We start from the raw sequence: 263005 nt of genomic DNA on the forward strand, positions 1-263005 counted from the left end.
AGACAGCGTGCGATACACACTCCCGATTATCGCGAACAAGAAAGAAAACACAGTGGCTCATTGGGAATGGCTGAATAAAGCAAATTTAACTACATCAACAGATGCAGTAAATAAAATACGCTATTTCATTAGGAGCCAAGTAGGCTGTCTAGTTAGCTATTATGCAGCATTTTATTTTCAGGTTTGATATACGATATTCGTTTCTATACGCCATACAGAGGTGCACTTATTCGCCCTACTCTGCCGCTCCCTGTGCAATTACTTTATAAGACCGTTTGCTGACCTTACTCATTCCGTATGCGCATCTTCGAACCATTGCGAAACGTGGTGCGAGAACATTCATTATTAGGAAATCAAATCTTTATCTCGGCTCGGTGCCGTCTTTAAAGGCAATCAGCACCATCAACATCATCAGCATATCTTTATGTCCGCTGCGGGACGTGGGCCTCTCTCAGTGATCTTCGATTACCCCTGTCTTGCGATAACTGATCACAAGTTCCGCCTGCGTATTTCCTAATTCCATCACCCCACCTAATTTGCTGCCTTCCTTGACTCTAACTCCCTTCTCTTGGCGGGTTGAACATCAAAAGGGCAATAGGAACGTTAAAAGAAACAGATGATGTCAACTAAACAAATCAGCGTGGGATTTTGACGAAACATTGGCTGATTTTATTAGTCATTTCTTGTTGTTCTGACCGAGAACATATCGCAAGGCCAAATTCGGATTGAACTTGGGAGTATGGACTGACGTGGGCGCTGTTGTGTGTTTGCGCATTCGCAATCGCCTGCTCTCGTAGTCAATAGCCTAAAATGTGCATTCGTAGTAAACCTAACATATCATCTATCACGCAACGGCACTTTTTGTGTCACTGTATAAACAGATTTTTTAGCTACCATACCGGTTCAATATCACTCTTCACTTGGGCCTTGAATTGGTGCCGATAGGACACGTTTTAAAGTTACGTTTCCTTTCTTGCGCAGCCTTCCATCCCAGAGGAGATCTGCGCACGTGCTGCTCTCAGTGGACGCTTGGGCGTAGCAGCGAGAATGATGCTGTACCAATCGAGAGGCAAGTAGCTCGGTTTTCACGATTAGGTAGCAAAAAATTAGCCTAGTAAAACCTCGTTATAACGAATGTGTAGGAGGACCCAAATTATTTCGTATACGCTACTTCTTTATGTCCTACATTTGAACTACTGCACTCCGAACTATATGCCCATTTCAAGGGAAATTTCACTTACTTCGTTATATCCACTATTTCTTCATATCCCGTTTCGTTATGACGAGGCTTGAGTGTATTGTTTTTTCATCCGCATGATAAACAGTACCACATACCAAGTGAATATGAAACAAACGTTTTAGGAAGTACTTTTTATACTTGTCTAGCGAAGAAAAAAGGAAGAGGGACCTACATCTGCTTCACAGGCGTTCACATTGTTTCGTACTATTGGTAGCAATAAAGATTAAGTTCTTTCTCGCACGAACAAAGAGGGGGTAACATTTACAAGCTATTTACACAGTCGTTTTATAATGACTAAGCAAAGGTAGAAAACACGACCTCCATACTACGCCATCTTTGTCACACATAAGAGATTTGTGTCAGTATTGACACGTGTGCCTAATCTTTCTTTCGCGGACTGCAGTTCATCCACTGACAACCTAAAGTTATCACCCAGCTCAATAATATTAAATTATTATATGAATTCTGAGATTTTACGTGTCAAAACACCGGTTTCATTATGAGGCCCACCTTAGTGGGGGACTCCGAATTAGTTTTGGCCACCTGGGAATTATTAACGCACACTCAATGTGTGGGACCTGGGTCTATTTGCATTTCGCCCTCATGAAAAAGCGACCGCTATGGCTGGGATTCGATCCCGTAACCTCGTGCTTAACAGCGCTAACACGAAAGCCGCTAAGCGTTCGAAGCCGCAACGTCGGGTTGGGTTATTGTCGATTCTATCCGATGTGTCTGTTATCGCCGAACCTTCAGTTATCTGATTGTATGCTGGACGCGAACTGCCTAGCACTTTCCGAAAGGCATGCAGGCACCAGCGATTACGCTACAGCCTTTGACGAGTCATGTATGAAAGCCCATGCGCTAGACCGGCACATCTATGTCGACGATCGCCGACTGCTGTGCTAATAATATAATATTATATGGGGTTTTACGTGCCAAAACCACTTTCTGATTATGAGACACGGCGTAGTGGGGGACTCCGGAAATTTTGACCACCTGGGGTTCTTTAACGTGCACCTAAATCTAAGTACACGGGTGTTTTCGCATTTCGCCCCCATCGAAATGCGGCCGCCGTGGCCGGGATTCGATCCTGCGACCTCGTGCTCAGCACCCTAACACCATAGCCACTGAGCAACCACGGCGGGTGACTGCTGTGCTCGCCGCTTTCAATGAGCATCGAGCGTCACTAGCTTAGTGGGAACACGTTCGCCCCAATACACGTTAGTTTCGCAATTTAAATTTTTATTACACTACATTCTTCGCCGTCACTGCAACGTGACATCTGGTTGAGGTACTTGTGCATTCATGTACTGAACGCCCTCGCAAAGCCGTGATCCAAACCCAAACTGCGAAGACAACAGCAACTGCAACAAGAACCAGCAAGCTTGCTGCAGGCTACAAAGATTTCTACAGCAGTACGGACCTCTTGCCGAGAACACCAGAGAAATCAAGGCCAAGTCATCAACCACAGTGGCACCCCAGGGTGCCCCATCGTTCTGCAACTGTCCAAAGAGCCACCAATCTTCCGCGGATCATCATTCCAAGAGCCAGAAGGCTGGATGAACGCGTATGGTATGGTCGCTTCGTTCAAGGACTGGAACTACGATTACAAGCTGCGCCATGTCTACTTTACCTTCGAGGATGCCGGTTGAAAGTTATTTGGGAACCGAGAGTGAACCCTAATGACATGGGACGTAATTCCCAGCAGCTTCTTGAACACCTCCGCGAGCGTCGCGCGAAAGGAAAGGGCGGTGTCTTTGCTTGAAGCCCGCGGGCAACTACTCAACGAGCACATACTTGAGATATCCCGCACGCTCACTAAAACAGGGAGATGAATGAGCGCCGAAGAAATACAGATAACTTTTATTCTTCAAAAATATAAAAAATTTCAAGAAAGTTCAATAAAAAAGTAGCCCAAAAAAGACTTCCCTCGCTCACAGTTTTATGCACACTAGATCTTCCGACTTGGCTTTAACCTCCTGTTATACTACGACTTTCTCAGATTACCTCGAGCATCCATGACGGCCACCATCCGTCGGACGAGGCTGTTCAGCAGGCAGACGGCGAGGCCGGCATGCGCCGCGCTATTCCCCTCGGCCTCCTCGGCCATTCCCCGCAGGGGCGTCTGCGTCAGCAGACGACACCACGTAACCACGTCTGCGACACCCCGTAACCGAGCGCACGAGGGTTGGACCCTCCCGCGTCTAACCATGTGCGGCTTAGCCGTATCCGGGAAAAGGGGGATCCTGGCGGTTGAGCCAATGCTGTGTGTTCGGACCTTTAAGGGCCCCCGGCGGAGGCCACACACCTCTTTGGCCTCTGCTTCACGTAGACGGCACCCCGGGACTGACCCACCCGGGGATATCGGCAGTCGCCTCTTCCTGTCTCTCACGCCACAAACCTTCGTCTTTATACCTCACTTTTTGTTCTTTCCTGTCTTCTTCTCTTTTCCATTTACTCCCTTTCTCCACGGCGGCACGGGTTAACCTTGTGTATGTGCCCTCCCTTGGGTATAATATATTTGGTTGTAGTGGCAATGTACGGTTGGCGCCTTCAGCCTTACGCGTTAAGGCCTGCAGAGTCCCCATGGTGGGCTCAGTGGTGGGTGGCCGCCATTGCTGCCGAAAACGAACTGATATACTGTGGGAACACCCGCCTTTCCCCGCCTACTTGATCGTCACCCTCAGAAGAGGGGACGCCGCACCGATCACAGCCACACTTATTGATGTATTTATCTCTAACCTAAATACTAGTAGCTTACTTTCAGGTGTATTACACAGTTCTATCAGCGACCATTATCCCATTTATGTGCTCCTGAAGTGCGCCGGAAATAAACAACACAGCCTATCAGCGCAGAATACTGTGCAAAGTATTACTGCGGACACCCTCGCGTCCTTTTTTTTCTATTCTTTCAAATCAAAACTGGGATGACGTCTTTTCTTCTGAAACTGTAGATGCGGTGTATGAGGCAATAATCACCTGTTTTAAACGCTTATACCATGATAATTTCCCTGAGAAAACTGTAAAAAAGTCCACTAGACATCGTAAGCCATGGATAAATCGAGATTGCCTTAGAATGATTAAAAAGAAATACCGGTTATACAAGAAATTTATGAGGACCAAGTCCCTTGCTGATGTAGGCAAGTTTAAACAATACCGCAATAAAGTAACGTCTTTTCTCAAAAACGAAAAAAGAAACTTTCTGTACAATAAGTTTGACGGAGTTCTGTGATGGTAGCGCACAATTTGGAAAAAAGTTAATAAAATATTAAACTGAGCACAGTCTACTTCAGGAGTTACAGAGCTTTGGTTTGAAGCTGAACGTATTGAGGGTGTGGCACTTGCAGAGAAATTTAATACGTTTTTGAAAGATAATATAAATACCGGTCTGAGTTCAGATTTCGCTTGCAACACTATACGACGCAATAGCAATAGTATATTTTTGGAACCTCCGGATGACACTGAAGTGTGCAGTATTTTTACTTCCTTTAAGAACAAAAGGTATTGTCATATAGATGGCACTCGAATCTCACCTGTAAAATTTGTCCTCACTCCAATAGCACAAGTATTAACTTATATTTATAACCTTGCCTCAACAAGCGGGTCCTTTCCAATGCAGATGCAGAAATCTAAGTTAATAGTATTGCATAAAAGCGGTGATAAAAATAGAATGTCAAGTTTCCGACCGATACCATTTTACCGCTTTTTTCGAATGGGTTGGAGAAAATTATTGGAAAACGGTTAATGAAATTTTTCAATAGGTTTAAATTGTCATCAACAGCACAACATGGCTTTTTGCGAGGTAAATCTACCGAATCAGCTTTATTGTATCAGAAAGAATAAAAAATTGTGCATCGGCATCTTCATCGATTTCTCAAAGGCTTTCGATCGCCTTAATCATAATACCTTACTTAAAAAATTAGACCTTTATGGCAAACGTGGCACTCCACTTGAACTGCTGAAATCCTACCTACGTCATCGTGTACAATGCGTTAAAATAGGGCCACATATATCTCCATTTCAAACTATTACTGCTGGTGTCCCACAGGGTAGTGTTTTAGGGCCCCTACTTTTCATTTTACATATAAATTACCTTGTTTTGACTGTTAGCCAGCCAAAATTTGTAATTGATGTGGACGATGCAAGTTTATTTTTCACGAGTAGTTCCATAACAATGCTCTTGATAAACTTAAGGAATGGTGTGAAGCAAACTCTTTACTCATCAGCAGTTCTATTCAGTACAAGACAGTTTCCCACTCAACCCGATATACATATATACATAGGCAATTCACGTCTCCAGTTTCTAGACACTGTCAACATTTTAGCAGTAACTTTTAGCAAGACCATGAGCTGGGACACTGAAGTGCAGTTCATTATGAGCGAACTGGCAAAGTGCACCGGAATTCTCGCAATATTTCTGCATTTTCTGCCCGAACACATAAAATTAATTATTTACAAAGCGCTTTTTGTATCCCACCTAAATTATTGTTTCTTGGTTTGGGGTAGTACCACTAAAACAAATATTAATATAATATGCATGCTTCAAAAGAAAGCTGTACGCTACATTGCAAACCTAGACTACCTTGCTCACACTCCGGAACTGTTGGCTCGTTGCCAAATTTTGCCGATTAATACTGTGTATGGATATTACTTAGCATTAAAATATAAGCGTTGTATCCAAAATAACAAGCTTAATTTTCTTGAATTACCCTGCTTCAGTCAAAATCTTTCAGAATAGTCCTTTCGCAAGAAAGAAATTTGGCACATTCCCTTCTCCCGTACAATGTACGGGCAACAGATGCTCCGACATAGCCTGCCCTCTGTTTTGAATAAATTATACTCAAGGGGTGCAATTGCTGAAACATGTTCACTAGTTGACATGAGAAGTGCATTAATTCCCTAGTATCTTCTTTTTGAAAGCCGCGCTCATGTATTTTTTTTTCGTATCTTGCTGCGATGTATCGTGTGTAATTTTATCTTGCTGCGTTGCATTTCTGTATTTTTTTACTATTATGCAGTGTTTTTTTCTGTTCTTATGCTTTGTTCACAAACTCATGCATATACGAGATATTTTTGCCCTTGTTAAATAGCCAGAGCGTTCCTATGACTTTTACACTTTGCGTTTTCGCTGTATGCCTTGTACAGGGGGGGGCTCGGGCGTCCCTCAAGTGATTGTGTTCACTTTTTGCCCGGGCCTACCCGCATCGTTGATTTTTTTGGTGATGTAAATAAACTTCAACTTCAAGTAAGTATTTGACCCGCACAAAAGAGAACTACCCGAAATCCCATGTTGTACATAGTGAGAATGCTGCACAACAAGCCACTCATTTCACCATTCATAGCTTCCAAATATTTGATCTAAGCCTTAACGTCACGTTATAAGGTGACGAAAATGGCAAACGGAGACCTTCTTCATGAGATCCCTAAAGAAAAATACGAGAAGCTAGGTAGTCTGGCGACATTTGGTAACATACACGTTTCTGCTACACCACACCAATCAATGAATAGCTCACGCGGAGTCGTGTCAGAGGCAGACCTTCAAGATTTGACAGAGGCTGAACACCCCGAAGGGTGGAAAGATCAAAATGTTACCAATGTAAAGCGTATTACCCTTAGACGGGGCAAGAAAGAAATTCCCACCGAACACCTTGTCTTAACATTTGCATCTAGCGTTCTGCCGGAAACCAATGAAACAGGATACATTAGGCTACCTGTCCGACCATATATTCCAAACTCCAGGCATTGTTTCCAATGCCAAACATTGGGCCATGGTTCGCAGAGCGGCCGTGGTCAAATAACTTGTGTAAAGTGTGGAGTGCAGGGCCACCCCTCCGACAACTGCAGTGGCACACCTTACTGTGTAAACTGCAGTGGTCAACATCCAGCCTACTCACGCTGCTGCTGTCAGAACTGGAAGAAAGAAAAAGAGATAATCACCCTTAAAGTCAAGGAAAATATTTCGTTTAAGGAAGCCCGTAAACGGTGCTCACCTTTCCACAACACACCTTATTCTTATGCGGCGCGTCGGGGGGCAGCGTCGCAGCGGCCATTGCGAAGCGCCCAGCCCGCGAGCAGCGAGGAGGTATCTTTGGCTCCTGCCCCCAGGGTGGAAGTAGGTAAGCCTACTCCATGCAACCAGCAAACAGGCCAGGCTGCCCTTGGGTTGCCGGCCACACAAGAGTTATCTGCGGCAACCTGCGTTACACGCAGTGAACCCGCAGGAGCGATAGCGGCCTAGAAGGTAGACGCAGCCGAGGCTGCCACAACCTACCCGGCCCCTCCCAGCGCTGGAAACAGCCAGCGTAGCTCAATCCCATAGGCAGCCCCATCGACATCCGGGCTGGTGGGCGCAGGGGCCTTGCCTTCAGAGGCGGGGCTCTCTAAGGAAACTTCTCGCTCACAAGAGCGTGCGTCCGGCGCCTCGCAAGAGGCAATGGACACTACACCTCTCCTCACGACGCACCAAGTGCCTATAGGGTGGCGAGGCTCCCTCGAACGCTTCAAAAAGGGTAAAATCCCCGTTACAGGGCTGGAAAGAGCTCTGTAATCTAACGCATCACTTCTGTTTCTGTATACACAGCACCAATTTACTTTAAATATGGATACACAAATCATTCAATGGAATGTCAGAGGTCTTCTTAGGAACCATGATGATGTGCAAGAGCCTATCCACAAACACAATCCAAAAGTGCTGTGCTTACAGGAAACGCACCTAAAACCACAACACACAAACTTTCTCCGACCGTATGTCACGTTTCGCAAAGATCGCGATGATGCTGTTGTATCATCAGGCGGTGTTGCCATTTTTATCCATAGAGGCATTTCGTGTCAGCGCTTACAGCTACAAACACCCCTTGAAGCAGTGGCGGCTCGAGTTGTTCTCCTAAGCAATCTCATTTCCATTTGCTCCATTTACATACCCACTATTACACAGTACACAAACATGAATTTCAGTCCTTCATTGATGAATTGCCAGAACCTTACGTTGTCCTTGGGGATTTCAATGCGCACAACTGCCTGTGGGACGACTCTTGTATAGATGCGCGAGGTCGTCTTGTTGAACAGTTCCTTTTCTCTTCTGGTGCGTGCCTTCTGAATAAGAAGGAAGCCACATATTACTGTCTTGCAAACAAAACCTTTTCTTCAATTGATCTCATCATAGTTTCTCCTTTTATTCCGGCTGAACTGGAATGGGAAGTTACAAACAATCCTTACGGAAGCGACCACTTCCCCATACTGCTACGAGCACTTAAAGAAAACGAATATCCACCACAGACTCCTAGGTGGAAGATTGACACAGCTGACTGGGAGAAATTCCGAACGCTAACTAGTATATCATGGGATGACATGTCCTCGTTAGGAATCGATGCTGCTGTGGAGTATTTTACAGCCTTCATTATAAATGCCGCATCTAAATTCATATCACAAGCAAATGGCTTCGCATTCAAACGGCGTGTTCCGTGGTGGAACGACGACTGTAGGGTCGCCCATAAGAAACAGAACAAAGTGTGCGGGTTCCTACACGCCTCTCCCACTGCGGAGAATCTGAGTAACTTTAAACAAGTAAAATCCCAAGGTAGGAGAACGTGCCGACAGGCTAGAAGAGAGAGTTGGCAGAAGTTCTTATCGGGTATCAACTCCTATACAGATAATGCTAAAGTCTGTAACAGGGTTAATAGGATAAGAGGGCGACAAACATATTCACTTCCTTTGGTAAACACACAATGTAATACCCTGCTTGATTAGGCGGACTAACTTGGGGAGCACTTTGGGAGAGTGTCAAGTTCCACCAAATATTCAAAACGCTTTCTCAAATATAAGCAAATAGAAGAATGTAAACCACTCATAAGAAAGTGTCGGCAGTATGAACCATTCAACCGTCCTATTAGTATTGCAGAGTTGAGAGCTGCCTTCAGCGCATGCAAGATCTCTGCACTGGGATCTGATAGAATCATGTATGAAATGCTAAAAAATTTACATAATGATACGCACGTTACACTGCTTAGAATTTTCAACACTATCTGGGATGCAGGGTACCTTCCAACCACATGGAAAGAAGCCATTGTGGGCTTCCGAGTAGGGCGCTACACTACTGATCATCTGGTACGTGTTGAAGGAAATATCCGTGACGCATTTGTACACAAACAGTTTTTCTTATCCATATTCCTCTACATGGAGAAGGCGTATGACACAACGTGGCACTACGGCATCTTGAGATATTTGTCAGAAATTGGTATTCATGGTAATATGCTAAACTTAATAAAATGCTACTTGTCCAATCGTACCTTCCGGGTAAAAGTCGGCAATGTACTGTCACGTCCTTCTACACAAGAAACTGGCGTACCCCAGAGAAGCGTGCTCAGTTGCACACTCGTTATTGTTAAGATGACAACACTCCGTGCTTTTTTACCACCGGCCATTTTGTATGCTGTCTACGTGGACGACATTCAAATGGGTTTCAAATCCTGTAACCTCACAGTGTGCGAGAGACAGGTACAGCATGGTTTGAACAAGGTCCCACAGTTGGCAGAGAAAAATGGATTTAAAATCAATCCTCACAAGTATTCTTGTGTTCTGTTCACAAGAAAGAGAGGCCTGGTTCCAGATCCTTGCTTAGAACTATGCGGACAAAAGATACCTGCATACCAAGAACACAAATTTCTAGGTGTTATACTTGACAATAGACTCACTTTCGTCCAACACATTAAACATCCCAAAGAAAAATGTCTGAAAACAATGAACCTAATAAAACTTCTATTGCAGACTACGTGGGGTAGTGACAGGACGTGCTTAATGAATCTCTATAAGAGCCTGATTCGGTCACGATTAGATTATGGTGCCATGATCTATAGTTCTGCCGCCCCGAGCGCGCTAAAAATGCTAGAACCTGTTCACCGTCTAGGTATGCGCTTAGCCACGGGCGCTTTTAGAAGAAGTCCCATTGAAAGTTTATACGTAGAATCAAAAGAGTGGTCACTTCATCTGCAGAGAACATACATCAGCCAAACATATTTTCTGAAAGTGCACTCTAATCCTCAACATCCGTGTTTTAATACCGTTAACGATATGACATATGCTACACTCTTTCGCAATCGTCCCTCCGCAAGACAGCCTTTGTCGCTGCGTGTGAGGGAGCTTATTGAAGAAATGCATGTCCCATTCTTCGAGCTTCGCCTAATGCATCAAGCCAAGCTGCTACCTCCTTGGGAGTGGCAGCTGATACAATGCGATAAATTTTTAATCAAGTTACAAAGCACGCTCCAGAGATTGAAATCCAAATGCATTTCCTTGAACTCCAGTACAAGTTCGCCTGCGCCGAGTTCTGCACAGACGCATCGAAATCACGCGAGGTGGTGTCCTACGCAGCCGTCTGTCCATTCTTCTCGGAATCCGGTGTACTGCATCCGAAAACTAGTATCTTTACGGCTGAGGCCTACGCACTATTGTCGGCTGCGAAGCATATAAGGAAATCAAAACTCCAGGAATCAGTTATATATACGGACTCCCTTAGCGTTGTGAAGGCACTGATGTCATTCTGTAGCCACAAGAATCCGGTAATTAATGAACTCTGTTACTTTCTGTGTAAAGCGTACATGTGTAACCAGCATGTCATGATATGCTGGGTGCCAGGTCATAGGGGCATCGAGGGTAATGTTCTGGCGGACCAGATGGCCACGTCAGCTGCATCGCATTCTGTTAATCCCACCGCTGCAATCCCTGTCACAGATCTGAAGCCCTTCTTACGGAGGAAATTACGGAACCACTGGCAACGCCTGTGGGACGCGGAAAGTAATAATAGGCTCCACGTGATAAAGCCTTAGTTAGGATTCTGGCCCTCTGTAACAAAATCAGGTCGAACAGATGTCCTGTTCTGTCGTATCAGAATAGGACACACATTTGGCACCCATAATTTTCTACTCACCGGAAATGACCCTCCAACCTGTGGTAGATGCGAGGAAAGGCTTACCGTCTTACACGTCCTCCTAGAGTGCCCAAAAGCCGAATCTGAAAGAAAGAAACATTTTACCTTAGCATACCGCCAGCACATCCCCCTTCATCCAGTAATGTTACTCGGCCCAGAACCACTATTTGACACCAATGCAGTCCTAAGTTATCTGAAAGACGCTGTGTTGCATGTTGTTAGCCCCACATGTTCGTAGCGTCTCCTCTCTTCAGAGGATGCCGCTGTGATAGTTATTTCGTATAGCACATGCCTCTAGGCCCTTGTGTTTCAAGGGCTCTGGCGAGGCAGCAGTGCTCCAGGTAATTTTACCACCTCATATATTTCCATTTTGCATCAATATTTTACGATGGATTTGAATGCTCATAGAACACGTCATTTATCATCGACATAATCTTATTACAGAAAGATTTTACGCACTCTAGAGCGAATAATTTTAAGGCCCCTTTACATCCACGCCACACCAACTTCATAGATCTCATACCTACATTGGAAACTCATCACCGTGGACCTGGCGCTCTTTGGCCATATCTGGCCCTTGCGCCAATAAAAGCCATACATTCATTCATTCATTCCTCGGCCGTCCACAGTTCATCGATGAGGCTCTGTGAAGCGGTTGATGAGGCATGTAATTTTATGACACCCAAGCCATTGTCCAGTATATTCATGGCTAGCCCTTTCGGTTTCAAGTACGTATATATATATATATCGCTAAGAGATTTATTAGCAACGGGCGCGAACGGGTAGCTGTCACAAGCATTCGGCGAAAGACAGCAACCACGAGCTCATGCCGGTAGCGATGGTGCTGTGGCGCAGGCGGCTACTTTTCTTCGTTACAATCGCCCTCCGTAGAAAAAGGCGCCATCCTGGCGGCTTAAGGCGAAGAGACTACTATTGGGTCATAGTACGGCTTAATGCGAGAAACGTGGACAAGTTCGCGGCCGCGATGGCGTAGGTCCGTCGATGGCGTGAGGGACTCTACGATGTAATTCACGGAGGACGTTTGCTCGAGAACGCGGTATGGTCCTAGGTACTTTGCGACAAGTTTTGAGGAGAGGCTCGGAGTAGTAGCGGGCACCCGAAGCCATACGAGAGAGCCAGGCAAAAAAGTTGGTGCAGAACGGCCGGCAGGTTGACGGGATTGCTGCTGCCACTGGTCCTCGGTGGAAAAAAAGCGGGCAAGCTGGCGGCATTCCTTGGCATGACGAGCAGCTTCAGATAGCGGAGTACTTTCGGACGCGTCAGGTGTATATGAAAGAATGCTATCGAGAGTAGTAGAAGGTTCTCGTCCGTATAGGAGAAAGTAAGGGGAAAAACCAGTAGTTGCTTGGGTCGCAGTATTGTACGCATACGTCACGAAAGGGATAACTTGGTCCCAGTTTGAATGATCAGAGGCGACGTACATGGAGAGCATATCGTCAAGAGTACGGTTGAAGCGCTCGGTCATGCCGTTAGTCTGCGGATGGTATGCTGTACTGGTGCGGTGAACGATTCGGCATTCGTCGAGTAGTGCCTTCAAAGCATCGGAAAGAAAGGCGCGGCCTCTATCGCTCAGAAGTTCGCGAGGGGGCACCGTGGCGAAGAACGAAATGTCGTAACAGAAACGAGGCAACGTCGCGGGCGGCGGCAGTCGGCAGAGCAGCTGTTTCAGCATAGCGGGTCAAGTGATCCACTGCAGCAATAATCCAGCGGTTACCTGCTGGAGTGGTGGGTAGCGGTCCATAGATGTCTATACCAACACGATCAAAAGGCCGACGAGGGCAGGGAAGGGGTTGTGACGGGTAGACTTGTCCGGGAGGTAATTTTCGGAGTTGGCGTTGAGCGCAGGAGCGAATGAACTTTCTGACGTAGTTATACATGCCGCGCCAATAAAATCGGATGCGTAGTCGAGCATATGTCTTGTAGAGGCCGGCATGTGCGCACTGAGGGTCTGCGTGGAAAGCGTCGCAGATAAGGTCACGGAGATGGCGGGGTATCACGAGAAGCCACTTGCGACCGTCAGAGAGGTAATTACGACGATAAAGAAGGCCGTCGCGAATGCAGAAGTGGGTAGCCTGGCGGCGAAGAGCGCGAGATGGGGAAGAGGTGGATGGATCAGAAAGGATGCTGATGAGAGCACTGATCCAGGGATCCTTGCGCTGCTCCGACGACATGTTGCGCAGTGAATGAGATGGAACTGTGGGCTCAAGGGCGGATAGGCAAGCGCAGTCAGTGGAGACCGGTAAGCGAGAAAGGGCGTCAGCGTCCGTGTGTTTGCGGCCGGAACGGTAGAGGACACGGATGTCGTACTCCTGTAGCTTAAGGGCCCAGCGAGCAAGTCGGCCAGATGGGTCCTTAAGGGTAGACAGCCAACAAAGGGCGTGATGGTAAGTGACGACATCGAAAGGGTGACCATACAAATAAGGACGGAATTTTCCAAGGGCCCAAATAATGGCTAAACACTCTTTCTCTGTAACAGAGTAATTAGCCTCGGCCTTCGTCAGAGTTCGGCTCACGTAGGCAACGACATATTCATCAAAGCCCGCTTTTCGTTGTGCGAGTACGGCGCCAAGTCCGACGCCGCTGGCATCGGTGTGGACCTCTGTGGGCGCTGCAGGATCGAATTGGCGGAGGATAGGTGGCGAGGTTAGCAGGCGGCGTAATTTCGTGAAGGCGTCATCACAGGCGGGCGACCAAGCGGAACGTTCTTTGTCGCCACTCAGAAGGGCTGTCAGGGGTGCACTTATGGAAGCGAAATTTTGAATGAAACGTCGGAAGTATGAGCATAAAGCAAGGAAACGTTGAAGCTCCTTTAACTTCTTTGGTTGCTAAAAGTCGGTGACAGCGCGGAGCTTGGCTGGATCCGGAAGGACTCCGTCTCGTGATACAACATGGCCAAGAATAGTGAGCTTTCGGGCGCCGAAACGACATTTTTTAAGTTAAGTTGAAGTCCCGCGTCAGTAAGGCATTTGAGAACTTGCTCGCGACGGCTGAGATGGGTTCAGAAATCAGAGGTAAAGACAACTACGTAATCCAGGTAGCATAAACATGTATTCCATTTGAGGCCGCGTAAAATATCCATCATTCTCTCAAAAGTGGCTGGAGCGTTGCACAGGCCGAAAGGCATTACGATGAATTCGTACAATCCGTCAGGTTTTACAAATGCTGTTTTAGGTCGATCAGATGGTGCCAAGGGGACTTGCCAGTATCCGTAACGTAAATCCAGCGAAGAAAAGAACTCAGCTCCCTGCAAACAGTCGAGGACGTCGTCAATGCGCGGTAACGGGTAAAAGTCCTTGCGCGTTATCTTGTTCAGACGTCAGTAGTCGACGCAGAATCGAATAGAGCCATCCTTTCTCTTAACGAGGACGACCGGTGATGCCCAGGGACTGTTGGAAGGGTGCACAACACCACGCTTGAGCATGTCAGCAACCTGGTGGTCAATGACACGGCGCTCAGAGGCGGAAACTCGGTAAGGGCGCTGCCGTAAAGGTGCGGGACTGCCGGTATCTATTTGGTGAAAAATGGTCGATGTGCGGCCCAAACCGGAAGCATGGCTGTCGAAAGAAGCGCTGAACCTCTGCAGGAGAGCAATAAGCTGGCTTCGTTCTGAAGATGACGTGCCATCGTCAATGGAGCATTGGAAAGCGTCGAGGAGTGACTGATCAACCGCAGAGTCACAAGTAAGTGCGCCAAGACCCGCAGAAGTAGAAACGGCAGGAGTGTCAAAGATGCAAAAGGTGTCGACCGGTTGAACAAGGCCGAGGCATTCACCATGAGATAAAGCTAAAGGGCAGGCTGTGGGATTGTCGACGACCCTTTTCGTGACGCCATTGCGAAGAGTAAGGAGAGCAAAGGGCAGCGGAGAACATCGGCGGTGAATGAATAGCTCAGAGAGTGTAAAGAGCACAGTGGCATCAGAAATAGCGGCGCACGACACAGGCACAAGCAGGGAAGAGCGTGGAGGGACGGAATTGTCTTCGAAAACAAACAGTTTAACACTGGAAGGGTCGTTTTTGATAGGCTCGATGACGGGAAGTGCAGAAAGTTCGTGTTCGGCGTGACAACAGTCAATAACGGCGTTGTTGTTTGCAAGGAAGTTCCAGCCTAATATGATGTCATGGGAACAAGTGGGCAGCACGGCGAATTCGACGGTATACAGTAGACCTTGAATGAAGACGCGAGCAGTACAGGCAGCGAGAGGCGTTATATTTTGAGCGTTCGCGGTTCGAAGGGAGACGTCGGAGAGAGGCGTCAAAACCTTTCGTAGTGTGCGGCAGAGTTCGGCGGAAATTACGGATACGGCGGCTCCTGTATCTACAAGTACCAGGACGGCGATTCCTTCGACAGAGACTTCGATGACGTTGGCTGGAGAGGGACGAGGACTTCGGCATTGCGACGTGGGCGCAGTTCGTGCCTCGGGAACTGCGGCCATCAGTTTTCCTGCTCGGTGGACACGGGACGACGCCGCATCGGAGAAAGCGAGCGACGACGGGGAAATGGTGAGCGGCGAGCAGATGCGGTTGGGCGGTCAGGGGAAAAGGAAGAGGAAGGAAGGCTGGAAGGCGACGAGGAAAACGGATTGGGGAAAGGTGGCGCTCGCCGGATGTTCTGAAGAGGAAGCATGCCACGACGACAATGGCGCGCCACGTGACCAGCACCACCACAAGCAAAATATATTGGGCGGTTATCGAAGGTGCGCCACTGGTGGGGGTAAGATCCGAGTCGCGGTTGAGGATTCGGAAAATGCTGTCGATTGGGCAGCGGCATAGGAGGAAAATGCCGGCGGTCGTGAATCGGCATAGATGGCGGCAAAAATGTCGGTGGTCGATGCATGGGGGGCGGCAGGGGCGCTTGTGGACGAGATCGGGAAACTGCTTCAGCGTAAGTGAGAGGAGCCGTGAGTGATGGCTGCTCAACGGCTGGAGGAACGGCTTGAGAGATTTGTTCTTGAATGAAGTCGCAAATCGTAGGATTCAAAGCAGGGGGTGGTTCCTGGACAGAAGATATCAACGATAGCTGTCGGGCCACCTCTGCGCGAACGAATTCCTGGATTTTTACGAAGAGAGCAGCATGGTTGTCGTCGACTCCAAGGCTTGATAGAGAGTCGGCGGGCGGGGTGGGACGTCGGGTGTGAAGCCGTTGCCTGCGCAACTCGTCGTAACTCTGGCACAATTCTATCACTTCAGCGACAGTGTGAGGACTCTTCGATAATAACATTTGAAATGCGTCTTCCTGAATACCCTTCATTATATTTTTGATCTTCTCCTCCTCTGACAGCGACGCATTCATCCGTTTGCAAAGGTCGACAATGTCCTCAATGTAGCTCGTGAAGTTTTCTCCGATCTCTTGGGATCGTGTGCGCAAACGTTGTTCTGCACGAAGGTTTCGTACTGCAGGCCGACCGAAAACTTGGGTAAAGTTGGTCTTGAAGACCAACCACGGAGTGAGGTCGGCTTCATGGTTTAGAAACCATAGTTTCGCAACGTCCGTAAGAGGAAATGCGACGTTTCTCAACTTGGTAACGTCGTCCCACTGGTTATGTGCACTCACTCGCTCATAAGACGAGATCCAATCTTCAAAGTCTTTGTCATCTGTGCCGGAGAAGATGGGGGGATCTCGCTGACGCAAGGCACCGGCACAAACCAAGGTGGCCGGCGCCATTGGAGGAGCTGGAGGAGTGCGTGCGTCGTCGGGCATGGTGGGGGCTAGAGTGCGACTCCGAAGTTCCAGGGTGGTCGAAACCCAGCACGTCCACCACTTGCTAAGAGATTTATTAGCAACGGGTGCGAACGGGTAGCTGTCACGAGCGTTCGGCGAAAGACAGCAACCACGAGCTCATGCCGGTAGCGATGGTGCTGTGGCGCAGGAGGCTACTCTTCTTCGTTACAATATATATATATATATATATATATATATATATATATATATATATATATATATATATATATATATATATATATATATATAATAAACAGTAGGAATGGGGTATGGTATCCGCCATCTTTTTTATTCTCACCCCTCCCCCCTTCATCGTTAAGACACCCTGTAACTTCTTCACAACGTCCGCGTACACTCCCCCTCTTTGAAGACTCATCCCTCCTGGGATGATACATAAATACGTTCCCAATGGTTGCAAACTCGAGCACGCCGTCATCGTTGACGTAACCAACTCTCTTCAGAAAACCTTTTTTGCACTGCAGTTAGCTCTACGCGATACAGTCCCATGTACACCTGCTTCGCACCCGAAAAACGTTTTCTGACGAGTACTAAATGGTTGAGCTGTATAGGGGGTATAAGCGTGTTGTGGCGGCGGTCGAACTGCCTCTTCATATCTTCGCGGTATCGCTGGTAGGCTTCCGCAGTTTTCCGCTTCTCGCACAATTGCAGGCGGTCAGCAATACCAAGCTGTTGATTAGCAGGGAGCACCGGTGTCTTGCCAAATGCTGCGAAATAGGGACTACAGCCAATACGCGCAGTGTGAAACCGATTGCGATGAGCTACAGTGGCCTCCAAGCAGCACTTCCATCGGTGTTTGAAACTAGGATACTTGGAAATAAACTTTTTCAAGTCTCGTGTGATTCTTTCAGCCATGCCATTTCCTGCAGGATGGTAGGGCGCGCAGAGTCGCAAAACAACTCCTCGTTCCTTCGCCCACTCTTGCACACGCTTGCTTACGAATGCTCGTCGATTGTCTGATATTACTACTTTGATGTTCTTAAACATCTCTCGGCTCAAAAAGGGCAATCACACTATTTGGGCCTACCCTACCCAGTCGTGCGGCCACTATTCTAGTGCACTGGTCTATTGCCACTAGGAAAGACTGTGGTTTTATTAGTCCTGAAGCCTATTCCTTAAGCTCAGCAAAATCCACCTGGATGACGCCAAATGGTTTGTCAGAATGTCGAGGTAGGACCATCTCGCCTGTTCTCTAAAGGTACATTACTTTATGGACTTGACATTGATGGCAAGACTGGACGTACCGCTGGACGTCGTCTTTGAACTGTTTCCACTAGAAACGCTGAAGAATCTTGCGATAAGTTCGCCAGAACCCGTCGTGCCCGCCAGAGTCCGGGGAGTCATGATAAAGTTCCAAGATTCGAGGCATCATTGTTTCCGGGACTATGCACTTTCCATCGTGGAACTCCAGTTCTTCACTTCCCTCCCACATCAGAGTTGAGCTAACAGTCTCCTGGTATGGGGTCACCGCAAGTCTGAAGAGTGCGTCTGCATCCTTCAGGTGTTCTCCAAACCTGTGATGGACCACGAACACAAACTGTTAAAGTTCACTCACCCACCACGCAATTTTTCCTCTAGGCTCTGCGAGGTTAAGGATATACGTTAAGCCTTCGTGATCGGTAAAGAGCGTGGAGCTCCTGCCAACCCGGTAAGGTCTAAAATAGCATACGACCATAAGGACTACCAAAGCTTCTTTCTCCGTAGTCGTGTAATTCAGTTGCGCTTTCAAGAGTGCATACGAATAATATCCCACGACCTTTTGTTGCCGGCTCCGTGGAGCTTCTGAATCCCTCTGGTAAAGGACTGCGCCTGCCCCGTAATGAGAAGCGTCAGTGTTTAGCTCGGAGGGCAACTTGTAGTCTGGAAGTGTCAGAATTGGGTCAGACGAAATGATGCTTACAATGCTTTGATAAACGGCATCTCACTCTGCTGTCCACTGAAATGACATATGCTTCTTGGTAATTTGTGTGAGGCACTTTGTTTTCGTGGCATAATCTTAATGAAAGCCCGAAAATGCCCCGCAAAGCCGATGAATACCCGTAATGAGTGTAGGTCATACGGTTTCTGCATTTTTGAGATTCGTTCGACTGATTCCTGCTTTGTTGTCTTGGTTTGGTCATCAAATACTCAACCTACAAACACAACTTTTCTGTGGAAAAACTAACTTTTCTTGTCATTAATCTTAAGCTCCGCATCACTCAGTGCTCGAAGTACACTAGCAAGATGCTCTGAGTGCTCCTCCGCATTTCGAGAGTAAATGATTATATCGTCGGTGTACACTTTACAAAACTTCCCAAGGAACGGTCGCAAGACGTCATTCATCATCTTCTGGAACCAAGCGAGTGAGTTTTTCCATCCATACGGAAGTCGATTATAATACTCATAGATGTCAGAAGGCGCTATGAAGGCAGAGTATTTCTTGTATTCATCAGAAAGTGGAACTTGCCAAAATCCTTTACATAAATCAATACGCGAAAACACTCTGCAGCCACCCGTCTCCTCTATGATAGAATCTATTAGTGGCATAGGAAAAGGAAGAAAGCTTTGTCTGCTTCTTAATTTCCCTGTAACCCGTGCAGAGTAGGAGGCTTCCATCTTCCTTACGTGCAATAGTGATGGGCGACGCGAATGTAGATGTGGATGAACGAATTCTCAGTGCATCCAACATATTTTAAAGCTCGTTCTACAGCCACATTCTCTTCTCCCGCGACAAATTAAATGCCTTTTTTCTCGCCACTGAAGTAGCGCCTAACTTAAACGTTACCTCAAACATTGTAGTTGCCTTGGGATATCCCTTCAAGGATAACGATTCCGGGTAAAGCCTCTGAACATCTTCACACAACGATAGCTGCCACAGGCTCCTCGAAGAAGTTGAAGAAACGATGAGATTGTGCCGTTTTTCATCCGTAGTTACTTCTGCAGTCCAGTAGATATTAAGGCGAAGTGAACTGATGGCTGGACGTGATAGGAGTAATTCATAGGGTACTCCGTCGACTACTAGCGCCTGCGTAGCCATACTGTTGCCGAGACAGGATATGGTTAAACTTGTCTATTTAAAATGAATATCTCGCCTTCTGTCGTATCCATGAACTTCCTCAGCCCGTCTCTGTTGTACTTTCTCAGTCTCAACAATACGGGCATTTATAACTGTGATGCTTGCTCCGGTGGCAACTAACGCGCTCGTTTCCTTTCCATCAACAAAAACAGATATCTACAAGAGGTTTGCATGCGTCAAATGAACAGTTTCTCTTGATGTCTTCAGGCGGAAGCTGAAGCACTCTTTATCCCAGCATCTGACTCTTCGTGTTGGCTTTAGCCTCCTTGGTGAGTCAAAAAGGACACAGGAGAAGCGGTAGATTTTCCAGCTTGCAAGCAGGCGTCTTTCATAAGCTCGTGTGGCAGTTGGGCGCCTTGCACCAGGCATCATGGGCTGCCGCTGGGGTCCCGAGTCTTGCAGGTAGGAGAAACCTGCAGAAATTCTTCAACCGTTTTGGGCCCTCTCACTTTATTTTGCTTGTGAAGGTCCGGACTCAAACCATGAATGATAAGCGGAACCACAGACGTCTCGGGCAAGGCTGAGTCAGCCAGCTGGAGTAGCTTCCTTTTCTCATAAAAATAGCTGATTGCAGACCCAGACCTGTACTTGAACGCAATAGCTTTATGCCATAATAATACCATGTCCTCTCCAAAAGAGCTGAGAAATTGCTGCTTCCACTCCGTCCATGGCTCGTTGCTGTGAGCGTTGACAAGCAATTCGTACCAACTCGTGGCTATTCCTGATAGGAATAGAAGCATGTTTTTCACTTTATCTTCAGCACTGTGCCTTTAGTTTTCATTGCATGCATATTAATAAAATATTAGCCAGTACTCGAGACTACTGAAATTTGGATTATACATGGCTGTCTTCACGTATTCAAGACACGGCCTGTTCATTCCTCATTCAGTCACGTTTACAAGCAAATGCATTAATTCATTTTACTGTCTGTTCTGTTCCACTTCAAGAAGTTTAGTGAGCAGGTTGACGCCACTGTCAGACGAAGGAACGGTAGCAGGCTTCCTGCAGTTTCAAATTGGACTCAGAACAAACGTCTCAAAATCTGGAAGTTTCATATTCAGCTTCACTTTTTCTTTCGCAACTAAGTCATCCTAAGTGAGCTACGTTCAAGCGCTTATATAGTAGGCAAATGCGTCAGTGCTCACTGCTTCCGGAAGAGCTTCTTCCTCTTCATCTTGAGCCGTTGCAGCGATGATGCGGATGCCACGGCGTTGATTTGTTTCAATGATGAAGTCCACCCACATCTCGACTTGAATGTCCACAAAGAAAAAATGCGCCTGCACCAATTCGTAATAATACATAGTAGGGCTAGGCCATGGTGTCAGCGATCATAATTCTCACCCCTCCTCCCTTCGTCGTCTTCGTTGACACCCTGTAACTTCTTCACAACTTCCATGTACAATATATACATATATATATATATATATATATATATATATATATATATATATATATATATATATATATATATATATATATATATATATATATATATATATATATATATATATATATATATATATATATATATATATATATATATTGCACCATAGTGCCTCTTTGCTCTAGAAACGGAGTGACCGACACTGCCATATGGACAGGGTCCTGTCTTGCTGGTAGTCAATGAAGCCCTCTGGAAATGGCCAGTCCAAGACCGGGGGGGGGGGGGGGAGGCGAGGCAGGGTAGACGCTGTATAGGAAATATCTGTATGCAGCAGCGTTGAACCGTCCTTCGAGATGTGCCAAGTACCCGACTCCGCCCTTTGATATTGTAGCGAGGCTGAATAAGTGCAACATCACGCTTATATGTCGACACTGCGCATGACCCACTGCGGCACTACTTTGTATATATATCCCGTTGATTCTTGCAATAAAGTTATTCACTGCCTGACCCCGACTCGCCTACATGGTGGCAGCGGTTCACTATCGCTATGTCGGCCTCGTCACTGCTGCTTCCCCCGCCGAAACTACTGGACCCGTCAGCAGACGCATGGCTTGGATGGAAAACTTGGAAATGTGAGTTCACATTGTTCTCCACGGCTACCCAGTTAAGTAAGCAGCCCAAAGAAGTCCAAGCAGCAACGTTACTTGTAACAGTTGGAGAGGAGGATAGAAAAGCTTACAACGCCTTCAAATTCGAAAATGAAGCGGATAGGAACAACGTCGACATTTTGCTTCAGAAATTTGAAGAATTCTACAAGCTAGTGACAAATTTGACGTTTAATGAATTTCGTTTTGGATCAAGAGACCAAAAGCAAGAGGAGGGTTTCAATGACTGGATACCCGACCTCAGGGCTTTTAGCAAAGAACTGCGAGTTCGGGGACATAGAAGACCGTTTGCTCCGTAGCCAAATCATTCTGGGACTGGGATAGAAAAGCTTGCAGGAAAGGCTTATTTCCAAGAACCCGTCATACAGTAAGACCATTGAAATTTACCGGGCCCAGGAACTGGGAAAAGAGCAATATAAAGAAAATAGTGAAGGCGCAGACGCTGCACGTGCCACAGTAATTCAAGCAGTCACCAAAGAAAGGAAACCGTGTGGTCATTGTGTCTATACCACTCACCGTGGCGAAATATGCCCGGCTGAAGGGCAAACATGCAAGAAGTATGGTGGGCGTAATCACTTTGCTCAAGCATGTAGATCCTCGGTGCGACGACAAACCAGAGGCGTTAAAAAACGTGCTGCGCGAGGTACAAGCTGAAGAAGACTATTTTCTTTTTACAAGCCCTGACTGTCAGTGCATTCGAAGCGGCAGATCATTGGAGTGCAGCAGTTGACATTGAAGGCCGTAAGTTAACGTGCAAGCTGGACACAGGTGCTAACTGCTGCGTCTTTTCAAAGAAGGATGCTAAACTGCTGCCAAACAAGCCACAGCAAACCTGCCACGCCACACTGACCGCTTTTTTCGTTCATAAGACTACTGCGAGATGAAAAATTCGGCTGCGACTGTCAGCTAACAGCAGAGTGCACGAAGAGTCGTTTTTCGTAGTCGAACAAAATGTACCCGTGACTTTGAGCGGATCAGTGGCGGAACGCCTCGGGTTTCTTTGTCGCGTGCAAAACGTTCACGTCGAAGAGTTATACCCGGCAGCACAACCTTTCGCAGACGTTTTCAGTGGACTGGGACAGCTGAAAGGCGTGGAGCATACAATGCAGCTAAAGCCAGGAGCCGTAGGAGTCGTCCTGCCAGCCAGGAGAGTTCCAGTGGCCCTTCAAGACAAAGTCAAGGAAGAGCTTCTGCGCATGGAAGAACAAGGCGTGATAGCAAAGGTAAAGGGCCTGACGGAGTGGTCGAGTTACATGGTCACAGTCATTAAGAAACATAAAGTGTGGATCTGCTTAGACCCCATAGCGCTGAACAAGGCGTTGTTGTGAGAAAACTATCCTATGCCTACTCTCGAAGACGTTGTGCCGAAGCTTGCGGGCGCCAACGTTTTTTCAACCTTAGAAGCAGTATCGGGTCATTGGCAGATAAAGCTAGACGACTCAAGTTCCAAACTTTGTACAAGGAGTACACCGTACGGGCGGCACAGGTTCTTGCGCATGCCTTTTGGCGTTGCCTCTGTTCCGGAGATATTTGAGGAAGCGATGCACCGCGTCCTAGAAGGACTGCCAAATGTCGCAGCAGTAATGGATGACATTCTTCTCTGGGGCAAGACTAAGTAAGAGCACGACCACAATCTACAGCTTCTTCTAACATGCTGCCGAAAACAGTATCTTCGACTAAACTTGAAGAAATGCTTCTTTTTGCAGCGACAGGTGCGCTACCTGGGACACGTGCTCAGCGCCGAAGGCCTGCGTGTGGACGCCCAACGTTTTCAATACACTCTGGAAATGCCGACACCAAGAAACTTTAAGGAACTACAAGTGTTTTTGGGCACTATGAATTTTGTGCAGCGCTTTATCCCAAACATGTCTGTAGTAACAGCACCACTACGAACTTCGTTGCGAAAAGACATTGCATGGATTTGGACGGAAAAACAGCAAGATTGCGTGAGGCTCTGATTCAAGCACCTGTGCTCAGCTATTTTGATGCAATCAAACCCGTGACGCTATCAGTTGATGCAAACCAGCTGGGGGTAGGCGCTGTGCTTAAACAGAATGCGCAGCCTGTTGCTTTTTCCTCACGGACACTCACAGAGGCACATGCCAGATACGCTCAAATCGAAAAAGAAACTTTAGCTATTGTTCATGGATGCACCAAATTTCATGACTACATATTTGAACAGCATGCAGTAACAGTTGAAACTGACCACAGCCCCTTAGTGGCAATATTCAGTAAGCCGCTATACTAGTGCCCGCTACGTCTACAACGCATGCGCCTAACTCTTCAGCGTTATCGTATCATTGTGATGTACGAGCCTGGCAAAGAGCTGTTCCTCGCTGACGCCTTATCGAGGTTTCCTAGTAAATGATTCTTGGAAGAAAACGAGTAGTTTCAATTGAATGTTCTTGTATGTGTTTCAGCCTCTCAATGCTCCCTGCAAGATTTACTAGCAGCAACCAATGATCACGGCACCCTCGTAAAGCTACGGGAGTACGCGAATACAACGTGGCCGCTTCACAAGAAAGAAGTCCCGGAGCCACTTAGGTCGTATTGGGCGTACCGGGATGAAATACATGCACAGGACGGCCTCGTATTTCGAAGCAACAGGGTAATTGTACCACAATCAAAGATATGGGAAATGATGAGTCTTCTTCACGCAGCGCACGTAGGAGTGGATAAGATGAAGGCGAGAGTAAGAAACGTGATGTTCTGGCGCAATATTTCCAGCAACATTGAGCAGTTCTGTAAAGCCTGTAAAGTGTGCCAAAAGCAACAGCCTCGACACCCTAAAATGCCACTCCTGAGTCATGATGTGCCCTCACTACCATGGGAAGTCGTCGGCATCGACTTGTTCTCCTTTGAAGGCCACGAGTTCGCCCTTATTGTCGACTTCTACTACTTCTTTGAAATTCGAGAGTTTCGTACAACAACTGCAAGCTCTCTTAACACGTGGTGTTCTCAAATTTTCTCGGTCCACGGCTTGCCCAGGAAGTTGTGCACTGCCAATAGTCCGCCTTTTAACAGCAGTGAGTTTAAGGACTTTCTCAACACCTTGGCTGTTGATCACACCACCTCAAGCCCCTATCATCCGCGTTCCAATGGCATGACGGAGAGAGTGGTTCAGGAAGCAAAAAAGCTGTTAAATAAGTGTTCCGTTAAAATGCCTGTGTTCCAAATGGCATTGACTGAATGGCACAATACGCCACGTGATGATGTGCTCCAGTCCCCCGTGCAGAGGCTGATGGGACGCCAGACTAGGACTGTTCTGCCAGTACCTACCAGCCACTTGGAATCACGGACCATTCCCCCTGACGTGGTCCAGGGCCGCCTTCAAGAAATACGCGAAAGAGAGAGGACCTACTACAACCGTGGCAGCAGGAACTTGCCGCCTGTGAAGCCAGGTCAGCAGGTCACAGTGTACGATGCAAACCAGCGGACCTGGTCTCCCGCCATCTTTCTCCGACCAGCCGATGAACACCGCTCAACGATCGTCAGGACTGAAGACGGCCGGGAAATTCGGCGCACACGAGAGCACCTCCGCCTGGTGGACCCACAGCCTGAAGCGAGCCTCGTTCCCGACGACGTATCTTCCACAAAGCCCCCTCAAGAACTACGGAGAAGCACAAGACTTCGACGCGAGCCCTGTCGGTACCCTCAACAAGAGACACGGTAACCTCGTTTTAATTTCCCCTGTACAAGGGAAGATCTAGCAAGGCTGAATAAGTGCAATCTCACTCTTATATGTATGCACTGTGCATGACCCACCGCGGCACTACCTTGCATATATATCCCGTTCATTCTTGCAATAAAGTTGTTCATTGCCTGACCCCGACTCGCCTACAAATATGGTTTTCCAGAGGCTAATGGAGCAGCGTGCGCTGCGGGCCACTTGCTGAAGATTGCCTCCTTCAAGTCTTTGAAAATGAAGAAATGTTTTTCACTGACACATTTTTATTTGGGCGAGATATGCAAACACGAATTCCGAATACACTGGCGCCAAAGGGAAGCGTTGGCTGGATATGATTGAGCATTCCAATGACGTAGCACGCAAATGAGCATCAGCGTGTTTCGGCCGTCGACAGCCCTGCATCGATAAGGTTCTAGAACAGTCACTCAGTGAAGCCCCGCTGAATGATGTATTTTACAATGGAGAACCAGAAAATGCTATGTGACACGCAGTTTACTGCGTCTGCTCGAATCTCTCCCTCTGCATATGGCAAGGTAACTTCTCCAACGAAAGCAATGCACACCTAGAGTGACTATACGCAGGAATACATAGGTAGTGCTTTATCGTAGCTTAGAGGCTACTGACTACTTCGGTGTCTCGTTCACAAATATAAGGGTTAAAAGAAATGTCGGGCCAGTGAGCATACCTTGGTGCTGGTCCCATCGGGTCGTGAATGTAGACTCGCCCTAGACCACGACACCGCAGCACTCCTGTGCTGTCCATATGTCTGGTGCTCCTGAGCAAATACCAGCCGTTTGGCACTGTTCATGCCAGAGAGCAGTGGCTGCCTAGCCGGCAGGCGGCTTCGAAGGCCACTTTCAGAAGCCGCCGTCTCACCGAGTTTGAGTTAGCGATGAGGCCGCAATAATTTCGGATCTCCTTAGCGGTCAAAAGTGGGTCGTACTCGGCAGCATTCGGGATGCGTTCCTTTTGGTCGGACGCTGCTCTCGATCGGCATCCTCAAGGCTTGTTCTTTAGGCGGCCTTCATTGTGGCACGCATTCAGAATTCTGCCAATCAAGGAATGCGCGTGCTCAGTAACTGTCGCAGTTTAATGTTACATGCCCCAGTCATACGCGGGAATATTTCTATACGCTTTGCCCCAAATATACCCAGCATGGCTGATCCCATACGACATTCTGCATGGATAGTTCTCTCCTTTTATAAAAACTTGGTCACATAATTGATAAGGGTGGGCGCCTTGTCCCTTCTTTCGTTCCTTCTTAGTGTGCCGTTACCGCTGGCGCTTAATTTTTCGAAAGCTATGCACCAACTAGCCCTACAACGTGTTTTACTCTCTTTAGTACCCAGTCTATTAAATAGGACGGGCAACATCGGTCGCTGTCAGTATTTTTCGCCATTGAGGCTCGAAGCATAAGGTTATCTATTGGCAGCAGCAACTCCTCATGAGCAGTGAGCGCATCGGGTGAGGGGCGTATTAAAGAACGTTTGTACTGCTTGGTATTCCTCTAGCCGATTTTAAGCCGGCGAAAACGGTGATCTCGTGGACAACGACTTCCACCTCTATTTTTTTCACTGGCCTTTCGCTGACTTCATCCTAACAGAGGCCAACGCTCCTTCATATGACGGCGTCAATTAGACGACTTCGGCTGCGTGGAGACATTTGGTGAATGGGTGAATGTATTGCTAGGTTTTACGTGCAATATAACGATCTACTTATGACGCCGTAGGGCATGTTGTTAGGCCCACATATACATTAACGCCAGTGCAAGAAATGAACAGAAATCTTGTGCACCAAGCACTGTTTATTAAGTTGGTCACGCCTTTCAGGCATATTTCACATTTCACAGAGAGAACAATTTTGCAGGAATAAAATTCAAAATGTTATGGAACAGTAGAAGCACGTAAGTACAACAAACCGTGTGCCTCGAGAAAATGGCGCGAATTAGTACAATGTGTAGTATTTCTCTAACAATAATATTGCAACGCCCACACTCAAGAATATACAAGGTAAACTGAAATAACGCATGCGTATCTGTGCATCTGAAATACTCACTCAAGAGAAAGGTGCACCTTGTCGCTCTATTTTTTTCAATAAACATTAAGCACAGCGTGATTTGGGGAAAGGTGAGTGGAGCCTCGAGCTCAGCAGCGCAACGACGTAGCCTCCGACTACTTCAGCAGCCTGCCTGTTTAAAGACCTGTCTCTACGGATGTTGGCGGTCGTGGCGGCTCGAGTTGATATAATGAAGAATTCTTTGGACTGCTAAGCACGAGGCCGTGGGATCGAATCCCAGCCACGGCGGCCGCATTTCAATGGGGGCAACATCCTAAAACACCCGTGAACTTAGGTTCAGGTACACGTTAGGAAACCCCAGGTGGTCAAAATTTCCGGCCCCCACTAAGGCGTGCCTCATAACTACATTGTGGTTTTGGTATGTAAAGCATTATAGTTTTTTTAATAATAACGTAGTTCGCTACATATAGAGTCCCAAGCTGCAAAAGCGTATGCAGATGAGTCAATACGGAAAGTGCTTGCAATCTCTCGTTCTTTTTCCTCTTGCGTTTCTCCTGCGTTTTGATTACTTCCCTTTTTTGTAGGAAGTCCCTTACACGGGTGTCTGCGCCCGTTCTTCTCGTTTACCTGATCACGCAATACGCTGCGAACAAATTAACTCTACTCGAAAACATTAGGCCGCGCTATCACGTTGCAAAAGCGAGAAATAAAATTCCTTTGCCAGCCTCCCGTCAAAGTACGCCCGCGGCACGTCCGCTTCGAATGGCGCGGCAGCCGAAAGTGGTGTAGAAGCCATGGTGGCTTTAAGAAACCTTGGCTTGCAGCGCTCCAGCGGCGCCACCGCGAAACACAGACCGAATGACTGTCGGCCGAATGCAGCCTTCATGTGTCGCCAACCCTCTTGCCCCCAGCGTATACCACAATGCGACAGCTTGCCTTCACGAGCGTTCCCCGACGTCGTAACGAACTTCGGCGGCCACGCGTCTCCGAATGTCGCGTTAGATTTGCTGAGCACTGTACCTTGCTGGCGCGAACGTGTGCGGAAGTACAACATATACCTTCATTCGTCTAGGCTTCCCGCCAAGTGCCTTATGATCTAATTGATTTTTCAAAAAATACGTTGCGTCAGAAAATTCGCAAAATATGACTTACGAAGAAGCTGCAAACACGACAGCCTTCGAACTGTAATTCGAATACCTGAGACAACATAAGATAAACTCAGATACAAAGCCCTTTTCTAGCTGCCGTTTAAGATCTGCCTGAGTGGTCGCGGCCGTTAGGTGGCGGCACTGTCTTTGGATTAGCACGAGTGACGTTACATCGTGCTGTTTTAGTTCTGATGACATATATACATAAGAAGTATAGGTTTACGTACAAAAGGCAAGAAGTGCCGGCCCACTGGGATAACTTAATGGCTGCGTGGTTGCGCTGCAAAGCTCGACGTCTCCGGTTTTACCGCGGCCGCCCAAGCCGCATTTCAAAAAACGCGAAGTACAAGAACGCTCATGCACTTTGATTCAGGCTCGTATATACCGCCCACTACGGCCTGCCACATATTCACAGCGCGGTTTGGCACGAGAAAATCCGTGATATCATAATTTTTAAGATGTATAATCATTATCATCATCATCATTATCGTCATCGTCAGCAGCAGCAGTGGCAGCAGCTGCCTATTCAGGTCCGTTGCAGGACGAACGCCTCTCCCTGCGATCTCCAATTACCCCTGTCCTGCGCCAACCGATTCCAACCAGCACCTGCAAATTTCCTAATTTCACCGCACCATCTAGACTTCTGCCATCCTCTACTGCGCTTCCCTTCTCTTGGTACCCATTCTGTCACCCTAACGGTCCAATGGTTATCTAGTCTGCGCATTACATGAGCTTCCCAGCGCCATATTTTTCTCTTATGTCTATTAGAATATCGTCTATACCCGTTTGCTCTGTTATTATATACGCCTTAAACGTGCCGGTATTCCCTGGTGGAAGGATTTCCTCTTGTGGTGTATTGTATATTGCTGTCTACAAATGTTGAGATCTGGAGCATTAGGGAATGTACCTCCTGCCTGAATAAATTAACTGAAAGAATAGCGGAGCACCACTGCCTTGATTATTAGCCTGCATTGCCCTATTCTTTCTTCGTAGCAGATAACGCTATCATGATGCTTTGTGCCATAGAAATGCGTTCCGCATCGGCGCGCGTCATAGCGCAACCACTTATGAGGGTTCTTAGCCCGAGCAAGATTGGCTTCACCAAAATTGAAGCCAAGAAAAGGTGGCCAAGCACGTGAATACGAGGCAGTGCGCTTTATTTTCTTCTACCAGTGATGGACTCCTATGCAATGTTTCCTCATGCACCACACAGTTCACAACGTTAAGGGAAACGCCAGGATAACATCTCCAGCACATCCTTAAAGCTTGTTTCTTGCTGTCTCTACCTCTTGAAATCAGACGCTTAATTCACGGGGAAAAATCACGCGCAAAAGCCGACACGAAGAGACGGCAACCAAACGGTCGCGCGCGCAGAGCGACATTAAGAGGTCGGTGCCCTCGATACAGCATGTCGCCGTAGTTGGATATTCTTTGAATTGATCAGTACGAGCGAATGAATCATAATACAGACTGTCGTAAAAGCATACCGCGCTACAAATCTCGCGTGTTCGCTTATAACGACCAGCACGTATGCAACGAGCCAGAAAGCTGAGACGCCACCCGAAGGCCCCGTCTTTTCGTAAGGGACACCTCGTAGTAACCACAACTTGCAGTGCAGGTGAATATTAGAAATGCGCGTAGGTACCTACAGTTACCTCACAAACCCTACATGAAAGAAAATGTCGCTTGATTAGAAATGTCGCATGTCAAAAACGCATAGAAATCAGAGGGCCGAATCTGAACCACGAATTTTTGTCTGCCTTTATGGTGTGTCGGTGCTGAATAATAAAAATAATAATAATATACCTTTATTCATAAAAAAAAGTGGTACAAAGTGCCAAGGCATTAGGAAAGAAGTTGCTACAAAAGCAACTTTTCTGGTCCTAATGACCAGAAGGTCCAAAAGGCAGCAGACAGCTAGGAGCGAGAAAAAAAAGAAGAAAATGAAAGGAAAAGAGGAACAATGAAAATGGAGACGTACCGAAAGAGGTACTTACGGTGGTACGTACCGCTTTCGCAGTCCACAGCTTCATTCGCTTAGCTGCAGTTTGATGGATTTGTTGAACGACAGAAATTTCTCAAAACCTCCATCAGAAAAATGTGTTAAAAATTGACAACAAACGCGAAATAGCTCTCGTTTCAAGTTCGACGGACTTTTACCCTGCTTGTTTCTTTATTTTAGCATGTTGGCGCCCAAACATTGCACCGATTGGTGCGACGCGTCGTAGAGAGAGAGGGTGGTGGGCAAATCTTTTTTCCGGAGGGACGAAAATCACGCGATGTGAAACAGGCTTTACTCGGAGGCCGCAAAGTGCACGGGCACATGCTGGCCCGGTCGGAATTTTAACGCGCCACGTCGTTTGACATGCCGCACCTAAAATCTATCCCACATATGTACGTGAGGCAATCATCAACAGCTCGCAACCTGGCAATACCTTGCCGTTTTGTGCCGACCTACTCGTAAGAACAGTGGGCAAAGAAAGGTTACAATAATGTGCTTCATTACACAAATTGCGCTTTGCTGACGGATATTTGTTGCAATGACACTATTTAGGTCACGTTTGTTCCACAAGTGCGTGTTTCAGTATTAAAAAATGTTGGGCCCCTTTACGTCTGTGGGGGTAGTAAACGTCGTAGTGGTTAGAAGTTTCTCGAATTAGCAACTTGCCGCTTTCAGAATGCCTTATATGTAGAAAAGTAAGCTTCGGAATGGTTTGCTTTGCTTTTATAGTAGCGCTCTTGATGGCGTATATTTGTTGCGATGGGATAAGCCGGTATGATGCCTTTCATCACTGAGTATTTCTGTAGATAGCTTGGCCGACAGCCGAGACACTTATAAAAGCATACACAGTAAAGTTGGTAACGCTTGTAATTGTCTTCCAGTCTGCCAAGGTCAGCATGTATGGGCGACGGCATTCGTGGTGCTTTTTCCGAGATGATCCCCGAATACCGCCACCGCGCGGTGGCGCTGCCATGGCTCACATTGTTTTCAGACGTCCGCGCACGTTTCGACATATCTACGAGCGCACGCCTCCGGTGTGATGTGTGCGCTGTGCGGCAGCGCATACCTCACATTCTTGCAATCACCGTCATTGGTTCTACTTTCAAATGAAACTGGTTTTCAGAAAGTAAAGGGCTGCGTGCATTCATAGAATCGTGTTTATGATTTCACAACAACGCTGGCACAGCTTTTTAGCATACACGCTTCACGTTGCTGTTATGACCATTTCCTCTAAAAAGCTGCATCCACCAATTTCTAGAGAGACAAGGCGAAGGGGATGGCTTCACGTAGATTTGGCTTCGAAAGCTGGCTGCGTAACGTAATGCTTCCGCCTAGTTCATTTCCTTCCTCCAAGAGCTTTGCCCTCTATACACATGATACAGTCGCAGAACGACGATGCATATGTACATGTGGGCGTATGCATGCCAAGCATTTAAAGCAGGCAGTGAATAGGGTAGACTGTATTTATGTCTTGCGGCATGACACCGTAGCCAGCGACAATGACACAGCAAGCAGTTGCCAAAATATGCACTGTCCAGCAGGTCTGCCGATACAGTAGTCTTTTCTGAACAGTAGACTTCGAAATATCAATCCTTCGTTCGTTTAGAGGTTTCTTTTTTTTTGTCCTTATAGTTTAGCCCAATCATACAAACATTGCGAAATGGCAATGGAAACACTGCGAAATTGCTCACCTATGCGGGCATCAGCATGATCCATATTTTTGCAATCACTGATATATTCCTGAAATTCTTCTTGCGCAGTGTCATCAGAATCCTTGGCTGCAGCGGATCAGATACGACAGAGTGTTTTCTCCACGCTCGCGTCTCACCTCGCCAGTGGTTCCTCGATTGTCAAGAGTGATGAGGAAGCTGTTAGCGCTATCATCGTGACCATGGGCTTTCCGGATGAAACGGTCAAGTACATTAACGAACATTTGCGCCAATTCAAGTTCAACTTCGATGCCAATGGATACCTGGCGTCTTTGGCAGCCGCGCGGACTGTGAAGTGGTGGCCATTACTGTGGGTCGATTATGATGCGGCAGCCCGGATGACCGAATCGGGAGCGACAAACGCCCTGTGCGACGGCCCTCGACGTCACATCTACCTCCCTCCCGGCCTGCTCTCTTCGCCATTGCTTTACGCCAAAGGATCGCCAGCCTACAATTACGGAATCTTTGGAAATGTGAGTTGCACCAAGAGGTTCACAAGTTTGCACTTTCACCACAGAGAGCGAATACTAAGAGCTTTTGTGAAAACGTAATGCGGACATTCGATACATGGGTGTGTCGAAGTTACACTTTGTTTTTTCAAGGCCTTGTATAGTTCGCAGGAACGGACCCTTAGCTTTTTTTCAGTCTTCATAACCACAAGTAACAGACCATATGCACGGCATGAAAGCTCTGTGTCTTTGACATCTTGCTCGGCATAGCAAAGATGACGGACTCCGCAACCGAATTATAATCGAGATGTCAGCATGCGGGCTCTTGAAGTCATTCATGCCATCCTACATTCCCCACACCGTCCATGCTTTGAAAACGCATCCTTCATATTCAACAGTGCTACTAGTAGAAGGGCGCCTATCTTAGTGAGGGCAAGTTAGATGTGTGGATAAGCCTTCTTCACAGAACTTCATATATCGCCTAATAAAACACAATTTATTCTGAACTCTGAAATGCAGCGTTCTTTTTTCTTTTTGGGACAAACGTAATAAAACAAACTCAAGAACATATGTGCAGCTTTAGTAATGCCTGAAAGCGATAGGAGAAAGAGGGAATTTTCTTTTCGGGATTTTTCAGGGAACGTGGTACGCGGGAGATCACGTGAAGCTTACATGGCAGTGCGTTTGCCAACATGGTCCCGTGCAGTGATGCTTTGCACTCTGAGTTTGCATGCAGTTTAGTTTACTCGTCGGTCAATGTCCATTTACTGCGATAGCAAATTATTAGACAGACATACGAATTAAGGCTACCGTGTTGATCAGCTGTATAAACTAATGTAAACATTCGCTTACAAACTAAAGTAACAGGAACGTTGTCACGCGCGCACAACCAAACACGAAAACATCTCACTAAATGACTGCGGCCATTCGCTGTCGGAACGCTGGTGCGGTGAAGAGCGACAGCATCAGTGAGCGAATTCTCCTTCCTGCTGCCTGTCGCTTTAACACAAACTAAGAGCTCAACAACACGGCGCACACTGTGCCATCAGCTATCTCCGGTCGGCTAGCCTTCGAACCAAGCGCCGATTGCTCAGCACATGGCCGCGCTCAGCAGCCGCACCTGGAGTAAAAGAGGAGATGCGCACTAGCCAGCCCCCGTCCTAGCGTACACACATCTTCCCGCTCCTTCCTTGCGCACGTGAGAAGACGGCGTGCACCGTCCACGCCTTCCTTCATTGCAAACTCGAGAAAGCGCCGCATACTTCTCAGCTCGCCCTCGCATACTTTCGCTCGCACCTACGGCATACGGCGCACGGCCGAGACGTTATACCACTTAATCCACTTAGACTTTGTACGGAGCATCACAGTGACGGCGGACATTTGTCGGGATGGTCCGTACTTTTGCTATCGCAATAAGTGCTACGGGTTCGAGCGCGTACGCCATCACTAGCTGAGAGGGTTTAACAAAGCTGCTGTTACGTGTGATACTTCGCCGAGGTTATCGTGGAAGGTTGCCTTCTGAATTTCACCCGCCTAAAGGTTTTCACCATTTTGTAAAGTTCGTGCAGCTAAGTAGCACAGACACTATACTCTTAGAAATACTTACACCCTTTGGGCCTTATCTTGTCCCACAACAATAATCGTCATCTGTCTTGCCCGAGTTTCCTTTCTTGAAAACTCGGCGCTCTCTACTTTCCTGTCGAGAATGCTGCGTCACACTGATAACGCGCATGCCGTTCGTGACTGGGAAGTACCGGGCTCGCAGCGTTAAAGAAAGGAAACGCGGTCAAGACAGATGACGATTATTGTTGTGTGACAAGATACGCCCCAAAGGGTGTATATTTGTAAGAGTGTACACCACAGTAAGGGTGCTAAGTACTTATTTTACTGTGTTGCTCCAAAATGTTAAGGAGCTCACGACTGTTCATACGATATACGGTATTGATTCATTGATCAGCTGCACTACTAAATCGAAATTAACACAAATATCAGAAAGGAAGCGTAGAATAGGTTGGAAGCGGCGGCAAACAACCTTTAGCCCCGCACGAATTTTAAGCATCCTCATGGGAGTAACATTTATTAAGCAATCAATCCACGACAACGCTGTCGTGGCTTCACATATCTCTAAGTACAAAAATTCGAACAAACACCTCATATTGGCAGGAATGCCAGTCTTGAAACGATAATCTGTCTCGCTCACCTTACACTGAGCCTTAGTGCTATGAGTCAACTACCGTCGGAAGGCCTATTACAAACCTTTACCTATGTTCCTTCACCGCATCTCAAACCTGGCTGTATCCCCGCCAGAGTCGGAAAGACAAGGCAGAAGTCGCTTCATTGTAGTACGTAACATAATTTATCTACTAGGAACAAAAAGCGCAGGACACATGGTACATTAGCAAGCACTACATAAAGACTGATCAATATTACCAGTAAACAGTCGTAACACCTAAAGAAATATAGACTTTGACACCCAAGGAAGATGTGGAGAGCATTACTTCTCGCCGAGGATGTCGCTCATTTACGTCGCTGAGTTTAGTGTTGCGGTGGAACGTGACTGAATTGCGAGCTACTGGGGTTTGCACGTTGCCTCGCTGCAGCCGCTGCCGCTAGCCGCGTGCTCGCTCTGCCTTTCGCGTTGTCGGCGACTTGGGTGGTGAACGTTGTTTATCTGCAGCAGCTCGCTTCGCACGTTTCGCTGCGTTAAGGTAGTCTCGTACTTCGCGGACAGTGAAATGGCACCTCCTGCCCAGATTTGGTGTCTCGCTCGATGACCTAAGAGCGAGGGGTTCAACTTGGGGCAACGCAGACTCCATAGCGTCGACAGTGGCGCCATTCCTATGACGCGCCATCAAGCGAATCGCCCGCTAGGCAGAGCCCAACCACGCGCACAGTATCGAAGATATTCATCGTTGTCGCGTGATTTAACGGTAGTGCAGTGGTTAGCGCACTCGGCTACGGAACGTAAGTAGCGGCCATGGGGAGTGGCGGTGGGGCAGTGCCCACTGTGGCTACTGTGTGTTTTGTAGTTAAATGAAAATGACGTAACTTGTGCGTCGGTTTTCCCACGGCTTTCTGTCACGCCTTTCTGGTGACGGTGGGTCGTATAATGGACCAAGTAATGCCATCACACACACACAAACACACACACACACACACACACACACACACACACACACACATTGCCCTCGAAATACACATTTTATCTACGAGCTTCCCATATGTTCTCACCAGCCCTGCGGGAAAGAGCGAGATCGTCTTCTATGCACGCCATGTAGGCGCCTTGGCTTGAGTGCGCATCACACCCAAAAAGCGACCGCTGCACAGCTCCTACTCCGACACAGAAGTTCCCGCTCCTTAACAGTCAGATGAATATAATTTCAGGCAAATTACAGCACTTGAGTCACATGCAAAATTGCGCGTGAAGTCAGCTTAAATCAGTATGGGCCGTCGCCTTCAGTGCACTCTTCAGTTTACTCTTCGGCACCCCTTTCACGAAATATTTAGCAGGCTATGCTGCCCATGCAACATTAATGTTCGCATTAACGGGGAAGAATCCCGCCGCGTGCTTCAGGCAGTAGATAGTGTGTCGCGAAGGCAGTCAAGCGACAATCTTTTGTTGTCGCGGAGCGAATGCATCTCGGAACTACTTTTCGCGGGCGGCCTCTTACCGCCGGTCGGGAAAATTAATCAGGAAGGACCGTTTCATTCGCGAGTTCAAATGGCGCCAATAGATATGTCATCTTCTCTGCTCATCGCTGATCACAGTTACACATTGAATCCAATTGGTAGCAAATGACTAGCTTGCCGCGGGGGAAAAAACGTGCGCAAGTGTGGCCGTGTAATAGCTGGAACGTTCTGCCGACTGCGGCGAGCCGAGTCCGTTTTTATCGCTTTTGTGAACGTACATTAACGTACATTTACATTTCTTCTTAATTGCGTAAAATTATTCTACTATATCAACTAGTCAAAAGCACCAGCCACCGCAACTCCAACTGCTAAATATCCCAACGTTTCAGACAATCCATTCATCGTTTAAAAACATTTGCAATACCAGCTGAGGACCCACGCAATATTTTATTGCAATATACTTTCTCGTAAAGGTTTAAGCCTGGGCCAGTCAATTATATACGATCTCGATGTTTACACAAGCTTTGTGGTCATTTTAGATACTAGCTACGGAGCTACTGGGTCTCCTGTATATCTACAACAACGGGACTATGAAGAGCGCCACGGATCCATACAGCAAGATGTGGAACCAACAAGCCAGGCATCACTTCGAGTCAATAACTCGCTGCCTTCTTCATCAGGAAAAAGAGGTATATGGCGTTTTTCGCTTAGTTCACGCTAAATATCCGTAGGGAGAGGGTAATGGAGGGGCCATACATTTGCACTGCAGAAGCATTGAAAAACGGGCGAGTGAGAATTTATCCAATTTTAAGAAGTGTTCCAATTAGAAACGAAACACGAGAGAGAATACAGGACAAGCGCTTGTCTAGCAATTACAGATTTTTGTTGGAAGAAAAAGACTATTAGACAGTGATTATGAACTCATTTGGGCGACGTGTAAAAAAATCTTGGTATCATCACGAGTGATCAGTTAATGCTGTCTCATCGTTTGGTAGGAAAGCTAACAACTGACCTATACATTTGTCCTTGTTCTTGACTATGTTATATTGCTCAGCAATTTCACGTCTGCGCTGATACCTCAATCGTAATGAAACAACGCGATAAACACACTCAGCGCTTATCGTGCGAGGTCAGCTCTTGTACTTGTTGCGCAGCCAAGCGTCAGATACCATTGCGATTCAGGGAAAAAAACTGAATCCGATGATGAGACAACGGCTGTTGTAGCTCATGATTAATGTTATTTGCGCGCCGCTTGGAACTAACACTGGAAGACCACGGAAACAAGCGCAAAGAATTGTAACCAATTAGCCCAAAGCAGTACCCTGCTGAAGCGCCACTCGCAGTATGAAGTATGAGCAGCCACGCGACTGACGTCTAGTACGCTATTTGTGAGCAAAACACGGCAACGCAACCTATTGGGAGTGTGCATTGATAGGAAAGAGTGCCTTAAATTTTGGTGTCAATAACGAAAGTCAAGTTTGGAGAAGAGTACATATTTGGGCTCCTTGGTTCCTGATTACGAGCCCTAAACAACTGCGCTAAACAGGACGAGTGAAGGGACACAGACAACAGCGCTGCTGTCTGTGTCTCTTAACACGTCGTGTTTTTTAGCGCTGTTTTTATTGCTCGCAAGTTTGGAGGTTTCTTAGCGTGTATGCGCCAAGTAGGGCACGTGACTGGCAATACTACTTTTTCTCATTGACCCAGCACTTCCGCACTGATCGTGTATTGGTTTTCTTAGGCCACTTCAATTGTTTGTGTAGTGCACAGGAACGGTCGTCTATAAGACAACAGCATGATACCAACGTTCACACCTTTGAATGCCGTGACATGTGACTATCGCCTTGCTGATTTAGGGCCACAGGAAAACGTCCCATGCGGCTACACACACTTTCGAAGTACATCTCTTGCAAGGCATGATCGGATTTATATACCCTTACCTGTCCTTCCTAGAATGTACGGCGACAATTAATGGGCACGCTGTGTTTTTCAGTGATCATTGTTCAGTGCATCTTTGTTTTGGCAACCGGCAATTTCAATGTTCACTGATGAGCAGCAATTTATGGAACAATAACACACTGTTACTCTCTGATATGCCTTTTCTCAAGCGCGTCCCAGAAATCTTTATTGAAGTATCAAGTCGCAGTTATTTATCTATCTTTGCGCAGTGGGAGATATTCAATCAACAAGTTGAAATGACAGCCAATAAAGAAGCTTCCATAGTCTCCTCTGAGAAAAAAGGAAAACTTAAGAGTTGTGTAAGCCGCTAGATGAGCTACACGTACTTGAATGCCTACATCCTGGCAAATGGATTCAAGGCATTCACAATATTATGGCTCAGATATATAGAAGGAACAATGAGAGATACAGAGGTGCACTAGCCCGTGCGCGTACACGTCAGTATATGTAGCTACACCCTTGTAGTTATTCATTTGGTGATGAGCGTTGGCATGCTCTGTCGAAGCAAGTGTTCGAGATAGAATATGCCGCAGCAATTGTTAATGACCACGCTAGAATAAATAAAGCGTTCACTGACCAATATGAGGATATTTTTCCATGTAATAAAGTAACTTAATGTGAAGCGGTAACGGAAAATTTGTTTTATTACTGCCACAGCTCAGTGACGAAGGACATGCTGAGAAGTTGAAGCAACAATTGATTCGCTAGCTGAAAGCAAAACTTCAGGGCATGATGGCTTGAGTGCAGAGTAAGATCAGTGATTTTGCTCTATATTCACTCGTTTTCTCCTTAATGTGTACGAAGATGCTTACAGAATTGGATACTTACCCACCAGGCTGTGCCAAGGGCGCACAGCACTTATTCCAAAAAGGAGCGATGCAACCATGTTGTACAAAGTAGATGGATATCAACTTGCAACGTGGATAATAAAATATTTGCGAATATATTAGCTAATTGCCTTCAAGATGTAATTCGGTCAGACGTGGGAGACTATCAAACATGTTGCATTGCAGGAAGATCAATCCAGTCAAATATCCACGCTGTGCGGTGTGCTAGAGTGTGTAACAGAAAGTGTCGGTTCGATCAGAATAGTTAAGGTGGACTTAATCACTGCTTCTTGTGCCGTGTGTAAGAGCACATAAACAGTGGGTATGTTCTTTTTAAAGGCACCACTATCTGTTACGGTAATAGCACAAGAATGTTAAGGGTTAATGATTCTCGATTCCAATCGATCTACCTCAGAGCATCTATAAGGCAAGGTTGTTCCTTGTCAAATCAAAATTATCAAATCAAAAGGGTAATTTCATTACACAATAATATGAAAAGTGCGTACAAAGATATTTGGTCCCATAGCCTAAAGTGGCTAGTGATGGGTCCAATAGAAAAAATGTATTCCAATAATTATCAGTCTTATACAAACAAAATAGCGAAAGTATCACACATAAGCGGTAAATACTATATATAACCCCAGAGCTACGCTAAAAACGAACAAAACAAAACAAACAAAACTCAAGAACGTGCTAGGTAAGATAAGAAGTGGCATTTACATGTAATGACAAAATTTCTTCTGACTTTTATTTCAAGAGGAAATTATTCCACGGCTTAAGATCAGAGAATAGAACTAATCTTTCGCCGTACACATTCGAACATAAAGGGAGATTAAGATTACCGATGCGTGCATGCCGTGTGTTTGACGACGGAAACGTGAAGATGGTACTCGGCAGAGGCGTGTTTGTGTTTATTATTTTATTTACTAAGCAGGAAATCTCGTAGCACATATGTCAGTAAACGGCAGTACACGCAGCCTCTGAAAAAGAGGATGAGAGGGATGACGCACCGAAGAGAAAGTAATCGCACGAACAGCTCGTTTTTTTTTAATCGGAATAATGGAGTAAGGTATGTTATCTACGTTTAGCCCCACCACTCGCAAGAATAGCTAAGGTGGCAGTGAAATTGGCAGATATATAATATCCGTAGCAATGTCAAATCAAAGTATTGACGTGCTCGTATACGAGAGTGTAACAGATGAATCACTTTTTGCAAACGGTATTGATTTGGTCTCTCCAGTTAAGGTTACTGTCAAATATAATGCCTAGATATTTAATAGTCGGAACACACCCAATGGTTCAATTGTTTAATGACATGCTAATAGAATCGTAGTTCACAGTTTACATTCGTCAATGGAAAATAAAGTGTTTTGTCGGCATTTAGTAATAGTTCATTTTCAAGAAACCACATTGAAACAGCTAGTAGTTCATTGTATACAGTATCTTGCAAGGTTCGAAGTGAATTACCTGTGAATAAAATTACAGTCTCGTCCACATACATTAATGCTTTATATGATTGTAAAATTCGCGGAAAATAATTCACGTATAGAGCGAATAAAATGGGACCCAATACGGATCCTTGCGGTCACCACATGTGACATCGCGGTCACCACATGTGACATCCCTAGATTCGGATAAAAAACCATCAATTAGTACTTTCTGCTTTCGCGATGTGAGATAACTGAAAAACAAGTCGTGAGCGCCATCGATAACACCATAGCACTCCAGTTTTTTCAGTAGTGCCGAGTGACGAATGGTATGAAACGCCTTTTTATGTCGATAAAAATTCCAATAACAATCTTTTGATGGTTGAGGGCAGAGTTGAGTATCTGAGGTAAAGCAAGCACAACTGTTGATGTGGACTTCCCTGGGACGAAATTATGCATTATTTCCCTGGGATTTCCCAGGGATGAATTATGACCTCCGCTTTCCCAGGGGCAAATTATGTTATTCTTACTAAGGAAGTCCTTCTGCTGGTGAGCGATTAATTTTTCAAAGATATTATTCACTATACTGAGTACGGATATTCATCTATAGCTGCTGGGAATATTATGGTTGCCCGTTTTGTATATTGGTACAACTTTGGCCAGCTTTAATACATCTGGATTGGAATTCGCATTTAATGAATGGTTAAATAAATGACAAAGTGGAGCAGTCCAATATATGGCTTGTCTTTCAGTACCCTAGCTGGTGGACCATCAATTCCTATGGCTTTGTTCAACTGTACATTTTTATAGCAGACGTCACTAGCTCTTCTGTTATGGCCTGAAAGCTAAATCTGGTTTCACTTCTTTCAACATAAGTGGTGGGCCATGCTCTACTAAATTGTTTCGTAATGTTTTCACCAACCATGACAAATCGATCATTAAAATCATTTCTAAGGCTATTTGTGATGTTGTCAGGGATAATTTTCTTTTTGTTACTGAGCCCTGTCACTTCTCTGACTATTTGCCATGTTTGTTTTGTTTTGATTTTGTTTTGACTATTTGCCATGTTTGTTTTCCTTTGCAAGACGCAAGTTGTTGTTTATTTCCCTATTGTCGTCCTTAACTTTGGTTACTTCGCTCTTTAGTGTTTGCATTTCTGCTCGAAATGCCTCAAAACTTTCATTGATGAAGTTTCTTGCTTCTTTTACAGGGTCCAGCTCATTTCTTATCAAGCTCATTAGGTCGTGCTTTATTTCAGCACATTTGTCATCAAGTTTACTAGTCAATCTAAAGCCCCTCCATCCACGCCCCACCGCCGACCAGGTTAAGTACCGCCAACCTCCTTTTCCCCTCACACCAAATCCGCTTCCGGCATTTCCGCTTCCGGCATTTCCGGTTCCGGCATGTCCGGTTTTAAGATTTCCGGTTCCGGCCTTTACGCTTCTTAGAGTTACGCTGCGAGAACTTCCACTGTGATTGCAGACGATGGTGAGACGCCCGTGCTTAGCAGCCGGTGCTAATTTGAGTAGCTCGCTCTAGGCATTCCACCAAGCGTCATTCGTGTGCATCTACGTGCTTGTTTGCGTACGCTGCGCCCGCACGCTTTGCCTGTCGTCCCCTTTCTCTGACAAAGTGCGGAGAGCCATGGGCTGGGGCACAACACACGAACATAATTCGCCGTACACATCTGCTCGCGTCACAACACTAACACAATTCGCCGTACACCTTTGCACGCGTAACAACACGCGCGCACGCACCAATTCACTGCACACCTCCGCTCATATCGCACAAGAAAAGCACACTTGTTTTCACCATGTCACTGAATGCCCTCCACGCAAATTTGAACTTGTTATATTTCATAGCCTCACGTCATTGCAGTTCTTCACGCAGTGCACGCACTTGGGACGTTCGTTACCTTCGATCTGCCGTACGAGACAAGTTCCACCTCAGAATCAACAGCATAAACTCTATGCGTCTGCCGTACAAATTGGCGTCGCGAACACCTTCACTAAAGTCCCTCCATACGTGCTGACTGGAAGGAATGTATGCTTCAAAACAAGAAGAATTCAAAGGGGACAAGCTGTTGTATTCCGCTGAAGTAGTAGTTTGCGGTCGCTGTTTTCCAAATGCACGAAAAACGGGAGCGCTCTCCAAGCACCCAGGCACTACGTTCCACTGTACGTTGTCTCTCGTGGCACAACCCGTCGCAGGTTGACGCGAAGCAGCGAACACGACCAGATCGCCGATTACAATAGGCGGTGGTTCTTGGATGGAATCGCATTAACAGTTTCAACCGCAGCTGGTGCAATTAATCCCTCTCCGTAGACGCGAAAGTAAACAACGCTAAAAAAGATAGGGTCACTTCCACTCGGAACAGGAAGCTGAAGCTACGTAAGTTCCGCTTGACGCCGGAAGCTGAGGGGGTGAGTGGGAGAGGAGCGGTTGGCGGTACTTAACCTGGTCGGCGGTGGCGCGTGGATGGAGGGGCTTTAAGTCAATCTACCAAAGCCTTGGAAAGTTCTTTCACGGTAGTAGGAGCCTTTTCACTCATATTGCGCGCACATTAGGGAGCAGTCCGCCAGCCTAAGTAATTATTATTTAAGTAACGATATGAATAGAATGCACAAGCACAAAATAAGTACTTCGTTAACGGCTGTTCGTTTGTTATGGCTGCCTGGACTGCTCCTGTGTGATGCTGCTCTCAGTCAGGGAACAATTTAAGTACCCGGCTGATGACGTCAGGGCTCATGAGGATGCCCAGAAGCATTTGTGGGTCCGGCGGGTTCTTTCCAACGGACAGTTGGATGGTCCCCTGTGGCTGCGTGATCTGGAAGGGTGACTGAGCGTAGGCGCTCTACGTAAAACGGTGACGGGTGATCTGCGCAAAATAGGTACTTCGTTAAAGGCCGTTCGACTGTTGTGGCTGCCTGGACTGGTCCTGTGTGATGCCGCTCTCAGTGAAGGAACCATTTAAGTACCCGGCTGGTTACGTCAGGGCTCATGAGGATGCGCAGAAGCATTTGTGGGTCCGGCGGGTCCTTTCTAATGGTCAGTTGGATGGTTCCCGTGTCGCTGAGTGACCAGACAGAGTGACTAGGCGCAGGCGGTCGACGTAAAATGGCGACGGGCGATCTGCACAAAATAAGTACTTCGTTAAAGGCCGTTCGTTTGTTCTGGCTACCTGGACTGCTCCTGTGCCTTCTGTTATTCGCTTTGTGCTTGGAAACGCTTCGTGCCCGAATTCTGAAGTGCCATGCCTTTCATGGATTCAGTGTGTTGTCTAATCAGATTCGTGTACTTGGCTATGCAAATAACATATCCTTCTTCTGTGCTGGCAAGAATAGTGTGAATATTGTCTTGCCAAAACGCAACAGTTTTGTTCAGCTTCCAGTGCAGCAGGGAACTTAGAGAAGAGTTCTGGGTTTTGGTTCGGTCTATGGTGTACTGTATCCGTAATTGTGTAATGGTGTACGGTGGTCTGTGGTCGTATGGGAAAAATAAGGATGGGCTGAGGTGTGTTTGGCAGGCATTCTCAGATCATGAACAGGTTGCCATTATCCCTCAAAAGAAAAGTGCATGACGGCTGTGTCTTACCAGTACTCACCTACGGGGTAGAAACTTAGAGGCTTATGAAAAGGGTTCTACTTAAATTGAGGACGATGCAATGAGCTATGGAAAGAAGAATGGTGGGTGTAACGTTTGCGGGATAAGAAGAGGGCAGATTGGGGTGAGGGAACAAGCGCGAGTTAATGACATCTTGGTTGAAATCAAGAAAAAATTACCGACGATTACGTTACTTCCTAATGCGAAATTTGAGCGCAGCAAATAAGCTGTTTCACCTTTTCGATAGATTGAGGCAAAGAAATCGAGCAACACATGTATGCGCTATCACAGAATTTTTTTTTATTTTTCACACGTATTCCTTTAACAAAGACTCCATTAACAGTTCTTGACAGTCATGAAGGAAGCTTTGTGGTCGGAGAAATAGACTGAGATATGTTCGACTTGGTACACCAATGCTTGATTCTCAAAGACGAGATCTATACAAGTGCCTCGCGAGGTTGTCACAGCCGTGGGACGCGTTACGAGCGAGAGGAACGGGATGTTCTCCCGCATAAGTGTTAGGAAATTGCTGTTTGTCTTTATGTCAACATTAAAGTCCCCCACTACTAACATCGGTGTGGATCGATGGACGGTTAATGCGAGTTGCAGGAAGTGCACGACGTCTTTCGTGAGTGCGGTAGCGGACTCACGAAAGCGGTATCAGTCGGTCGCTGCTAGCGCTGGGGGGATGAAAGGGGGGCGGAGCTGGTTATGAGGCCGACGACAACGCGAAACCCAGGAACGGACGCCAAAGAGCCATTTGTGTAGCCAGCCCTCCTCCACAGTCTCTCCTCCTCCCTTCCATCATCCTCCCTCGCCCGGAGAGCCGACAGCGCGCATGCGCGGCGGCGGAGCAGCGGCGCATGCGCGGCGGCGGAGCGCGGCGGCGGAAGCGAGCTGGTTACGAGGCCGACGCCGTCGACGACGACGCCGACGACGACGACGACGACGCGAAACCCAGGAACGGACGCCAAAGAGCTGCGCTCTAAAACGGGTTTGGGCAGGGCAGGTAATGAGGAAGGAAGATAATCGATGGTCATTAAGGCTTTCGGACTGGATTCCAAGAGAAGGAATGCGTAGCAAGGGGTGGCAGAAAGTTAGGTGGACGGTTGAAACTAAGAAGTTTGCAGGGACATGGCCACAATTAGCACATGACAGTGGTAGTTGGAGAAGTATGGGAGAGGTCTTTGCCCTGCAGTAGGCGTGGCCAGGCTCATGATGATGGTGTACGATGCCAACTCACTTCGCAGGTATTCAGGGAGGGGCAGGACTTCAAGTACTTAGGTCTACCCCTCTCTCACTATCGCAATACTAATCCTCACTGGCTAGCGGCAGTTGCAGAAGTACAACGTAAGATTAAAAACTGGCAGGTGAGGCAGCTGTCCATATTCAGCCGAGCTGAAGCTTGCAATTTGTTTCCACCAGCTGGACTTATTTCCCGCAGGTATTGGACTGCTCGTGGCTTAGGTTCCCAGATTGCCATCGTGTATCTGCTACCTACGTATTGAGCTCGCGTGTTGAGGCCCTGCAGCGTGATAAGCTTTTCTTTTTCTCTTGACCGTGGGGGTCATGGCCTAATTCACCTTTTTGTTAGGCAACTCATTTCCCGGTTATTCTTCTTTCGTGATGCAAACCGTTCATTTCTGAGAGGGTGTAGCAATTTAAATTGTACAATTACGGTCCAGAAATACTTCCGTATTCATATGTCAGAGATGCACCAGAGGCATCTTGAAGGGGATCGTCCAAAGCATTCACTTCCTTAAAGGTCACTTTAGCATTGTTGATATTTTCACTCCCTCCCCCAAAGAAAATTCCGCAGCACTCATAGACACTTTGTTTCCTGTTACGAATTCTGGTGCGCCTTATTTGAAATGTACCTAAGCGTGTCCATTGAAGGATCATTCCTCCAGGGATCAAAACTTTTTTTTAAGCTACAGTTGGCAACGCTTCCTATCAAATCCTCGTTGCAAAGAAGGCACTGTTTCGTGAAAATTGTCGTTTCTGTCCACACGCCGAAACGATTGATGACTGCTTTGTAGATTCTAGGGAATGCTCTGTTCTTCAGGGACATTCTCCAAAGAACACTGAAAATATATTTAGATATCACACCATACATATTTTCCTACCTTTTAAAGATCCCTTTGACCCACCACATGAAGTGTTCATGTTACTTGGCCTACATAGCCTTCGGCGCAGTAGAATGTGTGACAGGCACGCTGAAGCACCGTGAAGCACTTGGTTGTTTTTTTCTGGAACATCTTGCTTACGTTCATAGGGCGTACTCTGCACTGGAAACAACGCCGGACATCATACCTTTACTGGACACTTGCAAGTGTTTAACTTTTAAATGCAGTTTCAATAACTTTAAATTTGTGTAGTGCCTTGTTTATCTTGTTTCTCTGAAAATTCTGCTCCCATGCATTAAAGAATAAGAAAGAGTGAGGTGACGACTACGATACTTGCTAATGCGAAATTGGAGAGCAGCTCTATACATGCGTTCATTTCGCGATATATTGGCTGTCGGGGACAGTGCGTCTCGTGCGACACGTTTCAAACGGAGCGAAGTGTGGCGCGACTCCATCGCTAATCGGATGATCCCGAGACGCATTGCGTAGATGATGCGTGGGCGACATTCACGGTAACCACCACAGAGTGACCTCGGCTCATGCAGTACTTTGGTGAACAGACGACGCGTAGGGTGCCTCGATGGCCGCCCGCCTGCGAACGGAGTGGAGGCGACCGAGGGCATCTAAACAAGCGCGCTACCCTCACGCCATCTCGTAACAATGGTCGCCGCAGAGCCCGTCTTGCGCGGCGCTACGCTACGCGTCTCTTCTCACGCTTTCGCTTACACTCTTCCTTCGTTTTCCGCCTCATGGTTCCGCTGCACCCTCCTCCGTTTTCATTCTCGCCCTCACTGTCTTTCACCACCCGCTCCACTCTCATTTTTCGCTGTGCTCGCTCGCTTGGTTGCGAAGCGCGGCGCCGACACTCGCAGCAGGAACGGACGCCAAGGAGCGACGCTGTAAAAGTTTGTACTTAGCCCAATGGGGAAGACACACGGCTTCGGTGCGTACAATCATAGGTTCCACAGACCAGCGTGGTTCTTGGATTTCTTTTCTTTGTGGATGCATCGTGTTTCACATTACGGACAAGCCGATTGATCTACGGACCAATTTCCTGGGTGAGTCGCCAAAGAATGCTTACGCATTAAAAAAAAAAAAAGACCCGGCTTGCGCAAGTTCACCATCGATTGCCTTCTTTGGCAAGAAGCAGAGTTTTCTCCCCCTTTAATTTTGCTGGTTTACCCCACTGAAATAACATTCAATGCGAAAGCATTTTATACCGCATGAAGCGAAAAATCCATCGTCCGTAACGCGTTAAGAGGAAGCTTTAGCTCGGGCCCAACACCGATGCGGCCTATCCAAATGCATGTAAAAACGCAAAAACGTTTTTCTGGGCTAACCCCTGGACCGATTTTAATGAAATTGGTTGCATTTGAGAGAGAAAGGTAAATTCTCGTGACTGTTGGAAGCGTAAGTTTAATTTAGGGATTGAATTTTGTTCAAAAAAGATTTTCAAAAATTCAGAAGTATGAAAAAAATATAAGACAAAGTTCACAAACTAATAGCTATGGATCAAGAACAAATATCACCGTTTTCTGTAAACGGCATCCATTAGATAATTGAAAGCGGACAAATTCGTTATATCACTTTACATCTTACGTGAATTTGTTACGTTGTTTACGAGGGTTCTGCAAAAGTTGTAATCACATATTAATAATTTTTTGAGATTCATGTGTAAGATTTCAAATTTGTCCGCTTTACATGTGCTATCAGATACAGTTCACAGAATTGCGATACCACTTTTTCTTGTTGAGTTACAGAGTTGTTAACTTGATAGTTTCGCTTTCTGAAAGTTTGCGATAATTGCAAATTCTTAATAAAAAATTGACGACCTAAATCGAAAATTCGAAACCAAGAGTCACTAGATTTTAAGTTTTTTCTTTTAAATGCAACAACCCTTGTCAAATTTGGCGCAGTGGTTGCCGAGAAAAATGAATTCTCCTTTTACATATATTTAGATAGGCGCATAAGAGCTAAAGCTTCCTCTTAACATCCGATGGTAGCAAAACCGAGGTAACCGAGTATGAAGAGAGAGAGAATCAACCTTTGTACTCAGCCCTTAGTAAAGGTTGGTGCGCGCTGGCACCCGATGGGGTGGAACCTTCTTCTCAGGTCCCATATGCATCCAGCAGTTCCTGGCCCCTAGCCGCCAGCGCGAGCTGGGTCGGTAGGTCGGGGCTGGACAACAAGTTCTCCCATGGCTCGGGGGGTTGAGGTTGGGGAGGGTGTGGAGTAGGGATGGTGGGGGGTTCTTGAGCTTAGTGCACTCTGCAAGGATGTGTGCTAGAGTGCCTTTTGATCGTTTGCAAAACGGGCATGAAGTGTGATGCGCTGTTGGGAACATCTTGTGCAAGAGCACGGGATGCGCTAGCGACCCCGCTTGCGTGCATCGCACGATCGTTTGGTGCATTTGGCTGAGTTGCGGATGCGGACGGGGAAGCCTACATCTGCCGCTTCTGTACATTTGGGTGATTTCTTTGTAACTTGTCATGGAGTGCGTTAGCTCTGGCTCGTCCTCGGCCCGGATTCACAGTTCTAGGGCATAGTGATCGGCGAGTGCGTTGCCTTCCACTTGCGAGTGAGCCGGGACCCACACGAGCTCAACGGCCCGTCCCGGTGATTTGCATTTGGTGAGGATCGCTAGTGGCGCAGGAGAGAAGTTGCCCTTGCGGTAGCTTGCGTAGGTGGTCTGGGAGTCTGTGATGATGGTCCTCACTCCTGGTTGTGCGAGTGCGAGGGCCACGACCACTTCTTCTGCATCTGCTGTATTCGTCGTCCGTACCGACGCGCCTATGAAAAGTTTATCGATGGTGGTGACGACCGCCGTTGCTCTGGTTCCGTGCTTGGGAAGCGAGGCGTCCGCGTAGAGGTCATCGGGGTCCTCTTCCAGCTGTCGAGCCAGTGCCTTGGCCCGCGCAGAGCGTCTCTCGTTGCTCCTCCCCGGCTGCATGTTCCGGGGGAGGGGTTTGGTCTTAACACGTCTCTCCATGTTGTGGGGAGCGGCTCCGTTGTCGGTTGCTGTTCAATTTGCCATCCTATCTTGCGTAGGACGGCCCTACCGTGCTCTGTCCGGCTCAGCCTTACTCTCTGGTGGGATAGGTGTGCTTCCACCAGCTCTTCCACCGTGTTGTGGGCACCGATTTCCAGCAGCTCATGCGTTGACGAGTAGACTGGGATGCCCATGGCGAGTTTGACTACTTTCCGTATCGTCGTGTTCAGCGTCTCGTGGTTCACCTTCGCAAGCTAGAGGTACGGGTCGCAGTACGTTATGCGTGACACGACGAATACCTGCACCAGGCGCAGTGTGTCTTCTTCCTTGATTCCTCTGTTCCGGTTAGTGACTCTCAGGACCATGCTCAGGACCTGCTCTGATGTGGTCTTAATTTTGTCGACGGCTGCATGCGCCATGCCATCGCTCCGCAACAGCAAGCCCACTATCCGTACCTGCTGCGTTGGCTTGAGTATGCAGTCATGTTCCCAGCGCTGGACCTGCTGCGGCCCGCACTGGATTGGGCTGTGCCCAATTCGAAAACTGGGTTTACCAGTGTTCGAAAGCTACCTGGCCCACTCCCAAAATTGCCGTGAACCATCCCAGAAAACTTGAATGACCAACCCCCAAAATTGGCTTTGCCAATTCGAGCACATACCTAATTAAAGGTATCGCCCAGAAGAGGCGGTTAAAAAAGGAACTTGAGAAGTTCAAGACCGCTCAAAGAGCTATGGAACGGAAAACGTTAGGGGCAACGTGAGGAGATAGGAAGAGGGCGGTGTGGGCCGCAGAAGAGATGGGAATAGCCGATTTTCTAGTTGACATTCAGAGAAAACAAGGAGCCGCGCACTAGGGTAGATACCACAACTAGGGTAGATAACCGGTTTACCATTATAGTTACCGAATTGATGCCAAGATAAGGCAAGCGCAGTCGAGGAGGGCAGAAAACTAGGTGCGGCCATTAAATTTGGAAACATGTAGGCGCAAGTTGGAATCAGCTACCGAAAGACAGGGGTAATTGGAGATCGCAGGGAGAGGCATTTGTCCTGCAGTGTTTTTAGGATGGGCTGCTGGATACTGATGGTGCTATATCTCCAGCCTTCTGTGAAATATGTATGGGCTACTCCGCACCTATATATGAGATATGCTGTTCGGTTGTGTAGTTAGGTTCCAGTGTCTCTCCTGATAGTCCAGGTATCTGGATGGCTCGCACAATAACTATTTTCATTCCAGATGGTGTTTCGGCTTACGGCATACCATAGGGGCTCCCTAAAACAACCTGTTGTCAGCCAGCTAGTGACAGGCAACAAAACACGCATACATTTTGGCAAAAAATTGGAGGCCGCTTAAGCTTTGCCTTCAACAGTGGAACGCCACAGCCTTCCCATCGACCCGCCAAAGGGTGTAAGACAATGCGCTATAGCACAGCGACCAGTTACGAGGTGTCCGCATCGTACTTTGCACCCACCAATCGCGCGGTGAGGGCACAGCAACGCAGCGTTCGGCGCGGCAACGAAACGTGCACCTGAGCAAGTGGAACGAGCCAAAGAACTCGGTGTCTCGGAGGGACAAATGATCTACGCGAGCCAAACGTCATGATCGGCACGAACAGCCGGGCCGTGACGCGCCGGACTCGCAGCGCCGTACATTGCGAGGAGGGGGTCTTCTGTGTTTGCCGCAAAATGGCTCTGCGTGTGCGACAAGCGCAGAAGAAATGCAGCGGAAACGTACCTCGCTACGCGTTTAACTGCGACTTCTGTAATTTACATGCTCATATTTACCGATATACACCGCAGTATAACTTTCTACGGCACGTTACTAAGGTAACACCGCATTCACTAGAGGCGTTTTTGTCCCACTTTGAACTATCGAACTCATGGCTGAGTGGTAGCGTCTCCTTCTCACACTCCGGAGACCCTGGTTCGATTCTATCCTAGCCCGTCTTGCAAGTTCTTTTTATTTATGGATTGCCTTCAGGGACTTTTCACTCACGACCAACGCCGCCGACGCCGACGACACCCGCTTTTCAGCGACACGAGCTCCTTAACGCTGTCTCGTAACACGGTACCTGCACTTCCGCACAATTAGGGAGTGGACATGAGCCGCGATCCTGCGCGTCCACCCACCGCCATTTCATCCACGTCCTTCTAACGCCTGTAAATTTCTGCCTGGCAACATGGCACCTCGAGACCACGCCTTTGATTGCCCCGATTTGTCTGTCGTCTGCCGGTCGCTCTGCCGTGATCTCTGCTACAGACAGACGGCGCCAATAGGATTTTTCTACCGAGCGCATTGTTTTTTGACGAGCAGCCACCTACTTGTCAGAGCACTCTTGCAAAATGAGGTCTCAGGATCTTTGACTGGATTCACACCTCAACAATTCCAAGCTTCACCGAAATTTTTTTATATGTGCATTTATTCGGGTTGCGGCTTTCCAGTGTTAGCAGTCATAGTTCTAAACTTTCCCGCATTTCGTTAAAGCGCGTTGCTTTACTACGAATCGGAAGGGAACCATAAACAGAACAAAGAGGATGTTTACGTGAACCCGAACAGGACCTTTATTACTCTTGTTTACACTGGAATAAAATCAGTAAGGAAATATAACGATTTCGAAATTAGTTTAGCCAACTGCTGTCCATGCATTACTATTTACATTTAACACTGGCTACATGGCCACTGCTTTGTAGAGGGTCAGTGTTCTTTCTCTGAAGTCGACTTACCAGAAGACAGTGATAAGCGCGTAGTAATATTTAATGTAGGAAAAGTATACTACTTACGTCCATCCTTCGACTGGCAAAACCGTTTATGTACATAAAGCTCCTGCAAAAATGTATGCTGGCAATTTGTGGAGATTCTGAGCAGCTTATTAAACTTAGTTTAAGAAAACAGCTATCATTAAATGTGCTAGCACTAACCTTCGGCGCACTGCAATCTATTTAAAAAGACTCGTAGTTTGTGGGCATTTTGTCCTAAAGGTGACGTATTGAGAACTGCAAAATAAAATAAAAGTTAACAGTAGAAAGAGCGGCTATGATGGCGGCCTCAAGGCATTGGTAGTATAATAATTTCTATAAGACAATAAGAAATAGACGCATTCTTTACTAATAATAATATTTCAGAAGTTTCATGTATAATTGCAGACTCTATTGTACAAATACTTTACTGATATGCCTGTGGCTGTTCCGTATTTCCATTCTGTTTTATTCAAGTGCTATTACACTAAGCCACGTGACGCTGCTAACGTAACATTTCTTTACCTTCATATACATTTACCATGCCTAATGTTCTACACTGGCGTTAAATTTTACGAGGGCGAGAAATGAAAGGCTATCCAGAATTGATAACTGGATGGATAACTGAAATTTTTGATCTCGGTTTATTGAGCGCTGCTGTATATTCGACAAAGTGGAGGTAGTTTACTAGTATGCCTACCAAATAAGAGAAATAAATTAGGGAATATGAAGAATTCTAAACACGTTTTACTGTTGGAAAAACTAGTGCGACTCTTAAGAGGTAAATTACGTTAGTGGGAGTCACTGTTTAGCTAGAAAATAATATTTCAGCGTGGTAGCAATATCGTTATATAAATATTGAAAGCCTGACTATGTTGCTTTAAGAGCGTTATATAGGTTAGATAACCGTAGGACCGTTAGGGTTACAGAATGGTTACCAACAGAAAAGAAGCGCAGGTCGAGGACGGCCGAAAACTGGGTGCATGGGCAATGAAATTAGGAAATTCGCGGGCGCTAGTTGGAATCGGTTGGCGCAGGACAGGGGTAATTGGAGATTGCAGGGGAGGCTTTCGTCCTGCAGTAAACATAAAATAGGCTGATGATGGTGATGATGATGATGATGATGATGATGAACAGCGTTATATGTGTTTAGCTTCATTATAGTGCGGCAGTGCTACTCAATCCGCTTTTTTTTAATTAAAAGCTTTGGATTTCATTCATTACCTTTAATTGCCAAGTTTCGAAGCGATAGGAGCCCAACTTGCATATGTCTCTGCCCATATGAGTTAAATATTTGCGGGCCCGCTGTCCGGACAAATTACGCACCTTTGCTAAAAGAAAACGTTCGCTTTGAACACGTTGCACATCCAAAACTTATTGCAACATAATTGAGAACGAAACCAAATAAAACAAATGAACAAACGCTCAGGTATATCACCATTGTCAATGAAAAAATAGCCGCTTTCAATGTGCCGGCACCCATTTTCATAAAACATAAAAACTACGAATTACTGAAACTCTGAAACCCAGTGTATCTCTTGAGAGGCGTGTACTGTATATTATTCCTGGTATTGTTTTAGTGCAGCAATAGCTTTCGATGGAAAATTTCGGCATCAAACTGTTTCCTTTGCAAGCCTGCAGCTCTTTGTTGTAGCTGAAAAAATATACTTACTGTGGGTTACATTTTTGTTTGTCACAAATGTTGTTGTAAATATCGTTCTTTTTGGCGTTGCTACCAAACAACTTGCATGGCGTGCTATTGATTCATCTACTAACTGGTACAATACAGCCCAGTCTACATTTTGGAAATTTTTTGGAGCTTGAAAAAACATGGGCAGAAACGTTGTTTAATCCAAGAACCCTTTCCTAAATTGCCGTCACACATTACTAGCCAAGAGCAACAAATTAGTCTTTCTATATGAAGCCCTGCTTTTCGTGACAGTGAGAACATGTGAGTGGAGCATGCAGTCGTGGTTTTAATATTCATAGAAACTAATTGCTGTTAATCGGGACGAATTAAATAATTGTTTTACATTGGCGCATTTGCGGGTTACGACAACCTGATACTTCTGTGGTTATTTATTTGGCCATACTACCGCATAGAGGTTTGTAACACGTTCGAGCACATGCTTTAGTTACGGCAAAGCAGCGACGCATCACAGTCATAAATATATTATTGATTCAATGCAGCATGCACCTTTCAGTCGGCATTTGTGGACACGAGAGGCCCCGAAGGTCTCCCTGATAAACCACATCGCCACGTGGCTGTCGTACAAGGCCTATCAAAGCAGCGCTGCATCGGCGAAGCACAGGTGGACACCCATGGGTCTGCAATTGACTTCGGAGCAACTTTTCTTTGTGTCTCACTGTGTGCCTTGGTGTTCGGACAAAAAGGAAGACCTCGCGGCGCGCCAGCGGTGCGTACAGCCTCTGCTGAACATGCCAGAGTTTGCCGAGGCCTTCAGATGCGGTTCCAACGACAGGATGTTCAGCAGCTCTAAGTGTCCGTTTCTCTAGCGGCTCTCTTGACAAGCTGCGCCAATGGCGATCACTGGCGAATCGCACTTCCAATTTATACTAGAGGCACCATCACCATTGGCCTTATAGAGGCACTGCGGCAGAGACTTCGGGTCGTTTCGAAGAGGTAAATATATTTCAGAGCTGGTATGATCTAGAATTTTTGCACTACGTTATCATATTACCTTACAAAATTATGTTGCCTTTGCGCCAGCTATACAACAGCTATGCTAATGCTACGCAGTTGTTCTAGCGTGTCGTGGAACATTTGTTTACTCTTACAAACAATCATTCCTGCTCATTTCACCAATAGTAAATACATCATATTTATTTCCCCAATGAACATATTTAGAACTATGGCACCCAATAAAACTTGTTTCCCAACAAGATAAGCATTAGCCTTTTCTTATCCTTATGCTACAAAATGTATTTGTTCTCGCACCAATGATTACAATACGAATGATTACTGCACGAAGCCAACAATATACCTCTAGCTGACCACGAGTGCCCTGTCAATATTCATAATTTTTTTTCATCAGTATTTACGACGGAGGATCAGTCCACTGTACCCGATCCCGACTACCCTTACATGGAACCTATTAACATCACCGTCGAAGGTATTTCTCGTCTAATTACGAACCTTAAATTATCTACATCTGCCGGTATTGATAACATTAGCTCCAAAATACTAAAAAACACTGTCTCCGTTTCCAGCCAAATGTTATTTCACATATTCGGACAATCATTATCATCCGGACGCCTCCCTTCTGATTGGAAAATTCCTAAGGTAGTGTCTGAATTTAAGGCGGGAGATAGAAATTCGCCTGCTAAATACCGTCCTATCTCCTTAACTTGCATTTATTGTACATTACTTGAACATATCATCGCTTCTCATGTCTACAGCCACCTTGAGTCCATTAATTGTTTTTCACTAACCAACATGGCTACAAGAAAGGGTTTTCATGCGATTCACAGCTATTTGAACTTACAGCCGACCTACATTTTAGCATGAATAACAACAAACAATCCGATTGCATTTTTCTTGATCACCCAAAAGCCTTTGACCATAACGCTCATTGCGGTCTGATCTCAGTACAAAATGTATTTGTTCTCGCACCAATGATTACAATACGAATGATTACTGCACGGAGCCAACAATATACCTCTAGCTGACCACGAGTGCCCTGTCAATATTCACAATTTTTTTTCATCAGTATTTACGACGGAGGATCAGTCCACTGTACCCGATCCCGACTACCCTTACATGGAACCTATTAACATCACCGTCGAAGGTATTTCTCGTCTAATTACGAACCTTAAATTATCTACATCTGCCGGTATTGATAACATTAGCTCCAAAATACTAAAAAACACTGTCTCCGTTTCCAGCCAAATGTTATTTCACATATTCGGACAATCATTATCATCCGGACGCCTCCCTTCTGATTGGAAAATTCCTAAGGTAGTGTCTGAATTTAAGGCGGGAGATAGAAATTCGCCTGCTAAATACCGTCCTATCTCCTTAACTTGCATTTATTGTACATTACTTGAACATATCATCGCTTCTCATGTCTACAGCCACCTTGAGTCCATTAATTGTTTTTCACTAACCAACATGGCTACAAGAAAGGGTTTTCATGCGATTCACAGCTATTTGAACTTACAGCCGACCTACATTTTAGCATGAATAACAACAAACAATCCGATTGCATTTTTCTTGATCACCCAAAAGCCTTTGACCATAACGCTCATTGCGGTCTGATCTCGAAATTATTTTCCCTCCGCCTAGATTCGGTAACTTTTTCTTGGCTGCGGAATTTTTTGTCACTTCTCCAGCAGTTCACAATTGTGAACAGTTCGTATTCACTTCCTTGCTATGTCAGTTCCGGTGTTCCACAAGGCAGCGTTTTAGGAGCCTTACTATTTCTAATATACATCAACGACCTGCCTACTAACATATCTTCTTCCATCCGTCTTTTTGCTGACGATTGCAGAATTTACCGTACCATTAAAAAAATCGACGACAACATCGCACTTCAATATGACCTCAAAGATGTTTCTGATTGGTGTAGTACTTGGCAAATGCATCTTAACGAATCTAAATATAGCGTTATCACTTTTCGCCTTAAGCATGTCAATTCTAATTTCACCTACTTCCTTAACTACTCTCAGGTCTCGGAATCATCTTGATATAAATATCTCTGAGTTCACCTTGCTTCTAAGCTCACGAACTTTGGGGTATTTACGAAGAAACTTAAAACACGCCCCAACCAGCATCCGGAAGCTTGCATATGCAAAATTTGTCCGGCCTCAACTAGAATTTGCAAGCCCAGTGCGGTCGTCTCATCAAATATATCTAATCAGTATGCTAGAAGCCCTACAGGACAGAGCAGCACGGTTTTATTTTTTGCGATTATAACTATTCTCATAGCGTAACTGAGATTAAATAAAACAATTATATTTTCATATGAAACTCGCCATTGCATCGCACTTCTCTGTTTGTTCCCCAAATACGTTCATGGAAATAGGCTGTCTCCGCTACCTCTCGAAAGGCCTTTGCGCATGTCAAAACGCCTCCATAACAATTTAAGTCACGCGCACATCTGCGGTCACATTAACGTTCAGCAGCTCTGCGCTTCCCCATGCCATTTCTCTGTGGAACGATTTGTCCGATACTATCGCTTCCTCAACACACCATGATTCCTTCCGTAACCAAGTCAGCCGTCACATTCCCAGAATACCCTTTTAATCTCTTCACCAACTCATTGTTTTCATTGTTAGTTCTCAGTTGCATTCTGGTTTGTAATGCGCATCAGTTACATTTTCAAAGTATGCTGTATCTGTTGTGTTTGAATGCTTTGTATAAGAAATGTATAAGTGCCACTTGCAGCATAATATGTTTGCTAGCTCTTATAGTACTGTTTCCGTTTATACCCCCCCCCCCCTTACATCATGCTTCTACGGGGGGGTAAGGTCTTTTCTAAATAAAAAAATGGATGCATTTCTTTAGCACTCCAATCTATGTTTTGTTACTGATTCTACGGAATTTTGCATATTGCTTACTATGTCTTGCTTGTTTTTCTCATCCGCATGCCTTCACCATCTCTAAAATATAACTGCATTCTTAAATGAGCTTCTTCCTCAGTGTGCCCTCAAGCCGATCCACTGCATTCTCAAAACGGCTGAATAGAGAACGAGAAGCATTGTTTATCGACCTCTTATCGCAAGTTGAAAAAATATAATCTGGCTAATTGTAATCCACGGCGTGCTACTACAGTCTTTCTCCTAGCCACCGTTTCTCTCTTTTGATTCGTGGGAAATACTGTTCGTTTTTCTTGTCAGCATCGTATTTGTAAGGTACATCACGCGCTGTATAATTTTTCATACTGTTACATGAATATAAATGTGCGTCACTGCCGGTATTCCAAAAGACATATTTGGGCAATAATTTACAGCTACAGGTTATTTCGGTGAAGGAAGGCATTGGGAAAACTAAAATTATTTACTGTGCTTCGCTTTGTGGTGGAGCTACAAAATTCCACTTGGAAACCACCTGATTGGCTAAAAAAATCGTAAACTACACACGTAAGCAGCAAATAAAACATTCCTTCTGACAGGCGACAGGGCAAAATATCCAGCTTTGACCATGTTCCTGCAGGGACACTATATTTTTCAAGGATATCCATCAAAGAACCTTTTACATATGTATTCATGTATCGCTCTTCCCAGCTCCATTTCTACCTTTCAAGAAACCCGCAGAAGCTCTTTATGATAAGTACATTAATTCTTCTACATACCATCTAAACAACTGCTCTGGCAATGGTACGGAGAAACCCTCAGAGCCACAAGATAGCTTTTTCTGGACAATGTGGCATATGTACACAGTACGTACGTGGCTCAAAGGCCGTGGTACCAAGGACGGTCTCGGTTAGATGCATTTTTGTTGCCTGATATTGAGCTGTATAGCGCGTATTAGGAGCGGGCCACGCTTGGCAGCCGCGGCCTACTCCTTTCGGTCGTATTCGCCCGCCGTCGCGGCACATGTTTTCACTGCTGCTGCCCCCGACGCTCCAGACTTCTTCGTTGGTGTACCACAGCGACCACAGAGTTATTGTCACTGTGGCAACGAATTTAACTAAAAAAACGATACAAACCCCGAATTTACGTGTACGTGCCTTTATTCAATCAGTACAGTGTCACGTGCCAGTTACGGTAAAGAACACTGTAGTAATACTGGGAATGACGAAACTAACTTTTATTGGGCGATCCTGTGCTCACAAAAACAGCCCACACTTAAAGTAGAACCGTAGCAGCGAACACAGTCGGCGATCGTCTAAATCTGATCTGCCGGTCAAGCGCGTCGGCTTCTATACACGAGCCATCGAACATTCCAGAGTAATTGCTGGCGCCCGCGTGTCTTCCAGAAATTTCTACACCACTCACCTCGCGCACAAATGCAATCAGATTACACAGGGTTCGCTGACAAGAGACAGTGCCTATAGAATCATCGACAACACTCCAGAAATTTCCGATACATTCAGGTGCGTCCCGCGCTGAGCGATCACATATTTTAGACAGCGTAAAGCGATCGACCGAAATATCTAAACAAGTACACGTGTCGATGCTCCCCTTTCAAAACGCATCGTCCCGATGCTATAAACAACAGGGGAACGAAACACAAAAGGACGCCTATCAAAGCAACCAAGTGCAAATTTACACAGTCCAAAAAAATAAAGTAGTCCGGAGGTCAACTACGCAAAGTCGTAAAGTTCATTAGCGCTGGTAGAACGGTCTCATTCGCACTGGGCTATTTCAGGTCATGAGCAGCACCACTGTGATAGTGAAATGCCATCGGCTAGGACATCACATTCGAGTGCGCCAATGCGTCGGATGATCTTGTACGGGTCCGAAATAGCAGCGTAAAAGCTTCTCACTATGTCCTCGTTGGCATATTGGGGTCCAAACCCAAACATGGTCACGGGGCTGGTGGTCGACGTAGCGTCGTCGAAGATTGCAGTGTGGGCTGTCAGTCCTCTGCTGGTTCTTGATACCTAAGCGGGCGAGCTGTTGGACTTCCTCAGCGTACTGGAGATAGGTGGTGACGTCAAGATTCTCTTCGCCGGAGCCGTGCGGCAGCGTGGCGTCGAGAGTCGTCGTCGTGTGCCTGCCGCAAACCAGCTTGAACGGTGTGATGTGTGTTGTTTCTTACACAGCCGTGTTGTAAGTGAACGTTACGTATGGCAGGACGGCATCCCAGGTCTTGTGTTCGACGTCGACGTACATTGCTAGCATATCAGCGAGCGTCTTATTCAGGCGCTCCGTAAAACCATTCGTCTGCTGGTGGTGGGCAGTTGTCTTCCTGTAGCTTGTCTGACTATATTACAGAATGCCTTGGGTGAGCTCCGCTGCAAAGGCCGTTCATTTGTCGGTGACGAGCACTGCTGGGGCGCCATGTTGCAGCAGAATGTTCTCGACGAATTATTTCGCCGCTTCAGCTGGGCGACCTTTCGGCACACTTTCGTTTCAGCGAAGTGGGTGAGGTAGTCCATCGCCACGATGATCCACTTATTTCCGGATGTTCTACGTCGGGAAGGGTCCCAACAAATCCATCCTGGTCTGCTGAAAAGGTAGGCAAGAAGGCTTGATCGGCTGTAGTAATCCCGCTGGCCTTGTCGCTAGTGCCTCGCGTCGCTGACAATCTCGGCATGGCTCGACGTAACAGGCGACGTCGGTGGTCAGGCGTGGCCAGTAATACGTTTCCTGTATCCTTATTAGTGTCCGCGAGAATCTGAGATGTTCAGCGGTCGGATAGTCATGTAAGGCGTGCAGTCATGTAAGGCGGGCTTCTGTACGCAGCGCTGGGGGAACAACAAGAAGGTAGTTGGCGCGAACTGGTGAGAAGTTTTTACGAGTAGTTTGTTTTGAAGCGAGAACGAAGGCAATCCTCGCTTATATGCCCTAGGGACAACGTCGGTGTACCCTTCGAAATACACGACGAAGTTTTTTAGTTCCGATTCTGCCCGTTGCTGCTCAGCGAAGTGTTCTGCGCTTATTATTCCAACGAATTCCTCGTCATCGTGCGGCGGTGGGTCAAAGGAGGCGCGTGATAGGCAATTGACATCAAATTGTTTTTGTCCGCCCTTGTAGGTAACAGTGCTGTCATATTCTTGCAGTCTGACACTCCACCGCGCCAGCATCCTGAAGGGCTCCTTAAATTCACTAGCCAACATAACTCGTGATTGTCGTTGACGACTTCGAATGACCTGCCACATAAGTAGGGGCCAAATTTCGCTGACGTCCAAATGGTGGCGAGGCATTCCTTTTTTTTTGCATTCCACCTGTGAACGCGACGGCTAGCGTAAGCTATCACCCGTTAAAGTCCGTCTTTCCTCTGGACTAGAAGGGCACCGAGGCCTAGGCTACTGCGTGGATTTCTGTATCGGCATCCTCGTCGAAGTGCGCAAGCACCGTTTGCGACTGCATGCGTCATTTGAGTTCTTGAAATGCGTCGGCATGCGGCGTTTCTCACTTCAATTGCAAACTTGAACGTCGCAGAGTAATCGCTGGTGCCCGCTTGTCTTCCAGAAAGTTCTACTTCATTCGCGTCGCCCATACATGTAGTCAGATTAAGCAAGTTTCGGTGACAACCGACAGCGGATGAACCGTCGATAATATTCTAAAAACTTCAGGTGCATGCAGGTGTGTCCCGCGTTGAGCGATAACATTTGTTTGACGTTGAAATGCGCTCACCGAAAAAAGACAAACAAGCCCACGCGTCAATAGCAATAACTATATAAATCAATATAGTTATCACAATAGTCATCTCAAAACAGCTTCGTTGGTTATCCTACTTCGCACAGTAGAGGGGCGCTAAGTTTGGTTTTAAACAAACAAGTGCAATGATAATACACGTACTCACGATTATGTCTGCGAAGTAGTGAAGCACTGAGCACCTTTCCTCTCGAAGAGGCCCACTCACAGTCAGAAAGTCCGTCACTCGCAACCTTCCTCGTCTCAGTTCGCGTTTCGTTACTCACCCAAGACAAATCATTCAACACGGATAGCGTAAGGCCACAAAAGAAATAATAATAATAAACAGGACAGGAAGAGATAAGACAAAAATGCAGCAAATCCAACCTCTTTTTAGCGTCTGTATGTAGCGCAGCTTCCCTTAAGGCATGAAGAATGTTGAAACACGTGTTTGTGTTTGATATATGTGACAGACAGCAGAGCTAAACGTACGTTTCATTCATGTTGGCGAAGTATGCAATGCACCTTTGACAGCAACGAGCGAATTTGTACATGTACAATAACATGTACCGACACCTATAGCATTCTTTGTATGAAAATTTAAGGTGTTGACTACGGCCTTATTTAGTCTCTCATAACATGCTGCAAGAACGTAGCTATACCGAGAGTGTGGCTTTTCCTTGGAGCACGAAGGCTGCCACAAAGAGAAGACCGGAGGCGAGGCAGGCTGCGCTGAGCACAAGGAAGGGTGACCCCGTCTGTTCGGGGCCAAAGCGACCGGTTTCTCTTCGAGGCGTGTTGGCCACAGATGAACTGCCACTGCTGCTTCTGCAGCACGGATAGCCAGCGTTGAACAATACATGATGGTCACGTTGAACAAATGGCTAACAATTCGTAAGGACCGCGAACACAGAATCGCGCCCTTTACAGCCCTTTGCAGGAGGAACCAGTGTGCACAAAGGAAGGAAAACCCGTGGTACCAACGATGGCAGCAAGCGCAGTCATCAAATTTGAATGTACGGGTCAAGTCCGTCTGCTATTTATGCATGTCCTGCACGACCACGTATTCCAAAAAAGTCGCTGGTGCTTGTTTAAAATGGAGAATGCGCAACAGCCACAATTCGTGTTACGTGCGCAATCTAATAAGGCGATACTCGTGACGACCATAACGCGGCATACTCACTCTTCAACACAGTCATTCATGCTCATTCCGAATACGTGAGTGCGAGTGAAAGACGAGTTGTGCGAGTGGACGCAAGTATGAAGGTGAGTAAGCTTGTACCTACAAAAGCCACTGTCCGTGAATGTGGCGACGAATGAGTGCCTACTGGTGCGTATAGACGTGGTTACGAACACGAAGGAGTGTTGTTTAGTGTGTGTTTATGAGAGAATAGAAACGTCAGGGAGTGCCGGTGAGATTGCGCAGACGTGAGTGAGTGCGGAGCTTCAAAAAAAATTGCGAGGGAGTGGTCAATTTTACTACAAACCTATGCAGCGATGACAAAGATAGTGACAATATCGCCGAAGTTTAGATACAGTTAGTGATGTTCTGCACCGAGCCATGACTTGATAAAAGCGAGAATCGGGTATAACCGGACACTCGCAAAAAGCAAGAACAATGTCCCCATGATAGTGTAGGCTTGTGCTTACAACCATACCATAAATTGCAAAGACCTCAAGGATGAGGAAATTAGCTCAGTCTGGCTTGGCAGGCGACCACGATAGGCTTGGGTAAATGTACCTTTTTAAGACCATGTGCAAGTTGAAGAAATGTGCGATATACATAAGAGGGTCGCGTGATGAAATCCCTGCAGCTGGAACACATGCGATGTCATTCGCTAGAGTTTTTCTTTTCTAAATTTGCAGAACATGACATTGATAGATTTATTCAAAATTTGGCATAGTTGAAATTGCAATTATGGTAGTGTTTGTGCCGCCAGCATCCTTTGATAACAAAAATTTTCTGTATGGGGGAACATCGACACCACAATATGAATGGATCGCAAACATTCAGTTATTGCCAATAGTTTACTGAGAGATTGGTTGACATATCTTTTGTGGGTCTGTTACGGTTACGAAAAGTCATGCAGCACAGAGTGGCACAAAGCTTTGCTCAATTAGGATGCATTATTTGCTTTTTCACTCGCTTACTGGTAAACATTCTTTGGAGAGAAGTTCCTCATCAGTGAGAAATATACACCTGTTCCGTTCTAGCTCCAGTATTTCTAGATGACGAAAATTACCTGCACAAGCTATTGAGCTCAGGTATCGTAAAGTGTTCACTGTTCAGATTTTAAACCGAAATTAGGAAAAATGTAGCACATGAATAATTAAATACAACCAGTAGTACAGTTATGCCTACTTAAAAGCAATTTAAGCTCGTCATTACTTTCGGGGCCACCGTCACTGACATCTATTAACAAGAGCATACGTGTTTCAATTGTGATTGCCCCCCAACTGCTAGAACAATGCGTTTAACAATTTCTTTAGTGAAATGGTAATCTGTCCATAGCAATTTTAAATGACGGATGCCTTGGAAGTGGTGCTGCTCCTAGGATCATTGTTAAGCAGGCGTGACTTGACTGCTGCGCAGGTTTGGTAAAGTGTGCTTCTTAAAGGAATTCCCATGAGAACATGGAACAGCTGTGTCACGCATAATCAAGCGAAAAATTTTTTCGCTTTAAAAAAGCTTGCATGCATTTGTGTCCGCTCAAAAGCACACATATGCTATATATAGGACTCCTTAGGAAAAAACAATTCGAAATCTTGAAAATCTCTATTGACGTTCTTATATTATTACTCAAGCGCAACGTCTTGAACCTAATCCGCTTCAAACGCACAAGCAGCTTCAGTATGACTGCTGTGTGTCCCGTACCTTTTGAGAAAACATTCTTGTGGTTAGGAACCACCTATGACAACCACTTTTCTAAAGGTAGCTCTACTTGATGTTCGTGCCGCAATTTAGTGGGAATAAAACTGATTGATGAGGCTGCTGAAATGGACAGGTTTCTTAACACACAAAGGAGGACTCGAAGACTCGGAAGAGGATATTTCATTTTTATCAGTTCCTAAATGTCACAAAATCGTGGCGGCATTGTTGAAATCATTTGTTGAATTGCGTTAGCAAGAATATTGCTACATACATTTATTCAGGTAATTAGAAACACCACATGTAAAAACTATTGGCTACATCTCGATACACTCTCTCACCTGCTTGTCCTTTGCACCTTGGTGACGCCAGTTTCCGAAGCCATAAAGGGATTGTTGTGGTGTACTCAATAACTTTCGTTCAGTGGGCCGCTTGGCGGCTCGTTAGTTTTACTGTAAAGAGCTACTTTGTCATTCTTTGGATAAATCATTGTCAAGGTAGAAAATGTCAGCTACCTGCCGCTTTTGCTTTCTTCTTCTTCAAAGCACGTTAACCGCGCACATTCGATTCTGGTATTCAATAGAAAAGAATCGGTTCACATGTTTGTCATTGCACACTACCTACTTTATGCACTTCAGAAAATGTCACCAGAGCCGATTATTTATTTATTTCGGGAGGCCAGCCGCAATATATATGTGGTGTTTTTTAGACCTTAGAGCATTTTTCAAAACAGACTCATGCCGATAGCACAATTCTAGTCTGTGAGACAAAATGCTAGAACAAGCGCACATGCATTAAGCGAGAAAATAAAAAACCCGCAATCATATCACTTAAAAATGAAGATTTCGTGCACTGAGGGAATCAGTTCTATGTGAAGAATTCGGCAAGTATTTAGTTATCGTGCACTGGTTGCGGTTCCGCGAACCATTACCGGGTGTACCAACGTGTTTTTGTAAAGAGTGGTAGTGTGTGAGGCTCATCAGCATACATGTGTGTGAAAGCGTGGACAGCAGTACGATGGTGACCACCTCGAAGACACCTCGAAGACGATCGTATGGCATTAAAGGCATGATAACTGTGCTGCTTGTAAGACACGAGCTTACATGACCACTTTTGGTCTCTACATGGAAATTATATGAGCGTTAGTCGGGAAAATATGGATTGCAACGTCACCAACAACAACGTTTTATACAGTCTTACATTCTAATGGCTATTTCAAATGGTGCCTATTAAAACGACACTGGTATTTGTACCCAAGGGAAGATATATTAAACAAACATGTATGATTTGATCGATCAATAACGATCATTAACGGTCATTAACAGACCGAGGTAAAATTCATGCTGTCTCTCAGTTCCCTGCTCCGTAGTGTGTCAAGGATGTACGCAGCTCCATCGGCCTTTTTTCGTACTTTCACCGCTTCGTGAAAAATTTCGCGGCCATAGCACAACCAATCGAGCTTTTGAAGAAGGACGCTCCTTTCAAGTGGGGCGATCCCGAGGCCTCTGCGTCCTCGCATGTAATTGGCCTTCTCACAACGCAGCCCGTTCTGGTCCATTTTGATCCTTCTGCGCCTACCGAAGTCCATACTGATGCCAGTGGCCACGGAATCGACCCAGTAGTAGAACAACGCCGGCGCGGCAACCAGCGTGTTATCGCTTACGCTAACAGGCTCCCTCCCTCCTCTGTGCGCGACTATTCAATCTTTGAGGATGAGTATCTGAACCTTGTTCGGGTGGTTGCGAAGTTCCGTCTGGACTTATAGGGCCGGCCATTTTCGGTCGCTACGGACCATCACGCGCTTTGCTGGTTGTGCTCACTGAAGGATCGAACAGGAACACTTGATCGTTGGGCGTTCCGCCTCCAAGAATATTCGTATCCTGTCATCTAAATATCTGGCTCTCTCCACAAGGACGCTGGTCACCTGTCTTGCTACCCGGTCGATGAGCCTAAAGACGCTAACAGTAGTACCGCCACCGGCATTATCTCTTTGTCTGCCTTCGCGAACATCGCCGATGAGTACTAAGACCTATCGCTGCGAGCACTCATCGAGCGTCTACACTCTGCACCTACCGACGCATACGTTCACCGGTATGTCCTCCATGGCAGCATTCTGTACCGAAGGAACTTCCTGCCTTGTAGATCTGATCTTCTTCTTGTCGTGCCTATGCATCTACGGCGGACTGTGCTGTTTGAGCTCCATGACACACCCGCTGCAGCGCATCTTGTCGTAACTCGGATGTACGACAGCGTACGCCGCCGCTTCTCTTGGCCCTGTCTCGCTCGCTCCTTCAGACGCTATGCTTCTGCCTGCGATTCCTGCCAGCGTAGGAAAACCCCCACGTGCTACCAGCCGACCATCTCCGGCTGATCACCGCCCTTGTGGAACCGTTCCTTTGCGTTGAATTAGACCTCCTCGCCCTTTTCCCCCGTCGTCCTCCGAGAACAAATGGGTAGCTGCTGCAAGTGATTACGCCCACCCATACGTGATTACTCGGGCTTCCCCCCTGTTGCGCCACTGAAGTCGCAGACTTTCTCTTGCATGACATTGTATTGTTTCATTGTGCCCCGATACAACTGCTTACTCACCATGTTCGTAGCTTCTTGTCAAAAGTCATCGCCAACAATGTGCGCTCCGGCTCCACTCAACACAATCTGACCACCTCATACCATCCTCAAACCAATGAATTCACGGAGCGCTTCAACCGCGCCCTCACAGATATGCTGTCCATGCACGTTTCGAAGAACCACCATAAACTACAATGGGACATTGTCACCGGGTCCAGAGACTGCAAGGAGCGCCTGAAGCAGTTCAAGGAGCTTCGCGGGCCGGCCTATGGCGGGCGGCAAAGCCGCCAAAAGAGCCGGAGCGGGCAGCAGCAGCAGCAGCATCGGAAGAGATGGCTCAGCTCAGAGGGCGACCATAGCCAATCCCGGAACCAGAGCCAGGAGCGGAGGGGGAGTTCGCGGAGCCGTTCACGGAACCGTTCACGAAGCCGATCACGGACCAACGCTCCCCAGTCGTCCCAAGGCATCAAGGGAGGCAAGCAACAGCCGCAGCAGCAGCGGCACCAGAAGAAGCAGAAGCCCAACAACAACATGAACAACGGCAAGGTGAGCTGGGATGCAGGCCCTCCCAAATCGCTTGTTCCGCACTCGGGTAACAATAGTCCAAATAACATCAATACACACGAGACTCAGTTAGAAAAAGAAAATAGGGTCCTCAGGCAGAAGGTAGAGGAGCAGGATAAGAAGATTGAAGAGCTAATGAGAGCAGTTAGGGACCTCCAATCGGGAGCCCCTCACAGGCCATCGCATCCACAAGAACAGGCATCAGAAGCACCAGAATACTTTGTCAAGTTCATGGCAGAGATGAGACAGAAATTCAACATAATTGAGCAACGAATAGAGATGCAAAACACAGACATACGCAACATGCGTAAACAAGAAAGAACACAAGGGGTCAAAGACAAATTTGACCAGCGACGTCCAACATTAGGCCTGTATTCAGACAACTAATCATGGCCAGAACCAATAAAGGAAAAGGCAAAAACGAAAAACTTGAAATCTGGCAGTGGAATTGCAGAGGCTACCGAAGAAAACAAGGACAATTACAGCAGTTCATCAACAAGCAATTAATTCCGCCCGACGTCATTGCTCTGCAAGAGACCTGGGGCTTCACGCCAAAATTACAGGGGAATACATGCCAAGTAAATGAGGTCACTGGTCGAACAGCCATTCTGATCAGCAACACCCTTGCCGCCATAGCATACGACAAGATTGCTGACACAGACATAGATCATGAGATTACCGAAATTATACCGAAAAAGAAGAACGGGGGAAGTACTTTTATTGTAAGCGTATACAGTCCTCCAAAGCAGAAGAAGGGCAAATTCACGCACCTTTTCCACGGTGTGAGCAGGTTGGCTAAAAACAACACGCTCGTAATCGTTGGAGACTTCAACGCCAAGGATCCTAGCTGGGGATACAAGACCACCGATAAAAAGGCTACGACAGTCAAGGAGGCGGCTGACAACATAAACTGCCAACTCTTAACGGACCCAGAGGTCTCCACCAGGATGGGAAACAGCGTCCAGGAGGACACCAGCCCTGACCTCACCTTCGTAAGAAGAGCGAGACAGGCGGTCTGGGAAAATATGCTGGAAAGCCTGGGTAGCGATCATTACATCATCAAGACGCAAATTGGAATGGCTCACGTAAAGCGTCGGATAGGTACAGCAAACATAACGGATTGGGATGCCTTTATAGAAGCCTGTGATGGACATCCGCTGGGCGCGATACTGTCAATCGAGGAATGGGGGAATATGCTGAAGGAAAGGCAAAGCGAGTACACCAAGGAGATCGACCGCACAGAGCAAATACCGGAGGTTGACTCTAGACTGCTTCGGCTATGGGAGGCAAGACAGAGCCTGACCAAAAGGTGGAAGAGACAGAAGTTTAATAGGAAGCTAAAGCTGAAGATTGCGGAAATTTTGCAAAACACAGAAGAGTATGCGGAACAATTGGCGAGAGCAAATTGGCAGCAATTTAGCAATTCCTTAGGCGGAACCCTGAGTACCGCTCGAACATGGAGCATACTCAAAGCACTCCTGGACCCGACTAAAACCAAGTCGGAGAACAACAAGGCCATACAGAGGCTGGTTCACCAGTTTCAGGGCTCAGAGTATGAGCTCATGGAAAGAGTAAGACACAAGTGATTCGGGGACGGTGACCCAGCAGCCTACACGGAGTGCTACAAGGGGAAAGAAAATTCTGATCTGCACCGGCCTATAACCAAAGAGGAAGTATACGCACCAATAAGAAATACCACTAGGAATACGGCTACAGGCGCAGACAAGATAAAAAACGCGCTGATTCGCAACCTGAGTGATGAGCTGGTAGTCGAACTTACTATCTCAACAAGCACTGGGCGGAGGAGACAGTACCCGAGGAGTGGAAGCATTCGAATGTAGTGATGATTCCAAAACCTGGCAAAAAACTGCAAGTAGAAAATCTTAGACCAATCTCTCTCACGTCATGCTTAGGCAAGCTGTACGAGCGGGTGGTTACAATGAGGCTACAAAATTATATGGAGGACAACGAGCTGTACCCCCCCAGCATGTTTGGATTCCGCGCTAAATTATCGACGCAAGACGTGCTCCTCCAGCTCAAGGAGGAGGTGCTCAGCAACGTCCCACGAAACAGCGAACACGTCATCATGGCACTGGACATTAAAGGAGCCTTCGACAATGTCAGCCACGAAGCCATACTCACAGGAATGGATAGCCTTAACTGTGGCAGAAGGATTCATGGCTATGTCAAGGCCTTCCTCTCTAACCGGACAGCAACAATCGGCCTGGGAGCAGTCAGATCAGAGAAGTTTCGCGCCCTAAACAAGGGAACTCCTCAAGGGTCGGTCATCTCCCCCATCCTCTTCAACGTCGCAATGATCGGGCTAGCAAGACAACTCGAACAACTTGAAGTCATACGGCACGCCATTTACGCTGACGACATCACGGTATGGGTGAATCGGGGATCGCTCAGCGAAAAAGAAGAGTGCCTGCAAAAAGCGGCCACCTGCGTAGAAACCTACGTTAGGGCCAGGGGCCTCAACTGCTCGACGGAGAAGTCCGAGCTCCTAAGGGTATGGCGAGGCAAACAAAATCGAACGGTCCCTACAAGCGATGACCTCAGCCTCAACGTATACCTCGCGGGACAACGCATTCCGGAGAAGACCACCATTCGGATCCTGGGGATGTGGCTTTAATCCAATCAACGGTGCAATCATACTCTGACACTGCTGAAGACTGCCACCATGCAGGTAGCCCGTATGATCAACAGAGTATCTAGCAAGAGACACGGTATGAAGGAGAGCGACACACTTAGGCTAGTCACGAGCCTCGTGGTTAGCAGAGTGGTGTATAGCCTTCCCTACCACAAATGCATCAAGCAAGAAAAAGAACAAGCGGACGCCATACTGGGAAAGGCGTACAAAACTGCACTTCACCTGCCGCAGCGCACATCAACCGACAAACTGCTGGCCCTGGGACTGCACAATACCTTCAGTGAACTAAGAGAAGCACTACTATGCTCTCAGGCACCTAGGTTGATGCAGACCCCCACGGGAAGGGTGCTCCTGCGAAGATATGGCGGCGGCAACATGATCCAAGAGATCGAGCGTACCGAGGCCATTCCGGACAAGTATCGCAGTACACTGCGAGTCGCACCGATACCCAAGAATATGGACCGGAACCTGCACAAGGCGCGTAGAGAAGCAAGAGCGGAGTACGTGCAGAGAACCTTGGCGAACAAGGACAACACAAGGTATACGGACGCGGCAACGTTCGTCAAAGACGGAAGACACAACAGCAGAGCAGTGGCGTCGGTGGTTAATTCGGACCTCAAGGAGATCACCAGCGCATCACTACAGGACTGCAGGGTAGTCGAGGCCGAAGAGGCAGCTGTGGCTCTGGCAGCACTGGAGGGCTATCGATCTGGCAGGTCCCTAACAATAATAACAGACTCTCAAGCCTGTGATTGCAGACAGAAGAATCCATCAGAAGATGGAAGACGCCGTCTGAAGCCGCGAAGATCTCTTTTCTAGAGCCCAATAAATGTTTTCCGATCCAATCCTTACGTCACATTTGCGTGCAATTATTTTCGGCCCGTAAACCACCAGATTTTCTCTATTTTATGTATTGTACGGTCGCGAAACGACCTTGCTTTTGATGCTGCACTTCCTCCTGCTGCGACCTCAATGAGCGAATATCTGTGCGACGCCGTCGCCCTCGCTGACCATGCACGCGAGCTCGCCTGTACTCGACTGACAACCTCGCAAACCACCCAGCAGCGTCTGTACAACGCCCGCCATCGTGACGCACAATTTTCGGCTGGTGTGTCCGTGCTCCTTTCATAGAGCTTCGTAAGGTACTTTCATAGAAGCTCCTTACGCAATACACGGGGCCCTACCTCGTGCTGCGCCAGGAGACGCCAGGGGCGTGCGAAATTGCTCCTGTGAATTCGACCTCACCCTCTACTCAGGCATCCATTGATGTTGTGCGCGTCAGTAGGCTCAATGTGTCAGTAGACTACACTGCTTCCGAGCCCGTTCTTTACACTCTAATAACAGTTTACACCCTTTGGCGTGCCCCTTCTGCCACACAACAATAATCGTCATCCGCCTTGATGCGCTTCCTTTCTTTAACGCTGCGAGCCCGGAACTTTCCAGTAACGAACGGCACGCGCGTTATCAGCATAGAACAGTTTACACCCTTTGGAGTGCCCCGTCGGATAACGTGCTATTACGCAGCGCCACGGTGTGCGACCGAGTCATGTCCGAGCCATGGACGAAGGGCCAAAAACAAAACGGGAAATTTGACATGGATCATTAGTAAAGGTAAGAGCCAAGTCACCGTTCTGCTGCACTCGCTACATAGAAAGTGCTCGCAGTGCATACCCGGTCCATGCATAGTGCAAGCTCCTAGTAGCAAACGACCATGGGGGTGCGCTCTGCACACTCATTTGCGCGTACGACACCTCTCGGCTCAGAATGAAAATGAATGAAATTAATAAGTTACTTGAAGCTTTGCGTAAACGTCTGGCACCACACGTTCATACTTTAAAGCTCGTACCGTAATATTTAATTTATATTTATTGAGCAAGCAGAAACATTGTGCAATTGTTGGACTAGCTTTCAATAGAATAAGCGCCAAAAGTGACGGCGCACAAGAAGAAATACAGACAGGACAAGGCGCTTCCTGTCTGACGGCACACAGTTCGGCACACAGTGACGGCACACAGTTCTTGTGTGCCGTCACTTTTGGCGCTTATTCTATTGAAAGCTATGCACCAACTAGCTCCCCAACGTGTTTTACTGTTGGACTAGCGCACAGTAGCACCTTCTCCTCCATTGGCCCCAGAGTCCTACTCTTCTTCGACCTCAGTCACTGGAGTGGCTCTTTTAGTGACTGAAGTGGCGAAGTCAACCGTTCGGTTTCCGAACAATTGCAAGATTACACTCCAGGCTTACAAAGGCCTAGTTTCAAGCATCCGCCTGTCTGTATTTCCTGCAGTGAAGACGAAACAACTGAACAAATGTTTATGCCATGCTGCCTCTTCAATATAATGGGCAAACAAATATCTCACAAATTCGTGTTCTGCGAAATTGCTCTTATTTGGCCAATTTCCGTTATCCTTTTATATGGAACGTCGACTGTCGGTTTCAGTCATAAGGATATTTGCGCTACCGTTGAGAAACTTATTATCGACTCAAAGAAATTGCCAAGTTAGACATGCTTCCGTTGTTGTTATTATTAGTATTTTATTATGTGTTACTTTTGGCTACGTCAATTATTTTGCTCGTCTTTTTCATTGAATTCACGAGTTTACGTATATAGGAAAGTTAGATTTCGTTTATACTATCATTATTCCTTGTTTACATGGGTATCAGCCAATGCTCCATAGTGGGTATCAGCCACACGTTCAGAAGAAGAGAAAAAGGAAGAGAACCGGTTGGTCTTCTGGTTGTCCGCTGTGTTGCTCGGCCCAAGTCCACGTACTTCAGCACTGGACTGCCCTTCTTCGGAACGCCTGTCAACTCGGCAAAGTAAGACAATTTGCTATATGTGCGATGTGGCGAGTGAATGAAATTTCGGTGCCCATTTCCCTAACTGAGCGTTAGCATCTGAGATTACAAGAAATTAGTGCTACGTAAGCGCCAGGTGGGAGCAGAATAAGGTTTTTCCGATTTTTTCTGAGATTCATCCGCATGGAACCGACGGACAGTGAAGCTAAGAAAAGTATACACGCCATTGATGCACCGCCCCGTTCGACCGATATAAAAACGCTTGCATGAAAGACCAGTCTTATAAACCGCACAGTCACAACAGTCACCAAAAAACCTCTCTCAGTGCCGCCTTTTACAACTTTTTTTTGTTGTTCTAGGTAACCCGATTGACTTGATGGCACAGGCTACCTAACTTATTTCTGGCAGTGAACAGCAACCTAACGTCTGCCCTGCTGACAACGTTATTAGAGAGTTTTAGAATAGGGGCCCCAAACGTTTTGGGGCCCCAAGGAAATAGCGTCGAAGCCACTACACATGCGCGAGACGCAAACTGCGTTTGGGTTTTGCGTTGGGAACGCTATTTCACCGATTTAGTGGGAGCTCAAATAGCGTTCCCAAAAGCTTTGCGTCAACAAACATGGCGGCACCCATCGAAGCGACTGCTCTAACCTAACACCAAACTGGGTTCGGTTCGCGGTAACGCGTGAAGTTCGCCAGGTAGGAGAAATGACTGCAGTTATCGCTTTCTCTCAACTAGCGCGCGTTATGAAGATTGATTCATTAGACGCCGCTGATTCCGAATTCGAGTGTGGATTTTATGGCTCGTAGGCCTAACACGGCTAAGCTTGTCTGGTGAAGGCACGTAAAGTTGGTTTTATTGCTCAAAACCAAGCACAACTAATTGTTTGCTGCTTGAAGAATAACCTCTAAATTGTAATTAACGCAAATACACGCTCGTCAAAATTACTAATCATGTCATAAAATGGTATATCTTATTTAATTATTTTAACCGTTTTTTTAGACGCCGTAGTGGCGCTGTCAGCGCAAGATGCTATCCGTAAACACAAAGCCCTATTCTAAATCTCTTCACTCCTGCGTGCTCCAAAGCTAACACCCGCAAAGCTCTTTGGGGCTCCAACATATTGGGGCCCTTATACTAAAACTCTCCATTGATATTATGTGCCACCAAGGGCAAGGCACCAGTGACCGCATGCGCGAACACTCAAACAACGTTCAAAAACGGGGTAGAGCTAGTGAGTTATCACTGCATTGCCATGAATGCGGCTGCAAGCCGTCTTTTAAAGATGTGACCTATCTGTCAAAATACCGCGATGATCGCGCACGTCTTATTTCCGAAGCTTTCCACATTCATATTAGCGGCGTAGCATGTGTAAGCTTTCCCTCTATTTCTCTACTTCCGAAGGAGATTGCCTTCCTATCGCATTAATTGCGTTTCTCGCCCCTGCGCTTGCTGAATTCTGTTGATTCTGTGCTTTGAGATAGCGGTGGAGTATATATATGCTGACTAAAGGAATAAAGACACTTGGTTGTTAGTCAGCGCTGTTGTCTATGTCCCTCTCATTGTCTGGTTGTTTAGCGCTGTTTACTACTCGTAATCATGAACCAACCAGCCCCAATGCGTACTCTTCTGTAATTTTCTCTCAGGGATATATATTAATTGCGTAAGCACTTCTATCTTTAACCAACGACGAAACCTGTCCGTAACGTAAGACTAATCACTATAAAAAAGTTATGTATAAAAGATTGTTGCTATGAAGACTCTGTTGAAATAGTTGGTGATGGTGGTAAAAGCCATCTCTAGAACCACATGCAGAGCCGACTTGGTGCATTGTAGAAATCAGAAAAGTTCTGCTTTCGGGTAAATGTAATGCTAAACACGCCACATCCCCTTTGCGTACCGGTGTGTGCGAGAGGAGCGTTCCGTTCGGGCATTCCTTCACCGACCAAAAGGCCACCGAACCATGCAGTAAGATATGACAGGAGCGCTGACTCTGCTCGTCTGGAAGGGACAGATTATGAAAAATTGACTCCTTCTTCACAGCGCCTTAGCCAGACGGTGCTACGGATGAGGAAAGAACAGTAGATCGGAGAGGCATGTCTTCCAGCAAGCCAAAGAAGTAGAAGCGCTTGCGGACCAAGCTCGGGTCTCTCTGTTGTTGTACGTCCCACGGTCGTGTTTAGAGGTGTTTTCGCGCCTGCTGCTTGCCTATCTGTTTTGTCGTCTGCTCCGCACATTCCCTGACGCCTGTAGCGCGCATAGCGCTTGCGGTTCACGGAGTGACGCTATCAGAAGGAGCAAGTGTTCGTATAATGTTCTTTTATTAAATTTATACAGGCGAAATGCAGGATATTTGTAAGGTGGGCTGCATCTAGTTATACAAGACACATGAAGGGAATATATAAGCCAATTACGGAAACCAAGACCGAAGGAAAAACTAGGAAAATGGGAGGGGAATATAACGGCAGTTCGTGTAGTCTCAAGCGCTGAGAGACGACAGCGAAAAAGAGTGTATAACACGAAGGTGACGTTTATCCCTGTTTTTATGCGATCATCCACCAACTGCAAAGATGCTTCGCTTGCTTCTTTTCTCGCCAAGCTTCCCGTGTCACCCGGTTCTCTCGCAAACCACAGTGCCACATTCTCATTCAAATGTGATAATGTAGAAATCCTGCTAGTGCTTCCTGCTTATGAACTTCACAAGAGAAGCTAAGATCCTGTCTCCAGCATATGGTGAATTGTTCCTTCGTGTACATTCGTCGAAAAGTTGTCCTCGGCATCGCGTGGCAACGCAATGTGCCCGCAAGTCTTTCAGAGTGCGAACACTGGTCAGTGTTGTAAATTGTGCCCCTTCTGTGCGTCCTCACACCAAGGAGTCCACGTAAGCACCCTGAGCGTTCGCAGCGGGGTGCTCCTGCTTTGCAGGACCACCCCTGCACATCTTTATCTTGTCAGTAGTCACTACCATGCGCTAGAAGTCTTCGGTGGTAGTCGGTTGTGCTTCAAGGTCGATTGCGTTATTCAAATTAGAGTTTACTATAAATGCCTCGAATGATTTTTCATGAAAGCCTTCCGTGACATAGCTGCACTTCGTTACACAAGGAACTGTGTCTTCACTTACAAAAACCGTCGTTCTGCTTGGGGAGCAGCACCCAACTATCTGATTTAGCAATTTTTCGTACCTTGTAGTGGTCCCATGAAGGTGGAAGCTTGACTTCTTCCGGATGCAGAAAAATCGCCTGCAAAAGTAACTTTTGATCTCTATTCAGGTAGTGTGTCTTGCCGTTTCAAGCAGTGGAGCTGCTTGTGCCGCTTTTTCCGCATTCTTGCTTTGAAGGCACACTCAAACTATTCCCCTTGCTTAACAGATTCCTACCGGGCTGTCAACAGAACGACTCTTCTATTGGACTCCTCTCGAAGGCAAGGCAGAGAATTTTCCTTACGGCACGTGTCTAGAGAAAGGAAGGCGCCCACACCTTGTGTAGTTGTATACAAATTGGTCTCCTCCTGTCCTTCCTCATCGGCGTCTTCTGTTTTCTCCTGACATTATGTACCATTGAGTTGTGCCAGGCTTCCCTCCAAAATTGAAGGAACGGCTGCCTTTCGAAGTTGAGGCAATTTCTATACATCGCTGAAGTACCTGTCAAAACTAAGGTGCATCTCGAAGTGTCGCGCACATATTTTGTCTTTTGCTGCAAATGGTCGCTGATATTCAGCAATTTTTGGTCTCCACTGATGCAGCAGCTGCGGATTAGATGGCGCCATGCAGAGCGAATATTCCCCCTATCCTTTGTTTTACCCATATTTGCAGCAGGTAACATCGTTCATCGTTTCCTTTCCTGTTTCTTCTTCTCGCCGCGCATAAGTATTAAAATACCTTATTTCGTGAGGCATGTATAAACATGCTGCAGACATGCATGGTAAACAAAGCGAGGAATATGAAAATTTCTACTCTTTCGCGCTCTTTCAGGCATTAAAAACAAGTACGTCTGTTGTGCGTTCTTGCGCAGCATTATTTTTCGTCTGCTTCCTCCAAAAACGGGCAAACATGTTTCGCATACGTGCAGAAGTGCGGTACGATGCGTTTATTTCCGCTTTTATTTTTTGCGCGTATATATTTCTTGTGTTTGATCGCTGTCAAATTAACGCAGGTGAGGGTCGGATTTTCTAGCAGACGACACGCTCTACACACGCCGCACCGCCCGTTCTGCACCGCCGTTGTCGCCGGCCTCCGCCACTCAGCGTGTGCGCATCTGGAAGCAAGCTTTTCAATTATTTACACGCGCCTCGCAGATGGCGCTACGCGCTGAGAGTAGATAGGACATGAGGCAGTATGCACTCTTAGGAACATTTACACCCTTTGTGGCTTATCTTGTCCCACGACAGTGATCGTCATCTGTCTTGCCCGCGTTTCCTTTTTCTAACGCTGCGAGCCCGGTACTTCCCAGTCACGAACAGCATACGCGTTATTAGTGTGACGCAGCATTCTCGACAGGAAAGTAGCGAGTGCCAAGCTTTCAGGAGGGGAGACGCGGGCGGAGCAGATGGCGGTTGTTGTTGTGGGACAAATATAGACTCCAAAGGGTGCAATCGTTTTAAGAGTGTAATCACAAGAGCTTGGTGGCGCAACCCACCGCCCCGTTCCAAAGGAGACGCTCATAACATCCATCCATCCATCCAGCCGGCGGAAAGTGGAAGGTAAGGAGAAAGCATGTGCGAGACCGTGACGAGAAGCAGAGTGAGCGAGAAAAGGAATGAGCGTGACCCCCGGCGTTCCACGGTTTGTCCCGAGCGAATGCGTTTCGCGGCGTCGGAGTCGGCGCTCCTGTTTATCTTACTCCGTGCACCAAGTTATGAGGGCTAATGCGCCTCACGTCGCACATCACAGACAGACAAGCACTCAATGACTTGATAAGGATGATAAGGAGTGATGAGGGGTTATATGGGTATTATCGCAATTGATATGGCTCTACACGGAAGGATAAGGTGCTAGAGAGGGAGAAGGGCTTATAATGGTCGGGTCAATTCTGATGTTATTAAGCGCTAATAACGATTGATAATGGTCGTATCATGTCCTATAAGGTTCATAAGGATAGCTAAGAGTGCATAAGGTTCGGATCAATTCCATTAAGTTTGATACCGACCGATAAGGGTTCATAAGGGTCGCATCAAGTCCGATAAGGCGGATAACCAATAAAGATTGATGAGGGCTGGATCTAGTCCGATAAGGTTAATGGGGACTGATAAGCGTTGAGAAGCTTGATACTGGTCGGATCAAGCTTCATAACACTGACAACGACAGTGGGCTGCATGGAGATGAGCAAGTGGCACAATGTTTGCCCATGCTTGGACAACTACCAGAGGAGTTTCTGCGTGAATTTTTTTGTCGGCATTCGCCAGCTCTTACTGTGGCTCCTACGTGACTCTTTGTGCTCTCCTGGCGGAGCAGATGGCGGAGTGTTACACGGGGAGTGTAAACATACTGCTGCCTGCATTGCTGTTCAACACTGATAATGAACAGCAATGCAGGCAGCAGTATGTTTACACTCCCCGTTGATGTTGGCCTTGCACGTGCACGTGCTGCGGCCGCTGGTTCTGGTTAGGCTAAGCTTCGTGAAACAGACCAAAACGGACGATTGGTTTATTTGCTGAGACAGTAAAGTCGGCAAAGCATCGCAAAAAGAAAGCAGGGAAGCGGAGAGAGTACGAGAAGGTGCAGACTTGGGTCGTGGTCAGAACAGCGTCTTCACAAAGAGACAAAGAACACATAGAAGGGATGAAGATGTCTACCTTTTTTCCTGACTTTGTTCTTAATCTCCAAATTACATAGATTTATTACACGGCAATGTTAACGTACATACCAAAATAATGTGGCTAGGAATAGAGAAGCTTTTACATACATTTTACTGGAGGTCACAACTTGCCACGGTTACCTTTGTTTTCGAGATGTGATCGCACCGCTATTGCCTCTCGTTTGATCCTTTGTACTGCTGAACGCCTCGAGCTTTAGCTATTCCATGCCACAGACAACATTTCTCGAGAGATAAAGCTCAAAGATGTGTTCTCCCCTTTGTACATGTCTCGCAAAGCGAAGTCAGTAAGCACTACAAGCACCTGGTTTTAGTTTCACCCCTGCACCACCTCGTCTGGATAACATGTCATTGCACCTAGTGCTGCCGTTGTTGCGGCTGTTCGCCAGGTTGCTGCTGGGGCCTAACGATGGCCACCCGGTGCATGTAATTGAGCTCACGTGCGCGCATTACCATTTACAAAAGGCAGAGGTTATAATGAAGAACCCTGGTGCAAGTATCTTTGAATGTCAACTGTCTTACCGGTAGTTTGCCCTCCCCAGGCTATATGTACATAATCATTCTATAGTGTATTTCCTTTAGTAGAAATACGTTCACATGCGCCTCACTTTCGCGCAAATATGGAGTTGCGTTTATGTTCTCGGGCGCAACACTTAAATTAAGAATTTGCAAGTACCAAGATTGGTTTCCTGTTCTGGTGAATTCTGTAGACTGCGTACAATCACGTTGGTTATTGACTATGTGAACACTTCCCAAATATTGTTACTGTTCTGAGCAATGTCTCATTCTCTACTTGCCATGGTTCAAACTACTCTTAAGGCTTGCATTTTTAACGTGTACAGTACTGACGTTAACGTGATCGGTGTATATTATTATTCGTTCGAACAGTATTCTTAGCATTGTAGTACCAGCTTTCTTTTCGGCTATCCGAATATCTAGCTATTACACCAAATACGATGGCGGATCCCGGATATAGTGCAGTCTAAAAATTTAGACTTATCCCGAAGGGGCTGCACTATAAGATATGATGCGTGCCCATGGTTTTTTGCCACGGGTTACCTACCACTGCGTAAGCACTGCTCTCTTCAGTTAACCTCTTTGACGCCAACGTGGGTCATTGTGTAGGTGTCACTGGCTATACGCTGACTTCACGGCACCGCCGCCAAGAGGCACGCCATGTCCAGAGGGAAGCGGCAGAGAGGGAGGAGCCCGGCTGCAATACACGAGTTTCGGCTATTTGTGAACTTGAGAAGTCATTCTAGATGAGCACGGTCCGATCTTTATTTGGCCCAGTTCAATAATTAGCGCCTTCGGTATTGCATCCCTTTCTGCATGTTGCCGTACTACTTGAATATTTCTTCTTCCATATTGTACCGATCGAAGATATTCAGGACGAGTTCCTTTGCTGCATCAGCGTCTCTACACTCCCGCTCCTGACTGGCACTTTAACTCGCCTTCAATGACTCCCACGTTTCCAGCAATCTATCTATCTATCTATCTATCTATCTATCTATCTATCTATCTATCTATCTATCTATCTATCTATCTATCTATCTATCTATCTATCTATCTATCTATCTGTCTATCTGTCTGTCTATCTGTCTGTCTGTCTGTCTGTCTGTCTGTCTGTCTGTCTGTCTGTCTGTCTGTCCGTCCGTCCGTCCGTCCGTCCGTCCGTCCGTCCGTCCGTCCGTCCGTCCGTCTTTCCGTCTGTCCGTCCGTCTGTCTGTCTGTCCGTCTGTCCGTCTGTCCGTCTGTCCGTCTGTCTGTCTGTCTGTCTGTCTGTCTGTCTGTCTGTCTGTCTGTCTGTCCGTCCGTCCGTCCGTCCGTCCGTCTGTCTGTCTGTCTGTCTGTCTGTCTGTCTGTCTGTCCGTCCGTCCGTCCGTCCGTCCGTCCGTCCGTCCGTCCGTCCGTCCGTCCGTCCGTCCGTCCGTCGATCTGTCTGTCTGTCTGTCCGTCCGTCCGTCGATCTGTCCGTCCGTCCGTCGATCTGTCCGTCTGTCCGTCTGTCCGTCTGTCTGTCTGTCTGTCTGTCTGTCTGTCTGTCTGTCTGTCTGTCTGTCTGTCTGTCTGTCCGTCCGTCCGTCCGTCCGTCTGTCTGTCTGTCTGTCTGTCTGTCTGTCTGTCTGTCTGTCTGTCCGTCCGTCCGTCCGTCCGTCGATCTGTCTGTCTGTCTGTCCGTCCGTCCGTCGATCTGTCCGTCTGTCCGTCTGTCCGTCCGTCTGTCTGTCTGTCTGTCTGTCTGTCTGTCTGTCTGTCTGTCTGTCTGTCTGTCTGTCTGTCTGTCTGTCTGTCTGTCTGTCTGTCTGTCTGTCTGTCTGTCTGTCTGTCTGTCTGTCTGTCTGTCGGTCGGTCGGTCGGTCGGTCGGTCGGTCGGTCGGTCTAAACTGTTTTTCCGCCAACATCGGTCACTTCGTAGTGCTTCGAAGAGGAGTAGGGCATCCGGCTGCTATGCTAAATGAATCAGGTTCGAAGCCAGCCGTCGGTTTAATTTGTGTCAAGGGTATATAACACTGACTATGTGCCGCTCTTCAATGACAGAAAATTCTTTAAAACCCCTCAGGCGCTGCGCGGAATGGAGCCCACGTCATTTATATATTCGTGCAATCCTGTCAGCACCTGTATTCACACACACGCCAAGCGCACACGTTGTGGCGCCGCCGCTATACGTATATGGCTCAGCGTGACCATAGGGGGAAGCGTGAGTGAGTAGCTTGGCTGCATACACGCCTCGTACATGATTCACATCGGCGGTTGCAATTTGGTGTCACTACAACATTTGCATAGTATTCGCACTATGATCGACATTCATCGTGCGATGGGTTACGAGAATTTTTCATTGCTTCTTTGCCCTTCAACTTCTTTGCCTCATGATTGTGTATATAAAGCTGTATAATTATTCTTTTGTGCTATATATTGCACAAATTGAGTCCCCGATCGTGATGGCTGAGGCCAAGAAAGGCGTACGGAATTATAACGTTCATTGGCAACTCGAGCATCGAGCGACACTGTGTTTCTTTCGCAGTACTTCCGGTCCACCGCCTGGGATGACCTGGGAGTAAATTCAAAATAAATCTGACAAATATATAAAAAAGGATTGCGCAGTGCAAAACTCATGGGTGTCATTACAGATATATTAGAGCGTTAGTTAAAAGTTCAGTTGCTGAAGTGTCTGGAATTATTAGAATTTATCAGAAATCACTGATATCCGCACACCAACGCACAGGATCGTAGATTAGACTTTAGAAACCCGCCATGCGAGCCCAACTTTGGCGAAATTCCTCAAAACCCGGTAGTAGAAAGTGGCAGTAATGACGTCGATAGTGACGTCACACACAAGAAGGTGGCCTCATATTTAATTTGCTAATTAATGCAAAACCGTTCCCTGGCATAGAATCTGCCTAGCAGATTGGATGTGACGCCACTCCCTCCTCACTCGGTTCTCTCACGGCGCTCACCTGCTTGCTCGATTTCTCGCAACAGCAGCACGCGCGCTGGTTACATGCTCTGACGTCAGCAACGGAGAGGGCACCTAGGTGCGCTTCATGCGTCGCTCGCTAGGGGGGAACGCCCCACTACGTGGCGAGCACTTAGCTCCCTCCTCGCCCGCATACCGGGGGAGGGTGGGGGGGGAGACGTTCGCTCCCTTAAGCTGAAGAACACAAACGCTGAGGTGCGAGCGCACTAAGAGACACCTAAGTATTTGATTAGGGTGCCTACCATTTCTTTCCTCAAAATCCCACACAAATTAGGACTGCAAAAATGCAGACAGTAGCTACATCGCGCTCTAGAGCGCTACAGCGTTAGAACACTTTGCTTTCCATATCTCTCTAGGGCAGAAGGACATGAAGAAAAATTCAATTATTCCAGCCAGAGCGCAGCAGATGAAAGTTTTTCTTCCTTTTCCGTCCATCAGCTGATGTCACCGCAACGCCGTTAGCAGCGCCGCCATCTATTGCGCCGAGACCAATAGGTAGCTTAAGCCAGAGGACAACTTAAGGTACCATGCAATAAGATGGAAAATTGGGCGAGTTGGGGAGCTTCATAGTAGCTAAAGCGCAACAAAGTCGGACAAAACGAACAGAAGGGCACACATTATGGAACTGTTTACCATATTTCCCAACTGCCTATTCCTACTGAACAAAGGTTTTCGGGAAGTATTATACGGAGGTAATATGCTGTATCATAGTTTTGAGCGATCTGCATCACAGCCATCAGCACAGGTACACGGAGGTTTGTGCGTGGGTAACATAACTGAATACCAGACCACGAGGTAAAAATTTATGTTAAATTTGAGCAACTGACCTCAGCCTTCGCAATACGGCTGAAGTGAGGCCCAATTAAGGTCGATGGCAACCGGTGAATGTTGAGATGAGACGTTCGGAGGCACCTCCACGACACTGGATGAAGTTAAGTGTTGTTGTCTTCTGTGATTGGAGATTGAATTGACATGAAGCAATCTGAAGCCATTTGCCTGCCGTTGCACATCAGGTTTGGGATTTGCAAAGAGAAATGTAAATTGTATAGGGCTCGCCGGTGCCGACCGTGACTGCAAAGTGTTACCGTGATGTACTCCACATAAACAGCAACAAATTGAAACAAAAGCCCAGGTGCCCTGAGAGTAGTCTATCTCTGCAAGCAACAGTGACATCACACGTATAGCCTCAGCGTCATGGCCATCACACAAACAGCCAGAAACAATGCAAACACTGGGACTACCGCGAAATGCAAAGCGCAACACCGCCACTGGGAATACGCTACGCAGCTCCATGAGCCAAGTTGCGTTTGACAGAGAAAAAATAAAAATGTACGAGCCCTGATGGCAATTTCACATGCACCCTCAACTCCGGCATAAGAGACATCAGGAAATAAATGTGGGCACTGGTCAAGGAAATGAGATAGTCGCTGCTTCGGGGAGCGTGGCTCGCCTGCCCACATTATCACATCACAAGCTTTCCTTCGTATTTTGAATGCCCCCCTTTTTTTCTTTGCTAGTAGGATTTTCTATAGATGGCAGTTTGCATCTTTAGTACATAATGAAAACGTCAAACGGTACTAAGGCGCCTTTCTTAAGTAACTTTGCGTGTCACCATATGAGTGAGGTTCAGCCAAGCCCATAAGGTTGGCCAAAAAATTACCGATGGCTCATCGGCAGCGTCTGATGACGTCTGAGTTTTTGTTGTTTGTTTCAGGGTGCCCCCCGAGTCGGGACGAGCCCGCATGGATGCCCATATCCGTCAGCCTTCACTGTACGTAGCCATCGAACTTGCCGCGATGCGCGCACTTGAGGCCTTATTTTGTATTGGCGTCTACAGAGAATGACATTCTCGGAATAATAAAAGATCGCAGGCAGCAAATTTGGGTCTTCCTGTTGAAAGATGTATGTGAAATTAGCTTTCAAGACAGATGAGCACCATGATTTCATGATTATAGCAGCTGCACGTGGCTGCGAGTTGCAAGGCGACATCGCATTCTATGTCAACAGCCCTGGGGGTTGCTGTGATGTTCATTGTAAAACTGCAGCTCCCACGAGGAATGAGGGAAACCAAGAGTTTAGAAACAAGCGCTGACTCGCAACCCAGTAAACCGGTATGCTTGCTGAATTGTACAAGCTTTATAGAGAACCTTCAGTCACTGGAGAAAGATAACTGCTCACACCTGGACGACCACTTCAACCGCTGGCATTGTGCTACTTACTTTGTTTTTGAGCAAAACGAGAGTCTAAGCCCCGATGAAGTTGATCTCCTGAAATGTGGTCTGACGTTTTGTCCCACGAAGAAAGCAGTGAATGGATACAAACTCCACAAAGGTATAGCAGTTTTCAGGACGCGTGCGCACCAAGGAGTCCTTTTTCGATAGGCGAGACGTAGGGAAACAGGATAGGGACTGTGGACACCGAAGCACGTGGACACCGAATCCGAACAGTGCCAACACTTTGATTTATGCATAAAGCTAATCTCAAAGGAAATTCTACAGTCAACTCGGTATCGCCGGAAACGCAGAAATTTTCTCCCCTTGGCACTAAATTCATAAAGAACTCGCGGAAAGAAAAATGGCTGTGGCTTAGCTAAGGTTAAGCCCGGGATGCGAAGCATACTAGCCTTTATTTTTGTTGTTGAACCACTTTTAGCCTGGTGAACTACTGTTGCTTGGCTATATTTGGTTCGGCAAGACGAAGAAACAACTCATGCGTTACCCTGCTTCGCCTTCAAGAGTGGAACGCGACAGCGTTCCCATCGACCCGCCAAGGGGTGTAAGACAATGGGCTACGGCACAGCGACTACGCGCCCCGCATTGGACGCGGTGAGCGTCGAGAAACGCAGCGTTCGGCGCGGCAACGAAATGTGCGCCTGAGCAAGCGACGCACCCCTGAGCCTTAGAAACAGCTCGTTTCTAAGGCAACACCGCATTCACTAGAGACGCTTTTGTACCGCTTTGAAGCATCGTACTCGTGGCTCAGTGGTAGCGTCTCCGTCTCACACTCCGGAGACCCTGGTTCGATTCCCACCCAGCCCATCTTGCAAGAGTTGAGCCAAAGCCACCTAGAAAATCAGTCTCTGTAGCACGCCGCAACCTTCGCTTCTCATTCCAACGAGCAGCTCTGTCTCCAGGAGGCATCTCACCTCGTGAGTGTCTAGCAGAGGCAAGCGCAGCTGCTTATATACCGCCGCGACGCCGCGAGCGACGGCGCGAGTTGGAGCCCCGTTTCTCCTCTGTCGTGACGTCACGGTGTCACGTGGTATTGAAGGCGACACCGCCGCGCCTGAGGAGCTGGGTTGAGCTCTCGTAATATGCTTCGCATAAAAATGTTGTTCCAAAGCCAGCAGACAAAGCTGGCAGTATCCTAATCTGGCCTATAGAAAAGTATAGGAACAATGCCTCCAAACAAATGAGCAGCCACACCTTTAACACAAAACTCGACTCTAACCTAACTTCAGACTACAGCAATAGTGTGCAAAGCACAACAGTGGAGCTAATATCCAGGGAACTAATCACGCAATCTGAATGCCGCTTCGTGATGCCCAAGAACGAAGAAGCAGGCCGCTTTTATATTCTTCCTAGAACACATAAACTTCCCGTAGAAGAAATATTTACACCAGAGATCCCAGGTCGGCTTATAGTGTCTAACACACCTACCGAATCACTTTTGAGTAAAGCAATGAAGGGGGCTAGTTGCTGAACGTTCATGGTTACATTGCGCTCAGTTTTACACACACGATATTAAGGAAGGACAGGACGTGGAAGGACGTAGCACAACATCTGATTGCGCTACGTGCGTCCACGTCCTGTCCTTCCTTGATATCGTGTGTGTAAAACTGAGCGCAATATAACCATACCGAGTCACTATCTAAATTCTTAAATCCCCACCTGTCCAACATCCCCACCGCCCTCCCATCTTTTGTTCAAAACACGCCGAACTTTTTTCAGATTATCGACAGCATCAACGCCAACCAAATCCTTTATTACCGCGCTGTTCTAGTCACTTTCGATCTTTGTGCCCTTTACACTAATATACCCATGAGTGAAGGGATTAAAGCCACATCGAAGTCCCCCGCAGTCAATCCTCAAGCGCGCGCTCTTGAAGTTTACCGTGACACCTTAAATTACTTCTCCCGCTCAACTATGTTCATTTCGATTTAATTCACTACCTGCAAGCTTTCGGCACATGATAACATCATTTGCTCCCACCTCATTTTCATGGGACAGCTTGAAGGAGATCTGACGAAATCCTACCCTTTAAAACCCCACACCTATCTGCGTTACATTGACGACATATTTGTAATATCGAAATACGCCACAAGCGCGTTAGCCGACCTAATTAGGCATTTCCACCGCTTTCACTCGAGCATGAAATCTATAGCTCACCACTGTCCGTCAGATCAACTTCCTCGACTTGACGGTCTACATAGAAAACGGAAAACTGACGGCACTTTACCGGAAGTCTACGAATAGCCAGCAATATTTAGACTACAAAAGTCATCACCCATGTGACAACAAGCAAGGAATCATTGTCGGACAAGCGAAACCAATTACATGAATCGGCAGTGAAGACCACGATTATATTCACGACCTCATCATCATCATCAGACTGGTTACGCCCACTGCGGGGCAAAGGCCTCTCCCATACTTCTCCAACTACCCCTGTTATGTACTAATGGTGGCCATGTTGTCCCTGCAAACTTCTTAATCTCATCCGCCCACCTAACTTTCTGCCGCCCCCTGCTACGCTTCCGTTCCCTTGGAATCCAGTCCGCAATCCTTAATGACCATCGGTTATCTTCCCTCCTCATTACATGTCCTGTCCATGGCCATTTCTTTTTCTTGATTTCAACTGAGATGTCATTTCTTCGCGTTTGTTCCCTCACACAATCTGCTCTTTTCTTATCCCTTAACGTTACACCTACCATTCTTCATTCCATAGCTCGTTGCGTTGTCCTCAATTTGAGTAGGGCTCTTTTCGTAAGCCTTCAGGTTTCTACCCCGTAGGTGAGTACTGGTAAGACACAGCTTTTATATACTTTTCTCTTGAGGGATAATGGCAAGCTGCTGTTCATGATCTGAGAATGCCTGCCAAACGCACCCCAGCCCATTATTATTCTTCTCATTATTTCCGTCTCATGATCCGGATCGGCCGTCACTACCTGCCCCAAGTAGGTGTATTCCCTTACGACTTCCAGTGCCTCGCTGCCTATTGTAAATTGCTGTTCTCTTCCGAGACTGTTAAACATTACTTTAGTTTTCTGCAGATTAATTTTTAGACCCACTCTTCTGCTTTGCCTCTCCTTGTCAGTGAGCATGCATTGCAATTGGTCCCCTGAGTTGCTAAGCAAGGCAATATCATCAGCGAACCGCAAGTTACTAAGGTACTCTCCATTACCTTTTATTCCCAATTCTTCCCAATCCAGGTCTCTGAATACCTCCTGTAAACATGCTGTGAATAGCATTGGAGAGATCGTATCTCCCTGCCTAACGCCTTTCTTTATTGGGATTTTGTTGCTCGCTTTATGGAGGACTACGGTGGCTGTGGAGCCGCTATAGATATCTTTCAGTATTTTTACGTACGGCTCGTCTACACCCTGATTCCGTAATGCCTCCATGATTGCTGATGCTTCGGTTGAATCAAACGCTTTCTCGTAATCAACGAAAGCTATATATAAGGGTTGTTTATTTTCCGCAGATTTCTCTATCACCTGATTGATAGTATGAATATGGTCTATTGTTGAGTAGCCTTTACGGAATCCTGCCTGGTCCTTTGGTTGACAGAAGTCTCAGGTGTTCCTGATTCTATTTGCAATTACCTTAGTAAATAGTTTGTAGGCAATGTACAGTAAGCTGATCGGTCTATAATTTTTCAAGTCTTTGGCGTCTCCTTTCTTATGAATTAGGATTATGTTAGCCTTCTTCCAAGATTCCGGTACGCTCGAGGTCATGAGGCATTGCGTATACAGGGTGGCCAGTTTCTCTAGAATAATCTATCCACCATCCTTCAACAAATCTGCTGTTACCTGATCCTCCCCAGCTGCCTTCCCCCTTTGCATATCTCCCAAGGCTTTCTTTACTTCTTCCGGCGTTACCTTTGGGATTTCGAATTCATCTAGACTATTTTCCCTTCCATTATCGTCGTGGGTGCCAGTGGTACTGTATAAATCTCCATAGAACTCCTCAGCCACTTGAAATATCTCATCTATATTAGTAATGATATTGCCGGCTTTGTCTCTTAACGCATATATCTGATTCTTGCCGATTCCTAGTTTCTTCTTCACTGTTTTTAGGCTTCCCCCGTTCCTGAGAGCATGTTCAATTCTATCCATATTATACTTCCTTATGTCAGCTGTCTTACGCTTGTTGATGAACTTCGAAAGTTCTGCCAGTTCTATTCTAGCTGTAGGGTTAGAGGCTTTCATACATTGCCGTTTCTTGATCAGATCTTTCGTCTCCTGCGATAGTTTGCTGGTATCCTGCTTAATGGAGTTACCACCGACTTCCATTGCACACTCCTTAATGATGCCCACAAGATTGCCGTTCATTGTTTCAACACTAAGGTTTTCTTCCTGAGTTAAAGCTGAATACCTGTTCTGTAGCTTGATCTGGAATTCTTCTATTTTCCCTCTTACCGCTAACTCATTAATCGGCTTCTTATGTACTAGTTTCTTCCGTTCCCTCCTCAGGTATAGGGTAATGCGAGGTCTTACCATCCTGTGGTCACTGCAGCGCACTTTGCCGAGCACGTCCACATCTTGTATGATGCCAGGGTTCGCGCAGAGTACGAAGTCTATTTCATTTCTAGTCTCGCCGTTCGGGCTCCTCCACGTCCACTTTCGGCTATCCCGCTTGCGGAAGAAGGTATTCATTATCGTCATATTATTCTGTTCCGCAAACTCTACTAATAACTCTCCCCTGCTGTTCCTAATGTCTATGCCATATTCCCCCACGGCCTTGTTTCCAGCCTGCTTCTTGCCTAACTTGGCATTAAAATCTCCCATTAGTATAGTGTATTTAGTTTTCACTCTACCCATCGCCGATTCCACGTCTTCATAGAAGCTTTCGACTTCCTGGTCATCATGACTGGATGTAGGGGCGTAGACCTGTACAATCTTCATTTTGTACCTCTTATTAAGTTTCACAACAAGACCTGCCACCCTCTCGTTAATGCTATAGAATTCCTGTATGTTACCAGCTATATTCTTATTAATCAGGAATCCGAATCCTAGTTCTCTTCTCTCCGCTAAGCCCCGGTAGCACAGGACGTGCCCGCCCGTTGTTAGGTAACCTGGGCGAACGATGGTTAGAAGAAAGAAGGACAATCACGGTATATGTAGCACAGAGTCGAATCCCTACTCGGGAGGACCACTATAGATTCTAAATAAAGTCGCATTTCATTTAGAGTTTTGAGGGCATTCGGAACACATATATGAATGTTGTTTTTCTTGATTTATGTGCTACGCTGAACAAAGGTATGCTCACTTACATTACGCTATTAGTTTTGGAGCTTGGATCACATGATTATCTGGCGACAACCAGAAAGTCCTTGCCAAGAGCAGTCGAGATAGCGAGATAAACCTTCACAGTAGGTTTTTACAGAGCACTTTATACCTTATAATTTCGACAACATTGCCGTACCTTTCTTGAGAATGAAAACTCGTCCAAGTTCTGAAATACCAATTTGGCTTTTCATCCTCACAAGTTTCATCGTTGAGAATCTTTTAGAGTTCCCAAGATTGATAAATGAATTTGTCGTACTTTACTAGTCACGAAGATAGGCCAACACTTACAAATTTGTTTTCTGTGGCTCTTAACCCGAATAATATTGTCCCCTTAATGTCCACAATAAAGACTGAGAGGAGAGAGAGAAAATAGATTAGGCGGTATTAGCAAAATGACGCCCTTCAAATCAGAAATGCTACTCTTACCACTGCAGATAGCATTATGAGCCATAAAATACCCGGAAACGAAAGACTGGTGGTTATCCTGCGTTTCAGTGACCACGCAAGCTCGCCGCGATGTCAAGCTTTTGGCGGCATACGCTAGAGTAGAATTAATTTTCGCTTTCTTAAGGATTGACTACTTTGCATTCTAAAGTATCTATAGATTGAACTTGGAGAGTTTCAATGACATTTACGGCACCGAACTAAGCAAAATGCCAGATGCACCACACACGGACGACCCGGAGATTTGATTAAGCACAGAATTCCATAAACGGAAATTTGGGCTACATTTTCAGTACCAGTAACATACATTTTGCAACGGAAAATTGGATACTACAGACTGTCGAATCTTCACTTTACGTTCGCAAAGTGATTTAGAGCTCCGCATTAGTGCACCTCTAACGTTTGGGACACACAGCTTGGTCTCATATCCACCGTATGCTGCCTCAGCATATCAGCATTTCAATAGAACGTTCAAACAATGATATGGAAGTACATATATTCACAGATTTTCCAAGTGTCTTTTTCCGTTGTGTCGTACTACATGCACATTTTCGCTCAGCTTTTCAGAGCAGAATGCATGATTTTATACAGATAGAGATGCAGATACAGAATACAGATACCATTTTTATGTAGTGTGACGAATTGTTTTGGTTGTTCCAGAAGTGAACGCAAACCACAGTAACCATATAGCAAATAAATTATACATTCCAACGATGACTCTTTGGGTTTACTTTTGGGACACATAGCTGTGAGAGTGAAGCCGATTATTCGTGAAGACATTCCTGGTAACCGAAAAATTCACAAATGAGGCCACTTTTGAGATATCCGGCGTAAAAATAGGTCGCTGAATGCAAATATCATTCAGTTTAGTAAACTATGCTCTACAGATCGCTTTCTATGTGTCTACTGCAACATGTGACCTAATTTAAAATAATAAATAATTGTTGGGTGAAATTATTGAAAGGACCTCTAAAACGGTTGGAACAAATTTTATAGATGTGTAGGGTGCAGCTATAGATAAACATTCCCACCTTAATTTGTGTAAAGCATCTGTTAATAAGACAGCTACGGACAGTTACAAGTTACCCTCCTCCACAGCCATGCATTTTCTCCTCAAGTTGTTCGCCGAGTGATCGGGGCTAGGCTCCGCCTTCACTGGCTCTGCGTCATGGCTGCATGTCGTGGCGTCTACTTCCGGTTGTATAGGAGCAAGCGCGCGAAGCCTCTCAAACTTTTCCGCCAGCAGCTTGGCAGTGGACCACAAGCGGGAGCTATCGAAGCAGCGAGCAGCGAAGCGTTGCGAGCATTCAGTCGCAGCGCCAAACGTGTCCAGTATTTCGGTAACCACAGGCGATCTGGGCGTTTCGACGGATTGGTGGAGGCATAAACTCAAGCTGATGAAGGAATTTTAGTGTAGATGTACGTGAGCGGACTGATCGGTCAGCATGGTCCAGCCACCTGGTGGCGCCGAGCTTAACCAGCCAAACAACGAGCTAGTATTGCTCTAACCAGGTGTAAAACATGTTAACGAATTACAAAAAGGTGTTCACGATTAGGCTCCTGAGGAAAATTTACAACAGCACCAAAGTAGAAGACTTCGTTACAGCTACTGTGTTTGATAAGTAAGTAAGTAAGTAAGTAAAGTAAGTGGATGGATGGAGTAACTTTATAGAAAGGTCCTGCGAGCTACGGGGCGCAAGGTCCCATAGAGCGGGCTACTCCCACGTTGGGACCGGGAGTTGTAACTCCCTGGCCGCATCGTGGGCTCGCTGGACGGCCCAGAGCTGCACCGCCAGGTCCGTGCTGCGTAATGCGTCTTGTAGCCTGGCGGAGTCTTGATCCTTGTTTGCGTGGGTCCGACCACACGGCCAGAGCAAGTGATGTACGTCTAGTGTGCTATGGCAATTTTCGCAATGTGATGTTTTGTATAGGTCAGGCATGTAGTGATGTAGTCTGTTCTGCGTGGGGTACGTGTTTGTTTGAAGCATTCTGAACGTCAGGGCTTGAGGCCTGGTGAGCTTATTGTGAGGTGTGCTGTATATTCTGCGGTCTAGATAAAAGTGCTTTATGATCTCGTTATATGTGGAGGGAGGGTCCCGATTCTCGCTGGGATGGTCACGACCAGAATAGGTGGCGTCGCGGAAGGTTAGGTCTCGCGCGGTCCTGTGAGCCATCTCATTGAGATTGCGAGGGGCGTCCTCGATCTCTCCGAGGTGTGCCGGGAACCAGCAGATGGTGTGATGCTGCAGCGGTGCGGATCGATTGATTATTTGTAGTGCTTGTCTTGCAACTGTTCCTTTCTGAAAGGCTTTGACGGCTGAGCGTGAATCGCTGTAGACGTGGGTAGTGGTCGGGTCTGTGAGCACGAGTGCGATGGCAACCTGTTCTGCTATCTCGGACTTGTGGGTCTTGACTGTGAGAGCGTTTCTCACTTGACCTTGCTTGTTGATCGCGGTGGCAACGAAGGCCTTCCTGGTTGGGTACTGTGCCGCGTCAACGAAACAGGCTAGGATTTTCTTTTCACGTATTTCGCGCAGGATGAACGATCCGCGTGCCAGCCTTCTGGGTTGATGGTGCGTGGGGTTCATGTTCCGCGGCAGTGGGCGAACCGTGTAGGAGTTGCGTGTGTCCGTCGGAACGCTTTGATATAGAGTCTCGATTACTGTGGTGTCATAGCCTAGTTTGGCTAGGATTTCTCTACCCTGTTTGGTTCCAGAGAGTCTTGTCCATTGAGCCCGTTCTTGAGCTTCGGCGATTTCTTCAAGTGTGTTGTGTACCCCCAGTTGCAGCAGGAGGTCTGTCTCGGTGTTCTTGGGGATTCCCAGCGCTTGTTTGACTAGCTTCCTCAGTTGTACGTTGAGTTTGTCCTTCTCCGCTACCTTCCATCTGTGCATGGCCGCCTCGTAGGTGAAGTGGCATAGCGCAAAGGCGTGTGTTAGCTTGAGGAGATTTTCTTCCTGAAGGCCGTGTTGTCTGTTGGCTACGCGTCGTATGAGATTCAAGGCATTATTCGACTTTGTCGCGATCTTCTCCACTGTAGCTGCGTTAGAGCCGTTGTTCTCAATGAACATCCCAAGGACTCTGATTTTGCTGACGTGTGGAATGGTTCCTCCGTCTTTTGTTCTTAGAGTAACGACGTGTGTGTCTCTGATTTCGTTCTTTGGTTTGGGACCGCTCCTCGATGGTTTGTAGACGAGGAGCTCTGACTTCGCAGGCGAACATCGCAGGCCAGCGGGAGCGAGGTATTCCTCGATCACGTCGATCGCTTCCTGCAGAGCGCTTTCAATTGATCCCAGGCTACCTCCGGGGACCCAGAGCGTTACGTCATCGGCGTATATCGTGTATTTGACGTCCTCGATTTGATCCAATTTCTTGCCTAGGCCGGCTAGCGCAAGGTTAAAAAGCGTCGGAGAGATGACAGAACCTTGCGGGGTGCCCCTGCCTCCGAGTTTGTATTTCTGGGACTTGATTTCCCCTAGACGGAGGGTGGCCGTTCTGTCACTCAGGAATGATTTTGTATAAGCGTAGAGTCTCGTGCCGAGGTCGAGGTTGGAGATCGTGTCCAGTATGTAGTCATGTGATAAATTATCGAATGCCTTTTCGAGGTCTAGCCCTAGGATTACTCTCGCGTCTCTCGTGTCTGCGTCATTGATCTGATGCTTGAGGAGCTTCATGGCGTCTTGGGTGGATAGCGCGGGTCTAAAGCCGATCATTGCTGCGGGGTAGACATCTTTATCTTCGAGATGTTTCGAGAGCCTGTTTAGGACCGCGTGCTCGGCTACCTTGCCGACGCAAGACGTCAGCGAGATAGGTCTGAGGTTATTGATGTTGGGCGCCTTGCCAGGCTTTGGGATGAGCACGATAAGGGCCGTTTTCCAGTCTTCTGGTAGTGCTCCATTCCTCCAGATGTTGTTGATTTCCTCTGTGAGGGTTTCGATTGATGTTTCGTCGAGGTTTCTTAGTGCCTTGTTAGTTACGCCATCCGGCCCCGGCGCTGACTTGCTGTTTAGGTTCTGAAGGGCCGTGCGTATCTCTTCGGTTGAGAAGTCCCGATCAAGCTCTGGGTTGGCTTTGCCGCGATATGCATCGGCGGTCGTGCATCTAATATTTTTGGCCAGCGGGAGGTACTTGTCGGCGAGACGGTCAATGAGCTCATTTTCCGTAGTAATTTTGAGTTCCTCGTGCATGATCTTGTTCAGCGTACGACCCTGGTCCGCTTTGGTTTTGGTTCTATCTAAAAGATGTTTGAGCAGGTGCCACGTCGTCCCGCTGTTGATGCGGCCGTCCGCGGCGTCGCACACCTCGTTCTATTGCTGGTTAGATAGTTGCGTGCAATATTCTGCAATCAGCCGGTTGAGGGAAGAAATTCTTTTCCTGAGCCGTCGATTGTGTCTTTGTTCTTTCCATCTCCTGGTGAGCGATTGTTTGGCTTCGAGCATGTGGGCCAGTCGGCTGTCCATGCTATGAACGGGAAGATCTGTCTCTATTTCTTTCGTGGCCGCCTTAATGTCGGCCTTTAGTTGCGACGTCCATTGTTCCATTGATTCTTTGCCTGTTGGGCGTTCGTGTCTGAACTCGCGGAACTTGTCCCAGTCGACGTACGTCATTTTCCTGGGTTCTCTGGATGGGGTGTCAATTGTTGTCTCAACAATGTGATGATCGCTGCCGAGATCCTCGAACAGGTTGTTCCACTGATAGTTTGGAACGTTGCGGACGAAAGTGAGATCTGGCGTTGTGTCGCGGTTGACCGAGTTACCCGTTCTTGTGGGGTGCTCGGCGTTCGTGATGAGCGTTAGGTCAAGTTCATCGGCGTCGTTTAGCAAGTCCTTGCCTTTGGCTCTGCTGGCGACGTATCCCCAGGCCGTGTTAGGGGCGTTGAAGTCTCCGGCCACGATCACGGGGTTGTCGCCGGCACGGTTGCGGGCGAGCTGGAGTATTTGCTTAAATTTTTGTGCTCTGTGCTTGGGGCTGCTGTAAACGTTTAGGATGAATATGCTCTTGGCGTTCTTGGCTCTAGGGAAGACTTCCGTGAGAATGAATTCGCAATTGCTGCGGTCGTGATTAACGTTGTGTGTCGTGTGGGCCAGCTTGTTGCTGACCAACGTGGCGATACCTCTACATTTGTGTTGCGGTGTGGTTGCGGTCACGTCATAGCCGGGTAGCGAAGGTGTAGCGGTATTTGTCTCTTGTAGGAGAATGACTTGGGGTTTGTCTTTTTTGGCTCGAATGTATTGTTGCAGGGGGGCCTTTTTACGGACGTAGCCCCTACAATTCCATTGCCAAAGGCGAAACGTTTCAGTTTGCACAGCCATCTTTGTTGTTAGCGTTGGGTGGCCTTTGTGAGGCCACGTTGTTGCTATGTCTATCGAGCGACAACGCCCGAAGTAGCTTGGTGATAGCAGGCTGTGACGTCACAGGTGGGTGGTCTGCCATTTCTAGCACGTTGAGCCTTGCACCATGGATGTTGATCGTCTCCATCATGTGGTTGATCTGTAGCGTTATCTTGTCGTAACCTTCCTTGAGGGTCCCTACTCTCGTCGCAAGTTTGTCTTGCCCTTCCTTTAGTGACGCGACGGTAGTTGCAAGCCCGCTGAGCAGTTCCTTGATTTCCCTAATGTCGCTGTCCGTGCCCGATGAATGTGTATTTGTCACGGCTTTTCTCTTATGCGGATTGCGCATGGATTCCGCGACCGGTACTTCCACTACCATGGGTTCTGATGTGACTTCGGTTTGATTAGAGTCGGGGGGTGGTGGCGTTTTGAGTTGTCTGATTTCCTCGACAAGTTGTGTGATGGTTTGCCTTAACTCTTTGTTTTCGTGTTCTAGTCTTTTAATCGTATTTGCTATTTCTACTTGCTCTGGCCGTGCCATCGGACTCACCTGGCTGGCGGCCTGCTGTTGGTGCTGCTGTTCTTGTAGCTCCTGTTGTTGGTGCTGCTGAACTCGTTGGGCCCACGTCAACCGGTCATCACCGCCAACTCGTGGGCTGGGGACGAATCGTATCCTTGACGAGGATCTCTGGCTCGGGTTCCTGGAGCGTCCTCGCGATCGTGACGACAGGCGACCGCGGTTCCTCGATCTCGAGCGGCCCCGCTCGCCGGACAAGCGAGCATCTGCGTTGGCGGCCACGTTGTGGTTGATGGCGCTACACTCGGCGTCCTTGAGCGGCGGGAAGTCGTGCTGACTCAGGGCGATGGGCCCTGATCTCGTGGTGCTGTTGCTTGCGTTTGCTGCAATTTTTCTTTCAACTCGTCTTCTTCGGACGACGTAGGGGAGTTGGAAGCGGTTGTTGCATTCCTTGCTTGCCGTGACATGATTTCCCTCGCAGAGCGCACATTTGATCGAGGTGCACACATGACCTGCGATAGGGTTAGCTAGTCCACAGCCTTTGCAAATTGCGTCGTCAGGCGAGGGGCATACGTCGGCACGATGGCCGAGTCTGCCGCACACATGGCACATGACGATCTGCTTGCGGTAAAGGGAACACTTGATCAGGGCGTTGTCGTATCTGACATAGTTCGGGACTCGAAAGCCGTCGAAGGCGATGATGACCGTGCCAGTTTCCTTGATTCTCTTTGCCGCCAGAGCGAGCGGGTTGCGTGGGTTAACGATCTTGCGGTTTATGGAGTCCTGCGTCTCATCGAGCGGAACCCCTCTTATAACGCCTTTGCATGTTTCGTGCGGCGCCGTCCTATATGCAGTGGTTTCAAACGTTTGCTCTCCTATGGAAATGCTGCGGATCCTGAGGTATTTTGCTGCGTTCGCTTCGGACGGTGTGCTGACCACCATGATGTTCTGCTTCAAATTGGGGCATATCGTGTCCTCGCTTCGCTCGGTAGATTCGATGCAAGCAGCCATGCAAATTGCTTTGGTGACCGTAAGTTGGCCTACCTTGGCTATGTTGATACCGCCACGTATGCGAATCACGATCTTGATGTCATCTTGGGGCAGCGCGGGCATCCTGCTTGCTTTTATCAAGGCGTTTCTGGCTGTTGAGACAGTTCCGTTCGTATTTCCTCCCTTTCGTTGATGGTTAACGAGGTTGGGCTGGCTCAACGCAGTCTTGATTACTGACGGGCGCGGCGCCACGATAGTCCACCCTGCGTCTGCGGTGAAGTCTTCCGGGCTCGTGTCTTGCCCATTGACTTCGTATGCCATCGCTGTAGGGTCGTTGTTGGGTGGAAGGCTCGTTTGTTGTGATCGCTGGAGGCCACCACAGCCGGGGTGGGCGCGGGGACGTCTGGGGTCGGCGGCGGCTTGGTCGGAGTCGAGACGTGGGTTAATGGCGGCGGCCGTACTCGCCGTTAGGCTTAGAGCCCGAAGCGGGGCGGCGAGAGCTGAAATCACTCGTAAAAAAGTCCAGAGGTCACGCACTTGCCGAAATGTGGTCTCCCTAGGTAGAAGAGAACTTCAAGAATCCGATTCCGAGTAGAAAAGGCACAAAACTGGGCAACAGGCACATTTAAATTGGCGAGAAAGCGGGAGCCAGCGCGGACGCGTCCGCAGCAAGGACATGCTTCTTCTTCCTCCAGTAAAGTAAGTGGACCTGATCTGTTTTGACTCAGGGCAGGTGTTTGTCAACGCCACAGGAGCTGTTGAAAGCACAAAAGGAAAGAAGGTAGGGCGTAGAAAGTAAGACGTGAACACCTGACTTGAGCTCGTGGCAGCAGGTGGCTGCAGCGTGCAGGCAATTCACGTTTGTGGCTCTGCTCATCCCGTAAAAATACACAATCAAACGGCCAGGCTTAGCCCGCTTGGGCTTGCGTTTAATCGAGTACAGGACACGCGAAACACTATTGTGGTAGTAATCCACCGGCGTAAAATGACGGCCACAAACGCGCAAGGCCTGGCACCGATCTGAGAGCGACAGTCCGAGGCGCTGCAGCCACTCCGCTCGTCTGCGGCCTTCCAGAGCGACGCGATGTCGCAGCTTGACATATTGCCAGTCGTTACGTTTGCGACCCACAACGTAATTAGGGTGAACCATGCTTATTGCGAAAATAAACGTCGAGAGCAACGTTGACCCGGAACTCTCGTCGACATGCAGCACGTTGTAACACAAGCAGCCGACACTTGCCGTGTGTCGGAAGTGCTTGAGTGCAGTGAGAAATTGCTCTTTTGCATTCTATGTGTATTTCTATGAAAATAAACAAATTACCTGCCATTCTAACTCTTACGAACAAGATTTCTTGCCTCTATAAAGTTGGAAAAATTATTGATGACGAGCCCTAGGTAGCAAGTCGGATAGCTCGCCCTACTAGTATCATTAGGGCAATTTACGTCAAATGGTTAGGGGCGGCTGAAAATTGAGCCGAGCGGTTTGCTGCGACCGGCACCGACGTACATTTTTAAAACCTTATAATAAATTACACGCTTCATGCGGATCACTTAGATACGTCAAATAATGATCAGAAGGACCTACTCTAACGCCTTAGTGCGTTTGTACAAAACCATAAAATCGTTTCAGGGAACCTTTTTTACCTTGATAGTGCTATTTCCCTAAATCATTGGAGAAATTCACCAAAAGGACGGAGCAGTGCTAGGTGCAATACATATTCTTTTGTCAGAAAATACGTTCTAACAAGAGTAAATATTATATGCACTTGCCGCTGACGAGGCACTCTGCATGCAAGAATGAAACTCGGAGGAGGAAGAAAAGAAGGAGTTGCAGTTCTAAACGAGGGAAATTCTGTTCAGTTTTCCGTCACCATGGCCTGCAAGTCATCGTTACAGTAATGGATGCACAAAAATATATAAAGTAGCCGTTCTAATAACCATTGGCATGGACTCCATTTATGCGGTAAATTCATCTGATGGTCCCCACATTCAGCGCACTATTTAATATCACAAGCCGGGGGCACATTTGGCGTGTTTACTATTACATCTAAATCAACCTTGAATCAAGCGGTCAATTCTATGCTCCTCAAATTTAAAACGAAAACAATCCTTCGAGCGCACAGTGGCATGCCTTCTGGCTGCAACGCTTCCATAACGTGACGCGCAGTTTTGTGAGGCTGCAACAATTTTCTGCAGGGGAAGGCTGGCCAAATTTCCTCACCTTAATGTTCCTTTCTGTTCACCATTAGCCAGACCAAGCGCTTGCCTCTGTGTTTACACGCCCATTCGTTGAGATTTTTGCCGCCAACCGCTTTTCAATCGATTATCACTCCATCGTCACTCTTATCAAGCCGTCAATGTTGTCGCAAGTCTTGTCTAAGCAGTAGGCGCACGCGCCGCGAATGCTGTTGTCCGTTCGCAACTGTAAGCTAGCGCCACCGACTTCTCGGTTACACATGCACAAATACCTCATTCACCTGATCCATGAGTTTGTATTGTTGACCAACAGCCACTCTCGTCATTGTCGTTGTCATTTGAGTGTTATTTACTTTCTGGACGCAAGTTCGCTTGGTAAGGAGTTGTATTCTTTATTAAAGCTTTTCTTGTTTTGCTCGCGATTTTTCACAGCCGCTACAATGCCGCAGCGTTCAGCGCTTGTTATCGCTATTGCAGAACAACAGCGCAAATACAGGTGCTTCCAGAAACGCTCGAGGAAACATCGGTGGCTTAGAGCAAGAACCGGCGGTGCCACCCTTTGTTGCGTTCAGCGCCGCTTGCCTGGCCTCGGGTGTCCTCTTTGTGGTCGTCTTCGTGCTTCAAGGAAAGGCCACACTCGAGGTACGGCCACGTTCCTGCTGTCTATTCATCATCATCATCATCAGCCTGGTTACGCCCACTGCAGGGCAAAGGCCTCTCCCATACTTCTCCAACAACCCCGACTTCTGTCAAGACAAAGGATCTGTTAGATCTGTTAGACTTCAGTGAAGCAAAGGACCAGGCAGGATTCCGTAAAGGCTACTCAACAATAGATCATATTCACACTATCAATCAGGTGATAGAGAAATGTGCGGAATATAACCAACCCTTATACATAGCTTTAATTGATTACGAGAAAGCGTTTGATTCTGTCGAAACCTCAGCACTCATGGAGGCATTACGGAATCAGAGTGTAGACGAGCCGCATGTGAAGATACTGAAACATATCTATAGCGGCTCCACAGCCACCGCAGTCCTCCATAAAGCAAGCAACAAAATCCCAATAAAGAAAGGCGTCAGGCAGGGAGATACGATATCTCCAATGCTATTCACAGCGTGTTTACAGGAGGTATTGAGAGACCTGGATTGGGAAGAATTGGGAATAAAAGGTAATGGAGAGTACCTTAGTAACTTGCGGTTCGCTGATGATATTGCCTTGCTTAGCAACTCAGGGGACCAATTGCAATGCATGCTCACTGACAAGGAGAGGCAAAGCAGAAGAGTGGGTCTAAAAATTAATCTGCAGAAAACTAAAGTAATGTTTAACAGTCTCGGAAGAGAACAGCAATTTACAATAGGCAGCGAGGCACTGGAAGTCGTAAGGGAATACACCTACTTGGGGCAGGTAGTGACGGCCGATCCGGATCATGAGACGGAAATAATGAGAAGAATAAGAATGGGCTGGGGTGCGTTTGGCAGGCATTCTCAGATCATGAACAGCAGCTTGCCATTATCCCTCAAGAGAAAAGTATATAAAAGCTGTGTCTTACCAGTACTCACCTACGGGGCAGAAACCTGGAGGCTTACGAAAAGGGTTCTACTCAAATTGAGGACGACGCAACGAGCTATGGAAAGAAGAATGATAGGTGTAACATTAAGGGATCAGAAAAGAGCAGATTGGGTTAGGGAACAAACGCGAGTTAATGACATCTTAGTTGAAATCAAGAAAAAGAAATGGTCATGGGCAGGACATGTAATGAGGAGGGAAGATAACCGATGGTCAATAAGGGTTACGGACTGGATCCCAAGGGAAGGGAAGCGTAGCAGGGGGCGGCAGAAAATTAGGTGGGCGGGTGATATTAAGAAGTTTGCAGGCACGGCATGGCCACAATTAGTACTGTCTATTATGAGAAGCTAAACAGTGCCGAGCCATCGCCATAAAGTTTCACATGATAATTGCCATGGAGAAATCTTCTTCTAAGAGCTGCGTTATAATTCATCATGCGGCAGACCTTGTGCATGATAACCTCCTTTAAGGAAAATTTTATGACGAGTTCGCTGAATGACTATAATTACGACATATAGTTGTTTCAATAACTGTAATAAGCAGGGGTTGGTGTACGCTATATGGCAACGGCGACTCCTCTTTATTCCTCGATGTGCGCAAAATGTTTCACGCAAAGAATGTAAAAATAATTACACCAGTGCGCTGCCTACTTGTGCGATTAAGGCGTTTACATTAGAATTAGTACAGAACATTACAAATCATTACAGTTGTTTAGAACACGGGATCCCAAACTAAGTTCCGTTCGCCCCATGCCGCTTCCGGTGGAATTTCAAAAAAAAAAAAAAACTTTTCACAAAAACCGCAGCCCGCCCCATGGCACGCTTCGGTAGTTTTTGGAAAAACCACCGTCATGGCAGCGGCGTTCAAGACTGATCGTTCGCTATTCATAGGCCCACACCTGTCCGCGAAGCGCTCTCTCCATTCGTGCTCGCGGGGTGGTCTGAACGAGAATACATTTGCATGGCCGGCAAGCTGGAAGTCGCTTTCACGTTACCGGTGTCTCTAGTCATTGATGATGCATAACGACTGGCCGTCGGCGTCGGTCACATAAGGTTTGCTCACGAGTTATTACTGTTAAAGGTAATCCAATGCACCCACGGAGTCGTTTTATGTGTACAGGCTGGTTTAATTCCGCACTAAGTCTCATTACACTTTGACCGCAATAAAAAGTAGCACTGAAATCGCCCGACGCCCCCTACGGTGCTACGCGGTTTGTAGATGCCGAACTTTAATTTTAGAATACAATCGGTGTGTTTATAAACCACCATTGAACAGCGCAAACAACAAAGGAGATACGGTGGGAGAAGGGACCACACGGCACACTGGCGAGACAGGTGGTGAACCTCAAGGCAAGGAATGTTGAGAAACCTTCGTTTAACATACACACAAATGATATTTACTTGAAGGGAGAATGTTATCACTATTTTATGTCTATAGACTTAAAAACTGAAACATGTGAAATGTCGTCGTCTATTTATTCGCTGAAGACTGGGAAAAAATATGTTCTCTTGTGAACATCAGATTTTAACTCCTTTAACATACCTTGTCAAGCCGATACGCTACGCAGCCAAATGGCAAACAACAGCGAAAGAAATCGGTATTTATCGTGTGGATGAATTCAAGCCAAATGGCAAGACTATAACATGTACAGTCGGGATGGAAAGCTCAAAGTCCACACGAGCCCATGTGATGCTGATGATGATGCTGATGATGATTTAGCGGAAATGACGTTGAAACGGTATGGTGACAAATAGTGCTTGACTTAATAAGCTATGCTATACATGTTTTTCATTCTTGCAGTTTGCATGCATCTCCTTAATCTTTGTTCTCTTCCTTGAAACTTGTCTTTCTACCATGTACGCTATACTTATGCCCGCAACGGATCTGGTCCTGCCAATCTCTTTGCTGGATATTTTTTTTCACCAAAACAATAAGCATCTCCTGCTTATTACGACTGCTGATGGGTTGATGCTTCCGTGCACTTTAAATCCAAGTGCTTCTGAAAGGTTTACGTTACCTACGGGTATAGCTGAGTGAATGCTTTTGAATTCTATTAGGATGTGTTGAGTGGTCTGCGGATTTGCTCTGCAGCAGACACATATCTGGCCTAGTTGCGAATATTTGCTCCGATATGTCTCTATCCTTCTTAGACAACCATCTCGAACCTCAAATGGCAAGGCGGCTCTGCCCTTAGTGTTATCTTACAGATTTTCCGTTCTCATTTCTTTCTTGCCATTTTTGTAAATCTCGATGGCATTTTTCGTATCCATTTTCTGCATCCAATTTACTCTCTCTGTTTCTCTCACTTTCTTTTTGATGACTCCTGATCATCTATTTTCGCGTTTAATTACCCTGCATTAATTACCCTGATTGTGTCAGACTGCGCCTGCTCGCCAGCTAGCAGTGCGACACTTGTCTTCGAGAGCAGCGCTATTCATGAAATGAGTCTTCTGGCTTTTGGCAGGCGGGTGAAATTTCTGGTGCCGCATGAAGGTTTGGTGCCGCATTAGTCCCTACGTTCAGGAATAGTGAGGAAGCCAACTCTTGGTAACAGTCTCACAAGTCTATTTGGCACGCCGCGGACAGCACCGTTTATTGTGCCCGAGTAGCCGGCCCTCGGATTGTGTTGGTACTACAAGGTTTAAGCCAAACACACGATGTGGTGTGGCCCCAAGCATTAGTTTAGTGGGCAAGTCACTACAATTAGGGCTTCCGCCGTATCTGAGCTCACTGTATACTGCCACCATAGGTATTGCTGTCGACCACAAGACCAACATGTGCTTTACGATCCTCTCAAGGCCTGGCATAATATCTCCACTTCGAGCGATCCTGTCGTTTCGTTGGCTAACGCCATAACTGGCTATCGATGACATCCGAAGCCGCAAGGCTGAGGATACGTGCCAGAATCGCCTGGATGCAAGCCCCGCACGTAAATACTACCTACGTGTTCGGTTTGGTCCACATGTTTAATGCGCTCGTTCTTCTGCGTGGTGCTGAAATCGCTCTTGTTTGATGAATAGCTTGTGGCACAGCCCACATATTCCATGTCATGGTTTAAGCAAAGGACAAACACGGTCTTATACACTTGTGAACAAATTCACATGTTGCATGCCATCGAGAGTCACGAATGCTACGCGAACCCTGTAGACACTCCAACGAGGCTCGTGACTATCTGGTCTAGCCCGAACGAGGTCCTAGATTTGGATGTATGAACCCGCTTGCTCGACAGCGTCAGCTGTGTAGTCCCACCTGTTCGAACGAGCCATGGACTCTCAGTTTATAGCAGGGAGTAAGCGACCCTTATCGCGGTTTCATCCTAAACGTGAGAAAGACTACGTCAGTGTGTAAAAGGGACCACTCGCAGGAGTTCGGTGTAGTTTTCAACGAATTACGTGTGCTATACAAATCGGGCTGCTCGGGCATATTCACTGCACATCGCGAGTAAAGCTAGGATTTGATATCAATCAAAAGAGTTCGCAAGGCTATACGACTTTATGAATATCAATGACTGACAAAAGCGTAGCCTCTTATTGTGAGCGAATTTGTTTCTTTGGCCTTTTGAATCATCACACTTTTATTTTATTCTCTTTCTAACTTAGTGTACTCTTTCGTTTTGCACTGTAATTAAACATAGTGCACCTTCTCCAACATAATTGCAGAGTATGCATTTACGGCCACACATTCCACATTATTCGTGTTTTATTCATACCACGCAGACAGAATTTGGTCAGACTCTCAACTTTAACATTTACTTTTTATGTCGTGCTGCCTGTACAATTTCGCATTAGCTTCATTGTTTTCCTGTTGAGCGCACGAAATGCAGGCAGCAGGCTACATTGATAACATTTGCTCTTCAACGAGACACCGCAGGGTTAAGATAAACAAGTCTAGAGAAGAAGCTCCCCATAGCAGCAGGAACGGCGTGGCCATGTTGCTACTCTTTGCAGGTGCGCAGGCCCTGACGACGAGATGCGATTTACGTGAAAGGCGCAATGAACGCAATCCCAAGCCTACCTGACTATGGCGGTTCAATCTAGATCAAGCGCCTGTGAACGTATGCTTTGAGGCACCGTAAATTTTTCGAACTTTTATAAATAGCCATCGGACCTTTGTAAATATATATAAGAAATGAACATTACGCACTGTTAATAATACGTTCTACGTGTAAATGCTTGTTATTGAATGATATTTTGTTTATTTTTAGTGTTACAAGAATGCGAGGTCCCAACATGTCCCCGTCTTTGCGGTTGCCACTTTTCTTACCCAGCTTTTCCTCTAGAGTCAGTGTTATAACACTATGAGAGAGACGCCTTGCGTACCTCTGCCAGCCGTACACAACAAACACCTTGCAGCAAGAGGTAGCAGAACAGCCTGTCCCTATTATAACCTTGATTTACAAAGATCTCTTATTTGGCGTTGAGCTAGTGAGTTTCCTTCGACATAGCGAAGAGTACAGACGGCAGCACAAAAGGGCGTCTTGACTGTCGTCAACATTGTTCTCCGTGTAAAAAGAAATGTATTTTCGGAACCTCTCGGATATCCTTGATAAACCATTAGACTCCCTCATTACGCATATGCCTACGACTGGAAAGTAAAAGACCAATTTATTTTTACTCACTAGAGAAATTTATTTATGGACGAGTTTTCAGCTTTCCCACAATATGTACAAATCGCTCAATTTTCTTCTCTTCCCTGCAGACGACAACATTAAATATCACCGATTGGCCGACGCAACTTCAAGTAAGTGGTTGTGATGATGTGGTCACGTGCTCTCTACGTCTGCGCACGGTATCAATTAGCACCAGTCATGGCCTGCTCTTACAAATAAGAATCAGCTTTCCTCGTAGGGTATAACTCCATCTAATGCAAATATTGTTTGCACCGATAGCCTATACAATGGCTAATGAATTGTCAATTGTTAAATCATTTTTAAGGCACACCGAATAGATATTCCAAATATTTATAAGGTACATTTCATGTCTTGCCGTTGCAAAGCGCTCATCACTCGCTGACCAATTGTATATTCAATGTAAATAATTTAAAAATACGGAAGAGCCCTTGAACAGTTGAATACAATGAAAAAAAGACCTGCACGCATAGTACACGTAGAGAAAATATTTCAAAACACTTGAGTTGTTTAATAATAATGTTCAAGTCATCTGAAGATTTCGTAATCTTCATTTTTAATTGTTCGCAGTTCTACACTTTCGCCAAAGCAAACTAAATCAATAAATTGAATATCCATTAAAACTGGTGAACAGCTAAATGGTTCCATTAGAAACGTCTCTTATGTTTTGCACTGGAAGGGAGAACAAAGTCAAGTGGATGGGAATAAGTTTATTAACCTCGCCGGGTTTATGTTACCGCTGGGGCTGTGGCGTGGATGTTCTCTAGTCAAATAGGCCATCTAATCACAGTGGAGGACTCGCGCAACGTTCGAATGTTTTTGTCAACAAATCTAGAACGAGCACGCATAGTCCGACAAGGCCTTTCCACAGTGGAGGGGGAAAACGCTGGAGAAACGCTTACAATAATAAAAACCTACATTTTTGGCTTAGTGTACCGTGAAAAATTACTCCTCTAGCCTATAGAATGCCCAAAAAAGCCTCTCTTACAGTGTGATAGTAGGTATGGCATAGACAATGAAAATCTGCGCAAGCTGGTAATGAGCATTGTAAAGTGATAGCAGTGAACTGAAAGCAAACAGGCCGGCGTAGACGCGACCCAGACGTTTGCGTTTAACTGGAAATTTATTGAAAAAACGAGTTATTATAACACTACTTACAGCAGACACTACTACAAAAAATTAAAGAACATGCCGAGGGAAGTACCTGGTTGCGCATTGTTTCGCGATGCCTGCATAAAAACACGCCCATTCTCTTTAAATTACAGAATGTACCGCAGTCTACCGATGTCTGTACTACCGAATTCCAAGCATATCATTTATTTTCATATTGGTCATGGGTTTCAGAGTTCCATTTTTAAAAAGCTTCTGGCCAGGTTCGGCCCCTTTAAACAGATCAGCAAGGTGTATACAATGCACGCTGACCATCGTGTCTGCGATGTATTACGCCGCTGCACGTCCACGGAAGCAGCTAAAATTTTCAAATAGACGCCACGCGTCCTTGTTTTCCAGGGAGGCGTGTTGCCAGCCGTAGAGTGAATGTCAGACGCAGAAATCTGCCTGCGCAATTGGCATTATGCCACTCACAGTGACACGTAACTTGGAGAGTGGTTCAAGCCTACAGTAGTTATTTGTTCACGCCGTTGCTTGACAATTTAACATTTAAGCAAATAGTAAAACCTGCGGGTAGAGACCGAATGTCGTCTAGTCCTTATTGCAATCTGTGCCGTAGCAAGCGGAATGTAGCGCGACTTCGTCGTGCTGTAGGCCGGTCAGAAAAGGAAAGCATCTGCCATTTTGCACCGCATTAAAGCGCGTGATCTTTGACGCCCTGGCTCAGAGCTCGGTCTGCAGGGAGTTGTCCGGTGCGGTCGCGCACGCCGCAAAACGAGGCAAGCGCAACAGCTCGCGCGTGACGCCGTCACTAGAAGTGTGGCCGAAATTCCGGAGGAAAAACGTTAAAAAACAAATGCGGGACGTGTGACGTATACGCAGAGTATGCGTTTGACGCAGTACTCTTAGATTTTAGCGAAGCGTTTGACAGATATTAATAAAGAATTGCGCAAGGAACTAATAATAATAACCTTCCTGACGTTTGGGTCTCTAGTTTCGCATTACCTTCATAACCGAACGCAGTTTGTTTCAGTTGATGGTAGCAATACCTGCAGTCTTCCTGTAACATCATCCCGGAGGAAGTGTTCTGGGCCCCGTGCTGTTTCTTTCATATGAGACATTGTCGCTGTAATCACTCGTGGAACTCAAATTAGGTTATTGCGGATGATGCTTTATTTCGTGAAATCAGAGGTGTACATGATCAGGATGAGTTGAATTCTGATCTTGCTAATGTGTGCACAGATTTTGGCATGAATGCTATTACCAATAAAACTGTTTATTTTTGTGTAAGGCTTAGGAAAACGCTTCTTAAATATACTTATAACCTGGCATCTATTCCGTTGCAAAAAGATGCCAGCTACAAGTACCTAGGAATTCCAGTTACTTATCTCGGAATTTGCACATTGCTGAGATTTCCTCGTCAGCTTCGCGCAAGCTTTCCTACTTAAAATATAAAATTCCAAATTCTCCTCGCAAGGTCAAATTTTTTGCCTATTTGACATTCATGCCAATTAAACCTAAATATTGTTGTATTGTTTGGGATCCTTACACTAAGCATAAGATTAAAAAGTTAGAATGTATTCAGCGAAAAACTGTCAGGTTTATTTATTCGAAATTCAGGTACACTGATTCTCCTTCTGAACTCATGAAAGCTGACAAAATTAAGCTACTTAAATTGCGAAAAAAAAGAACGTCGCCTTAATTTTTTGTAAGCTTGCTTCTTAATGGCAAAATGGCTAGTGATCAGACGCAGTTTCTTTCCTAATTGGTTACAAGACCTACGTGACATTACCAAACACACATCTCTAACCCCATATATTGCAAGAACAAACATTTATGTTTTCCTTTTCTTTGAATTTTGTGTCCGACTAAAATAGCCGAACAGATCCTTATTACGCACTGCATGACTAGATGATCATGTCTTTATGTGTACTTTCCTCAGGTGCTATTATGTTTTTTTGTTTTCATTTCTGTTTTTTTGTAATACAGATATGTTGTAAATTGTATTGCCCGTCCTGCTTGGGCCAGATTGATCTGCAGTATGTAACAAATAAATTCATAAATAAAAGCCCACCCACTCTAAGCCCATAATGAGTCAAATTGCAATTTCGAACCTGAAGTCCTCTCTGATATTGTCGTGCGAGGACAAACTTGCTGACAGTCCAAAAGCTCACATAGAATTAAGGAAGCCGAATGCCTAAATAGTGTGCTGTCTTCAATCAAATACCTAGTGGCCAAGCTATCGACTTTCTTGCTTCCCTGGTGAGGTATTTGTTCGATGGCAACAAAAACAACTACACGTTTACACTGCCATGCCTGCGCCAATGCATGATTTTTGTATGTTTTGCCAAATTAGCGCATCGTTGCGCAGGGTAACACAAGTTACCAGCTTTTACGTGCAGTTGACGACACTGGATAAATTGAACTGTATGTGTCGTTACTAAATAATTGTGAATCGTTCTAGTTTTCTTAGTTATCATTGGACTGAGTAATACAGATAGGATTAGGTGGGCAACTGGCCAAAGAAATCACGTTTTTCTTGGTCGACCATAAATCAATCCTAGCCTTACGGATAACTCAAACGCTGGAGTGAAGTGTTTCTGGTGAGTTATATTTGCCGCTGCTTTTTTTTTTCACTTTCAAATTTGCCACTGTAATTACGGCATCTGTGGCGAATATTATTTGCTAAAGCTTTGCTTCTTCGCTATTTGTGTTTGCGCTTCCAGTCTTCCCACGCCGACGATGAAAACATTGCGGAGACAACGCCCTTGGAAATAAAGGTTCCGTTCGAAGATATCGAATGTGACAACGACGACTGCACCGCTCTGTCTACATGGCTGAGCCAATGGATTCGAAGAGACGCCGACCCGTGCAACGATTTCTACGAATACGTGTGCGGCAACATGCTGGGACGTCCGTTGCTCAGTGATGTACGCCTACCACATAAGCTTGCCACGTATACCTCGAGAAATAAGGGTACCGAAATGTATACTAGTTTCAAGAGCGAAATATGAAAAAGAAGGTAGTTTATTAGCTATACCATGCTTCCTCTCTTATTGTGACTAATATTATTCCGTAAGAAACAGTTGTCTCCACTTTCTCCGCCATGATGTAGTGCCTTAAAGCGTCATGGTGGATGTTGCAAGAAAATGCTGCAGATGTGCAAGCAGCAACGCTACGGAATAATCTGCAAAATTTAGGCACACGTGAAACGTTACTACGTCAACGTACTTAAATATCCGCAGAAATTAGCTTATGCAATTAGAAGATGAAGGGGAGAAATTGTGATCCACCCGAATGTAGCACGAAGGAAACCCAGACGGGCTTATCGGAAAGAACGCTCCGCAGTTGCGGGGAAAATTCGTGCTGGTCCGGGATTCGAAACCGGAGCCAACGTCTTTAGGGCGGTCGCTCTACCATCTGAGCTAACTAGGCGACTAGCAGACCGCAGTGCGAGCGTGAATTAATTGACAACAACAAGCGTTGTTTCCCAGAAACCCGTAAGGGTTTCCTTTGTAGGTACGTGCTACATTCAGGTGGGTGGCAGTTTTTACCCTGTCATGATACTTGTTCCACCTTGCGAGATTCCGCAGAATTGATCTGCGCGGTTAGAAGAGTAGTTCTCTGGAATAATGGAATTTTTTACCACTGTTGCTACAATGACACAAATGTCTGCACAAGCACTATAAAGCATCGCCCCTTTTCGCTCAGCGTTCTTAGGCAAAGTAACGCAGTGCCTCATAGGTTTTATATGTTGTTGGGGAAAATGCATAATAGAGCGACGCCTCCCTTGTACCGACACAGAGTTGTACATTACCATCGTGAAACTTCGTTCACGTTCCTGCGCCCTGCATGATGCTCCAGTCGCTTTGTTGGATTAATGCATGACGGCCGCTCTGGCATCATTTCCTGACCACGTTTGCTGCAAAGGCAGATGCTCTTGACAAACAGTGACATAACCATGTTTAGCGGAACTTATTTTATAGGTCTCCAACCTGCAATCAGTTTGCACTGCGTTATACATGACATAATCAGCTGATTGCATAAGTGGCGGAGAAATTGTACTCGTAGACGAAAACCTTATTCTCCATTAGATTCACACGTCTGCAGTCGAGAAGCCATTCGTGGTTTGTGTCGGAGGCAATGATCGGTGCGTCTGGCCAACCCGTTCGCAGTGTGCAAGGGTGTTCCTTCACCAAGAAAGATCGGCTTAACTGGAATACTTCTCGCAATATGGTCCTTTCGCGCTACGCTTATTTCACTCCATGTTTGGTTTCCTGTTGTATGTAATCAAAGCAATCAATTTCATAAATAATCCAAGGATTTCATGAAACGCGCTTTTGGTGGCAAAACTTGCCGCCCCATTTACGACATCTACACCAAAATACTGGCCAGAAAGCAGCCTCTCGTGTCTGTCAGCCTCTCGTGTCTGTCAATACTGTCTTTGTGTCGTACATACTGCATTTTTATCGTTTATTTAGAAAAAAAAGGCTTCAGAGAATAAAAGGGAGCAGGACGGTGAAGACACAGGTTTTCAGGATCCTGGATTTCTTGCTCTCCTTTATGAATATTTCTAAAATACTCTTCCAAAAGCACTGGAAATGCATTATTTATCAGAATTTTCAACAAGCCCAGCAATATTCAATAAGCTGGAATAGTGTATATCGCCCTGCGTTCTGGTCGTTTTTTTTTTCTATTCTGCACTGAAAAACTCACAATTGAGGAGTGTTTACGAGTTTGGAGTAACCGGACAAACTTGAGTGAATGTGCGAAATCGGTTTCCTCAAGAAAAATCAATGTTTAGAAAGGTTGCGAAGGAGTGCCAGCCGTCGCGAAGCTCCAGAAAGGTTCGAACTACAGCGGGGCGACATAATTTGGTAGGAAGAGGAAATTGAGTCAACTTAACCCTGCAGGCACTATTTGGGAAATGAAAACTTTTCAAGCACTTCCTATGAGAAAGTGCTAGAGGTTGACTAGTGCAACGCCAAAAACATACATTTTTCATCGGGCTTCTCATATGGTTAAGCTAAACAGATGCTCAGTTTTTATCTTCAACGCGGTGAAATATTTAATGGAACAAGTAAGTTAACATGATATAAGGGGCTTGTTCTTTTTCTTTAATTTAGTAGTCAGTACATATTGCTTTCTTGAGTGGATCGTGACAGCTTTACCGTAAATATGCAGTTATCCTATTTCGCCGCTGCTGGGCTTCAATGTTTTGATTACGATATTATTCGCAACATAAATAATCAAAAAGTTAGCGATGTTATGAATGTTCCGATTTTTAATGCAGGTAGTGTCTACTTATTAGGTGACGCACTTGAACAAGCTCAACGGTGCTTTCACATGCAATTTGCTAAAGATCTGCTCAAACAGAGGAAGGTCGGTGACACGTTTAAGAACGAAAAAAGGCAGTCGTGCTTTTGTGCTTATATTGAATGTAGGCAACGCTGTAGATTTTATAGAGGGCAACAGGTAAACAACCACTGGCAGACAGCAGCAGCATATCTTGTTATCGTAGTCAGAAATCGATAATCTTGGCGTACAAGATAATTCGCATGGATGTCTGAATAAATATGGAACAATACGATTTCGAAATGCTATCGCGCTTGTTACTCAGGTAAAAGGTGAGAAACGTTGTCACTTTAGCTTTGACGCAATCGCATTCAGTGACGTTGACGCTTTTGTAAAGCCGCTTGCGACATGATGTTCGGCAGCCTCAGGTGTTTGCCAAAAAATTGGATAATTTTCGGAAGCATGGTTGACCTTAGGACATATTGTACAGTGTGCATAAGATCTCGCAAATGTACGCAGAGGGCTATAATGATAGCCCAGCGCTCTTATTTAGAAGTGAAACACTTCTAAAGTGAAAGAGCTCAGAATATTAGCCTGTGAATGGTATTAGTACATGTGTCCGTAGTGGTTTCAGTTAGGACGAAATGCTCCTGCAGCACCCCAGCTCCCTTGATACCACTTTGCTTTTCAAACAGCTGTAAATTAAAGATTTTCCTCACTTAAATCGGTTGCACTGTTTCATATGCATTTTTTTTATTCATTCAGCAAACGGGATCTCTCGCTGACATTTCTCTGAAAGGCCATGTCTGTTAGAACGTGTCAACTGTTAGTGAAACAAAATGTCCTTTTAACACCTGTTGCTTGCCGTCGCAAGCGGACCGCGTCCTCGATATTAAAAAGAATACCCAAGCCAGGAGGCAGTTGATGCGGCTATCACAGACCCTCCCGAAATACCTGGTTACGGCTCTGCTCACACACTATGAAATTCCAACGATTGCAATAAGTGCCTGTGGCACCATGCGCCACCAAGTTGCTTCCTGTTCCACACTCTATGTAACAGATACTAATAACATGCTGAGCCCCCTTCGCTGTCTGCGCACACGACAATGAATATATATATATATATATATATATATATATATATATATATATATATATATATATATATATATATATATCATAAGAAGCCAACAAACACGCTCTCATCTCTCTCACCCCCTCTCATCTCGTTTATGTATATATATATGTATATATATATATATATATATATATGGCGCTATCATCATCAGCAGCAGCAGTCTATTTTCGATGTTCAATACAGGATGAAAGCCTCTCCTCCAGGCCATCCCCTATTACCCTTGTCATCCGCTAGCTAGTTCGTACATGAGCCTGCAAATTTCCAAAATTCACCACCCCACCCGATTTTCTGCAGTCGACTACTGTGTTTCCCTTCCATTGTCCCCAACTCTGTATACTGTAATGGTACACCATTTATCCGCTCTACGCACAGCATAGCATTGCAAGCCCCATTTTTTGCTTTAAACATCATCTGGAATAACGCCAATCCGCCTTTGCGTTACGCCTAATGTTTGACGTTTCTTCACTCTTCGCGCGGTCTTTAAGCTGTCCTCGAGCTTCTTTGTTAATCTCCAAATTTCTGCCCCATATGTTAGCCCCGGTGGACTGCAGTGGTTGCGCTCTGTGGTGAAGCGCCAGGAGACGCCTGGATGACGACGACGATATTCCGTCGAAAACACGGAAGCATGTGCACCGCGATGCCTGCATCGTCCACACTAGAAACGACACATCGCTGCGCGCGTACTCGAGGGGTAGAAAAAATTATAATAAATCCAGAAGAAAACTACGAATAGGCAAGCGCCACAAAACAGCACGCATCGAATCGACAGATAACGCGTGGCTCAAGCTACCCAGAGAAAGGGAAGCACCCACGTCGGTAAGCAGACGGCTCTGAGAAGAGGAGCAAGGAAGACGCGTTGGATTGGGTTTGACTTCAGCGTTCGGGAGGCGAACCACTGTTGGAGGGACTCGGTTGGGCGCCAACGCACGAGGGGGCTTCTAATCGACACGTCTTCCGCTCCCGTCAACCAGTCGACCAACCTGAGTCTTCGATAGCCCGCCTCCGTTCCCTTATAGTTCGCCGAACGACGCGGCACCAGCCAAACCACGAGTGTGTGGCGGCAGTTGCTCTGAACGCTGTGTAGGGGCGCTTGATCTTGCTTGTCCCCAGTGCCCTGTGCCTTTGTACTTGTATTTTGTATGTTTCAATATATATTTTTGTGCGGTGTTCATTGCCGTTCATTCCTTGCTGCTGTCGGAGGCGTCACTGACTCACAGAATTAAACCTGCTCCCCGAACCAAATCTTATTATACACGCCCTTCCTTCCATGACAGTTGTGGGCTCCCAGTCAGGTTTTTGTAATGTCTGTCGTGTGCACTAGAACCCAATTTCATTCATTCTGTAAATTTACTTCTCGTGAGCAGGGTGCCGTGTGAGTAATTGACCTGGTTAAACGTGCTCCTGCACAGGCTTTAGCGGCTCATCGGTGATCATGAATTCTCGTTTTCTTGCCAGGCTATTGAAGATTACCCTTGTCATCTTATTATCATTATTCAGCCGGCGAACACTACAGGATACCGCAAAGCGACCCGACAAGCATTTCAGTAGGCTATCCACTTCATGGCCATAACCGGAGCTCCTCTTTCTTCGACATGAAGCCCAACATATAGGCACACAAAGACTCTTATGGAGTGTGCCTGTTAGGCTGCAGCCTAATTAAGACAGTGCCAGGCTGTACAGCATGCTTATATGGTCACCTTCTGGAATATCCTTCTGGTTGCTTCCAAGAGCTCCGGTGATGTAATTCACATTAAGCCGGCCGAAATTTACGCATTGGGAAATCATTCGGCTGGATCTTTGAGAGTGCCGCGGTCGAGCTGACATCACTCGCAGGTGCACTTCCCGTGGTCCTGAGAGCGTGACCAAGATTTGGCCTAGTTTCAGATACGTGGCTTCTGCAACTTCTTTTGTGATCGTTCATATTTAAAATAGCGCCAAAAAAGACACCAACAAGGGAGGACACAGGACGAGCGCGATGACTGATCCGTACCAACTAGCTTGCACCCAAACCCTTCTTTTGTGAACGCGGCGTCCGCATCGGCGTATGCGTGCCTTGTCGGTCTACCATGTTCTTTAACAAGTGAGTGAGTGAGAACTTTATTTAGATCCTGAGGAGAAAGAACTAAATCAATCCAGCGGTACCACCCAGGTCGAGGCCGGTAGACAGAGTCTTTCGGCGACGGTTGGCTCTCTGGACAGTCTTGAGCTGATCGATGAGCTCTGTGCTTCCGAGCGCTGAGTCTTAGGAGGAGTGGTTAAGACGTCATGTGCTGGTGCTTCCGCGCTCCAATTGTTAGCGGAGTGGCTTTATTTTCGGTTCGGGAACGCGATCTCAAGCTCTGATCAAGAGCAGGCTGTGCATCGCTGTGATACGAGTCGCAGTGCTGTAAAAAAGCAATCAAATGTGTCATTAGTTTTGGCTTGTGGCGTTAAGTGGGGCATATAATATTTGCAATCTTCCATATATTTATCCACCACCGTGATTATCAATTAAATAAAAAAGCTCGTTTATATGAGTTATGTTCATGTTTATGTCCGCCGTAATGTATGCTACGAATAGAAATTGATTTTGTTCTCAAACCACGTCTACGAAAGGACCGAGGCTTTCTTATTGTACCTTTCATTTATCATTTCCATGATAAAGCGTGCCGTTAGTGGCTAACGACTTGTTGCGTTTACATTGACCATTCTACGTGCCGGAAATGTAATTACAAGCCAGAATCAGCGTTGTTTACAACTCCATTTGCATGTGGCAAACGCGATACTCTCGGAACTGGAAGTTCAGATGAAATTCCGCAGACGGAACCGGACACATGGGTCAGTGATTGAGGCAGCCGGCCTTGTGAGAGACATGTGCATACGATTCAATCATGGCGCCAACCGCGACGACGCTACTGCAGTAAAGGACTCCATTAAGTTCTTGGGCATCGATTTCAGTGTGCGCTATGCAGACATCTACGACTCCCTTCCCTATCTCATGGTCTTCCTCTCCACGATTTACGACATTCACTCCTTCGTCGCCCTCAACGACCGTAGACAGTACCACGTGCCTGCTGACAAGCCTAATGACTTTGTGGTGGAGGTAAAGAATGAATTTCTCAGCGAACAAGCCGATACCAATCACGACTAAACGTGGTTGAGCACAGGGAGCCACGAGGACAAAGGAAGACAGATTCGAAACAAGAAAGCAAAGGAAGACACTTTGGACGCACAGGCCCCTGTGCGTACAATGTACCTTCCTTTGTTCTCGTGTTTCCCCTGTGTTACACCCCGTTTAAGATTTTGTCAACCAGCCCACATCGTCACCGTTGTCGGCCAATTACGAGTTGCGTGAAAGACTGGAACAGTGCAAAGTTCATCCCACAGGTTGCTGGGGTGAACTCTGTTGCCACTGCCAGGGAAGCAGCCGTTATATAACGATTAAGATAACGTGCGATTGATGAACAGTAATCGGAATTGTCCTATCTTCGTGCTGCTGGCTTCAAACGGCTTTGTGACTACGTAAATGTAGCGTTTCAACGAAATCAATTACGCATAGCTGCAAGAAATTGCAATGATTGTAGAATTATCAGGCATGTGCGCAGAGCCTGAGTCCATGCGTGCGTTTTGCAAAATATGACGGCTTACAAATTCGGAAATAAACCACAATAAATAACGCCAACAGACCATCTGAATCGTCCTGCACGATGACTGTATATATCCCTATGCTATGCTCATCACTCCCATGGTACTTCACTCATTGTTATTTCTTCTTGTTTCTTTCAATAATCCTTATATGAACCTGTACGAGGAATCCTACAAGGTATTACGGCGAGATGTAAACTCAACACTGTAGATGACTAAAAAGCTGCGTTTGTTATAGCTGGGCATTGGAAGTCAAAAACTATAGCCTCAAAGCCTACTGCTAATGTCACAAAGTACAATTTGGAGCAGATAGTAATGGACCTGTGAAACTCCTAGTATGTTGCAAAAAAGTAGTTTGTTCGTATCAGTGTTGCAGGTAAAGCCCTACCGTACACTGCAAGAAGTCGGTATATTACTTGCATCCAGAAGCACGAAAGTAAACCAACTAATGTTGCTCTGCTAAAAGCAGTAACTTCTGGCTACTCATTACCAAAACAGAAAGCTTCCCCGTCAGTTGCTTAACCGGTGCACTAAAAAAAAAAATACTCCAACTTATACACATACACGCCCCTTTGAAACTGTATCTTCCGTTATATCGTTGTAATTGGTTGCATTAGAAAGAACGTAGCTTAGGATTTTTTGTGGATGTACTGGAGAGCATTCGCCTCTAGCTTTGTTTTAAAGACTGGATATTGTTTAACCTGCTTTGTTGTCGCACACAAAACGTTCTCAAAACTTTTGCAGATCAATTTTTCCCGTTCTTAAGGTATGAATACACTGTTCAGACAAAAGGTTTTGGCTTCGGCTATAAAATTCGGGTCTGATTTTCCTTGCTAGAAGAACCGTTCTAATTGTAACGATATGTAGAAAAATAGGAAAGGAATAATTATGTAATTTTGAGTCCAATGTCTTTCCTAATACAGCGCCAAGTTTTCCTCTCACGCCCGAATTTGAAGCTCAGAAAGCAGTTGCTGTATTCCATACTGCTATGGAATTTATGTAGGGCAACCTGTGAACTCTGCAATGAAATAACATTGACAAAAACATGTGATACGTATTTAAAAATCAAATAAACGAAAAACATAGAGAAACTATCTTTTAGCAAGTGGAATTCAATACTGCTAGTTCATTGCATGCATATATAGGTAAATAAAACAGTCTGCAAAATTTCAGGGAAGATCTTCATTGAATAATATATCATTCATGTTAGTGTACCACCAAATCAGAAAATAACAACAGAAATGATTATAAGTGTCGCGAAAAGAAAGTATTAGCGGACTAATGCGCTCCAGTCTTCTAGCAAAGCTGTCCGTGACCATTCTCCTTGTTCTGTTTTACCCGCTTATAAGCTGCCATTTTTTTTCTGGCTTACGTTAGTCCATGAGAGAAATGGCAAGATGCCTTCATTCGGAGAGAATGGGCCTTACCATGTCAAGCTTGAACACTGAGTAGAGCAGACTTCATTTCGATTGGCCTTACGACATCTAAAGTTGCATGGCTTCCGCTGTTGTAGGGGCAGGCAACATCAAAGAGGCCAAACATGAGGATTGTCAGGCGCTCGTACATGTTTTTGGAGCTTTTGCCAATGATGATGATGATGTATCTTTTATTTGCATTCTCTGTAAAATGGGCAGCAACATGTGCTCAGCCAGCCTGCCTGTTCTGATCAGGTTCTACCTCATGTGTCGCAGTCTACTATTTTGGCTCTGTTTCCATGGGTTATTTTTTCCTCAATAAATCTTGATCTCTAAATTATATAGTTACCTCTACATGTAAGGACGCCTGGTTCTATGAATCTTCATTGCAGCGAAGCTGCTATTCTCTAATTTGTCTGGATTTTTCGTGTCCCAAAAACCGGTGGCTGGAAAAGCGGGTGTGTGTTTAAGTTTCCGTGTAATAGGGTTACGTTTCCTCGTATATTCGAATCAGAATCCGGTGCTGTCATCTCTATGGGTTTTCAGTACGTCGTACTTTACGAATTCTATGCCGCACCTGCGCTTGGTAGACCGCCTAGAAAAGTGAGGATGTACGTATGCTGCACCTTCGCAGCACGTGCATGCACGCGTGACGTACGTCGCTTGGGGTGGTGGTGCTTGGGTGACTTCGTTTCACGTCATTCGCTGCGGTTCTAGCCGCCTAACGTCCGCACCAGCTTCGCTGTACATCCACTTTCACAGAGTGGAATGGGGGCGGGCTTTTTTTTTTACCAATGCCCTAATTCTCTCTTGCTTATCTCCACTGCTGACCAATAAAGGTTCCCGTCCGCTTTGAATTCCAGCGCTTCTGAAACACGGCTGCTTTCTGCCGGTGTCGCAATGAATGGATGGTTGGATTGATGCTGCGAGCGTCCCCTTTGAAACGGGCCCTGGGTTCCACCGCAAGTCACGTTGCGCCCCGTTGTGTGAACATTAACCAAAATACTCGCGAAATATTCTAAATATATTGCGTTTGTAGAACATATAATTCATTTGAGGAGCAAGTATGGTTAACTTACGTAACACTATTTTCAAGAGAAAAAAGTGGGAACGAAATTAGTCATTTTCGGTTTCGTAAAGTACGGTGCACGCTACAAAGGAGCCTGTAACATTTCAATGCCACAAGGTGCAGGCATGATTCGTTCTGCGATCGGTAGAGGACTGTGTGGTCCCATAAATAGATAAAAGTGAGAAATGCCATTTAAGAAGAACACTGGTACTTTAAAAGTGTCGCAGAGCGTTAAAATGCAAGCAGTATATCTCTATTTGTTAAAACCGAACTATATGCTCCCGAGCAGGCGCCATCGAAATTCGTGAAGGGCCTCAGGCTACTTGGGGAACTTCAAGGGGGGTTTCGTTGCTCATATGTCGTTTTTAATTTTTTCATTACTCATTAAGCCAGGTATCGCGTTAACAGTAACTTTTGGATGTATCTGGTTTCGAAATTGGTACAGACTTATTGGCATCCCCTTTGAAACATGGCGGTGACAAAGAGTCAACTAGCTTGCTTTATTTGTCCGGTATTATATGCATGCGTTTTATTATAGCATTCTTCTCTATGTCTCTTTATTATTTCCTTGTCTTCCTCAAAACTTCTTCATTTATCCTTGCAACGCTACCTATGCCTCTAACGGATCTGGTCCTATGAATCACCTTGCTGCTTTTCTCCCTCCAATACTTTAAACGTCTTTTACTTATCCGGCTGTTGACCGGTTGATGCTTCCATCCGCTTTAAATTTAAGCACTTCTGGAATGTGGAAGTTACCTGCGCGTTTCACTTGGTGAATCCCTTGGCATTATTTCAGGATGTGCTGAGTTGCGTCTGGAATTTTGCTCCAGCGTACGCATGCCTCATCTAGTTGCGAGTATTTGCTCCGGTATGTTTTGTCCTTAGGTGATCGACTCCAGCCTCAAACAACAAAGAGCTCTCTTCGTATCGTCGTGCACATTTTTCCTTCTAAATTCTTTTTCCCATTCTTGCAAGTCTCCACGCTCGTTTTGTTTCCATTCCTCGCATCCCCCTCGCTGTCTCTTTTTCTCTGTCTTTCTTTCTGATGACCCCTGGTTGTCTACACTTTCAAGTAGCCTGTACATGATTGCCAATTTTCTTGACTTTCTTCCTGCACTCTTTGTCCAGGCCTTTCAGGTACACTTGCTTGTGCTCTTTAGGTGCCCATTTATTTGGTTCCACGTTCCTGAGTCTTTCCTCAAAACTAACTTAACTCTGCGCTTCTCAGACGCCTGCAGTGCCTTTGTTGTGGTTTTACCTTTGGCACCCAAAGCCAACGGATCTACCGATCTTCGTTTAACTGCCAGCACTGACAAGTTATCCGTTTTTAAGAACAGAATGGCATTCGGGAACGCTAGCGCTGGCACCATTACTTCTTTCCAGATTCCGCGCACCACCTCAATTCTATTGTCGCCCCAAAGTGCGCTGTTCAACTATTGCTCCATTCCGCTTCCCTTTATATTTAGATTATCTTATTGGGTGGTTGAGTAATTCTTCCCTTTATTTATGTATACGCCGTAGTATTTACATTGCTTCGCAATATATGGCTTGCTGCTCAACTGACACCACGTAATTACTCGTTTCTGCAGTAAAGATCATAATTCCCGATTTTTCCCTGCTAAGCTTAAAGCTCAGATTTGTCGCCGCATTGGCATACATATTCGCAAGTGTGTGTGAATCTCATGGATTGCCCGCTAGTAGCACCATGTTGTCCGCATACGCCAGTCGGGGGACCTTCTGCTGCAGTTCATGCGCCAGCAGGGGAGCCCTCTTTTGTTAAAATGTGCATGCGGTCGAAGCGGTTGCGGCAGCAGGTAAAACGTCATAAGCGTCCACTTGGAACACCACTTGTGATAGAATGAAAACGTATTGAAACCGTTGATGGAATAGCGTACGCTTAATAATGACGTCCACCAGGAGATCCAGGTAGCAAGCATTCCTAGGGGTGCGAGTTAAACCAGTGATTCGCACTGTTTCCCATAAAACCAAGATAACTTATCCGCGAAGGCATAGCGCAAGTATCTATTCGCAAAGAGTGACACAATTCATTTGGCCTTCCATGGAACCAGAGGAAGCGCGGCAGCATCTGTCACTTACATCGTGTTGTAATTTCAGCATTGCTCTGAACGCCCAGCTCCATTTGCCAAATGGCGCTCTTCGCCAGCACGGTGACGTACGGGCCGTTCAAGATAATTATTTTTATCACGAAAGCAATTATGTGGGCGCTGGAGGCGCCATGCTTGCTGTCGCTGTTTCCGCTTTGCTGTCATGACATACAGTACCGATGCGTGGCTCCCTCGTGAGTACTATAAGGCATCCAAAGAAGGTCTCGTTTGGCTGCAGAAAGAATGTGTTCAAGCGCACACACTGTCGTTATCTGCTCACTCGAATTTGCAGCGGAGCTTCGGTGGCGTCCAGTTTGTGGTTGTACAGTTGGGTGCACAGTTGCCCGAGGGAAACACTCGGCAAACTTCAAGAAACTCCTGTGCTTTTCCTTCGCTCTCATCTCATTGACCACAGAGGTGCGACGCCTGCGCAGACACTAGTGGCACTCGTCATGAACGCAGCGCTACGAGACTCCTCATATAGGCTACACGAAATTGGCCAAAATGCGCATTGAGAGTGGTCTTGCATTCCCTGTTCGCGCGTTTTGTTAGAACACCGCCCGAGTTTCAGCGAAGCAACAAAACCTTACTATCGCAATCACGTGCGTCACCCTCCGGGCGAAACTGTTCCTTATTTTAACAGACGCAAGATTTGCCTAGTTGATCGCGCATCCAGTGGTAGGTTTGTGTAAAGTATGTGATTTTCCCCCTAAATGCAGCTCGATGTCCGGGCACGCACATCACTGTCGGCGTGTAAATTATATTCTTTAAGAGTGCGTATGACTCTAAAGAAGTGCTTATGTCACAAATACTAAAAAAAATTTGCGATTTGCTGTTTAATTATTGATTAAAAGCCATGGCTAAATTGTGAAGCTAATTGAGAAATATCCAAACGGTTTCGTTCCCTAAATATAGCACCTCATGTATAAATTTTTCTGTGCTGAGTAGAAAGCATTCTAGATCTGGAAACGTTCCAGGCGACTAGGGACGCTATAATATCGTGGCATTGAATTCCGAACCGATAATTATCATTTATTCAGTTCAAGTTTTGTTCCGGTTCCGGCACACTCTAAGAATATCGGTGCGGTACCTTCTCATCTATTCGGACAGTATTCCTAATCATTAATGGTGTTTGTGCGAGCTTTTGTTTTCTTTGGATGTCCCGAGAGTAGCCCCATCACAACAGTTTTCTACAAAAACGACGTCTTGTATGATATCTGTTATGAAAGTCGGATACGTGGTGAAGAAAACCTTTCTCAATAGCATAGGCTTAACACGCGAAAAACGATGTGTTTCACATGGCGAACAAAATCGCAGCCTAACTTATTTTTGCTAAATCTTAAATCATAACTATAAAAACCTTAGGTGGAATGAGGAAAAGAATTGAAAGGCGTATTGTTATGGAAGCTTTTACAATGTCTCGCATCGTTTCATAAACTATGGGAGTAAGGATAGTTTCATTCAAGCTGATAAGTTCTACTTCAGAATGCCCAGACGCCTTCTTTGAGCACGTCCTCTTTTAACGTGCAGTTTTTTTTTCTGCCAATAAACAACCTAAAATAGTCATTCAACTGAACCCTCACGCCGCTTCCATATTTCCGTTTTATGTTGTTTTAAGTTGCACTGAGAACACTTAAATGTTCATTGCTTATTAAGAGGTAATCTTTTTTACATAGAACCACCATTGTTTCCTATTGCGCATATTCGACGAACTGGTATGTCATTTAAAGAACATGTGGTTGTGTTATCGCTACTTAGTCAGTAAAACTGTAGACGCATAGGGCCACCACGTAAATGATTGTTCCCTTTCAGATAGCACTTGATAAAAAGACCACTGTATACTTGTTGGACTGGAACCCTTTCGAAGATCCTGAGTACGGCGCCACTTATTTTTCTGACATACTCAAGGAGTACACGCATCTTGAAAAACATAAGGTAGCCACTGTGGCCAGCGAGCTCCAGACAGCGATGGGCGAAGGTCAGTGCTTCTTTTTCAGCCAACATTACGACATTGAAGTGGATATTGCAAGTGTAAAGGCACTATGACTTATCGCTGGGAACATTTCAAATCTATTCGCGTGGGAATAGCAAGAGATGCCCTTGAAATTTTAAAACTGACCATGTCCCCATATGCCACATGCGAAAGTGACCATATGCATGAAAAGTACGAGACCATATTATTGAGTATCGAAGCTGTCGCTCTAAATATCGTGTTATCCTTCACTAGGTATGCCAATGATAGGAATGCCGATTGTAGTGTAAATGAAAAATAACGCAGAAATTAGCGTCTTATTCGCGGAACCTGCGTTGGGTCCAGGACTCCACGTAACACATAAGATAACTGATCTAAACTCGAGTAGCGTTATTGCATAAATGCGGCACCAACCTCTGGGAATTGGTTTTGGAAGCGGAAACGCGATTAATGTGCGGCTTCGCAGTGCACCCAAAGACGTTAGGATGTACGCGATACTCGTCAACACATTGACTAAAAAGCACTGCGCATGCCTAAAAATGTAGATGGCCTTCGCAGAAACAATGCACTCCAGCCATAGAAAGTGAGTCGGAGAACCAGTCTACAGAAAAAAGTCGCGCGCATGAGGCTGCAACTTTTGTTTACTGAAACACTGCGCCTACATAGTTCAGCTTGTTTTCTAAACGCCAAAGTAATATGACCCAGTATTGTGCTAACAAAAAAAATTCTTAGGACCATAAAATTGTCTGCCTACGGTAGCGAAAATTATCTCCATGCCATTCCGGTGCTTCGCTACTGGCTTAGTAGAGTGATATGTTGGGCATGTTGGTGCATACATATTTGAGAAGTCGGGTGTGTGACGGAAGCCTGTCTGAACGGCATGACGCACAATAATAACTAAAATGTGCCAGAACACGGAAACAACACAGTGTAAAAAAGTTTTTAACTTTGTGCCACTTTCACAAGACCCCAAACGGTAAAACCATTTTGAAGTTCTTTAGGTCGGTGCGAGTTACAGTACGAAAACAACAAATGATTGAGGACCTTAACAGAGAGTGATGATGAATAGCTGGGCAAAGGAACAAGAGTTCAGGATCGCCAGTCAGCCTCTAGAGTCTGTGAAAGAGTACGTTTACCTTTTAGTAAAGCAATCAACCGGGCTAGTTTGTGGACGTTCATTATTATATTGCGTACGATTATGTCCGTAAGCAATCCGCCCATCGCGCTTATGGAAGCAGAGGTCGATATTGCCAGGGCGAACAGGTGCAAGTGAACGATGTGTTGCCGGCCCAAAGTATCATCAACTATCGTCACCTTGTCATATCCGTCTATAGCTCCCCTTCCCCAACCCCCCCCCCCTCCCGCGCCACACTTAGTTCTATATAAGCGCGTTCTTTAACAGTATTAAACCGTTGCTAGTTTGCGCAACGTACGTCCGCGTGCTGTCCCTATCGTTCGTATGTGTAACACTAAGCCCAATATAATCATGTACGTTTAGCTATGTCAAATAATCACAGGGAACCCTGATCATGAGAAGGACATTCATAGCAGAATAAAAATGGGTTGTATCGCATACGGCAGACGTTGTCAGCTGCTCAGTGGAAGCTTAACATTATCATTGAAACTGACGCTGTACAATCAGTGCATTTTACCAGTGCTTACAAATGGGGCAGAGACTTGGAGACTGACAAAGAAGCTTGAGAACAAGTTAAGGACAGCGCGAAGAGCAATGGAAGGAAGATTGCTCGGCATAACGTTAAAAAACTAACAGAAAGAGAGTGGTTTGGATCAGAGCAAACGGGTATAGACGATATTCTAATTAACATCAAGAGAAACATGGAGCTGGGCAGGTCATGTGATGCACCGGTTAGATAACCGTTAGACAATTAGGGTTACGGAATGGGCACCAAGAGAAGGGAAACGCAGTCGAGGACAGCCGAAGGTCAGGTGGAACGATGAAATTCGGAACTTCGCGGGCACTATTTGGAATCGACTGGCGCAGGACTGAGATAATTGAAGATCGCAGGGAGAGGCCTTCGTCCTGCAGTGGAAATAAAGAGCCTGTTAATGATGATGATGATGATGATGTCGGTACATGTACTGGCCCCATCCCGTATTTATAGCTAGTACAAGTAAGTCAAAGCAAAGTCAAAACACAGGACAAAAAGAAGGGGACACAATCAAGCGCCAACTTGCATCTGAATGTATTTCAGGAGGCAACAAATGTATATTAAAACCAAAGCGCGGTACACGAAGACAAGCTGTCACAGGGCAGTCTGTAAAAACTGACATTACGAGGTTTAGTGCAAAAACGCCCGTGTGTTATCCATTAGGTGCGGCTTACCACAGGTCGTCGAAATAAATCCGGAACCCTTCAATGCGGTGTGCCTCATATTCATATTACAGTATTGGCGGAAAAACAATATGGCGGAAATAAAATAAATGAAAAAAATTTAGTTCGCCATTGGAAAGAAAGATGGAAGCAATGCCAACGAACTGCTTTGAACGCAAGAATCATCTTTGTTATTTATATGAAAGGTTTCACTAGTGTCAATTCTACCCATTGGTTGACGAACTCACCCATGAGCAGAATCGGTCACATTCACTCAGACTCTGACTCAGACTCACTCAGAGTCACTCGGTGAGCCTGAATACGAGTCAGTCCGGCTAAGTAGAATTTTCGTAAGTTTCAATCCGAGTGCGCCAAGCTCAGCAGACTTTATGAAACTGAGTGAACCTTAAGCACAAAATACATTTTGTCGGTGACCTTGAGTGAGTTTCACTTAGCTGACTTGTGACCAACCTATGGCGACGGTTCTGGCTTCAGAACCTATGGCGATGCTTGAGAACGCGCCGCATAGGTCTGCTAGCTGACATCGAGAATGCGCATTCATTCGAATCTCAATCGCATGGTTAGAGAAAAACGGCGTTCGATTACTGTGATTTCTAGAAAAATACTGCATATTGCTCGAAACAGGTTCAGGAATGGCGAATGGCGTGAATGCATTCAGAGCAGCATGAAGCCCCTTCCTCCTGATGGCAACTCCATACTCTACCTTCTAAATACCATACCTGGCATCAAGGCAAGTGCACTCAATCTTCTGCGAGAGTCATTGAACATGGATTATGTAGCAGACGAAACAAACTCAGACAAAGAAGCACTTCAAATAGGCTGAGAAGCGAACGAGATTCTGGAGGAAGCAGGAATGGCGCTACGCAAATATGCGGCCAACTCATATGACCTGGATTATACATCATAGCATGAGAAAAAGGCAGCAGGCAATGAACTTTCCAGCTTCCTATTCAAGCTACTTTGCCGCAGCTTTCTGTTCCTGTCCAAACATTTACCCACTTTCTGTGTAAAAGGAACAAGTGTGGAATAAAGATGTTGAAGTTAAAGAAGTGCAACTTGCTGTGGCCCACGAGAAAAGCGTGAAAATACTTGTAATCATATGATGTATTTTGCGTTTCTTGGATGAGCCTTCGGAAATTTATGATAGAAAAATCTGACATCAATCGGCACGCAGGGTGCTCCATAGAAATTCGACTCAAAAGTCTTTGTTGCGCCATTCACTTGTGATCAGCACCTAAAAGAAGTTATGAACAGGTGTGTTAGGCTCCAACCAGCAACTACCTCAAGACATTCAAGAAGCATTATATGAATAAGTGCGGCATCCACAAGCCTTATAGTATCTTTCCATATCAAGTTATCTTGGAAGAGGAACCGAATTGCCCAGAGTGCTAGAGGTTCGCGTATTTTGTGACGCAATTCCTTTGACGTGTGGTGGAGCCCTATATGTAGTACCGAGTTGCTCAGCGAAGCGTGAGTTGATCTCAAAAGCAGGTGTGAAACCTACCAAGGCAACGAAGCAGCCACTACTGCATCTTCTAGGAGTCTTAATGAAGCAATTCTGCCGAATTACGTCTCAGCTGTTCTCATTGTATTTGAAAGCCACTGCACAATATGGTCGAATTCCATAATCACGCTGTCATGTATAAAAGAAAACGCAGTGAAGTGGAAAAAAATTCCGTCAAACTAAGTGAAAGAGATCAGGGAAAGATTCTAAAGTTCCCTGCGGAGTTTGCGTCCCGTACCGGCGAGCCCCACAGGCCTATTAATCCGTGGAATTTCAGTAGAGCCGCTACTGTCAAGGCGTACGTGGTGGAATCGAACAGACTGGGAATGTGAGTGATATGCATATCCATTCCAAAGCCAGAAGCTATAAACACCAACGACACAATAATGAAAAATATGCCCGCCGTTCAAGTTGCCATCTTCTCTGAAATGGCATCGATATCCGTTTTGGATGTAGAAAGCTACAGTACATCTCAAAGGTGCCTTAGAGCCGCATTATTTATATTCTGAGTCATCAACCACTCTCAATAGAAAAACATGGCGCAAACTGGCCCTCTAGTAACTTAAGGGATATTTGTACTGTAGAAATATTGGATCAGGAAAGTACGGCAGCTGGCCCCCAGCGAAGATATTATTAAGGTAAATGTTGCCTCATGAGTGGAAAAAGTGTGAGCGGAAAATTCGAGAAAGAAGAAAGACGCTTTGTCCCGCCTTAGCCTCGCCTTGAATCGTTTTATGTAAGCTCTGTTTCTTTCATCGCCATTGAAGTAAAGTTCGTGGTCATTGGAGTATCGACAGACCCTCAACATTTATTCTTCGCCAGAGTCACCGCCTTGCCGGACTTCCATCTTTATCTGCTAACATGTCTAACTACGGAGACGCTCAAGGTCCGATGCCTGCCGCTCCAGGATCAATGCCTACTCGTACGTGGCGCTACTAACGAGAGCCTTGTGTTTTCGCCGGGAAAGGAAGAGAAGATGTGGAAGAGCGGCTCAGGCATTATCAACGTATGAGCAAGACCAACGACTGGGGCATTACCAACCGAGTCACCATTATTGTCTTCGCATCTACTGGCACTGCCCCGAGGTAGTTACAAGATAATGAAGAATTATTAAGGACCTGGGCTCGTTTCGTCGTACAGCGCAAGAAATGCTCCGCTGAGTCAGACGAAAAAAAACCCGCAAAACACACCCTGGCATAGAGACCACAGATATCAGCTGAAGCTTGCACTGCCTACATTGAGGAGATATTGAAATAGTGCAAGTAAGCCGACGCAATAATGCCCGAGGAAAACAAAGTAGGGCACCTGCTTAAGGGGATAGCAGAGAATTTGTAGAATTTTCTCTCCGGCAAGGACAGTTTCGCTTCAATTTCTGACGTCATTAAGCACTGCCGCACGTTCGAGTTACTGAAGAAGCGCGAAATAACACAAAAATTTGGCCAATTGGCCAGTGTTACCACTGTGGCCCGTATCGACATCAGCTTTTCATTTGACCTGGCATCCATCATAAGACACATCGTCCTCGAAGAGTTATGCAGGCACAACGATACGGCAAGTAGTCTGCTTGGTGTCTCTTACGCGTCCTTTTCACAAGCCCCGCCACTTCTCCACCTTCGACTGGGTGGCATCCATCTATCAAGATCGCGGATGTATCCGAGTACCAGCATGCACCGGCATCGAGAACCAAATACCGTTCAAGTACACTATTTGAACATCGCTCTCATTACGCCCATTCCTCGGACGTCCCACTAGTGGCAGTGCTCCACGTTACGACCCAGTCACTCGTGCGAGGCATGCGGTATTGCCTGACTATTCTGAGGACTACAGCAGTGACCTTCTCCTCCTTACGTGTTATGTCCGCAGCATTCTTGGCAACATATCACGTTTCGGTCCTGATCGCCAATAGCCTCGGTATGATCAACTTGCAGCCCCAGAGCCCAACACTCAATGGCTTTCAATGACGCAATCGCCTTCTACCAGCAACTTTTAGCAAGGAAACTTCCGGAACCCGCTCCCCCGCTTTCGACCATAGCGTGACTGCACCACCTGTTCTTTTACTGCACCGGTTTGCTTCACCATAGCGTCGTTTAAGTTCACCTCTGCCGCGAACCAGGAGAGCGCGGCTAATGAAGGTGAGCTCGTTCGAGATATGCATCTGAAATATATGCCTCCGCCTGTGTTTATATTGAAGAAAAAAGTGGAAACCCTTGTTGGAGATGTGTCTGCATTGGCGTTAGTTCACACTGGTTCTGTTGTTTCTGTGATGAAATTTGCTTTTAAAAGGGTATTAGAACGCAAAGTGGTATTTCAATGGAACCATGTTGAAAATCTTTTAGGCATAGCTGGGATTCCTTGCCGCCTTTTGTTCTTTGAACTGCGCAAGTCTTACAGTGTGTTCAAGTTTTATCGACTGAAATTACAATTCTTCTCCGATCTTCACATGATGTATTAGGTGTTGATTTCCTACAGATTTGCGTTACCACAGTTGATTGCCGAACGTGAGAGATGTTTGCAAGTGGCGACATTTCTTACGAGGTCAGAGAGGATGCTTCGAGCGAGGACGGCGCATTTCATGCTTGTGAAGACACTCTCGTGGTTCCTTTGTTAGCTGTGTGTGTTCTGGTGGACTGTGTTAGTAACAGTCATCAGGCTTTCTACGCTTGCGCATTTGACGGGCCCGAGGAATACTTTCTACTACATTATTTTTTGTCTGTGGCTCGGCGGCACTCTAAATTATGGATTGTGAGCCCCTGGAGCGAAAACGCAGTGGCGCCCAATGGCAAGAAGCTTGCTGTCTTGAAAGATCACAAGTCGACGCCAGCCACTATACTCGCAGGTGCTCCACATAAACGAGTTGGGACTTGTTCAGAAGATTGAAAGTTTCTTCATATAATCAGCAAGTCGATCAGCAGGAATGAGCGTCGTACATTAGTGAACGTCCTAACTAAGCATTTGGGTACATGAGATTTAACTCAGGAGGACAACGCGCCGTTGACTCCTGCGTCTCAAATCATGCACGCAATTAGGAGGGGATCGGCGCAACCTGTTCGACAAATACCGTATATAGTATCACCATCAGAGTGCAACATTATCCACGAGGATGTCCGCGAAATGCTACAAATACATTCGGAGCCGTACTTTCCTGCTGTTGATCTGCGATCGGGGTACTGGCCAATCCCAATGCACCCGGCGGACAAAAAAAAACCAAATTTGTAACCCCCGACGACCTTTTTCAGTTCAACATCATATCTTTTGGGATCTGTAACGCACCCGCGACTTTCGAAAAATTTATGAACAGAATCTCACGGCTTCAAATGAACTATTTGCATGTGTTACCTAGACTAGATTGTCATTATTGGAAGCACTTTTTAAGAGCACAAGTGGCGCCTGGAAGTTGTTTTACACTGCATCAAACACGCCAGCCTAGTATTCAACTCTAGGAAATGTCATTTTGGAGAGCGACAGATGTTGATACTTGGCCACCTTCTGGACAAGGATGCTATCAGGCCTGATCCACACAGGACAACAGTTGTTCAAGCGCTCAAGCCTTCTGGGTTTGTTAAATTGCTTCGTAGTTTCCTAGGCGTCTGCTCTTCTTTCCGCCGATTTAACCCCCTTTTTCTTATGTCCCCTATCCACTGACTTGTCTTCCGCATAAGGACACTGCTCATAAGTGCATGCTTCTTTTTTGTCGAGTGAAGTTTCTACTGACGACGTGCCCCATCCTTCGGCATTTCGACCCAACCGCACCGACGGAGGTCCACATCCATGCGAGAGGCATGGGCCTTGTTCGAGTCCTCGTTCAACGATGTGAAAGGAACGAGCACATGATTGCTTGTGCGAGTGTCACGTTAACTAAGCCTGAACGCAATATGACTGTTTGGGTGCAACAATACCTAGCGGTCATTTTTGATGTGCAACGTTTCCGCTCGTATGTGTACGGGCGCCCATTCCCAATCATCATGCATCATCATTCGTTCTGCTGGCTTGTCAACCTTCGTGATCCCTCTCGGTGTCTCACGCCCTGAGCTCTACGTCTTCAGCAGTGAAATTTCACAGTTTTATACCAGAGTGATCGCCGTCACGACGGTGCAGACTGCTATTCGCGAATGCCACTCAACACGATACATTGCGACGGGGATAACTTTGACCACCTTATTACTTCTACGGCACCAGAATTTCCTGATAAAGATAATTTTGTAAATGTGCAGCAAGAAGACCACTGCTTATAGCCACTTTTCAGCGCTACGCATGACTCCACAACAAACCGAGGTTTTTGTGTTCGTGATGGCCTCTTCTACAAAAGAAGTTTCCTAAGCACTGTTGTCCGCTTTCTTATTGTAGTTCTGGAGAAGCTACGCTCAACTTTTCAGCGGGCCACGCACGACGATCCTACCTCCGGACACCTAGGAACATTGTGTAGGTTTCATCTGTGCAATAACGGTTTTGCTGGCCCCGAATGCGTCACTCGAATAAAATGTATGTTACCGATTGCGCTTAGTGTCAAGCCCACAAGCATTTAACCACCACGCTAGCCGGACTCCTACGGGCACTTAAACTTCCTAGCTCTGTTTTCGTTTAATACGGAATTTATCTCATGGATCCCTTTCCGCGCACAACGCAAGGAAACCGTTGGAGCATCGTAACTGCCGACCATTTGATCTGGTACAGCCAGAATGCTGCTTTACCATCTGCCACCGCTAGCCAAGTTTCGCTTTTTCTGCTGCACTCGATCATTATTTATTTATTTTTTATTTATTTATACAATACTGCAGGCCTCATTGAGGCCCAGGCAGGAGGGGCATACAAAATACAGAATAATTGCATTTGCAGACGTAAGAACAAAAGGACCAAATTAGTGTGCACAATAGCAATGGAGTCCACCAGCTGCGAGAACCAAATGGGTAAAAAGAACACTCGGTCTTGTAACCAAACAATTCCCAAAACAAAAGTGAAGAGTAAATGTACAAATGAACCGTCAGTACAATTTTAAGCAATGAGAAGGAATGTAACACAAAGATCAATTTCAGTTATTACTATGAAATCAGTAGTTCAAACGGTCAACGGAATCAGTACTGTTTAGTAGCGACTGAGGTAAATTATTCCAATCGGTTATAGTGCGTGGGAAAAAAGAATATTTAAAAATGTTAGTTCTGGCATTACAGGGAGTTAGAGAGTCAGCATGACGATGACGTGTTCGGCGTGCTGTCATTGGCGTTACATAAGGCTCAGGAGTGAGGGCGGGGAGATTATTTTTAAGAAGAAAAAGAAATTTCAGCCGTTGTATTTTTCTTCGTATTTCCAATGTCTGAATACCATGTTGTCTCATTATTGCTGTCGGGGAATCAGTCATACGGTATTTCGAAAAAATAAATCTGATTGCTTTACGCTGTACTCTTTCTAGTGCACCAATGTTCGTTTTTGTGTAAGGGTCCCACACTATGCAGGCATACTCCAGTTTTGGCCTTATTATTGATGTGTAGGCTAAAAGTTTAGTTTCAGCGGGAGCTTGTTTTAGTTTATGACGTAGAAGACAGAGTTTACGAAAGGCTGAGTCACATACGTTAGAAATGTGAATGTTCCAGTGCAGGTTATGAGTTATTGTGACGCCAAGATATTTGTATTCCCTAACCTCGGTTAATGGTTCAGATCCGAGAGCGTAAGGAAAAGATAGGCTATTTATTTTTTTAGTTATCTTCATGTAAACTGTTTTGTTAGCATTTACCTCCATGTTCCAACGATTGCACCAAGAAAGAAGGTTTTCAAGATTATTGTTCAGGGTTATCTGATCATCGCAACCGGTTACCTCACTGAACAGAACACAATCGTCAGCAAACAGTTTTATTTGAACTGGTGCTGTGACAACGCTGGCAATGTCATTAATATAAATTAAGAATAATAAAGGCCCTAAAACACCACCCTGAGGGACGCCTGAGGTAACTGGAAGTTCATGGGAATGGTAAGTATCGATACTAACAAACCGCCGTCATGGCCTACCTCTATTTGTCATCATGGGCGGCAATTTGCTCCAGATGTTGTAGAAGGGCTGCTTCGATTATTCTCTCCCAGCTATCGTCACTCGACCAAGTGTCGCTCGCAGACAAAGGGGCTGCCCGTGTGTACCAACTGCACACTGATGAACATGTTGTCCGGGTACGTCGCATCGGAGCATAAAGATTCGGACGACATTTTACTCTTCATTAAATATGGCTTCACCATTGCAAAGCACGAAACAGCTGGCTACAGTCAGTCTTTCCTCCTGTACGCTTGTCCACCGCGTCACACACTCGACACCATACTTTCTCCAGCGTGGAGGACGTCTTCATCGCCGAGACTCTGTGCCTCACTGAAAAAGCTCGACGCTTGCCGCATGCGTACTCTCGCTTCGCAAGACCAGTCAAATGCACGGTACGACAGGCACCATCGGGATGTCACCTTTTCTCCAGGGGACCTTGTCTTGTTATGGTGTCCGGTGCGCAAACGTGGCCTATGTCAGAAACTTACCCTCCGTGGTTGCTCAGTGTCTATGGTGTTAGGCTGCTGAGCACGAGGTCGCGGGATCGAATCCCGGCCACGGCGGCTGCCCTTCGATGGGGGCAAAATGCGAAAACACCCATGTACTTAGATTTAGGTGCACGTTAAAGAACCCGAGGTGGTCAAAATTTCCGGAATCCCCCACTACGGCGTGCCTCATAATCAGAAAGTGGTTTTGGCACGTAAAACCCCACATATTATTAATATCATTATGTCAGAAACTTCTCGACAAATATACTGGCCCGTACCTTGTTGGCAATTACATGGCAGTAAACTATCGTCTGGCGCGCCTTACCGCAACTGGGCAACGCTATGCCAAAACAGAGGTCGCGCACAACGCTCTTCCGAAGCCCTTCACTCCGAGGACTTAACTGACTTTACCGGCAGGCTTCGTCTATGAGGGAGAAATATTGCGGCAAATGTTGCCTTATGATTGGAAGAAGTGTGGGCGGAGGACTCAAAAAAGAGAAGAAGGTCGTTCTGTCCCATCTGAGGCTCTCTTTGAGTCTTTTTGAGTAAATTCTGGGTTTTTTTTTTCATGACGTAATAAATTGAGCGCGACTCTGATAGGAACGTATACGAAAGCGACACCCCGCATCAAAGAACTCAAACCATTCTTTGGCGCCTTGAGTACCCGTTGGATCGGCGGGTGCCGGTTACACCTTGAAGCTCCTGAGGAGTTAAAACGCCCAATTTTGCCTCCCACACAATCGACACTTTTCGGCGTTACTGGATATGAGAGAGCACTGCGGAGTACCACACGGAGGCAAGAACGAGAGAAGAGGATCTGAGTGGCTCGAATTTTGCTAATTATGACCAGATTAAGCGAACTGACAATGAAGCCGAGGGCACGGTGGCGCCGGCGGAATGGCGGCCACTAATCCATTTGTTTTCATCGTAAAGCCGTCTCCACCGGCCCTCTCGACCGTCTCCACCGGTCTTTTCGTATCCCTGGATGGCATACGCATGCTACCGGCGGCATCGTCCAGGGAAGCAAGCGACACAAGCTTCGTACCGTTTCACGGGGCGAAGATAACGTGTTCAGCACCTTGGAACCGTTTGCCCCCATCCGCGACTACGCCCACGTGTGATGAACTACGTCACCAGCAGCCAGCGCCGCTTCACAGCGCACTATAAGTAGCCTGCCTCCTCGCATCGCGTCCACTGGGCACGGTGGCACCGGCGAAATGACGGTCACTAATCCGTTTGTTTTCATCGTGCAGGAAAGAAGACAACACGACTACTGTGTCCGTTCTAGTGATCCGTTCTTGCTGTTGCTGCCGTGCCCGCAGCTTTGTTGTATGCTCTTGAACGTAGTGACTTTGTTATAAGAGCTGTCTTTGCTAGCTGGAGACATTGAGAGCAATCCAGGCCCTGATCTAGCGCAAATCGTAAAGCAGTCGAAGGAAGTTGCAGCCGATGTCAAGGAAATTAAAGAAGGACGGCTTGCCAGTATAGATAAAAAACTAGATGCTCTGTCATGCCTGGAGTCGACGATAACCTCATGCGTAAGCCAAATACAAGACATTTATGAGAGTGCAAGGAAAATGGAAAAACGAATGGACGACTTGGAAAACCAGAGTAGATGGTCAAACCTAATAGTATACGGCCTGACGGAAACAGAAGGAGAAAACTGTGAAAAGCTAGAAGAAACTGTAAATAAGACCATTATCCAGGACACGCTTAGCTTGCAGCCTATTTCCATAGAGCGAATTCATCGTCTCGGTAAACCAGTGCATAACAAAACAAGACCAGTAATCTTTAGGCTTCTGGATTCTAGACAGAAATCTACAATATTAGGAAAAGGGCGCAAGCTAAAAAACGCAGGTTTCTCTATCGGGGAAGAGTTCTGTAAAAGAACTCGAGAAATCAGGAAACTGCTGTGGAATAGCGCCAAGGAAAACCGAGAAAAACATGACAGGGTTTCTTTGTCATTAGACAAGCTTTACATTATTGACCAAGTTTTCGCTTGGGACTAGGACAAGGGGAAGAGAGTTTTACTTAAAAGAAAGCGCAGGAGCAAAGCGTCCAATCACGCGAAGCCAAGCGCAGTCATAGAACTGACGTTATTGAATGTAAACGCGAGAAGCATCTTAAATAAGACAGACGCGCTTGAAAATCTCCATGAACATGATCCTGACATAGTAGCGATAACTGAAACGTGGCTTCCCTCGGCTGTCTTTAATCACGAATTTGTGCCTCCCGATTACTCCGCCATTCGAAAAGACAGACAGGCAGACACGTGGTGGTGGCGTGGCACTGCTAATAAAGAAATCCCTCCCATATGAACCGTTGCCAAATGTGAGGGATGCTGAAGCCGCGTTCTGCAGAATTACCTGCAACAACACTGCCATAATTGTAGGCTGCGTTTACCGAAGTTCCGACTCGGACGAAAGCTTCATAAAGAACATACATGAGTTTCTGCAGTGCCACCCTCACAGCGTAACAATTATCATCATGGGGGACTTTAACCTTCGAGAAATTAACTGGAAGAAAATGCAATACTCATCACGTACTTCAGAAGCGCTAATTGATTTAATGCTCAACTTCAACCTACAGCAAGTAGTTGATCAACCAACACGCTCACATGGTACTGCAAGTAATATACTCGATCTAATACTGCTCTCTGATCACTTCTTTGTAAACAAAATACACACTAGTATTGTTGAAGGTATATCCGACCACGATATAGGTCTTTAGAAAGCACCGTTATCGACTTTGCGAAGTCGGACGACGCCAATGTTTTGACGTACATGGCACATGAATTCACGGATTTTGCGGAAATGGCTTGCAATCCTTCGGCAGACGCAAATTCCCTCTGGATAGGGTTTAAGACAGTAATACATTACTGCACTGAACAATTTATACCGTTAAAAACAAGAAAATCGCGCAAATACAACCCATGGGTAACGCGTGAGGTCATTCATGCCAAACGAAAAGTGAAAAGATTACGTCGGTCTTTGAAGAAGACCAAAAATCAATCACTTCAGGCATCAGAATTGATTACCGGCAAGGCAGAACTTAAACTCCGACTAAGCCACTCCAGAAAAGAATATTTTAATACTACCCTGCCTAACTTCGTAAAACGTAATCCACACAGATTTTGGAATCACTTCCGTGCACGCAAAGTAATCGTGCCAGAATGACCCCACGATGAAACAGTTTCTCAAGCTAATGCATACAACAAGTACTTTCAATCGGTATTTACTGCAGATAACAGGTTTGTCCCCCCAATAATTCCTACAGGTTTCACTATCGACTCACCAAACATAACTGACTCGGGTATCTTTAACCTCCTACTCGGATTAGACACGAAAAAATCTAGCGGCCCTGACGACGTCCCGAACGAATTCTTAAAGCAATACGCAGAATGGTGCAGCAGGTATCTTGGCATTATCTATCGCATGTCACTTTCAACCGGACGTGTGCCAGATGACTGGAAAAAAGCAAAGATAATACCAATCCATAAATCAGGTGACACAAATTCTCCTTCCAACTACAGACCGATATCACTAACTAGTACATCGTGCAAGATACTAGAGCATATAATTTTAAAACACCTAACAACATATTTTGAAGAGAATGGTATACTATGAGGCAATCAGCATGGATTTCGGCACGGGATGTCAACAGTAACACAATTGACTGAAGGTATACATGGCCTAGCACAGACTATTGACAACCGCGGTCAAACAAATATAATATTTCTAGATTTTAGCAAAGCATTCGACTGTGTGTGTCACAACAAGCTAATCGCAAAATTAGAGTGAATTATTGGAAATGGAAGCATTACAGCCTGGACTAGGGATTTTTTATCACAACGCTCACGGTTCGTATTCCATGATGAAGCATCATCTGATGCAGTTCCTGTCACATCTGGTGTTCCCCAGGGCTTGGTCTTGGGGCCCTTACTATTTTTAATTTACATCAATGATATCTTCAATAACATAGCATGCAGCATAAACCTTTTTGCAGATGATTGCATTATATACAAAGAAATAAGAAGTTATGAAGCTCACTTTACTTTGAACAAATGCCTTAGCGAGATAAATGCCTGGTGTGAACAATGGAAAATGTCATTTAACATCAAGAAATGAGTGACAATGATAGTAACAACAAAGAAGATTAAGTCAGGATTCATCTACCTTCTCAATGGTACACCCCTAACTAATGTTCAGCGACACAAGTATCTAGGACTGACTCTAGTATCTGACTTGAAGTGGAACAAGCACATTGCCAACATCACTTCAGCAGCCACCCGTAAGCTTTTCTTCCTTAAAAGGTCCCTGAATTCTGCTCCCAGTCATATCAAACTGCTTTGCTATAAAACATTTGTGCGGCCAGTACTAGAATACGCCAACACGGTTTGGTTTCCTCACACAAAGACAAACATAGCCGAAGTGGAAAAAGTTCAAAGGAAAGCAATACGGTTTATTCACAAGTACAAAACCACTGACTCACCCACAGAACTCCTGGCTTAATCCGAAATGGACACACTGGTAAACAGAGCACAGCAAGCTCGGATAAAATTGATACACAACCTGTTGCACAACTGCTTTAACATAAATTCTTCAAAATACATTACTTTCTCTACGTCCCGTATTTCACGCCATAAGCATAATAAAATGTTAGTTGAGTACCCTTGTAAAACGGACACATTTAGATACTCTTTTATCCCTACTGCTGTTAGGGAGTGGAACCACCTCGACTCAGCAATAGCTGATATAGACTCGCCTTCAATTTTTAGTAACATGATAGAAAAGAATAAGGAATAACTGCCAGAAATATTTTAGTCTTATGCAAATTTGCTTTTTTTCATTGTTTAGATCTATCTCTTATGTTATGTTATGTTAGATTGTATTAAGTCATGAACTGTTAGGTTGTAAATGGTCGTGTTGCATTTATATTTCACGAGATTGTATTGAAAGACAATTTATTGTATTTATAACAGCTGTTTTATTGTTATAGCTGACTTCACTAATTATATGCATGAAACGATGTCTTTCTTTTTTTTGCATTTTGTATTTTTCCAGACTGTACTGTGTAGCTACATGTAGCGTATCTAATTTGTTGTACTTTGTACTGACGTGTTCTATGAATAATGTGGTATCAACGCCTACATTGTAACAATATGCCCACCTGCTATGGTCTCGATAAAGAGACTGGCAGTATTGAAAATAAAAAAAATAAAAAGCATCGCTGAAATTAGCTGTGGTTCACATTAGAATGTAGAAAATAATAAAGAAAAGGGAAACGAAAGTAGAGGTATCGATAACTTGTCTTAGCGCACGAGGCTTTGTTAGCCACGTGCCTGCTCTGCTAAGATCGCCTGTGGCGTCACGCCATCGGGCAAAAAAGGATTTACCGCATCCGCCCACCTTTGGTCTAAGTGGCGCTGGCTAACCCTCCTAGGGCTAGACCTACTAAACATACATACCAATTCATTGGATGAATTGATAGCCGTCGCCGTAGCACAATTGGTAGTGCAACGCATCCGTAATGTGAAGGTTGTGCGTTGGACTCCCAACGGCGGCAAGCTATCTTTTCGTGCACTTTCATTTATCCCATGGCTCTGCTATATCGAGAACATCAATGTCTTCTTGCCAACGTTCACACTCACCTTTAGCGTCTACCAACTATACTTCATATTTTTCCAAATGCGACCCTGCAACTCAACTCCTCAGAATTTCGTGACCAATGAGACAAATATATGTAACGGTAAACTAGACAGACGTGTAATTTGCTTCCTATTGAGCTGTTCATGCACAGTACCTGGTTATTTCTTGGTACGGTGAAAGCATTTATTCAAATATGTTTCTTCCCATACAGCTCATCGATTCATCTTGCCACTGAACTCTCGCTCCGCCGAACCAGGCAGGAGACGTTTGATGACGCTATCAGAAATTTTCCAACGAAAGAATGGATGCATGTCAAAAGGTTTGCAAATACCAGTGCTCCTGAAAAAATCTAGGCCCTCTGGCTGATGGCCTCCGTTCATTGTTACTGTTGCATAATTTTGAAAATATAAGGAAGAAGAAGTAGTTCCAGCTCAACGCAAGCCCGATTGCAACATATAAATACGAATAGAACGCAAAAAAATGCTTGTATGCGACAAAACGCTGGGCAGAATTCAGCAACTCAGCAAGTGTAGGAAGCAGAATTCCCATTTAAAATCCGGTACTTGTTAGACATGTTACCAAAATAAGTAATGTATATAAGAAAGCACGAATTCTTAAAATCCGTAACTCTGCAATAAAGGCAGATGTCACGGTTCTATGAAGTGCATATTTGTCAGCGCAGCTACAACGGAATATGTCATCTTTGAGTGAAATTGTTTCAATGCTTACTAGACTTTTGATAAAGTGATACTCACCATTTAGTGACACATTTCCAATAATGCATCACAGAACAATTTTGGCAGCTTCATATATATCAACGTCTGTATTTACAAGTTATGGTGTTGCTACTTACTGATTATTTAATCATGTTGTTGAATCGTTGAACTTCAATTGCCGTTTTAAAATTATGCAGTGTCCATGAACATTTAAAATAACACTGACCAGCTATATGCAGAAATAAATTAAAAATTGGAAGACGCTTAAGCTTCGCCTGCAAGAGTGGAATGCTACAGCGTTCCCGTCGACCCGCCAAGGGGTGTAAGACAATGGGCTACGGCGCAGCGACTGCGCGCCCCGCATCGGACGCGGTGAGCGTCGAGCAACACAGCGTTCGGCGCGACAACGAAATGTGCGCCTGAGCCTTAGAAACAGCTCGTTTCTAAGGCAACACCGCGTTCACTAGAGGCGCATCTGTACCGCTTGGAAGCATCGAACTCGTGGCTCAGTGGTAACGTCTCCGTCTCACACTCCGGAGACCCTGGTTCGATTCCCACCCAGCCCATCTGGCAAGTTGTTTTTTATTCATGAAGTGCCTGCTGGGATTTATCGCTCACGGCCAACGCCGCCGACGCCAACGACACCGGCTTTTCTGCGACACGAGCTCCTTAACGCTGTCGCGGTAAAATTACGCTACCATCCACAATTACTCGGGAGACGAGCCGCCGCGCGAAAAGCAATGAAGCGTCTGGGCTATTGGAGTCACCGAGTGCCTGCCTGGTAGTCTGGCTCCAGCGTAAGTACGGTGTAAATAGCCTCTGTTTCGTGGACGTTTGCCATTCCATCCTAACCACGGAGCTCCGCAGTGGTTAGTACATCGAGCTTGTCACCATGCCTCCCGTTGAAGAGAGCGTATCAGCAACGGCTCCGGCTCGTCATACGGCTCTAATCGTTAGGTTTGTCCACCATCAGAACCCTGGTTTATAGTCTGGTCTGTAGGAACAGCTGTTGCCCAATGGATGACGTAGAACGCGTCAATACTAACGACATGTGGGTCTCAGTGATTACGCTCATCAAAGTAATCTATCTCAGCGGCAACTAACGCATGTGGCTCCAAGTGCGTGAAGACGAGATAACGCACTGAGACATATTCAGAGAAAAGCTACGTGAACTGTTCGGCCACTCCTTTGGGCACTAGGTTGCCGCGACAGAGGTCCGGTCGACTCCTCTTCAGACTGGTACAGAGCCGCATGCTTCATAGATTAAAAAAATGGCTGTGGCTTAGCTAAGGTTAAGCCCAGGATGCGAAGCTTTACTAGCCTTTATTTTAACGCGACAGCGTTAAGGAGCTCGTGTCACAGAAAAGCCGGTGTCGTCGGCGTCGGCTCTGGCGTGCGGCGCTTGCTCAGGCGCACATTTCGTTGTCGCGCTGAACGCTGCGTTGCTCGACGCTCACCGCGTCCGATGCGGGGCGCGTAGTCGCTGCGCCGTAGCAAAGCCACCTAGAAACAGTCTCTGTAGCACGCCGCAACCTTCGCTTCTCATTTCAACGAGCAGCTCTGTCTCCAGGAGGCATCTCACCTCGTGAGTGTCTAGCAGAGGCAAGCGCAGGTGCTTATATAACGCCGCGACGCCGCGAGCGACGGCGCGAGTTGGTGCCCCGTTTCTCCTCTGTCGTGACGTCACGGTGTCACGTGGTCAGCCTTGAAGGCGACGCCGCGAGCGACGGCGCGAGTTGGAGCCCCGTTTCTTCTCTGTGGTGACGTCACGGTGTCACGTGGTATTTAGGGCGACACCGCCGCGCCTGAGGAGCTGGGTTGAGCTCTATTAATATGCTTCGCATAAAAGGTCTTGGCTCAATGCCGCAAAGCTGACGACACTACGGCTGAAGCTGATAAAGTGGCTAATATACTAAAAGGAATTGCAGACGACGCTTTCAATTTCCCCGTTTTCATCTACGCCTCAACTATCGGTGTCATCATAAAAGAATGCCGCCACGTTGAACGAGCTAAGAGCCGCCGTATCGCACACGACATCACGCGGCTACCTGATATTGACCGCTGCTAAGCCAACATGTGGGGGCCGACCGCGTCAGCCTACCACCTACGATGACGTAACCTGCATTGTTCCGCGCGAGCTCGAGGACGCCGGTTCTCCAACCTTCTCCGCAACACCGCCCGATCCACAAGCGACCACGATTGCGATGATTCAGGTCGCTGTCAGACAGAAATTAGAGAACATGGCTCTCAACTCGGTGTGTTCGCCGACTCAACGCAGCGTTCCTGAGTTCTTCCGCGGACCTCATTGTCTGCGCCAGTCTTTTTCCGCTACATATCGCAAGTCCTTTGAATGGCATACCCCTGATGACGAGCTTATCTGTTTCCACTGCTACCGCATCGACCGGGTTGCTCGTCATTGTCGCAACTGATGGCTACCACCGCCTCTGACACACACCGGCGCTTATACCCGCAACTTGAACCTACTTCTCTTTGTGCCACCCGACATGAAACCACTTTCGCTAATTGCCCCAGCTATGATCCTTTGACGCCTCAACGCCATTAGTCGCGTTCACCGTAACCCCGTCGCTTCTCTTCCCCGCCAATCGGCGCCTGCAACCAGCCGGAAAAGTAGGCACTGCAGCTTCTGGACGTGAAGCTGCGTTGTCGGCCCAACATTTAAGTCCTGTGCTCGCGTTACCTATCAAACAAATCCTTCTTGACGTCGACTACTATACTGTCACTGCACTGATTGATACAGGAGTCCATCTTTCTATTATTAGCGCTGCTTTCAATGACGACTCAGTAAGCTCCTTAGCATACTGTCGGCACGGGTCGTTCGCGTTGCGGATTGCAATACTTTTCATATTATCGGCATGTGCACGGCACGTGTCAGCATTGACGGCCGCCACACTCCTGTGCTCTTCACTGCGATTGCCCGTTGCCCCCACGACCTAATTATCGCACTCAATTTCCTCTCCACGCACTCGGCTCTTCCACTACCCTTCGCCTTCAGCTGCTATATCTCGCATGATCTTCTGACGCTCCTCCGTGCCGCTTACACCCCACCCGCTTTAGTCGCCTGCCACCAAAGTCAATATCTTGCATTAAAATGTCGTTTTACCCACCTGTTCGTGATGGCGAGTATCTCGTCACTCTTTTGCCCAATTTACCACTGCAGTATGGCGTCACCGTGCCTCACAATGTTCTTACCAATACTACTATCCTGACTTACAGGCCTATTTTTAACTTTGAATGTGCAAAGAAAATTCTACCGCAAGGTATTTTGCTTTGCCTACGTTGATTTTTGCTTTGCCTACGTTGATTCTCTAAGTGACCATCAAGTAGCAGCTTTATCAACCGATGATTCTTCAGTGGCTAGCAGGCCCGTAACGCCAGCCCCGGCCGCAGATTTCAACATCAAGAAAATCGTTGTGGCGGACCTGTTCTCTGCGCAAGCTGAAGACCTTTGCAATGTTTGATAGTCCTACAGAGACATTTTTTTATTTATTTATTTATTTAAAATACCTTACAGGCCCATTTAAGGGCATTGGGTAAGGGGGGACACAAAGTAAGTGTTTCAACAGGAGTAAATAATATAAACATCAATACAGGCTTTCACAAGATAAGTAAAGCAGTACAGGAGTAGAGAATATAAATATCTATACATGCATTCACAAGATAAGTAAAGCGAAGTTCAATAAATGTTTGTCTAGGCTAAGCTTTAGAGAGCGTAAACACAGTAATATACTCATGCTCAAGAAAATATAAAAATACAAGTGTGAAAAACAGCGAAGGAAAGCAGGTCAATAACATCCTTATACAATGTTTCTACAGGAAATTCAGCAATTCTTCGCGAAAAGCGTCACGATCTCTTATGCTCGCAATGTTATCAGGAAGGCTGTTCCATGGGGTTATGACACGTGGCACTGCTGATGCGTTAAATGACAGTGTATTACCGAATATGCGCATGAAACTATGTCTATTGTTAAGGCGACGTGACGTGCGCGCTGGTACTTCAAGCGGCAACACATGAGCTCGATTACCATGGACGTATCTATGGAAAAGGCAAAGAAGACTTATCGTGCGACGAGTTTCAAGTGGCTGGAGCGAAATATCTGCTTTGATCTTGGTCACGCTGCAAGTTCTGTCGTAGTTACTTGTGATGAAGCGCGATGCCCTGTTGTGAATTTTTTGTAGCATATCAACTAAATAATTTTGATGTGGTGACCATACTGATGACGCAAATTCTAACTGTGGGCGAACATCATCGGTTGCCGTTACGGTCTGACGCTCACGGTCAAGCATCGCATTCATAGTGGTGCTTATTCACCGATGACGATGATATCGAGCTTCTGCGTCGGAAAGCCGAGCAATTAGAGGTTAAGTCCACAATATGCTCAATGAAAACACCATTGAGCCTTCTTCGTGTAGCTGGGTGTTACCCGTGGTGTTCGGTAAGAAGAACGCCACGTGACTGTTCTGTGTAGACTACGATCATCTGAACAAACCTGCTAAGAAAGACCAGCTGCCACATATACACGGCACCCTTGATTGCCTCCATGGTTCCAGCTATTTCTCTTCTACTGATCTTCGTTCTAGATATTGGCAAATTGCTGGTGGCTATGTGCACAGAGAAAAGACCGTTTTCTGAACACCCGATGACATATACCAATTTAAAGGGATTGCCTTTGTATTATGCAACGATGCGGCTACATTTAATCGCATGATAGACTCCTTGCTCCAAGGTTTTAAATAGTCCACATGGCTCTGCTACCTCGACAACGTCATCATCTTCTCACCAACGTTTGGCACTCACCTTACACGGTTGTGAAGCCCCATGCCTTCCTCTGTGGTCATCCTTTCTCTGTAGTCACTGAACAGCATGCTCTCTGCTGGCTCTCATGCCTTAAGGATTTTACAGGGCGGTATAGTAGATGGGCTTTGAGGCTCCGATAGTTTGAGGCTCCATGGTTGACAAGTCTCGCCGTCTGCAGCAAGATGGTGACACCTTGTCGCGTTACTTGATGTTTCTCCAAAGGCGAAACTGCAACTGAACTTGTTACAATGTCGTATTAGCCGCTGCCAAAAAACTGTTTCGGGCCATCTCGTCGACGCTACCGGAGTACAGCCTGATCCCGACAAACCTAGAACTGCACGAAATGTTCCGATTCTGAAGACATTCGCAGATGTTCGAAGTTTTGTACATATGTGCTCATACTTGGGTATTTTTATTCAGTATTTTGCTGCAGTTGCTAGACCCCTCACTAATACCTTGAAGAAAGACATACATTTCTAAAGTGGCACTTCAGAAGCCACCGCCTTCTCTCGTCTCGTCACCCTTGGCACTTCACCAACCATCCTCGCCCACATCGACTCGGATGACCTTAACGATTTGCGTATAGATGCCAGCGGTCGCGCCGTAGGTGCTGTCCCAGCCCAGCTTCGGCGTGTCCAGAATCGTATTATTGCTTATGCAACCCGGTTCCTATCCCTGTATGAGCGCAGCTAATGAAATGCCTTGCTGCGGTCTAGGCGGTTGCGAATTTCCTGCCTACCTCTAAGGTCGTCCTTTCACGTAGTCACCGACCATCATGCTCTCTACTGACTCTCATACCTAAGGTATTTCAGTGGGCAGCTTGGTAGATGGGTATTGAGGCTCCAATAGTTTGAGGCTCCATGGTTGACAAGCCTAGCCGTCTGCAGCAAGACGCTGACACCTTCTCACGTTAACCTGTTGAATCTGGCTACTCAAGTACTGACACTGCTGCTTGCGTTTTCTCAGTATCACAGCTCCTTTATATCGCCGACGAGCAAGCTCGTGATGCCTCATCGAGCGTTTTGAACATTCTCCAACCGATGCTACTGTACGCCTCTTCGCCCTCTGCGATGGTTCCTTCTACCGTCGTGATCTTCATATGGATGGAATTCCTACTTGTAATGCCTCAACAGCTCCACTCAACCATCCTAGAACAGCTACACGACGCACCAGCATCAGGACACCTCGGTGTGTATAAAACCCACGACTAAGTATGCGGCCGGTTTTGCTAGCCTGGCCTGGCTCGTTCCGTACGACGTTACGTCGTCGCTTGTGACGTATGCCAAGGACGCAAGAAGCCGTTCCATGTCCCCGCTGGTTACCTGCAGCCACTCGACATCCCGGCCGAGCCCTTGCGTTCAGTCTATTTAGACCTTCCCGGCCCCTTTCCGCAATTTACATAAGGCAAGAAGTCGGTTGCCGTCCTTGCGGACTACGCTACCCGCTATGCCATAACACGTGCTCTTCTTACCAGTTGCGCAACTGATGCTGCAGACTTCCTCCTAGATATAATTTTGATGCATGGTGCTAGCGTCAAATACTCAAGAAACGTGCCCGTATGTCTCCATCCAAAGTCATTGACGACACCTTGCGTGTCTGCTCTACTATTACCACCTCTTACTCCTCACAAATGAACGGCCTCACTGAGCGTTCGAAAGAGGTTTTTCTATTAATAATAGACAAGATACAGCACAAGCAAATATTACACAGGAGGAGGTCCTGAGGTCAAAGACCGTAATGGGGCCTCCTGTACAGCGTATAAGTAAAAATATAAAGAGCTGCAGCAAATATAGTAAAATATCTAAAAAAATAGCAAAAGTAGTATTGGTTTAGGTTTGGCAGTACTAACACAAATCCGCTGCACACATGCTAGCAAAAAATAATAATTATTATTACATTCGACTAATTATAAAACTACAACGCTATTATGAAAGAAAATGGATAATGAGATGACCAAATGAACTTTTGTGTAGCGTGACCAAATGTACATTTGGAAGAGAGAAAAGGAAAAAGAAAGACTTAACTAAGTGGTTGCAGATGATAAAATGTGGTCTTTTAGTTCTCACTCAAATTGAAATGAACCATCCACTGAACCTTTACATGTGTGCTGTATATTTGTGTATAGGTATATACCACACTTGAAATCACTACTGCAAAAAAGAGAGCTAACTATTAGAGACCATGATAAGCTTTAAATTGAAAATCACTAATAGCCTTTCCACAACTTTGAGCCTTGTTGCAAGCAAGTTTTCAAAAAAGAATGACTGCTGCATGTCTTGCTCTCCAAAATATTAAATTTCGCCAAAGAAACATCAAAGTTGTAAAGAGAAAAGCTGCTGATGGACCCACGTGTCGTAGACTCATTTAAGGGGACTCGTTGCGAGGAAAATAACCCAGCTTGTAGTGCAAAATATAAATCTACTTAAGGACTAGACCGCGACAAACGTTAAATGACAGACTACAAGTAGAAGTCATAGGTTGTCAGGTAGGCTTCTACCGCGATTCCTAAAGGAAGCCTCGGATTACTCATTTTGTTTTTGCCTTACCTTGAAAACTTTTGCTATTCATCACTAGTGATAACTTTTGATACTTTGTTTAGCACACGCAGAACACTCAGCAGATATTATCAATCGGTTGTTCCCAAAGTTTGCTTAGTATTGAGTATTAAATAATACCGTATACTTAATTTTCCAGTGCCTATAACGAATGCCTATAGTATCTGAAACTTTTAATATTCAGCCTTACCTAAGAAAAAGGCTTTTCTCCTGACTTCTGTAATGACGCAATTAAGTTGTGATTCACGTATATGCTTATACTCACGCCAAGTAAGTAATCTTCTGCTTAGTGTTTAAGTAATAAGAAAACGTAAAAGCGCGCGAACCACTTTCCCTACGAAGAAGAATGTTACGATGTTCTAGAATTCAGATTGAGACTCTACATTCTGTAAATTGCAGTAACGTATGACTACGTCCTTGATCAATGATGTTGACGGCATTTTAAATCTACGAATCTCTCAACTGGCCAGAATAGAGCTGTCAGATGGGATGGAACATAATCTATTTACGTGTTCCCGTGCGTCACATAAACAGCACAACTTGTGCAATTAGGACACAAATATTCTGTTGTCCACAATACAAATCTATTAGGGCGGGCAACTTGATTTCCCTTCTCTTACACAAACGAAGTTAGACTAGCGGAGTTTATGTAATCTTGTTCAGCTTAACGGAACAAATCAGCTTACATTTTCAGAACATGAAAAAAGAAGAGCCCTGCTTATGACTTTAAAATTTATGGCACGATAATACTTTGTCCGGTTGTGTAGTTAATTCATGTCAAAGTTAAGAGTATGACCCGGTCCTTAACAATATGGTTAATATATAGGATATTCTTTAGATGCAGCAATTTTTTTTATTGCCTATCGTAGCAAAGCTGAATTTCCCGATGAGGCAGTCATGACTTCTAGGATGAAATTAATATGCTACAGGGAATAATTACCTTAACTGCACTTAATAAGTTTTAATGCTTTACGTTACAGCGTATATCTCAATAAACGAATATTAGCATGTGAGTTCGCAAGGCATATTCACTTGGAACGAATTCATCACAGGTGCCGATATACGCTGCGTAGACATTGAGGTAAAAATGAACTGTTGTTCCACTTACTTTTGAAAGAAGACGCTATTTGTTGCGTTTAAGCAAAAAGTGATTTGAACAACAAAGCATTTTTTAGCCACTGAAAATCACCACTTATTATTAGGCACGTGGATATTAGCCACGTGCCTGCTCTTTTGAGTTCACATGTTACGTGACGTCACCGGCCAAAAAAGGCTCTTCTAAATCCGCCCACCAGGGGTATGAATGGCGCTGCCTCACACTGCAGGGCCAGATCAAGAGTAAACATGAATACCCAGGTTAGCGGGTGAACTGATGGCCATCGCCGTAGAAGAATGCGTGGAGCAGCGCACGAGTAATGCCGAGGTTGTGGGTTCGCCCCCAGCGGCGAGAAGTTGTTTTCGTCCACTTTCATTTCCCTTTTCTTAATAACTTTATATATTTCTATTTCAACCACAGCTAATTTCCCCGATGCTTTCTTTGGATTCATTGTTGTTGACTACATATGATCGTGAGGTGTCCTCTTGTTTCGGCTGAATCTTGAAAATTATATAATTATCACTCATAAGTGAAATTAAAGTATTAAAAAGCATAATCTGGCGTTAAACAGCATGTTTAAGTGTCTGTAAAGATACTGAACTAAATATTTACAAGAAAAGATGTTCTTATAGACTCGACACCAAAACAAATTTCGTGATAGCTCAATTGCAAAAATAGATTCGTCAAAAATCGTGAAAATGAAGAACAGTTCGTTAATATTAAGACAAAAAAAGGTTCATTGAATTTTAGGAAAATAAAAACCGAATCGCTGACACCAAACATGCTCACAAATTGTGCGTTCGCACCTCAAAGTTGCAATGCTTGCGACTGACGCTTTGCAGTTATTGAAATATTGAAAAAACACGCTTTTAAAGCGGAAGGTTTTTAATCGACGCGATCCTTTTATTGGTCATGTTTCCGACACGGCATTTATAGTAACGCAAGGCAAAGCAACGCAAAAATTTGCAAACTGATCCAATCTCTTTTTGATACTTGTAACAAGATCCAATGAGAATATTCGCTGAGCACTTGCCCTCTTGGTCTTAAAGTATATTTACACTGGAATCGGGCGAAGTAATAGAGAAAAAATATTTTATAGCAGTAAAAAATGCTTGTTTCGCCTCCCTACCCGTGGAAAAATGGGAAAGGTCTAGAGGAATGGGGAGACAATGCGAAAAATAACGTAAGTTATTACTTCCAAACAAAGCACCTAAAGTTCGCCCCAAGAGCCACAAAATAGCCTTCATGGTAGCAACACGGCCAATGAAGGCGCACAGACTACGGTGCTCCGTTGCTACACACATTTTTCCAATACTAACGCTGCCAGTTCCTTTTGGTGTGAGGCATATGTTACAAGCAGAACTCTTTTTCTTCATCTGGTTTACTAGTAAACAAACACTATGAATATTGTCGCATTTGCTTCATATCGCCGTCTTTTACAATTTCTACATTTTGGGTAAGAGAGCGAGACATGAGGGAGCATTTGGCCTGGCAAGTAGATGAGGAGAGGCTGGGCTCAGCTCTGCATTCTCTCATTAAAATGTTTTTTTATGGCCATAGGAGAAATGTTATGGAACGTCTTGCCATTTTAAGTACGCCTTCCTTTGTTCCGAGGTCTTCGAAAAAGCTTCTGCAGAATTGTTTTTCGGCACACCAAAAAGCCTCTGGTGCGATTCCATTTAATTCGATCCCCTGGTAGAAGTGACGTCTTTGGTATATTTTTGCATCTAATTTTCTGCGAAGGAAGAACTGAATGCCTCTCTCATGAACGTGCGGCACATCTCATACAAACGTACAGAAATTGGAAAGAGTGATAACGAACAATCGGTTGAATAATAATTATTTGGAGACAGCTTGGTGTGCTTTGCCACTGCCTTGTATATTAGACAGACTTCATGAGAGTGAATATTCGGAAGTATGGAGCTGAAATTTCATATCGGTGTACTAGTGAACGGGAAAAATAAAATAAAAATTTTCGTTTGTAGAGAACCATAACAGGTGTAGGTATAGGTCAAGTAGGGCACAATGAGGTGCCGCTATTCAAATCTATTTGTATTTAATTTCTGCCACTAACGCTCTAACATTTTCCAAACTTTCTTTCGAGCCTCCGCGAAATCGCACGTATGAAATGGGACGTCACGGCCACCGAGGAAACTCCCCATGTGATATGATGAGGCCCACACAGCGATTATAAGCATGATTATGCATAATTAAGCCGAACATAAGAAAAAAAGTAAGAGTTTTGCAAAAAAGGCAAAGTATCTGCTCTGATAGCAACTTCCTAGACAGCTATGCGACGTAAGTATAGTAATTTTTTTCGGCCGCGTATATTTGTAAAGGTGAACTTACTAAATAAATTACAAAACGTGGTGTCACGCGCAAAGGCAAACAGGAACACATTTTACTCGATGACCACGGGCACTCGCTGTCAAAGCGCTGGCGAGAGAAAGCACGGGAGCAGCAGCCAGTTAAATGACCTTCGGGCTGTATCTCGCTTTATCGCGAACCAGTCGTTAGAACATAGTCGTTAGAACATAGCGCACACGAAACTATCAGCCCAAGGCGCCTCAATACTCTGTCCCCATCGCAGATAGCTTAGAACATAGGGCTTGCGTAGCTTCGGTAGGCTGCGCCATGCACAGCCACCGCCGGAATAGAACGTCCCCTCCCTCCCCCCCTCCCCCGGTGCCTCGCTTGCGACGGAAGACAGCGCGCTTCCTCCCTTCCCTCCGCCCCGCCGCCGTGTGCTTCCCTTGGGCATGCGATTTCGTACCACCATGCTCGACTCACCTTTCCACGATTTCACTCGCACAAACTTGGGCTCAATGGGAACATCACGGCAACGACGACGGCGGAATTGCACTAAGAGAGTCCCATAATTGGTATTGTAATAAATTTACGATTTTGCACCTTTTTCGCCAAGAGCACTACATTAGTGGTCAAATATTTTGCCTGCGCCCACGTCATCTGTGTGACCCGCCACACCACAAATCAGTGAAAACTTACCCCCTCAAAGTGAAGTGTAAATAGTAAAGATTCATTATTATGCCGAAAAAAGCAGATTTTTTTTTTCAGTTGGATACTGCCACGTTACAAAAGGCATAAACGTTGGCTACCAACCTATCGCTGTGGTTGTGGCTACTCCGAGCGGTTGGGAGAAATGGATCTCTCACAATACAATAAACATGTTTGGGTGGCATAATAACGCTGCCGAGCCCATTCGGCACGTATGCGACATCGCTCTGCCAAGTCCCTATCACTCAGTATCCTTTTTAGACGGTATTTTTACTCTACCGTTGCACACCGCCGCAATTTGGAACCAACTAGCGCAAGCGATGCTAAGTGATGCCAACCGTTTTCTCACGCCGACACGGCCCTTCACATTCGGTGAGAGATAGAGAGAGAGAGTAAACTTTTGTTGAACCCTTAACAAATGTTGGTGCGCGCTGGCCACAGATGGCGTTGAACCTTCTTCTCAGGTGCCATATGCGCCCAGCAGTTCCGGGCCCCTAGCCACCAGCGCGAGCTCGCGTAGTATGTCGGGGCTGTACAACACGGTCTCCCATCGCTGGTCTCCCATGGTGGAGGGTTCTTGAGCTTAGTGCACTATGCAAGGATGTGTGCTGGAGTGCCTTCTGATCGTCTGCAAAACGGCCATGAAGTGTCAGGCTCGGTTGGGAACATCTTGTGCAAGAACACGGGATGTGCTAGCGACCCTGCTTGCGTGCGTCATACGATCGTTTGCTGCCTTCGGCTGAGTTGCGGATGCGGACGGCGATGCCTACATCTGTCCCCTCTGTACATTTCGGTGATGTCTTTGTAATTTGTCACGGGGTGCGGTAGCTCTGGCTCGTCCTCGGCCCGGATTGACAGTTCTATGACATAGTGGTCGGCGAGTGCATTGCCTTCCACACGAGCTCAACGGCCCGTCCCGGTAATTAGCGTTTGGTGAGGATCGCTAGTGCCGCGGGAGAGATGTTCCCCTTGCGGAAGCTTGCGTATGCGGTCTTGGAGTCTGCGACCACGGTCCTCACTCCCGGTTGTGCGAGTGCGAAGGCCACGGCGACTTCTTCTGCTTCGGCGTATTAAGACCAAGCCACTCCCACGGAACATGCAGCCGGGGAGGAAAGACGAAAGACGCTCTGCGTGGGCCGAGGCAGTGGCTGGACAGCTGGAAGAGAACCCCGAGGTTCTCTACACGGACGCCTCGCTTCCCAAGCACGGCACCAGAGCAACAGCGGTCGTCACCACCATAAATAAACTGGTCACATCCGGTTATCTACTTTTCCTGCGCTAGACTGCACATACCAATACCCTCCACACTGCTGCTCGCTCTTCGCCTCTTGTAAGCCAATTAGATCCGAAAAACCTATCGAGGTAGCGAATGCTATTTGCCTTCAAAGCGAACAAATGTAACCACGGATAGACGAGGAGGGCGTTTGATTGTGCCGTTTAAACAAGGCTGCCAGTCACGGCCTGAAGCTTGTGTCAGCGGCTTTGTAAATATGAAGTCAGAAGACTACGATAAAGTGAGAATGGAATAGTTTTAAGTTATAGAGCCCATGATTTCTTCCTGTTCTTGTCGGCTCACCAACTGACAAACACTCAGTCCACAGTTTTCCCCTCAGTGCACAAAGCTCTGTAAGGTAACTTTTGTAGCCTAACAAAGTGGTTGAACAGTGTCACCTGTCATTAATCTATTACGGCACTATAAGTGTGCAATTTGAAGATAGGAAAGCTTAACCTGAAAATGGCGTGTTTCGCCCCGCGCCTCGTTCTGCCGCGCGTTACCCTAATATAATGGTATAATTAGAAACTCAATATGTTTTTACCACTGTTCTGTTTAAATAATTCAGTGTTTCTTTCCTGCCTTCTTTTTCCCATCTGGGTTACATTGTCATTTTCACTGATAAGAGACTAGCAAGCTCTAATTACAGCGCATGCAAAAATTTTAACTGCTATACTTCGAAGCATTCTATAAATATGGAAGGCCATGTCATGCCGCAAACGTTTAGGGCCTCAGTGGTTTAACGCTAGCGGTTCGAAAGGGCATGTTAGAATTCCACTCCATCAAGCTCTACGTTTTATTCTTTTTGACAGATAAGTGGGAATTTGCTCTTTGGGACCGCCTCGATTTGAAAGGAGAGAAGCAAGACTATCTCTACCTGGTTGACCTCCACGCCTTGGATGTCATTTGTTATCTCCAAAGTGATACCTCGAACCCAGGAAGAGCGATGAAACTATTCGCCTGGTTTGCCCTCTTATATCTGGTCTTCCCGTCTCGCTATGCCGATATATGGCGAATAGGGAAATTCACGCCAATATCCACGGTAAGAAAGCTGCAGCGCCTGTTCTAACGATAATTTTCAGAAAGGCGACTGAATTATGCGTGTTTTAAAGCGCTCATGAACCGGAATTTGCACAGTGTTCCCATGGATGGACATATTATGCCTTCTTTACGTAAAATTTTATTACCACCCTGTAAAATTACCTCTCATATGAATACAACAATAAATCCCAGGCACTCAGTCCCCAGCAGCTGCGACGCAACGGACCACGGCGCCAGTCAGAACTGCGACGCAGCAGAGGATGATAAGAATCCCTCGCTCCGGACAGGCCGCCATTGCAATCTGAACCTGCACCGTTTAACGCTAGAACGTTATCTAGGGAGGCGAATCTAGCAGTGCTGTTGGGGGAATTAGAGGGCATTAAATGGGATATAATAGGGCTCAGTGAAGTTAGGAGGCCAAAAGAAGCATGTACAGTGCTAAAAAGCGGGCACATCCTGTGCTACCTGGGGCTTAGCGGAGAGATGAGAACTAGGAGTCGGATTTCTGATTAACAAGGATATAGCTGGTAACATACGGGAATTCTATAGCATTAACGAGAGGGTGGCAGGTATTGTTGTGAAACTTAATAAGAGGTACAAATTGATGGCTGTTCAGGTCTACGCCTCTACATCCAGTCATGATGACCAGGAAGTCGAAAGCTTCTATGACGACGTGGAATCGGCCATGGGTAAAGTCAAAACAAAATGCACTATACTGATGGTCGACTTCAATGCCAGGGTACGCAAGAAGCAGGCTGGAGACAAATCAGGGGGGAATATGGCATAGCCTCTATGAAGAGCAGGGGAGAGTTATTAGTAGGGTTTGCAGAACAGAATAATATGCGGATAATGAATACCTTCTTCTGCAAGCGGGGTAGCCAAAAGTGGACGTAGAGGAGGCCGAATGGCATTATAAAAGATGTGAACGTTTTTGGCAAGGTGCGCTGCAGTGACCATAGGATGGTAAGAACTCGAATTAGCCTAGACTTGAGGAGGGAACGGAAGAAACTGGTACATAAGAAGCCGATCAACGAGTTAGCGGTAAGAGGTAAAATAAAGGAATTCCGGATCAAGCTACAGAACAGGTACTCGGCTTTAACTCAAGAGCAGGACCTTAATGTTGAAGATGTGAAAGACAATCTTGTGGGCATTATTAAGGAGAGTGTAATAGAAGTCAGTGGAAACTCCCTTAGACAGGATGTCAGTAGGCTATCGCAGGAGACGAAAGATTTGATCAAGAAACGCCAAGTTATTGTTACGTGTGGAAATACACAGACGAAAAAGGGTATTTACACGCTATTTACACTGGAGCCAGGCAGCCAAGCTGACGCTCGCTCGTGCCAAGGGCACCGACCAACTTCTTCGTCGTTCTCGCGGTCTTGAGCATGGCTCGGTGATATCGTAATACTACCCCCCGGCGGCAAAAGCACCGTCACGGTGCTGTTAAATATCCAAGGTGCCTGGAGAGTTGCAGGGCTTGAGTCGGGCAACGTGCACAATGTCACTGGTTGTCACACCGTAGGAGGTAGTGGGCATGGCTAGAACAATTTTTAGGTGACATCGGTCACTTTACGGAGCACGCGATATGCGCCTGCGTAACAGGAAAGCAGTTTTTCACAAAGGCCGACTTTACGCGATGGTGACCAAACCAACACGAGGGCGCCGGGCACGAAATTAACATCACAGTGACGGAGGTCTTAGCGTTGTTTCTGCTTGTCTTGAAACACTTGTAGACGAGCGCGCGCGCAAGTTGGCGAGGATGGTCAGCATGGGCGATTGCATCACGGGCATAATCGCTAGTTGAAGCTTTGGCGGACGGAAGCACAGTGTCCAGTGGTAGCGTCGGTTCGCGGCAATACAAGAGGTAAAACGGGGAAAAGCCAGCAGTTTCAAGACGGGAAGAGTTGCATGCAAAGGTAATGTAAGGTAGAGCCAGGTCCCAGTCACGGTGGTCGTCTGAAACGTATTTGGATAGCATGTCTGTAAGGGTGCAGTTCAAACGCTCAGTGAGGCCGCTCGTTTGGGGGTAGTAGGAGGTGGTAAATTTATGCTGTATTGAGCAGGCACGCATGATGTCGTCAATTACTTTGGTCAAAAAGGTACGGCCGCGGTCTGTAAGCAATGGACGCGCAGCACCATGTATCAAAATTATATCATGTGGGAGAAAGTCCGCAACATCAGTTGCGCAACTGGTTGGAGGAGCACGGGTTACGGCGTAGCGAGTTGCGTAGTCCGCCGCGACTGCAACCCACTTGTTTCCTGATGTAGATTCCGGAAATGGGCCCAGAAGGTCTAAGCCGACACGATGGAAGGGCTCGGCAGAGATGCCAAGCGGCTGCAGGTAACCAGCGGGGAGCTGGGAAGGCTTCTTGCACCGTTGGCCGAGTTCACATGCGGCGACGTAACGTCGTACGGAACGGGCAAGGCCTGGCCAGAAAAAACGGCGACGTACACGGTCATAGGTTTGAGATACGCCGAGGTGTCCTGCCGTCGGTGCGTCGTACAGCTCTTCTAGAACGGTGGAGCGGGGGTGTTTAGGCATTACAAGTAGGAAGTCAGAGCCGTCTGGATGAAGGTTAGGACGGTACAGAGTACCATCGCGGAGGACAAAGAGGCCTACAGCAGCAACGCCCGGAGAGTGTTCAAAACGGTCGATGAGTGCTCTGAAGTAGGCGTCACGGCGTTGCTCATCGGTGAAATGAAGCAGCTGGGATACAAAGAATACGCAAGAAGCACTTGCAATATTGGAGGAGTAAGATTTCTCAACAGCGTAGCGCGACAAACTGTCAGCGTCTTGGTGCAGGCGGCCAGACTTGTACACCACGGAATATGAAAATTCTTGTAGCCTCAAAGCCTATCGACCAAGCCGGCCTGTAGGATTTTTTAGCGATGAGACCCAGCAGAGAGCATGATGGTCAGTGACTACGGAAAAAGGGCGACTGTAAAGGTAAGGACGGAACTTCGCAACCGCCCAGACAGCAGCAAGGCATTCTTGTTCCGTAATTGAATAGTTGCGCTTCGATGGTGCTAGGAGGCGGCTCGCATAAGCAATAACGCGATCCTTGCCACGCTGACGCTGTGGTAAGACGGCACCTACGCCATGACCGCTGGCATCTGTACGAAATTCTGCAGGGGCATGAGGGTTGAAGTGGACGAGAATGGGTGGTGAGTTGCAGTACCCCACGAGAATTGTACGCCCTTCTTCAAAATATTAGTTAGGGGCCTAGCAATTGTCACAAAAACTGGAACAAAACGACGAAAGTGCGAGCACAGCCTTACGAAACTTCGAACGTCTGCGGCTGTCTTCGGAACCGGAAACTTTTTCGGAACCGGAAAAAAGTTTTGTCGGGATCAGGCTGTACTCCGGAAGCGTCAACGAGATGGCCCGGAAGAGCAATTTGTCGATGGCCAAAGCGACCTTTGGACGAGTTAAGTTGTAGCTTCCCCTTTCGAAATACATCAAGTAGAGTTGTGAGACGCTCAATGTGAGTGTCGAACGTTGGCGAGAAGACGACGACGTCGTCGGGGTAGCAGAGGCATGTGGACCACTTGAAACCTTTTAGCAAGCAGTCCATCATACGCTCAAAGTTGGCAGGGGCGTTGCATAATCTAAACGGCACAATATTAAATTGGTATAGGCCATCAGGTGTGATGAACACGGTTTTTTCTCGGTCCATATTGTCAACAACAATCTGCCAGTATCGCGAACGAAGATCAATAGACGAGAAATAGCTGGAACCAAGCAGGCAGTCAAGGGCGTCGTCTATACGTGGGAGCGGGTAGATGTCCTTCTTAGTAATGTTGTTCAGATGACAGTTGTCCACACAGAAGCTCCACGTGCCGTCCTTCTTCTTAACCAACACCACAGGTGACGCCCAGGGATGCGAAGAAGGCTCAATGATGTTTTATCGAGCATTTCGTTCACTTCATTTTGAATTACTCGGCGTTCCAGCGCAGAAACTCGATACGGTCGTCGGCGAATAGGCGCAGCATTGCCAGTAAGAATCCGATGCTTGACCGCGAGTGTCTGGCCTAAAGGGCGGTCGTCGAAGTCGAAAATATCGTGGTAGGACGATAATACTTCACAATGGTCTTCAGCCTGCGTAGAGGACAGGTCCGTCGCAACTGTTTTTTTTATGTTGGGATCGACGCCCGAGGCTGGCGCGAGGGGCGTGCTAAGCTCGCGAGAACCATCGGTCGATAACGTTGCCACGCATTGGTCGCCGAGACGATCAATTGTGTCAAGGCAAATGCCTTGCGGTAGAATTTGCTTTTCCAGTCCAAAGTTACTGACGGGCATGCGAGTTCGGTTCGTAGTAATAGTAACTATACTGTGAGGCATGGTGACGTCATACTGTATTGAAATGTCGGGCAGAGGAGTGACGAGGTACTTGCCATCAGGAACTGGTGGGAAAGACAACAGTTCAATGTAGGCTATGGACTTTGGCCGCAGGCGAAGAAAGCCGGTGGGGCGTAAGCGGCAGTGGGGTGCGTGAGAAGGTTCTGCGAGAATTGGCCACTCAAGGCGAAGGGTACTGGAAGAGCAGTCAATACGAGCACAATGGATGGAGAGAAAATTGAGGCCGAGAATGAGGTCGTAGGGGCAATGAGCAATTACGGTGAAGTGGACAGGAGTGTGGTGACCGCCGATGCTGACGCGTGCCGTACACATGCCGATGATAGGCGCAGTACCACCATCCGCAACGGGGACGATGCGTGTCGACGCTGGGGTGAGGAGCTTGTTCAGTCGTCGTCGGAAGGCAGCACTCATAATAGAAAGATGTGCTCCTGTATCGATGAGTGCCGTGACAGGATAGCCGTAAACGTCGATGTCATGAAGGTTTCGGTTCGTGGGTAACGTGAGCAGAGGATTTGAGGGCAGGGTCGACAACGCAGCTTCACCTCCAGAAGCTGCAGTGCCTAGTTTTCCGGCAGGATCCGGGAGGCGATAGGCGGCGAAGAGAAGCGATGGGGTTGGGGTGAACGAGACTGATGGCGTCGGGGTGAGGACGAGCGGCTGTAGCGAAGGTTCGGAGCAGGAGCATCAGAGGCAGTAGATTCATGGCGAGTGGTATAGGGCACGGAAGGTCCAAGGGTGCGGGAATAAGCGGCGGCGTATGTCCGAGGAGGTGGCGACCATTGGTTGCGGCAGTGACGAGCGACGTGGCCGATGCGACAGCATTGGAAGCAGATCGGCCGGTCATCAGGTCATCAGGGGTGCGCCAATAGGACGGGTTGCAGCGAGATGTGGCGGGAAAGGACTGCCGAGGACGAGGAGGGCCGCTAGAGAACTGGGGAACGCTGGGCTGAGACGTGGAACACACGGAGTGAACAATACGGGTGACGTCGTCACAGGTGGTGTTCTGACGTGGTTGACTCTCACATGCCGACGTAGCAGCAGTGTTCGGTAGCCGCGCAATGTCGTAAGCGGATACGGCGGCTCTTAGCTTGTTCGAGGCGACGGCATTCTTTGATAATGGCGTCGATAGTCGAGACGTTGCCGAAAACAAGCAAATTGAAAGCATCGTCGGCGATGCCTTTTAGAACATGTGACACTTTATCTGCCTCGGACATAGCACCGTCAGCTTTGCGGCATAAAGCCACGACGTCGAGGATGTAGGAAACGTACGGCTCCGTAGATGACTGAACATGAGACGCAAGACCGTTTCTCGCGGTAGCCTTGCGCCCAATGGGGTCGCCGAACAGTTCCCGTAGCTTATCTTTGAAACTGTCCCAACTGGTTATCTCGTCGTCAAGCGTTTGGTGCCACAGGCATGGGGTGCCGCCGAGATAAAAGATGACATTGGGGAGCATAATCGTTGGGTCCCACCTGTTGTTAGCACTGGCGTGTTCATAGAGCTTGATCCAGTTGTCAACATCCGCACCTCCACTACAATGTTACGTGGGGAAATACACAGACGAAAAAGGCTATTTACGCGCTATTTACAATGAGGCCAGGCAGCCAGGCTGACGCTCGCTCGTGCCAAGGGCACCGACCAACTTCGTCGTTCTCGCGGCGGCTCGTCTCTTGAGCATCGCTCGATGATATCGTAATAGTATGAAAACCTCCAACAATACAGCTGGAATAGAACTGGCAGAACTTTCCAAGGTAATCAACAAGCGTAAGACAGCTAACATAAGGAAGTATAATATTGGTATAATTGAACATGCTCTCAGGAACGGAGGAAGCCTAAAAGCAGTGAAGAAGAAACTAGGAATAGGCAGGAATTAGATGTATGCGTTAAGAAACAAAGCCCACAATATCACTACTAATATGGATGAGATAGTTCCAACGGCTGAGGAGTTCTACAGAGATTTATACAGTACCAGTGGCACCCACGACGATAATGGAAGAGAGAATAGTTTAGAGTATTTTGAAATCCCACAAGTAACGTCAGAAGAAGTAAAGAAAGCCTTGGGAGCTATGCAAAAGGGGAAGGCATCTGGGGAGGATCAGGTAACAGCAGATTTGTTGAAGGATGGTGGACAGATTGTTCCAGAGAAACTGGTCACCCTGTATACGCAATGCCTCATGACCTCGTGCTTACCGGAATCTTGTAAGAACGCTAACATAATCCTAATCCATAAGAAAGTGGACGCTAAAGACTTGAAAAATTATAGTCTTATTAACTTACTGTCCGTTACCTACAAAGTATTCACTGTGGTAATCGCTAATAGAATCAGGAACATCTTAGACTTTTGTCAACCAAAGGACCAGGCAGGATTCCGTAAAGGCTACTCGATATTAGACCATATTCACACGATCAGTCAGGTGATAGAGAAATTTGCGAAATAAAACCAACCTTTACATATAGCTTTCATTGCTTAAGAGGAAGCGCTCGATTCAGTCGAAACCTCAGCAGTAATGGAGCTATTACGGAATCAAGGTGTAGACGAGCCGTATGTAAAAATACTGAAAGGTATCTATAGCGGCTCCACAGCCGCCGTAGTCCTCCATAAAGAAAGCAACAAAATCCCAATAAAGAAAGGTGTCAGGCAGGGAGATACAATCTCTCCACTGCTATCCACAGCGTGATTACAGGAGGTATTCGGATACCTGGATTGGGAAGAATTGCGGATAAAATTTAATGGAGAATACCTTAGTAACTTGCGATTTGCTGATGATATTGCCTTGTTTAGTAACTCAGGGGGCCAATTGCAATGCATGCTCACTGACCTGGAGAGGCAAAGCAAAAGGGTGTGTCTACAAATTAATATTCAGAAAACTGATGTTTAACAGTTTCGAAAGACAACAGCAGTTCACGATAGGTAGCGAGGAACATGGAAGTGGTAAGGGAATGCATGACTTAGGACAGGTAGTGACCGCGGATCCGGATCATGAGGCTGAAATAACCAGAAGAATAAGAATGGGCTGGGGTGCATTTGGCAAACATTCTCAGATCATGAACAGCAGGTTGCCATCATTCCTGAAAAGAAAAGTGCATAACAGCTGTGTCTTACCAGTACTCAAGTGCGCGGCAGAAATCTGGAGGCTTACGAAAAGGGTTCTATCTAAATTGAGGACGACGCAACGAGGTAGGGAAACAAGAATGATGGGTGTAACGTTAAGGGATAAGAAAAGAGCAGATTCGGTGAGGGAACAAGCGCGAGCTAATGACATCTTACCAGCACTCACGTGGGGGGCAGAAACCTGGAGGCTTACGAAAAGGGTTCTACTTAAATTGAGGATGAGGCAACGAGCTATGGAGAGACGAATCATTGGTGTAACGTTAAGGGATCAGAAAAGAGCGAATTGGGTGATGGAACAAACGCGAGTTAATGACATCTTAGTTGAAATCAAGAAGAAGAAATGGGCATGGGCAGGACATTTATAGAGGTGGGAAGATAACCGATGACCATCGGTTATCTTCCCACCGGGATTCGAACCACAGTCCTCTTGCATGCGAGGCGAATGCTCTACCTCTACGCCACCGCTGCAACTACTGGGCATGGGCATGGCAACTGGACATGGGCAGGACATGTAATGAGGAGGGAAGATAACCGATGGTCATTAAGGGTTACGGACTGGATTCGAAGAAAAGGGAAGCGTAGCAGCGGACGGTAGAAAGTTAGGTGGACGGATGATATTAAGACGTTTGCAGGGACAACATGGCCACAATTAGTACATGACCGAGGTAATTGGAGAAGTATTGAGAGAGGCCTTTGCCCTGCAGTGGGCGTAACCAGGCTAATGATGATGATGATGATGAAAATTTAAGCAAGGGTAATTTCGGCACAATATCATTCGACAGACGCGGCAAACGAAAGAGTCAACGCAAGACTAAGCTCTAAAGTTGTGTTTTGTTGTGTGCGATAAACAATATGTCAAAAAATCAACGCCGGAATGCAGGATTTTTTCCAGATGTACCACGGCAACATGTTATTGCGTCTCTTAACCAGTGACACAGTTGTCTCGCATTCATGCGTTTGACTTTGTTACAGTGACATGTATTATTGGATATAACACAATGTATGATAAGTAAGCAATTACAAGCGCTTATTTTATTACTTTCTTTTGCAACGTAAGCATTCATGTTTTTCCTTAAAAATAACAAGAAAAAATGCAAACAAGTTCCTTCGCCATCTGATGTACACCAAGCTCAAGGCAACAGGATAACTGAATAAATTTTCAGTGGAAATGTTAGGTTCGAAGCAGCACTCCCCCTGTCTCTCCTTCTACTTGAGTATCTGTTTTTCTTTTTTTCGTGTCGTGACTAATAAAGTTTAGCCCCGTAGATTCGGGCATTCTATTTTTTTCTCATGCCAGAACGAAGGCATCGAATTCGACAGTTTTGACGCCATGAGGGAGCGTAGAGACGTAGGCCGGTATCTTTCTCATAACTCGATGCACTTTTACCACAATGCAGCGGAAAAAAGGCGTAGCCGCTTGGGAGGGTACAAAGAACAGGCGCACTCTACCATGAAAAAGTTTAAGCGAACCTCACCCACTGCGTGGCACCTGTAGCTAAAAACGCGCTCCACATCCGCCGTGTTGCCGGAATGGGGCGATGGATAACAGTTCCACTTACGCACAGTAATCTTGTACCAATACATACATAAATATTCATTAATATAAATAGCAATACGGTCGCCAAGGTAGCATAAATAGAAAAGCACAGTGCATTTTGTGGGAATGATGTGGGTCTGGATCCCAACATCGGCATGTGCCTCTTGGTCTAGTTTATTCTCCATTTACTCTAGTATTTCTATATCTTATTTGAACATGTCCGTTATATTGCACTAGCATTTCCTTGGCTGGCTTCACTGTATCTTGCTTAGTATCGTTGTAGCTGTGTGAAATGAATCTCTTGGATTCACTTATGCTTAAAAGAATTAGAATGAGCCGACGAAACCCACTCGCACACAAGAAAGTTCACCGACGATTACGATACTCCCTAACGCGAAATTTGAGCACAGCTCTATACATGCTTTAATTTCGCTTGTCATTATTTTGTATTATGACTATACAGGAACGCGATTTATATTTGAAGAGAACGCTGTGAGTAGCCTGCTTTGTTTTCCTACAGACGACATGCGCTACTGTGATGCCATGTTGTAATTATCGTTGCCACTGTTGCGTTTCGCCTACGCCGCCTGTTGCGTTTCGCCTACGACGCGCGGTATAGCCGGCGCTGATGCAACGGACGCCGGGGCTTCGTTCAAAGCGGCGGACATTTTGGCCCGTTCGGAGCTGCCGCAACGCATCCCTGCCAAGCGCGTCCAGGCATGTTTCAGTGCCACGTGTCTTCGTGTGTGCGTGTGTGTGTGTGTGCCCACGCTTGTCAAAGCGCGGCAGCCGGGGACATGAGCTCCCCAAGTGTGAAGCGAGGAGATCTGACCGGCGCCGGCTCGGCGGATGCGTCACTACACTCGTCTCAACATGTGTCTCAGCTTGTCCGTGCCTCGCTGTCACGTGGCCTGGTCCCGTGACGTTCCCTCTTGCCCTCAACTCCGAGAGTATAAAAGCAGCTCCCCCCGGATGCCAGGAGGGAGGCTCCGATTTCTTTTCTTGAGTAACGTGCTCTCCCGTCTCTCCACTTCGGTCAACCTGACCGGCCGCTCTTTTGCGATGCTAGAATAAACAAGTTCTGTTAGCAGTCGACTCATGCTTTGCTCGGACCTGCGGATGCTTCCAGTTGTGCCCCAGGCCGCCAGGCCAACCCTAGCCTTGGGGCTTGCGACCCATTTGCAACAACTCGTGCCAGCGGTGCGATTGCAACAACGGGCGTCAGCGCAGAGATTCCAACACCACACAGCCCATCTTACGCGGGGCTACGCTCTTCTTCTGACACCTTCGTTGTACCAACAATGAGAGTAGCCCTTCGTCGTGGGGAAATTGTCACCACTATATGCGGCAACAATACCGAAGGAAGCGTCACACCGAGCCTTACTATCACCCACTCGCCATCGCCCCTTGCAAGAGCAGTGACCCTTGTCGCACGCACTGGTACCGCTGACTGACCTGAGTAGTTGACGCCGCGGACGACCGTAGCCCTCCCCAACTCAAGCCCCCTGCCCCCCCCCCCACCTCTCAGAAGCGCAGATGACATCGCCCACGCGGCTGTCGGTGCCGCAGCCGCCGGCAACTCTGCGCATGTGCAGGCTGTTTCCCCTCCGCTCCTGCTCCACTTTCCGCCTCATGCTTTCACTTTTGCCTCGTCCTCCACTTTCCTCCTCGCGCGGTGTCCTTTATTCTCCCGCGGCGCTCCACGTTCGCTTTCATCTTTCACTGTGGCCATTTGCCCGATTACGAGGTACGACGCCGAGGCATGCCGAGGCCCAACGCTGGAACTGGCGCCTAAGAGCTGCGCTCTAAAATGTGCGTGACAGCACGCTGATCCCAGCTGATCTCTTGAGTTTATCTCATCGTCGAAAATTTGGAGGAGGCTTAAGATTCGCTTTGAGAATGGAATGCGATTGCATTCAGAGATCCTTGACTGCTTCTCACGCTTCCCGGCACCTGCAGCTTATGTAATCCCGCTGGCGGCGAACGGTATGCACAAAGGCGAGCTTTCTGGTAGAAAGGCGGCCTATTGCTTGGGCCGATCTTCTGTTATTCTTTCTCACTTTTAATATTTTGGTGTGAAAAAGTTTCTCATAAAAGGCATGTGCGGTGGGTATTTTGTTTCGGCATTTTTTATCGTAGGCTGTCATTGTCCAAATTCCAAAGAATACATTTAATATTGAATATAACACAAGGTATGAGCAACTCTAGTTACAGAAGAACTTTAGTGCCGTATAGCATAGATACTGCAATTTCCGCTCGTGAAGCGCCAACGCCCCTTTACGGCGCGGGACGCCGGACCCTTAACGCTATAATTTTAGTAGAAATAAGACAGCCTGCGAGCCACCTGCATAAAGAAAATCGATGCCAAGAGCAATGCTCCAGGAATGCTTCTCGCTTCCATTTAATCTCTAACTGAGGAATGCGGGGACCATATACGGCAGGGCTGCGTCCTGACAGCTTCTTTCTTCAGCCACAGCTGACCAATCCTGCATTCCTTCTTCTGTGATTGCTTAATGCATAATATAACTAAAACAAGCGCTTCATCCTATAAAGATAGACGTTGGGATCTCAGCCACTATTTCGTTTCACATAGATAGCGAGGAAAATGAACGCTTCTTCAGTTGGTGACAACGCCCAATACCACTGACGGTCAAAGGCATTTCTAGAACAGATAATATAAAATTACTGTGAGCACTACCACGTACCTCATTATCCAATCATAATAATTATTCGCAACCTTGCGCTCAGCAAAGCAAATTACAATGTCATCATTCCTAACTTCGTCACGGAATGAGACTAGGACATACGCTCAGTATAGCTACATTTTGAAAGGCTCCAGAACCATTTGAAATGACAGCAATATATATTTAAGCCGTTTTACACCCTCCGTCATACAGAATTTTCCTGGCGCCAGAGCAACTCCAAGAACGTTCTGGATAGAGATGGGTGCAGCAGCATGCTTACTGACAAAAACACCACATTTTTCCTGAAAAATGCGCGAAGGCCTATTTGCACTTAGTCTTGAGACCGAAAGCTTGAACCCCTCCCTGTTCAATCACTTTAAAAGCAGTTAATGATTACAAAGGTGTATTCAGCAAACTTCCTACATTCTGGTCATGGTTAGACAAAAGTACATCCGAACGAGGTGCACAACAAACTGACGATTTTTACAGCCAATATGTTAGTATGACTGGAAGGGCTCAAAAACAGTATATCGGGGGTTTTCATGGGGTCCTGTAAATACTAGGCAATTGACATCGTTTATGTATAGTTTATATTTATGTATGGTAGCTGAGCGGTGATATGCAGTAAACATTCCATGTGTCCGGTTTATGTAGGGGCTAAATCGAAACGGCTAAACTCGCGTTTTCTGTCCGTTTATACGGGTTACGTAAAACGCTTAGAAATTTTCTTCACGCACCCCAGATAACCCCAAATGGCAGCAATTTTATAATTCAAGACCGCAGCAGGCGTATTATGAGCGACCAGCATAGAAATTATGAAATGCCTAGGTTAATTGCAGCCTTTGCAGCGAGTTATTTACACCAGCATTTCAGTGCTTAACAAGCGTACTTTGCGGACTGCGTAGGAAGTGTTACGGGCCGCGTAGGAATATCAGGGTGGCACAGAATTCGTATTTCCAGAGAATGACTGAAATCCTTTGGGGTCATGCGTGGGTGAAGTTTCGAGAGTGTCCGTCGACTTCTGGTCTACCGGCCATAGTTCTCGCTCTCGCCCTTGCAGCGTACCACTAAGATGTGCTGCAAGGGAGAGGTGGTGCCATATATTGACAAGGTTACCCACAACATAGCGACGAACAGCACAGCTTTTCTAGCGCACCTCCCAAGAAACCACAAGTAGGCAAAGCTGCAGGGAAAACCGTGCCAAGTCATCTACGCAAAATGTTCTGTAGGAGGGTTGTATCACGTACCCCTGACGAGCGACAACACCTAGGTAGGGCAAATAGGCCGCTGCCTGAATCGCGGAGCCAGGCAACGCCAGCGAAACCTTTAGAAATACGACGTGATGTCTGTGCACTGCAGTGATCGCTCGTGTGACACACGGTTTCAGGAGATGAAGATTTTACAGGCAGAAGCAGAGACCAGACTGCACGCGCACCAATGGATTCATATCACATAAAAAAGACAGGCTCAGTGTGTATCCGCGACCACTCCATTAAATTGTTCAATACAGAGATGAGCTCCTTCACTAAGTGGCTGCTCGGCTAGGTTATCGTTATGCTATCTTATACGGAAAATTATTCTGACGTCCTACACATTTGTCCCGAATAAAAAAAGTTGTAATTTACCACTCGGCTAACTATAGTCCAATGTAGCGTGAGCGCGCGCGCATGTTACTTTGGCGAGAACAATAACGTCTATATTTCAGACCGATGGTTGAACGCAGCCAACTTAACCGGACGCGGCCAATGCGCTCCGACGCGCCCGGCATCGAATGACGCTCGCACGCGCGCCGATAACGTCAGACTATATAGGCGCCTTTCTCTGTGGCTGTCCTCGTCTTTCCTTAGAGGTAGGCATTTCAAGGGTTCTATTCGCGACACACATGGCGGCTGCACACCCGCCATTATCCGCCATGCTTACTCTCTGATTGGCTGTGGAGAGTTCACATGCCTTGAAATTTGTGCCGGGAAACAGAAGTTTTGCGAAATGTCATTTAGCGTTTTCATCAAGATGACGAAACGTGACGTGGAGCTGCAAAATTTATGCAGTAATACATTTTTTTTGGTCCTTGGCAGATATATTGTGATGTTAGCGCTTCAAAAATAATGTGTGCGGTAGCGTTCAGAAGCCAGTGCAATGCATCTGTAATTACTCGAATATGTGGTGGCGGTCCAAGATATGCGCCATGCCAGCTGGCTGATTGGCTGAAGGCATATCTCATGAGGAGCGTCACAGGAAGGGCTGTTTCGTAAGCGTCATTTTGACGATGCGTGACGTTGCGCTGGGCCGCCATTGCTAAGATTTTGCGCCATAATTTCTGCTGCGACGAACCGCGCGAATTGTGCTAATTCACAGCCATATGCAATGGCAGCCGAGAGGAATGCGTATCGCTATATTTTCCCCGTCGTTTGGCGCCACGAAAATCTTTTGTTCATAACGCGTGCTCATAGTATTTGCGTCGCTCTCGGGTGGTGTTGGCATTTGTGTTTGGGGCCATCATTTTTTAAAGAACGCGTTTATACGAAATAATATTGTTTGAACATAGCAAACTTTCGCCAATCTTGTCCACTTTTCACTGCTGCATTTGTATTGTAATCAAGATTAATGCCTTTTCCCACAATCAAAAGTTATGACAACGGCCTCTTTCTAAGTTATGAAAATAAATGTACGCAAGGCCACGCCTTGAAGTTTCCTCCCGCGGTGCGAGTAACCAGCGCAATGAACAAGAGATGGCAGTGCCGGCGCTTGCGTTGCGCTAGCGGATGTATCTGGCGCCCGCAACGCTATCGCTGATATTCGGCCGCTTCTCAGGCAGCCGAGTCGGGCTGAGTCACTTGCGTTTCACGAGATAGCGATAACGTGGCCTAGAACATGTGCGCATCACCAATGGTAGGTCACATATGATATCTCAAGCAAGAAAACAAGGGCGTTGACGCCAACATGCGATGACGCATTCCATTTTCCGGGGACACGCATCCTAGCTATTAAAGCAGACGACGGCTTGTACGTAGCAGACGACGGAAGCGAGAAGCGTTTTCGACGAAATAATCATACGCTTTGAGATAGCTGCTTTATTTTTACTGCGAAGGAAAATTGTTTCGCTTTAGCGATAACGCTACACTCAGTGTCTTTGTTTCAATTTCTCAGGCGAAACGTCAAGTTGACGTCACGTTACGTAAGCAAAACGGGGCCACCAGCGCCATTTTGTTTGCGTCGCGCCTACGTCATGCATCGAAGAAAATGGCCGGAATGTCCAGAATAGCGCCCCAAGTAGTAAACACCAAGCTAGGCTTGCCTGAAATTCTTACTTATATTGACACGTGCACTCTTCTAATTATGGTAAATGGAGCGCAAGCTGCGCCTTTCGGTGTCGGAAGTTTCTCGAGTGTTATCGCTAGTCCTAACCGCACCTTGTGCGATCATAATGTATGCGTGGCACGAATTTCCTTGTACTTTCTGGAAGGCACGCGGCACCAGCTAAATACGCTGGAACCTTCGACGACTCATGTATTAAAGCCGACAAGCTTGACCCGCAACTCTTGTGCTTAAATTGTGCTTAGCGTTCCTTCGCTGGGCTCAGGATCGCGGAATAAGCAGTTTAATTCGCCATTAATTTTTGACATTGCGTCTTTCTTCGCCGTCACTACACAACGTGACAATATCAACAGCTCATTATTGAGCATACACAACTCCTTTGAGCTAGAAGACGCGAGCATGAATACCAAGTTGGAACGCAATCAGCGCTCTACTTGCAGTCAACTAAAGACAATGTTTGCCTTAGTGAGCGGTGGGTTACGGTGGGTTGCATGTACCACATAGATTGTTGCGAGAGCCGCGCTGGAGCGTCAACGTTTGACCGACGTAAGCTATACTCCGGCGCAAAATCAACTTGCAGGGCAGCGAAAACTACGCGGCGTGCTAATGCACAGCCACGTGATGCACGTGCACAACATAGCAGGATACAGAATGTAGTTCGGTGCTTCCGCACTTATTATATTGAAGATACGTATAAAGATACAGTATACTGTAGTGATAAATAAAAAGTGCAGTGGAAACACTAGCTTATCTAACATTGGTGCGTCCAGAACAGGAATACGCCTGTGCAACTACGGGACTCACCTTTCTAACCTGTCTATACTGCCAAATCTGTTTACAATGCCACGGCTAGGTTTAGTTACTGCATTTTTTCCTTTCAGACTGCTATCACAGTACATGACTGGGCCTTCATAAGTCCTTTCAAGCTTCTTACGGCCGCTTTTAGCCGAGAAGGACGTTTCTCTTGCGTACTAAAAGAATAAATAGAGTTGAAGTCAAAATCACGTGCTAGGCGAGACAGCTTAACACCTATGCGCAAAGCTTGTCGGCTTTACCTATTCCACAAATTTTATTACTCACAGCTTGGCTTTTCAGCCAGGACACTAGCTCATCGCATTTCCAGTGGTAAAGGCCTCTGCAGAGCTATTTATCACTCTCATAGTGCTGCCCATCTCCAATGGAACGACTTGCCTCCCCACCTCGTGCTGCTCTCCCATTCTGCTGCTTTCAGGAATACTGTGGATTGTATTAGTTTGTGAACGTGTACACTATAGTTGTGAATTTATGCACTAATAGTGAATGTATGCACTAGTTGTGAATGTATATACTAATAGCGAATGTACGCACCTCACGTAGAACCCCTTCATTAGGGAGGGGCCTTTGATATTGCCACATGGGGTGGCACAGCAAGGGGACTGAAAAAGAGGAGAAAGGAGTTCGTGATGGATCGTACGTCGGCGCTTACGTTTCATAAAGTGCAAACGCCTGGATCTTCATTCAGCGTGTATACTACAGCTGGGCGTACGCGGCAATTTGGTGGAGGTGCTGAGTACGCTCAACTTATGCAGGAGACCTCACTGCTCACCCCTCCCTTACAAAAAATTTTAGTAACATTTTATAAACCGTCTTTAGACAAATGTTACTAGAACCTATCGACATTCTATAAAACGTCTTTAGACACCGTAACAACTTCCTAGTAACCTCCTGCCGACTATTGGCCACCGATATTGAATTGAAAGTATAGATATAAAATGTCGATAGAAGTCTTACCGACTGCTTATTATCTTATGTCGTTAGAAAGTGTCAACTGTGAAGCGACTATTTATTGACCACCTTTATACATCCTAACTACTTGCTAGTAACATCCTGTCGACTATTCGCCACAGATAGTTGACAGGATATTACTAGATAGTCGTTAGGATGTATAAAGGTGGTTAATAAATAGTCGCTTCACAGTTTTTAGAAAGTACATAAAAATTTATCCAGAGGTAATTACTTTTGCAATTATATATTGCAAAAGTAAGCTTTGATTATCTCTGAATAAAATTTTTATTTGCTTCCTAAAAACTGTGCAATGACTATTTATTAACCACCTTTATATATCCTAACGACTTGCTAGTAACATCCTGTCAACTATCTGTCTTTGGCGAATAGTGATTGCCAAGTGGCTAGGTGTGGCATGCAACAGAAGAAGACGGGTTTCCATTTGTGCTTGAACACATCCATTTAATATCCCCGGGCTAGTAAGGAGGACGAGTTCTCCAGCTGCCCTGGAAGTAGGCTGAAATGTTGCGTTGTGTAGTCTAGAAATGAGAAGAAAAAAGGCAATATATTAGTTTTGCTACAGTGACATGAGACAATAGGTGCCATGAGAAGTGCACAAGAGACAAGCTTTCAATCCTGTGAGCTATAAACATCTCCACCTGTTTTGTGCAAAGTCCTAAAAATGCATGAAATGACTGAATTCGTGCATTAAAGCTGGGAGCGTGATGGATGTGCATAACACCAACAGATGCACGACACATAAACTCTATCGTACCAATTGTCATCTACAAACAAAAGCTGTAAATCAACTTCAGTTTAATGAACTTCGATATTCGTATTGTGACTAGTACATGGAAGTTTTATGTGTGAATTATCTTAGGAAAGGCAAGGTGTCAGTCATAACTATGCTGCAGCTTTGCTTGGGCACAGGTACATAGAAGAGTTGATTTTTATGTTGCACTTAAGAAACACGAAATGATACAAGCAACATGTAAGCAGTTCAACAGGCATTACGGACGTTCTACAGCAAGATTACAAAATGCCTTTGTTGTGCAGGCAGACATTGTCAAAGTGAGCTTGTTACTAAACATGTTAGCTTTCCACAAGAGAGGATATTATATTATCAGTGCATTCACATGACCAGGGCCTCTATCACAAAAATACACATGCCAACAGTAATGACAATTTTCTAGTTATGGTGGCAAAGCTTGCATTATAATATGCTATTATAATCAGGTTAATAGCTATTTTAGCAGGAAAGAAAGGAGTGTACCCTAAGATAGCATTGAAATTGCCATGAAAGGAGTTTTGTTGAAAACTGCACAAAGAATATTAAGATGCTTCTTTGTGACATACATACCTACTATGGTGTTGACCTTCTTGGAATCCTACGGATCCTTCTGTGGAAGGCATTTGACAGCCGCCCAAAGAAGGACCTCCCTTCAACGTCTTCTATTGAAAAAGGAGCTTTAAGGAGGCCCTCCGCGAAGTGAAAGCCTGAGTTGTTAGCATCCAGGCACAGCCTCTTCAGCAGGCCCTTTTCAACGTATACACCGTCACCGATGTCTACCTGTGAAAGAATACAACAACCAAAGATTCATTTTATACGCATTTGATCAAGGAATGGTTAGGAAGTAGGGTAAGGTTTGCAAAAACGGAAGTCGCTGCTTCTTGTTGATTCGGTTTAAAGAACAAAGCAGCCTTACGTATACCATACATGCATTGTACTGAGCTGTGTACTTTTACGTAAGACTAGAAAGTATTGGGAACTTCAATGCGAAAGAAAGACATGCATCTGCCTAGAACTAAGCAAATGTGTGCCACCCCTTGACACAGAGTGAGATCTGGTGCTGTTTTAGTGATTAGCAGACATTGAAAGCTTCAAGCCTCATCGAGTATAGGGCCAAGCTGTGCTCGATTAGTGGCGCACAAGTGCTCGAGAACTATCAAACAAGATGCAATTGTCTTCAAATACAATTCTGACTTCCCCTTGCAGGCATGCACTTTTAAATTTACTGACTGCACTTGGGTGTAAAGATTTTGTCTGACAGAGTGAATAAACAATATACGCAAGCAGCATTTTCATAGTTAGCGTAGTCTTTAATAGGTACTGATACCTTCAATTTAGAAAGCGCTGTATATTGGGCCTCATCAAACTAATTTCACAAAAGGTTTGTCAAGGTAGAAGCATAGAACTTTAGTCATTAGAAGACAGGTGAAAGTAGTTAATTATTGCAATTATTACTGAAAATAAATTTCAGACAGCTCATCCCAATGAGAAATGGATGCAAGCAGTTTGTACATGCCACATAAGCATTTAGATATCAAAAATATGGATTAGAGAAAACATTCCCTTAGAGGTTCATTATTACAAGCAGCCATGCCATCGAGAAGACATAACTTTTTTTTCTGTAGGCAGAAAGAGGCTCGAGTATTTTATTGACACATATGTGCCCATGCATATATGTCATCTCTGTTGTAAACCTTTTATGCGAAGCATATTACGAGGGCTCAACCCAGCTCCTCAGGCGCGGCGGTGACCATGAAATCACGTGACACCGTGACGTCACGACAGAGGAGAAGTGGCTTTGGCTCAACTCTTGCAAGACGGGCTGGGTGGGAATCGAACCAGGGTCTCCGGAGTGTGGGACGGAGACGCTACCACTGAGCCACGAGTACAACGCTTCAAAGCGGTACAAAAGCGCCTCTAGTGAATGCGGTGTTGCCTTAGAAACGCGCTGTTTCTAAGGCGTGCGTCTCTTGCTCAGGCGCACATTTCGTTGCCGCGCCGAACGCTGCTTTGCTCGACGCTCACCGCGTCCAATGCGGGGCGCGTAGTCGCTGCCCTGTAGCCCATTGTCTTACACCCCTTGGCGGGTCGACGGGAACGCTGTCGCGTTCCACTCTTGAAGGCGAAGAAGTAATGCATGAGTTGTTTCTTCGTCTAGCCGAACCAAATATAGCCAAGCAACAGCAGTTCACCAGGCTAAACAGTGGTTCAACAACTAAAATAAAGGCTAGTATGCTTCGCATCCTGGGCTTAACCTTACCTAAGCCACAGCCATTTTTTTTCATGTACATGCAAGGTGTGTATATAACATCTCATTGTGCACAAAATTTGCGTAATAATTTAAAGACCGCGATTTTGTAGCGATGGTATTCCTTTGCGCTATTCGTTAGTAGGCTGACCGACGCCCCGGCCCGTGCTACGTACTGCAGCTGCCGGCCGTTAGCGGTGGGCGAGAAGAGTGATATAGAATCGAGGGGTAAGTATTGCTACAAAATCGCAGTCTTCAAATTATTACGCACTGCCGAACGAACACAAACTTTCAATGTGTTTTCATAATTGTGTGCCCATTCAGGCATAGCAATCAAGGCGGGTAGCAGAATGCAAGTACGCTGTAACATCAGAGGAAGCTTTCGCGAAATTGCTTGCTAAATGTGCACAGCAACATGGCTAACATACGATAGGAAAGCGCTTTGCTCTAGCTAGTTACACAACGCTCATTACGCAAATCATAAGCTTCAAGAATGCGCGCAAGCGCCAAACTTGCTTACCTTTCAAGACTTGGCAAACGCTCCTTCGTCTAACAGGTACAGAAGCACCGACGTTTCTCTGGCGCAAGCACTGTAGAACTGCCGATGAACTCCAGCTCCACAAAAGCACAACCTTCAACAGTCTTCCAAACACTACAATTCGAAGCCCCAGTACCAGACTTTTGACGAGAGCGCCGGCAGGCAGCTCGGCAGAACAAAGGCAGTTCGGACGGGAGCTGTACTAGGGCACTCACTGACGACACTGGTGGATCGCTCGAAACACACGGCAAACTAATGGCGTTACACGAGTCCGGAGGGTTTGGGATGGTCACTGCACACAACAAGCAGCACGTTTTGTCTAGGCACTTCTAAAATTTACCTCAAATACCACCTTACTGCAGGGAGCACTAACGACAACCAACGTGGTGTGTCGACCAAACAAGTACTACAGTAGCGCCACTCTGCGGTTTTTTAGAAAAATGTATCTTAAATGAAAAAATTGCATGTTTTTTCCTAATAACATTTGATAGAGTCTTTTAATAAATTTATTTGGTCCAGAAGTGTGTACTTTGTACTTTGTGATACGAAGTTTAAGGAAATGTATATATAATAAAAACTAAGCGGATGTTGCCTTCAAGATTCGCAATTGCTTCAGGTGCATGCAGGTTGCAAAAGCATGGCCTTCGAGATCAGACTGTCACTCAAAGGAAGCCGTAGTAGGAGGCGGAGAGGCATTTAGGCCCCAATAATTGGGTTTACAGTGCCTAGGTAGGCTTCCTTATTTATAAAGTGTATACGGGGACTTCAGCCGAACCATGAGCGAGCTATACAGACGCACGCGGTACGATTCGGTGTCCGATCCGACGTGCGGCGCTGCATGTTACGGCATGATAGTGTTCCTGTATATGCTCCCGCAGGGAGCAGAGTTGCGCATACCTTTTCCGGCACCGCTCGCACCGCTATTGGCCGAGCGCGAAAAATGACGTCAAATGATCCGCGCCGCTGCGAAGCCAACTTTACGGGCACATCGCCGACTCGTGCGAACTCGTCGTTTCCGTCAGTGCCATCGCCATTGCAATCAGCGGACCGTCGATCGTGCGTTGAGAGGAGCAGCTGCGGGTTTCAGGTACGGTATTCGACGATGTGAAGTCAAGGACCTTGGTGAAGTGATACGAAACACATCGTACTGGCACTTGTATTCCAGTATGACGGGGTGCAGCGCACCACACTGCACAAACCGCACGGAAGTCAGCCATAGGAGTAAATGCTTCAGCCAAGCAAACTAGCTGGAGACACACTAATACTATAGTGAGAGTGTTGTTGCTAACAAGTCTGGGCTTCTTGACTTTGAATGCACCCTTCAGAGTTTAAAATTGAAATGAATAATATGTACCTCTCCCGTCAACCGCAATTTTTGAAGAGCTAGGACATCTTTGCAGAAAGCACACAAGGGAACAAGGATAAAACGGGTGCTAAGTTGGCATATGCATATTTAGCTCTCGAGCTGTGATAATTGTAATATATTCCTTCTCCGTGTGAAGTATTGAGAACAGTAAAATTGATTCTAGTCAATTTATTGTCTTGAAGTGCACAGGCTTATTTATTTTGTTAACTAATTGCTGCCATAGAAGCTAAGCCGCAATTGTTTGTGTGCTAGCTTGTGAGCATCATGTATCAGCCAGTGGAACAAAAACTTGTCGTTCATTTAAACACGCTAGAAATCTATGTTGTGCTTTGGTGAATGCTGTTTCCTGTGGGCGGGAGTGGCGTGAATGCACTGTTCAATGACGTAAAATTTCATTGCCTCTAATGCGATAGGTCACAAAGCTTTGTAACCTGGCTTTTTGGCCAAAACCTGCTTCAGTGATTTCATTGATTTGATACAGTGTCTTCAACTACTGGCTTTTCTCCGAGTGGTAAGAGATCAAGAAAAATGTGTTGTCAGATTACAGTCTGCACTGTGAATAATTACTCTGCAAGTTTGCCATCTTGATGTGATTAGTGCAATAAAAATAACCTGTTGTTACTCTTAATAGCTTGTTGCCTTTCCAGTTTCTTTGAATTCTGCCCCCAAGGTTCCAAGAACCAGCACACTTTGGCCTGCTGCCATCAGCCGTTCATGCATTCCCTTGTATGAAATAAATTTGATCTAGAAGCTCTTGCATCTTGAATCTTTTTCTACTTGCAGATTTGCTGCATAACTGACATAACTGCAGGCACGATAGCTCTCTAGGCGACGGTCATTAATCGGCTGGTTTCGGCAGCCAAAATGCGCTAAGTGTCCACCTTACGTGTGTGAAGTTTTAAACACTCTTTAAAACATTTCTTGCATTCAGACAATGATAAGACAACTTCATATGCATGCTGAAAATCATTGCACCGCCTTTTGTGACAACGTACTGCGCGTTTGCGAGCGAACTTTGGAGCTGTTCGAGCCACGGGAGTATTTTATTTTGGGGAATCGAAGGCGGTCCTGCTCCCTATTTGTACGTTCATGTGTGTGTTTCTATATGCGTGTTTACAGAGGTACATACAAAGTTTCGGTTGGTTGGAAACCCACCTCCTCCGACTGCACGAATGACTCGTTCGAGCGTAGCCTGTATTAAGAACTGCCCTTTGCTAAGCGCCTGCGAACAATTGGCGCTTGTAGCTCGCGACCACTAGATAAAAAGGCGGAACACCGCGCGGCATTTGGCTCCTGCGCGCACGAGGAGTGGCTTCGTTGCATAGCTGGATCACGACGGCGGACCTATGCGCAACTCTGCTCCCTGCGGGAGCATATACAGGAACACTACGGCATGAGCGGCGCGTAAGCTCCGCCCACATCCAACTCCCCAGCTTGAGTTGATATTCACGTCGAGAAACGCAATATAAACAACTCTGCACCACACTGCTTCGCTTTACGCGAAGGCTGTCGATAAAATTATGCCCCTGTGAGTGACAGAACACTTCACGACGGCGGGTTGTCCACTGACGGCTCCGCTAAAGCCAGCGATAGGGCCGGTAGGCATAGCTAGGCGGACGCTGCAGCCGACGGCGCTTGCGATCCAGTCCGAGCTCGTCGAAGAGTGCTTATTTTTGCCAAAACAATGAACACTGTACACTTAGGTCGGCCGTAATTAAATACAATTGGTTTACTCGACGCAGTCGTTGCGAAGGGCAAACGTGCAAGCGAAGCGAGCGGCCTCGCTCAGACGGTCGGTGTGTGATGTCTGCTCGCGAAATGCCCTCGCGTCGCGGCTCCCGATCTCACCAGTAGCTTAGCGCTAGTGTACAAGGCGCTGGTTTGCGTAACAGGCACACGTTCGAGATAATTTTACTGAACTGGTAACTATTTCATGTCAGAAACAAACTGCAGCAGGCAAGGAAGAAGAATAACTGCGAGAAACCGGAAAGCCAGCACCGCCTCCGTGGAGGGAACGTCAGAGAACGTCACATGCCAGCCGCGCTGCCAATGGCTGCGGCCAGACGACGGTGCAGTTGTCGGACACGTCGAACGATGAAAATCTGCCCGGTTTGTCGCACGCCGGACATCCGATCCGGCGCTTCGGCACGGCAAAACACCTCGATTCGGGCTGCAGTTTCGGCGCGTCAGACGCCGGATCGGACACCAAATCGGACCGTGTGTCTCCCGCTTTAGTTGGCGAACACGAGCCGATCAGCGCGCCGTCTAGTGCGATGGTGCATGGCCTACGGGCTTCTTTGACACCTACTGAGCACAAATTCATGATCACCGCTCATATACACGCTTCCCATGGCACTAGCTGTCGTGTTTTCGAGAATACGTGCCCACATCTTGAATTGGTGACACCATATTTTCTCTTAGCGTCCGGTATTAGAAGCATTTTTTTTCTATGAACATTCTACTACCATCTGTTACTAGGAAGTTGATTAAAAATTAGGAAAACAGTTACTGTGCAAAAAAAACATTTTTTTTTAATGCAGCCAGTCTTTGCATATTCATTTATAGTTCAGATGCTGTTATATGTTCATTTTTCACTAAATCATTTTTAACAACTTTGTAGTAACCAGTGTTACTAGAAAGTTGATTGCAAATTGTGGAAAGTTACACCTGTCCATGAAACAACACTGTCTTGCACCAGCTATGTTCACTGAATAATTATAACCTTATTGAATAATATTCATGCATGTTTTGTAACTTGGGTTATGTACTTTAAGAACATAATTATTTTTATTACCTTCCTATTGAATCGTGTTTTTAAAAAGTTAAAATAGTGTGTCTTAACTTTCTAGTAACTTTCTTTTTACATACTCAAGTTAGAAAAGAAGTAACCAACTTTCTTTTGACAAACGTTACTAAAAAGTAAAAGTCAATAGGATGTTACTAAAGTTGATAGGATGTTGATAAAAGTTCTAAAGAAAGTAAGGAAGCATTTTTGTATGGGCTCGCTGCAGTAACCAAGAGTATTTTACTCTGCTGCGGGTGTAAATTTTTGGCAGCAACACGATTACGCTAGTGCCGAAAATTTACGCCAGCAGCTAAGTAGAATAGACTTGGTTACAGCAATATTAGCTGTTTTTGTCCGTTTGAGCTTTGCACCATCAGGTGGATGCACCGTGCAGGGCGCTCCCGTTTACTACTCCGCCTGCGTTTGTCCCAATACTGGACACGGTAAACCTCTCTGATACATATCAAAACTATGTCTGTCGACACTTAGCGAAATATTTATCAGATTACCTACCCGCTAGCTACTCTGAAGTTCTCGTACACAGCGAGGGTCATGTAGGTAACGTGACCGCTTAGGGGCAGCGATGTTTTCGGCCACCCCAAGGACGCAAGTAGACGTAGCGGTCTGCGCATGCGAAGTACCGTCGCCCTTAGTTCTTGCGTACGCAAGCCGCTTGCACCCCTAAACTCAAGCTCTTTACTGAGTGCGCGGCATAACGCTCGTATATGTGTGCTCTCTGTACGCGGTCACGCTCGCTGCACCTTGGTTGAGGAGCAACCAATAGAGAAATTCGAGGAAAGCCGCATAAACACAGTATTTTTTTTTTGCAAGCTTCAATCTGAACACAACCATAAGAAAACGAAACTGCCCAAGAGGTACAGTACAACAGAAATAATCATATTCCAAGTCCAAACGTATCCTCAGAAGTGTCACGCTCTTAACGCGTTGAGAAGGTGCTGTTATGATGTGCCTTTGCCACAGAGTTGGGTCGTTGGTTGGGTGATTGTCTCATTGGTTGGGTCGCTTCTGCTGCAATGGCGTGCCTAGAAAATGCATCTCGAACGTATTTGTTAAAGTAAACTCTTTTGTGGCTTCCGACGGGCTCATTTCTGCGTTTCTCAGTGCACACGGTTGGACACTGTGCTTAGCGGTTCGCTGTTCGAAAGATTTGGTTTCACCAATTCTTATAGTGCGCAGGATCTGCAATATTTTTCTGGAAAAAAAAGCTTGCCGCCGCCAGCATTATCAAGCTTAAAGCGTCGGTGCGCGAGCCTGCATATGGGCTATTTATTTGTGGACGTACATTATGACACGTGATTGAGGACTGTAAGCGCCCCACTGCCATGCCACTTGTCTGCTCTACGCTGTATGCGTGTGATGGCACAGGCGTAGAATAATACATCGCGGACTGATTAAATGTGCAGCTCGACTCCTCCGAGGTCCGGTGCGCTCACATGTCCCATCGTTATCATTGCACCACAAGTGGTCTTATTTTTTTTTTCGTATTACAAAAGTCATTCGCCATCTTTATTTTCTGAGTGCTTGCATGATTACGGTCCGCAGTTTGTTCTGGTATGGCATGGCGATGCGAAGGCGACTGGCGAGCAAGTGAGAGTCAGTGTTATTCCATTTTGCTTTCCTGACGTGCTGCAACCTTCCCTGCCGCCAGGGCAATCTAGTGTATAGAGCACTCCATAACGTCGTCCCACCTCGCCCTACAAGATATTAAGGAGCGTCGGACTTTATATTGGAGTGCTTTTGTGTGGCAGCTGGGGACAGCGTGCGATACACACTCCCGATTATCGCGAACAAGAAAGAAAACACAGTGGCTCATTGGGAATGGCTGAATAAATCAAATTTAACTACATCAACAGATGCAGTAAATAAAAATACGCTATTTCATTAGGAGCTAAGTAGGCTGTCTAGTTAGCTATTATGCAGCATTATATTTTCAGGTTTGATACACGATATTCACTTCTATACGCCAAACAGAGGTGCACTTATTCGCCCTACTCTGCCGCTCCCTGTGCAAGTACTTTATAAGACCGTTTGCTGACCTTACTCATTCCGTATGCGCATCTTCGAACCATTGCGAAACGTGGTGCGAGAACATTCATTATTAGGAAATGAAATCTTTATCTCGGCTCGGTGCCGTCTTTAAAGGCAATCAGCACCTTCAACATCATCAGCATACCTTTATGTCCGCTGCGGGACGTGGGCCTCTCTCAGTGATCTTCGATTACCCCTGTCTTCCGATAACTGATCACAAGTTCCGCCTGCGTATTTCCTATTACCATCACCCCACCTAATTTGCTGCCTTCCTTGACTCTAACTCCCTTCTCTTGGCGGGTTGATCAAAAGGGCAATAGGAACGTTAAAAGAAACAGATGATGTCCTTATTACTAACTAAACAAATCAGCGTGTGATTCTGACTAAACATTGGCTGATTGTATTAGTCATTTCTTGTTGTTCTGACCGAGAACATATTGCAAGGCTAAAATCGGATTGAACTTGGGAGTCTGGACTGACGTGGGCGCTGTTGTGTGTTTGCGCATTCGCGATCGCCTGCTCTCGTAGTCAATAGCCTAAAATGTGCATTCGTAGTAAACCTAACATATCATCTATCACGCAACGGCACTTTTTGTGTCGGTCTATAAACAGGTTTTTTAGCGACCATACCGGTTCAGTATCACTCTTCACTGGGGCCTTGAATTGGTGCCGATAGGAGACGTTTTAATGTTACGTTTCCTTTCTTGCGCAGCCTTCCATCCCAGAGGAGATCTGCGCACGTGCTGCTCTCAGTGGACGCTTGGGCGTAGCAGCGAGAATGATGCTGTACCAATCGAGAGGCAAGTAGCTCGGTTTTCACGATTAGGTAGCAAAAAATTAGCCTAGTAAAACCTCGTTATAACGAATCTGTAGGAGGACCCAAATTTTTTCGTATACGCTACTTCTTTATGTCCTACATGTGAACTACTGCACTCCGAACTATATGCTGATTTCAAGGGAAATTTCACTTACTTCGTTATATCCATTATTTCTTCATATCCCGTTTCGTTATGACGAGGCTTGAGTGTATTGTTTTTTCATCCGCATGATAAACAGTACCACATACCAAGTGAATATGAAACAAACGTTTTAGGAAGTACTTTTTATACTTGTCTAGCGAAGAAAAAAGCAAGAGGGACCTACATCTGCTTCACAGGCGTTCACATTGTTTCGTACTATTGGTAGCAATAAAGATTAAGTTCTTTCTCGCACGAACAAAGAGGGGGTAACATTTACAAGCTATTTACACAGTCGTTTTCTAATGACTAAGCAAAGGTAGAAAACACGACCTCCATACTACGCCATCTTTGTCACACATAAGAGATTTGTGTCAGTATTGGCACGTGTGCCTAATCTTTCTTTCGCGGACTGCAGTTCATCCACTGACAACCTAAAGTTATCACCCAGCTCAATAATATTAAATTATTATATGAATTCTGAGATTTTACGTGTCAAAACACCGGTTTCATTATGAGGCCCACCTTAGTGGGGGACTCCGAATTAGTTTTGGCCACCTGGGAATCATTAACGCACACTCAATGTGTGGGACCTGGGTCTATTTGCATTTCGCCCTCATCAAAAAGCGACCGCTATGGCAGGGATTCGATCCCGTAACCTCGTGCTTAACAGCGCTAACACGAAAGCCGCTAAGCATTCGAAGCCGCAACGTCGGGTTGGGTTATTGTCGATTCTATCCGATGTGTCTGTTATCGCCGAGCCTGGAGTTATCTGATTGTATGCTGGACGCGAACTGCGTAGCACTTTCCGAAAGGCATGCAGGCACCAGCGATTACGCTACAGCCTTTGACGAGTCATGTATGAAAGCCAATGCGCTAGACCAGCACATCTAAGTCAATGATCGCCGACTGCTGTGCTAATAATATAATAATATACGGGTTTTACGTGCCAAAACCACTTCCTGATTATGAGGCTCGCCGTAGTGGGGGACTCCGGAAATTTTGACCACCTGGAGTTCTTTAACATGCACCTAAATCTAAGTACACGGGTGTTTTCGCATTTCGCCCCCATCGAAATGCGGTCGCCGTGGCCGGGATTCGATCCCGCGACCTCGTGCTCAGCAGCATAACACCATAGCCACTGAGCAACCACGACGGGTGACTGCTGTGCTCGCCGCTTTCAATGAGCATCGAGCGTCACTAGCTTAGTGGGAACACGTTCGCCCCAATACATGTTAGTTTCGCAATTTACATTTTATTACACTACATTCTACGCCGTCACTGCAACGTGACATCTGGTAGAGGTACTTGTGCATTCATGTACTGAACGCCCTCGCAAAGCCGTGATCCAAACCCAAACTGCGAAGGCAACAGCAACTGCAACAAGAACCAGCAAGCTTGCTGCAGGCTACAAAGATTTCTACAGCAGTACGGACCTCTTGCCGAGAACACCAGAGAAATCAAGGCCAAGTCATCAACCACAGTGGCACCCCAGGGTGCCCCATCGTTCTGCAACTGTCCAAAGAGCCACCAATCTTCCGCGGATCATCATTCCAAGACCCAGAAGGCTGGATGAACGCGTATGGTAGGGTCGCTTCGTTCAAGAACTGGAACTACGATTACAAGCTGCGTCATGTCTACTTTACCTTCGAGGATGGCGGTTGAACGTTATTTGGGAACCGAGAGTGAACCCTAATGACATGGAACGTAATTCCCAGCAGCTTCTTGAACACCTCCGCGAGCGTCGCGCGAAAGGAAAGGGCGGTGTCTTTGCTAGAAGTAGTTGCTAGAAGCAACTACTCAACGAGCACATACTTGAGATATCCCGCACGCTCACTAAAACAGGGAGATGAATGAGCGCCGAAGAAATACAGATAACTTTTATTCTTCAAAAATATAAAAAAGTTCAAGAAAGTTCAATAAAAAAGTAGCCCAAAAAAGACTTCCCTCGCTCACAGTTTTGTGCACACTAGATCTTCCGACTTGGCTTTAACCTCCTGTTATACTACGACTTTCTCAGGTTACCTCGAGCATCCATGACGGCCACCATCCGTCGGACGAGGCTGTTCAGCAGGCAGACGGCGAGGCCGGCATGCGCCGCGCTGTTCCCCTCGGCCTCCTCGGCCATCCCCGGCAGGGGCGTCTGCGTCAGCAGACGACACCACGTAACCACGTCTGCGACACCACGTAACCGAGCACACGAGGGTTGGACCCTCCCGCGTCTAACCATGCGCGGCTTAGCCGTATCCGGGAAAAGGGGGATCCTCGAGGTTGAGCCAATGTTGGGTGTTCGGACACCTCTTTGGCCTCTGCTTCACGTAGACGGCACCCCGGGACTGACCCACCCGGGGGAAATCGGCAGTCGCCTCTTCCTGTCTCTCACGCCACAAACCATCGTCTTTATCCCTCACTTTTTGTTCTTTCCTGTCTTCTTCTCTTTTCCATTTACACCCTTTCTCCACGGCGGCAAGGGTTAACCTTGTGTATGTGCCATCCCTTGGGTATAATATATTAGGTTGTAGGGGCAATGTATGGTTGGCGCCATCAGCCTTACACGTTAAGGCCTGCAGCGTCCCCATGGTGGGCTCAGTGGTGGGTGGCCGCCATTGCTGCCGAAAACGAACTGATATGCTATGGGAACACCCGCCTTTCTCCGCCTACTTGATCGTCACCCTCAGAAGAGGGGACGCCGCACCGATCACAGCCACACTTATTCATGTGTTTATCTCTAACCTAAATACTAGTAGCTTACTTTCAGGTGTATTACACAGTTCTATCAGCGACCATTATCCCATTTATGTGCTCCTGAAGTGTGCCGTAAATAAACAACACAGCCTATCAGCGCAGAATACTGTGCAAAATATTACTCCGGACACCCTCGTGTCCATTTTTTTCTATTCTTTCAAATCAAAACTGGGATGACGTCTTTTCTTCTGAAACTGTAGATGCGGTGTATGAGGCATTCATCACCTGTTTTAAACGCTTATACCATGATCACTTCCCTGAGAAAACTGTAAAAAAGTCCACTAGACGTCGTAAGCCATGGATAAATCGAGATTGCCTTAGAATGATTAAAAAGAAAGACCAGTTATACAAGAAATTTATGAGGACCAAGTCCCTTGCTGATGTAGGCAAGTTTAAATAATACCGCAATAAAGTAACATCTTTTCTCAAAAACGAAAAAAGAAACTTTCCGTACAATAAGTTTGACAGGGAGTTCTGTGATGTCAGCGCACAAATTTGGAAAAAAGTTAATAAATTACTAAACCGAGCACAGCCTACTTCAGGAGTTACAGAGCTTTGGCTTGAAGGTGAACGTATTGAGGGTGTGGCACTTGCAGAGAAATTTAATACGTTTTTGAAAGATATTATAAATACCGGTCTGAGTTCAGATTTCGCTTGCAACACTATACGACGGAATAGCAATAGTATATTTTTGGAACCTACGGATGACACTGAAGTGTGCAGTATTTTTACTTCCTTTAGGAACAAAAGGTATTGTGATATAGATGGCACTCAAATCTCACCTGTGAAATTTGTCCTCACTCCAATAGCACAAGTATAAACTTATATTTATGACCTTGCCTTATCAAGCGGGTCCTTTCCAATGCAGATGCAGAAATCTAAGTTAATAGTATTACATAAAAGCGGTGATAAAAATAGCATGTCAAGTTACCGACTGATACCATTTTACCGCTTTTTTCGAAAGGGTTGGAGAAAATGATTGAAAAACGGTTAATGAAATTTTTCAATAGGTTTAAATTGTCATCAACAGCACAACATGGCTTTTTGCGAGGTAAATCTACCGAATCAGCTTTATTGCCTCAAAAAGAAGTTATTCTTAACGTTTTCGAAAATAAAAAATTGTGCATCGGCATCTTCATCGATTTCTCAAAGGCTTTCGATCGCCTTAATCATAATACCTTACTTAAAAAATTATACCTTTATGGCATACGTGGCACTCCACTTGAACTGCTGAAATCCTACCTGCGTCATCGTGTACAATGCGTTAAAATAGGGCCACATATATCTCCATTTCAAACTATTACTGCTGGTGTCCCACAAGGTAGTATTTTAGGGCCCCTACTTTTTATTTTATATATAAATTACCTTGTTTTGACTGTTAGCCAGCCAAAATTTGTAATTTATGTGGACGATGCAAGTTTATTTTTCACGAGTGGTTCCATAACAATGCTCTTGATAAACTTAAGGAATGGTGTGAAGCAAACTCTTTACTCATCAGCAGTTCTATTCAGTGCAAGACAGTTTCCCACTCAACCCGATATACATATATACATAGGCAATTCACGTCTCCAGTTTGTAGACACTGTCAACATTTTAGGAGTAACTTTTAGCAAGACCATGAGCTGGGACACTGAAGTGCAGTTCATTATGAGCGAACTGGCAAAGTGCACCGGAATTCTCGCAATATTTCTGCATTTTCTGCCCGAACACATAAAATAATTATTTACAAAGCGCTTTTTGTATCCCACCTAAATTATTGTTTCTTGGTTTGGGGTACTACCACTAAAACAAATATTAATATAATATGCATGCTTCAAAAGAAAGCTGTACGCTACATTGCAAACGTAGACTACCTTGCTCACACTCCGGAACTGCTGGCTCGTTGCCAAATGTTGCCGATTAATACTGTGTACGAATATTACTTAGCATTAAAATATAAGCGTTGTATCCAAAATAACGAGCTTAGTTTTCTTGAATTACCCTGCTTCAGTCAAAATCTTTCAGAATAGTCCTTTCGCAAGAAAGAAATTTGGCACATTCCCTTCTCCCGTACAATGTACGGGCAACAGATGCTCCGACATAGCCTGCCCACTGTTTTGAATAAATTATTGTCAAGGGGTGCAATTGCTGAAACATGTTCACTAGTTGACATGAGAAGTGCATTAATTCCCTAGTATCTTCTTTTTGAAAGCCGCGCTCATGTATTTTTTTTTTCGTATCTTGCTGCGATGTATCGTGTGTAATTTTAGCTTGCTGAGATGCATTTCTGTATTTTTTTTACTATTATGCTGTGTTTTTTCTGTTCTTATGCTTTGTTCACAAACTCATGCATATACGAGATATGTTTGCCCTTTTTAAATAGCCAGAGCGTTCCTATGACTTTTACACTTTACGTTTTTGCTGTATGCCTTGTACAGGGGGGGGGGGGGAGGGCTCGGGCGTCCCTCAAGTGATTGTGTTAACTTTTTGCCCGGGCCTACCCACATCGTTGATTTTTTTGGCGATGTAAATAAACTTCAACTTCAACTTCAAGTAAGTATTTGACCCGCACAAAGAAGAACTACCCGAAATACCATGTTGTACATAGTGAGAACCCTGCACAACAAGCCAGACTCATTTCACCATTCATAGCTTCCAAATCTTTGACCTAAGCCTTAAGGTCACGTTATAAGGTGACGAAAATGGCAAGCGGAGACCTTCTTCTTGAGATCCCTAAAAAAAAATACGAGAAGCTAGGTAGTCTGGCGACATTTGGTAACATACCAGTTTCTGCTACACCACACCAATCAATGAATAGCTCACGCGGAGTCGTGTCAGAGGCAGACCTTCAGGATTTGACAGAGGCTGAACACCTCGAAGGGTGGAAAGATCAAAATTTTACCAATGTAAAGCGTATTACCCTTAGACGGGGCAAGAAAGAAATTCCCACCGAACACGTCGTCTTAACATTTGCATCTGGCGTTCTGCCGGAAACCATTGAAACAGGATACATTTGGCTAACTGTCCGACCATGTATTCCAAACTCCAGAAATTGTTTCCAATGCCAAACATTGGGGCATGGTTCGCAGAGCAGCCGTGGCCAAATAAGTTGTGTAAAGTGTGGAATGCAGGGCCACCCCTCCGACAACTGCGGTGGCACACCTCACTGTGTAAACTGCAGTGGTGAACATCAAGCCTACTCACGCTCCTGTCCGAACTGGAAGAAAGAAAAAGAGATAATCACCCTTAAAGTCAAGGAAAATATTTCGTTTAAGGAAGCCCGTAAACGGTGCTCACCTTTCCACTAGACACCTTATGCTGATGCGGCGCGTCGGGGGGCAGCGTCGCAGCGGCCATTGCCAAGCGCCCAGCCCGCGAGCAGCGAGCAGGTATCTTTGGCTCCTGCCCCCAGGGTGGAAGTAGGTAAGCCTACTCCATGCAACCAGCAAACAGGCCAGGCTGCCCTTGGGTTGCCGGCCGCACAAGAGTTATCTGCGGCAACCTGCGTTACACGCAGTGAACCCGCAGGAGCGATAGCGGCCTAGAAGGTAGACGCAGCCGAGGCTGCCACAAGCTACCCGGCCCCTCCCAGCGCAGGCAACAGCCAGCGTAGCTCAATCCTATAGGCAGCCCCATCGACATCCGGGCTGGTGGGCGCAGGGGCCTTGCCTTCCGAGGCGGGGCTCTCTAAGGAAACTTCTCGCTCACAAGAGCGTGCGTCCGGCGCCTCACAAGAGGCAATGGACACTACACCTATCCTCACGGCGCACCAAGTGCCTAAGGGGTGGCGAGGCTCCCACGAACGCTTCAAAAGGGGTAAAATCCCCGTTACAGGCCTGGAAAGAGCTCTGTAATCTAACGCATCACTTCTGTTTCTGTATACACAGCACAAATTTACTTTAAATATGGATACACAAATCATTCAATGGAATGTCAGAGGTCGTCTTAGGAACCATGATGATGTGCAAGAGCTTATCCACAAACACAATCCAAAAGTGCTGTGTTTACAGGAAATGCACCTAAAACCACAACACACAAACTTTCTCCGACCGTATGTCACGTTTCGCAAAGATCGCGATGATGCTGTTGTATCATCAGGCGGTGTTGCCATTTTTATCCATAGAGGCATTTCGTGTCACCGCTTACAGCTACAAACGCCCCTTGAAGCAGTGGCGGTTCGAGTTGTTCTCCTAAGCAATCTCATTACCATTTTCTTCGTTTACATACCCCCCATTACACATTACGCAAACATGAATTTCAGTCCTTCATTGATGAATTGCCAGAACCATACGTTGTCCTTGGGGATTTCAATGCGCACAACTGCCTGTGGGACGACTCTTGTATAGATGCGCGAGGTCGTCTTGTTGAACAGTTCCTTTTCTCTTCTGGTGCGTGCCTTCTGAATATGAAGGAAGCCACATATTACTCTCTTGCAAACAAAACCTTTTCTTCAATTGATCTCATCATAGTTTCTCCTTTTATTCCGGCTGAACTCGAATGGGAAGTTACAAACAATCCTTACGGAAGCGACCACTTCCCCATACTGCTACGAGCACTTAATGAAAACGAATATCCACCACAGGCTCCTGGGTGGAAGATTGACACAGCTGACTGGGAGAAATTCCGAACGCTAACTAGTATATCATGGGATGACATGTCCACGTTAGGAATCGATGCTGCTGTGGAGTATTTTACAGCCTTCATTATAGATGCCGCATCTAAATTTACATCACAAGCAAATGGCTTCGCATTCAAACGGCGTGTTCCGTGGTGGAACGACGACTGTAGGGTCGCCCGTAAGAAACAGAACAAAGCGTGCGGGTTCCTACACGCCTCTCACACTGCGGAGAATCTGATTAACTTTAAGCAAGTAAAATCCCAAGGTAGGAGAACGCGCCGACAGGCTAGAATAGAGAGTCGGCAGAAGTTCTTATCGGGTATCAACTCCTATACAGATAATGCTAAAGTCTGGAACAGGGTTAATAGAATAAGAGGGCGACAAACATATTCACTTCCTTTGGTAAACACACAATGTAATACCGTGCTTGATCAGGCGGACTAAATTGGGGAGCGCTTTTTGAGCGTGTCAAGTTCCACCAAATATTCAAAACGCTTTCTCAAATATAAGCAAATAGAAGAATGTAAGCCACTCATAAGAAAGTGTCGGCAGAATGAACCATTCAACCGTCCTTTTAGTATTGCAGAGTTGAGAGCTGCCTTGAGCGCATGCAAGATCTCTGCACTGGGATCTGATAGAATCATGTATGAAATGCTCAAACATTTACACAATGATACGCAAGTTACACTGCTTAGACTTTTCAACACTATCTGGGATGCAGGGTACCTTCCAACCACATGGAAAGAAGCCATTGTGGGCTTCCGAGTAGGGCGCTACACTACCGATCATCTGGTACGTGTTGAAGGAAATATCCGTGACGCATTTGTACACAAACAGCTTTTCTTATCCATATTCCTCTATATGGAGAAGGCGTATGACACAACGTGGCTCTACGGCATCTTGAGAGATTTCTCAGAAATTGGCATGCACGGTAATATGCTAAACTTAATAAAATGCTACTTGTCCAATCGTACCTTCCGGGTAAAAGTCGGCAATGTACTGTCACGTCCTTCTACACAAGAAACTGGTGTACCCCAGAGAAGCGTGCTCAGTTGCAAACTCGTTATTGTTAAGATGACAACATTCCGTGCTTTTTTACCACCGGCCATTTTGTATTCCGTCTACGTGGACGACATTCAAATGGGTTTCAAATCCTGTAACCTCACAGTGTGCGAGAGACAGGTACAGCATGGTTTCAACAAGGTCCCACAGTGGGCAGAGAAAAATGGATTTAAAATCAAACCTCACAAGAGTTCTTGTGTTCTGTTTACAAGAGAGGCCTGGTTCCGGATCCGTGCTTAGAACTATGCGGAGAACAGATACCTGTAAACCAAGAACACAAATTTCTAGGTGTTATACTTGACAATACTCACTTTCGTCCAACACATTAAACATCTTAAAGAAAAATGTCTGAAAACAATGAACCTAATAAAACTTCTATTGCAGACTACGTGGGGTAGTGACAGGACGTGCTTAATGAATCTCTATAAGAGCCTGATTCGCTCACGATTAGATTATGGTGCCGTGATCTACAATTCTGCTGCCCCGAGCGCGCTAAAAATGATAGAACCTGTTCACCATCTAGGTATCCGCTTAGACACGGGCGCTTTCAGAAGAAGTCCCATTGAAAGTTTATACTTAGAATCAAAAGAGTGGTCACTTCGTCTGCAGAGAACATACATCAGCCAAACATATTTTCTGAAAGTACACTCTAATCCTCAACATCCGTGTTTTAATACCGTTAACGATATGACATATGCTACACTCTTTCGCAATCGTCCCTCCGTAAGACAGCCTTTCTCGCTGCGTGTGAGGGAGCTTATTGAAGAAATGCATGTCCCACTCTTCGACCTTCGCCTAATGCATCCAGCCAAGCTGATACCTCCTTGGGAGTGGCGGCTGATACAATGCGATATATTTTTTAATCAAGTTACAAAGCACGCTTCAGAGATTGAAATCCAAATGCATTTCCTTGAACTCCAGTACAGGTTCGCCTGCACCGAGTTCTGCACAGACGCATCGAAATCACGCGAGGGGGTGTCCTACGCAGCCGTCTGTCCATTCTTCTCGGAATCCGGTGTACTGCATCCGAAAACTAGTATCTTTACGGCTTAGGCCTACGCACTATTGTCGGCTGCGAAGCATATAAGGAAATCAAAACTCCAGAAATCAGTTATATATACGGACTCCGTTAGTGTTGTGAAGGCATTGATGTCATTCTGTAACCACAAGAATCCGGTAATTAAAGAACTATATTGCTTTCTGTGTAAAGCGTACATATGTAACCAGCATGTCATGATATGCTAGGTGCCAGGTCATAGGGGCATCGAAGGTAATGTTCTGGCGGACCAGATGGCCACGTCAGCGGCATCGCATTCTGTTAATCCCACCGCTGCAGTCCCTGTCACAGATCTGAAGCCCTTCTTACGGAGGAAACTACGGAATCACTGGCAACGCCTGTGGGACGCGGAAAGTAATAATAGGCTCCACGTGATAAAGCCTTAGTTAGGATTCTGGCCCTCTGTAACAAAATCAGGTCGAACAGATGTCCTGTTCTGTCGTATCAGAATAGGACACACATTTGGCACCCATAATTTTCTACTCACCGGAAATGACCCTCCAACCAGTGGTAGATGCGAGCAGCGGCTTACCGTCTTACACGTCCTCCTAGAGTGCCCAAAAGCCGAATCTGAAAGAAAGAAACATTTTACCTTAGCATACCGGCAGCACATCCCCCTTCATCCAGTAATGTTACTCGGCCCAGAACCACTATTTGACACCAATGCAGTCCTAAGTTATCTGAAAGACGCTGTGTTGCATGTTGTTAGCCTCACATGTTCGCAGCGTCTCCTCTCTTCAGAGGATGCCGCTGTAATAGTTATTTCGTATAGCACATGCCTCTAGGCCCTTGTGTTTGAAGGGCTCTGGCGAGGCAGCAGTGCTCCAAGTAATTTTACCACCACATATATTTCTATTTTGCATCATTATTTTACGATGGATTTGAATGCTCAGAGAACACGGCATTTGTCATCGACATAATCTTATTACAGAAAGATTTTACGCACTCTAGAGCGAATAATTTTAAGGCCCCTTTACATCCACGCCACACCAACTTCATAGATCTCATACCGACATTGGAAACTCATCACCGTGGACCTGGCGCTCTTTGGCCATATCTGGCCCTTGCGCCAATAAAAGCCATACATTCATTCATTCTTTCCTCGGCCGTCCACAGTTCATCGATGAGGCTCTGTGAAGCGGTTGCCGAGGCACGAAATTTTATGACACCCAAGACATTGTCCCGTATATTCATGTCTACCCCTTTCGGTTTCAAGTGCATATATATATATATATATATATATATATATATATATATATATATATATATATATATATATATATATATATATATATATGACCGAGCGCTTCAACCGTACTCTTGGCGATATGCTCTCCATGTACGTCGACTCTGATCATTCAAACTGGGACCAAGTTCTCCCTTTCGTGACGTATGCGTACAATACTGCGACCCAAGCAACTACTGGCTTTTCCCCTTACTTTCTCCTATACGGACGAGAACCTTCTACTACTCTCGATAGCATTGTTTCATATACACCTGACGCGTCCGAAAGTACTCCGCTATCTGAAGCTGCTCGTCATGCCGAGGAATGCCGCCAGCTTGCCCGCTTTTTTTCCACCGAGGACCAGTGGCAGCAGCAATCCCGTCAACCTGCCGGCCGTTCTGCACCAACTTTTTTGCCTGGCTCTCTCGTATGGCTTCGGGTGCCCGCTACTACTCCGAGCCTCTCCTCAAAACTTGTCGCAAAGTACCTAGGACCCTACCGCGTTCTCGAGCAAACGTCCTCCGTGAATTACATCGTAGAGCCCCTCACGCCATCGACGGACCTACGCCATCGCGGCCGCGAACTTGTCCACGTTTCTCGCATTAAGCCGTACTATGACCCAATAGTAGTCTCTTCGCCTGAAGCCGCCAGGATGGCGCCTTTTTCTGCGGAGGGCGATTGTAACGCAGAAGAGTAGCCGCCTGCGCCACAGCACCATCGCTACCGGCATGAGCTCGTGGTTGCTGTCTTTCGCCGAACGCTTGTGACAGCTACCCGTTCGCGCCCGTTGCTAATAAATCTCCTAGCAATATATATATATATATATATATATATATATATCTATATATATATATATATATATATATATATATATATATATATATTGCTATGAGCTATGCTATATATATATATATATATATATATATATATATATATATATATATATATATATATATATATATATATATATATATATATATATATATATTGCTATGAGATTTATTAGCAACGGGCGCGAACGGGTAGCTGTCACAAGCGTTCGGCGAAAGACAGCAACCACGAGCTCATGCCGGTAGCGATGGTGCTGTGGCGCAGGCGGCTACTCTTCTGCGTTACAATCGCCCTCCGCAGAAAAAGGCGCCATCCTGGCGGCTTCAGGCGAAGAGACTACTATTGGGTCATAGTACGGCTTAATGCGAGAAACGTGGACAAGTTCGCGGCCGCGATGGCGTAGGTCCGTCGATGGCGTGAGGGGCTCTACGATGTAATTCACGGAGGACGTTTGCTCGAGAACGCGGTAGGGTCCTAGGTACTTTGCGACAAGTTTTGAGGAGAGGCTCGGAGTAGTAGCGGGCACCCGAAGCCATACGAGAGAGCCAGGCAAAAAAGTTGGTGCAGAACGGCCGGCAGGTTGACGGGATTGCTGCTGCCACTGGTCCTCGGTGGAAAAAAAGCGGGCAAGCTGGCGGCATTCCTCGGCATGACGAGCAGCTTCAGATAGCGGAGTACTTTCGGACGCGTCAGGTGTATATGAAACAATGCTATCGAGAGTAGTAGAAGGTTCTCGTCCGTATAGGAGAAAGTAAGGGGAAAAGCCAGTAGTTGCTTGGGTCGCAGTATTGTACGCATACGTCACGAAAGGGAGAACTTGGTCCCAGTTTGAATGATCAGAGTCGACGTACATGGAGAGCATATCGCCAAGAGTACGGTTGAAGCGCTCGGTCATGCCGTTAGTCTGCGGATGGTATGCTGTACTGGTGCGGTGAACGATTCGGCATTCGTCGAGTAGTGCCTTCAAAGCATCGGAAAGAAAGGCGCGGCCTCTATCGCTCAGAAGTTCGCGAGGGCACCGTGGCGAAGAAGGAAATGTCGTAACAGAAACGAAGCAACGTCGCGGGCGGTGGTAGTCGGCAGAGCAGCTGTTTCAGCATAGCGGGTCAACTGATCCACTGCAATAATAATCCAGCGGTTGTCTGCTGGAGTGGTAGGTAGCGGTCCGTAGATATCTTTACCAACACGATCAAAAGGCCGACGAGGGCAGGGAAGGGGTTGTGACGGGTAGACTTGTCCGGGAGGTAATTTTCGGTGTTGGCACTCAGCGCAGGAGCGAATGAACTTTCTGACGCAGTTATACATGCCGTGCCAATAAAATCGGATGCGTAGTCGAGCATAGGTCTTGAAGAGGCCGGCATGTGCGCACTGAGGGTCTGCGTGGAAAGCGTCGCAGATAAGGTCACGGAGATGGCGGGGTATCACGAGAAGCCACTTGCGACCGTCAGAGAGGTAATTACGACGAAAAAGAAGGCCGTCGCGAATGGAGAAGTGGGTAGCCTGGCGGCGAAGAGCGCGAGATGGGGAAGAGGTGGATGGAACAGAAAGGATGCTGATGAGAGCACTGATCCAGGGATCCTTGCGCTGCTCCAACGACATGTTGCGCAGTGCATGAGATAGAACTGTGGGCTCAAGGGCGGATAGGCAAGCGCAGTCAGCGGAGACCGGTAAGCGAGAAAGGGCGTCAGCGTCCGTGTGTTTGCGGCCGGAACGGTAGAGGACGCGGATGTCGTACTCCTGTAGCTTAAGGGCCCGGCGAGCAAGTCGGCCAGATGGGTCCTTAAGGGTAGACAGCCAACAAAGGGCGTGATGGTCAGTGACGACATCGAAAGGGTGACCATACAAATAAGGACGGAATTTTCCAAGGGCCCAAATAATGGCTAAACACTCTTTCTCTGTAACAGGGTAATTAGCCTCGGCCTTTGTCAGAGTTCGGCTCGCGTAGGCAACGACATATTCATCAAAGCCCGCTTTTCGTTGTGCGAGTACGGCGCCAAGTCCTACGCCGCTGGCATCGGTGTGGACCTCTGTGGGCGCTGCAGGATCGAAGTGGCGGAGGATAGGTGGCGAGGTTAGCAGGCGGCGTAATTTCGTGAACGCGTCATCACAGGCGGGCGACCAAGCGGAAAGTTCTTTGTCGCCACTCAGAAGGGCTGTCAGGGGTGCACTTATGGAAGCGAAATTTCGAATGAAACGTCGGAAGTATGAGCATAAACCAAGGAAACCTTGAAGCTCCTTTAACTTCTTTGGTTGCAGAAAGTCGGTGACAGCGCGGCGCTTGGCTGGATCCGGAAGGACGCCGTCTCGTGATACAACATGGCCAAGAATAGTGAGCTTCCGGGCGCCGAAACGACATTTTTTTAAAGTTAATTTGAAGTCCCGCGTGAGTAAGGCATTTGAGAACTTGCTCGAGATGGCTGAGATGGGTTCGGAAATCAGAGGTAAAGACAACTACGTCATCCAGGTAGCATAAACATATGTTCCATTTCAGGCCGCGTAAAATATCCATCATTCTCTCAAAAGTGGCTGGAGCGTTGCACAGGCCGAAAGACATTACGATGAATTCGTTCAATCCGTCAGGTGTTACAAATGCTGTTTTAGGTCGATCAGATGGTGCCAAGGGGACTTGCCAGTATCCGGAACGTAAATCCAGCGAAGAAGAGAACTCAGCTCCCTGCAAACAGTCGAGGGCGTCGTCAATGCGCGGTAACGGGTAAACGTCCTTGCGCGTTATCTTGTTCAGACGTCAGTAGTCGACGCAGAATCGAATAGAGCCATCCTTTTTCTTAACGAGGACGACCGGTGATGCCCAGGGACTGTTGGAAGGCTGCACAACACCACGCTTGAGCATGTCAGCAACCTGGTGGTCAATGACACGGCGCTCAGAGGCGGAAAATCGGTAAGGGCGCTGCCGTAAAGGTGCGGGACTGCCGGTATCTATTTGGTGAAAAACGGTCGATGTGCGGCCCAAACCGAAATCATGGCTGTTGAAAGAAGCGCTGAACCTCTGCAGGAGAGCAATAAGCTGGCTTCGTTCTGAAGATGACGTGCCATCGTCAATGGAGCATTGGAAAGCGTCGAGGAGTGACTGATCAACCGCAGAGTCACAAGTAAGTGCGCCAAGACCCGCAGAAGTAGAAACGGCAGGAGTGTCAAAGATGCAAAAGGTGTCGACCGGTTGAACAAGGCCGAGGCATTCACCATGAGATAAAGCTAAAGGGCAGGCTGTGGGATTGTCGACGACCCTTTTCGTGACGCCATTGCGAAGAGTAAGGAGAGCAAAGGGCAGCGGAGAACATCGGCGGTGAATGAATAGCTCAGAGAGTGTAAAGAGCACAGTGGCATCAGAAATAGCGGCGCACGACACAGGCACAAGCAGGGAAGAGCGTGGAGGGACGGAATTGTCTTCGGAAACAAACAGTTTAACACTGGAAGGGTCGTTTTCGATAGGCTAGACGTCGGGAAGTGCAGAAAGTTCGAGTTCGGCGTGACAACAGTCAATAACGGCGTTGTTATTTGCAATGAAGTTCCAGCCTAATATGATGTCATGGGAACAAGTGGGCAGCACGACGAATTCGACGGTATACAGTAGACCTTGAATGAAGACGCGAGCAGTACAGGCAGCGAGAGGCGTTATATTTTGAGCGTTCGCGGTTCGAAGGGAGAAGTCGGAGAGAGGCGTCAAAACCTTTCGTAGTGTGCGGCAGAGTTCGGCGGAAATTACGGATACGGCGGCTCCTGTATCTACAAGTGCCAGGACGGCGATTCCTTCGACAGAGACTTCGATGACGTTGGCTGGAGAGGGACGAGGACTTGGGCATTGCGACGTGGACGCAGTTCGTGCCTCGGGAACTGCGGTCATCAGTTTTCCTGCTCGGTGGACACGGGACGACGCCGAATCGGAGAAAGCGAGCGATGACGGGGAGATGGTGAGCGACGAGCAGAGGCGGTTGGGCGGTCAGGGGAAAAGGAAGAGGTAGGAAGGCTGGAAGGCGACGAGGAAAACGGAGCGGGGAAAGGTGGCGCTCGCCGGATGTTCTGAAGAGGAAGCATGCCAAGACGACAATGGCGCGCCACGTGACCAGCACCACCACAAGCAAAACATATTGGGCGGTCATCGAAGCTGCGCCACTGGTGGGGGTAAGGTCCGAGTTGCGGGTGAGGATTCGGAAAATGCTGTCGGTCGGGCAGCGGCATAGGAGGAAAATGCCGGCGGTCCTGAAGCGGCATAGATGGCGGCAAAAATGTCGGTGGTCGATGCACAGATGGCGGCAAGGGCGCTTGTGGACGAGATCGGGAAACTGCTTCAGCGTAACTGAGAGGAGCCGTGACTGATGGCTGCTCAACGGCTGGAGGAACGGCTTGAGAGACTTGTTCTTGAATGAAGTCGCGGATCGTAGGATGCAAAGCAGGGGGTGGTTCCTGGACAGAAGACATCAACGATAGCTGTCGGGCGACCTCTGCGCGAACGAATTCCTGGATTTTTACGAAGAGAGCAGCATGGTTGTCGTCGACTCCAAGGCTTGATAGAGAGTCGGCGGGCGGGGTGGGACGTCGGGTGTGAAGCCGTTGCCTACGCAACTCGTCGTAACTCTGGCACAATTCTATCACTTCAGCGACAGTGTGAGGGCTCTTCGATAATAACATTTGAAATGCGTCGCCCTGAATACCCTTCATTATATGTTCGATCTTCTCCTCCTCTGACATCGACGCATTCATCCGTTTGCAAAGGTCGACAATGTCCTCAATGTAGCTTGTGAAGTTTTCTCCGGTCTATTGGGATCGTGTGCGTAAACGTTGTTCTGCACGAAGCTTTCGTACTGCAGGCCGACCGAAAACTTGGGTAAAGTTGGTCTTAAAGACCAACCACGGAGTGAGGTCGGCTTCATGGTTTAGAAACCATAGTTTCGCAACGTCCGTAAGAGAAAATGCGACATTTCTCAACTTGGTAACGTCGTCCCACTGGTTATGTGCACTCACTCGCTCATAAGACGAGATCCAATCTTCAACGTCTTTGTCATCTGTGCCGGAGAAGATGGGGGGATCTCGCTGACGCAAGGCACCGGCGCAAACCAAGGTGGCCGGCGCCGTTGGAGGAGCTGGAGGAGTGCGCGCGTCGTCGGGCATGGTGGGGGGTAGAGTGCGACTCCGAAGTTCCAGGGTGGTCGAAACCCAGCACGTCCACCATTTGCTAAAAGATTTATGAGCAACGGGCGCGAACGGGTAGCTGTCACGAGCGTTCGGCGAAAGAGAGCAACCACGAGCTCATGCCCGTAGCGATGGTGCTGTGGCGCAGGCGGCTACTCTTCTTCATTACAACATATATATATATATATATATATATATATATATATATATATATATATATATATACTAAACAGTAGGGATAGGCTATGGTATCCGCCATATTTTTTATTCTCACCCCTCCCCCCTTCATCGTTAAGACACGTTTTATATATATATATATATATATATATATATATACTAAACAGTAGGGATAGGCTATGGTATCCGCCATATTTTTTATTCTCACCCCTCCCCTCTTTGAAGACTCATCCCTCCTGGGATGATACATAAATACGTTCCCAGTGGTTGCAATCTCGAGCACGCCGTCATCGTTGACGTAACCAACTCTCTTCAGAAAACCTTTTTTGCAGTGCAGTTTGCACCACGCGATACAGTCCCATGTACACTTGCTTCGCACCCGAAAAACGTTTTCTGACGAGTACTAAATGGTTGAGCTGTATAGGGGGTATCCGCGTGTTGTGGCGGCGGTCGAATTGCCTCTTCATATCTTCGCGGTATCGCTGGTAGGCTTCCGCAGTTTTCCGCTCCTCGCACAATTACAGGCGGTCAGCAATACCAAGCTGTTGATTAGCAGGGAGCACCGGTGTCTTTCCAATTGCTGCGAAATAGGGACTACAGCCAATACGCGCAGTGTGCAACCGATTGCGATGAGCTACAGTGGCCTCCAAGGAGCACTTCCATCGATGTTTGAAACTGGGATACTTGGAAATAAACTTTTTCAAGTCTCGTGTGATTCTTTCAGCCATGCCATTTCCTGCAGGATGGTAGGGCGCGCAGAGTCGCAAAACAACTCCTCGTTCCTTCGCCCACTCTTGCACACGCTTGCTTACGAATGCTGGTCGATTGTCTGATATTACTACTAGGATGTTCTTAAACATCTCTCGGCTCAAAAAGGGCAATCACACTATTTGGGCCTTCCCTACCCAGTCGTGCGGCCACTATTCTAGTGCACTGGTCTATTGCCACTAGGAAAGACTGTGGTTTTATTAGTCCTGTAGCCTTTTCCTTAAGCTCAGCAACATCCACCTGGCTGACGCCAAACTGTTTGTCAGAATGTCGAGGTAGGACCATCTCGCCTGTTCTCTAAAGGTACATTACTTTATGGACTTGACATTGATGGCAAGACTGGACGTACCGCTGGACGTCGTCTTTGAACTGTTTCCACTAGAAACGCTGAAGAATCTTGCGATAAGTTCGCCAGAACCCGTCGTGCCCGCCAGATTTCGGGGAGTCATGATAAAGTTCCAAGATTCGAGGCATCATTGTTTCCGGGACTATGCACTTTCCATCGTGGAACTCCAGTTCTTCAGTTCCCTCCCACATCAGAGTTGAGCTAACAGTCTCCTGGTATGGGGTCACCGCAAGTCTGAAGAGTGCGTCTGGATCCTTCAGGTGTTCTCCAAACCTGTCATGGACCACGAACACAAACTGTTAAAGTTCACTCACCCACCACGCAATTTTTCCTCTAGGCTCTGCGAGGTTAAGGATATACGTTAAGCCTTCGTGATCGGTAAAGAGCGTGGAGCTCCTGCCAACCAGGTAAGGTCTAAAATAGCATACGACCATAAGGACTGCCAAAGCTTGTTTCTCCGTAGTCGTGTAATTCAGTTGCGCTTTCAAGAGTGCATACGAATAATATCCCACGACCTTTTGTTGCCGGCTCCGTGGAGCTTCTGAATCCCTCTGGTAAAGGACTGCGCCTGCGCCGTAATGAGAAGCCTCAGTGTTTAGCTCGAAGGGCAACTTGCAGTCTGGAAGCGTAAGAATTGGGTCAGACGAAGTGATGCTTACAATGCTTCGATAAACGGCATCTCACTCTGCTGTCCACCGAAATGCCATATGCTTCTTGGTCATTTGTGTGAGGCACTTTGTTTTCGTGGCCTAATCTTAATGAAAGCCCGAAAATGCCCCGCAAAGCTGATAAATACCCGTAATGAGGGTAGGTCATACGGTTTCTACATTTTAGATATTCGTTCGACTGATGCCTGCTTTGTTGTCTTGGTTTGGCCATCAAATACTCAACCTACAAACACAACTTTTCGGTGGAAAAACTAACTTTTCTTGTCATTAATCTTAAGCTCCGCATCACTCAGTGCTCGAAGTACACTAGCAAGATGCTCTGAGTGCTCCTCCGCATTTCGAGAGTAAATGATTATATCGTCGATGTACACATTACAAAACTTCCCAAGGAACGGTCGCAAGACGTCATTCATCATCTTCTGGAACCGAGCGAGTGAGTTTTTCCATCTAAACGGAAGTCGATTATAATACTCATAGATGTCAGAAGGCGCTATGAAGGCAGAGTATTTCTTGTATTCATCAGAAAGTGGAACTTGCCAAAATCCTTTACATAAATCAATACGCGAAAACACTCCGCAGCCACCCGTCTCCTCTATGATAGAATCTATTAGTGGCATAGAAAAAGGAAGAAAGCTTTGCCTGCTTCTTCATTTCCCTGTGATCCGGGCAGAGTCGGAGGCTTTCATCTTCCTTACGTGCAATAGTGATGGGCGACGCGAATGTAGATGTGGATGAACGAATTATCAGTGCATCCAACATATTTTAAAGCTCGTTCTACAGCCACATTCTCTTTTCCCGCAACAAATTAAATGCCTTTTTTCTCGCTACTGAAGTAGCGCCTAACTTAAATGTTACCTCAAACATTGTAGTTGCCTTGGGATATCCCTTCAAGTATAACAATTCCGGGTAAAGCCTCTGAACATCTTCACACAACGATAGCTGCCACAGGCTCCTCGAAGAAGAAGTTGAAGAAACGATGAGATTGTGCCGTTTTTCATCCGTAGTTACTTCTGCAGTCCAGTAGATATTAAGGCGAAGTGAACTGATGGCTGGACGTGATAGGAGTAATTCATAGGGTACTCCGTCGACTACTAGCGCCTGCGTAGCCATACTGCTGCCGAGACAGGATATGGTTAAACTTGTGAATTTAACATGAATATCTCGCCTTCCGTCGTATCCATGAACTTCCTCAGCCCGTCCCTGTTGTACTTTCTCAGTCTCAACAATACGGGCGTTTATAACTGTAATGCTTGCTCCAGTGAGAACTAACGCACTCGTTTCCTTTCCATCAACAAAAGCAGATATCTACAAGAGGTTTGCATGCGTCAAATAAACAGTTTCTCTTGATGTCTTCAGGTGGAAGCTGAAGCACTCTTTCTCCCAGCATCTGACTCTTCGGGTTGGCTTTAGCCTCCTTGGTGAGTCAGAAAGGACACAGGAGAAGCGGGAGATTTTCCAGCTTGCAAGCAGGCGTCTTTCATAAGCTCGTGTGGCAGTTGGGCGCCTTGCACCAGGCATCATGGGCTGCCGCTGGGGTCCCGAGTCTTGTAGGTAAGAGAAACCTGCAGAACTTCTTCAACCGTTTTGGGCCCTCTCACTTTTATTTGCTTGTGAAGGTCCGGACTCAAACCATGAATGATAAGCGGAACCACAGACGTCTCGGGCAAGGCTGAGTCAGCCAGCTGGAGTAGCTTCCTTTTCTCATAAAAATAGCTGAGTGCAGTCCCAGACCTGTACTTGAACGCAATAGCTTTATGCCATAATAATACCATGTCCTCTCCAAAAGAGCTGAGAAATTGCTGCTTCCACTACGTCCATGGCTCGTTGCTGTGAGCGTTGACAAGCAATTCGTACCAACTCGTGGCTATTCCTGATAGGAATAGACGCATGTTTTTCACTTTATCTTCAGCACTGTGCCTTTAGTTTTCATTGCATGCATATTAATAAGATATTAGCCAGTACTCGAGACTACTGAAATTTCCCATTTAACATGGCTGTCTTCACGTATTGGAGACTCGGCCTGTTCATTCCACATTCAGTCACGTTTACAAGCAAATGCATTAATTCATTTTGCTGTCTGTTCTGTTCCACTTCAAGAAATTTAGTGAGCAGGTTGATGCCACTGTCAGACGAAGGAACGGTAGCAGGCTTCCTGCAGTTTCAAATTGGAATCAGAACAAACGTCTCAAAATCTGGAAGTTTCATATTCAGCTTCACATTTTCTTTCGCAACTAAGTCATCCTAAGTGAGCTACGTTCAAGCGCTCATATAGTAGGCAAATGCGTCAGTGCTCACTGCTTCCGGAAGAGCTTCTTCCTCTTCATCTTGAGCCGTTGCAGCGATGATGCGGATGCCACGGCGTTGATTTGTTTCAATGATGAAGTCCACCCACATCTCGACTTGAATGTCCACAAAGAAAAATTGCGCCTGCACCAATTTGTAATAATACATAGTAGGGCTAGGCCATGGTGTCAGCCATCATAATTCTCACCCCTCCTCCCTTCGTCGTCTTCGTTGACACCCTGTAACTTCTTCACAACGTCCACGTACAATATATATATATATATATAAATATATATATATATATATATATATATATATATATATATATATATATATATATATATATATATATATATATATATATATTGCACCATAGTGCCGCTTTGCTCTAGAAACTTAGTGACCGACACTGCCATATGGAGAGGGTCCCGTCTTGCTGGTAGTTAATGAAGCCCTCTGGAAATAGCCCGTCCAAGACCGGGGTGGGGGGGGGGGTGCGAGGCAGGGTAGACGCTGTATAGGAAATATCTGTATGCAGCAGCGTTGAACCGTCCTTCGAGATGTGCCAAGTACCCGAATCCGCCCTTTGATATTGTAGCGAGGCTGAATAAGTGCAACATCACGCTTATATGTATGTACTGCGCATGACCCACTACGGCACTACTTTGTATATATAACCCGTCCATTCTTGCAATAAAGTTCTTCACTGCCTGACCCCGACTCGCCTACATGGTGGCAGCGGTTCACTATCGCTATATCGGCCTCGTCACTGCTGCTTCCCCCGCCGAAACCACTGGACCCATCAGCAGACGCATGGCTTGGATGGAAAACATGGAAATATGGGTTCACATCGTTCTCCACGGCTACCCAGTTAAGTAAGCAGCCCAAAGAAGTCCAAGCAGCAACTTTACTTGTAACAGTTGGAGAGGTGGGTAGAAAAGCTTACAACGCCTTCAAATTCGAAAATGAAGCGGATAGGAACAACGTCGACATTTTGCTTCAGAAATTTGAAGAATTCTACAAACTAGTGACAAATTTGACGTTTAATGAATTTGGTTTTGGATCAACAGACCAAAAGCAAGAGGAGTGTTTCAATGACTGGATACCCGACCTCAGGGCTTTTAGCAAAGAACTGCGAGTTCGGGGACATAGAGGACCGTTTGCTCCGTAGCCAAATCATTCTGGGACTGGGATAGAAAAGCTTGCAGGAAAGGCTTATTTCCAAGAACCCGTCATACAGTAAGACCATTGAAGTTTACTGGGCCCAGGAACTGGGAAAAGAGCAATATAAAGAATATAGTGAAGGCGCAGACGCAGCACGTGCCACAGTAATTCAAGCAGTCACCAAAGAAAGGAAACCGTGTGGTCATTGTGGCTATACCACTCACCGTGGCGAAATATGCCCGGCTGAAGCGAAAACATGCAAGAAGTGTAGTGGGCGCAATCACTTTGCTCAAGCATGTAGATCCTCGGTGCGACGACAAACCAGAGGCGTTAAAAACGTGCTGCGCGAGGTACAAGCTGAAGAAGACTATTTTCTTTTTACAAGCCCTGACTGTCAGTGCAGTCGAAGCGGCAGGTCATTGGAGTGCAGCAGTTGACATTGAAGGCCGTAAGTTTACGTGCAAGCTGGACACAGGTGCTAACTGCTGCGTCTTTTCAAACAAGGATGCTAAACTGCTGCCAAACAAGCCACAGCAAACCTGCCACGCCACACTGACCGCTTTTTTCGGTCATAAGACTACTGCGAGATGAAAAATTCGGCTGCGACTGTCAGCTAACAGCAGAGTGCACGAAGAGTCGTTTTTCGTAGTCGAACAAAATGTACCCGTGACTTTGAGCGGATCAGTGGCGGAACGCCTCGGGTTTCTTTGTCGCGTGCAAAACGTTCACGTCGAAGAGTTATACCCGGCAGCACAACCTTTCGCAGACGTTTTCAGTGGACTGGGACAGCTGAAAGGCGTGGAGTATACAATGCAGCTAAAGCCAGGAGCCGTAGGAGTCGTCCTGTCAGCCAGGAGAGTTCCAGTGGCCCTTCGAGACAAAGTCAAGGAAGAGCTTCTGCGCATGGAAGAACAAGGCGTGATAGCAAAGGTAAAGGGCCTGACGGTGTGGTCGTGTTACATGGTCACAGTCATTAAGAAACATAAAGTGTGGATCTGCTTAGACCCCATAGCGCTGAACAAGGCGTTGTTATGGGAAAACTATCCTATGCCTACTCTCGAAGACGTTGTGCCGAAGCTTGCGGGCGCCAACGTTCTTTCAACCTTAGAAGCAGCATCGGGTCATTGGCAGATAAAGCTAGACGACTCAAGTTCCAAACTTTGTACAATGAGTACACCGTACGGGCGGTACAGGTTCTTGCGCATGCCTTTTGGCGTTGCCTCTGTTCCGGAGATATTTGAGGCAGTGATGCACCGCGTCCTAGAAGGACTGTTAAATGTCGCAGCAGTAATGAATGACATTCTTCTCTGGGGCGAGACTAAGCAAGAGCACGACCACAATCTACAGCTTCTTCTAAAGCACTGCCGAGAACAGAATCTTCGACTAAACTTGAAGAAATGCTTCTTTTTGCAGCGAGAGGTGCGCTACCTGGGACACGTGCTCAGCGCCGAAGGCCTGCGTGTGGACGCCCAACGTTTTCAAGACATTCTGGAAATGCCGACACCAAGAAACTGTAAGGAACTTCAAGTGTTTTTGGGCACTATGAATTTTGCACAGCGCTTTCTCCCAAACATGTCTGTAGTAACAGCACCACTACGAACGTTTTGGACGGAAAAACAGCAAGATTGCGTGAGGCTCTGATTCAAGCACCTGTGCTCAGCTATTTTGATCCAAGCAAACCCGTGACGCTATCAGTTGATGCAAACCAGCTGGGGGTAGGCGCTGTGCTTAAACAGAATGCGCAGCCTGTTGCTTTTCCTCACGGACACTCACAGAGGCACAACCCAGATACGCTCAAATCGAAAAAGAAACTATAGCTATTGTTCATGGATGCACCAAATTTCATGACTACATATTTGAACAGCATGCAGTAACAGTTGAAACTGACCACAGCCCCTTAGTGGCAATATTCTGTAAGCCGCTATACCAGTGGCCGCTACGTCTACAACGCATGCGCCTAACTCTTCAGCGTTATCCTATCATTGTGATGTACAAGCCCCGCAAAGAGCTGTTCCTCGCTGACGCCTTATCGAGGTTTCCTAGTAAATGATTCTTGGAAGAAAACGAGTAGTTTCAAGTGAATGTTCTTGAATGTGTTTCAGCCTCTCAATGCTCCCTGCAAGATTTACTAGGAGCAACCAATGATCACGGCACCCTTGTAAAGCTACGGGAGTACGCGAATACACCGTGGCCGTTTCACAAGCAAGAAGTCCCGGAGCCACTTAGGTCGTATTGGGCGTACCGGGATGAAATACATGCACAGGACGGCCTCGTATTTCGAAGCAACAAGGTAACTGTACCACAATCAAAGATATGGGAAATGATGAGTCTTCTTCAAGCAGCGCACGTAGGAGTGGATAAGATGAAGGCGAGAGTAAGAAACGTGAAGTTCTGGCGCAATATTTCCAGCAACATTGAGCAGTTCTGTAAAGCCTGTAATGTGTGCCAAAAGCAACAGCCTCGACACCCTAAAATGCCACTACTAAGTCATGATGTGCCCTCACCACCATGGGAAGTCGTCGGCATGGACTTGTTCTCCTTTGAAGGCCACGAGTTCGCCCTTATTGTCGACTTCTACTCCTTCTTTGAAATTCGAGAGTTTCGTACAACAACTGCAAGCTCTCTTAACACGTGGTGTTCTCAAATTTTCTCGGTCCACGGCTCGCCCAGGAAGTTGTGCACTAACAATGGCCCGCCTTTTAACAGCAGTGAGTTTAAGGACTTTCTCAACACCTTGGCTGTTGATCACACCACCTCAAGCCCCTATCATCCGCGTTCCAATGGCATGACGGAGAGAGCGGTTCAGGAAGGAAAAAAGCTGTTGAAGAAGTGTTCCTTTAACATGCCTGTGTTTCAAATGGCATTGCCTGAATGGCGCAATACGCCACGTGATGATGTGCTCCAGTCCCCCGTGCAGAGGCTGATGGGACGCCAGACTAGGACTGTTCTGCCAGTACCTACCAGCCACTTGGAATCACGGACCATTCCCCCTGACGTGGTCCAGGGCCGCCTTCAAGAAATACGCGAACGAGAGAGGACCTACTACAACCGTGGCAGCAGGAACTTGCCGCCTGTGATGCAAGGTCAGCAGGTCACAGCGTACGATACAGACCAGCGGACCTGGTCTCCCGCCGTCTTTCTCCGACCAGCCGATGAACACCGCTCAACGATCGTCAAGACTGAAGACGGCCGGGAACTTCGGCGCACACGAGAGCACCTCCGCCTGGTGGACCCACAGCCGGAAGCGAGCCTCGTTCCCGAAGACGTATCTTCCACAGAGCGCCCTCAAGAACTACGGAGAAGCATAAGACTTCGACGCGAGCCCTGTCGGTACCCTCAAGAAGAGACAAGGTAACCACGTTTTAAGTTCCTCTGTACAAGGGAAGATGTAGCAAGGCTGAATAAGTGCAACGTCACGCTTATATGTATGCACTGCGCATGACCCACTGCGGCACTACCTTGTATATATATCCCGTTCATTCGTGCAATAAAGTTGTTCACTGCCTGACCCCGACTCGCCTACAGACATGGCTTTCTAGAGGCTAATGGAGCAGCGTGCGCTGCGGGCAACTCGCTGAAGATTGCCTCCTTCAAATCTGTGAAAATGGAATGTTTTTCACTGACACCTTTTTATTTGGGCGAGATATGCAAACACGAATTCCGAATACACTGGCGCCAAAGGGAAGCGTTGGCTGCATATGATTGAGCATTCCAATGACGTAGCACGCAAATGAGCATCAGCGTGTTTCGGCCATCGATAACCCTGCATCGATAAGGTTCTAGAACAGTCACTCAATGAAGCGCCACTGAGTAATGTTTTACAATGGAGAAGCAGAAAATGCTATGTGACACGCAGTTTACTGCGTCTGTTCGAATCTCTCCCTCTGCATATGGCAAGGTAAATTCTCCAAGGAAAGCAATGAATACCCTAGAGTGACTATACGTAGGAATACATAGGTAGTGACTTTATAGTAGCTTAGAGGCTACTGACTACTTCGGTGTCTCGTTCACGAATGTAAGGGCTAAAAGAAATGTCGGGTCAGTGAGCATACCTTGGTGCTGGTCCCATCGGGTCGCGAATGTAGACTCGCCCGAGACCACGACACCGCAGCACTCCTGTGCTGTCCATATGTCTGGTGCTCCTGAGCAAATACCAGCCGTTTGGCATTGTTCATGCCAGAGAGCAGTGGCTGCCTAGCCAGCAGGCGGCTTTGAACACCACTTTCAGAAGCCGCCGTCTCACCGAGCTTGAGTTAGCGATGAGGCCGCAATTGTTTCGGATCTCCTTAGCGGTGAAAAGTGGGTCGCACTCGGCAGCATTCGGGATGCGTTCCTTTTGGTCAGACGTTGCTCTCGATCGGCATCCTCGAGGCTTGTTCTTTAGGCGGCCTTCATTGTGGCACGCATTAAGAATTCTGCCAATTGAGGAACGCGCGTGCTCCGTAACTGTCGCAATTCGTCAATGCGACATGCCCCAGTCATATGCGGGAAGATTTCTAAACACATTGACCCAAATATACCCAGCATGGGTGATCCCATACGACATACTGCATGGATAGTTCTGTCCTTTTATAACAACTTACAGAGTCACGTAATTGATAAGGGTGGGCGCCTTGTCCTGTCTTTTGTTCCTCCTTAGTGTGCCGTTACCACTGGCGCTTAATTTTTCGAAAACTATGCACCAACTAGCCCCACAATGTGTTTTACTGTCTTTAGTGTCCAGTCTATTACATAGGACGGGCTACGTCGGTCGCTGCCAGAATTTTTTGCCATTGAGGCTTGAAGCATAAGGTTATCTTTTGGCAGCAGCAACGCCTCATGACCAGTGAGCGCATCGGCTGAGGGGCGTATTAAAGAATGTTTGTACTGCTTGGTAATCCTCTAGCCGATTTTACGCCGGCGAAAACGGTGATATCGTGGAGAACGACTTCCACCTCTATTTTTTTCACTGGCCTTTTGCTGACTTCATCGTCACAGAGACCAACGCTCCTTTATATGACGGCGTCAATTAGACGACTTCGGCTGCGTGGAGACATTTGGTGAATGGGTGAATGTATCGCTAAGTTTTACGTACAAGAGAACGATCTACTTATGACGCCGTATGGCATGTTGTTACGCCCACATATACATTAACGCCAGTACAAGAAATGAACAGAAATCTTGTGCACCAAGCACTGTTTATTGAGTTGGTCACGCTTATCAGGCATATTTCACATTTCGCAGAGAGAACAATTTCGCAGGAATAAAATTAAAAATGTGATGGAACAGTAGAAGCACGTAAGTACAACAAACCGCATGCCTCGAAAACATGGCACGAATTAATATAATGTGTAGTATTTCTCTATCAATAATATTACAACGTCCACACTCAAGAATATACAAGGTAAACTGAAATATCATGTGCATATATGTGCATTTGAAATACTCAGTCAAAAGAAAGGTGCAACTTGTTGCTCTATTTTTTCAATAAACATTAAGCACAGTGTCATTTGGGGAAAGGTGAGTGAAGCCTCGAGCTCAACAGCGCAACGACGTAGCCTCCGACTTCAGCAGCCTGCCTCTTTAAATACCTGCCTCTACGGATGTTGGCGGTCGTGGCCACTCGAGTTGGTATAATGAAGAATTCTTTGGTCTGCGAAGCACGAGGCCGCGGGATCGAATCCCAGCAACGGCGGCCGCATTTCGATGGGGGCGAAATCCTAAAACACCCGTGAACTTAGGTTCAGGTACACGTTAAACAGCCGCAGGTGGTCATAACTGCATTGTGGTTTTGGTACGTAAAACATTATAGTTTTTTAATAATAACGTAGTTCGCTACATATAGAGTCCCAAGCTGCAAAAGCGTATGCAGATGAGTCAATACCGAAAGTGCTTGCAGTCTCTCGTTCTTTTTCTTCTTGCGTTTCTCCTGCGTTTTGATTTCTTCCCTTTTTTGTAGGAAGTCCCTTACACGGGTGTCTGCGCCCGTTCTTCTCGTTTACCTGATCACACAATACGCTGCGAACAAATTAACTCTGCTCGAAAACATTAGGCCGCGCTATCACGTTGCGAAAGCGCGAAATAAAATTCCTTTGCCAGCCTCCCGTCAAAGTGCGCCCGCGGCACGCCCGCTTCGAGTGGCGCGGCAGCCGAGCGCGTTGTAGAAACCATCGGGGCTTTAAGAAGCCGAAGAAACCGTGGTTTGCAGCGCTCCAGCGGCGCCACCGCGCAACACAGACCGAATGACTGTCGGCCGAATGCAGCCTTCGTGTGTCGCCAACCCTCTTGCCCCCAGCGTATACCACAATGCGACACCTTGCCTTCACGAGCGCTCCCCGACGTCGCAACAAACTTCGGCGGCCACGCGTCTCCGAATGTCGCGTTATATTTGCTGAGCACTGTACCTTGCGGGCGCGAACGTGTGCGGAAGTACAACATATACCTTCATTCGTCTAGGCTTTCCGCGAAGTGCCTTATGATCTAATTGATTTTTTAAAAAATAAGTTGCGTCAGAAAATTCGCAAAATATGACTTACGCAGAAGCTGCAAACACGACAGCCTTCGAACTGTAATTCGAATACCTGAGACAACATAAGATAAACTGAGATACAAATCCCTTTTCTAGCTGCCGTTTAAGGTCTGCCTGATTGGTCGCGGCCGTTAGGTGGCGGCACTGTCTTTGGATTAGGACGAGTGACGTTACATCGTGCTGTTTTAGTTCTGATGACGTATATACATAAGAAGTATAGGTTTACGTACAAAAGGCAAGAAGTGCCGGCCCACTGGGATAACTTAATGGTTGTGTGGTTGCGCTGCAAAGCTCGACGTCGCCGGTTTGACCGCGGCCGCACAAGCCGCATTTCAAAAAAGGCGAAGTACAAGAACGCTCATGCATTTTGATTTAGGCTCGTATATACCGCCCACTACGGCGTGCCACATATTCACAGCGCGGTTTGGCACGAGAAAATCCGCGATATCATAATTCTTAAGATGTATCATCATTATCATCATCATCATTATCGTCATCGTCAGCAGCAGCAGTAGCAGCATCTGCCTATTCAGGTCCGTTGCAGGACGAAGGCCTCTCCCTGCGATCTCCAATTACCCCTGTCCTGCGCCAACCGATTCCAACCAGCACCTGCAAATTTCCTAATTTCGCCGCACCATCTACACTTCTGCCATCCTCTACTGCGCTTCCCTTCTCTTGGTACCCATTCTTTCACCCTAACGGTCCAATGGTTATCTAGTCTGCGCATTATATGAGCTTCCCAGCGCCATATTTTTCTCTTATGTCTATTAGAATATCGTCTATACCCGTTTGCTCTGTTATTATACACATCTTAAACGTGCCGGTATTCCCTGGTGGAAGGATTTCTTGTGGTGCGTTGTATATTGCTGTCTACAAATGTTGAGATCTGGAGCATTAGGGAATGTACCTCCTGCCTGAATGAATTAACTGAAAGAATAGCGGAGCACCACTGCCTTGATTATTAGCCTGCATTGCCCTATTCTTTCTTCGTAGCAGATAACGCTATCATGATGCTTTGTGCCATAGAAATGCGTTCCGCATCGGCGCGCGTCATAGCGCAACCACTTATGAGGGTTCTTAGCCCGAGCAAGATTGGCTTCACCAAAAGTGCAGCCAAGAAAAGGTGGCCAAGCACGTGAATACGAGGCAGTGCGCTTTATTTTCTTCTACCGGTGATGGACTCCTATGCAATGTTTCCTCATGCACCACACAGTTCACAACGTTAAGGCAAACGCCAGGATAACATCTCCAGCACATCCTTAAAGCTTGTTTCTTGCTGACTCTACCTCTTGAAATCAGACGCTTAATTCACGGGGAAAAATCACGCGCAAAAGCCGACACGAAGAGACGGCAACCAAACGGTCGCGCGCGCAGAGCGACGTTAAGAGGTCGGTGCCCTCGATACAGCATGTCGCCGTAGTTGGATATTCTTTGAATTGATCAGTACGAGCGAATGAATCATAATACAGACTGTCGTAAAAGCATACCGCGCTACAAATCTCGCGTCGTCGCTTATAACGACCAGCACGTATGCAACGAGCCAGAAAGCTGAGACGCCACCCGAAGGCCACGTCTTTTCGTAAGGGACACCTCGTAGTAACCACAACTTGCAGTGCAGGTGAATAATAGAAATGCGCGTAGGTACCTACAGTTACCTCCCGAAGCCTACATGAAAGAAAATGTCGCTTGATTAGAAATGTCGCATGTCAAAAACGCATAGAAATCTGAGGGCCGAGTCTGAACCATGAATTTTTGTCTGCCTTTATGGTGTGTCGGTGCTGAATATTAATAATAATAATAATAATAATATACCTTTATTCATAAAAACAAGTGGTACAAAGTGCCAAGGCATTAGGAAAAAAGTTGCTACAAAAGCAACTTTACTGGTCCTAATGACCAGAAGGCCCAAAAGGCAGCAGACAGCTAGGAGCGAGAAAAAAAAGAAGAAAATGAAGGGAAAAGAGGAACAATGAAAATGGAGACGTACCGAAAGAGGTACTTACGGTAGTACGTACCGCTTTCGCAATCCACAGCTTCATTCGCTTAGCTGCAGTTTGATGGATTTGTTAAACGACAGAAATTTCTCAAAACCTCCATCAGAAAAATGTGTTAAAAATTGACAACAAACGCGAAATAGCTCTCGTTTCAAGATCGACGGACTTTTACCCTGCTTGTTTCTTTATTTTAGCATGTTGGCGCCCAAGCATTGCACCGATTGGTGCGACGCGTCGTAGAGAGAGAGGGTGGTGGGCAAATCTTTTTTCCGGAGGGACGAAAATCACGCCATGTGAAACAGGCTTTACTCGGAGGCCGCAAAGTGCACGGGCACATGCTGGCCCGGTCGGAATTTTAACGCGCAACGTCGTTTGATATGCCGCACCTAAAATCTATCCCACATATGTAGTGAGGCAATCATCAACAGCTCACAACCTGGCAATACATTGCCGTTTTGTGCCGACCTACTCGTTAGAACAGTGGGCAAAGAAAGGTTACAATAATGTGCTTCATTACACAAATTGCGCTTTGCTGAAGGATATTTGTTGCAATGACACTATTTAGGTCACGTTTGTTCCACAAGTGCGTGTTTCAGTATTAAAAAATGTTGGGCCCCTTTACGTCGGGGGGGTAGTAAAAGTCGTAGTGGTTAAAAGTTTCTCGAATTAGCAATTTGCCGCTTTGAGAATACCTTATATGTAGAAAAGTAAGCTTCGGAATGGTTTGCTTTAATTTTATAGTAGCGCTCTTGATGGCGTATATTTGTTGCGATGGGATAAGCAGGTATGATGTCTTTCATCACTGAGTATTTCTGTAGATAGCTTGGCCGGCAGCCGAGACACTTATAAAAGCATACACAGTAAAGTTGGTAACGCTTGTAATTGTCTTCCAGTCTGCCAAGGTCAGCATGTATGGGCGACGGCATTCGTGGTGCTTTTTCCGAGATGATCCCCAAATACCGTCACCGCGCGGTGGCGCTGCCATGGCTCGCATTGTTTTCAGATGTCCGCGCACGTTTCGACATATCTACGAGCGCACGCCTCCGGTGTGATGTGTGCGCTGTCGGCAGCGCATACCTCACATTCTTGCAATCACCGTCATTGGTTCTACTTTCAAATGAAACTGCTTTTCAGAAAATAAAGGACTGCGTACATTCATAGAAATCGTGTTTATGATTACACAACAACGCTGGCACAGCTATTTAGCATACACGCTTCACGTTGCTGTTATGACCATTTCCTCTAAAAAGCTGGATCAACCAATTTCTAGAGAGACAAGGCGAAGGGGATGGCTTCACGTAGATTTGGCTTCGAAAGCTGGCTGCGTAACGTAATGCTTCCACTTAGTTCATTTCCTTCCTCCAAGAGCTTTGCCCTCTATAAACATGATACAGTCGCAGAACGATGATGCATATGCACATGTGGGCGTATGCATGCCAAGCATTTAAAGCAGGCAGTGAATAGGGTAGACTGTATTTATGTCTTGCGGCATGACACCGTAGCCAGCGGCAATGACACCGCAAGCAGTTGCCAAAATATGGGCTGTCCAGCAGGTCTGCCGATACAGTAGTCTTTTCTGAACAGTAGACTTCGAAATATCAATCCTTCGTTCATTTAGAGGTTTCTTTATTTTTGTCCTTATAGTTTAGCCCAATCATACAAACATTGCAGAATGGCAATGGAAACACTGCGAAATTGCTCACCTATGTTGGCATCAGCATGATTCATATTTTTGCAATCACTGATATATTCCTGAAATTCTTCTTGCGCAGTGTCATCAGAATCCTTGGCTGCAGCGGATCAGATACGACAGAGTGTTTTCTCCACGCTCGTGTCTCACCTCGCCAGTGGTTCCTCGATTGTCAAGAGTGCTGAGGAAGCTGTTAGCGCTATCATCGTGACCATGGGCTTTCCGGATGAAACGGTCAAGTACATTAACGAACATTTGCGCCAATTCAAGTTCAACTTCGATGCCAATGGATACCTGGCGTCTTTGGCAGCCGTGTGGAGTGTGAAGTGGTGGCCATTACTGTGGCTCGATTATGATGCGGCAGCCCGGATGACCGAATCGGGAGCGACAAACGCCCTGTACGACGGCCCTCGACGTCACATCTACCTCCCTCCCGGCCTGCTCTCTTCGCCATTGCTTTACGCCAAAGGATCGCCAGCCTACAATTACGGAATCTTTGGAAATGTGAGTTCCACCCAGAGGTTCACAAGTTCGCACTTTCACCACAGAGACCGAATACTAAGAGCTTTAGTGAAAACGTAATGCGGACATTCGATACATGGGTGTGTCAAAGTTACACTTTGTTTTTTCAAGGCCTTGTATAGTTTGCAGGAACGGACCCTTAGCTTTTTTTCAGTCTTCATAACCACAAGTAACAGATCATATGCACGGCACGAAGGCTCTGTGTCTGACATCTTGCTCGGCATAGCAAAGATGACGGACTCCGCAACCGAATTATAATCGAGATGTCAGCATGCGGGCTCTTGAAGTCATTCATGCCATCCTACATTCCCCACACCGTCCATGCTTTGAAAACGCATCCTTCATATTCAACAGTGCTACTAGTAGAAGGGCGCCTATCTTAGTGAGGGCAAGTTAGATGTGTGGATAAGCCTTCTTCACAGAACTTCATATATCGCCTAAAAAAAAACACAATTTATTCTGAACTCTGAAATGCAGCGTTCTTTTTTCTTTTTTGGACAAACGTAATAAAACAAACTCAAGAACATATGTGCAGCTTTAGTAATGCCTGAAAGCGCTAGGAGAAAGAGGGAATTTTCTTTTCGGGATTTTTCAGGGAACGTGGTACGCGGGAGATCACGTGAAGCTTACATGGCAGTGCGTTTGCCAACATGGTCCCGTGCAGTGATGCTTTGCACTCTGAGTTTGCATGCAGTTTAGTTTACTCGTCGGTCAATGTCCATTTACTGCGATAGCAAATTATTAGACAGACATACGAATTAAGGCTAGCGTGTTGATCAGCTGCATAAACTAATGTAAACATTCGCTTACTAACAAAAGTAACAGGAACGTTGTCACGCGCGCACAACCAAACACGAAAACATCTCACTAAATGACTGCGGCAATTCGCTGTCGGAACGCTGGTGCGGTGAAGAGCGACAGCATCAGTGAGCGAATTCTCCTTCCTGCTGCCTGTCGCTTTAACACAAAGTAAGAGCTCAAGAACACGGCGCACACTGTGCCATCAGCTATCTCCGGTCGGCTAGCCTTCGAACCAAGCGGCGCCGATTGCTCAGCACATGGCCGCGCTCAGCTGCCGCACCTGGAGTAAAAGAGGAGATGCGCACTAGCCAGCCCGCGTCCTAGCGTACACACATCTTCCCGATCCTTCCTTGCGCGCGCGGAAAGACGGCGTGCACCGGCCACGCCTTCCTTCATTGAAACTCGAGAAAGCGCCGCATACTTCTCAGCTCGCCCTCGCAGACTTTCGCTCGCAACTACGGCATACGGCGCACGGCCGAGACGTTATACCACCTAATCCACTTAGACTTTGTACGGAGCATCACAGTGACGGCGGACATTTGTCGGGATGGTCCGTACTTTTGCTATCGCAATAAGTGCTACGGGTTCGAGCGCGTACGCCATCACTAGCTGAGAGGGTTTAACAAAGCTACTGTTACGTGTGATACTTCGCCGAGGGTATCGTGGAAAGTTGCCTCCTGAATTTCACCTGCCTAAAGGTTTTCACCATTTTGTAAAGTTCGTGCAGCTAAGTAGCACAGACACTATACTCTTAGAAATACTTACACCCTTTGGGCCTTATCTTGTCCCACAACAATAATCGTCATCTGTCTTGCCCGAGTTTCCTTTCTTGAAAACTCGGCGCTCTCTACTTTCCTGTCGAGAATGCTGCGTCACACTGATAACGCGCATGCCGTTCGTGACTGGGAAGTACCGGGCTCGCAGCGTTAAAGAAAGGAAACGCGGGCAAGACAGATGACGATTATTGTTGTGTGACAAGATACGCCCCAAAGGGTGTATATTTGTAAGAGTGTACACCACAGTAAGGGTGCTAAGTACTTATTTTACTGTGTTGCTCCAAAATGTTAAGGAGCTCACGACTGTTCATACGATATACGATGTTGATTCATTCATCAGCTGCACTACTAAATCGAAATTAACTCAAATATCAGAAAGGAAGCGTAGAATAGGTTGGAAGCGGCGGCAAACAACCTTTAGCCCCGCACGAATTTTAAGCATCATCATGGGAGTAACATTTATTAAGCAATCAATTCACGACAACGCTGTCGTGGCTTCACATATCTCCAAGTACAAAAATTCGAACAAACACCTCATATGGGCAGGAATGCCAGTCTTGAAACGATAATCTGTCTCGCTAACCTTACACTGAGCCTTAGTGCTATGAGTCAACTACCGTCGGAAGGCCTATTACAAACCTTTACCTATGTTCCTTCAGCGCATCTCAAACCTGGCTGTATCCCCGCCAGAGTCGGAAAGACAAGGCAGAAGTCGCTTCATTGTAGTACGTAACATAATTTATCTACTAGGAACAAAAAGCGCAGGACACATGGTACATTAGCAAGCACTACATAAAGACTGATCAATATTACCAGTAAACAGTCGTAACACCTAAAGAAATATAGACTTTGACACCCAAGGAAGATGTGGAGAGCATTACTTCTCGCCGAGGATGTCGCTCATTTGCGTCGCTGAGTTTAGTGATGCGGTGGAACGTGACTGAATTGCGAGCTGCTGGGGTTTGCACGTTGCCTCGCTGCAGCCGCTGCCGCTAGCCGCGTGCTCGCTCTGCCTTTCGCGTTGTCGGCGACTTGGGTGGTGAACGTTGTTTATCTGCAGAAGCTCGCTTCGCACGTTTCGCTGCGTTAGTGGTAGTCTCGTACTTCGTGGACAGTTACATGGCGCCTCCTGCCAAGCTTCGGTGTCTCGCTCGATGACCTAAGAGCCAGGGGTTCAACTTGGGGCAACGCAGACTCCATAGCGCCGACAGTGGCGCCATTCCTATGACGCGCCATCAAGCGAATCGCCGACTAGGCAGAGCCCAACCACGCGCACAGTATCGAAGATATTCATCGTTGTCGCGTGATTTAATGGTAGTGCAGTGGTTAGCGCACTCGGCTACGGAACGTAAGTAGCGGCCATGGGGAGTGGCGGTGGGGCAGTGTATACTATGCCCACTGTGGCTACTGTGTGTTTTGTAGTTAGATGAAAATGACGTAATTTGTGCGTCGGGTTTCCCACGGCTTTCTGTCACGCCTTTCTGGTGACGGTGGGTCGTATAATGGACCAAGTAATGCCATCACACACACACGCACATACACACGCACACACGCACACACATTGCCCTCGAAATACACATTTTATCTACGAGTTTCCGATATCTTCTCACCAGCCCTGCGGGAAAGAGTGAGATCGTCTTCTATGCACGCCAGGTAGGCGCCTTGGCTTGAGTTCACATCCCAGCCAAAAAGCGACCACTGCACAGCTCCTACTTCCACAAAGAAGTTCCCGCTTCTTAACAGTGAGATGAATATAATTTCAGGCAAATTACAGCACTTGAGTCACATGCAAAATTGTGCGTGAAGTCAGCTTAAATCAGTATGGGCCGTCGCCTTCAGTGCACTCTTCAGTTTACTCTTCGGCACCCCTTTCACGAAATATTTAGCAGGCTATGCTGTCCATGCAACATTAAGGTACGTTCGCATTAACGGGGAAGAATCCCGCCGCGTGCTTCAGGCAGTAGATAGTGTGTCGCGAAGGCAGTCAAGCGACAATCTTTTGTTGCCGCGGAGCGAATGCATCTCGGAACTACTTTTCGCGGGCGGCCTCTTACCGCCGATCGGGAAAATTAATCAGGAAGGACCATTTCATTCGCGAGTTCAAATGCCGCCAATAGATATGTCATCTTCTCTGCTCATCGCTGATCAGAGTTATATTGAATCCAATTGGTAGCAAATGACTAGCTTGCCGCGGGGGAAAAATCGTGCGCAAGTGTGGCCGTGTAAACCCTGGAACGTTCTGCCGACTGCGGTGAGCCGAGTCTGCTTTTACCGCTTTTGTGAACGTACATTAACGTACATTTACGTTTCTTCTTAATTGCGTAAAATTATTCTACTATATCAACTAGTCAAAAGCACCAGCCACCGCAACTCCAACTGCTAAATATCCCAACGTTTCAGACAATCCATTCATCGTTTAAAAACATTTGCAATACCAGCTGAGGACCCACGCAATATTTTATTGCAATATACTTTCTCGTAAAGGTTTAAGCCTGGGCCAGTCAAATATATACGATCTCGATGTTTACACAAGCTTTCTGGTCATTTTAGATACTAGCTACGGAGCTACTGGGTCTCCTGTATATATACAACAACGGGACTATGAAGAGCGCCACGGATCCATACAGCAAGACGTGGAACCAACAAGCCAGGCATCACTTCGAGTCAATAACTCGCTGCCTTCTTCATCAGGAAAAAGAGGTATATGGCGTTTTTCGCTTAGTTCACGCTAAATATCCGTAGGGAGAGGGTAATGGAGGGGCCATACATTTGCGCTGCAGAAGCATTGAAAAACGGGCGAGTGAGAATTTATCCAATTTTAAGAAGTCTTCCAATTAGAAATGAAACACGAGAGAGAATACAGGACAAGCGCTTGTCGAGCAATTAGATTTTTGTTGGAAGAAAAAGACCATTAGACAGTGATTACGAACTCATTTGGGCGACGTGTAAAAAAATCTTCATATCATCACGAGTGATCAGTTAATGCTGTCTCATCGTTTGGTAGGAAAGCTAACAACTGACCTATACATTTGTCCTTGTTCTTGACTATGTTATGTTGCTCAGCAATTTCACGTCTGCGATGATACCTCAATCGTAATGAAACAACGCGATAAACACACTCAGCGCTTATCGTGCGAGGTCAGCTCTTGTACTTGTTGCGCAGCCAAGCGTCAGATATCATTGCGGTTCAGGGAAAAAACTGAATCTGATGATGAGACAACGGCTGTTGTAGCTCATGATTAATGTTATTTGCGCGCCGCTTGGAACTAACACTGGAAGACCACGGAAACAAGCGCAAAGAATTGTAACCAATTAGCCCAAAGCAGTACCCTGCTGAAGCGCCATTCCCAGTATGAAGTATGCGCAGCCACGCGACTGACGTCTGGTACGCTATTTGTGAGCAAAACACGGCAACGCAACCTGTTGGGAGTGTGCACTGATAGGAAAGAGTGCCTTAAATTTTGGTGTCAATAACGAAAGTCAAGTTTGGAGAAGAGTACATATTTGGGCTCCTTGGTTCATGATTACGAGCCCTAAACAACTGCGCTAAACAGGACGAGTGAAGGGACACAGACAACAGCGCTGTTGTCTGTGTCCCTTAACACGTCGTGTTTTTTAGCGCTGTTTTTATTGCTCGCAAGTTTGGAGGTTTCTTAGCGTGTATGCGCCAAGTAGGGCACGTGACTGGGAATACTACTTTTTCTCATTGACCCAGCACTTCCGCACTGATCGTATATTGGTTTTCTTAGGCCACTTCAATTGTTTGTGTAGTGCACAGGAACGGTCGTCTATAAGACAACACCATGATACCAACGTTCACACCTTTGAATGCCGTGACATGTGACTATCGCCTTGCTGATTTAGGGCCACAGGAAAACGTCCCATGCAGCTACACACACTTTCGAAGTACATCTCTTGCAAGGCATGATCGGATTTATATACCCTTACCTGTCCTTCCTAGAATGTACGGCGACAATTAATGGGCACGCTGTGTTTTTCAGTGATCATTGTTTAGTGCATGTTTGTTTTAGCAACCGGCAATTCCAATGTTCACTGATGAGCAGGAATTTATGGAACATTAATACACTGTTACTCTCTGATATGCCTTTTCTCAAGCGCGTACCAGAAATCTTTATTGAAGTATCAAGTCACAGTTATTTATCTATCTTTGCGCAGTGGGAGATATTCAAGCAACAAGTTGAAATGACAGCGAATAAAGAAGCTTCCATAGTCTCCTCTGAGAAAAAAGGAAAACTTAAGAGTTGTGTAAGCCGCTAGATGAGCTACACGAATTGGAATGCCTACATCCTGGCAAATACATTCAATGCATTCACAAAATTATGGCTCAGATGTATAGAAGGAACAACGAGAGATACAGAGGTGCACTAGCCCGTGCGCGTACTCGTCAGTATATGTAGCTACACCCTTGTAGTTATTCACTTGGTGATGAGCGTTGGCATGCTCTGTCGAAGCAAGTGTTCAAGATAGAATATGCCGCAGCAATTGTTAATGACCACGCTAGAATAAATAAAGCGTTCACTGACCAATATGAGAATATATTTCCATGTAATAAAGTAACTTAATGTGAAGCGGTAACGGAAAATTTGTTTTATTACTGCCACAGCTCAGTCACGAAGAACATGCTGAGAAGTTGAGGCAAAAAATTGATTCGCTAGCTGAAAGCAAAACTTCAGGGCCTGATGGCTTGAGTGCAGAATTTCATCAGTGATTTTGCTCTATATTCACTCGTTTTCTCCTTAATGTGTACGAAGATGCTTACAGAATTGGATACTTACCCACCAGGCTGTGCCAAGGGCGCACAGCACTTATTCCAAAAAGGAGCGATGCAACCATGTTGTACAAAGTAGATGGATATCAACTTGCAACGTCGATAATAAAATATTTGCGAATATATTAGCTAATTGCCTTCAAGATGTAATTCGATCAGACGTGGGAGACTATCAAACATGTTGCATTGCAGGAAGATCAATCCAGTCAAATATCCACACTGTGCGGTGTGCTAGAGTGTGTAACAGAAAGTGTCGGTTCGATCAGAATAGTTAAGGTTGACTTAACCACTGCTTCTTGTTCCGTGTGTAAGAGCACATAAACAGTGGGTATGTTCTTTTTAAAGGCACCACTATCTGTTACGGTAATAGCACAAGAATGTTAAGGGGTAATGATTCTCGATCCGAATCGATCTACCTCAGAGCATCTGTAAGGCAAGGTTGTTCCTTGTCAAATCAAAATTATCAAATAAAAAGGGTAATTTCATTACAATAATATGAAAAGTGCGTACAAAGATATTTGGTCCCATAGCCTAAAGTGGCTAGTGATGGGTCCAATACAAAAAAATGTATTCCAATAATTATCAGTCTTATACAAACAAAATAGCGAAAGTATCACACATAATCGGTAAATACTATATATAACCCCAAAGCTACGCTAAAAACGAACAAAACAAAACAAACAAAACTCAAGAACGTGCTAGTTAAGATAAGAAGTGGCATTTACATGTAATGTCAAAATTTCTTCTGACTTTTATTTCAAGAGGAAATTATTCCACGGCTTAAGATCAGAGAATAGAACTAATCTTTCGCTGTACACATTCGAACATAAAGGGAGATTAAGATTACCGATGCGTGCATGCCGTGTGTTTGACGACGGAAACGTGAATATGGTACTCGGCAGAGGTGTGTTTGTGTTTATTATTTTATTTACTAAGCAAGAAATCTCGTAGCACGTATGTCAGTAAACGGCAGTATACGCAGCCTCTGAGAAAGAGGATGAGAGGGATGACGCACCGAAGAGAAAGTAATCGCACGAACAGCTCGTTTTTTTAATCGGAATAACGGAGTAAGGTATGTTATCTACGTTTAGCCCCACCACTCGCAAAAATAGCTAAGGTGGCTGTGAAACAGGCTGATATATAATATCCGTAGCAATGTCAAATCAAAGTATTGACGTGCTCGTACGAGAGTGTAACAGATGAATGACTTTTTGCAAACGGTATTGATTTGGTCTCTCCAGTTAAGGTTACTGTCAAATGTAATCCCTAGATATTTAATAGTCGGAACACACCCAATGGTTCAATTGTTTAATGATATGCTAATAGAATCGTAGTTCACAGTTTACATTCGTCAATGGAAAATAAAGTGTTTTGTTTTGTCGACATTTAGTAATAGTTGATTTTCACGAAACCACATTGAAACAGCTAGTAGTTCATTGTATACAGTATCTTGTAAGGTTTGAAGTGAATTACCTGTGAATAAAATTACAGTATCGTCCACATACATTAATGCTTTATATGATTGTGAAATTCGCGGAATATCATTCACGTATAGAGCGAATAAAATGGGACCAAATACGGATCCTTGCGGTCACGACATGTGACGTCGCGGTCACCACATGTGACATCCCTAGATTCGGAAAAAAAAACCATCAATTAGTACTTTCTGCTTTCGCGATGTGAGATAACTGAAAAACAAGTCGTGAGCGCCATCGATAACACCATAGCACTCCAGTTTTTTCAGTAGTGCCGAGTGACAAATGGTATCAAACGCCTTTTTATGTCGATAAAAATTCCAATAACAATCTTTTGATGGTCGAGGGCAGAGTTGAGTATCTGAGGTAAAGCAAGCACAACTGTTGATGTGGACTTGCCTGGGACGAAATTATGCATTATTTCCGTGGGATTTCCCAGGGATGAATTATGACCTCCGCTTTCCCTGGGAAAAATTATGTTATTCTTACTAACGAAGTCCTTCTGCTGTTGAGCGATTAATTTTTCAAAGATAGTGTTCTCCATACTGAGTACGGATATCGATCTATAGCTGCTGGGAATATTATGGTTGCCCGTTTTGTATATTGGTACAACTTTGGCCAGCTTTAATACATCTGGATAGGAATTCGCATTTAATGAATGGTTAAATAAATGACAAAGTGGAGCAGTTCAATATATGGCTTGTCTTTCACTACCCTAGTTGGTATACCATCAATTCCTATGGCTTTGTTCAACTGTAAATTTTTATAGCAGACGTCACTAGCTCTTCTGTTATGGCCTGAAAGCTAAATCTGGTTTCACTTTTTTCAACATAAGTGGTGGGCCATGCTCTACTAAATTGTTTCGTAATGTTTTCACCAACCGTGACAAATTGATCATTAAAATCATTTCTGAGGCTATTTGTGATGTTGTCAGGGATAATTTTCTTTTTGTTATTGAGCCCTGTCACTTCTCTGACTATTTGCCATGGTTGTTTTTTTTTTATTTTGCTTTGACTATTTGCCATGTTTGTTTTCCTTTGCAAGACCCAAGTTGTTGTTTATTTCCCTATTGTCGTCCTTAACTTTGGTTATTTCGCTCTTTAGTGTTTGCATTTCTGCTCGAAATGCCTCAAAGCTTTCATTGATGAAGTTCATTGCTTCTTTTACAGGGTCCAGCTCATTTCTTATCAAGCTCATTAGGTCGTGCTTTATTTCAGCATATTTGTCATCAAGTTTACTAGTCAATCTAAAGCCCCTCCATCCACGCCCCACCACCGACCAGGTTAAGTACCGCCAACCTCCATTTCCCCTCACACCAAATCCGGTTCCGGCATTTTCCGCTTCCGACATTTCCGCTTCCGGCATTTCCGGTTCCGGCATGTCCGGTTTTAAGATTTCCGGTTCCGGCCTTTACGCTTCCTGGAGTTACGCTGCGAGAACTTCCACTGTGATTGCAGACGATGGTGAGACGCCCGTGCTTAGCAGCCGGTGCTTATTTGAGTAGCTCACTCTAGCCATTCCACCAAGCGTCATTCGTGTGCATCTACGTGCTTGTTTGCGTACGCTGCGCCCACGCGCTTTGCCTGTCGTCCCCTTTCTCTGACAAAGTGCGGAGAGCCATGGGCTGGGGCACAACACACGAACATAATTCGCCGTACACATCTGCTCGCGTCACAACACTAACACAATTCGCCGTACACCTTTGCACGCGTAACAACACGCGCGCACGCACCAATTCACTGCACACCTCAGCTCATATCGCACAAGAAAAGCACACTTGTTTTCACCATGTCACTGAATGCCCTCCACGCAAATTTGAACTTGTTATATTTCATAGCCTCACGTCATTGCAGTTCTTCACGCAGTGCACGCACTTGGGACGTTCGTTACCTTCGATCTGCCGTACGAGACAAGTTCCACCTCAGAATCAACAGCACAAACTCTTTGCGTCTGCCGTACAAATTGGCGTCGCGAACTCCTTCACTAAAGTCACTCCATACGTGCTGACTGGAGGGGATGTATGCTTCAAAACAAGAAGAATTCAAAGGGGACAAGCTATTGTATTCCGCTGAAGTAGTAGTTTGCGGTCGCTGTTTTCCAAATGCACGAAAAACGGGAGCGCTCTCCAAGCACTGTTGTGCCATTACCACAAGCCCGGATTCCGAATCTGCAAGATGCAGAATCTATCCTGCGAGCGCCCTAATTCTCCCTTCACAAGTCAAGATGCTGAGCCGTCGGGCAGCGTGCGGGAGAAGCCTCGGCGAGCCGCAAGTTTGGACGTGTCAGCGTGTGCCAGACAGCCCGGCGCCGCACCTCCCTTTGCCTGGAGGTCACCGCGCGCGCGAACTTTGAACCGGGTGGCCAGCGCGGTCGCTGGTTGGACCCCTCGGACGACCGTCGTGTGCTGACTTTGTATTGGGCCGTTTGAGTGACAATGGTTCCTCGGGGATTATAAAAGCAGCAACGCGCTGCCTGAAAAACAGGATCCGCCGACCCACCGGGAGAGAGTGTCGCTCCCGACTGGGGTGAGATGTGTCACGCGTTTTCGCCGGACGTCGTCGTGCGAGAACAGTCGCGTTTGTTGTGAGCACTCGGCCCCAGTGCCGACCCGTTCATGTCCTGTATGATAACCTGTATATAATGTATAAAGTCCCTTTTGTTATTCTCATCGACGCCAGGCTCGGAGTCTTCGCTACCAACGCTCTGTCACGAAACGGGTGACGAGCGCTACGGGACCACAAAGCCGTAATCGTGGTGCAGCGGTACAAGTTCGTAACACTGGTGGCACCGGTTGGAAGTTCGTAACACTGGTGGCACCGGTTGGAAGTTCGTAACAGCACCCAGGCACTACGTTCCACTGTACGTTGTCTCTCGTGGCACAACCCGTCGCAGGTTGACGCGAAGCAGCGAACACGACCAGATCGCCGATTACAATAGGCGGTGGTTCTTGGATGGAATCGCATTAACAGTTTCAACCGCAGCTGGTGCAATTAATCCCTCTCGGTAGACGCGAAAGTAAACAACGCTAAAAAACATAGCGTCACTTCCACTCGGAACAGGAAGCTGAAGCTACGTAAGTTCCGCTTGACGCCGGAAGCTGAGGAGGTGAGTGGGAGAGGAGCGTGAAGGAGGAGGGTAGGTTGGCGGTACTTAACCTGGTCGGCGGTGGCGCGTGGATGGAGGGGCTTTAAGGGTGCGATCTTGTACGCGTTCCAAACTCGAACGGAGGCGGTCCGTTCTTTCCGTCGCGAAATTGGCGGTCCGTTCCGTTGCGTTCGTCCGATAGCAGACAACACGGAATGATCGACAGCAGATATCACTTCACAATTGACGTCATGGCGTTCTTCACCGTTCAAATTGACCAACCGTGTGCGGCTCGGTGGAACGGACCGCCTCCGTTCTATTTTGGAACGCGTACAAGATCGCACCCTAAGTCAATCTACCAAAGCCTTGGAAAGTTCTTTCACGGTAGTAGGAGCCTTTTCACTCATATTGCGCGCAAATTAGGGAGCAGTCCGGCAGCCTAAGTAATTATTATTTCAGTAACGATATGAATACAACGCACGAGCACAAAATAAGTACTTCGTTAACGGCCGTTCGTTTGTTATGACTGCCTGGACTGCTCCTGTGTGATGCTGCTCTCAGTCAGGGAACCATTTAAGTACCCGGCTGATGACGTCAGGGCTCATGAGGATGCGCAGAAGCATTTGTGGGTCCGGCGGATTCTTTCCAATGGTCAAATGGATGGTCCCCCTGTGGCTGCGTGATCTGGAAGAGTGACTGAGCGTAGGCGCTCTACGTAAAACGGTGACGGGTGATCTGCACAAAATAAGTATTTCGTTAAAGACCGTTCGATTGTTGTGGCTGCCTGGACTGGTCCTGTGTGATGCCGCTCTCAGTCAAGGAACCATTTAAGTACCCGGCTGGTTACGTCAGGGGTCATGAGGATGCGCAGAAGCATTTGTGGGTCCGGCGGGTTCTTTCTAATGGTCAGTTGGATGGTTCCCCTGTCGCTGAGTGACCAGACAGAGTGACTAGGCGCAGGCGGTCGACGCAAAAGGGCGATCTGCACAAAATTAGTACTTCGTTAAAGGCCGTTCGTTTGTTCTGGCTACCTGGACTGCTCCTGTGCCTTCTGTTATTCGCTTTGTGCTTGGAAACGCTTTGTGCCCGAATTCTGAAGTGCCATGCCTTTCATGGATTAAGTTTGTTGTCTAATGAGATTCGTGTACTTGGCTATGCAAATAACATATCCTTCTTCTGTGCTGGCAAGAATAGCGTGAATATTGTCTTGCCAAAACGCAAGTTTTGTTCAGCTTCCAGTGCAGCAGGGAACTTTGAGAAGAGTTCTGGGTTTTGGTTGTGTAATTGTAATCCGTAATTGTGTAATGGTGTACGGTGGTCTGTGGTGGTATGGTAAGAATAAGAATGGGCTGAGGTGTGTTTGGCAGGCATTCTCAGATCATGAACAGGTTGCCATTATCCCTCAAAAGAAAAGTGTATGACGGCTGTGTCTTACCAGTACTCACCTACGGGGTAGAAACTTGGGGGCTTACGAAAAGGGTTCTACTTAAATTGAGGACGATGCAATGAGCTATGGAAAGAAGAATGGTGGGTGTAACGTTTACGGGATAAGAAGAGGGCAGATTGGGGTGAGGGAACAAGCGCGAGTTAATGACATCTTGGTTGAAATCAAGAAAAACGGGTATGGGCAGGGCAGGTAATGAGGAAGGAAGATAATCGATGGTCATTAAGGGTTACGGACTGGATTCCAAGAGAAGGAATGCGTAGCAAGGGGTGACAGAAAGTTAGGTGGACGGTTGAAACTAAGAAGTTTGCAGGGACATGGCCACAATTAGCACATGACAGTGGTAGCTGGAGAAGTATGGGAGAGGTCTTTGCCTTGCAGTAGGCTTGGCCAGGCTCATGATGGTGGTGTACGATGCCAACTCACTTCGCAGGTATTCAGGGGGGGGGGGCAGGACTTCAAGTACTTAGGTCTACCCCTCTCTCACTATCGCAATACTAATCCTCACTGGCTAGCGGCAGCTGCAGAAGTACAACGCAAGATTAAATACTAGCAGGTGAGGCAGCTGTCCATATCCAGCCGAGCTGCAGCTTCCAATTTGTTTCCACCAGCTGGACTTATTATTTCCCGCAGGTATTGGACTGCTCGTGGCTTAGGTTCCCAGATTGCCATCGTGTATCTGCTACCTATGTATTGAGCTCGCGTGTTGAGGCCCTGCAGCGTGATAAGCTTTTCTTTTTCTCTTGACCGTGGGGGTCATGGCCTAATTCACCTTTTTGTTAGGCAACTCATTTCCCGGTTATTCTTCTTTCGTGATGCAAACCGTTCATTTCTGAGAGGGTGTTGCAATTTAAAATAAACAATTACGGTCCAGAAATACTTCCGTATTCATATGTCACAGATGCACCAGAGGCATCTTGAAGAGGATCGTCGAAAGCATTCACTTTCTTAAAGGTCACTTTAGCATTGTTGATATTTTCACTCCCTCCCCCAAAGAAAATTCCGCAGCACTCATAGACACGTTGTTTCCTGTTAGGCATTCTGGTGGGCCTTATTTGGAATGTGCCTAAGCGTGTCCATTGAAGGATCATTCCTCCAGGGATCAAAACTTTTTTTTAAGCTACAGTTGGCAACGCTTCCTATCAAATCCTCGTTGCAAAAAAGGCGCTGTTTCGTGCAAATTGTCGTTTCTGTCCACACGCCGAAACGATTGATGACTGCTTTGTAGATTCTAGGGAATGCTCTGTTCTATGGGGACATTCTCCAAATAACACTTAAAATATATTTAGATATCACACCATGCATGTTTTTCTACCTTTTAAAGATCCCTTTGATCCACCACATGAAGTGTTCATGTTACTTGGCCTACATAGCCTTATTATTACCAGGTTTTTTCACGCATCTTATGATGCACCTCACCCGTTTTCTGAGTTCTGAGAGGAAGGCTGAGGTCTTCATTTGGTTTGTTGGGCTCCTCAGAGGCCTTGTCCGGACAAGGACCTCGCTGAAGATGCCCAATTTTGAAATAAGTTATACCATGTGTTTGGCGCATGATAGCCTAAGTCGCTTGTGCGCCATAAAACCCAATACAATACAATACAATACAGTAGAATGTGTGACAGGCACGCTGAAGCACCGTGAAGCACTCGGTCGTTTTTTTCAGGAACATCTTGCTTACGTTCATAGGGCGTACTCTGCACAGGAAACAGCGCCGGACATCATACCTTTACTGGACACTTGCAAGTGTTTAACATTCAAATGCATTTTCAATCACCTTAAATTTTTGTAGTGCCTTGTTTATCTTGTTTCTCTGAAAATCCTGCTCCCATGCATTAAAGAATAAGAAAGAGTGAGGTGACGACTACGATACTTGCTATTGCGTAATTGGAGAGCAGCTCTATACATGCGTTCATTTCGCGATATATTGGCCGTCGGGGACAGTGCGTCTCGTACGACACGTTTCAAACGGAGCGAAGTGTGGCGCGACTCCATCGCTAATCGGGAGATCCCGAGACGTATTGCGTAGATGATGCGTGGGCGACATTCACGGTAACCACCACAGAGTGACCTCGGCTCATGCAGTGCTTTGGTGAACAGACGACGCGTAGGGTGCCTCGATGGCCGCCCCCCTGCGAACGGAGTGGAGGCGACCGAGGGCATCTAAACAAGCGCGCTACCCTTGCGCCATCTCGTAACAATGGTCGCCGCAGAGCTCGTCTTGCGCGGCGCTACGCTACGCGCCTCTTCTCACGCTTTCGCTTACACTCTTCCTTCGTTTTCCGCCTCGTGGTTCGGCTGCACCCTCCTCCGTTTTCATTCTCGCCCTCACTGTCTTTCACCACCCGCTCCGCTCTCATTTTTCGCTGTGCTCGCTCGCTTGGTTGCGAAGCGCGGCGCCGACACTCGCAGCAGGAACGGACGCCAAGGAGCGACGCTGTAAATGTTTGTACTTAGCCCAATGGGGAAGACACACGGCTTCGGTGCGTACAATCATAGGTTCCACAGACCAGCGTGGTTCTTGGATTTCTTTTCTTTGTGGATGCATCATGTTTCACATTACGGACAAGCCGATTGATCGACGGACCGATTTCCTGGGTGAGTCGCCAAAGAATGCTACGCATTAAAAAAAAAAGACCCGGCTTGCGCAAGTTCACCATCGATCGCCTTCTTTAGCAAGAAGCAGAGTTTTCTCCTCCTTTAATTTTGCTGGTTTACCCCACTGAAATAACATTCAATGCGAAAGCATTTTATACCGCATGAAGCGAAAAATCCGTCGTCCGTCAGGCGTTAAGAGGAAGCTTTAGCTCGGGCCCAACACCGACGCTGCCTATCCAAATGCATGTAAAAACGCAAAAACGTTTTTCTGGGGTAACCCCTGAACCGATTTTAATGCAATTGGTTGCATTTGAGAAAGAAAGGTAAATTCTCGTGACTGTTGTAAGCGTAAGTTTGATTTAGGGATTGAATTTTGTTAAAAAAGATTTTCAAAAATTCAGAAGTATGAAAAAAATAGAAGCACAAAGTTTACAAACTAATAGCTATGGATCAAGAACAAATATCACGGTATTCTGTAAACGGCATCCATTAGATAAATGAAAGCGGACAAATTCGTTATATCATTTTACATCTTACGTGAATTTGTTACGTTGTTTACGAGGGTTCTGCAAAAGTTGTAATTACATATTGATAAATTTTTTGAGATTCTTGTGTAAGATTTCAAATTTGTCCGCTTTACATGTGCTATGAGATACAGTTCACAGAATTGCGATACCACTTTTTCTTGTTGAGTTACAGAGTTGTTAACTTGATAATTTCGCTTTCTGAAAGTTTGCGATTATTGCCAATTCTTAATAAAAAATTGACGACCTAAATCGAAAATTCGAAACCAACAGTCACTAGATTTTAAGTTTTTTCTTTTAAATGCAACAATCCTTGTCAAATTTGGTGCAGTGGCTGCCGAGAAAAATGAATTCTCCTTTTACATATATTTAGATAGGCGCACACGAGCTAAAGCTTCCTCTTAACATCCGATGGTAGCAAAACCGAGGTGCCCGAGTATGAAGAGAGAGAGAATCAACCTTTGTACTCAGCCCTTAGTAAAGGTTGGTGCGCGCTGGCACCCGATGGGGTGGAACCTTCTTCTCACGTCCCATATGCGTCCAGCAGTTCCTGGCCCCTAGCCGCCAGCGCGAGCTGGGTCGGTAGGTCGGGGCTGGACAACAAGTTCTCCCATGGCTCGGGGGGGTTGAGGTTGGGGAGGGTGTGGGGTAGGGATGGTGGGGGGTTCTTGAGCTTAGTGCACTCTGCAAGGATGTGTGCTAGAGTGCCTTTTGATCGTCTGCAAAACGGGCATGAAGTGTGATGCGCTGTTGGGAACATCTTGTGCAAGAACACGGGATGCGCTAGCGACCCCGCTTGCGTGCATCGCACGATCGTTTGGTGCATTCGACTGAGTTGCGGATGCGCGGATGCGGACGGGGAAGCCTACATCTGCCGCTTCTGTACATTTGGGCTTTGAGCTTTGTACATTTGAGCGGCTCGGGCAGGGTTGCCTCCTCCTCCCAACCACTTTCTCCTTCCCCTAGCTCGGCGACCGACGCCGAGCTTCACAACTTGGTAGCATCTCTCCGGGTCCAAAACGAGATGCTACTTGCCAAAATTGAAGCCTTAGAAGCTAAAACCGCTGCTCCCCCCCAATCTGCCCCCCTAGCAGAAGCCATGGAGAGCGACGCGGCGGCGCCGGTGACGTCGGACGCCTTTGTGGCCAATCTTGAAGCCCGTCTTAACGCCAAATTCGAGACCCTTATCGGGACGGCAATGGAACGCATCATTGCCAAGGTCATGGAGGCCCTTCCTACCATGATTGCCCAACATGTCGCGAATCTCCCCCGCACGACTCGCAGGGCCGGTCCTCTTAAAGATGTATCCGGCCGGCCCTCCAAATCGCGTAGAGCAATTGATCTGGAAGATGATGAGGACAGCTGCCCCCTATCAGGAGCTGAATTTCAGCCCCTGGTTGCTGGCTCCGGGACACCTACCTTCCCTCCTCTAACCTCTAAATCCGAACATGGCGGGACAACCTCGGTGTAGGCGTTCCCCCTTATCTAAATTGGCATATCCTGTCACAGTAACTCAATGGAACTGCCGAGGACTACGGTCTCGTACTAAGCGGGCCAACCTTCGGCTTTTCCTTTCAACTTTTGAGCATATGCCCGCCGTGGTGGCCCTTCAAGAGCCAGGAAGGGGCGCCACCTTAACAAACTATACGACGTTTCAGCAGGACCCCTCGTCTTGTCTATGCGTTCATAAAAATTATACTGCAAATATGGTCGACTTAGACCTCCACCTTGAGTTTTCCCATGTAATGGTGACTCTCCTCCCCCTCCGCAAACAGGACTCACCATTGCACATTCTAAATGTCTACTGCACACCCAAATTGCCGAATGTATCATTCTCCGACGTCTTTAGCCGTGCGCTAAGAGTTGCGGGTCGGGACCCCCTCTTGATTGTTGGCGATTTCAACGCCCCCAGTCGAGTCTGGGGATAACAGCGTGAAGAGAAACGGGGACGCAAGTTGGTGGAGCTTGCGTCAACGTTGGGCCTCACTCTTCACACAGACCCCGTCCACCCAACCCGTATAGGCAATTCTGTGACACGGGATACATGTCCGGATTTGACCTTTACCCGCAACATTCAGTATGCAGACTGGGTCAACACAGAGGCAACCCTCGGTAGCGACCACTGCATCCTAAACACTACAATTCGGACCAAGCCATTAGCAAAACCCACAACACAGGCCCGACTCCCAGATTGGTCCAAGTTTAGGCAAAATTACAACACAGCGACATCTATACTCGAGCAAGGCTACCAGACATGGTCCCAACAATTGGTTTCTAGCCTTCGCTCCACCGAAACCAAAATTCAGCTTTCCGAGGCGGTATCGGACGTGGATAACCACCTCCTCCACCTCTGGGAAGCGCGGCATTGCCTCGTCCGCCGGTGGCGCCGACAAAAGCATAACCGCAAACTTAAGGCTCGAATTGCCGAGCTCACCCAGCAGGCGGCCGAGTATGCGGCCCAGCTCGCAGACGCCAACTGGGCGGATCGTTGCAACACGGCGGCGCGGCAGATGTCCAGCAGGAATACCTGGCGGCTCTTCCGCGCCCTTATCGACCCAACGCAGACACGCACAGAAACTCATAAACATCTACAACGTGCCATACACAGTTTTCACGGCAACACAACTCAGCTAGCGCACAAGTTACGGGACCAATACTTGTGCACTACCCAGGACCCCTGCGGATCGGCGTACTCTTATGCAGGTTCGGAGAACGCTGAGCTGGATCAGCCGTTCCAGCTCCACGATTTGCGGGCAGCCCTGGCGAAAATGAAACGTGGCACAGCCCCGGGTCGGGACAAAATTACAGTCAAATTACTCGCTAACTTACCCGACCCGGCCTACCAGTCCTTATTGGATTACATCAATTCAATCTGGCTCGGGGACGCGCCACTCCCCAACGATTGGAAAACCGCTCTGGTCACTTTCATTCCCAAACCTGGCAAGGCCATCAACACGGACAACCTTCGCCCCATCTCTCTCACCTCGTGTGTGGGCAAACTAATGGAGACGATGGTGCGTGACAGGTTGTCCGAGTTCATGGAAAATCAACACATCTTCGCAGACACCATGTTCGGATTTAGCCCGCACAGGTCCGCACAGGATGTTCTGCTACAACTCAATCGGGACATCCTTGACCCGGTCGAATGCCCCCACAACGATAAGGTCGTACTCGCCTTAGACTTGAAGGGGGCCTTCGACAACGTTACTCACGAGGTAATACTCACCCATCTTTCACAAACCGGCTGCGGACGCAACGCGTTCAGATACATTCGGCAATTTTTGACAGATCGTGACTCCTACATTAAAATCCAGGACACTGAACACGGTCCCTTTCGACTTGGAACCAGAGGAACACCACAGGGTGCAGTGCTGTCTCCTCTCCTATTCAATCTGGCTATGATGCACCTGCCGGCCCAATTGGGTGCTGTCGCTGGTGTGCAGCATGCGCTGTATGCCGACGACATCACCCTATGGGCCACGCAGGGCTCACTCGGAGACATTGAGGCCAACCTGCAACAAGCGGCGACCATAGTGGACCGTTATGCTCGCCACTGTGGCCTTCAATGCTCCCCTCAAAAGTCTGAATTTGTACACATACGCCCCTCACCAAAGTGTACAGCCAAAATTGAGCTCTTTCTGGAGACAGGACCAATTCCTGAACACACAGAAGTCCGGGTACTGGGGCTTTTCATTGATCAACATAGACGGTCGAACACTACCCTGGCCCAGCTCCGTAAGGTGGGGGACCAGGTGGGCCGCATGGTCCGCCGGGTTTCCAACAAACGCGGGGGGTTGCGGTGCAAAGACGCCTTGCGGCTGGCGCATGCATTCGTGACCAGTCGAATCTTATATTCGACTCCTTACCTCCACCTTCGGAAACATGACGAGGATGCACTCGAAGTCATCCTCCGCAAAATTATTAAGAGAGCCCTCGATCTCCCCGTGAACACCTCCAACCAGCGACTCCTGGGTCTAGGCATGGTGAACACGTTCCGGGAGCTCCGAGAGGCTCACTTAACTAACCAATACACACGCCTCTCTAAGACACTGTCGGGTCGCCGCCTCCTTGCCCGCCTACACATCTAACACACCACCCTTATGGAAGAGCGAGTACGACTCCCTTTCGAGTGGAGATGCGCCCTCCACGTACGCCCTCTTCCTAACAACATGACACGTGAGGACCATAATGGTCGGCGCCTGGCGCGGGCGGAAGCCCTGGGCCGTCATTATGGGTCGAAACCCGGCATTTATTACGTGGACGCCTCCGGCCCCCACCATGGGGGATGGTACACGGCCGCAGTCGTCCACCAGTCCAAAACAGTTAACGGGCTTACATTTCGCGCCTGCGACATAACTCATGCGGAGGAGGTCGCCATTTCACTGGCAGCTACCCACCCTGATTCCAAAACAATTATCTCCGACTCGCGAGGGGCCTGTCGGAACGTCGAGCAAGGCTGGGCTCCATACTTAGCCTACCGACTACTTCAAAGTTGCACCTACACCGGGGACCCCGCTCACCGGAACATAGTATGGGCTCCTGCTCATATGGGTCTCGAGGGGAATGAGGCAGCCGATGCCGCCGCCCGCGCGCTCTCTCTCCGGGCTTCCTTTCTCGACCCCCTAGATCAGGATCTTGAATTCAATCCTGCGTATTCTTTTAAAGACATTGTCCTGCATTATAAATCTGGCCATAGCCTTTACCCTCGCCCGAGTAAAGGTCTATCAAAGACGGAGGAGCGGCTTCTACTCCGTCTCTATACGAACACTCTGCTGTGCCCGGCAGCACTCAAACATTTCGATCGTTCTTTCACGGGCAGTTGTCCGCACTGTGCGGAGAAGTCTTCGGACATCTACCACATGGTGTGGGCCTGCCCATCTAACCCAGCTATTGCCCCTCACCCCAACCCCACTCGGGAGGACTGGGAGGCGACCCTGCTCGGCTGCTATGACCTGCAGACCCAAAGGGCCTTGGTCGAGCGCGCCCGGGCAGCGGCGGACGCCACTGGGGTCCCGTACTAGGGATTCCACCCAGTATTTTAAGGGCTGGGCCCTTAATGACCGGCCCATGTGCGTGCCTCCGTGTGCTTCTCGTCTGAGAGCAATAAAAGTTTTTCACCACCACCACCGTCCCGGTGATTTGCATTTGGTGAGGATCGTTAGTGCCGCAGGAGAGAAGTTCCCCTTGCGGTAGCTTGCGTAGGTGGTCTGGGAGTCTGTGATGATGGTCCTCACTCTTGGTTGTGCGAGTACGAGGGCCACAACCACTTCTTCTGCATCCGCTGTATTCGTCGTCTGTACCGACGCGCCTGTGAAAAGTTTATCGATGGTGGTGACCACCGCCGTTGCTCTGGTTCCGTGCTTGGGAAGCGAGGCGTCCGTGTAGAGATCCTCGGGGTCCTCTTCCAGCTGTCGAGCCAGTGCCTTGGCCCGCGCAGAGCGTCTCTCGTTGTTCCTCCCCGGCTGCATGTTCCGGGGGAGGGGCTTGGTCTTAACACGTCTCTCCATGTTGTGGGGAGCGGCTCCGTTGTCGGTTGCTGTTCAATTTGCCATCCTATCTTGCGTAGGACGCCCCGACCATGCTCTGTCCGGCTCAGCCTTACTCTCTAGTGGGATAGGTGTGCTTCCACCAGCTCTTCCACCGTGTTGTGGGCACCCATTTCCAGCAGCTCATGCGTTGACGAGTAGACTGGGATGCCCATGGCGAGTTTGACTGCTTTCCGTATCGTCGTGTTCAGCGTCTCGTGGTTCACCTTCGCAAGCTAGAGGTACGGGTCGGAGTACGTTATGCGTGACACGACGAATGCCTGCACCAGGCGCAGCGTGTCTTCTTCCTTGATTCCTCTGTTCCGGTTAGTGACTCTCCGGACCATGCTCAGGACCTGCTCTGATGTGGTCGTGATTTTGTTGACGGCTGCATGCGCCTTGCCATCGCTCCGCAACAGCAAGCCCACTATCCGTATCTGCTGCGTTGGCTTGAGTATGAAGTCATGTTCCCGGCGCTGGACCTGCTGCGGCCCGCACTGAATTGGGCTTTGCCCAATTCGAAAACTGGGTTTACCAGTGTTCAAAAGCTACTTGGCCCACTCCCAAAATTGCCGTGAATCATCCCAGAAAACTTGAATGACCTACCCCCAAAATTGGCTTTGCCAATTCGAGCACATACCTAATTAAAGGTATCGCCCAGAAGAGGCGGTTAAAAAAGAAACTTGAGTAGTTCAAGACCGCTCAAAGAGCTATGGAACGGAAAACGTTAGGGGTAAAGCAAGGAGATAGGAAGAGGGCGGTGTGGGCCGCAGAAGAGATGGGAATAGCCGATTTTCTAGTTGACATTCAGAGAAAACAATGGAGCCGCGCAGACCCTCTAATGCCTAGGGTAGATAACCGGTTTACCATTAGAGTTGCCGAATTGATGCCAAGATAATGCAAGCGCAGTCGAGGAAGGCAGAAAACTAGGTGGGGCCATTAAATTTGGAAACTTGTAGGCGCAAGTTGGAATCAGCTAGCGAAAGACGGGGGTAATTGGAGATCGCAGGGAGAGGCATTTGTCCTGCAGTATATTTTAATGTGGGCTGCTGGATAATGATGGTGGTACATCTACAGCCTTCTGTGAAATATGTATGGGCTACTCCGCACCTATATGAGATATGCTGTTCGGTTGTGTAGTTAGGTTCCAGTGTCACTCCTGATAGTCCAGGTATCTGGATGGCTCGCACAATAACTATTTTCATTCCAGATGGTGTTTCGACTTACGGCATACCATAGAGGCTCCGTAAAACAACCTGTTGTCGCCCAGCTAGTCACAGGCAACAAAACACGCATACATTTTGGCGAAAAATTGGAAGCCGCTTAAGCTTTGCCTTCAAGAGTGGAACGCGACAGCCTTCCCATCGACCCGCCAAAGGGTGTAAGACAATGCGCTATAGCACAGCGACCACTTACGAGGCGCCCCGCATCGGACTTTTCGCCCACCTACCACGCGGTGAGCGTCGAGCAACGCAGCGTTCGGCGCGGCAACGAAACGTGCGCCTGAGCAAGTGGAACGAGCCAAAGAACTCGGTGTCTCGGAGGGTGAAATGATCTACGCGAGCCAAACGTCATGATCGGCACGAACAGCCGGGCCGCGACGCGCCGCGACTCGCAGCGCCGTACATTGCGAGGAGGGGGTCTTCTGTGTTTGCCGCAAAATGGCTCTGCGTGTGCGGCAAGCGCAGAAGAAATGTAGCGGAAACGTACCTCGCTACGCGTTTAACTGCGACTTCTGTAATTTACATGCTCATATTTACCGATATACACCGCAGTATAACTACTTTACTGATATGCCGGTGGCTGTTCCGTATTTCCATTCTGTTTTATTCAAGTGCTATTACACTAAGCCACGTGACGCTGCTAACGTAACGTTTCTTTAGCTTCATATACATTTGTCATGCGTAATGTTCTACAATGGCGTTAAATTTTATGAGGGCGAAATATGAAAGGCTATCCAGAATTGATAACTGTCAAGTTCATGAACTTGCATAATGTGGAAAATTTTTGATCTCGGTTTATTCAGCGCTGCTGTATATTGGAAAAATTGGAGGTAGTTTACTGGTATGCCTACCAAATAAGAGAAAGAAATTAGGGAATATGAAGAATTTTAAACACATTTTACTGTTGGAAAGACTTGTGCGACTATTAAGAGAAAAACTACGTTAGTGTGAGTGACTGTTTAGCTTGAAAATAATGTTTCAGCCTGGTAGCAATATCGTCATATAAATATTGAAAGCCTGACGATGTTGCTTTAAGAGCGTTATATAGGTTGGATAACCGTTCGACCGTTAGGTTTACAGAATGGTTACCAAGTGAAAAGAAGCGTCGGTCGAGGACGGCCGAAAACTGGGTGCACGGGCAATGAAATTAGGAAATTCGCGGGCGCTAGTTGGAATCGGTTGGCGCAGGACCGGGGTAATTGGAGATTGCAGGGGAGGCTTTCGTCCTGCAGTAGACATAAAATAGGCTGATGATGGTGATGATGATGATGAACAGCGTTATATGTGTTTAGCTTCATTATAGTGCGGCACTGCTACTCAATCCGCTTTTTAAAAAATTAAAAGCTTTGGATTTCATTCATTAACTTTAATTGCCAAGTTTCAAAGCGATAGGAGCCCAACTTGCATATGTCTCTGCCCATATGAGTTAAATATTTGCGGGCCCGCTGTCCGGACAAATTACGCACCTTGGCTAAAAGAAAACGCTCGCTTTGAACACGTTGCACATCCAAAACTTATTGCAACATAATTGAGAACGAAACCAAATAAAACAAATGAACAATGACTCAGGTATATCACCATTGTCAATGAAAAAATAGCCGCTTTCAATTTGGCGGTACCCATTTTCATAAAAAACAAAACTACGAATGACTGAAAGTCTGAAACCCAGTGAATGTCTTGAGAGGCGTGTACTGTATTATTCCTGGTAATGTTTTAGTGCAGCAATATCTTTCGTTGGAAAATTTCGGCAACAAACTGTTTCCATTGCAAGCCTGCAGCTCTTTGTTGTAGCTGAAAAAATATACTTACCGTGGGTTACATTTTTCTTTGTCACAAATGTTGTTGTAAATATTGTTCTTTTTGGCGCTGCTACCAAATAACTTGCATGGCGTGCTACTGATTCATCTACTAACTGTTACAAAACAGCACAGTCTACTTTTTGCAAATGTTTGGAGCTTGAAAAAACATGGGCGGAAACGTTGTTTAATCCAAGAACCCTTTCCTAAATTGCCCTCACACATTCCTAGCCAAGAGCAACAACTTAGTCTTTCTATATGAAGCCCTGCTTTTTGTGACAGTGAGAACATGTGAGTGTAGCATGCAGTCCTGGTTTTAATGTTCATAGAAACCAATTGCTGTTAATCCCGACGAATTAAATAATTGTTTTACGTTGGCGCATTTGCGGGTTACGACAACCTGATACTTCTGTGGTTATTTATTTGGTCATGCTACCGCATAGAGGTTTGTAACACGTTCGAGCACATGCTTTAGTTACGGCAAAGCAGCGACGCATCACAGTCATAAATATATTATTGATTCAATGCAGCATGCACCTTTCAGTCGGCATTTGTGGACACGAGAGGCCCCGAAGGTCTCCCTGATAAACCACATCGCCACGTGGCTGTCGTACAAGGCCTATCAAAGCAGCGCTGCATCGGCGAAGCACAGGTGGACACCCATGGGTCTGCAATTGACTTCGGAGCAACTTTTCTTTGTGTCTCACTGTGTGCCTTGGTGTTCGGACAAAAAGGAAGACCTCGCGGCGCGCCAGCGGTGCGTACAGCCTCTGCTGAACATGCCAGAGTTTGCCGAGGCCTTCAGATGCGGTTCCAACGACAGGATGTTCAGCAGCTCTAAGTGTCCGTTTCTCTAGCGGCTCTCTGGACAAGCTGCGCCAATGGCGATCACTGGCGCATCGCACTTCCAATTTATACTAGAGGCACCATCGCCATCGGCCTTATAGAGGCACTGCGGCAGAGACTTCTGGTCGTTTCGAAGATGTAAATATATTTCAGAGCTGGTATGATCTAGAATTTTTGCACTACGTTATCATATTACCTTACAAAATTATGTTGCCTTTGCGCCAGCTGTACAACAGCTATGCTAATGCTACGCAGTTGTTCTAGCGTGTCGTGGAACATTTGTTTACTCTTACAAACAATCATTCCTGCTCATTTCACCAACATGGTAGTAGTAAATACATCATATTTATTTACCCAATGAACATATTTAGAACTATGGCACCCAATAAAACTTGTTTCCCAACAAGATAAGCATTAGCCTTTTCTTAGTCTTATGCTACAAAAAAGTATTTGTTCTCGCACCAATAATTACAATACGAAGGATTACTGCATGGAGCCAACAATAACCTCTAGCTGACCACGAGTGCCCTGTCACTATTAACAATTTTTTTTTCATCAGTATTTACGACGGAGGATCAGTCCACTGTACCCGATCCCGACCACCCTTACATGGAACCTATTAACATCACCGTCGAATGTAGTTCTCGTCTAATTGCGAACCTTAAATTATCTACATCTGCCGGTATTGATGACATTAGCTCCAAAATACTAAAAATCGCTGTCTCCGTTTCCAGACAAATATTATTTCACATATTCCGACAATCATTATCATCCGGACGCCTCCCTTCTGATTGGAAAATTTCTAAGGTAGTGTCTGAATTTAAGGCGGGAGATAGAAATTTGCCTGCTAACTACCGTCCTATCTCCTTAACTTGCATTTCTTGTAAATTACATGAACATATCATCGCTTCTCATGTCTACAGCCACCTTGAGTCCATTAATTTTTTTTTTTCGCTAACCAACATGGCTTCAGGAAAGGGTTTTCATGCGATTCACAGCTATTTGAACTTACAGCCGACCTACATTTTAGCATGAATAACAACAAATAATCCGATTGTATTTTTCTTGATTACTCAAAAGCCTTTGACGATAACGCTCATTGCGGTCTAATCTCGAAATAATTTTCACTCCGGCTAGATTCGGTAACTCTTTCTTGGCTACGGAATTTTTTGTCACTTCGCCAGCAGTTCACAGTTGTTAGCAGTTCGTATTCACTTCCTTGCTATGTCAGTTCCGGTGTTCCACAAGGCAGCGTTTTAGGAGCCTTACTATTTCTAATATACATCAACGACCTGCCTACTAACATATCTTCTTCCATCCGTCTTTTTGCTGAGGATTGCAGAATTTACCGTACCATTAAAAAAATCGACGACAACATCGCACTTCAATATGACCTCAAAGATGTTTCTGATTGGTGTAGTACTTGGCAAATGCATCTTAACGAATCTAAATATAGCGTTATCACTTTTCGCCTTAAGCATGTCAATTCTAATTTCACCTACTTCCTTAACTACTCTCAGGTCTCGGAATCATCTTGATATAAATATCTCTGAGTTCAGCTTGCTTCTAAGCTCACGAACTTTGGGGTATTTACGAAGAAACCTAAAACACGCCCCAACCAGCATCCGGAAGCTTGCATATGCAACATTTGTCCGGCCTCAACTAGAATTTGCAAGCCCTGTGTGGTCGCCTCATCAAATATATCTAATCAATATGCTCCAAGCCCTACAAAACAGAGCAGCACGTTTTATTTCTTGCGATTATAACTATTCTCATAGCGTAACTGAGAATAAATAAAATCATTACATCATGTCATTTGAAACTCGCCATTGCATCGCACTTCTCTGTTTGTTCCACAAATACGTTCATGGAAATAGGCTGTCTCCGCTACCCCTCGAAAGGCCTTTGCGCATGTCAAAACGCCTCCATAATTTCAGTTACGCGCACATCTGCGGTCACATTAACGTTCAGCAGCTCTGCGCTTCCCCGTGCCATTTCTCTGTGGAACGATTTGTCCGATACTATCGCTTCCTTAACAAACCATGATTCCTTCCGTAACCAAGTTAGCAGTCATCTTTCATGAACACCCTTTTAATCTCTTCACCGACCTATTGTTTTCATTGTTAGTTCTCAGTTGCATTCTGGTTTGTAATGCGCATCAGTTACATTTTGAAAGTATGCTCTTGAAGTATGCTTGAAGTATGAAAGTATGAAAGTATGTATCTCTTGTGTTTGAATGCTTTGTATTAGGAATGTATAAGTGCCCCTTGCAACATATGTTTGCTAGCTCTTATAGTACTGTTTCCGTTTATACCCCCCCTTACATCATGCTTCTACGGGGGGTAAGGTCTTTTGTAAATAAAAAAAAATAAAAATGGATACATTTCTTTAGCATTCCAATCTATGTTTTGTTACTGATCCTACGGAATGTTGCATATTGCTTACTATGTCTTGCTGGTTCTGCACATCCGCATGCCTTCACCATCTCTAAAATATATTTAAATGAGCTTCTTCCTCAGTGTGCCTTCATGCCAATCCACTGAATTCTCAAAACGGCTGAATAGAGAACAAGAAAACGGCTGAATAGAGAACAAGAAGCATTGTTTATCGACCTCTTATCGCAAGTTAAAAAAATATAATCTGGCTAATTGTAATCCACGGCCTGCTACTACAGTCTTTTTCCTAGCCACCGTTTCTCTCTTTTGATTCGTGGGAAATACTCTTCGTTTTTCTTGTCAGCATCGTATTTGTAAGGTACATTACACACTGTATAATTTTTCATACTGTTACATGAATGTAAATGTACGTCACTGCCGGTATTCCAAAAGACATATTTGGGCAATAATTTACAGCTACAGGTTATTTCGGTGAAGGAAGGCATTGGGAAAACTAAAATTATTTACTGTGCTTCGCTTTGTGGTGGAGCTACAAAATTCCACTTGGAAACCATCTGATTGGCTAAAAAAAATCGTAAACTACACACGTAAGCAGCAAATAAAACACTCCTTCTGACAGGCGACAGGGCAAAATATCCAGCTTTGACCATGTTCCTGCAGGGACACTATATTTTTCAAGGATATCCATCAAGGAACCTTTTACATATGTATTCATGTATCGCTCTTCCCAGCTCCATTTCTACCTTTCAAGGAACCCGCAGAAGCTCTTTATGATAAGTACATTAGTTCTTCTACATACCATCTAAACAACTGCTATGGCAATGGTACGGAGAAACCCTCAGAGCCACAAGATAGCTTTTTCTGGACAATGTGCCATATGCACACAGTACGTACGTGGCTCAAAGGCCGTGGTACCAAGGACGGTCTCGGTTAGATGCATTTTCGTTGCCTGATATTGAGCTGTATAGCGCGTATTAGGAGCGGGCCGCGCTTGGCAGCCGCGGCCTACTCCTTTCGGTCGTATTCGCCCGCCGTCGCGGCACATATTTTCACTGCTGCTGCCCCCGACGCTCCAGACCTCTTCGTTAGTGTACCACAGCGACCACAGAGTTATTGTCACTGTGGCAATGAATTTAACTAAAAAAAACGATACAAACCTCGAATTTACGTGTACGTGCCTTTATTCAATCAGTACAGTGTCACGTAGCAGTGACGGTAAAGAACACTGTAGTAATACTTGGAATGACGAAACTAACTTTTACTGGGCGATCCTGTGCTCACAAAAACAGCCCACATTTAAAGTAGAACCGTAGCGGCGAACACAGTCGGCGATCGTCTAAATCTGATCTGCCGGCCAAGCGCGTCGGCTTCTATACACGAGCCATCGAACATTCAGAGTAATTGCTGGCGCCCGCGTGTCTTCCAGAAATTTCTACACCACTCACCTCGCGCACACATGCAATCAGATTACACAGGGTTCGCTGACAAGAGACAGTGCATATAGACCAGAACACGCTAGTCTCGAACCCAGACTAATCGAACGCATACTCTCGCACCCGGGTTGCCCGGTCGACCGGCGCTATTTTGTACTGGGCTGCCAAAGTGCGATCGCCGGCGACCAGTAGACTTGGCAAGCGCCAGCTCTAGGGCTCCAAAGTGCGGAAATGTGCCCGTTCACACGGATCCAAAGTAGAAGAAGTCATCTGGGCATCATTGCGTCGTGTTTGGATACCAAAACAACCAGCGGAAATGGAGCAGGTTTCTTAGCGCTGTTTGCGAAGAGCACAACACACGTAGGGAATCGTGCCGGTGCGGTGTTTTCAGCCTGCGCCGATTTCCATCCGCAACGAAGAATGCCAAGCTGCGCCACCGGTGGATAGCTGCAGTGAATAGGAAGAACTACCAACCCAGTGAAAATGCACGAGTGAGTATTCGATCTATGTATATTTTGGTGCCACGTTCAACTTCGCGCCCTACGAAGGTAATACGTGTAACACGCAGGTTTGCTCCGAGCACTTTCTGGGCAACAAGCCTACAGAGCAGAATCCCGCGCCGGTGCTTCGCCTTGGCTATAACAAAAAGGCAAGCCTTTTCGTGTTTTCATTCAGGCAGAGCTCCCGACGGTTAAGCGGAACAGTTGAGTTTGCGGTTAGCGATACTTGCAGCTGGTGCACGGAATGACCATTAAGCGTGAACGACAAGTTGTAGGCCTTGCTGGTGAGCGTTATTGCTAATGAAAGTAAACCGAAGTCTGCTCGTCACGTAGCATGCGTCCACAAAAACGTAAACGACGACTACTCGTCGCCGAAGGTGTTCTTGCAGCGCACCTACCTTTACGAGCTGGTGTTGCAGGTGTCATTCGTAACGAATTCATTTGAGCTGTTATGCGGGGCAAAGCGCAAAATATTTCCGTTCATATGGCGAGGAAAATAAGGTGCTTAATTATTCTTGTATTTTGTAACAAAATTTTGATCGTTCTCACTAGTTTTTTTTACTGTTTTCTTTTCTAAGGGAGCGCCAACAATCCGATGGCCTCGCACAAGCGAAACAGGTCTGGCACCAGGTAGCTGCAGTTGGTGGGGCTAATTTCTTGGAATGCAGGTGCGGTTGTTGTCTTGTACCAAAGGGGTCCTGATGATGCAGCTTTAAGTAGGGATGGTAATTTTACGTGCCCTGTCATGGTTTGTGCAACTGTACAACACCTGCATCTGTCATGCTCGCCCTGTTATACGGGCTATGACTGCACATGTAGTTGAACATTATAACTACTGTAGTACCTCATTTTCCAATGAGTGCAGGTTTAGCATCATATGCTGCTTGTTCGAGTGCTGTAGGCTTTTGTTCTGAAAGTTGTACTCTTAAGTGGTTGCACGATAGAATTGGCCTGGTGTATTTTCTATTTCATTTTGAGAGGACTTTATGGGTGCGATCTTGTACGCGTTCCAAACTCGAACGGAGGCGGTCCGTTCTTTCCGTCGCGAAATTGGCGGTCCGTTCCGTTGCGTTCGTCCGATAGCAGACAACACGGAATGATTGACAGCAGATATCACTTCACAATTGACGTCATGGCGTTCTTCACCGTTCAAACTGACCAACCGTGTGCGGCTCGGTGGAACGGACCACCTCCGTTCTATTTTGGAACGCGTACAAGATCGCACCCTATATCTTCGCAAAAGTGATGGCATGGGAAAGAACTACAGCCCTTCTTACTATAACATCTATTTTGTTTTCAGTGTGCAGGTGGTGAAGGGCAGGCGTCTGCTAACCAGGCAGTCAAACGACCTCGCCAGTTGGTTGCCAAACGCGGCCAACCCAGTAGAGACCATGACAAACAAGACCAAACTGAAAGTGCAGATGACAGTGTTCTGCGTGCTTTAATAATATATGGCACCAACACAGTGCTGTAAATTCCTTCACAGGTTACGTGCCAAAAAGCTCACACGTGTTCTAGCATATAGCGCGCGGTTTGTACAAACGTAATAGCGTACCTACCCGATGTATTCGCTTCTGCAGTCTGCACAGCACTCAGTGTGTCCAATGTGGACTTGCACGAGGTCTTGAAGTTTGATTGAATCCAGACAGCGAAAATGACAGGTTAGAAAAAACGTGAAGCACGCCTTCCGCCCAGCTAAAAAGCCCAAGTTTCGCTTTCGCGCCGGGTCGCATCTCCCGGCGTGGCAGCCCAGGCCTGCTACTTCGCGGCGCTTGGGATAGATGGCGCGACCGGCGCTCATCAACATGGCGGCGCCCTTTGAATTCACGGTGTTCTGGTGTATAGAATCATCGACAACACTCCAGAAATTTCCGATACATTCAGGCGCGTCCCGCGCTGAGCGATAACATATTTTAGACAGCGTAAAGCACTCGACCGAAATATCTAAACAAGGAGACGTGTCGATGCTCCCCTCTCAAAACGCATCGTCCCGATGCTATAAACATAACAGGGGAATGAAACACAAAAGGACGCCTATCAAAGGAACCAAGTGCAAATTTACACAGTCCAAAAAAATAAAGTAGTCCGGAGGTCAACTACGCAAAGTCGTAAAGTTCATTAGCGCTGGTAGAACGGTTTAATTCGCACTGGGCTATTTCAGGTCATGAGCAGCACCACTGTGATAGTGAAATGCCATCGACTACGACCTCATATTCGAGTGCGCCAATGCGTCGGATGATCTTGTACGGGTCCGAAATAGCAGCGTAAAAGCTTCTCACTATGTCCTCGTTGGCATATTGGGGTCCAAACCCAAACATGGTCACGGGGCTGGTGGTCGACGTAGCGTCGTCGAAGGTTGCAGTGTGGGCTGTCAGTCCTCTGCTGGTTCTTGATACCTAAGCGGGCGAGCTGTTGGACTTCCTCAGCGTACTGGAGATAGGTGGTGACGTCAAGATTCTCTTCGCCGGAGCCGTGCGGCAGCGTGGCGTCGAGAGTCGTTGTCATGTGCTTGCCGCAAACCAGCTTGAACGGTGTGATCTGTGTTCTTTCTTACACAGCCGTGTTGTAAGTGAACGTTACGTATGGCAGGACGGCATCCCAGGTCTTGTGTTCGACGTCGACGTACATTGCTAGCATATCAGCGAGCGTCTTATTAAGGCGCTCCGTAAAACCATTCGTCTGCTGGTGGTGGGCAGTTGTCTTCCTGTAGCTTGTCTGACTATATTACAGAATGCCTTGGGTGAGCTCCGCTGCAAAGGCCGTTCATTTGTCGGTGACGAGCACTGCTGGGGCGCCATGTTGCAGCAGAATGTTCTCGACGAAGAATTTCGCCGCTTCAGCTGGGCGACCTTTCGACACAGCTTTCGTTTCAGCGAAGTGGGTGAGGTAGTTCGTCGCCACGATGATCCACTTATTTCCGGATGTTCTACGTCGGGAAGGGTCCCAACAAATCCATCCTGGTCTGCTGAAAAGGTAGGTAAGAAGGCTTGATCGGCTGTAGTAATCCCGCTGGCGTTGTCGCTAGTGCCTCGCGTCGCTGACAATCTCGGCATGGCTCGACGGAACAAGCGACGTCGGTGGTCAGGCGCGGCCAGTAATACGTTTCCTGTATCCTTAATAGCGTCCGCGAGAATCCGAGATGTCCAGCGGTCGGATAGTCATGTAAGGCGTGCAGTCATGTAAGGCGTGCTTCTGTACGCAGCGCTGAAGGAACAACAAGAAGGTAGTTGGCGCGGACTGGTGAGAAGTTTTTACGAGTAGTTTGTTTTCAAGCGAGAACGAAGGCAATCCTCGCTTATATGCCCTGGGGACAACGTCGGTGTACCCTTCGAAATACACGACGAGGTTTTTTAGTTCCGATTCTGCCCGTTTCTGCTCAGCGAAGTGTTCTGCGCTTATTATACCAACGAATTCCTCGTCATCGTGCGGCGGTGGGTCAAAGGAGAGGCGCGATAGGCAATCGGCATCAAATTGTTTTTGTCCGCCCTTGTAGGTAACAGTGCTGTCATATTCTTGCAGTCTGACACTCCACCGCGCCAGCGTCCTGAAGGGCACCTTAAATTCACTAGCCAACATAACTCGTGATTGTCGTTGACGACTTCGAATGACCTGCCAAATAAGTAAGGGCCAAATTTCGCTGACGTCCAAATGGTGGCGAGGCATTCCTTTTTTTTTTTTGCATTCCACCTGTGACCGCGACGGCTAGCGTAAGCTATCACCCGTTAAAGTCCGTCTTTCCTCTGGACTAGAAGGGCACCGAGGCCTAGGCTACTGCGTGGATTTCTGTATCGGCATCCTCGTCGAAGTGCGCAAGCACCGTTTGCGACTGCATGCGTCATTTGAGTTCTTGAAATGCGTCGGCATGCGGCGTTTCTCACTTCAATTGCAAACTTGAACGTCGCAAAGTAATCGCTGGTGCCCGCTTGTCTTCCAGAAAGTTCTACTTCATTCGCGTCACCCATACATGTAGTCAGATTAAGCAAGTTTCGGTGACGACCGACAGCGGATGAACCGTCGATAATATTCTAAAAACTTCAGGTGCATGCAGGTGTGTCCCGCGTTGAGCGATAACATTTGCTTGACGTTGAAAAGCGCTTACCGAAAAAAGACGAACAAGTCCACGCGTCAATAGCAATAACTATACAAATCAATATAGTTATCACAATAATCATCTCAAAACAGCTTCGTTGGTTATCCTACTTCGCACAGTGGAGGGGCACTAAGTTTGGTTTTAAACAAACAAGTGCAATGATAATACACGTACTCACGATTATGTCTGCGAAGTAGTGAAGCACTGAGCACCATTCCTATCGAAGAGGCCCACTCACAGTCAAAGTCCGTCACTCGCAACTTTCCTTGTCGCAGTTCGCGTTTCGTTACTCACCCAAGACAAATAATTCAACGCGGATAGCGTAAGGCCACAAAAGAAATAATAATAATAAACAGGACCGGAAGAGATAAGACAAAAATGCAGCAAAGCCAACCTCTTTTTAGCGTCTCTATATAGCGCAGCTTCCCTTAAGGCATGAAGAATGTTGAAACACGTGTTTTTGTTTAATATATGTGACAGACAGCAGAGCTAAACGTACGTTTCATTCATGTTGGCGAAGTATGCAACGCACCTTTCACAGCAACGAGCGAATTTGTACATGTACAGTAACATGTAACGACACCTATACCATTCTTTGTATGAAAATTTAAGGTGTTGACTACGGCCTTATTTAGTCTCTCATAACATGCTGCAAGAACGTAGCTATACCGAAAGTGCGGCTTTTCCTTGGAGCACGAAGGCTTCCACAAAGAGAAGACCGGAGGCGAGGCAGGCTGCGCTGAGCACAAGGAAGGGTGACCCCGTCTGTTCGGGGCCAAAGCGACCGGTTTCTCTTCGAGGCGTGTTGGCCACAGATGAACTGCCACTGCCGCTTCTGCAGCACGGATAGCCAGCGTTGAACATTACATGATGGTCACGGTGAACAAATGGCTAACAATTCGTAAGGACCGCGAACACAGAATCGCGCCCTTTACAGCCCTTTGCAGGAGGAACCAGTGTGCACAAAGGAAAGAATACCCGTGGTACCAACGACGGCAGCAAGCGCAGTCGTCAAATTTGAATGTACGGGTCAAGTCCGTCTGCTATTTATGCATGTCCTGCACGACCGCGTATTCCAAAAAAGTCGCTGGTGCTTGTTTAAAATGTAGAATGCGCAACAGCCACAATCCGTGTTACGTGCGCAATCTAATAAGGCGATACTCGTGACGACCATAACGCGGCATACTCACTCTTCAACACAGCCATTCATGCTCATTCCGAAGGCGTGAGTGCGAGTGAAAGACAAGTGGTGCGAGTGGACGCAAGTATGAAGGTGAGTAAGCTTGTACCTACAAAAGCCAGTGTCCGTGAGTGTGGCGACGAATGAGTGCCTACTGGTGCGTATAGACGTGGTTACGAACACGAAGGAGTGTTGTTGATTGTGTGTTTATGAGAGAAAAGAAACGTCAGGGAGTGTCGGTGAGATTGAGCAGACGTAAACGTAAGTGAGTGCGGAGCTTCAAAAAAAAAAATTGCGAGGGAGTGGTCAATTTTACTACAAACCTATGCAGCGAAGACAAAGATAGTGACAATATCGCCGAAGTCTAGATACAGTTAGTGATGTTCTGCACCGAGCCATGACTTGATAAAAGCGAGAATCGGGTATAACCGGACACTGGCAAAAAGCAAGAACAATGTACCCATGATAGTGTAGGCTTGTGCTTACAACCATACCATAAATTGCAAAGAACTCAAGGATGAGGAAATTAGCTCATTCTCGCTTGGCAGGTGACCACGATAGGCTTGGGTAAATGCACGTTTTTAAGGCCAGAAATGTGCAAGTTGAAGAAATGTGCGATATCCATAAGAGGGTCGCGTGATGAAATCCCTGCAGCTGGAACACATGCGTTGTCATTCGCTAGAGTTTTTCTTTTATAAATTTGCAGAACATGACATTGATAGAGTTATTCAAAATTTGGCATAGTTGAAATTGCAATTATGGTAGTGTTTGTGCCGCCAACATCCTTTGATAAGAATAATTTTCTGTATGGGGGAACATTGACACTACAATATGAATGGATCGCAAACATTCAGTTATTGCCAATAGTTTACTAAGAGATTGGTTGACATATCTTTTGTGGGTCTGTTACGGTTACGAAAAGTCATGCAGCACAGAGTGGCACAAAGCTTTGCTCAATTAGGATGCATTATTTGCTTTTTCACTCGCTTACTGGTAAACATTCTTTGGAGAGAAGTTCCTCATCAGTGAGAGATATACACTTGTTCCTTTCTAACTCCACTATTTCTACATGACGAAAATTACCTGCACAAGCTATTCAGCTCAGGTATCGTAAAGTGTTCACTGTTCAGATTTTAAACCGAAATTAGGAAAAATGTAGCACTTCAACAATTAAATACAATCAGTACTACAGTTATGCCTACTTAAAAGCAATTTAAGCTCGTCATTACTTTCGGGGCCACCGTCTCTGACATCTATTAACAAGAGCATACTCGTTTCAATTGTGATTGCCCCCCAACTGCTAGAACAACGCGTTTCACACTTTGTTTACTGAAATGGTTATCTGTCCATAGCAATTTTAAATGACGGATGCCTTGGAAGTGGTGCTGCTCCTATGATCATTGTTAAGCAGGCTTGACTTGACTGCTGCGCAGCTTTGGTAAAGTGTGCTTCTTAAAGGAATTCCTATGATAACATGGAACAGCTGTGTCATGCATAATCAAGCGAAACATTTTTTCGCTTTAAAATAGCTTGCATGCATTTGTGTCCGCTCAAAAGCGCACATATGCTATATATAGGACTCCTTAGGAAAAAACAATTCGAAATCTTGAAAATCTGTATTAACGTTCTTGTATTATTACTCAAGCGCAACGTCTTGAACCTAATCCGCTTCAAACGCACAAGCAGCTTCAGTATGACAGCTGTGTGTCCCGTACCTTTTGAGAAAACATTCTTGTGGTTAGGAACCACCTATGACAACCACTTTTCTAAAGGTAGCTCTACTTGATGTTGGTGCCGCAATTTAGTAGGAATAAAACTGGTTGATCAGGCTGCTGAAATGGACAAGTTTCTTAACACACAAAGGAGGACTCGAAGACTCGGAAGAGGATACTTTATTTTTATCAGTTCTTAAATGTCACAAAATTGTGGCGGCATTGTGGAAATTATTTGTTGAATTGCGTTAGCAAGAATTTTGCTACATACATTTCTTCAGGTAATTAGAAACACCACATGTAAAAACTATTGGCTACATCTCGATACACTCTCTCACCTGCATGGCCTTTGCACCTTGGTGGCGCCGGTTTCCGAAGCCATAAAGGGATTGTTGTGGTGTACTCAATAACTTTCGTTCAGTGGGCCGCTTGGCGGCTCGTTAGCTTTACTGTAAAGAGGTACTTTGTCATTCTTTGGATAAATCATATTCAAGGTAGAAAATGTCACCTACCTTCTGCTTTTGTTTTCTTCTTCTTCAAAGCACGTTATACGCGCACATTCGATTCTGGTATTCAATAGAAAGGAATCGGTTCACATGTTTTTCATTGCACACTACCTAGTTTATGCACTTCAGAAAATGTCACCAGAGCCGATTATTTATTCATTTCGGGAGGCTAGCCGCAATTAAATGTGGTGTTTTTTAGACCTTAGAGCATTTTTCAAAACTGACTCATGCCGATAGGACAATACTAGTCTGTGAGACGGAATGCTAGAACAAGCGCACATAAATTAAGCGAGAAAATAAAAAACCGCGATCATATGACATACAAATGAAGATTTCGTGCACTGAGGGAATCAGTTCTATGTGACGAATTCGGCAAGCCTTTAGTTATCGTGCACTGGTTGCGGTTCCGCGAACCGTTACCGGGTGTACCAACGTGTTTTTGTAAAGAGTGGTAGTGTGTGAGGCTCGTCAGCATACATGTGTGTGAGAGCGAGGACAGCAGTACGATGGTGACCACCTCGAAGACACCTCGAAGACGATCGTATGGCATTAAAGGCATGATAACTGTGCTGCTTGTTAGACACGAGCTTACATGACCACTGTTGGTCTCTAATGGAAATTATATGAGCGTTAGTCGGGAAAATCTGGCTTGCAACGTCACCAACAACTACGTTTTATACAGTCTTACATTCTAATGGCTATTTCAAATGGTGCCTATTAAAACGACACTGGTATTTGTACCCAAGGGAAGAAATATTAAACAAACATGATTGATTTGATCGATCATTAACGATCGTTAACGGTCACTAACAGACCGAGGTAAAATTCATGCTGTCTCTCAGTTCCCTGCTCCGAAGTGTGTCAAGGATGTACGCAGCTCCACCGGCCTTTTTTCGTACTTTCACCGCTTCGTGAAAAAGTTCGCGGCCATAGCACAACCAATCGAGCTTTTGAAGAAGGACGCCCCTTTCAAGAGGGCGATCACAAGGCCTCTGCGTTCTCGCATGTAATTGGCCTTCTCACAACGCCGCCCGTTCTGGCCCATTTTGATCCTTCTGCGCCTACCGAAGTCCATACTGATGCCAGTGGCCACGGAATCGGCCCAGTACTAGAAAAACGCTGGCACGGCAACCAGCGTGTTATCGCTTACGCCAACAGGCTCCTCCCCTCCACTGTGCGCGACTATTCGATCTTTGAGGATGAGTATCTGAACCTTGTTTGGGTGGTTGCGAAGTTCCGTCTGGACTTATATGGCCGGCCATTTTCGGTCGTTACGGACCATCACGCGCTTTGCTGGTTGTGCTCACTGAAGGATCGAACAGGAACACTTGGTCGTTGCGCGTTCCGCCTCCAAGAATATTCGTATCCTGTCATCTAAATATCTGGCTCTCTCCACAAGGACGCTGGTCACCTGTCTTGCTACCCGGTCGATGAGCCCAAAGACGCTAACAGTAGTACCGCCACCGGCACTATCTCTGTGTCTGCCTTCGCGAACATCGCCGACGAGTACCAAGACCTATCGCTGCGAGCACTCATCGAGCGTCTACACTCTGCACCTACTGACGCATACGTTCACCGGTATGTCCTCCATGGCAGCATTCTGTACCGAAGGAACTTCCTGCCTTGTAGATGTGATCTTCTTCTTGTCGTGCCTATGCATCCACGACGGACTGTGCTGTTTGAGCTCCATGACACACCCGCTGCAGCGCATCTTGTCGTTACTCGGATGTACGACAGCGTACGCCGCCGCTTCTCTTGGCCCCGTCTCGCTCGCTCCGTCAGACGCTATGCTTCTGCCTGCGATTCCTGCCAGCGTAGGGAAACCCCCCACGTGCTACCAGACGACCATCTCCGGCTGATCACCGCCCCTGTGGAAACGTTCCTTTGCGTTGAAGTAGACCTCCTCGCCCTTTTCCCCCGTCGTCCTCCGAGAACAAGGGTAGCTGTTGCAACTGATTACGCCGACCCATACGTGATTACTCGGGCTCCCCCCCCCCCCGACCTGTTAAGCCACTGAAGTCGCAGACTTTCTCTTGCATGACATTGTTTCATTGTACCCTGATACAACTGCTTCCTCACCATGTTCGTAGCTTCTTGTCAAAAGTCATCGCCAGCAATGTGCACTCCGGCTCCACTCAACACAATCTGACCACCTCATACCATCCTCAAACCAATGAATTCACGGAGCGCTTCAACCGCGCCCTCACAGATATGCTGTCCATGCACGTTTCGAAGAACCACCATGAACTAGGATGGGACATTGTCCTTCCTTACGTCACATTTGCGTGCATTTATTCTCGGTCCGTCTCCACCAGATTTTCTCTATTTTATGTATTGTACGGTCGCGAAACAACCTTGCTTTTGATGCTGCACTTCCTCCTGCTGCGACCTCAATGAGCGAATATCTGTGCGACGCCGTCGCCCTCGCTGACCATGCACGCGAGCTCGCCTGTACTCGACTGACAACCTCGCAAACCACCCAGCAGCGTCTGTACAACGCCCGCAATCGTGACGCACAATTTTCGTCTGGTGTGTACGTGCTCCTTTGGTCGCCCTCTCGTCTCGTCGTACTTTCATAGAAGCTCCTTACGCAATACGCGGGGCCCTACCTCGTGCTGCGCCACGAGACGCCAGGGACGTGCGAAATTGCTCCTGTGAAATCGACCTCACCCTCTACTCAGGCATCCATTGATGTTGTGCGCGTCAGTAGGCTCAATGTGTCAGTAGACTACACTGCTTCCGAGCCAGTCCTTTACACTCTAATAACAGTTGACACCCTTTGGCGTGCCCCTTCTGCCACACAACAATAATCGTCATCCGCCTTGATGCGCTTCCTTTCTTTAACGCTGCGAGCCCGGAACTTTCCAGTAACGAACGGCACGCGCGTTATCAGCATAGAACAGCTTACACCCTTTGGAGTGCCCCTTCGGACAACGTGCTATTACCCAGCGCCACGGTGTGCGACCGAGTCATGTCCGAGCCATGGTCGAAGGGCGAAAAACAAAACGGGAAATTTGACATGGATCATTAGTAAAGGTAAGAGCCAAGTCACCGTTCTGCTGCACTCGCTACATAGAAAGTGCTCGCAGTACATACCCGGTCCATGCATAGTGCAAGCTCCTAGTAGCAAACGACCATGGGCTGCGCTCTGCGCACTCATTTGCGCGTACGACACCTCTCGGCTCAGAATGAAAATGAATTACATTAATAAGTTACTTGAAGCTTTGCGTAAACGTCCGGCACCACACGTTCATACTTTAAGGCTTGTAACATAATATTTAATTTATATTTATTGAGCAAGCAGAAACATTGTGCAATTGTTGGACTAGCTTTCAATAGAATAAGCGCCAAAAGTGACGGCGCACAAGAAGAAATACAGACAGGAAAAGGCGCTTCCTGTCTGACGGCACACAGTTCTTGGGTTCCGTCCCTTTTGGCGCTTCTTCTATTGAAAGCTATGCACCAAGTAGCCCCCCAACGGGTTTTACTGTTGGACTAGCGCACAGTATCACCTACTCCTCTATTGGCCCCAGAGTCCTACTGTTCTTCGACCTCAGTCACTGTAGTGGCTCTTTTAGTGACTCAAGTGGCGAAGTCAACCGTTCGCTTTCCGAACAATTGTAAGATTACACTCCAGGCTTACAAAGGCCTAGTTTCAAGCATCCGCCTGTCTGTATTTCCTGCAGTGAAGACGAAACAACTGAACAATTCTTTATGCCATGCTGCCTCTTCAATATAATGGGCAAACAATTATCCCACAAATTCGTGTTCTGCGAAATTGCTCTCATTTGGCCAATTTGCGTTGTCCTTTTATATGGAACGTCGACTGTCGGTTTCAGTCATAAGGATATTTGCGCCACCGTTGAGAAACGTATTATCGATTCAAAGAAATTGCCAAGTTAGATCTGCTCCCGTTATTGTTATTATTATTATTTTATTATATGTTACTTTTGGCTACGTCATTTATATTGCTCGTCCTTTTCATTGAATTCATGAGTTTCCGTAAGTAGGAAAGTGAGATTTCGTTTATACTATCATTATTCCTTGCTTACATGGGTATCAGCCAATTCTCCATAGTGGGTATCAGCCACACGTTCATAAGACGAGAAAAAGGAAGAGAACCGGTTGGTCCTCTGGTTGTCCGCTGTGTTGCTCGGCCCAAGTCCACGTACTTCAGCACTGGACTGCCCTTCTTCGGAACGTCTGTCAACTCGGCAAAGTAAGACAATTTGCTATATGTGCGATGTGGCGAGTGAATGAAATTTCGGTGCCCATTTCCCTAACTGAGCGTTAACATCTGAGATTACAAGAAATTAGTGCTACGTAAGCGCCAGGTGGGAGCAGAATAAGGTTTTTCCGATTTTTTCTGAGATTCATCCGCATGGAACCGACGGACAGTGAAGCTGTGCCGCCCCGTTTGACCGATATAAAAACGCTTGCATGAAAGACCAGTCTTATAACCCGCACAGTCACAACAGTCACCAAAAAACCTCTCTCAGTGCCGCCTTTTACAACATTTTTTTTGTTGTTCTAGGTCACCCGATTGACTTGATGGCACAGGCTACCTAACTTATTTCTGGCAGTGAACAGCAACCTAACGTCTGCCCTGCTGACAACGTTATTAGAGAGTTTTAGAATAGGGGCCCCAAACGTTTTGGGGCCCCAAAGAAATAGCGTCGAAGCCACTACACATGCGCGAGACGCAAACTGCGTTTGGGTTTTGCGTTGGGAACGCTATTTCACCGATTTAGCGGGAGCTCAAATAGCGTTCCCAAAAGCTTTGCGTCAACAAACATGGCGGCACCCATCGAAGCGACGGCTCTAACGTAACACCAAACTGGGTTCGATTCGCGGTAACGCGTGAAGTTCGCCGGCTAGGAGAAATGACTGCAGTTATCGCTTTCTCTCAACTAGCGTGCGTTATGAAGATTGATTCATTAGACGCCGCTGATTCCGAATTCGAGTGTGGATTTTATGGCTCGTAGGCCTAACACGGCTAAGCTTGTCTGGTGAAGGCACGTAAAGTTGGTTTTGTTGCTCAAAACTAAGCACAACTAATTGTTTGCTGCTTGAAGAATAACCTCTAAATTGTAATTAACGCAAATACACGCATGTCAAAATTACTAATCATGTCATAAAATGGTATATCTTATTTAATTATTTTAATCGTTTTTTTAGACGCCGTAGTGGCGCTGTCAGCGCAAGATGCTATCCGTAAACGCAAAGCCCTATTCTAAATCTCTTCACTCCTGCGTGCCCCAAAGCTAACACCCGCAAAGCTCTTTGGGGCCCCAACATATTGGGGCCCTTATTCTAAAACTCTCCATTGAGATTATGTGCCACCAAGGGCAGTGCATCAATGACCGCATGCGCGAACACTCAAACAAAGTTCAAAAACGGGGTAGAGCTAGTGAGTTATCACTGCATTGCCATGAATGCGGCTGCAAGCCGTCTTTTAAAGATGTGACCTATCTGTCAAAATACCGCGATGATCTCACACGTCTTATTTCCGAAGCTTTCCACATTCATATTAGCGGCGTAGCATGTGTAAGCCTTCTCTCTATTTCTCTACTTCCGAAGGAGATTGCCTTCCTATCGCATTAATTGCGTTTTTAACGCGATAGCGTTAAGGAGCTCGTGTCGCAGAAAAGCCGGTGTCGTCGGCGTCGGGTGTCGGCGTCGGCGGCGTTGACCGTGAGCGATAAATCACGGCAGGCTCTTCATAAATAAAAAGCAACTTCCAACATTGGCCCGGTGGGAATCGAACCCAGGTCTCCGGAGTGTGAGACAGAGACGCTACCACTCAGCCACGAGTTCGATGCTTCCAAGCGGTGCAAACGCGCCTCTAGTGAATGCGGTGTTGCCTTCGAAACCAGCCGTGGAAAGTTATACTGCGGTGTATATCGGTAATTATGAACATGTAACGTACAGAAGTCACAATTACACGAGTTGCGAAGTGCGTTTCCGCTGCATTTCTTTTGCGCTTTCCGCACATGCAGAGCCATCTTGCGGCAAACACAGAAGACCCCCTCCTCTCAATGTACGGCGCTGCCCCGACAGGAGGCGCGCCGCGCGCGCATTGGGACCGCTGCCAGGCGCGTCGCGGGGCTCCCTCTCCCCTGACGACGCTTCGCCGTGCTTCCGGTTTAGATTACTATCTATCTCTCTGCGCGTGCCGATCACGACGTTTGGCTGGCGCAGATCGTTTTCCCTCCGAGACACCGAGTTCTTTGGTTCGTTTCGTTCGCTCAGGCGCACGTTTCATTGTCGCGCCGAACGCTGCGTTGCTCGACGTTCACCGCGTGATAGGTGGGCGCTAAGTCCGATGCGGGGCGCATCGTAAGTGATTGCTGTGCCGTAGCGCATTGTCTTATACCCCTTGGCGGGTCGACGGGAACGCTGTCGCGTCCCACTCTTGAAGGCGAAGCTTAAGCGTCCTCCAATTTTTTCGCCCCTGTGCTTGCTGAATGCTGTTGATTCTGTGCTTTGAGATAGCGGTGGAGTATATTTTTTTATTTTCATTTTTCATTTATTGAACCCTCAAGGCCAAAGGCATTAAAGAGGGGAGTGGTTACAAAACAGAAATACATAAATAAATACAATGCATATTACAGAACAAGTATTATCATCTTCCTGTTGTACAATGTTAGCTAGTGCAGAACGAAAATGCTGGTTATCAGTTATGTCGACTATATCTGCGGGAAGGCGGTTCCATTCGCGTGATGTGCGAGGCAAGAAAGACTGAAATGCAGTTTTAGTGTTACATGTTTCAATGCCAACTTTGTGACGATGGTCAATGCGATTTGACACGTATCTGGGGAATGAAATGAGGGAATCGCGTAGCGTGGGGTGATGGTATAGTTTATGAAAAAGGCTCAAACGAATTGTCTGCCGGCGGGATGCTAGAAGAGGTAAAGAAAGATTAGCTTTCATGCTTGTTACACTTGCGGTACGGTTAAAGTTGGACAGGATAAAACGAGCAGCGTTATTTTGAACCAGCTCAAGTAAGGTTATCAGTTTTTCATGGTGCGGATCCCATATCGCGGCGGCATATTCCCGATTAGAACGTATTAGTGTTTTATAAAGCAGTAATTTCAAAGAAGATGGAGTTTTGGAAAAGTTACGGCGCACGTAGCCCAACATGCGGTTAGCTTTGTTAGTAATGTATTCAATATGGCGCGTCCAGTTAAGGTCAGCAGAAATATTAACACCCAGGTATTTATATGAAGTAACCGCTTCTAACGCAACGTTATTTAGGTAGTATACAGGCGGTGAGTTGGCACTTCTTGATATTCGCATAATTTTGCACTTATTAGTATTAAGTTCCATAAGCCATTCATTACTCCAACGAGAAATGTTAGAGAGGTCACGCTGAAGAATGTTAGCATCGTCGGGGGATTTTATTTCGCGGAAAACAACACAGTCATCAGCAAACAAAAGAATGTTAGATGATACAATGGAAGGGAGATCATTGATGTAAATAAGAAATAAAAGGGGTCCAAGCACTGACCCTTGTGGCACGCCCGAGTAAACTTATATATATATATATGCTGACTAAAAGAATAAAGACACTTGGTTGTTAGTCAGCGCTCTTGTCTGTGTCACTCTCATTGTCTTGTTGTTTAGCGCTGTTTACTGCTCGTAATCATGAACCAACCAGCACAAATGCCTACTCTTCTGTAGTATTTTCTCTCAGGGATATATATTAAATGCGTAAGCATTTGTATATTTAACCAACGACGAAACCTGTCCGTAACGTAAGACTAATCACTATAAAAAAGTTATGTGTAAAAGATTGTTGCTATGAAGGCTCTGTTGAAACAGTTGGTGATGGTGGTAAAAGCCATCTCTAGAACCACACGCAGAGCCGACTTGGTGCATTGTAGAAATCAGAAAAGTTCTGCTTTTGGGGAAATGTAATGATAAACACGCCACATCCCCTTTGCGTACCGGTGAGTGCGAGAGGAGCGTTCCGTTCGGGCATTCCTTCACCGACGAAAAGGCCACCGAGCCATGGAGTAAGATACGACAGGAGCGCCGACTCTGCTCGTCTGGAAGGGACAGATTATGAAAAATTGACTCCTTCTTGACAGCACCTTAGCCAGACGGTGCTACGGATGAGGAAAGAACAGTAGATCGGAGAGGCATGTCTTCCAGCAAGCCAAAGAAGTAGAAGCGCGTGCGGACCAAGCTCGGGTCTCTCTGTTGTTGTACATCGCACGGTCGTGTTTAGAGGTGTTTTCGCGCCTGCTGCTTGCCTATCTGTTTTGTCGTCTGCTCCGCACATTCCCTGACGCCTGTAGCGCGCATAGCGCTTGCGGTTCATGGAGTGACGCTATCAGAAGGAGCAAGTGTTCGTATAATGTTCTTTTGTTAATTCTATACAGGCGAAATGCAGGATATTTGTAAGGTGGGCTGCATCTAGTTATACAAGGCACATGAAGGGGAAATATAAGCCGAAAACGGAAACCAAGACCGAAGGAAAAACTAGGAAAATGGGAGGGGAATATAACGGCAGTTCGTGTAGTCTCAAGCGCTGAGAGACGACAGCGAAAAAGAGTGTATAACACGAAGGTGATGTTTATCCCTGTTTTATGCGATCATCCACCAACTGCAAAGATGCTTCGCTTGCTTCTTTTCTCGCGAAGCTTCCCGTGTCACCCGGTTCTCTTGCAAACCACAGTGCCACATTCTCATTCAAACGTTATAATGTAGAAATCCTGCTAGGGCTTCCTGCTTATGAACTTCCCAAGAGAAGCTAAGATCCTGTCTCCAGCTTATGGTGAATTGTTCCTTCGTGTACATTCGTCGAAAAGTTGTCCTCGGCATCGCGTGGCAACGCAATGTGCCCGCAAGTCTTTCACAGTGCGAACACCGGTCAGTGTTGTAAATTGTGCCCCTTCTGTGCGTCCTCACACCAAAGAGTCCACGTAAGCACCCTGAGCGTTCGCAGCGGGGTGCTCCTGCTTTGCAGGACCACCCCTGCACATCTGTATCTTGTCAGTAGTCACTACCATGCGCTAGAAGTCTTCGGTGGTAGTCGGTTGTGCTTCAAGGTCGATTGCGTTATTGAAATTAGAGTTTACTATAAATGCCTCGAATGATTTTTCATGAAAGCCTTCCGTGACATAGCTGCACTTCGTTACACAAGGAACTGTGTCTTCACTTACAAAAACCGTCGTTCTGCTTGGGGAGCAGCACCCAACTATCTGATTTTGCAATTTTTCCTACCTTGTAGTGGTCCCATGAAGGCGGAAGCTTGACTCTTTCAGGATGCAGAAAAATCGCCTGCAAAAGTAACTTTTGATCTCTATTCAGGGAGTGTGTCTTGCCGTTTCAAGCAGTGGAGCTGCTTGTGCCGCTTTTTGCGCATTCTTCCTTTGAAGGCACACTCAAACTATTCCCCTTGCTTAACAGATTCCTGCTGGGCTGTCAACAGAACGACTCATCTATTGAACTCCTCTCGAAGGCAAGGCTGAGAATTTTCATTACGGCACGTGGCTAGAGAAGGGAAGGCGCCCACACCGAGTATAGGTGTAGACAAATTAATCTCCTCCTGTCCTTCCTCATCGGTGTCTTCTGTTTTCTCCTGACATTCTGAACCATTGAGTTGTGCCAGGCTTCCCTCCAAAATTGAAGGAACGGCTGCCTTTCGAAGTCGAGGCAATTTCTATACATCGCTGAAGTACCTGTCAAAACTAAGGTGCATCTCGAAGTGTCGCGCACATATTTTGTTTTTTGCTGCAAATGGTAGCTGATATTCAGCAATTTTTTGTCTCCACTGGTGCAGCAGCTGCGGATTAGATGGCGCCATGCAGAGCGAATATTCCCCCTATCCTTCGTTTTACCCATATTTGCAGCAGGTAACATCGTTCATCGTTTCCTTTCCTGTTTCTTCTTCTCGTCGCGCATAAGTATTAAAATACCTTATTTCGTCAGGCATGTATAAACATGCTGCAGACATGGTAAACAAAGCGAGGAATATGAAAATTTCTACTCTTTCGCGCTCTTTCAGGCATTAAAAACAAGTACGTCTGTTGTGCCTTCTTGCGCAGTATTATTTTTCGTCTGCTTCCTCGAAAAACGTTCAAAGATGTTTCGAATACGTGCAGAAATGCGGTACCATGCGTTTATTTCCGCTTATATTTTTTGCGCGTATATATTTCTTGTGTTTGATCGCTGTCAAATTAACGCAGGTGAGGGTCGGATTTTCTAGCAGACGACACGCTCTACGCACGCCGCACCGCCCGTTCTGCACCGCCGTTGTCGCCTGCCTCCGCCACTCAGCGTGTGCGCATCTGGAAGCAAGCTTTTGAATGATTTACACGCGCCTCGCAGACGGCCCTACGCGATGAGAGTAGAAATGACATGAGGCAGTATACGCTCTTAGGAACGTTTACACCCTTTGGGGCTTATCTTGTCCCACGACAGTGATCGTCATCTGTCTTGCCCGCGTTTCCTTTTTGTAACGCTGCGAGCCCGGTACTTCCTAGTCACGAACAGCATACGCGTTATTAGTGTGACGCAGCATTCTCGACAGGAAAGTAGCGAGCGCCAAGCTTACAGGAGGGGAGACGCGGGCGGAGCAGATGGCGGTTGTTGTTGTTGGACAAATATACACTCCAAAGGGTGCAATCCTTTTAAGATTGTAATCAGAAGAGCTTGGTCGCGCAACCCACCGCCCCGTTCCAAAGGAGACGCTCATAACATGCATCCATCCATCCAGCCGGCGGAAAGTGGAAGGTAAGGAGAAAGCATGTGCGAGACCGTGACGAGAAGCAGAGTGAGCGAGCAAAGGAATGAGCGTGACCCCCGGCGTTCCACGGTTTGTCCCGAGCGAATGCGTTTCGCGGCGTCGGAGTCGGTGCTCTTGTTTACCTTACTCCGTGCACCAAATTATGAGGGCTAATGCGCCTCACGTCGTACATCACAGACAGACAAGCACTCAATGACTTGATAAGGATGATAAGGAGTGATGAGGGGTTATATGGGTATTATCGCAATTGATATGGCTCTACACGGATGGATAAGCTGCTAAAGAGGGAGAAGGGCTTATAATGGTCGGGTCAATTCTGATGTTATTAAGCGCTAATAACGATTGATAGTGGTCGTATCATGTCCGATAAGGTTCATAAGGATAGGTAAGAGTGGATAAGGTTCGGATCAATTCCATTAAGTTTGATACCGACCGATAAGGGTTCATAAGGGTCGCATCAAGTCCGATAAGGCGGATGACCAATAAAGGTTGATGAGGGCCGGATCTAGTCCGATAAGTTTAATGGTGACTGATAAGGGTTGATAAGCTTGACACTGGTCGGATCAAGCTTCATAACACTGACAACGACAGTGGGCTGCATGGAGATGAGCAAGTGGCACAATGTTTGCCCATGCTTGGACAACTACCAGAGGAGTTTCTGCGTGAATTTTTTTGTCGGCATGCCCCAGCTCTCGCTGTGGCTCCTCCGTGACTCTTTGTGCTCAACACTGATAATGAACAGCAATGCAGGCAGCAGTATGTTTACACTCCCCGTTGATGCTTGCCTTGCATGTGCACGTGCTGCGGCCGCTGGTTCTGGTTAGGCTAAGCTTCGTGAAACAGACCAAAACAGAAGATTGGTTTATTTGCTGAGACAGTAAAGTCGGCAAAGCATCGCAAAAAGAAACCAAGGAAGTGGAGAGAGTACGAGAAGGTGCAGACTTGGGTCGTGGACAAAACAGCGTCTTCCCAAAGAAACAAAGAACACATAGAAGGGATGAAGATGTCTACCTTTTTTCCTGACTTTGTTCTTAATCTCCAAATTACATAGATTTATTACACGGCAATGTTAACGTACATACCAAAATAATGTTGGTAGGAATAGAGAAGCTTTTACATACATTTTACTGGAGGTCACAACTTGCCACGGTTACCTTTGTTTTCGAGATGTGATCGCACCGCTATTGCCTCTCGTTTGAACCTTTGTACTGCTGAACGCCTCGAGGTTTAGCTATTCCGTGCGACAGACAACATTTCTCGAGAGCTACCGATCAAAGATGTGTTCTCCCCTTTGTACATGTCTCGCAAAGCGAAGTCAGTAAGCACTACAAGCACCTGGTTTTAGTTTCACCCCTGCACCACCTTGTCTGGATCACATGTCATTGCACCTAGTGCTGCCGTTGTTGCGGCTGTTCGCCAGGTTGCTGCTGGGGCCTAACGACGGCCACCCGGTGCATGTAATTGAGCTCACGATCGCGCATTACCATTTACAAAAGGCAGAGG

The 263005-nt window shown here is 46.6% G+C and overlaps 3 protein-coding genes and 1 long non-coding RNA gene across 5 annotated transcripts in view; 3 read left to right on the top strand and 1 right to left on the bottom strand.

Moving 5' to 3' along the window:
* The window catches only part of LOC135911951 (neprilysin-like), a 178306-nt gene extending 123105 nt beyond the window's left edge, over positions 1–55201 (top strand). Inside the window, exons 12-15 of the mRNA XM_070531765.1 lie at positions 982–1069; positions 32638–33059; positions 37205–37354; positions 54519–55201. Coding sequence (XP_070387866.1) covers positions 982–1069; positions 32638–33059; positions 37205–37354; positions 54519–54845 — 987 coding nt within the window. The 3' untranslated portion in view covers positions 54846–55201. The remainder of the gene's footprint in view (positions 1–981; positions 1070–32637; positions 33060–37204; positions 37355–54518) is intronic.
* A 60669-nt stretch (positions 55202–115870) lies between these two features.
* On the top strand, positions 115871–240844 carry LOC139054876 (neprilysin-like). 2 transcript variants are annotated; one of them, XM_070532557.1, is made up of 8 exons: positions 115871–116140; positions 123084–123249; positions 139464–139571; positions 153536–153765; positions 181023–181110; positions 213612–214033; positions 218179–218328; positions 238614–240844. In XM_070532557.1, the coding sequence occupies exons 1-8, from the start codon at positions 115910–115912 to the stop codon at positions 238938–238940; spliced, it is 1722 nt and encodes a 573-aa protein (XP_070388658.1). In that variant the 5' UTR covers positions 115871–115909; the 3' UTR covers positions 238941–240844. The 2 variants fall into 2 exon arrangements, with proteins under 2 accessions (XP_070388658.1, XP_070388659.1); XM_070532558.1 differs by having other exon boundaries at positions 238628–240844.
* LOC135912455 (uncharacterized) lies at positions 170823–174500 on the bottom strand. Its single transcript, XR_010567677.2, has 3 exons — positions 174093–174500; positions 171895–172104; positions 170823–171073 (listed from the first exon to the last, which is right to left on the bottom strand). It is a non-coding gene; the product is annotated as an uncharacterized lncRNA (long non-coding RNA).
* Positions 240845–254798: 13954 nt separating the features above from the next.
* The window catches only part of LOC135911956 (neprilysin-11-like), a 149296-nt gene continuing 141089 nt past the window's right edge, over positions 254799–263005 (top strand). Inside the window, exon 1 of the mRNA XM_065444320.2 lies at positions 254799–254965. Coding sequence (XP_065300392.1) covers positions 254799–254965 — 167 coding nt within the window. The remainder of the gene's footprint in view (positions 254966–263005) is intronic.

Source organism: Dermacentor albipictus, chromosome 1 (assembly GCF_038994185.2).
Source record: "Dermacentor albipictus isolate Rhodes 1998 colony chromosome 1, USDA_Dalb.pri_finalv2, whole genome shotgun sequence".
Classification (NCBI taxonomy): Eukaryota; Metazoa; Arthropoda; class Arachnida; order Ixodida; family Ixodidae; genus Dermacentor; species Dermacentor albipictus.

Bases quoted from the DNA above. Each gene is read 5' to 3' on its own strand.
- LOC139054876 (XM_070532557.1), top strand. From the start codon at position 115,910: ATGTGCATACGATTCAATCATGGCGCCAACCGCGACGACGCTACTGCA. The intron at 116,141-123,083 runs GTAAAGAATGAA...GTTCCCTTTCAG, and splicing joins CTAATGACTTTGTGGTGGAG to ATAGCACTTGATAAAAAGAC. The intron at 139,572-153,535 runs GTTTGCAAATAC...TCTTTTTGACAG, and splicing joins GAATGGATGCATGTCAAAAG to ATAAGTGGGAATTTGCTCTT.